Source organism: Haliotis rubra, unplaced genomic scaffold (assembly GCF_003918875.1).
Source record: "Haliotis rubra isolate DU_JTF1 unplaced genomic scaffold, ASM391887v1 Scf23, whole genome shotgun sequence".
NCBI lineage: Eukaryota > Metazoa > Mollusca > Gastropoda > Lepetellida > Haliotidae > Haliotis > Haliotis rubra.
In genome coordinates, this window is record NW_025766336.1 from 3,008,183 (window position 1) to 3,296,540 (window position 288,358).

The 288,358-nt window shown below is 39.6% G+C and overlaps 7 protein-coding genes and 1 long non-coding RNA gene across 12 annotated transcripts; 4 read left to right on the forward strand and 4 right to left on the reverse strand.

Annotated features, from left to right (window-relative positions):
- Nucleotides 1–39,186: 39,186 nt before the first annotated feature.
- On the reverse strand, nucleotides 39,187–40,098 carry LOC124277917 (5-hydroxytryptamine receptor 4-like). The gene has a single exon (XM_046713642.1). The coding sequence runs from the start codon at nucleotides 40,096–40,098 to the stop codon at nucleotides 39,187–39,189; it is 912 nt and encodes a 303-aa protein (XP_046569598.1).
- A 9,006-nt stretch (nucleotides 40,099–49,104) lies between these two features.
- LOC124278004 (cadherin-87A-like) lies at nucleotides 49,105–97,321 on the reverse strand. 3 transcript variants are annotated; one of them, XM_046713733.1, is made up of 42 exons: nucleotides 96,994–97,321; nucleotides 96,564–96,629; nucleotides 93,751–93,831; nucleotides 92,572–92,702; nucleotides 88,320–88,370; nucleotides 87,933–88,022; nucleotides 87,300–87,437; nucleotides 86,391–86,525; nucleotides 85,954–86,070; nucleotides 85,388–85,493; nucleotides 84,883–84,992; nucleotides 84,127–84,339; nucleotides 81,645–81,800; nucleotides 80,448–80,627; nucleotides 78,793–78,866; nucleotides 77,922–78,201; nucleotides 77,238–77,383; nucleotides 76,622–76,691; nucleotides 75,894–75,966; nucleotides 75,353–75,531; nucleotides 74,400–74,526; nucleotides 73,568–73,710; nucleotides 72,011–72,149; nucleotides 71,605–71,808; nucleotides 70,988–71,145; nucleotides 70,508–70,657; nucleotides 69,776–69,898; nucleotides 68,037–68,226; nucleotides 67,220–67,443; nucleotides 63,863–64,057; nucleotides 61,818–61,925; nucleotides 60,962–61,088; nucleotides 60,013–60,276; nucleotides 59,104–59,345; nucleotides 58,080–58,168; nucleotides 56,733–56,819; nucleotides 55,082–55,226; nucleotides 54,289–54,413; nucleotides 54,044–54,066; nucleotides 52,906–52,928; nucleotides 51,480–52,562; nucleotides 49,105–51,341 (listed from the first exon to the last, which is right to left on the reverse strand). In XM_046713733.1, the coding sequence occupies exons 2-42, from the start codon at nucleotides 96,607–96,609 to the stop codon at nucleotides 50,493–50,495; spliced, it is 7,194 nt and encodes a 2,397-aa protein (XP_046569689.1). In that variant the 5' UTR covers nucleotides 96,610–96,629; nucleotides 96,994–97,321; the 3' UTR covers nucleotides 49,105–50,492. The 3 variants fall into 3 exon arrangements, with proteins under 3 accessions (XP_046569689.1, XP_046569688.1, XP_046569687.1); XM_046713732.1 differs by having other exon boundaries at nucleotides 49,105–51,335; nucleotides 51,474–52,562; XM_046713731.1 differs by having other exon boundaries at nucleotides 49,105–52,562; nucleotides 96,994–97,319.
- An 11,351-nt stretch (nucleotides 97,322–108,672) lies between these two features.
- LOC124278005 (target of rapamycin complex subunit lst8-like) lies at nucleotides 108,673–118,134 on the reverse strand. Its single transcript, XM_046713734.1, has 9 exons — nucleotides 117,905–118,134; nucleotides 117,115–117,166; nucleotides 115,976–116,138; nucleotides 115,614–115,689; nucleotides 115,378–115,452; nucleotides 114,849–114,926; nucleotides 113,835–113,959; nucleotides 112,415–112,557; nucleotides 108,673–111,639 (listed from the first exon to the last, which is right to left on the reverse strand). The coding sequence occupies exons 1-9, from the start codon at nucleotides 118,025–118,027 to the stop codon at nucleotides 111,521–111,523; spliced, it is 954 nt and encodes a 317-aa protein (XP_046569690.1). The 5' UTR covers nucleotides 118,028–118,134; the 3' UTR covers nucleotides 108,673–111,520.
- A 244-nt stretch (nucleotides 118,135–118,378) lies between these two features.
- On the forward strand, nucleotides 118,379–142,148 carry LOC124278006 (cytosolic Fe-S cluster assembly factor narfl-like). Its single transcript, XM_046713735.1, is given in 9 exon segments — nucleotides 118,379–118,483; nucleotides 119,181–119,273; nucleotides 131,409–131,567; nucleotides 131,810–131,848; nucleotides 131,850–131,940; nucleotides 132,425–132,559; nucleotides 132,995–133,316; nucleotides 135,642–135,782; nucleotides 141,433–142,148. Coding segments are annotated over 9 exon segments (1,443 nt in total). The 5' UTR covers nucleotides 118,379–118,417; the 3' UTR covers nucleotides 141,830–142,148.
- Nucleotides 142,149–142,568: 420 nt separating this feature from the next.
- LOC124278007 (glutamate-rich WD repeat-containing protein 1-like) lies at nucleotides 142,569–148,268 on the reverse strand. The gene is given in 7 exon segments (XM_046713736.1): nucleotides 142,569–142,930; nucleotides 143,441–143,638; nucleotides 144,785–144,927; nucleotides 145,423–145,633; nucleotides 146,071–146,194; nucleotides 146,196–146,349; nucleotides 148,039–148,268. Coding segments are annotated over 7 exon segments (1,365 nt in total). The 5' UTR covers nucleotides 148,244–148,268; the 3' UTR covers nucleotides 142,569–142,600.
- Nucleotides 148,269–169,928: 21,660 nt separating this feature from the next.
- Nucleotides 169,929–233,053, forward strand: LOC124277918 (coiled-coil domain-containing protein 154-like). Its single transcript, XM_046713643.1, has 23 exons — nucleotides 169,929–170,348; nucleotides 193,457–193,945; nucleotides 194,518–194,710; nucleotides 195,468–195,470; nucleotides 198,964–199,046; nucleotides 199,167–199,262; nucleotides 199,497–199,722; nucleotides 200,157–200,285; nucleotides 200,539–200,550; nucleotides 202,098–202,222; nucleotides 206,549–206,605; nucleotides 206,671–206,714; nucleotides 206,854–206,951; nucleotides 207,613–207,753; nucleotides 208,232–208,255; nucleotides 209,618–209,635; nucleotides 211,945–212,064; nucleotides 212,156–212,232; nucleotides 213,054–213,147; nucleotides 213,593–213,607; nucleotides 223,836–223,922; nucleotides 225,679–225,836; nucleotides 230,994–233,053. Exons 1-23 carry the CDS (start codon nucleotides 170,251–170,253, stop codon nucleotides 231,202–231,204), a joined length of 2,598 nt encoding a protein of 865 aa, XP_046569599.1. The 5' UTR covers nucleotides 169,929–170,250; the 3' UTR covers nucleotides 231,205–233,053.
- Nucleotides 233,054–234,330: 1,277 nt separating this feature from the next.
- Nucleotides 234,331–237,680, forward strand: LOC124278009. Its single transcript, XR_006898954.1, has 2 exons — nucleotides 234,331–234,652; nucleotides 234,807–237,680. It is a non-coding gene; the product is annotated as an uncharacterized LOC124278009 (long non-coding RNA).
- Nucleotides 237,681–267,572: 29,892 nt separating this feature from the next.
- Nucleotides 267,573–285,311, forward strand: LOC124278010 (protein PERCC1-like). Of its 3 annotated transcripts, XM_046713738.1 has the most exons (3): nucleotides 273,142–273,289; nucleotides 275,439–275,662; nucleotides 282,663–285,311. In XM_046713738.1, the coding sequence occupies exon 3, from the start codon at nucleotides 282,943–282,945 to the stop codon at nucleotides 283,813–283,815; it is 873 nt and encodes a 290-aa protein (XP_046569694.1). In that variant the 5' UTR covers nucleotides 273,142–273,289; nucleotides 275,439–275,662; nucleotides 282,663–282,942; the 3' UTR covers nucleotides 283,816–285,311. The 3 variants fall into 3 exon arrangements, with proteins under 3 accessions (XP_046569695.1, XP_046569694.1, XP_046569693.1); XM_046713739.1 differs by lacking the exons at nucleotides 273,142–273,289; nucleotides 275,439–275,662 and adding an exon at nucleotides 267,573–267,620; XM_046713737.1 differs by lacking the exon at nucleotides 275,439–275,662.
- Nucleotides 285,312–288,358: the final 3,047 nt, after the last annotated feature.

Below are 288,358 nucleotides of genomic sequence, written 5' to 3' on the forward strand. Positions count from 1 at the left end.
ACATAGCCCTGACCCTCTTAATACCAATCTCCAAACTGTAGCTGTTCGTCTCACTTTACACATTGCGTTGACGCTGTGCAGCTTGTATATCCCACCGTCTTCTGATATCCGACTGTCAGATCTGCAAAAACTGTATGATCAGATTCCAAAACCATGGGTGATCTGAACGGACACAACCCGCTTTGGGGAAGTGTCCATACTAATAATAAAGGTAAAATCCTTGAGGAATACATTTCTGATAATAATTTATGTATCTGCAATGACGATTCAGCCACTTATTTACATCCAGCTACGGGAACATATTCTTCCCTGGATCTATCACTTGTTGACTCCATTCTATATAATGAATTTGAATGGATGGTCCATGATGACCTATGTGGGAGTGATCACTTCCCCACCATTCTCAAAACAATAAGCCCTGGAGCTGATCCACTTTTATCCAGAAGGAACTTTGCCAGGGCTGATTGGTCATTATATAAAACACTATGTAATGATCACTTACAACATGATGTTTTTGCGAACAGCGAAGATCCTATACAGTTGTTTTCCGATATACTAAATGACATTGCTGATCAAAGTATACCCAAGTCCTCTGCAATTCCACATATTCGTAAAGCATGGTTTAATAATGACTGTAAACTAGCCAGAAAAAGTAGGAAGAAAGCAGAAAAATATTTTCGCCGACATCCTACAGTTCATAATTTAGATAAAGTTAAAATTTTAAATGCCAAGGCTCGACGCGCATTTAAGCAGAATACGCGTCAGTCTTGGAGGTAGTATGTTTCCAAGATAAATTCCTGTACACCAATTTCGAAGGTATGGAACATAATCCAAAGAATTAAGGGCAAAGGATGCAAATCTACTGTTCACCATCTGAAGGATGGTGACAATATATTAACTGGTAAGTCTGACATTGCCAATAAGCTTGGTGAAACACTCGCCAAACATTCTACTTCGTCAAATTACGACCCAGAATTTCAACAATACCAGAAACAACAGGAGAAGAGATAAATTCGAAATTTTTCCAATCTCGTGCTTGTACGTTTGAACAAAGATGGCGGCATTTCAAACAAAGACTTATGGGTGCTCAATTATTTTTAAATTCTATTGTAAACATGCCAATAATCTGCTTACCCTTCACAGTTTTAGAAAAACACTGATAGCTGCAATATGTGTTTATGTAAATTGTTTGTTTTTACAATGACCATCACATCTCGCGGGGCCTTATTAATTCATTCCTAATCAAGCGCTTCCGGTTACGTGGTCTGGCTGCCATGTGGGCAGCACCTGCTCCATCGACAGGGACGGACACAGGGACTGGGCAGCTGTCTACCTTGGCAGAATTTCTTCAACCTAATCAATGAAACAATAAGAAAGGTGGATGTAGTTCTAGTCTGATTGTAATAAAGTATAGCAGAAGTGTAAGCTTTTTCAGATTTTCTGATGCGTCGATGGTATGATGACCGACCCAATTTGATCCTATTTCTGTCAAAAGGTAGGGCTTATGTTTGTAGAGTTACTAACCTGTACTGAATACACCCACATTCTGTATGTCGTGTAAACACAACGACCTTCCTTCAAGGATTAATCGACAATACGTTGATCGCTCATTGTTTTTTTAAAAAGAATTCTGGACATTATGTAAATATTTGTCAGGTGTGTTATCTTAGGTGTCCAATGAGAACATACACCAATGTGAAAAAAAACTGAAACAAAGTCACGTGACATGGAACAGCTGCAGATGAATGGCATATCGTTCCTGAAAATGTCAAAAGGGCCAAAGAAAAGTCAAAAGGGCCATAGACTAAAGTCAAAAGGGCCAAACTTTTAGAAAATAGTAAGATTAACAGAAATCCACAACATGTTGTTGCAGTAGTTCTAATCCTAAACATTCTAAACATATCAGAGTGTCTCAGTGTTGTTTATTTAAAAAATCTCAGAGTGGTTAATTGTTTACTTTATACCATACAACTGTTTGTGTAATGATTACAAGTAGTCAGTAATAAAAACAAGATTAACAGTAGTGGTTTTAAAAGTGTTTATGTTATGAGTACAGTCAACCCTACAACTGTTTGTGTAATGATTACATAAGTATTTAATCAAATATCAACTATCGAGTGTATGATGGTCACACTATAAATTATTACTTTTGTTACTATTTACATATTGATACAAATAATAATAATAAATATTAATATAATAAAACATATACAATATATATTAGTGTGCATGTTCTCTTTTTACCTATGGCCCTTTTGACTTAAGTCTATGGCCCTTTTGACTTTCCTTTGGCCCTTTTGACTTTCCTTTGGCCCTTTTGACTTTTTACAATTTTGGCCTTTTTGTCCTTTGGCCCTTTTGACTACAGCCCACAAGGTAATAGCCTAATAGTTTGGCTATAACGTTACTTGGTTATCTGTATTTTCTTCTTATGCTTGTTGTAGCATTCAACAAAATCATTCCCCTTCAAATTTTTCGCTGTGAAGTTCTTCTAGGCGAGACAGACAAATGTGTGTGAAATATGATTCACATATAATTTAGGTACTCTATAACATATCTAGAAAATAAAGTCATTTTATAAATTCACTAAATATAGATAGTGCAATTCTTTATGAGGTTTCAAATCGCATATAAAAATAAATCAATCAAACGAATAAATTGGATAACATATGGTTCCCACAAAAGGGAAACCATGGTACACTGAAAATAGGCCAAATCATCCGCTACTTTTGTGGTCGATGCAAACTATATTTGATTTACACTGCTTAAATAGCTTTTAAACGTACCATCAATCTCTTATAAATTTAAGTTTTCCCTAAGTTTACCAAACAAAACGTAAAGAATCTTCAGGTTCCATATTCTTTCAACTAGGTTTCCGTTTTCCTGAAATTAAGTTTATTTTATGTGACAATATCTTTTATTTGAATTCTGATGTACAGAAAGACTGACATCACGAAACTAAAACCTATATAATACATAGGCAGTTTAACGTAGGTTAATGTAGGTTTCTGGATATATGCATATGGAGTCAAATTTATTTTTCTACGATCGTTTCATTCAAGTTCTCACTAATAGAAACCATGGTTTCCAGTTGCTTTATGCAATGGAAACTAACAATGATACTTTACTGTCAATTTCCATTTCTGGAAACTAACCTTGTTTGTTTCCGACAGTTTTCAGTCGCTGAAACTAACCGTGTTAGTTTTTGTAAATATATAAATATTTTAAGGTTAAAACAACATGATACGGTCCAGTGATCAGGAAGTGAAGTTAATGGGAATACACCGATCTGACCTGTTCTACCCCTGCTAAAATGAACTTGACCAGTTAGTTGGTTAATGAATTGACCTGTTCTATAGTGTCTTCCCACTCTGCCTACAGAAGTTTATGACAAGTGTTGGTTTGTAAGACATCTTTATTCATTCTGAGAATTCTTAGTCTTCAGATGGAGACTTGGATATATCATAAAAAATTGAGAAGTTTTACAGTTTTTACTAGTTTCACAATTACACACAACTGACAAGGATGTCCATTTCGTTGCCATGGACTCTGATATGTGACGGGACCCAGATAAAATGTATTATTATTATTTTTGTTTTGGTGGTATAGTATTCTTCTGTATATGTTATTATTAGATCTGGTCTTTTTGTTGTGGAGTAATTTTTGAGAACCTGTATGGAGCTTAAGGAATCCGTAAAAATGCATATGGTAGTGTTTATTTGGTCAGATGATATTTGCAAGGCCTGAACTATGGCTGCGAGTTCTGCTGTGAAAATACTGGAGTTTGCCGGGAGATTATAGGATTGTTTAAGGCTTTTTTGGGGTGTACAGATACCAAAACCAGTAGTACTCTTCTGATTTCACGCACATTCTAACAAATCCCAAATTAATTTAACAACTCACTAAATATCTCATTCATACAAAATTATACCAAACAATCTAGCAACAAAAACAAATACCATTTTTTACCATTTACTACACCACATCTATATTAAATTCAAAATCTCTAATACTCTTTACCTATTTCATATTTTCTTTACCTTTTTAACTCGGCATCCCATTCATATTTCCCTTAATACTTAGTTGTTGGGGTGTTTGTTTGGGTAGTAACGCCACTCTTTCAAAATTTCTTATTTTTGTTCCCTTCATTTCTTCATAACTGAAGTACCCCGTCTCCGAAATACCTTAGTTGTCCGTGCCACACAAATAACTACTACTACCTTACTCCAAACGACACACCCCTTCTTCATTGATAATTGGGCTGTTCCATTATTGTACAGCGCAAAGAATCATTTCCCACGCTGCCTACAATATTTTTGTTGACAGTTTGGGATGTAGGCAGTATGGGACCTAACAATTAAATGTGCAGTTTTAACAACTTCCGCGCACTTGAGCTACCAACACGGCGCTGTGAATTATATCTAAGTTTCTCCAGATGCTAAATTTTGATTTATTTACCAGTAAATGCAGATGTTGTCAACATAATTTCCTGGGAGGTTGGCCTAGTTGCTGGTGACCAACAGTCCGTGTTTATAATTGTTGTAAATACTTTCGTAAGTGAAAGTAGCTATATGGCTGAAAATGTGGATTCTACATTAAAATTTATCACTCACTCACTTACTAACTCACCTAAAATGTTTTTTGGTGGAAATCTATCTTTTAAGAAAAATAGGCAATCAGTTCTTCTTGTTGCAAAATACTCATAGTTAAACATAATAATATCCAATATCAAAGTCATGCTGTTTACATAGAGTATACATCCTATCACTAAACTGTCTTGTGCCATCTGCATGTTTTAGTTGGTAAGAATGAATTGAAGTAAAGAATCTGCGAATATTTACTAGTCTAAATTTGAAATGTTTTGGTTATTTATTTTCGACATTCAAACACACATATCTCGTGTAGTATTCCATACCAGGAATGTAAATCAAATATTACGCACTTCTCCCGATCACTGCATTAAATATTGCTATTTTGATATCACTATAGTTTCTAAAGTATTAAATCCTTTGATAAAACATATATATTTAAGCTTTGTTGGTGGTGAAAAAGCCTTTTGTTTGTTTTTGTGTGTGACGTTGTGTAAACACTAAGGCGGATAGTTGGCTATTGTCTCACTGGAGGTTGTGAAGCCAGGTTTCATCCATAGTCCCTGTTACGTGGTATGCAACTTGTGTAACCAGCTGAGAGTCATCTCCCCTACTTTTAAAGTGTGACGCCACCAATTGGTGTGTACTGTATCTCCGCCATTAAACGTCAGTGATATTTGACAGCTAACACTACATGTATTGTAGTAGGTGTCTGTAAGACACGTAGCAGTCACAACTCGTTGAAACAATATTTCTTGATGAGCGTGAAACAGAGCTAGAACATCACTAGGCATGTTGCGCCCTGTGCAAGTTAGTTAAATGGAATGTGCTACATATACAGAACTAACAAAATGACTCGTAGTCAACCACCGATGGATGGAGGCTCTGGGTAATTTTTAAAGGTGATATTCTTTCCAAGACGATTGTCATCTCCAAGACCCTCCCTGCCAAACGTTTACGATTTCACACGAATTCCTCGTATTGTACTTCAAAGATGACTTTTGGTGTCCCCTTTTTCTTTTGGTCATTGCTCCTTCCTCAAGTTTGTCCATTTTCCAGAATCGAAGAACACTACATACTTTACTGACTTTTCATAGTCTTGTCTGTGTGGATACACATATTGGCAAATGTATTCACAACAAAAGATTTTACTATTGCGAAATTCCTCCTATGTAGCTTGTCGGGGACATTGTCAGGTACGATGAGCATTCAAGGGTTACCAGTTGCATCGTGGTGATGGTGCGTTGTATACTGGGCCCCGTTTCACAAAACTCTCGTAAGCCTAAGATCTCGTAACCTTTCTCGTAGCATTCGTACTCCCTAAGTTAGTGTATAGGAGGTACGAATGCTACGAGAAAAGTTACGAGATCTTAGGCCTACGAGAGCTTTATGAACCGGGGCCCTGGGCTGTACGCTCAGTATATGGTCGAATTCATTATATTCATAACATGTCTTTACGAAGGCGTTAGGAGTCGAAAAGATCTTATTGAAAATAGAACTTAGTTCCCGCCACCTCAAAACAAGGACCTGAGGACAATCCATGAAGTGCCACCATGTTGATGTGAACAGTCTTACACTGAAATGGGGCGGTGGAGTACCCTAGTGGTTTAAGCGAAGACCCGGGTTCTGTTCCCCTCATGGGTCCAATGTTTGAAGCCCATTTCTGGCGTACCCCCTCGTGATATTGCTAGAATACTGCTAAAGGCGATGCAAAACCATAGTCACTCACTTAAACTGAAATACTGTTGAAAGCGACATGAAAATTAACTCACTCATTCTTTGTGTGTATGTGTGGATTTTGCGTGCCTTCGAGGTACTCTTGAAATGTATATATCAAAAGAACTTTGCTTTCACTAACTCGAAACTAACTTACAATGCTTGGGAAAAAACATAAAAGCCTTCTCATAAATATTAGTTTCCGCGGTGTGTGGTGAAACCAGACCCAATACAAATATAAAAAGCATGCAGCAACTATGTGTGTTGATGCCTGACACGGTATCTGAAACATGCAGGTGAAGGTGACACGTCATTTGTTTACATTGCTCTTTAAATAACTCCATGTTTATAGCTGCACAACCCTGTGGGGCCCAAGGTAAACTACGTCGCCAGCACGCCATTGCTGGCCATAAAGGGATACCAAATATGAATAGTCCGTCCATGAAGACCTCTGTGGAAGTGACCATTTCCCAACCATATTTATTGTCACCCCACTGATCAGCTACTTTCAAACGGGTTGCACTTTACAAAAGCCAGTTGATACTAAAACCTGGCAAATATTCAGGAACGGCCTTCATGCTGTACAAGTATTTTCACATCATTTAAGTTCTATTGGAGACGAAAGCATTCAGGAGTTATTTACAAAACCCTTATATACACAAATAATGGTTGGATAATAATTGTTAACTTATTAGAACAAAATGGAAACAAAACCGAACATATGTCTGAATGCCATTATAGAGAGCTACATTCCTTTTAAGTAAAATAAACGTCAGTCGTCGATTAAATATGTTTTTATTTTCTAATTCCTGCACACCCATGTCCAAAGTGTGGAATATGCTTCAAAAGATTAAAGCCCAAGGATCCAAACATGCCGTTCACCATCTCAAAGATGGTAACACACGACCATAAAATAGATCTCTTCCTTCATTCCTCGTCAATTTACATCCGTGAGTTTCAGAGACATTCTTAAAACAACAGGGAAAGAAATCAGTCTATTTTCTCCTTCGTGGCATGATGCCATCATCATTCCAATACTGATGCCTCACCGGGATCCATCAAATTACCGTCGTGTATTACCGTCCGGTGTTTGTAAAACCGTGTAAATATATTTGAGTTCGCAACCAGCAGAGGTTTACATTATTGATAGGTACTAACGCACAATGTTGTACCATTCAGTTGACCGATTTCTTATAGCTTATTTGTGCGCAAGTAACACAGAGTCATTTAAGTACTGCTTGTTTTCACATGTAGTTTGCCCAAATGTTTCGGATATAATTTATTTAAAATTATATAATTCTATATCTGCATACTAGAGAAATACATACAACATTGATTTTGTGAAATATAACGGGTTTCAAAAACATATGGCATTATCACTGCCAAGATGAAAGAGAAATGATGCTGCATGTGCTTATCTTGTATAACGTTTTTTCAATGCTGTATAGTACTTTCTTTATACACGACATTCGTGGTGCTAACGTAAATGGAAAGACATATGCGTCTCGGTATAAGTCGGCAGTTGAGTATTAAAGGGAAACAAAACTCCAACTTTGCAAGCGTCGAAACACTGATCGGTTGTTCCTTCTCGGAATACAAACTAAAATGTCTACAGAATACAGCGCTGATTTCGTTGTTCTCGCTGCGCGAAACGACACATACTCAACAATCCCTTCAGAACAATGAAGTAAACAAAAAGGTGACAACAAACTTTGCCACAGAAACAAATATCCAAAATGATATTTGAGAAAGACTTCAATTATCACCTAACACCCAGCGGACACAACCCGCAGCTGGCATGTTATAAGCACGTTTATGTAACACAGAAATTGCTTGGCCTCAGTCAAATGCACCATCTGTTAATTTCGGAGGTAGACATATGTGCCTACACCACATGTAGCCATTAATTAAGTCAAGACACAAAGGTAATTGCAGTTAAATATTCTATTATTATTAATTTTATTGTTTTGTTTGCTTGGTGTTTAACGCTGCACTCCGCAATGTTTCAGCTGCATGACCGAAGATCCGGGTTAGAATTGATCTTCAGCAACCCATGCTTGTCGTAAGAGGCGACTATGCTTGTCATAAGAGGCGACTAACAGGATCGGGTGGTCAGGCTCGCTGACTTGGTTGACACATGTCATCGGTTCCCAATTGCGCAGATCGATGCTCCTGCTGTTGATCACTGGATTGTCTGGTCCAGACTCGATCATTTACAGACCGCCGTCATATAGCTGGAATATTGCTGATTGCGGCGTAAAAATAAATTCACTGACTTTTCATATATATTGTTTATAACTTCGAAACAGAAACAGCATCGAACACATGCAAATCCTCTGTGAACTCTTACCACACTTACTGTCGTTCAGATTGTCAAGAACCGGCAACATGTGATCGAACGTTCATCGTTTCATGTTACGCTAGTCGATGGTGCGATATATTGCTCAGCCATAATGTGCCTGCTTGTAGAGACATGGTGGCTTCAGCACCATGACGTAAACTGGAATTATATCTCTTCCTCGGGTATGTATTAAACAAAAATACAAAAGAGAAATATCCCAGTAAACCATAGCAACGAAGAATGCATACGTACAAAACAAAGTATGAAGAAATACATATATATTTATAAAATGAAGATGATGCTGAAATACGTTTCGCAAACGTTTACAGCTGATACACTCTGTACCTGATTCTTCAGGCCGTGTAATGCAGTAACTGACACCCTGTAGCACTGTGACGTCTAAAACTTCACTAGTGATTTTTTAAATAAATGAAATGGTAATATATATATTACATAGATAAATAAAAACAGAATGCCTTTTTCTCCAACATGTTTCGTTCTTTACTTCTTGTTGTGACGCGACGTTGCCATGACGTCACATTGGCGGCTTTAAATTGACAGTACTAGTAGCACAATGAAAACAAGTATATAATTTTAATTTTCTTGACGATTGTTTCATGTTATGGCCCTTTGGAGATGAAGATTCGGGTTAGAATTGGTCTCCAGCAGCCCATGCTTGTCGTAAGAACTAAGTAACGGGATCAGGTGGTCAGGCTCGCTGACTTGCAATTGGTTGACACATGTCATCGCATCCCAATTGCATAGATCGTTGCTCATGGTGTTGACCACTGGATTGTCTAGTCCAGACTCCAGACAGATTATATTCCATGTACCTGGGATATTGCTGTGTGTGGCAACAACAAAAACGAAATCATATTAAACATGATATAACGATTTCACATAATCTGAATGTGTAAAGCCTACGTTATGTCTTTCTTTATAACGTGGTGACTCAATGGTGATCATCTTTTAGTAATTATAATTGGAGAACAGATGTCGTCATGTTTTCTCGCTCATTTTCACAGCTTTAGGTTTCCAATGGTAGCAAAATTGTTCCTCCATATGTCTTGATCTAAAATACATGAATAAGGGTACTATCTTAAGGTCAGCTCACTAGATATGTCACCTCGTCGAGCATTTGGGGGATCCTCTTTGGAATGACATTCACTAATTTCACTGGTGGGCGTGCCTGTCGCATTATACAACACAATAATTTGTTATGTAGGCAGTGGTTAGCCTTGAAAATGTTGCTAAATATTATATTGTGAGCTCTATTTTTTACCACAATAATTCATCTGGACAACGAATTGAGCATGTGGCCAACACTCACATTCACACCTCATTCGAAAGTAAAATGGGAAAAAAAGGAAAGTACAATCATATGTTTCCCTGCCAGTGTAGAAACTCCTAATGCCCTGGAAGCACTTTCCTTATACCTATCGATGGCATACAAAGGCCTCCCCCTTTCCGTCATACAGTTTAATTATCAACTTTTTTGCCTGTTCTGTGAACTTCATTTCGTCATCCGCACACCGCAGTTATCACGAAATGCCCGTGCATCAGATGCACCTGTCTATTCCTGTTGCTGCCGTGCGCCCCGCCGCGTCAACTGTCAACAATCATGTTTATAAAGATGAAAGTTTGTTAAACAATTTTTTCTGTGATACATGACAATTTCTAATAGATGAAAAGGTGTTTGGGTATAGGTTGTTCATAAACATCTTGCCTCGTAATATTTATTTACTACCTTTCTAAACTGATATATTTAACAATTCATGGGGACACTTTCTAGTCCAACAGACTGAAGGTATTCTATCTGTGTCAGATTAACACGATTAACTGTCTTGAGTTAAAGAGTCTTGAGAGAAGTAATGTGATTTATCAGTAAGACATATTAATGATGTAGTCTAGCCCAAACTGACGGAAACGATGGCATCTTAAAGATGCTCATGGGGGTCAGAATAAAATGTATTAATCCTCTGGGACCTGCTATGAAACTATTTGTGATGACTTGGATTTCCTCAAATGACAACTTGAGGGACTTGATTCTTTGTGATTTGTGCTATCCACACAATATCAGTAATGAGATGTGTTATTAGCAGATAACGCTTGTACCATTAAGACATTAACCTTTGCATAACCCATGTATTTGTGTGCTGCGAGTGTGTAATATCCCTCCAAGTTCGTGCTTGATGACTGTGTTTCAACTTATCTGTCCTATTTCCTTTGGTGTGTGGTCTTGTGTATATAGCGGGGCGGTGAGGTAGCCTAGTGGTTAAAGCGTTGGCTCGTCACGGGTTTTATGGGTACTATGTGTGAAGCTCATTTCTGGTGTCCCCCGCCGTGATGTTGCTGGAATATTGCTAAAAGCGGCGTAAAACCAAACCCCCTACAGTCAGTCAGTTGTGCATATAGTCCATAATGACAAATAACTTGAAGTTAAACATCGTTGGTCATGGAGAGTCCTTGGATGGACATCGTGTTTGGTAGCTTGAGAGCTTCTAGAACGTCAGTCCTGCCCGACAACAAAGAAACCAGTGGCCTTACCTCATCCAGCAGTGATTGGGTTCTAGTGGGGATAAGATGGTCATGTGACTTAACTTCCTAGAGCCTCACAAGCAGCTTGGGTTAACCAGGATAACGGTATGTCCTTGGCGCCACGGAGCATCCTTGAGGCGGATATCAGACACCGTACATATGCATTATATATTATCAGCATTGTGTTATATTTAAGAAATAAAGTTCGCTCTACCCCAATGTGTTTTGTAATAAAGTATAGTTTTGCCCTGAACTATTATAATTAAAGCACGAGGACGGTAGTCCGAGTGCTTTGATGTTATAATAGTTCAGGGCAAAACTATACTTTATTACAAAACACATTGGGGTAGAGCGAACTTTACATCTTTTCTAAGATGCTAAATTTAATACTTTCTAAGGATAATTACGATTAATTTAAGGCAGAAAACAAATGACGGTGTCGGTGACCTAAATTAAGAATCCTCGCACAGGGCTAACTGGTGCGCTGTTCTATTGATGTGTCTGCCCCCCTACGTTAAGACGAACGTTACCAGAAAAAACAAATGATAACAGTTTGATGACGGTTTACGTTCGGATTAAATATCTTCTCTGAATTATTTTAATTACATCTGTCATTAACGTAAACCATATGGGGCAATATCAACGTCGCATTTCTTCTACCAACGTAAGTTTAGATCAGTACATCCAGATGAAGCGGAGTAGTCAAGCGACATTCCACGATTGCATTGTGGGAATGTAAACATTGCGAACGTTACCGTGTCGCTGAAAACTTGTGAGTCGAATTGAGACATTTTAACCGTCGGAAAACATAAACGTAATGTTTCCACCAGTGATGTTAGCTACGTGAAGCAACTGCAAAGCAAGAAACGGGATGCAACGGAGTAGTTTACTGTAGGAGGCCGTACGAGGCGATGACAACTGACATGCATCGTGACGTCACTTACATTGTGACGTAATGTAAAATAATTCGATTACGAGGGGGCACACTAGAATGGCGCAGTGACGGGATAACGTCATTCAATTGTTACGTCATCAAAAAACTATACCTTTATTGTCTCATAATGTATTTTTTTTCGATTGTTCTAACAGCTAGGCATCTTAGAAGATGCAATATCTGAACATCTGTGGCTTACCTCACATGGTCTGCAATATCGTAATTCCTGAACATCCATGACTATTTCATTAATGATCTTCAAAATCTGAATATCCATGACTTTCCTCAAATGGTCTGCAATAACATCCATGATTTTCCTCAAATGATCTTCAATATCTGAACATCCATGATTTTCCGCAAATAGTCTGTAATATCTGAACATCCATGACTTTCCTCAAAAGGTCTGCAATAACATCCATGATTTTCCTCAAATGATCTTCAATATCTGAACATCCATGATTTTCCTCAAATAGTCTGTAATATCTGAACATCCATGACTTTCCTCAAATGGTCTGCAATAACATCCATGATTTTCCTCAAATGATCTTCAATATCTGAAGATTCATGATTTTCCGCAAATAGTCTGTAATATCTGAACATCCATGATTTTCCTCAATTAGTCTGTAATATCTGAACATCCATGACTTTCCTCAAATGATCTTCAATATCTGAACATCCATGATTTTCCTCAAATAGTCTGTAATATCTGAAGATTCATGATTTTCCTCAAATGGTCTTCAATATCTGAACATCCATGATTTTCCTCAAATGGTCTTCAATATCTGAACATCCATGATTTTCCTCAAATGGTCTTCAATATCTGAAGATTTATGATTTTCCTCAAATGGTCTTCAATATCTGAAGATTCATGATTTCCTCAAATAGTCTGTAATATCTGAACATCCATGACTTTCCTCAAATGGTCTGCAATAACATCCATGATTTTCCTCAAATGATCTTCAATATCTGAACATCCATGATTTTCCTCAAATAGTCTGTAAATATGATCTCAAATAGTCTTCAATATCTGAACATCCATGATTTTCCTCAAATAGTCTGTAATATCTGAACATCCATGATTTTCCTCAAATGATCTTCAATATCTGAACATCCATGATTTTCCTCAAATAGTCTGTAATATCTGAAGATTCATGATTTTCCTCAAATGGTCTTCAATATCTGAACATCCATGATTTTCCTCAAATGGTCTTCAATATCTGAACATCCATGATTTTCCTCAAATGGTCTTCAATATCTGAACATTCATGATTTTCCTCAAATGGTCTTCAATATCTGAACATCTTCATGATTTTCCTCAAATAGTCTATAATATCTGAATATCTGAACATCCATGACTTTCCTCAAATGGTCTGCAATAACATCCATGATTTTCCTCAAATGATCTTCAATATCTGAACATCCATGATTTTCCTCAAATAGTCTGTAATATCTGAACATCCATGATTTTCCTCAAATAGTCTGCAATATCTGAACATCCATGATTTTCCTCAAATGGTCTGCAATAAATGGTCTGAACATCCATGATTTTCCTCAAATGATCTTCAATATCTGAACATCCATGATTTTCCTCAAATGGCCTGTAATATCTGAACATCCATGACTTTTTCAAATGGTCTCAAAATCTTCAATATCTGAACATCCATGATTTTCCTCAAATGATCTTCAATATCTGAACATCCATGATTTTCCTCAAATAGTCTGTAATATCTGAACATCCATGACTTTCCTCAAATGGTCTGCAATAAACATCCATGATTTTCCTCAAATGATCTTCAATATCTGAACATCCATGATTTTCCTCAAATAGTCTGTAATATCTGAACATCCATGATTTTCCTCAAATGATCTATCTGAATATCCATGATTTTCCTCAAATAGTCTGTAATATCTGAACATCCATGATTTTCCTCAAATAGATCTTATCTGAACATCCATGATTTTCCTCAAATGGTCTTCAATATCTGAACATCCATGATTTTCCTCAAATGATCTTCAATATCTGAACATCCATGTCTGGTCTGTAATATCTGAACATCCATGATTTTCCTCAAATGGTCTTCAATATCTGAACATCCATGATTTTCCTCAAATGGTCTTCAATATCTGAACATTTGATTTTCCTCAAATGGTCTGTAATATCTGAACATCCATGATTTTCCTCAAATGAATATCTGAACATCCATGATTTTCCTCAAATGATCTGAACATCCATGATTTTCCTCAAATGGTCTGTAATATCTGAACATCCATGATTTTCCTCAAATGATCTTCAATATCTGAACATCCATGATTTTCCTCAAATGGTCTGCAATCTGAACATCCATGATTTTCTGCAATGATCTTCAATATCTGAACATCCATGATTTTCCTCAAATGGTCTGTAATATCTGAACATCCATGATTTTCCTCAAATGATCTTCAATATCTGAACATCCATGATTTTCCTCAAATGGTCTTCAATATCTGAACATCCATGATTTTCCTCAAATAGTCTGTAATATCTGAACATATCTGATGATTTTCCTCAAATGGTCTGTAATATCTGAACATCCATGACTTTCCTCAAATGGTCTGCAATAACATCCATGATTTTCCTCAAATGATCTTCAATATCTGAACATCCATGATTTTCCGCAAATAGTCTGTAATATCTGAAGATTCATGATTTTCCTCAAATGATCTTCAATATCTGAACATCCATGATTTTCCGCAAATAGTCTGTAATATCTGAAGATTCATGATTTTCCCTCAAATGATCTTCAATATCTGAACATCCATGATTTTCCGCAAATGGTCTTCAATATCTGAACATATTCATGATTTTCCTCAAATGATCTTCAATATCTGAACATCCATGATTTTCCTCAAATGGTCTTCAATATCTGAACATCCATGATTTTCCTCAAATAGTCTGTAATATCTGAACATTCATGATTTTCCTCAAATGGTCTTCAATATCTGAACATCCATGATTTTCCTCAAATAGTCTGTAATATCTGAACATTCATGATTTTCCGCAAATAGTCCTTAATATCTGAACATCCATGACTTTCCTCAAATGGTCTGCAATAACATCCATGATTTTCCTCAAATGATCTTCAATATCTGAACATCCATGATTTTCCGCAAATAGTCTGTAATATCTGAAGATTCATGATTTTCCTCAAATGGTCTTCAATATCTGAACATCCATGATTTTCCTCAAATAGTCTGTAATATCTGAACATTCATGATTTTCCGCAAATCTGAACATCTGAACATCCATGATTTTCTCCTCCAAATGGTCTGTAATATCTGAACATCCATGATTTTCCTCAAATAGTCTGTAATATCTGAACATCCATGATTTTCCTCAAATGGTCTTCAATATCTGAACATCCATCCATGATTTTCCATGATTTTCCTCAAATGATCTTCAAAATATCTGAACATCCATGATTTTCCGCAAATGTGTAATATCTGAAGATTCATGATTTTCCTCAAATGATCTTCAATATCTGAACATCCATGATTTTCCGCAAATGGTCTGTAATATCTGAAGATTGATTTTCATGATTTTCCTCAAATGATCTTCAATATCTGAACATCCATGATTTTCCTCAAATAGTCTGTAATATCTGAAGATCCATGATTTTCCTCAAATGGTCTTCAATATCTGAACATCCATGATTTTCCTCAAATGAGTCTGTAATATCTGAACATTCATGATTTTCCGCATATAGTCCTTAATATCTGAACATCCATGACTTTCCTCAAATGGTCTGCAATAACATCCATGATCTTCCTCAAATGATCTTCAATATCTGAACATCCATGATTTTCCGCAAATAGTCTGTAATATCTGAACATCATGATTTTCCTCAAATGGTCTGAATCTGAACATCCATGATTTTCCTCAAATGATCTTCAATATCTGAACATCCATGATTTTCCGCAAATCCATGATTTTCCGCAAATAGTCTGTAATATCTGAAGATTCATGATTTTCCTCAAATGATCTTCAATATCTGAACATCCATGATTTTCCTCAAATAGTCTGTAATATCTGAAGATTCATGATTTTCCTCAAATGGTCTTCAATATCTGAACATCCATGATTTTCCTCAAATAGTCTGTAATATCTGAACATTCATGATTTTCCGCAAATAGTCTGTAATATCTGAACATCCATGACTTTCCTCAAATGGTCTGCAATAACATCCATGATTTTCCTCAAATGATCTTCAATATCTGAACATCCATGATTTTCCGCAAATAGTCTGTAATATCTGAAGATTCATGATTTTCCTCAAATGATCTTCAATATCTGAACATCCATGATTTTCCTCAAATGGTCTGTAATATCTGAAGATTCATGATTTTCCTCAAATGATCTTCAATATCTGAACATCCATGATTTTCCGCAAATAGTCTGAATATTCATGATTTTCCTCAAATGATCTTCTGATCTTAATATCTGAACATCCATGATTTTCCTCAAATGGTCTTCAATATCTGAAGATTCATGATTTTCCTCAAATGGTCTTCAATATCTGAACATCCATGATTTTCCTCAAATAGTCTGTAATATCTGAACATCCATGATTTTCCTCAAATGGTCTGCAATAACATCCATGATTTTCCTCAAATGATCTTCAATATCTGAACATCCATGATTTTCCGCAAATGGTTTGTAATATCTGAAGATTCATGATTTTCCTCAAATGATCTTCGATATCTGAACATCCATGATTTTCCGCAAATAGTCTGTAATATCTGAAGATTCATGATTTTCCTCAAATGATCTTCAATATCTGAACATCCATGATTTTCCGCAAATGGTCTGTAATATCTGAATATTCATGATTTTCCTCAAATGATCTTCGATATCTGAACATCCATGATTTTCCTCAAATGGTCTTCAATATCTGAACATCCATGATTTTCCTCAAATGATCTTCAATATCTGAACATTCATGATTTTCCTGCAAATAGTCCTTAATATCTGAACATCCATGACTTTCCTCAAATGGTCTGCAATAACATCCATGATTTTCCTCAAATGATCTTCAATATCTGAACATCCATGATTTTCCGCAAATGGTCTGTAATATCTGAAGATTCATGATTTTCCTCAAATGGTCTTCAATATCTGAACATCCATGATTTTCCTCAAATAGTCTGTAATATCTGAAGATTCATGATTTTCCTCAAATGGTCTTCAATATCTGAACATCCATGATTTTCCTCAAATAGTCTGTAATATCTGAACATTCATGATTTTCCTCAAATAGTCTGTAATATCTGAACATCCATGATTTTCCTCAAATGGTCTGCAATATCTGAACATCCATGATTTTCCTCAAATGATCTTCAATATCTGAACATCCATGATTTTCCTCAAATAGTCTTTAATATCTGAAGATTCATGATTTTCCTCAAATGATCTTCAATATCTGAACATCCATGATTTTCCTCAAATAGTCTGTAATATCTGAAGATCCATGATTTTCCTCAAATGGTCTTCAATATCTGAACATCCATGATTTTCCTCAAATAGTCTGTAATATCTGAACATTCATGATTTTCCTCAAATAGTCTGTAATATCTGAACATCCATGACTTTCCTCAAATGGTCTGCAATAACATCCATGATTTTCCTCAAATGATCTTCAATATCTGAAGATTCATGATTTTCTCAAATGGTCTGCAATATCTGAAGATTCATGATTTTCCTCAAATGATCTTCTTCAATCTGAACATCCATGATTTTCCCGCAAATGGTTTGTAATATCTGAAGATTCATGATTTTCCTCAAATGATCTTCGATATCTGAACATCCATGATTTTCCGCAAATAGTCTGTAATATCTGAAGATTCATGATTTTCCTCAAATGATCTTCAATATCTGAACATCCATGATTTTCCTCAAATGGTCTGCAATATCTGAACATCCATGATTTTCCTCAAATAGTCTGTAATATCTGAACATTCATGATTTTCCTCAAATGGTCTTCAATATCTGAACATCCATGATTTTCCTCAAATAGTCTGTAATATCTGAACATTCATGATTTTCCGCAAATAGTCCTTAATATCTGAACATCCATGACTTTCCTCAAATGGTCTGCAATAACATCCATGATTTTCCTCAAATGATCTTCAATATCTGAACATCCATGATTTTCCGCAAATAGTCTGTAATATCTGAAGATTCATGATTTTCCTCAAATGATCTTCAATATCTGAACATCCATGATTTTCCTCAAATGATCTTCAATATCTGAACATCCATGATTTTCCTCAAATGGTCTGTAATATCTGAACATCCATGATTTTCCTCAAATGGTCTTCAATATCTGAACATCCATGATTTTCCTCAAATAGTCTGTAATATCTGAACATTCATGATTTTCCTCAAATAGTCCTTAATATCTGAACATCCATGACTTTCCTCAAATGGTCTGCAATAACATCCATGATTTTCCTCAAATGATCTTCAATATCTGAACATCCATGATTTTCCGCAAATAGTCTGTAATATCTGAAGATTCATGATTTTCCTCAAATGATCTTCAATATCTGAACATCCATGATTTTCCTCAAATGATCTTCAATATCTGAACATCCATGATTTTCCTCAAATGGTCTTCAATATCTGAACATTCATGATTTTCCTCAAATGGTCTTCAATATCTGAACATCCATGATTTTCCTCAAATGAACATCTTCAATATCTGAACATTCATGATTTTCCTCAAATAGTCTGTAATATCTGAACATCCATGACTTTCCTCAAATGGTCTGCAATAACAACATCCATGATTTTCCTCAAATGATCTTCAATATCTGAACATCCATGATTTTCCTCAAATAGTCTGTAATATCTGAACATCTGAAGATTCATGATTTTCATGATTTTCAAATGATCTTCAATATCTGAACATCCATGATTTTCCTCAAATGGTCTGTAATATCTGAACATTCATGATTTTCCTCAAATGATCTTCAATATCTGAACATCCATGATTTTCCTCAAATGGTCTGTAATATCTGAACATCCATGATTTTCCTCAAATAGTCTATAATATCTGAACATTCATGATTTTCCGCATATGGTCCTTAATATCTGAACATCCATGACTTTCCTCAAATGGTCTGCAATAACATCCATGATTTTCCTCAAATGATCTTCAATATCTGAACATCCATGATTTTCCGCAAATAGTCTGTAATATCTGAAGATTCATGATTTTCCTCAAATGATCTTCAATATCTGAACATCCATGATTTTCCTCAAATGATCTTCAATATCTGAACATTCATGATTTTCCTCAAATGGTCTTCAATATCTGAACATTCATGATTTTCCTCAAATGGTCTTCAATATCTGAACATCCATGATTTTCCTCAAATAGTCTGTAATATCTGAACATTCATGATTTTCCTCAAATAGTCCTGTAATATCTGAACATCCATGACTTTCCTCAAATGGTCTGCAATAACATCCATGATTTTCCTCAAATGATCTTCTATCTGAAATCCATGATCTTCAATATCTGAAGATCCATGATTTTCCTCAAATGATCTTCAATATCTGAACATCCATGATTTTCCGCAAATAGTCTTCAATATCTGAACATCCATGATTTTCCTCAAATGGTCTTCAATATCTGAACATCCATGATTTTCCTCAAATGGTCTTCAATATCTGAACATTCATGATTTTCCTCAAATAGTCTGTAATATCTGAACATTCATGATTTTCCTCAAATGATCTTCAATATCTGAACATCCATGATTTTCCGCAAATAGTCTTCAATATCTGAACATCCATGATTTTCCTCAAATGGTCTGCAATAACATCCATGATTTTCCTCAAATGATCTTCAATATCTGAACATCCATGATTTTCCGCAAATGGTTTGTAATATCTGAAGATTCATGATTTTCCTCAAATGATCTTCGATATCTGAACATCCATGATTTTCCGCAAATAGTCTGTAATATCTGAAGATTCATGATTTTCCGCAAATGATCTTCAATATCTGAACATCCATGATTTTCGGCAAATGGTTTGTAATATCTGAATATTCATGATTTTCCTCAAATGATCTTCGATATCTGAACATCCATGATTTTCCTCAAATGGTCTTCAATATCTGAACATCCATGATTTTCCTCAAATGATCATCCATGATTTTCCTCAAATAGTCTAGTATATCTGAACATTCATGATTTTCCGCATATGGTCCTTAATATCTGAACATCCATGACTTTCCTCAAATGGTCTGCAATAACATCCATGATCTTCCTCAAATGATCTTCAATATCTGAATATCCATGATTTTCCGCAAATGAACTTCAATATCTGAACATCCATGATTTTCCTCAAATGATCTGTAATATCTGAACATCCATGATTTTCCTCAAATGATCTTCAATATCTGAACATTCATGATTTTCCTCAAATGGTCTTCAATATCTGAAGATTCATGATTTTCCTCAAATGGTCTTCAATATCTGAACATCCATGATTTTCCTCAAATAGTCTGTAATATCTGAACATCCATGATTTTCCTCAAATGGTCTTCAATATCTGAACATCCATGATTTTCCTCAAATAGTCTGTAATATCTGAACATTCATGATTTTCAAATAGTCTGTAATATCTGAACATTTGATTTTCCTGCAAATAGTCCTGATAATATCTGAACATCCATGATTTTCCTCAAATGGTCTTCAATATCTGAACATCCATGATTTTCCTCAAATGATCTTCAATATCTGAACATCCATGATTTTCCGCAAATAGTCTGTAATATCTGAAGATTCATGATTTTCCTCAAATGATCTTCAATATCTGAACATCCATGATTTTCCGCAAATAGTCTTCAATATCTGAACATCCATGATTTTCCTCAAATGGTCTTCAATATCTGAAGATTCATGATTTTCCTCAAATGGTCTTCAATATCTGAACATCCATGATTTTCCTCAAATAGTCTGTAATATCTGAAGATCCATGATTTTCCTCAAATGGTCTTCAATATCTGAACATCCATGATTTTCCTCAAATAGTCTGTAATATCTGAACATTCATGATTTTCCGCAAATAGTCCTTAATATCTGAACATCCATGACTTTCCTCAAATGGTCTGCAATAACATCCATGATTTTCCTCAAATGATCTTCAATATCTGAACATCCATGATTTTCCGCAAATAGTCTGTAATATCTGAAGATTCATGATTTTCCTCAAATGATCTTCAATATCTGAACATCCATGATTTTCCTCAAATAGTCTTCAATATCTGAAGATTCATGATTTTCCTCAAATGATCTTCAATAACTGCATGAAATCCATGACTTACCTCACATGTTCTACAATATCTTCATTTCCGTGACTTTCCTCAAATGGTCTTCAGTATCTTCAGTCACCTTCCTTACATGTCCGGTGGTCTCTTGCACTTTTGCTGCAGGTGAACATATATGCACAACGTATGAATCCTGTTCTCAGAAATCAACGCATGAATTAATCTTCAGCAACGTCATGCATGTCGTAAGAGGCGACTAACGGATCAGGTGGTCAGACTCGATGACTTGGTTGAAACATGTTATAGTATCCCAATTGCGTAGATCGATGCTCTTGTTGTTGATCACTTGATTGTCTGATCCAGAATCGGTTATTTACAGACCGCCGACATTTACCTGGAATATTGTTGAGTGCGGCCTTAAACAGCCAAAGAACCAACCAGCCAACCAGTCTGAGAAATCATTCCTGGATGGATGGTTTATCGGAAGTTGGTATATGATATTTTATTGGTAGCTTTTGAACTCATTCCGAAGCCTTTGTAAACATAGTTACCAGGGCGTAGCAACCGTTATAGAAAAAAAACCTGGCTTACACATGATTGTTGCTAAAAAGGTTGGGCCAGACCTCAATACTATCTACATTTAAAGCTTTGCAACCTATCGGGCTTACACGAAAAAATTGGCTTGCTACGGGCTTGGTTACATGCGCCAAGGAGCCAAATGAAGCCGGGGTACATGTTTATCTGTTGGTCTTTGTTTATTGTTGTCATAAAGGCATGGACACTAGGTAGAATAATAGTGAGTGAGTTAAAAGTTTACATCGCATCGGCAATATTACAGCCATATAGCGATGAAAACAAGGTAATCAATTTTAAAATAGCTGTCGACAAAGGACGGTAAAACCAACTAGACTGTCACAGATATGTATTTAAAACTAGTAATTAAATCTAAATTACTTTTACTATTGAAGACGATACAATATAAAAACAGGCTGTAGATCGCCAACAACTGAAGGTAGATCGCCATACTATGGACCATGGGGACTTACCGTGCCATTGCTACCTGCATGGACCCTACTTGGATTTACACCATCCCTTCAGCTGCTGGCGATGGTAGGAACATTTAGCCGCATTTTAAAAGAACAAAATACTACGTTTAAAAATCTGGTAAGCTTTAATTTAACTTTGAAAGTTTTGGGACTTACGTACCCTCTCAGGAGGACAATAATGTTACAATACGGTAGAATAATACCACCCGAATGATGTAATACAGACGGAAGAATATTTTTCCGCCGAATTGTGAATGCGTTTTGAATTATGCATCACTATTACGTTTCTCCTGTAATTAACATGTTATAAGTAATGCAACAAAGTGATTCTAGACATATGTGTCATGATCACATGTAATTAACCCGTGGAAAGATATCTTCTATAAGAAAACCTGGTCGTGAGTCGTTCGCTTAGGTAACTTCACCAATACATGTTAAACTCAATGGAATTAAAACATACATATGTACGCACCGATAAGACGTAATTACATGATGACACTGACCTGACCAACCACCGATACCTTCTGAACATCTGGTACAAGAACACTTTGTCTCCATTGGGGATATTCTAAACTATCACCAAAACATCTGAACAGTTGGTTAGTACCAATTTGTCCCCATTGGAGACTAAACTACCACCGATACCGTCTGAACATCTGGTACAAGAACACTTTGTCTCCATTGGGGATATTCTAAACTATCACCAAAACATCTGAACAGTTGGTTAGTACCAATTTGTTCCCATTGGAGACTAAACTACTACCGATACCGTCTGAACATCTGGTACAAGAACACTTAGTTTCCGTTGGAAACATTCTAAACTATCGCCGATACCTTCTTCTGAACATTTGGTACAGGAACACCTAGTCTCCGTTGGAGGCATTCTAAACTATCGCCGATACCTTCTGAACATTTGGTACAGGAACACCTAGTCTCCGTTGGAAACATTCTAAACTACCACGATTGCCTTCTGAACATTTGGTACAAGAACACCTAGTCTCCGTTGGAGACATTCTAAACTATCACCGATACCTTCTGAACATTTGGTACGAGAACACCTAGTCTCCGTTGGAGACATTCTAAACTATCACCGATACCTTCTGAACATTTGGTACAAGAACACCTAGTCTCCGTTGGAGGCATTCTAAACTATCACGATTGCCTTTTGAACATTTGGTACAACACCTAGTTTGCCTTCTGAACATTTGGTACAAGAACACCTAGTCTCCGTTGGAGACATTCTAAACTACCACGATTTCCTTCTGAACATTTGGTACGAGAACACCTAGTCTCCATTGGAGGCATTCTAAACTATCACCAAAACATCTGAACAGTTGGTTAGTACCAATTTTGCCCCATTGGATACTAAACTACCACCGATACCTTCTGAACATCTGGTACAAGAACACTTAGTCTCCGTTGGAAACATTCTAAACTATCACCGATACCTTCTTCTGAACATTTGATACGAGAACACCTAGTCTCCGTTGGAGGCATTCTAAACTATCACCGATACCTTCTAAACATTTGGTAGAAGAACACCTAGTCTCCGTTGGAAACATTCTAAACTACCACGATTGCCTTCTGAACACTTGGTACAGGAACACCTAGTCTCCGTTGGAAACATTCTAAACTATCACCGATACCTTCTGAACATTTGGTACAAGAACACCTAGTCTCCGTTGGAGGCATTCTAAACTACCACGATTGCCTTTTGAACATTTGGTACAAGAACACCTAGTCTCCGTTGGAGACATTCTAAACTACCACGATTTCCTTCTGAACATTTGGTACGAGAACACCTAGTCTCCATTGGAGGCATTCTAAACTAGCACGATTGCCTTCTGAACATTTGGTACAAGAACACTTAATCTCCGTTTGAGACATTCTAAACTATCACCGATACCTTCTGAACATTTGGTACGAGAACACCTTGTCTCCGTTAGAGACATTCTAAACTATCACCGATACCTTCTGAACATTTGGTACGAGAACACCTAGTCTCCGTTGGAGACATTCTAAACTATCGCCGATACCTTCTGAACATTTGGTACAAGAACACCTAGTCTCCGTTGGAGACATTCTAAACTATCACCGATACCTTCTTCTGAACATTTGGTACAAGAACACCTAGTCTCCGTTGGAGACATTCTAAACTATCACCGATATCACCATTCTAAACTATCACGATTTGGTACAAGAACACCTAGTCTCCGTTGGAGACATTCAAACTATCACCGATACCTTCTGAACATTTGGTACGAGAACACCTAGTCTCCGTTGGAGACATTCTAAACTATCACCGATACCTTCTTCTGAACATTTGGTTGGAGAAGAACACCTAGTTCCGTTGGTAGAGAACATTCTAAACTTCTAAACTATCACCGATACCTGAACATTTGGTACAAGAACACCTGAACATTTAAACTAAACACGAGAACACCTAGTCTCCGTTGGAGACATTCTAAACTATCACCGATACCTTCTTCTGAACATTTGGTACAAGAACACCTAGTCTCCGTTGGAGACATTCTAAACTATCACCGATACCTTCTGAACATTTGGTACGAGAACACCTAGTCTCCGTTGGAGAGAACATTCTCCGTTGGAGAAACTATCACCGATACCTTCTGAACATTTGGTACAAGAACACCTAGTCTCCGTTGGAGACATTCTAAACTATCACCGATACCTTCTGAACATTTGGTACGAGAGAACACCGTTGGAGTCTCCGTTGGAGACATTCTAAACTATCGCCGATACCTTCTGAACATTTGGTACGAGAACACCTAGTCTCCGTTGGAGACATTCTAAACTATCGCCGATACCTTCTGAACATTTGGTACGAGAACACCTAGTCTCCGTTGGAGACATTCTAAACTATCGCCGATACCTTCTGAACATTTGGTACGAGAACACCTAGTCTCCGTTGGAGACATTCTAAACTATCGCCGATACCTTCTGAACATTTGATTACGAGAACACCTAGTCTCCGTTGGAGACATTCTAAACTATCGCCGATACCTTCTGAACATTTGGTACAAGAACACCTAGTCTCCGTTGGAGACATTCTAAACTATCGCCGATACCTTCTTCTGAACATTTGGTACAAGAACACCTAGTCTCCGTTGGAGGCATTCTAAACCTTCGCATTTGGTACAAGAACACCTAGTCTCCGCTATCGCCGTTTGGTACAAGAACACCTAGTCTCCGTTGGAGATATTCTAAACTATCGCCGATACCTTCTCGAACATTTGGTACGAGAACACCTAGTCTCCGTTGGAGACATTCTAAACTATCACCGATACCTTCTTCTGAACATTTGGTACGAGAACACCTAGTCTCCGTTGGACACATACTAAACTATCACCGATACCTTCTGAACATTTTTTCGAGAACACTTGGTCTCGATCATGTTATGAATCAGAGAATCAGAGAAAGGAACTCAAAGGGAATCACCTGTGCATATAGTTGTTACCCGGTGGTGATATCTTACTATACGGACAACACACAGAAAGATATTATCCAAAAAAGTAGTTGTCTAAAAGCTGTTTGATGTTCATAGTGCACGCATCTCTGTACGTATACTTAGGCAGAATGTATTGACAGTCAACATTATAAATTGAAACCGCGCGTGTCTATTCATACCCTTCGTCCAAAAATGCAGTGAATGTATTTAATAATGCCTCAACACATAATGTGTGCAATTATCAAATATTGTGCTCCGTGAAAACTGGCTAATTGTTCAAATTAAAACGTATTTGATTGGCATAGAACATGAGACAAACGTTTGATCTGAACATAAACGTTTAATCTGTGCATGCTGTGATAGTTGGCACACAGCATAGGTATGCGATACATTGCAAAGCCTTAATTTTGATATATGAATACGAAAATGTAATATTCCCCATTATAGTAATATTGGTAAAGTTCACAATACTTACGCATGTCATGAATATGACAATTACTTAGTTGAGAAAGGTTATGGAATGCTTTATTGTGAGAATTCTCTGTTCCATTGGAACTGACCAGAGGGAGTTCAGCTGAATGTGCGAATGAAATTGTGGATTATGAAGGACCAGGTGCTATGGTTGGGGTATGACCAATATTTTTATAAAATACTGGATATTATTTTGCCTTGAGGTAATACTCGCGAAAATGACGACCTCCTGGATTTGTTGAATGTCGCGAACAAAATGTGTGAATCCAGGCACATCGCAATAGTATCGTCAGTTATCCCGTCAATCCACATGGCTATATTTAAGGCTTTGATGTAAAAAATGGGGTTTTCACTACACGATAATTATTTATTCAGGTGCAACTTAATTAATACCGTGCTTGAAAACAGGACATCAACGGTGTAATCTGGGCCACTGATTACAGCAGGACAAATACGCATTATAACAGTTAAGTTATCACACACATAAAGTGTTTTTTTATCGACTTCAGTAACATGCAAGACTGTTAATTGACTATATTTCTTCTTGAAGAGGAAACGCTCTTATATTCCGGTAAGATTATCAAATATGAAGACAATATGATTATCGGTTATGAAATGTCTCAAATAGTGAAAACTTGGAGGTGAGTGAACCTTTGACATGTGTAACAGGGGGGTTAATTTGAAGTAGGTGACAAATAGATTTTTTAGAAAACCATCTTTGAAACAAGCATTACACGATTTGTCGCTCACCTCGGTCAGGTATTTTGGTTTCGAGAATATGCAAACTTTTAGAAGCATAACACTATTTTTCTTTCGGAAGTTTATGACTTGTGTTTTCATATGTTTCAATGTGCTGTTTTGAGTTTTCTTCAAATGACCTGTGCAAGGATGCAGTGGAGGGGGATTCCGTACCCAAAGTGTGCGCCAGCAGCTCAGTCAGCTTGAACAATCATTTTAGACTCGCGCCAATCTCGTATTCGTCTTATGACAGCATATGCTACACATACACACCGTGTTAACGGTTGACGTTTGTGGGTGACAATCTGAATTTGTTTCAGTGTAATTCTACCATGACGCTGAATGCTAGTATTACATATATATCTCGCACAACAGGTACACTTGCGTATATAATGCGATTTGCCAGATTTTGTTTTGATTCGAACATTAAACAGGCCGTTATGCACCAAACATGTAAATGCTCGAGAAGAGCACAATCTGGTATTTCTCTGCTGCATGTCTTCTTTTTTAAACGTTAAGCATATTCTCTGAGTTTGCTTGTCTTTAAACCGCCATGTAATGGATGGATGGATGGATGGATGGATGGATGGATGGATCATGTGGATGGTTATAGTTTGCGTCATGATTGTGTTTTGATGATATAATTGCTTTTGAGATACAGAACATCTTTTCAAGGATAAATATCTGGATTGACAGGATCCTCTGACATTTTTCATAACCCCAAGAGTTTTTACAAACCTAAAACTAAGCTCATACTCACCTCATACTCACCTCGTACTCACCTCGTACTCAATCTCACATGGAAAGGTTTCTTATGCAGTCTAGACAGGTATTAATTCGTTTCTTTACTTGTGGGTATTTGGCTCCATAGTTGCATGTTTCCTCAATGACATGAATTACTTATTAGTATAAGTAATTATATTAAGTAATATTAAATAAAGTATATTATGTATAATTAATCACAAACACTTGTGAAGATATGGTCAGTTTGATCAACATACATGTAGTGTTGGTACTTTTGGCACAAGTTTTGGCACACGTTAACTTACCAAGAAGGTGTTTTTAAGCTTACGAAATTAACTTACAAGTATTTATTACTTCAAGGAACAATAAATAAAAAAGATAATCCCTGGCTCTCGCACTTTAAAAATATATTTGACAATACTGGAATCCCCCTTTGTTTTTGAAAACCCCTCAATTTGTACAACGCAGTGGCTGGTCTCAAAAGTTGAATATATTCTTAAAGATCAATTTATCCAACACTGGCACAATGACATCATTTCTAGTCCCAAGGGAATACACTATCAGCACCTAAAGCTATTTCCCAATTTTGATGTATATCTCCTCCTTCCAAAACGCATTTCTTTACCATTATTGAGATTTAGAACATGTAACTATAGTTTGCCTATTGAGACGGGCCGCTCGTATAATATTCCAAGAGAACGTGTCAACTATGCACTTCTAACAGCATCTCAGATGAATATCATTATATTTTTCATTGCAAAGCATTAGATACTTTGAGGAAACAATATTCACCCTACATCTAACCTCTTTTCCCAATGAAACGAAAATATTATCTGCAAAAACATCTCGAGATTAAAATATATCAAAATAGAGAGAGAGAAAGCGTTTATTCTGAGAGCGAGTAGGCAGAGAGGGGTAGAGTGTGTGAGAGGGCAGCGAGAGAGTATCTGTCTACGTGTGCGTGTGTACTGTTCATGGGGGCGTCTGCATTTGCCTGTTTGGATTTATTGCGGTTTCATACACGCCACATATGACAGTTCATGATACTTATCCTCACCTGTCAGCTTCTGGGTGGTCCTCAAATATAACCAGGTATTGTCAACCTCGATGTTCAATGCACATGCCTTCAACTTACCACGAATACTCATAATATACATGTTATCATGGCCACAATATCTCAAGCCTGTTACCCGTGACGGTCCGGGTTAGAATTGATCTTCAGCAACCCATGCTTGTCGTAAAAGGCGACTAACGGGTTCGGGTGGTCAGGCTCGCTAACTTGGTTGACACATGTCATCGGTTCCCATTTACGCAGATCAATGCTCATGCTGTTGATCACAGGATTGTCTGGTCCAGACTCCATTATTTCCAGACCGCCGTCATATAGCTGGGATATTGCTGAGTGCGGTGTCCGTTAGTCGCCTCTTACGACAAGCATTGGTTACTGAAGATCTGTAGACTTGGAATCTAATAGTGCACAGTAATTTCACATTCAATCACATAAAGGCAAAGGGTACAACACTGTTATGAATATTATATCAGCACGTAAATACCACTTGTTCCTGTCAATATTTTCAGATCAGATGAAGCCTGCGCTGATCAAACGAGCATTTTTGGGATGTGTCATCTTCGCGGTTTTATGGTCAGGTTTGCTGCTTTCACAGACACTGTACAAGTCAAGGACCTACACAAACACAACGATCACTTCTACCTCTACTTTAGTAAGATCAGTTTTCCCCGAAAAGAACATAAAATGTCCCAATGTTTCCCTCTCCCAGAAACCTTTGCCCCTAACTGTCCTGATCAGTTTCCCCGGGTCAGGTAACACGTGGACAAGACACCTGCTGGAACAGATGACAGGTATGTGTAATACTTCCTCATTTCCTCTATGGTCGTGTTTTATTTAAACGATCTTGTCTCTCGCAGATTCTGAGTTATATTCAACTTTGACATTTCCATCTATCTATGAACATAAACGATCTTGACTCTCACAGATTCTGAATTATATTCATCATTTGACATTTCCATCCATCCATCAATCTGAAATGGCAATATCTGACTTATTGGAAATGTTTTTCTCACTTCTGTGTGTACAGGTATAGCAACAGGTTCAGATTACTTCGATAAGAAACTAGAAGCAGGTGGGTTCATCGGTGAGAGAAAAATGGATACCTCAACGATAGCAGTGAAGACCCATGATTTGTACAAGCCTCTATCAAGAAAGCCCCTACCTGATATCAAGCGAGCGATTCTCATCATCAGGAATCCCTACAAGGCAATGGTGGCTGACTTCCATCGACAGCAATCTAAAAATCACGTTGGATCCGTGTCTCTTCAATATTTTATTAAGGGTAAGCAAACAACTCTTTTTGCCACATTTGTAGAAATAACGAACGAGTTGATTTGTTGAAGATTTCAGACCAGCGAAATATGGAATATTGTATATCAATGGTTTAATGTGATCCTACCAACCAATGAATAGAAAACGCATATATTTTGGGCAGACAGTTATGCTGTTTCTTCTCTTTCATAGGGTGGAAGAAGTATCTATCCAACTGGGCTAAGAGATGGCTGTCGTTGAACCATAACTGGATCACACTGATGGACAATCTTCTTGTAATATTTTACGAAAATCTTGTCAGTCATCTAGAAGGGGAACTTACCAGACTCTATTCATTCCTTGATGATGGCAGTATCCATGGCAACATCCAATGTGCATTGCACAATACGGAAGGCAACTTTCATCGGAATACAAGTAAAGAATTGCCGATGTCGTTCTTCTATGATGAAGAGGATGTGCGCCTCTTGAACTCACATATTGATAATATTAGCATTTTGCTGAAGAAATATAATCACAGTTTCTTTGACGTTTCTTCCTATAAACTGTGAGGTATTTGAGATATGAAGTTTGCTATTCCTTCGTGTGAAGGATAATATGGCATATCTTAGCCCTGAACCATTATAGTTAAATCACGAGGACACTTAATTGCTCATTGTTTCTACCAATTCAGAAAAACCCGCAAGCATTTGCCTTGAAATTCAACATTAGGAAAGGTATGCCATCTTTCAAATTGTCAATTGCTTGTTAACTCTAAGTATTGGCTTCCATTCAACCTAATTAACTGTTTAGTGTTGGCTTCCATTCAACGCTAATTAACTGTTAAGTGTTGGTTTCCATTTGTCCTTTGCCAATCACCTATAAACGTCAGTTAACTGTTCGCTACCTTTTTGGTTAGGTCTACTATTGCCTACACTTTTGAAAGGGGCTCAGTCACGGTTACCTGCACATAAGTAGACTGGCCCATTCACTGTACACAATCAGAACAGAACAGAACTTGATTACACTCAGGCCGACATCCTCGGCATATGAGGAAACAATGACAACAAATAATAATATTATGACGGAATAGTAGTTAGACGGAAGATTTGCATGATATATTTACAGAAGTTACTGAGATTTTTCATAACAGATGTCTTTTTACATGTAAAGAGTGATTAAAATTTGAACATATTTGGTCTTTTTTATAAAGGAAGCTAGTGTATACATTGATCTTACTTTTCTAAAATATGTACATATAAAAATATAATGAAACTCATCACCCACATCATTCAAACAACATAATTTACATTTTCTTGGATCGTTAGATAATATTCAAATTCAAATTGAGATTTCAAAAGAAATATGTTTGGCCTTTTTTGGAATGTTCCACCTCTGAGCTCCAGATTTGAAAAGCATTGGCATTTAAATTTGAATAAGGACGTACACTTAGATTGACCAGAGACTGGCCAGATTGAAGGGCCAACTAGCCGCATTTATAAGGGCTCCCCTAGAATATTGGACTGCAGCTGGTCACCTAGTCAAACTTTCGTAATGGACTTTTGAAGTGTATCCTTTGAATAATACAAACACCTGTAAATAACCATAATGAAGTTTCACTCATGTAGTTGTTGTTGTTTATTTTCTTCTAATTATTCATTTTAAAGTTTATGCATAACTGTTATAATTCAATGAGTTATATTTCAATATTTAAACTAGTAAAATTCCAAGAAAGAAGATAGTTACACAAACAACACTCATTTCTTTCTTAAATTATACATCTGAATGGGCTGTGTCCATTTATTTCTCAGGGAGAGGATTGTTACACATAAAACCACTGGTGCGTAAAATCGTTTATTTTAGTCTGCAAGCAAAAGTCACTGCATGCAATAGTAGACTCCACCACCTTTTTAAGCCTCAACGTTTTAAGCTTCAACCTTTGTTGTCTTTATGTTCTCTGTCTCATAGCATTCATTCACCTGTTGAAGGAGTAAGGATATACGTTGTGTTCCTCATAATAAAGAAGTTGACATCCATAAAACTCTCTTCCTTAAGTGCATCACATCTATAGTTTGGCATGAATAGCATGTGGACCCGGGTTTTTGTAAATCTCTTCATCCAATGACCCAATCGATCCCAAACTGTGCAAGTGGATGTTTTGTCAGACAACCTAATCACATTGTAAATCACCGATTTTATGCATTTGTATTAAAGAATCTGTCTATGTAACTGTCAACAAAATAAACAGCAGAACGCAGACTGCTGGCAGAGGGAGGGAGCCAATGACCTCTAACAGCGGCAGTGTTGGGTCATAAAGGTCAACGTTCGTCAATGTAGGTCAGCTATGCACGTGACAGGTATGAAGAGGTGTCACAGGTCGTGAATAGGGTAAGGTGGGTGCCAACTGTTAACCATCATACGGAGTTTGTTTCACTGAGTTGTTCAACATTAACCACAAAACCCATTAGTGAGAATTATTCTGTAGGTAAAAATCTTTAAATTTGTAATGTTAATGTCATATTTTGTTTATGCAGTACCTAAGTGGAAATGCATTTAAAGAACACAGAAAGTATATTTACACTAAATCATTAATCGGACCACTACACCTATGGTTAGAACTCAACAACTGTTGAAGCCCCGTTCCCTCAGACACAAGCACACACAATCATGCACACTCATTGAAGAAAAGATAGAATGACGACAAAAGTGTTACGTTTTGATGTCGTTCACATTCCAAATTAAGCAATGCATTTCTAATAGCTTTAAGCATATAGATAGTTAATATTTATATTTTCATGATAAGTTTATGTGAAATGAGTGTTTCATGTTACACTATAAGTCGTTGGAATTAGTCAGTGCTGTCATTGTTAAAAGAGGTTATATTTCCTTGAGCATATCTGGCTGGATACTATTATTATCTGTAAATATAATAACAGAAGTAAACTTCATCAAGTTCACTCCATTCTTCCACAGAGGAGTCATCAGTGTCCAGACGAAAGACAACTGGATTAACTGTTTGCTCCTTCAAGCCATCTTTAATTCAGTACTCTTTCTCCACCTTCTTGACATGTTCAACACATGCATGCCAGCGTGCAATGTCAATGTCACATATAGCAGTGTTGACAATGTGCTTGACATCATTCAACTTGAATGATTGATTTTTCCGGGCCACTGTACTCTTAAGGTCTCCCCAGATAAGTTCGATTGGGTTGAGATCACAGTGGCACGGTGGTAATCTCAAGACCTTATGGCCGTGTTGGCGTAGCATGTTGTCAATGTTATATGTGGGTGGAGGTTTGTTAGGTTTAATCAAAGAGTACAACTGTGGTTTAGTGGCCTTAATTGAAAATTGTATATTGTTATTTGTTAGCCATTGCTGCATATCTGACTTCTTTGTATTGGAAGTTGGGCACCTATTGTTTGGATCTCGAACACTGTGATGGGGAGCATTGTCCATGACAACAAGACTTTTGTAAGGCAGAGCTGGCAACAACTGTTCCTCAACATATTGTGTGAAAACCGTTGAGTTCATTTCTGTATGAAAGTCCCTACCATCTGTGCTCTTTGACCGAAATACCAGATCACACCGAGGTAGGAATCCACGGTTGGAACCAGCATGAAGAACGATTAAACGTTCACCTTTGCCTGTTGGTATTTTCCTGCCATCACTGGGATCAGTGGGTAGCCACTGTCTGGCAGCAGTATGGTTTGCATTGACCCAAGTCTCATCTAGATATATGGGTTCGAACCCATCCTCTCTTGCCTGCTTAATTTCTCTCAGATAGTTACACCTTATTTTCACAATATCAGATCTCTCACACATTACAAGTTTCTGGTTTGCTACCTTCTTGTACTTGTATCCAAATATGAGCAGTAGTTTGCTTAGCATAAACCTAGAAACATTAATGTCGTGAACCTCTGCAAGGATGTGTTTTAACTTTCTTGTGGACAGGTGTTCATTTCTAGCAAATAGCCGGCGAATGACATCTCTGATGACCCTGATGTCAAAAGAATCTAACTTTGGATGCCTACCTTTTTGTACAGGGTTTTGTTTATTGGTTGTTGGTTTATTTTTCACAATTTAGCACGATGTTCTTTTTCATGCCAAAAGCAAAAGTTGTACGTTTCATGTAATCCGACACCTTATAAATCGGTTTGCTACGATTGCTCTCTTTTATTAAAAAAATTCAACACATTTCTAATTAAACGTTTAGCATCATCTGAATAAACTTTCATGATGACAGCTAGAAGTAGTCAATGTGAATGATCCAAACGGTCTATCACTGTGCAGTGCACATGTAACTATCATGAACTGCACTTGCATTTACCTTTATGACCCAACACTGCCGCTGTAACAGGTCATTGGCTCCCTCCCTCTGCCAGCAGTCTGCGTTCTGCTGTTTATTTTGTTGACAGTTACATAAACAGATTCTTTAATACAAATGCATAAAATCGGTGATTTACAATGTGATTAGGTTGTCTGACAAAACATCCACTTGCACAGTTTGGGATCGATTGGGTCATTGGATGAGGAGATATTTACAAAAAAAAACAGGTCCACATGCATTTCATGCCAAACTATAATTGCCATTCAAAGACATGAGTAGGTGAGTAAGTTTGAATGTACGTTACTTTCAGCAATACTCCATCCATATCACGGCGGGGGACACCAGAAATAGGCTTCATACATTGTACCCATGTAGGGAATCGTACCCGGATCTTCGGCATGACGAGTGAACGCTTTAACCACACGGCCACCCCACCACCCTGACCTGAGCAGGTGAAGGGTCTATAATAGCGAGTATATGAGCTGTGCTTTGCGCGGCTTTCGGTTAGGTTAAAGGTAGCATGACGGTGGCAGACACCAGAAATGGGTTTCATTCACTGTACCTATGTGGGGAATCTCGTCCGTACCATCGGCATAACGAGCCTCGTCTCCCCCGACATCCATACGGCATGAGCACGACATAATAATAATAGTCCATTTGTAACGCGCTGAATCCATGCACAGTACATGCTCTACGCGCAGATGTCCGAAAGGGGATGACGGAAGTTACACAGAGAAGGCAAGTCTGAACAAGAAGGTTTTGAGTTGGGTCTTAAACGATGACATTGATTCACTGTCTTTGAGGTACTTGGGCAGGGAGTTCCAGGCTTTCGTGGCTGAATATGCAAATGTTATCTCCCCATAGAGAGGTGTTGCTGGTGTGCTGGTGTGTAGGCTTTAATCAGATCAGATATGTAGGGAGGAGCCTGACCGGACAGAAACTGGAAGACAAGACAAAGGAGCGTGTAGGTGATACGGTGTTCCACAGGGAGTCAGTGAAGGCTGTGGAGAACAGGAGTGATGTGCTCTGATTTCTTAGTCAGTGTAACTATCCTTGTTGCGTTATTTTGAACTCGTTGCAATTTGTTACGCTACTGTTTAGTTGCTCCAAACAGTAGGGCATTACAGTGGTCAAGCCGTGACAATGTAGCGACAGGACCAATATGGCAGTAGAGTTTACCAGTATTCCTTAAGACAAGAAAGCAGGTTTTGGTAAGATTTGTTGACATGAGAGCCATTCAGCATCACCCTGTTATGAAACTTCCAAACTTTTATACCATCACAGCAGCCAGCTACCTGTGAAACTGCATCGTGAGCATCTGTAGCATTGGGAGAGAAAACCTTATTCAGCTGTGTGTCATCTACATACTGCTGTCTGCCGACAGAGGACTTGTCTATTACTGATCCCAGTTCCTTAATGTACATGATGAAAAGGATAGGTCCTAACACGGAACCCTGAGGGACTCCATACCTGAGATGAGCTATTGCAGATGAGGCTTCATCAACTAGAACATACTGATGCTTTTTTGCGAGATAGGAGCAGGCACTTCCATAGAAGAATATTTTTATCTCTAAGCCTTTGCAGTAGCAATTGGTGGTGTATTGTGTCTAATGCGGCACTTACGTCGAGTAGAACCAGCATACCGACATTGCCTCTATCTAAGCCAGATATCAGGTCGTCAAGCCCTCGCTTGTCAGAGCGGATGTTTAGAAAATACAACACTTTGAACAGTGAAACTGTAACATTCTGCTCAATTTACCCAGATTTCAAAATAAATAATTGCACTTTTCTGTATACGCTATGAAATTCATTTATCTATACCTCTGTTCATTCACCTGATGAATTTGAAGAAGTAAGGATATACCCCGAAACGTTAACATCCGTAAAAGAACTCTCTTCCTTATATACATGCATTTCACTTCTAAATGCCATTCAAAGACTTGCTTCGGAATCTATGTAATCAGATTCAGTGACGTGGGAATGGTCTATGACTTATCCAGGCATTAACTGTTGAATTATTTTGAAAGGCTATACGTGAAAATGTATCATGGCAAGAGAAGTGTGTTTTGCAGTTCAAGAGAATTCCGTTGTTGATTATTATCTATCCATCTTGTTATCGGTGTGACAAGAAGTAATATTTCTAGATCATCACAAACTATTTTTAAAACATCACCGAACATTGCGTAATGATAATATAAATAGTACAAATAAAGTAATACCTTCTTTTTTAACTGCTCTTGCTTGACAATGTTCTCTCGTTTCTAAACTACCGGGCAAAAGAAAGTTATCACTTTTAAAGTAATTTAATAAAAAAAAAAAAAAGGGCTGGTACAGGTTTGAACCCAAGCAGAAAACATCCGCCCAACATGGTCCCGATAACAACTCAGCTGTATGAAACTTCGCACGAATCGTGTATTTTTCCAAACGTGAAAAATTTACGCAAGCGCAACGAGACAGGGCGATCGGTGTGGCCATTATGGGAGCTTCACAACGTCAGCTGGCAAAAACCTTCAATTGCAGCCAGACTTCCGTCAACAAATTGATAAACCGCTACCAGCAGACAGGCCAAACCAAAGATCGCCCAAATCGGAAAAGCCAAGAATCACGACACCGGCCGAAGACTGCTACATACGGCAGATCAACCTCCGGAACAGATTCATGACGGCGACGCCAACGGCGGGGACAGCACTAGGACACATCGTCAGCAGACGAACAATCCTTCGACGACCTGGTACGGCTGGTATACTAACCTACGTATACGGCCCCTTCCGTGGAATGGTCTTAGCCCACCTACACCGTCAACGCAGACTGCAATTGGAACGAACTGTACGTCGGTGGCGGTGACGTGACTGGGATCCGGAGAGTGCTCTTTACAGATGAAAGTCGGTTCAGTCGGTTCAGAAACGTTGACAGATCTGAGTCTCTCGACGTAGAAGACAGCGAATGGCGACAAACTGCGTTCAAGAAGTTCATCCCTTCGATGGAGGAGATGTCATGGTATGGGGCGGCATTTGTCCAGAAAACAACTAGACTGGTTATCATCCGAGGAAATCCTAATGTGATACAGGGATGAAGTCTTCAGGCCTTTTGTAGTTACCTTTAATTCCACAACAGCCAAGAAGAGTCATTTTGCAGCACCACAACGCAAGGCCTCACACCGCCAGAATTGTTCAAGATTACCTAAACAACGTTAACGTCAACGTATTGCCTTGGACAACGCGTTCTCCAGACATGAACCCCATTAAACATCTCTGTGATCATCTTGACCGTCAGCAGAGACATCCTCCTCCAGCAAACCGACAGGAAGTTGAAAGACTCTCTTGGACTTATTGAACAGGATTCCTGCTGACGTCATCCGCCGACTGACGACGTCAATGAGGCGACGTTTGTTGGCGTGTATGAATGCCCAGGGTGGTCACCCTCGCTATTGATGACGTGTCCCTTGACTCCTGTCTCATTAAGTGACTCTTTATGCAGTTTATGTGTAATTTCTCATTTTACCCCTTGACGCTTTCTTAATGAAATGCAAGACCAGCATTACAATGAATTTTCAATGAAACTATTGGAACATGAGTTTTGCTTGTAAAATAATTTATTGATCTCACATATGTCTTTGTTTTTATTTTTGGTCAAGTGAAGTCGGTGATAACGTTCTTTTGTCCGGTAGTTTATTATATGGCTGTGAAATATGGGGTTTTGATGAGAGTGGTAGGAGTGATTGTATTTGTTAGCCTTTTACTCAAATTTGACATACGATATTATTCATGTCACATGGAGACCTTAGAAGAGTAAGAAAAATTAACTCTGTCAAATGGTATATGACATGCCTTTGGGCGTAACTCTTTTCTGGCAAAGAACAGAAGCTGTTACATTAAAAATTGGATAAAATATAAAGGAGGAATTTTAATCAAACTGGCTGATGTTTTTCCTGGTGAAGTCAACAAGTTGTCTCTCCCAATGTACCTAAACCTATTCTTTCCTAAAGATTACATGATATAACAACCCACACATGGCGTGCAGAGATTTCCAGTTCTTCTAAAGATCTCTTATTCAAAACTGAACTTGTCCTTTTAACATATATTCTGTTCTCTTTGGCTGTTAAATCCATAGAATTTGATAGTGGCACAAAATTCCCAAAAACGAAAGAATATGTAAACTCTGTGACATGTGAGATGTTGGTGATGAATTTCATCACGTTCTTTGTCGCATTTTAGATATCATCGGAAAACACATATCCCAAATCCCTTCGTTAAAGACCCCATAGTGTTAAATTTATAAGAACTGCTAAATTGAAAACAAATAAGTGTTTCTAAAAAAAACTTTTCGTACATTCTTTAATGTCATTATGCAAGCTGTAATATGTTACACCATCGAACCATCTTATGTATACTGTATAACAGTTCATGTGTACCTCATATGCCGAGTATCCAGGACTGAGCGTATCAAAAGTTCTGTTTCCAATATAGTCTAACCTTTTGCTAAATTTCACTAATATGCCAAACTAATTTAATCATAGTGCAGTTACTATCATATCATCGGTGTCAAACTAAAAGGAAATTGTCTTTTTCTTTCGAAGAAACTTCATATTGTGATTGCATAATGTTCATGATGAGGACACGTGACTGACTAACATTTACATCATCTACACATTCGACAACAGAACACGTGCAATGCCAGGAATAGTTTTAAGAAAGCCTTCTTGAAAGCCTTGTTCATGAAGGCGTAGATTATAAAGTTCACACCAGAGTTCAATAATCCAAGAGATAGTGTTATGCCTGTAGTTGTAGTGCCCACTCCGTACGTGTGACCAAGAATGTTGACCACTGCGGCCGGCAACCAGCACACGACAAACGTCCCATATACCATGATGAAATGTCTGATCGAGCGTAATGTTGCTTTGCAGCGTATTGTTGTGTTGATGGGTGAATTCCGTACTTGAATTCGTTGACGATGTTGAATAGCTTCCTTTGTGATGAGGCTGTACATTACTGCGTTCAACACAAAGATGGCGGCTGTATAGGGCATGATGAAGTACAGCTGAAATGATTTGGACACCACGTGGAAGAAACTGCAATAGCCAGGCCAGGTCGACGTCAGCAGAGTACAAGCGCCCACCATTAGGGACACACACCACGTAGACGCGATGACGAGGCCAGTTTTCTTAGGACTGAGGTAGATGTGGTAATGGAGAGGGTGTTTGATGTAGACGTACCTGTCCACGGATATAGCACAGATGCAGAGGAAAGACTCCGACAGAATTAGATACAGAACGCCATATCGAAATGCACAGTGGAACAACGACCTGTCTAACAGATCCTCCATGTTTGGGACATTGGAGGATACAAAGAAAGGCACTGTGAGCCCAAGAAGGAAGTCACTACATGCTAAAGACACGATGTACATGTTAGGCGTGGTCCGGAGCTCCTCAGTCCGAAACACAGCTACCACGGTGAGGAGATTGCCAATGCAGACTAAGCACCCTAACAGTGTAAAGAGAGTCAGCATGAACATGGCAGTGCAACTCATGCCCTTATATGGTGCTATGGTCATTGTCATCATATAGCTGGAGTTCACTATGGACAGGTTGTCACCCCACGGGATATATTCCATCGAGTCAGAACACTTGTAGTCTGATGTCAGATTTCAGAACGTTGCAGCACGTTCGTACGAATACACACATCCAAGGCAAACTAACAGCTGATATGCACAAATTTCTCTCCGATCCTTCGTGTTCACAAGTTCTTCTACAAATTGGATCCTGTCAGACCATTTTCTCTTGAACAATACTTCGATCGACTGGAATAGCAGGACCCTTCTAGAGTGGTAGTTAGTACTATAACCTTTATATTCTCACTGGTCATCGAACCATGTTATCAGATAATTGTCTCTAATTCACCTGCTTCTCCTCTTGCCGTCCTGGTTCATGATCAAACACACTGACCAATCACTTCAATAATCTTATCATTTATTGATTAGAAACACATTAGTTGTCATCTGGAAGCCTTTATCACTGTTATCTACGTACGTCAGTCCTGTTATTGTTGAACACAGTAGCCTTTCGGAGACATAACTGGATTCATCGCATTTACACGATGACCGGTGAAAGCTAGCACCACAACACTATAGTGTAAGATGAAAGGAATTAAAGTGACATTCAAGACGATTTCACATATGCATACAGTCGAGCCTTCCTCACGAGTTTTAAATGAAACGAAACTTTTCTTCTTTTAATGTACTCACGTACATATGTGTGTGTGTGCGTGCGTGCTTGGTTGCTTCTGTGTGTGTTTTTATATGGCTGGATCTAAGTGTGCGTGTAGCTTTTTTCTTTGTTTTTTCTTATTGATTTTTGGGGATGCTTGTCTACGCACTCGCATTTACATTGATATTTTATTTTTGGTTAATCATAAAAACTACAAAATCCGAACACATAATTCCTATCCTGGGATGTGTTGTGCATAGCTTTACTCAGGACTTGTCTGAACCCGGAGTTGTGTACCATTAAAAGAAGACTGACTAAAACCATATATATATACATATATGATGTGTCGACATATTGTTGAAGGACGCTCTGTAACTTTCACGAGACACGGAGAATTCTATGTAAAACAGAATTTTGACTGCTCTTGCAAAAACATAATATATGTCATAACATGCACAGGCTGTAATGAACAGTATATTGGTCAATCAGAAAATTTAAGAGCCCGGGTTCGTGTCCACAAACAACAAATAAAGTGTCCTGAAACCCGATGTATCCCACTGAGTGAACATCTAGATGTCTGTGCGAAAGGAAACGATGTTAAATTTACAATATTTCCTTTTTATCAAGTTCAAAATTCGGACAAAGTAAAACGAATTTTAAAAGAACACTACTTCATAGACAAGTACAAACCAATGTTAAACCATTGCAAGCTGTGACCTTGTCGCTCTAGAATGTTGTCCCTATTATGACGTCACAATATATATGTAATGACGTCATACTGTAACCGCTACAATCTCCCCTGAAGAGTAAAGAACGAAACATGTTGGAGAAAACGGCATTCTGTTTTAATTTATCTATGCAATATTTATGACTGAACACCTGTACTACTTTGGACATTTTGTGCGTGTATATATATACATATATGGTTTTAGTCAGTCTTCTCCCCTGACCCTGGATGCATCTACGGCTCGGCCCGATGATTTTATTATCTCCCTTGGTTGGCTTTTTATCCAATCAGGTGTCTACGCTGGGAAGTTGAGCGTACCAATCACAACTCACTTTCGCTTTTTTAAATTATCTAATCGATTAAACTTGGCAACACAATAATATATTGGCAGAGGTACTCTGAAAGAGGTAGAAGGAGTTCCCGATATATTTTTTAAGGTTTCGGACCTGTCAATTTGTCTGTATGTTTTCCCCCCAAACCTGAGTCGCACTGGGAACAAACTTTCGCGGCTGCGACTGCTGTCTTTGTTGATACTGTCAAGCTCGGTTGTAAAGGCTGCTTATCTGATTGGCTACTGTGAGAATGCAAAGGGAGGTAATAAAATTATTGGGCCGAACCGTAGATGTATCCAGGGTATAGTGGAGACTTATCGGAACGTATACCCTGAAGATTATCGAGGATGGATAAATCAGAAACAACTAAAACCATGATATATGCATTCAATATATTACACAGTGTAAGTATGCACATGTAGGTAAACACACTATTCTCACTTACAATGTTTTTTTACACATACACAAACGAACAAAATCAATTGCGTAAAGCCAACGATAATAGCTTGAACAAAAATTTCTAAATATTTATAATCTTTTTTTTAAATAATTTAAAAGAAATGTGTGTACATTTTCTTTACGCCAGTTGATATTACATTCCCTGATCAAGTTGTTGAATTGATACCAGCTGTGTAAATGTTCACACATCATCTACCATAGCATAAAGTGGACGTTTTTGTTGAACTACATGTCATTACAAATGGAATTTTCTGTTGTCTCAGCTGTTCACCTAAGAGATAAAAAGGAATACCACAAACAGAACAGGCATAATTGTCAGGGAGATATTTCTGTGACACAGATTTCGGCTGTGAATGTTTATTGCGATATGTCATTGTGAAAGAAGGGTTCGGTAAGATAATATAGCTGTAGCGATATATCATGTGGAAAGAAGGCTTAGGGAAATGTAGGTGTGAAGTGAATTCACGAATATATGTTTAACACAACAGTTCATGTTGATGGGTGATCTAAACAACGGATGGTGCGTTTGGCTCTCTTCGATTTCGGAGCCTTTCTATGATAAGGCGAAACTTCGAATCTTAGTATTGAACGATAACGTTAGTGAGTCTCATTCTGTAAACATACGTCATGTATCTTTGATGTTTCCACGAATATCCATGAAGACTATCATGAATTTCGTGTCAGTCTATAAACATACTTCCGATCATTTTGTTGTTTTTTTCCATAAAGAGCCTTGATGGATATAGTGAATATTCGTGTCAATTTATAAACATATGACAGACTATTGTGTGGTTTCCATAAAGAGCCTTATGAATATTTGTGTCAATCTATAAACATATGCCTGACATTGTGTGGTTTCCATAAGAAGCCTTGATGGATATAAAGAATATTTGTGTCAATCTATAAACATATGCCATATCATTGTGTGGTTTCCATAAAGAGCCTTGATGGATATAAAGAATATTCGTGTCAATCCATAAACATATGACAGACTATTGTGTGGTTTCCATAAAGAGCCATGAAGGATGTAATGAATATCCATGTCAATCTATAAACATATGCCAGATGATTGTGTGGTTTCCATAAAGAGCCATGAAGGATGTAATGAATATTCGTGTCAATTTATAAACATATGACAGACTATTGTTTGGTTTCCATAAAGAGCCATGAAGGATGTAATGAATATCCATGTCAATCTATAAACATATGCCAGATGATTGTTTGGTTTCCATAAAGAGCCTTGATGGATATAGTGAATATTCGTGTCAATTTATAAACATATGACAGACTATTGTTTGGTTTCCATAAAGAGCCTTATGAATATTCGTGTCAATCTATAAACATATGACAGATCATTGTGTGGTTTCCATAAAGAGCCATGAAAGATATAATGAATATTTGTGTCATCCGTAAACATACGTCAGATCACTTTCTGTTTCCATAAAGAGCCATGAAAGATGTGTCACAGATAGTAGCCAATTAGTCGTTATTGTGGTGTCAATCTGTGAAAGTTGATATACATGTCTGGCTGTAAACATACATGAGATCACTTTGTTGTTTCAACAATAACTCATGAAGAATACCGGCAATAAGAGTGGGTTACTTTAAACACACGTGACACCTCTTTAACGTTTCTATGAAGGATCAAATTAACATACACGTCAACGTGTTAATATATACATCAGATCACTTTGTTGATTTCACCATAAGTCGCAAAGAGTTAAATTAATGCACAAGTCAATCTGTTATCATAAGTAAGATCATCGTGTAGATTTCACAATTAGTCATGAATGATCAAATTAATATAAGTAAACCTACACTCGCTTAGGACGTAAACACTTATGACTGACTGATAAAGGGCATTTCTTATTTATTTACACGTATTATCATTATTATTCCCCGCCACGAAGTGGGAGGGTGATACTGGTTTGAGCTCCTTCCGTCCGTCCGTCCGTCCGAGATGATGGAGACAGATTTTCTAAAAACCGTCATAGAAAACGGAAACTGTGTTACAATTTGTTACAGGGTTATGACCCTTGTCGTGCGTTTCTTGAGTAAGTGCACGGTATCCCCAAAGGGGACAGATTTTCTCAGAAACCGTTATAGATAGGGAAACCAAATGTGGTATGTGTTTTCTGGACATGAATGTCGTGATGGAGTTAAACAGGAACCAAATAGGAACAAAACACTGTAGCGGGGGATATTGATGGCCATGTCTTCTTGGTTTTTTTCTTTCTTTCTTTCTTTTTTTGGGGGTGGGTGGGGGTGGGGTGGGGGTGGGGTGGGGTGGGGTGTTCCATGATAATTCATTTTCTTGTTTCCATAATAAGACACTATAATAGTTTCGGATGTTACTAAAATGCAGCAACGTTATTCTCTCAAAACTGCTCCGGAGACCGAGCCAAAGAGTCGTAGCAGAATTCCTGGTGTTATGCATTTAGTGTTGCTGTTTTTGTACAACATGTATTATGGTATCTGAATCAATAAAAACAAATGACACAGCAGATATGTCAGTCGGTGTGCAAGGAACACTTGCTGATCACATCATATCAATCGCTGAGGATGTGATGAAAATAATACGCCTGTGACAATAAAACAATATCAGAACAAATAACAGCTCACGTCTCGATAGTTTGCTCTCCAGACGAGTGTCAAGGAAAGGTATGATAAGATGTATTGTATTTCAATGTCTAAAAACAAGCTGGAAAATGTCAGAGCGTAGACAAAGATCCAGAGAAATCAATAAGATAGTGAAAGTTACCAATCGCATTGCAATACCTTCACCTCATAAATACTTTGCAGAGATGGACACCGCTTCACTTTAATACCAAGAAACAACTGAAGTGTCATTATTACTCATTATTTGTTTTACGTCGGAGTAAATTGATCTGTACATATAAAATGTTAAGTGTTTGTGTTTGCGTTTGTATAACTTGATTGTACCCTTTTGTTATTCAATTATATGAAAAACAGTAGTTGTGGGCACAATAAGAAGCCAAAACATATTGATCATCACGCTACGTGAGTGCCAGTGAGTTGTATGTGTTATGAAACCTGTCACAGTGAGTGAGTGAGTTGAGTTTTATGCCGTTTTAAGCAATATTCCAGCAATATCATGCAAGCGTAACAAGTGAACGCTTTAACCATTAGACTACCCCACCGCCCCACCTGTCACAGATATTGATGAAGTATACATTGAAAGTGACACAGGTACATGCAGTTCATAACAATGCACAATTCATTGTGGAGGTTTAGGCGAAGGTAACCAACCTGTTCATGACTGCCAACAATATTTTTGTTGTTGTTTAACGCCGCACTCAACTAAACTCTGTCAAAAAAAGAAACGCAACCCCTGTCCTCAGATATGAAAAATTCGTTTGAATGAAGTTATTGCTTCCAAACTAAATTTTATTCGAATGTATTGAAATGATACACGTAATTAATGAAGATTACCATCCAAACAACTGCATTTGTACGCATAAGTGTATTTTATTGCTTATTCCGTCACAACGCATGAAATGACCCTCATGGTGACTTCGCACAAAAAAACACATGCAAATCATGAAAATGGCAGTTAATGTAGGGGTGTATAAAAGCCCATGTGCTTCCGTATTATATTCATTCATTTGTCGCCGAAAAGCTGTGTTAAAAATGCCACGATTGAGTGCTGCCGACCGAAATATCGCCATTGGTCGTGTTCAAGCCGGAGAAAGTTTTGGAACTGTTGCACGGCACCTAAATGTTCACAAAACAACGATATCCCGACTTTGGAGCCGCTACAACAACTTCAATTTGACCAACGATCGCCCGAGAAGTGGAAGGCCAAGAATCACGACCCCTTCAAGATCGGTACATCCGGGTCCATCACCTGCGTAATCGGCATGCCCTACCAACCGTGACTGCCACACAAATACCAGGTTTGAGGAGAGTGTCAGCTCAAACGATTAGGAACCGTCTGAAAGAAGCGGGTTTACGTGCCTGTAGACCAGTTGTTGGACCTGTGCTACGCCCCTACATCGACGCCGACGACTCAGGTGGTGCAACAACGTAAGGATACGGACTTTACAAAACTGGAGGCGAATCTGGTTTTCTGATGAATCACGTTTTCTTTGCAACGTCACGACGGAAGACAGCGTCTGTATAGGAGACGTCATAAACGTTTAGCGCCCATCTGCGTCCGACAGGTGGACAGATTTGGCGGAGAAAGCGTCATGGTTTGGGGAACCATCTCATACAACCAGAAATCTGACTTGGTGATCGTTCCAGGGAACCTGACAGCCCAACGTTACATCAACCACGTGTTAGAGCTTCACCTTCTCCCGATTATTGACCAACAGACACAGATTTTTCAACGGGACAACGCCCGGCCTCATACTGCACGTGCAACAATGCACTTTCTGCAGAATTCCAACGTCAATGTCTTGCCATGACCCTCTAAATCACCAGACCTCAACCCTATTGAACACCTGTGGGATACTCTGGATCGACGCGTACGTCAACGTCAGCCGCCGCCACAGACGCTGCAACAGCTCGCCGTTGCACTGCAGGAGGAGTGGAGAGCCATTCCCCAGGAAAGAATCCGGCGTCTTATCCGTTCTTGTCCAAGGAGATGCCGTGCAGTGATTGCAGCGCGTGGTGCTCATACGAGATACTGAGACAGACGCCCCCCTGGTGACAAACTGGTGTCTGTGAGATGACTTTTGAAATGACAATTTTAAACATGCCCATCTGGGTTATTATTCTGCCAAATTTCAGACTTCTGTCTTAAATAATAAAAATGCCGTGTCGTCCTAAAACTTCAGATCAAAATCTCTAAAATACAGGGGTTGCGTTTCTTTTTTGACAGAGTTTATATTCCAGCTATATTTTTCATAGAGAAAGTACCTGGGGGAATTTCACATTTTGCTTTTTCTGTGAACTTCAGATGACATTTGCTTTCATGTTTGACAAATTCCCGAACCTCTGAAAGTAGAGGGGTAACCGTAACTATGTAACCCGTGTCTGTTAAATTGTTGTGTGGGGCGGTGGGGTAGCCTAATGGTTAAAGCGTTGGCTCGTCACGCCGAAGACCCGGGTTCGATTCCCCACATGGGTACAATGTGTGAAGCCCATTTCTGGTGTCCCCCGCCGTGATGTTGCTGGAATATTGCTAAAAGCGGCGTAAAACCAAACTCAGTCAGTAAATTGTTGTGAAACAAGATTATGTGATCAGGCGTTTCTGGGGCGGTGGGACAGCCTAGTGGTTAAAGCGTTGGCTCGTCACGCCGAAGACCCGGGTTCGATTCCCCATTTGGGTGCAATATGTGAAGCCCATTTCTGGTGTCCCCCGCCGTAATATTGAAGGAAAATTGCTAAAAGCGGCGTAAAACCATACTCACTAATACACTCTTGTTTGTTTCATTTTTAACCACCTTCTTAGGCGCTTCTTCTGACACCCGATGGAAAGCAATTATACGTCCGCTTCATACCATAGGGTGTCAACGCAACTTGGGCAACTGAATAGGAACATCTCAACTTGCCATTCTTGGAGAAGTATTCACGAAACTAGTAACTGAGAGACTGCAGTCATTAATTGGTTGCTTACTATGCCATTATCTTTGAAATCAGTTCTGATGGTTAAACAACTGATAACATTTTTTTTTCTATTTTGAAATTGTGAGGAAATATTTGTCATAGTTATCTGGTGGAAAATACTGAGTTTGGTTTTACGCCGCTTTTAGCAATATTCCAGCAACATCACGGCGGGGGACACCAGAAATGGGCTTCACACATTGTACCCATGTGGGGATTCGAACCCGGGTCTTCGGCGTGACGAGCCAACGCTTTAACCATTAGGCTACCCCACCGCCCCTGGTGGAAAATAAATGTTTCTTTCACAAGCTATAGCCAAGTCCATACATGTGTAGACGATTGTTTAATTTGGCAGAGCCTCGTCAACTATGGAATGTATGGAAATATGATAGTATTACGCGACAACACAGAGAATGGCCTGACACGACTAAGGTGGTTCTGTTCGGGATGGTTTCGTTCCTTATAAATGAAATAATGCTTATGGGTAGATTAAATGAAGGGATTTATACATGTATGATATTACATTTATATAGAAAATGACGAAACAAATATTTAAAGCGTTTCCCTTTTCTATATGTGCAAGTATCGCCGTTCTCGGGGAAAGAAGAAGGCATGCAATAAATGTGTGATGCATAACTAAATGCATAACATACTAGACGACACTTATTTATATGGGCACAGAACGCTTGCCTGTGTAGGTGCATCAAGACGCATGGATTGAGTGAAGATGGCTATGTTTCTTGGGACACGTTTCACGGGTGTCGGGGCTTCACTTTAAATTCAGAATAATTCATAAAAATAACTTATCAATTTTTTTCTCGTTACATAGATTGAAATGCTTGACATTGCATTAAATGGCATCGCTGAATATGAAATGAGATGTTTGTTGGTATTATTGTCCGGGGAATATAGAAGTGTTCCTTCCGCATCAGTTTTCAATAAAAATAGATAATCCTCCCCATCCTTACTTTTGAAGAAAATGTGTTCAACAAACATTTTTGCTTTGTAGTTTTAGTGAGACAGATTAAGACTTGGTCATGTCGAAGCGCACTGTAACCACCAATAGCAGATTTTTTGTGATAAGTATGGCTGCTTGGAACACTTTCCAAGGCTTGTTTCCCCGAGTATTTAGTCTCGCTGTCAATCTTCAATCTTAACTAAAATATATGTATGTGTCTCTCAGTATTGGTTATTTTTTATATCTCCAGTCATGGTTTTTCCATATACCACTCCGTGATGTAATTGTCAGCAAAAAAACAGAACCAAACTTTCAAATATCTTTTTAATAATACATGACCATCATGTGACATTACCGATGTTCTGTCTTGTGATCATTCAGCTGACCTGATACTGGGAGTAAAGATGGTTATGTCGGAATGGGGTCTATGGGTAGCTTTCATTTCATAGAGCAATCAAGGCTAGAGTTTTAGTTATTAACAATCCTACCTTATTGAGTAGTCACTTTTACACTTAATATACCATTCATCAACGGAAGTAAATCGATACGTTGAAGTGATCAAAAGATACCAATCAATACGACTGCAAATAGATGTTTTAATCACGAAGCAATGACGGTTACATATTATTTTCTTCTATATCGGGCAGTAATGATATTACTACATAAACGATGCAGAAAACATGTGATCATTAAATACACAATCAAAGCGAAATAGAAGCCATCCTATGACCATGTCAAGAGTAACAACGCTAGTTCAAGTCAAAAACAACAAAAGGCTCCCACAGTGGCACATCTGCTTTGTTGTATGTACAATAGCCTTAGTCAATGGCTTTCGTTTTGTTTATTTTTAAGATCACAGGACGAGCGATCGAAATACAACGAAATGTACAAAAAATACTTCTGCAACTTATTTCTTGAAAGTAACATCGATGGATAAATTTCTTTTTCCACAGTTTGGAGACGCGTCTGTAAACCAATAAATATAAAGCGCATTGGCACTGAAAACTTCAGGAATCAAATTTATTTGTTTACCTTTAAAGGTTAATCATTGTAAAACATTAACGCAATGTGATACTAAAACAATTATTAACCGATGCCATGAATATGCTGCCGGGATCTATTTTCAACAGTAGTATTTTCACAGACATATGACCACGATATTATGATATTTTAAGCCAAACCTGAACCGACATCATTAATGTCGTAGTCTAGTAAACATAGTCAACATACACGTTATAAATATCTAGATAGATATGTAACTGGACATATATGAACTATGCATATGGATGCATACATAGAAATGTAAGTTGTTTATCTAAGGCTAAAGTAATAGAAATACATGCTATAGATGTGCATGATATATCGGCCACAACTGCCATAAAACTGTAAGAAATGGCAATAAACTGGTTTCGTATCAGAATTTGCCTGACGATCTGATCATACAGGCCTGTGGTGAAACCTAAATAATACTTGTCTCTGTCCATTCGACATCAAAATCTCTACATTTTCAGAAATAACTGTCACCACGTGTAGTGTTTTCACATGTTTCACGTTAATGGCTGTCGCATTCACATTTCGTTTCCGTGATCCAAGTTTCAGGAAAACCTGAAATCCGATTTCGAGTTTTGAAATAAACCCTGCCAGGTGCAGATGCAGAATTGGGAACCGTTGAGCATCTTCAATGTCAATACATAATTATACATCATCCCCAAACAGGTAGACATAGTCGTGTGGGGAGCTAGGAGAGGGTACGTTCTGCGTTTCAGTAAATTCCAGTGCCATATTCCCGTCATCAACATCACGAAGTCTTGCATAGTTTCCGTCATCATCTCCAGAGCTGAGCACCCGAGTACGTGATTCAGCTGATGCTGTGTGGAAGCCGCTGTGGGTTTCGGCAACAGTTACATTCCCACCGTGTTGGGGTGAAGAGGAACTTATCACACGGGAACTATGAGCTGCTGAGGTGCTGTGCATGCTCTTTTCAGTTTCACTGATGACGTGTCCGGTTGGCGCGACTGCCCCTCCGCCAGGAACATCTACTCCATAGCTCCTGTCACCGGTACTAGGAACCAAGGCACTGCGATCAGACTCTGTGGAGATGATTGGGAAATCACCTTGGATATCGACATCATATATTGGTGCACTGGTAGCAGGAAGAATATCTTCAGAAGTGCCGGGATGTCCATCCTGAATTTCAACGTAATAGCTTCCATCTCCAACCGTATTCGAGGAATAACTTTCACCAAAAGCTGCAGCAGAATTAGGTTGGAACTCAACTTCGTAATCGTGTCCAGTGGCTGCTTGATCAATATGAACATCACCGTTTCCGCCATGAATTTCAATCTCGTAGTTGACACCACCGTTGGTTCCTCTTTGATCGACTGTGGATTGATCATCTTCAACCTCCACCTCGTACGGGCCACTGGTTGAAGGAGCGACATCTACAGGACCCTTTGGTCGTCCGCCATGAATTTCAATCTCGTAGTTGACACCACCTCCTGAACCCCTTTGATCAACTGAGGGTTGGTCATCTTCAACCTCTACCTCGTAAGTCGGGCCACTGGTTGAAGGAGCGACATCTACAGGACTCTTTGGTCGTCCGCCATGAATTTCAATCTCGTAGTTGACGCCCCCACTAGGTCCCCGTTGGTCAACTGTGGATTGATCATCTTCAACCTCTACCTCATACGTCGGGCCACTGGTCGCAGGAGCGACATCTACAGGACTCTTTGGGCGTCCACCATGAATTTCAATCTCGTAGTTGACTCCACCTCTTGAACCCCTGTGATCAGCTGTGGGTTGGTCATCTTCAACCTCTACCTCGTACGTCGGGCCACTGGTTGAAGGAGCGACATCTACAGGACTCTTTGGTCGACCGCCATGAATTTCAATCTCGTAGTTGACTCCACCTCTCGAACCCCGTTTATCAACTGTGGATTGGTCATCTTCAACCTCTACCTCGTAAGTCGGGGCACCAGTTGAAGGAAAGGCGCCAACGACACTGTCTGAATCTTCACCATGAATGTCAATCTCATAGGCGCCACCAGCCCAGAAACCTGGTGTGCCAACGCTTCCAGAGCTTGCCAAGGAACCTCTTTGTCCAGATCCTTCCGGGTACCCACCCTCAACTTCTACCTCGTGGATCTCTTCACGTTCATAGGTAACAGCTCCTTCAACATGGGTATAGGCGTCAGTATGTATCCTGACATTTTGGCCACGATCCTGTGCACCATTCATCTCGACATTAATGAAGTCAGTCTCCTCGTCTTGGGATTCCTCTTGTTCTGAGTGTTCTGCTAAAGGTTCAAGGGTTGGCTGAACAGATGGATATGGGTATTTAGACCCAGACTCTGTATCTGCCTCCGGCTGAGAGGTAAAAAAGTATGTATCAATTTCTCCTCCGTGTACAACCTGAGATGAAGAGGTGTGAGATTCAGATGCCAGTGCTGCTGAAAATTCAACACTGTCTGATTTTTCGTTGATTAGAGCCTCAATGACGGGTAAAGGCCCATCGTTGACGTCAGGGCCCACCTGGATGGTCACCTCAGACGATCCAATAGCACGTCCGCGAACAACCTCTGTTTCGATGACGGGACTGTCGTCATCAACAAATGGATACGGGTCTTGACTGACAGTTATTTTATGGGCAGACCTTGTCTTGTCAACAACTGCATAAATATCCTCTGTTTGAATAACCGTTTTAGCATCAGTCGTTTCAACTATGGAGATGCTGTTATCGTACACAGGATTAATTTTCTTTTCATCCTGAAACAAACAAATACGAATAATCCTTTAAAGTGTATAATATTATTGATAATATTACATATTCATATACACAACAATACTACAGAATCAGTCTCACTCTATTGTATTGATGGCTTTACGAGCACGAGCAATAAAATATGTATCGCCAATGGTGATCAGGTTCGAGAATCAAGACAGTCAGTACCAACTGAGATAAAGCGGTGACAATCTTAATGTGTATGGATGGATTATAACATGTTTGTTTCTATGAAAAACAATGTATATGATATGCTTAGTATTCTGAATACAAGACATAAAATTGATAAAATGTCAAGTAGATGTACGATAATATTTCTCGTTTTACCTTCTCGGGGATCAGATATGTCGCTGAAAAAAAGATGACAGTATTAATGATAGGGTTTACTTCAGAAAATAGAATCAACGCACTTTTGCTTGAAAGGAACATGTTTGAAATGTTGGTGTGTTTGTCTGGCAGTCAGCAACATTAAAGCACAACGCGGCTCCCAGTCAATACTCAAGTCTGAACCAGACTGAAAGCGACGACCCATGTTAGCGGGTTACACTGAGACATAATCTACCAGTTGATACATAGTACATGTGCTCTCCAACAATAGGGGGCGATGGGGTAGCCCTGTGGTTAAAACCGTTCGGGTTCGAAGCCCCACATGGATACAATGTGAGAAGCCCATTTCTGCTGTTACCCGCAGTGATATATCTGGAATATTGCTAAAAGCGGCGTAAAACTATACTCACTCACTCGCTCCAATTATTGGAGCAGGCATTAAAAAATAACATATCATTACAGAAATACAAAGAGGTATTGTATCCATGATGTGTGGTTACTGGGGGATGGCAGTGTTTCGAAGACCAAATGTGAATGAACCGTATGGACATCAGCTATCTCGAGCAGTCATTGCTCATACCTAAACAATTTCCCACGGCCAACCATGACATTTATAGTTGCAAGATCCCCTACAATATCTGGAGAATATATGTCTTTAGACAAGTGGGGGACACAATGGCCTACTTTGCAGGGGTGGCACCATGGTATGAGCGAGGTGAAGTTATGGTAAAAGCCTTTTTTAACCACCAAGACAGTAAAGTGCAATGGTAAGCTTGATTTTGATATTATATTATTTACATAAAACAATTGCGCGATATGTTTTTCGATTTGGAGACCCATGTCATTCAGTTTAGCACGTTCTTACAAGAATAATGCTGCACATTCTTCTGCACTTGGCTCTGAAGAGCGGGTCATTACCAAACTTCGGCATCTTAACAAGAGTAGAAACCATTTACACTGATTATTATCTCCTCAGTGAATTCAACTCCTTTGGAATATATATTTCATTTTGAGCTTAAAGAGACAGTTTAAAAAAAACAATCCGAGTCAGTTTTTCGAGAGATATTACAAACATTAACTCTGCTTGGGTTATATACTAGTATATAAAAAAAAGAAATAAAAGAATTAGAATATCTACCTGGTGCCAGCGGCTTCTTTTCACTGCAAAATAAAATTCAATCAATTGTATATCTTGCATATATTTACTGGAATATGTCCACCATATGGCTTTTTTATCTGTCTTTTAATAATGGTGTGATTTTACATTTCTGTGTACATTCATTGTACTGACGCTTTATTCTTGTTTTTGAAACATTCCCGTGGACATTTTATGTTTTTAGATATGCTATGGCTGTTGTAAGGAGAAGAGAAGTTGTCCCTCACTAGGATTTGATGCAACAGCAGCAGAACAACAGCAACAGGAGGGCCATGAGAAGCAGCAGGATGACAATGATGGCAACTGCCAACACTGGGGTCCTGTCCAGCCAGGTCGGTGCGGCACCAGCAGGCTACAACAGAACCAGTTTAACCATTGTTAGCATAGATCGGGTTGGCACTATCTGACTGAACTATTTGCATTCGTGACCAAGCGGGACAAGCTAAATAGCGGTCACGGAAAGAGACGAGTAGTTACGAATGAACTATTTGTTAACCCTCACGGCAATGGCCCAACGTGTTCAACTGTCTGTTTGTCATGGAAACGAAGTTGGAATTATGGTTCTATTATGGATCCCAGCACCAAGCTTATATCAGGCAACAAGTTTTCAGATTTGTTTCTTTTCTTTTCTTTTTCACTCAGCAACATTACAGTTATATGGCCAGACAATCGCGCTGGAGCTGACAAGTTTGGTCAAATTTGTCTTTGTCTTGTTCGTTGTTTAACGCCATATTCAGCAATATTCCAGTGTTTGGTGGCGGTCTGTAAATAGTCGAGTCTGGACCCGACAGTCCATTGATCAACTGGCATGAGCATCGATCTACGCAATTGGGATACGATTACATATGACAACCAGGTCAGCGAGTCTGACCAGTGGATCTCAGTAGTTGCCTCTTTAGGACAAGGATGCGTCACATGCTGTCAGAATATATCATATATATTGCATACACTTTCGTATATAAAAAATATGACACTACGAAACTAACTGGGATAATTGAGGAAGACAGAAATGTGAATTACCCCAATAGACTCAACATAGATGGAGTCAAAAACCGCCACTGACGCTCTCCTCTTTTCTTGGAGTATAAGTAATAGTTGTGATGTTGATAACAGAGTATATCCGCCAGTCGGGACGGCAGCCGCCGCCACCACGGTAACGTCAGATCTACAACAATGACCATGTCGCTGTAGACACCATTACAGCCATCGTGGAACTGGGAATATCATTAATTGCGATTCGTAATCAAATATATGCATTGGGATATATAGAGGATATTTTGTTAATGTTGTCAAATAACATGTATATTGCATCGAGTGGTCTGACAAAGTTGATATGTTCACGAGTGGCGCAATTTTGTCAGACCACGAGATGAAATATACATGTTATTTGACAACATTAACAAAATATTCTATATATTATATTTTGATCATTGTTTATAATTGATCGAGACATCGAGTAAGTCTGCATACCCCTTTAATCAGAAAGTAGTTCCAGGCAAAAGTGATATTCTACTCAGTGAAATAACATGTTATTCTACTCAGTGAAAATACCATCAATATTTTTATTTTCACCAATATTTACAGTATTTCACCCTTAAGAATATAATAAATTGGGGTATTTGATAGGAGTGTCCATTGGTCATCTAACTTATTGGACCCGTCAAGCACAAGAGACAGATATATACCTGTAACATGTGTTATATTTGGGATTAGACTTTCTCAGTAAAGCACAGTACGTTTGTTGGGTTGAGTCCCATCCGGGGTTCGAACCCACACCCTCAGAGTCAGGCACCTTATCGCCAGCACACAAAGTCAGCCGCCTAACTCGCTCAGCAACCGCGGCTTCCACAAACATGGAAGTCGGACAAGTGGTAGTGAAGACCACGGACTTTGTGTACACCTCTTATAAGTGAAAATTGGCACGGTTCTCACGGCCGAAAGCTTTGAATACACAATTCCATTTAGAAAGTGGTCAGATGTAACATGTTATCTTTGGGATTACACTTTCAGTAAGTACAGATTCTAGTGCTTTTGTTGTTGACACACACACACACACACATACACACACGCACACGCACAAACAAAACATAACATCACATCACATACATACATCACATACACATACATACATACATACACATACACATACATACATACATACATACATACACATACATACATACATACATACATACATACATACATACATACATACATACATACATCATACATACATACATACATACATACATACATACATACATACATACATACATACATACATACATACATACATACATACATACATACATACATACATACATACATGGATTGAGATTGTCTATTTGAGAATAGAGTACCTGACCCAGCATGGGACTCCGAAACGTTCTATACACGTGAAAACCTCTAACTGCACTACAAACGTTATATATGCTGACGTTCGCCATGTGCTTTTGCAAAGGGACGTCACTCTAAACAATACAATTTGAAATCTTAATATAGGCCCATGGGCTTAATCACGGGAAACAATCCCGTGTTTAAGCCCATGGGCGTAATTTCGAGTGGGCTTAAATACGGGAAATTCCGGTACATATATACATACATACATATATGCACGCGTGTGTGAGTGCGTGCATGCGTGTGCTCTGGTGGACGTGAGTGTGTCACTTACCTCCTGGCATCCACTACTTGTCCGCCCATGTGATTTGTGATACTGACAATACCAGCATGACTTATACCAGGCAGAGACATGAGAAGACTGCAACAGACAAAAAGGACCCATGTTTAATGTCAAGTTACAACGGTGGAAACGTTATCATCAGTTAGATGGGTCGCGAGGGGACTAGCAGTCTTGAGTGGTGCAACACGACCCACGTAACCTCAGGGATTTCAGTTCATAGTGAGACTTCCTCGACTAATTTATAGAAATGACATATATACTACCCGTCAGAAGGTTAGACTCACTTAAAGCACTGTCTCGCTATATGTTATGTATATATATGTGGTTACATTGGAGATGAATTTTTCCACTTTCTCCGGGGGAACCACCTGCAAACTTTATGCAGATGAATTGTACGAGGATCATGGATCAAATTGCTGAAAAGCATGTGCAAATATCGTGCATGTGAACAGCTGCGTTTTGGTGTAAAGTTTTGTTAAGATTTCGCCAATTTCCTTGATTTTTATCGTTTATTGAACTCATGACAATAATCGTTTCAACATTACAATTTATTTTACAATACATCAGTTCATGTGTAAACAGTACCTATAAACAGTATGGAATATTTTCAAAATCTAGATTAGAACAGTTGACTGAAGTAAATGGCTACATTTAAACTAGTGAGTCTAAACTTTTGATGGGTAGTATATAATGTGCCTTGGTTAAGAGCCGCCGGGAATTTCGAAACTGGTATTACGCAGAACTCATAAACATATTGTTGGCCACCTGTGAAGATGCGGGTTAGAGTTGGTCGTAAGAGGCGACTAACGCAATCGGGTGGTCCGATCTTTGCTTATGACGTTGATCACTGGATGGTCTGGTCCAGAATTGATTATTTACAAATCGCCGTCATATTGCTAGAGTATAGGGCCCGTAAATAGGTCACGGCACTTTGCCAGACCTTCCGGTTACAAACAACGTTTCATACCTTTTCTAATGGTCTCATGGCTGTCGGCAGTAAAGAACCTATAATCCTTGTAGGAATAACAAATTTCCGATCTAACCATCCCCAAATAAGCCAACTATTACGACTGATAACAACTGTGGCAGACAAGCATGGTTGTACCCTTGGTCCGGTCGCGCAATTTGGAACCAGAACTGGGTCTTGAATATATACGCTTGTCACCTGAAATCTGGTACCGGAAGTAAGCTGGGCCCCGTCTCGCATATCGCAAGTTGGCGTGCGCAAAGGGAGCCGGGAACCAGCTTAGTACCGGAAGTAGCGCCTCGCGAGACTGACAGGCCCTATTGCTGAGTGTGGCGTTAAACAAGAAACAAACATGTTGTTAGCAGTCATACCTTATGATTTGTGACCTGAAGATTTCCACCTCTGACGTTTGCAGGTTGATGACCATTTTTACGTGGTTCCCAGCATTTGTGACGAACACCTTAAAAACATACATTACTGATGTCAGGTACCTGACAACACCTCTACGACATATTCTACAACTGACATGACAGGCATCTGTCATAGTTTTCTTTAAGTGAGTGAGTGAGTTTGGTTTTACGCCGCTTTCAGCTATATTCCAGCAATATCACGGCGGGGGACACCAGAAATGGGTTTCACAGATTACTAAGTAATCATGTGGGGAATCGAACCCGGGTCTTCGGAGTGAGAAGCGAACGCTTTAATCACTAGGCCATCCCTCTGCCCCGTTTTCCTCAAGTATGTATGATATGTAAACGCATGAATGATTACACGTGCTGCGAATCATTGGGAATTTCTGTTTATCGGTTCTGAGTAAATGAATTTCAAGTTTTGATAAATAGGAAAACTATTTTGCTTGTCACAGCAGTCAGAGGGTGTAGTTTTACGCCGCTTTTAGCAACATTCCAGCAATATGACGGCGAGGGACACCAGAAATCGCCAGACTCGAATATTTACAGACCGCCCCCATATAGCTGGAATATTGCTGAGTGGCGTTAAACTAAACTCACTCACTCACTCACCCAGAAATGGGCTTCACATAATGTAACAATGTGAGGAATCGAACCCTGGTCGTCGCCGTGATGAGCGAAAGCTTAAACGACTAGGTTACGCCCAAGGGAGATATCAGCTTGGTCAATCAACACTCGGAATCCAAAACCTTATGTGACGTCATGAACGATGGATAACGTCATCAAAAAAACACAGCCTTATTATGGGCCGCTTTGAAAAAAAATGAAAGCTGTGGAACACTTGTTATGAACTATCTGATCCGCTCAGATAAAAACCTAACACTGAGTGAGAGTTATGGAAATATTTATCCCGATATTCTGGCTTCTGTACCAAGACAACCTGTATTAACTTTAGCAGAATCACACCGACGTATGGTATACTAACAAATGCAGGGGCTGTGGAAGCAATCTGGCCGTCAAACGCTTGTATTGTGAGTGAGTAAATCCTGATGATCACATTGGTTAAGAGACGCCTATTCGCCACTCTCCCGATGACGTCAACAGCGAAGAAACCGTCTTCGTTGCCACTGATGATGCTGTAAGTGATGGCAGCCGATCCCGCAGCGTCCGCGTCGGTCGCCGTCACTTGGAAAATACGCTGGTCAAATGGGGCGTACATAGAGATAACTGGAAGGTAGATGTTGAGGGACGTCTTTGTACACATCTCAATAATAATAAATGTGAATTTATAAGGCGCCTTTTCTATGTACAAGGCACATATGCTCAAAGCGCTAACACACAATCTGATTATTAGTACTCTGGATAACCCAAGCTGCCTGTGAACCGCTAGAAGGTTATTAGCCACATAACGTATCCCACCAGGTACCCATTTTCTGCTGGGTGAACAGCAGAACAGAATCATATTATTTTTTTTTAAATCACTTGCCTTGGGTGAGACCACATGTATCACATGTGCTAATGGAGTTTCATGGAGACAACTGCATCATCCATCATGGTCTACTGTTTCTTATATCAATAAACAATTATAAATTCTACAAGAAATCAAAATACCGAAACTAACTTGTTAAATCACATTGACAAAGCATCTAAATACCAAGGGTGAAATTCTTGCGATATGTTTCTGTAGCCATAAAGTGGATTCTTAGCTGTTCGATGTTTCTTCCAATTTATACTTCAGTGAAACAGACTAAAATATGCCCCTGTAAACAAGAGATTCATCTTAACCGTTTCTGTGAAAACCGTAAACAAAGTAGAACGGTCGAAAATAAATAATGTGCATTGATAAATGTGACAAGCTAAACACAATGTTGCTGTAGATTATTGTGGTGCTTACATCCGAAGTAGTGTTTGTTGGTTTCATCAAGGCTGTTAAATCCTACAAATACTGGCGCGTTGTCATTGACATCACGCAACGTCACCCTGACCGTGATGATGCTGGTGTCGATGGCGACACGGTTCGTCAAGAGAAGGTAGTCGATGTTATCGTTGGTGGCCCTGATGTCGAAGGAGTAAATGCTTTTTATCTCCCGATCCACTGCCTGGCTGAGCCGTATAAACCCTGTATTTTGATCCACGACGAACTTCCCATCACCTCCGGCTGAGGAGAAAAATGATCAAACACTGACCGTCACGACACTGACAAACACAGAACATAAAGTATTTTTAGTGTTAGTATTCGTTTCTCATTCTCTCTCTCTCTCTGCCCTCTCTCACTCGTTCTCTTTCTGCCCCCTCTTTCTCTCTCTGCCTTCTCTCGCTGCCCTTTCCCTCTCTCACACTCTTTCTCTCTCTGCCTACTCTCTCTCTCTGCCCACCCTTTCTCTCTGCCTTCTCTCTCTACCCCATCCCCCTCTCTCTCTGCCCCTCCTTCTCTGTCTCTCTACTCTCTTTTCTCTCATTCTCTCTTTCCTCTGCCTACTCGCTCTCGGAACACCCTTACTTTCTCTCTCTCTGCCCTCTGCCCTCTCGGATCCCTCTCTCTCTCTCTTCTCTCTCTCTCTCTCTCTCTCTCTCCTGTCTGTCTCTCCCTTCTCTCTCTCTGCCTCTCTCTCTTTCTACTGCTGCATTCTCTCTCTCTCTGCCCTCTCTCTCCTGCCCTTCTCTTCTCTCAGACACTCTCACTCCCTCTCTCCCTCTCTCTCTCTCTCTCTCTCTCTCTCTCTCTCTCTCTCTCTCTCTCTCTCTCTCTCTCTCTCTCTCTCTCTCTCTCTCTCTCTCTCTCTCTCTCTCTCTCTCTCTCTCTCTCTCTCTCTCTCTCTCTCCTATAGGAGTCAATGCCTCACCAACAACGTAATAGTAGATGGTCGTGTGCAACTCCATGTCGCGATCGGTTGCCCTCACTTGCCCAATGGCAGCACCGACGGTGGTGTTCTCCCACAGCAAGATATTCATAGGGATTGTTTTCCCATTCTGTAAACATGGACGGAGATTTCACTCTAATACAATGAAACATTGCTGTATCGTCTAGTGTTCACAGTCTAAGTACCTGCACACATTGCTGTATCGTCTTGTGTTCACAGTGTAAGTACCTGCACACATTGCTGTATCGTCTAGTGTTCACAGTGTAAGTACCTGCACACATTGCTGTATCGTCTAGTGTTCACAGTGTAAGTACCTGCAGACATAACTGAATTACTGTATATACTCTTTACTATTTAAATTACTGACACCGGCCTTCATTTGCCATGATATCACTATGTTTATAGATCTTTAAGGACACGTGTGTCATTGCCAAGGAAATGACTGTATCATCCAAAACTGTGTTCCACAGGAGGTATCGCTTGTGTGAGATCAAACGATATCTCCTAGGAGACATCGTTTTGACAGTAGATTTTGTACAATGCCCTGACAATGCTATGACGTCATGTACTTGATGACGTCACAATGCTATGACATCGCTGCACTGCAAGTCTAATGGCAGTACCATGTTCAGAGATGTACATTTTTCATTGAAAATTAATGAAGAGTGATTTTGGACAATAAATAGAATCTCACCCTCGTGTCTTCTGATATCAAATATATCAACACTCGGCAAGCCTCGGATATTTGTAACTTTATCAACTAGTGTTGATATAATTGATATCAGAAGACACTTGGGTGAGATTCTCTATGTATCTACCGTTCATTAAAGTTGCCTACCCTGCTCGGAAATTCGGGCACGTTGTCATTGACATCAGCGATTTTAACATACAGATGACGCTCCGACCTAAGTGACACGACTCCCATGTCCTTGGCGATCAGATGAAGCTATGGAAAGATACAGAAAGAGCTCTGTAGTCATATATTCCACGCTGTCATCAAAGATATCAACTGAAAATATATATTTTAAAAAATAATAACATATCTCTTCTTTTCTTCTCCCCCACAAACATGTGTTACAGGTGCACTTGAGGACAGACATACAACATTCCCAATTTCAAAATTATACGCGATGGCTGGAGAAAAGAGACAAAATTGAGAATAATATACAAAATTTGTCCAGAAAAATCATAAATTAACATTTGCTCTGTCGAAAGACTGGAGTAAAGACAAAATATACTGAGTCAAAAAAGAAACTTCACAAAATGTAATTTTTAAAAATAATGAAACTATTTTCTCTGATGATACATCTATGTATCCGAAATGGGATCCCTATCTTTCGACTCTAGAAAAACGTTAGCAAAACCCACTCAAACCAATCCATTCGTCGTGCAAATGACGTTAGTGCCAAATCAGGTTTTGCATGTGCAGTCGATCACGTGATCTTCGCATCGAAGTTTTCATCATATGCACGTGTTTGCATTGGCCTCAAGAATTGAAAAAACACTTTTAAACCACAGTTCTAACGGTACTTTAAATGCCACGATTGTCAAATGTGCAACGTGAACGTGCCGGTGGCATGTTGCAAGCGGGAAGATCAGTTATTGACGTCGCAAGAGCAATGGGATGCAGCCGTCGTACTGTGTATGACTTGCGAGGTCGTCTACAACAAACTGGCACCACTTCTGATGGCCCAAGGTCGGGTCGTCCACGTGTGACGTCACGAGCAGAAGACCGTCAAATCGTCCTACGTCACCTACGTGACAGATTTCTGCCGGCTACACGAACCAGGGCTGAGATGTTTAGAGGACGACTGTCCTCACAGACCATTCGAAATCGGTTGCGGGCTGCCAATCTCCATTCTCGACGTCCATATCGTGGGCCAATATTGACGCCGTTTCATCAACGTCAACGTCTGCTGTGGGCCCAACGTCACCTCCGATGGACCCAGAGAGACTGGAATCGAGTCGTCTTTAGCGATGAATCTAGGTTTATCCTCAGATTCGCGGACGGCAGGCATAGAGTCTGGAGACGACGTCGTGAACGGTATGCCCAATGTTGTGTACAGGAAGTCGACAGATTCGGGGGCGGAAGTTGCATGGTGTGTGGTGCTTTCTGTGGGAACAACCCTTTCCCGACTTCTGGTCATCCGTGGAAACCTCACAGCTGCTGCTTACCGCGACCAGGTGCTCACCCCTGAACTCGTTCCTTTCATGGCGGTTCTTGGCCCAGGTCTACAGTTCCAGCATAATGCTCGGCCGCATACCGCGATGTTGACACGAAATTTCCTTCAAAACGATGGAATCAACGTCATGGACTGGCCATCGAGGTCCCCTGACCTTAATCCAATAGAGCACGTTTGGGAGGCACTTGGGAGAAGGCTTCGTGGTCTTAGGAACCAACCTCAGAATTTGCAGGAACTTGGCGCTGCCTTGCAAGAGCAATGGCGCAGAATCCCCAACCACGTGTTCACAAGCATCAGGCAGTCGATGAGGAGACGGTGTTTGGCAGTGGTGAATGCGCGGGGCGGCCACACACAATATTGAACTGAGAAACTTCGCATTTTTATTCTTGTGACTTGACATTCTGTATACCCATGTTTTGGAACGGCGGTGTAGCCTAATGGAACTGATTATGGCACTGTCAGTTTATCGAGTACATCACACAAATCTCAGCAATGAAATAATAACAATTTAACCATCTTACCATCTCGTGTTCTTTTATAGTGCCCTGAAGAAAGAATGTGAAGTTTCTTTTTTGACTCAGTATATATATTTCATCAACTTCCCACTGATGTATGAGGGAGGCAACTGTTGATCCTTCGTGGTAGTACGTCCCGTGATTAGATGTCTGAATACGCACCCTTCAGTTAACAAGGATCATACCGTGTATCGGTCCACTGTTTCGCGGTCATAAACAATTTCTGCTCTGATGACCCCAGTCACTCGATTGATGCTGAACTCCCCTGTGTTGGAGACAATGGCGCTGCCGTCTTGAAAGTAGTATTCCACGATGCCGTTGCGGCCGCTGTTGTTGTCATCTGCGTGCGCGTCAAATACCAGCAAACCCAGGTATTGGCTCTGCGACGACAAAATGAACAGGAATTCATTGTAAGGAACCTTTCAGCGTTAAAGATTAGAAACCCCTTAATCCGTATAACACTACGGCGGGTTTTTTCAACATTTGTACAGGGGTTGCTAATAGAGGTTTAAATGTGTAATGACGCAGTAATTTCGGTCAAGACGTAGTAATCAGTATTATTGTATGATATAGGAGCTAATGTACTTCCATTGTCGTATTGTTATAGAGGGTCCACATTGGCACCAATAATATATATTGTCCTTTTAATATAGTTAACCCTTACCTCAAGTACTTCGATCTATTGTCATGTTATAGAGGGTCTACGCTGAACCCAATAACATATTGTCATGTAAGATAGATAACTCTCACCTCCAGTACTTATACTGACATGTTATAGAGGCTCTACATTGTCATGTAAGATAGATAACTCTCACCTCCAGTACTTATACTGACATGTTATAGAGGCTCTACATTGTCATGTAAGATAGATAACTCTCACCTCCAGTACCTATACTGACATGTTATAGAGGCTCTACACTGTCATGTAAGATAGATAACTCTCACCTCCAGTACCTATACTGACATGTTATAGAGGCTCTACACTGTCATGTAAGATAGATAACTCTCACCTCCAGTACTTATACTGACATGTTATAGAGGCTCTACACTGTCATCTAAGATAGATAACTCTCACCTCCAGTACTTATACTGACATGTTATAGAGGCTCTACATTGTCATGTAAGATAGACAGCCCACACCTCCAGTACTTATACTGACATGTTATAGAGGCTCTACATTGTCATGTAAGATAGACAGCCCACACCTCCAGTACTTATACTGATATGTTATAGAGGCTCTACATTGTCACAAGTAAATATATTGTCATGTAAGATAGATAACCCTCACCTCCAGTACTTCTATTGTCATGTTACAGAGGGTCTATATTGGCACCAATAATATATTCTCATGTAAGATAGATAACCCTCACCTCCAGTACTTCTATTGTCATGTTAAAGAGGGTCTATATTGGCACCAATAATTTATTCTCATGTAAGATAGATAACCCTCACCTCCAGTACTTCTATTGTCATGTTATAGAGTGTCTATATTGGCACCAATAACATATTCTCATGTAAGATAGATAACTCTCACCTCCAGTACTTCTATTGTCATGTTATAGAGGGTCTACATTGTCATGTAAGATAGATAACTCTCACCTCCAGTACTTATACTGACATGTTATAAAGGCTCTACATTGTCATGTAAGATAGATAACTCTCACCTCCAGTACTTATACTGACATGTTATAAAGGCTCTACATTGTCACAAGTAAATATATTGTCATGTAAGATAGATAACCCTCACCTCCAGTACTTCTATTGTCATGTTACAGAGGGTCTACATTGTCACAAGTAAATATATTCTCATGTAAGATAGATAACTCTCACCTCCAGTACTTCTATTGTCATGTTATAGAGGGTCTATATTGGCACCAATAATATATTATCATGTAAGATAGATAACCCTCACCTCCAGTACTTCTATTGTTATGTTACAGAGGGTCTATATTGGCACCAATAATATATTCTCATGTAAGATAGATAACCCTCACCTCCAGTACTTCTATTGTCATGTTATAGAGGGTCTATATTGGCACCAATAATTTATTCTCATGTAAGATTCTCATAAGATATTCTCATGTAATGTTATAGAGTGTCTATATTGGCTAACACTCTCTCTCACCTCCAGTACTTCTATTGTCATGTTATAGAGGGTCTATATTGGCACCAATAATATATTATCATGTAAGATAGATAACCCTCACCTCCAGTACTTCTATTGTCATGTTATAGAGGGTCTATATTGGCACCAATAATATATTCTCATGTAAGATAGATAACCCTCACCTCCAGTACTTCTATTGTCATGTTATAGAGGGTCTACATTGTCATGTAAGATAGATAACTCTCACCTCCAGTACTTATACTGACATGTTATAAAGGCTCTACATTGTCATGTAAGATAGATAACTCTCACCTCCAGTACTTATACTGACATGTTATAAAGGCTCTACATTGTCATGTAAGATAGACAGCCCACACCTCCAGTACTTATACTGACATGTTATAGAGGCTCTACATTGTCATGTAAGATAGACAGCCCACACCTCCAGTACTTATACTGACATGTTATAGAGGCTCTCCAGTACTTATACTGACATACTGACATGTTATAGAGGCTCTACATTGTCATGTAAGATAGACAGCCCACACCTCCAGTACTTATACTGACATGTTATAGAGGCTCTACATTGTCATGTAAGATAGACAGCCCACACCTCCAGTACTTATACTGATATGTTATAGAGGCTCTACATTGTCACAAGTAAATATATTGTCATGTAAGATAGATAACCCTCACCTCCAGTACTTATACTGACATGTTATAGAAGCTCTACATTGTCACAAGTAAATATATTCTCATGTAAGATAGATAACCCTCACCTCCAGTACTTCTATTGTCATGTTATAGAGGGTCTATATTGGCACCAATAATATATTATCATGTAAGATAGATAACCCTCACCTCCAGTACTTCTATTGTCATGTTACAGAGGGTCTATATTGGCACCAATAATATATTCTCATGTAAGATAGATAACCCTCACCTCCAGTACTTCTATTGTCATGTTATAGAGGGTCTATATTGGCACCAATAATTTATTCTCATGTAAGATAGATAACCCTCACCTCCAGTACTTCTATTGCCATGTTATAGAGTGTCTATATTGGCACCAATAACATATTCTCATGTAAGATAGATAACTCTCACCTCCAGTACTTCTATTGTCATGTTATAGAGGGTCTATATTGGCACCAATAATATATTATCATGTAAGATAGATAACCCTCACCTCCAGTACTTCTATTGTCATGTTATAGAGGGTCTATATTGGCACCAATAATATATTCTCATGTAAGATAGATAACCCTCACCTCCAGTACTTCTATTGTCATGTTATAGAGGGTCTATATTGGCACCAATAATTTATTCTCATGTAAGATAGATAACCCTCACCTCCAGTACTTCTATTGTCATGTTATAGAGTGTCTATATTGGCACCAATAATATATTCTCATGTAAGATAGATAACTCTCACCTCCAGTACTTCTATTGTCATGTTGTCATTGGCTGGGATAATCCACACGGGTGCAGAGTTAAGGGACTCCACTACAGTGATGACGATGCGGGAATAACCCTTCAAGCCATCTGGGCCGCCGTTTCGGTCAGTAGCCGACACATTGAAAGTGTGTACTCCAATGCGCCCTCGAAGGCTCCTTTCAACAAGGATTTGTCCAGACTGCGGTCTCACACCGAAGAGACCTGCAATGACGATAAGTCTACCTATGTTTTATCACGGAAGGGAACAGATCTTGCTCACGAAAATTCTGATTAATAAACATAAAGGCAAGCGAGATGTTACAGACACACGCAGTATACCCCTGTTTCCTAAAGAAGGCACCTTAATGTCAGTACAGTAGTAAGTACGGTTTTACAAAACTTTAATCCAGCCATATCACATCGGAGAACTCCGGGAATGGGGCTCATACATTATCATTGTATAATGGAAATCCAATCTGGTGTTCCTCCAGGCTGCCAACCTCTTGGACATGGTAGATCGGTATGTTCTTTGGACGTTGTTCATCGTCTTCATCTAAATCTTTGACACCAACAATACTGCCGTCATAGAAAGAGTTGGTTGCTGTTTAACGCCACACTCAACTATATAACAGCAATATGGTGGCGCTCTGTAAATAATCGAGTCTGGACCTGACAGTGATCAACAGCATGAGCATCGATCTTCGCGATTTGGAATAATACGAATAATACGAGCGAGGTTACTCGGAACTGTAGAGTTGCTGATGCTGCGAGCCAACTGTATGCAAGTATGACTATCCTGTTGTTCCAGAACCTACCATCAGGGTCCCCAGAGCCGGCAACCTTCCGAAAAACTATCTGTGCGTTGAGGCCGAAGTCCCTGTCTGTAGCGAACACTTGGAAGATCGGGGCACCGATGTCTATAGACTCGATGATCTCTGCAGACAGGTATTCGTTACTGCTGAACACCGGGTAGTTGTCGTTGATGTCCAACACGGACACGTAGACCTTCAACATGAGACAGACTGTGAGATAGCAGGTAACAGTCACAGTGTAAGCAATGGGTGAGTGAGATATTGAGTTGGGTTTTACGCCGCTTTTAGCAATATTCCAGCAATATCACGGCAGGGGACACCAGAAATGGGCTTCACGCATTGTACCCATATTGGGAATCGAACCCGGGTCTTCTGCGTGACGATCGAACGCTTTAACCATGAGGCTACCCCACCTCACCTATGTAAGCAATGAGAGACACTATGGCTTACTCAAACAACGCTGGTAAGGTGAGATCGAGTGCAGGGGAAAGCTACAAAAAACTGGTGCTGGTGCCAAAGATCAGAGGAGAGGATCCAGGAGTTTCTGAGACCTTAGAGCGATCATTTCCTTATGATATTCGAAAATACATATTTAACCTAAACTGATTTCATTCATTGTGATTGTAGACCCCGTAGCAGCATTCAATATCACTTGACGTCGCCCGCCCATAATAGTATTGATATAAGAACAGACAAAAACTGACCTGCTAAAATATATAGAGCAATGATTTCTTTATCATTTGAGAGTGAGAGTCATGGGTCTTCATTCTAGACACACGAATAGCTACTTTCGTGAACATGGCAAACAAGGATTTCAAAATAACGAGTGTTGTGTTCACGTACAAGCGTGTGCATTGTTCAGTTTCATATATGTATAGCCATCAACGTCTATGCGTGTACAGTATTCAGCTTGACAATATAGTATTGGCGTTCATTTATGCATATACTGTCCACATAAAGAAACTGTGCACACAGAAAATATAAATAAAGGCACACAGCGTCATTGACGGTGGCCTAAGGCCTTGCAATATGTTACTGCACGTGCAGCCCGTACAGATGCACACAACATGTGAAACTCTGAAATTGCTGTCACTGTCGAAAGCTTGATCTTTGGTCATTCAAACGTTCACCAATTTACATGAGAAGTCACATGCACAGCATGCCAAGATTAACATCTGCTCAACGTCATGAAGCCATTGGAATGGTTCGAGCAGGAATGAGCCAACAACAGGTGGCAGCACATTTCCAATGCCATCGTAACACGATATCTGCATGGGTCAGGCGTTACCGAAACAGTAATGACCTCGCCGACCACCCACGTTCTGGGCGTTCCCAACGTAACGACGCCAAGACAGGACAGATGGATTCGGGTGACTCATCTCAGATACAGGTTCCAGACAGCAGTGACCACGTCCCAGACCATTCCCCAGTCCTTCAATGCTCATTTACTAGCCTCTATGCGTCTTCGATGCACTGCTGTGCTTCACGCACACGGTGGTCATACCCGTTATTGACCTTGTGACTTCGTCGTGTAACCCCCTACTCGATGTTGAACTTCTGACGTCATCGTTACGGATATTGTTTATGTTCTTTTGACATTTTCAGATACTTCAGCTTATAACGTGTCTACATCATTTCGTCTTTGCTGTGTTGTATTCCAATTATGAAGGCATTTTCTGTGAACACAGTTTCTTTATGTGGCTAGTATAGTAATATGCTTAAAGTGTGCAGGATTGACGTACCGGTACGCTGTACCGCCTGCGAACAGTTTCATCATTGGGGCTGTCATACACATTAACGCGGGTAGCTATGATAGGTTCCACCTCACGATCCAGGCGAACCCCTGGAGCCATGGACATCACACCCTGTAACATAACAATACAGTAACAACAGTAGCTGGTATCACAGGTTCCACCTCACGATCCAGCCGAACCCTTGGAGCCATGGACATCACACCCTGTAACATAACAATACAGTAACAACAGTAGCTGGTATCACAGGTTCCACCTCACGATCCAGCCGAACCCCTTGAGCCATGGACATCACACCCAATAGCGCCAGTCTGAGCAGTAATATAATTTTAACAAAATTGGGGCAAATTCGAATCAAATACAAAATATTGTCAGGTAAGGGACGTAATTCTGAAAAGGGAGTTGTGTCCCCTTTGTTTACTTATCCTGTCAAGATTAAGGGAGTTATCACATAAAGCATGTTCACATATACGAGCTCTCTAATTTCTGCGTTTTTACCCACCAATCAAACATAAACATAAGGGAATGATTGTAGATATTGCCAGCTCCGCTTTGATTCTGGTTTGTAACTCGTATTTTCATTGGTACGTTAGACCTCTTGATTGCCATTTGCCAACTTTATTGGCTGCAATACTAGGTCTAACATAGCAATCAGAACACGAGTTACAAACGACGGGAGTGAGATACAAAGGATGATTTACTTGTTGATATGACGGCACTCACCGAGAAGGGGTCAATCGTGAACCTAGTGATGTCTTTCGGCAGCTCGAACCTGACATTACCGTAGTCTCCCTTGTCTATGTCCCTGGCGAACACCTGAAGGAGGCTCGTTCCCCCGGTGGCGTTTTCCGCGACGTTCACTTGATAGGTGTTCTGTATACATACATATGTCAAACTACATCATGACCGAATTGACGTGATATGGAAACGTTTCACAGAGACACTCATCTTCATCCATTCACTTCGATTATTGCACATCTTTCTTTAAGTATCTTAGTTACCTCGAATCACCACAGGGCGGTGGGGTAGCCTAGTGGGTTAAAGCGTTCGCTCGTCACGATTCCCCACATGGGTACTTAAACGATACGATATCCACAAAGCAGCAACACAGTGCTGAATCAATTACAATTGTTTTACTCCGCCATGAGTGAACGAGTGAGTGAGTGAGTGAGTGAGTGAGCAAGTGAGCAAGGAGGGACTGACCTGACTTGGTATGGGGCTGTTGTCGTTTGTGTTGACGATTGTGACAAACACCTGCGCTGTGCCAGAGCGTTGAGGTACACCACTGTCAAAGGCCCGGACCGTGAACTGAGTCTGTTCGATTCGTTCGTAGTCAATTCTATTCCGTACAGTCAGTACACCTGATGGATATCAATATATTTAAACAGAATTTGCTTAAATTTCAAGAACAATGATATTTTTTCACGACATGCAATATATCCCATAAATAGTTTGGGGAAACTGTAAACATTATTTGTCATGACATCCACTAACATGTCTCTTTGTACTACCAAGGCTACGAGAGAAACCCGACTCAGCAAACCATATCTTCTGTAAGTATTTGGTCCAGCAACTACATACAAACTCTACTTCCAAACTAAAGTACAAGGGTGACTGCACTATTTGGGGTTTTGTGGCGGCCATCTTGGCTTTAGCCTCGTTCTGAGTTTGAGCTACCAAACCGACATGGCCATCATACATTTTTATTATATTTAGAGACCATAACCACTTCAAAAAATCATAAAAGTGTTTGGTGAGTGGTACGGAAAAATTGTCTGGCTCATGGAATACAGGTAGAGGAAGCAAATCGCATGAATTACCTGTTTCCGAAATGATGCTGAACAGGTTCTGCTCCCTCTCGACGATGTCGTAACGTGCAATGGCGTCGTCAGCGTCCTGTGCTACAAGAGCAGTGATGAAGGTTCCGATAGACTGCTCCTCTTCAACAACAAGATCATATCTGGACTGTAGAAACGCGGGGGACTGGTCGTTATATTCCCTGATTCGGATAATCAGTATACCCGCTGTAACAGACAATAATAATAATAATAATAATAATCACAATGATATAATAGTGGTGTACTTTCGCACTCAAGACTGGAACCATTTCGGGATTCGAGTGTGATCATGATAATACTTTAGTCACAATAGGTTACCAACCCCCACGATAACACACGACATTTCGGAGGCTTTGATGTGTTGGACTTTTCTGGAAACAAATCTTACGTGTTCCAGTCTGTGGCCTTCCAGTCTGAGATACGTCCGTGACTGTCATGGTGTACGTGATCACGGAGGTGAGGTCACGATCGAGACGCGTTGCATTAACGCGCACTACACCAGAAGTGGAGTCCAGTTGAAACAAGTCCTGTAAGTTAAACAGTTTGGTCAAATGGTCATTGAATATCATCAGGTCGTGTAATGTACACCTAAATCAATTACTTCTAAGCATACACACAGGCCCATACACTCTGCAAAATTTTGGGTGGTAATGTTGGTGTCACAGAAAACATTTTGAGTTTTGAACCACTCACAAATATAATAATAATAATAAAAATAATAATAATAATAATAATAAAGTGCATTTGTAATGCGCACAATCCAGACATAAAGCCTGCTCAAGGCGCTACAAAATAACGTTAACAGTATGGAATAGAGATTTGAATTTGATAGGAAGGTAAGCAGAAAAGAGAGAACAGGTGTGTTTTCAGTCTTGATTTGAACAGTTCAAAAGTGGGACAAAGTTTGACGTCAGATGGAAGAGTATTCCAGAGCACTGGGGCGATGTGAGAGAACGTCCTGTAGCCAAAGGATTTTAGTCTGTAGGAAGCAACTTTCGAGTATACAACTCACCTTGAAAGGATAGTAGTGGACTATACAACTCACCTTGAAAGGATCGTAGTTGACTATACAACTCACCTTGAAAGGATAGTAGTGGAGTATACAACTCACCTTGAAAGGATATACAACTCACCTTGAAAGGATAGTAGTTGAATACAACTCACCTTGTAGTAGTTGACTATACAACTACAACTCACCTTGAAAGGATAGTAGTTGACTATACAACTCACCTTGAAAGGATAGTAGTTGACTATACAACTCACCTTGAAAGGATAGTAGTTGACTATACAACTCACCTTGAAAGGATAGTAGTTGACTATACAACTCACCTTGAAAGGATAGTAGTTGACTATACAACTCACCTTGAAAGGATAGTAGTTGACTATACAACTCACCTTGAAAGGATAGTAGTTGACTATACAACTCACCTTGAAAGGATAGTAGTGGAGTATACAACTCACCTTGAAAGGATATATACAACTCACCTTGAAAGGATAGTAGTTGACTATACAACTCACCTTGAAAGGATAGTAGTGGACTATACAACTCACCCTTGAAAGGATAGTAGTTGACTATACAACTCACCTTGAAAGGATAGTACAACTCACCTTGAAAGGATAGTAGTGGAGTATACAACTCACCTTGAAAGGATAGTAGTGGACTATACAACTCACCTTGAAAGGATAGTAGTTGACTATACAACTCACCTTGAAAGGATAGTAGTTGACTATACAACTCACCTTGAAAGGATAGTAGTGGAGAAAGGACTATACAACTCACCTTGAAAGGATAGTAGTTGACTATACAACTCACCTTGAAAGGATAGTAGTTGACTATACAACTCACCTTGAAAGGATAGTAGTTGACTATACAACTCACCTTGAAAGGATAGTAGTGGACTATACAACTCACCTTGAAAGGATAGTAGTGGAGTATACAACTCACCTTGAAATAATAAACGTTTGGATCAACGTTTAGTCCATCTGGTGATATTGCTTTTATTTCTTCAACCAGCGAAAAATTTAGCTTTGCATCTTTGTCTGGATCTTTTGCAAGGATTGTTGTGACATACTCCCCCTTCTGAGCATCTGCATATAAGGGAGAGTGAAGTGGAACTTATACCCCTATCGTTGAAAAATGTTTGCGAATTTATTTTTCCAAACCAATCAGAATGTGCGTGTGACTGCAGGTTATTCGGTAAAAGAAACCTTCAGGAAAACGTTTTGATTTTACATATCTAAGATACAGTTAATGTTGTTTCATCATACTCTTAGTGAGTCTAGTTATACGCCGCACTCACCAATATTCCTGCTATATGGCGGTGGTCTGTAAATAATAGAGTCCGGACCAGACAATCCAGTGATCAACAGCATGCGCATCGATCTGCGCAATTGGGATACGATGATATGTGTCACCCAAGTCAGCGACCCTGACCAGGTACCCGATCCCGTTAGTCGCCTCTCACGACAAGCATGGGTTACTGAAGATCAATTCTAACCCGGATTTTCATGGGTTCATCATACAGTGCATCAATTAAGTGAGTTGTGTAATACATAGTATGTCTAAAACAAACATTATTAGTTGAACATTATTTTAGCTATGCCCATTTCGCTTAGACGGAACCCAGTCAGGTTACCTCCCATGCAGGAAGTAGACACCATGAGTTGGATTGCATCGAACATATTGCCGATGTTAAAGTACATCGACTTCAAACAAACTTCTGTCCTTCATCTTAACCTTTAGAGATGTGCTGTAAAGGAAAGCTACAAATACTCACTCTCGCTTATTTCTGCAAATTGCACCAATGACGTAAAGTAAGGTAGTTTATTGTTCTCATCGATGATGCTGATCGTCACCGATATCGTTCCAGTCTTCTGAGGATTTCCACCGTCGCGTGCCAGTACCTTCACAGAAGAAACGTTCCCTTGTTAAGCAAAATCTTATTGTGTTTTGAACATATTGTATCTCCATCAATGGTCAGAGGGTTATACAACGAATGTGGCCCTGATCCATCCGTTGCATGAGTTGATGTCAATACCAAATGTAGTTCCTTCCGTAGACTAACGTTTAGTCTCTGAATATATATAATTTTGATATTAACAAATAAACTCATTTAAATTGAAATGGAGCCCCAGTGAGTTGGGAGATTCAGAGACCTGAACCTGGGGAAATCTAGACTTGCTTCAGGGCTTCAGCATTGCAGTGAGGGCTAGGCAGTAGGGAAAATAATGTGGTCCAGGGACTGTGAGACAGACCATTGCTAATACTTGTCATGGGAGTTTGTGACCGAGGAGAGGAAGACACAGTACTTCCTTAAAGACAAATACGAGTTTTAAATTGACTTTTTAAATATATTTTCTTCCAATAAACAGAAATGAAACGTCATTACAAACCTTGTCCATATTGGTCTGACCACGATGGAACAGATTAGACAATACATTGTGCCGTTTAGGTTAGGTGTCTACTAATTTTGTATAAGAAATAACCCGTGAAGATCCGGGATAGAATTGATCTTCAGCAACATAATATGCTTGTCGTAAGAGGCGACTAACGGGATCGGGTGGACTTGGTTGACGTCATCGCATCCCAATTGCGTAGATCGATGTTCATGATATCAGTCACTGGATTGTCTGGTCCAGACTCGATTACTTACAGACTGCCACCATATAGCTGGAATAGTGCTGAGTGTGGCATTTAACAACAAGGTATGAGAATTGTGGCCTGTCTTACTCTGAGCATGTATTGGTTCTGTATGTCGTAGTCAAAGGCGGCGTTTGTGGATGTGTGAATACTTCCATTGTCCATGACGAACTTGTCCTGTGCACCTTCCTCGATGCTGTACTCAACCCGGCCGTTTACGGACCGACTCGAGTCCTGATCCGTAGCTTCCACTCTGACAACGAAGAACCCTGTCAATGGAAAGTAGCAGAGTAAATGTGTGAGATGACACTAACCCATGTCAACAGTATTTCCAGGGGTGCCACCTTTGTGTTGAATGAAGGTGATGAGTCGTATCTGGCGACTACTACTGTTACAAACGCACCAGCATTGCCATGGGCGCTGATAAACCATAGTCGGGTTAGAACTCTCTCGACAGGCGGATCCTGGGGCGGTCAGGAAACAAAACATTGCAAATGCTAATTGTGTCGCTGTAGAATAACTGTAGTAAGAGCTACACCGTGACGCATTCTCTACAGATTTTGTCACTGCACATTTCAACTTGGGAATCAACATGTAACTATAGCATGCAGATATCAGCACTGTTCCTTACCTCCCCTTGTTTCTTCTGGAATAGCTGTGTAGTACATAGGCAGGATGAATCTCGGGGCGAAATTATTCTGATCCTGAAATAAACGGAAAGGACAATCTGCATGAAACTTGGGCGCTAAGGTAGCGGCCATAAAATTTGGATTCGAACCACGGACCTCCTGATCCGAAGTCGGACAACGCGACATTTTGGCCATTTGTTGCATTGTGACGCTTTGGTTAATTTGGTCACTTTTACCTGGTTTTTGTACGGGCGACAAGGTCCCTTCTAGGATTACATACAAATATTTGTATATTTCTAGGTCATTCGTAACTGCTCAGTCGGGTGTATTTCGTGCATAGGGATACGAGCTTAATATATGATTATTCTTTCTCCCCGGGTACAGACCCAGGGGTATACTTAAATCGGAGAGCTAGCCTAGTGGTTAAAGCGTTCGCTCGTCACGCCGAAGACCCGGGTTCGATCCCCACATTTGTACAATGTGTGAAGCCCATTTCTGGTGTCACCCGCCGTGATATTGCTGTAATACTGTTAAAAGCGGCGTAAAACTAAACTCACCCACTCGCTTAAATCGGATCACGTTGCTCACGTGCTTTGTGACCAATAGTTTGATACATTTAAAAAATTGCAACCAAAGTGTATCTGATTTTGAGAATTATTGTGCTGTATTCTGCCATACAAAACACAATATTGATATGTTGCAGCAAGTCCATCTACTATGTGTTACTCACAATGACGTTGATTCTGACGTCCGTCTGTACTCTGTTGACGGTGTCGTTTGCAAGCACAATCAGCTGGAACCTACAAGACAATCATGGTTCTCAGAAACAAAACAACAAATCAAATCTAAAACAGTATTGACAAAAAAAAAGTATTTTACCCTTAGCAGTAAACTTTTTCTAAATCAAATTTTAAAAACAATACAAAACGCCGAGGTATATATTTGTTCTTGTCTGTGGTGTGTTCCGAATGATTTAAGATATATTAAGGAATCCGACATTTCTCAAAATTACGCCTCAATTACGGATTTGTTTCTGGTACTTTCTTTGTATGATTGTATACGATGACTGTATCATAAAGAATACGACGGCGAGCCTAACATGCTCTAGGTAGCACCCATCATAAGCAAAAAGTAAAGGCTATTCAATTGTTTGCCTAAACAACCATGGCAACGTGTGATACAAGTCAAAATAGGGAAATACATTCACTAACTTATAGAATGCCGATCAAACAAATAGTGATTGTGTCCATGTTTTAATATAGTGGAAGGTTTAAGGATCGAGTCTGGTGTTTAAATAATCAGCCAGTTTCCACAATTTAAGAATTCATCAAAGAATCAAAATTCACCATCCTTGATCCCCTGGTGTGAAGCGTCTGAAAATGGCCTCTGTGGCAGTAACTAATCCTGTAACAGGGTGGATGTTCCAGTACTGTGATCCCGGGGATGTTGCTAGGGTGTAGGTTATTGTCCCCACAGAATCTGTATCTTCAGCCTGAAAGGTAAACCAGTTTTACAAGGAGTGAGTGAGTGAATATTGCTTAACGCAGCATCGGCAATGTTGCAGCTGATCGCGGCGACGTTTTACAAGCAATAATCAAGATGCACAAAGTGTAAAGAGGTCCCACAATGTAGGAAAGTCTGATGGTAGCATGGTGTCTTTTAAACAGACATTTCTCGTTATTTAAATTAGTTGTTCATTTTTTCGAAATGTCGGTTTTTTTATTCTTACTTAACTCCGGTGAGATTTTCGTAATTTGTATTATTTTCACATTAGTTTAAGTTTGTTTAAAAACTCGAAATTTTTGATATTTTGATTACAATTAAAACCGGAAATTTTGAGGGAAAACAAATGAAAGATTATAAAAAATATTTTAAATCAAAAGTAATATTCGAAGCAGGGACTAAATTCTGTTTTAACCAAATGTATTTATGGTAGTAGTTTCTCGTTTTTGAAATAACGAAAAAGTGCGATGCGAAATCAGTTACATGAATTTAGTAGGTGCAGGTAAAAGATATAATGAGGTACATACCTTTACACGCACTTCGTTCACCAGTAGGCGTTCTCCTTCTTTTATATCGCCCACATAGGAATTTAGTGTAAACACTGGTGCGACGTCGTTCACGTCGATGACATGGATGACAAGTTGTGCCGTTCCTCGCCGACCCAGGGGTGACTCGTTCTCATCAGTGGCAACAATGGTGAAGTCGTAACGACGTCGACGCTCGTAGTTGATGCAGTCCCCTTGACCTGGCGTGTCGCAAGGACTAACTCTGACCTGGACAGACCCTCCTAGCGGCTCTATCTTGAACCTTTGACACCAAACAAAAACTAGACAGATGAAAATAGGAATGATTAAGAGACTTTTCTATTTTAAAAAGTAAAGATAAAATCAAACTATTATAAAATTTTGCCAAAAAAATATGAGATTTGTATGGTTTATATCCATATTTGGCTTCGTTTTTTTATGACATGCAAAGTTATGACATATATGTATATGCAAAATACTTAAGGTTAATTATTACAGTCGCAATACATTATGAAGCCTAGTTGCGATTAATCACACATATCTAATGAACATCCAGGTTAGAATTGATCTTCAGTAACCATGCTTGTCGTAAGAGGCGACTAACGGGATCGGGTGGTCATGCTTGCTGACTTGGTGGACCAATGTCATCGTATCCCAGTTACGTAGATCGATGCGCATGCTGTTGATCACTTGATTGTCTGGTCCATACTCGATTATTTACAGACAGACGTTATTTTGCTGGAATATTGCTGAGTGCGGCGTTAAACAACCAACCAAAAAGTAACCATCTTAACCTTAGAGTTGAGTGGAACATTAGAAATGGCGAATACTGACAGTCAAAGCTGAATTCATCCCGCTATCGTTCATAGAATACCTTTCAGACTCACTACCCAGCAGCCTGTAGATAATTCCCGTTGTGCCCATGGATCCCGAGTCTGGGTCGGACGCCTACAATGAAATTAGTTAAAAATACAGCATCATGTATTTCAGTAAGAAGCGAAAGGGGCTCACAATTACTATACTTTTCTGTGCGTGTGTGTTTACATGTGCGTACGTGCGGGTGTTTGTGTGTTTCTCCTTGTCTGGACTTTTCTATATGCAAACCCACTGAAATACCATACTGCTGTTTAACATTATGAGTAGGTCACTGGTTGATGACCCTCTATGTTTGTGTATGTTCCCTGAGCACCTGAATGTTAATTTTGAACTGTTTGAAGCACGGGTATCGGATCATAATCAGGAGTACCAGAGTAAGGCAAATACTAGTAGTCAATACTAGATTTCCAGATGACATAGAATCTAGCAGACGACAAGAGAAACAAATTTAGAGGTATCTCCCTTCCATCGATTTGCATTTGCAAAACATCGGTAATTTCCGTACATCATATACGTGACTCAATTATTCGAGATAAAGAATTACTAACACGAAGTATCAAATGAATTCCCACAGTTTGGCATTCCCAGCGGGTACCATAGAAAGTGTTACGCGCTTGTAAGCAGGGTACATTAAAAATAACAGAAGAGCCCTCAGCCAATCAGAAAAAGACATTTATGTGTGAGGTAAGATAAGGGTATATTGGTTGCCAGCCGACCACCGTTTCTCAATCCTCCTAACCGACCCCAAGGTCATTAACAAGATCATAGTGTGTTTACATGCTTATATATGTGCGTTCTAGATGTTTAATGTCTGTGTTATGTGTTAAACGTTGAATTGTATGGTCCCCAGGGAGTTGAGATTGACAATACGATGTGCCGTTGATATTGACATCCAGTGAACGAAGGAAAAACAAAGCGCCTTTGAGCAGCTGAGCTGAGCTGGATATCGGCGCTGTACAAATGTCAGTATGTATGTATGTATTCTGCGTTAAAACTGGAATGTATATTTTATTGCTGTTTTTTTTAAAGCAATATTTCTGTACCATAACAAAGTAAATTTGAGCCTGGATAGTATTACGGAATACAGGATCCTCATAGCCTACTCAGTAGAGTCCCCTACAATACTCCATACGTATCTACCGCCTCCGTGGTGTAGTGGTTAGAGCGGAAGGTCGCGGGTTCGATCCCCGACCACGTCATACAAAAAGACGTTAAAATATGGTACTTGTTGGTCCCTGCCTGTGCTTGGCATTAATGGGTACAAAAAGGACTGGCCGGCTCTGAGTCAGTATAATGTGTCTGAGTGGAGTATTCATGCTTAACTGCGGCATGGTATTTCAGTGAGCTAGCATTATAAAAAAACAGCTTAAATCTGGGCTAGTAGAAGCACCCACACATACACACGCATGCACTTCGTCATATGAGCGAAATATTCTTAACTGCGACGTTAAACCCCATTTCACCTCACCTCACCTGACCTCACCATACGTATGTGTTTCATTGACGAGGTCTCTGTTGTTTACTCAACTGAGGGGGCGGTGGGGTAACCTAACGCTGAAGACCCGGTTTTAATTCCCCACATGGGTACAATGTGTGAAGTCAATTTGCTGGAATATTGCTATAAGCGGCATAAAACTAGACCCACTCACGCACCTGGATGTAACTGATGATCGGAAAGTAGCCAACGTCGTTCTCCATCACAGAAGTATTGTAAACAATCTGGGAGAACCTCGGGGTGTTGTCGTTGACATCCAGGACATGGATAGACACTTTGGTCGATCCGGTGTTAGGCTGGAAGCCACCTTCTGCAAACTTGTTCTCGTAGGCAATTATCTGTGCAGGGAAAAGGTAAAAAGGTCGTGACATCATCAATCGGGACAAATGAAATACATGTTGGTCGCCTAGTAGGACCACCTGGTGTCCTTGGGTTAAGAGTGAATTAAGATTTACAGTCACATCGGCAATATTTCAGCAATATCTCTGTTTTCTTGAGTAAAGACTGAATTAAGATTTACAGTCACATCGGCAATATTTCAGCAATATCTCTGTTTCCTTGAGTAAAGACTGAATTAAGATTTACAGTCACATCGGCAATATTTCAGCAATATCTCTGTTTCCTTGAGTGAAGACTGAATTAAGATTTACAGTCACATCGGCAATATTTCAGCAATATCGCTGTTTTCTTGAGTAAAGACTGAATTAAGATTTACAGTCACATCGGCAATATTTCAGCAATATCTCTGTTTCCTTGAGTAAAGACTGAATTAAGATTTACAGTCACATCGGCAATATTTCAGCAATATCGCTGTTTTCTTGAGTAAAGACTGAATTAAGATTTACAGTCACATCGGCAATATTTCAGCAATATCGCTGTTTCCTTGAGTAAAGACTGAATTAAGATTTACAGTCACATCGGCAATATTTCAGCAATATCTCTGTTTCCTTGAGTAAAGACTGAATTAAGATTTACAGTCACATCGGCAATATTTCAGCAATATCGCTGTTTCCTTGAGTAAAGACTGAATTAAGATTTACAGTCACATCGGCAATATTTCAGCAATATCGCTGTTTTCTTGAGTAAAGACTGAATTAAGATTTAAAGTCACATCGGCAATATTTCAGAAATGTCTCTGTTTCCTTGAGTAAAGACTGAATTAAGATTTACAGTCACATCGGCAATATTTGTTTCCTTTGTATTACAAATCCGAGGACACTACGTGTAGATACCATTTTCATGGACTAGCAATCCTCGGATAAATTTTAGGACGTAACATCTATGACACCGGGTGTTTGTCATGATGAGTTGACACTTTAACTACTTGCTCACAAACAAAGCCATGATATACATACCCTGAGCTCGAATAGTCGGTTGCCACTCTCGTAGTCAATCTTTGACGTGTCTATGACTTTAATACCCCCGATATTTCGACCGGAGCCATTAACTGGGAAGACCGCGAAGACATCTTGAAAGTTGACCAATCGAACATCATAGCTGTTGGCTGGATACTGGTAATATAGAACAAACACAAGCACTCGTGAAATACCTGGATTCTCAGTGGCAACTAGTCTAGGTGCTGGTTGTACTAACAGTACTTCAATGGCATATTTTTAGTACAACCACAAATGAGCTGAAATATTCTTTCATGGGACAATATTTCAGCAATACCATAAAGAAAACTATGGTACACAATTTTAGCACATTAGCAGATATTTAGGATATAAAGCGAGATTATCTGGATTTAAGGGGAGGGTTACTTCTTAAAGGGGGGTTGCAGTGGAGATGAGGGAAGGGTCACCGAAAATATGAAGGTCCTTTGGTCAAAACAACTAATATACATATTTCATGGTGGCCATGTGAAAATTGACATGTTATAATGGAATTTGAAGTGTTTTGTTTTCTTATTGTCATATACATATATGGCAGTCATAAAACAGCATCTGAAACTGAAGAAGATCCGGGGTAGAATAGGTCTTCAACAAGCCATGCTTGCAACAAACGGTCAGGCTCGCTGACTTGGTTGACACATGTCATCGGTTCCCAACTGCGCAGATCGATGTTCATGATGTTGATCACTGGATTGTCTGGTCCAGACTAAATTATTTACAGACCGCCGCCATATAGTTGAAATATTAGTGCGGCGTAAAACTAAACTCACTCACTCACTCTGATACTGCAATACATGAACGATCCCGAAACACGGCTATCACCGACAACTAGCTTCATAGCGGTAACACATCTTGAGTAAGTAGACTATCGAAATAGTGTCAACGAAATTTGTAACAAGTTGGCTGCTACTGTCTATTGGTCTTTACTTATTAGTTAAAGGTCACATGCAACCAAAAAATCAAACATAATTAAAACACAATTATAACTTCTTCATGACATATAATATGCATTGCTGATTATGAAAAACAAATAAACAAAATTATAAGCGTATAATCGCAAATCAAAAGTGCAATATTTTGTACTTGGGTTTACCTCCCTCGAAACGAAGCAGCCGGGATACCGAACCCAGTAAGAGCGGGTGGGTGTGCACTCAAGTGTAACGGCTGGTTCATTAGCAGATGCCGCCTCCACGGCTCATTGTGTGTGTATATATAGAGATGTTGGGTTTTGTAAATACATGCTCATTTTTTGTTTATAACATTTTGCAATCAACAGACATCATAACATGTCATGTGTTCAAGTATCACACCTGCCTGTCTGTGAAATTCCATAATGTGACAGAGACCGAACTCGGGCCATAAATCAATGCGATTTGTTTATGGTGTATAGCCTGATTGGTGTTAAGTTCAAATTGCATGTGGTCAGTGATCGCAGTTGTGTATTGAATATTGTCATTAGCAGACAGGCAGGCAGACACACAGGTGTCAATAAAACAAGACATTGAGTTTTGTCTGTGACAGCGACATATCTATATCACAGTTAGAAATTGTGTCAACGCTAAATAATGACATTGCCTTTAGTATCGAACTGAGAAAGTGACTCGGTAAGAAGAACGTGTGGTGAAATAGACAAATGAAATTATATAAACAGTTTATTTACTGTCATAACATATAAAAAGCTCGCGCCTGTGAGATATCAACAAAACATTATGAAAATAGCTCACACCAAAGCCTTCACCGAGTATTCACCAGAAAGCCCGCTTCCAAGTTTCGCGAACCTATTTCACTGCGCACGTGCTATGAGCGCAGCCCAGCTGTTGAAACCCGTATTCCCCAGAAAAGTCTGGGGAAAATTAGTGAAACGTTTGAACTCCGATTTCGCGCGTTTTATACCGAAAGGTATCAGAATCTGCAAAGTTGTGTTTTACGTTGCATGTGACCTTTAAGCGGTTGAATTTACACAATCTAGAACACATACCCCATAAAATATACAATTCACAAATCATTATGATGCATTTGCCATTTTGGTTGGTGCTGAAAGGACCCGTATTGTGTCATGACAATCCACACAAATTAAACAACATTAAGTAAAGACTTATGCTACGCTGTGTCGTTATTGGTAATAATATTAGATCCGTTAAGATCCGGCTTAGAACTGGTCTTCAGCAACCCATGCTTGGCGTAAGAGGCTCGTTGACTAGGGTGACAACAAGTCATCGTATCCCAATTGCGTTGATCACTGGATTGTCTGGTCCAAACTCGATTATATACAGACCGCCGCCATATAGATGAAATATTACTGGCCCCGGCGTTAAACAACAAACAAACAAAAATTCGTTAACACTTGTTAACACGAAAAGGTACTTGTCTTGCTCTGCTTTTAGTTCAGACAATATTTTCAGTTGGTCCAATTGCTAACATGATATCACAGCTATATCTAACTTACGCCATCCAGATCCGTTATTGTGAGGGCGATGCCTGGTACGGCTGTGCCGTTGGGGATGTCTTCGTAGATGGAGGTGTTGTAGTTAGCGTTGCTGAAGGAGGGGGTCTGGTCGTTTAGGTCTTGCACATCGATCCGTATCAGTGCCACAGCGGTGGTCTCGTTGTTGTCCCCGATCTCAATTGGCGTGGTGGTGATGTCGATAACTTCTTGAGCCTTAGAATACAAACATAATTTTTGGATGTTTTGTGTTCCTTTTCCTTCTATATTCAGGCGCGTAGCAAACCAATGTTTTCGTGTAAGCCCGATAGGTTGCAAAGCTTTATATTTAGATAGTACTGAGGGCTTGCCCAACCGTTTTACCAACAATCATGTGTAAGCCCGGGCTTTTGTTCATAATGGTAGCTACGCCCCTGATATTTTAGGATCGGATATAATCTTATAAGTTGTAAATAGTGTTTGATAAATATCTTTTCGGAACACTGTCTGTGCATCATATTAATCTAAACATGAAAAACTTGCAAATATGATGCTTCATCATCGGCCATACACTAGATCATCAATCAAAAACCTGAACATGGTAAATAACATAATTCAAAAGGTTTATCTACCACTATTACAGTTGTGTGGAGAACTTTTATCAGTCCATTAACTGTTTTAGGGGATTTCACTTTGTTAGTTCCGGTTATCTTGTATTATCTGCATATTAGTTCTCTGGATACCATTTCCACACCCTAGTTATGCCAAGTGCAGCCATACCTTGATGCAAAGTTTAAGACCTCTTATGACGCTAGCACTCTCCCGGTCAATATTTGTCTTTGTGGATATAGATCCGTTAATGAAGTTCACGGTAAACATGTCCTCAGCGTCTGCATTAAAAAGAAACCTTAAATTGTCAAAATAAATAAATACATAAATAAATAAAACATGCCCTCACCATCTGCATTAAGAAGAAACCTTAAATTGTCTAAATAAATAAATAAATAAATAAATAAATAAATAAATAAATAAATAAATGAATGAATGAATGAATGAATGAATGAATGAATGAATGAATGAATTGATGGATGGATGATAAATGAATGAATGGATGAATGAATGAATAAAGATATCCTCAGAATCTGAATTCAGAAGAAACCTTAAATAAAAAATTAAAAAAAGAAAGAACCTTTTGACCAAAATGTGATTGATACACCTAAAGCTGTATCTTTTTGGAGGGCAGACCTACATACATGTTAACGTATGTGTTTATAAATGGCATCACCGTTTCTGCTCGAGCTGTCTGTAGGGCAGCGAGTGACGTTATAGCGAATAGGGCGAGGGTTTGTAGTGTCTCCATCATTCGCTGTGACGCTTCCGATTACAGTGCCCTGCAACACAAACATCAGTAAAAAGCGTTCTTAAAGAAGCACTTGAGATGAGTCCATGAACTTTTACAATCATGTTAGTCCTGCACTGTTGCACTAGTGTAGAACTTCTATTCAACTGATACACACGACAAGAGCACACAGTCGATCGCCTACTTTGTGGGTTGCTTCCCTTCCACGTAACGATATTAGAATATTGTACTCGTTGGATGGTAAAGGTGGATATCTAAACAATCCTCTCGGACTTACCTATGCAACGTGAAACTGACAGAAATGATATAACTGAGTGATAACAATGCCGGGCCTTTCGTTAATCTGAACTTTGTCAATAAAAATAAAACTATGAATCACTCCACCATCACCCCTCATCCCCCACCCTCCATCGTCCGGAATCTGGGTTGTCCGGTTTCACAAGGTTTTACTCTCTATAGTGTGTTACAGTGTAATAAAGGCGGAGACTCACTATGGGGATGTTTTCTTGAATAGGGACATTCTCCGGGACGTAGCTGAACCTCGGCGGTGTGTCGTTCACATCAGAGAGGATAATCTCAAAACTCTGCATGCGTGACATTCGGCCATCCTGCAAACATGGTTAAATCATATACTGATGTTTCCACATTTGGTAATATGAGGTCCACCCAGCGCCTGCTATATGTACAGTGGAATCTTTGCATTGAGAATGATTGATTGACTTTACGGGCTGTACAGTAGTTAATGTGATAAGGGGTCTGAACCGCCTTTAATGCATTTCAAGCACGGGGACCGAAGCGTGTAAATACGTGTATATTCGAAGGTATTCTTATTTATTTTTATGTTTTCACATTTAAGTAAAATTCATTCTTCTAAAAGTACAAGCTCAAGGTCATCCATGAGTGAACGGAGGGCTACTACTATACTGACCGTCGTGATAAGTGGCAACTGGTAGGTAGATCGTGTTTCATAGTCCAGGCCTTTAAGAAGTTTGATTCTGCCCAGCCAGTTCTTGTTGTTAGTCTCCATCACAAATGGCTGGAACGTGTTGCACGCTTCCACGTACTGCGAAATAAGTACATTAAATCAGATTCGCATGTTCCAACTGTAACTTTAAAACAATAAGCTGACATTTTGCTCTTTTTTATTGTTGCAAACATCTGTACAAACGTATCTCAGTATTGTGTAAGTGGATGGCGAATGGTGACGCCTGCAGTCGTCTTGCGCCATAGTATACTGAAAAATTACTAATGCGCTTGCTCATGACTTAGCCCAGGCATACTGTCTTGTATAATTTAACTAAAGAATCTACCCGTGGTATAATCTCATGACCTAAAACCACATGTATGCCATACCCAAATGACATAAGTATGCACATTAGATAACCGCAAGTGTGACTTTGTTCAGTGAGACTGTGGTTTGATGAAGCTAAATGTCAATTAAATTATACCAGAGATATAATCAAATGACACAGAATCGTTTCAGTTATTCTGCAAAGGTCTGTTCAACTGTTATTTTCAAATAATCCAAGGAACATTTTTGTCAGCGAATCCATATGCCATTATGAGCAAATCAGTTTGGTATAACAATTCCATAAAAACTGATGGTAAGCTCATATATATCGCACAGTGGCATTATGCCAAAAATGAGGTTACTGGTTATATTTTGGGGTTCAACACGGCAATGGAAACTACACATCACTACGCAGGACACTATACGTAAGATTCGGACAGGTTTCCACAGTTCATTTTTATACATTTATTTCTCAAAGGGGGAAGAGAAGTGTAAAACTCTTCATTCGTATTTTCAACATGGAAACTATCAACTTCGTCCGGTTACCTCTGCGTATGTTATTTCAGTGCTGTTTGGATTGGCCAAGGTGGCGTTTGGCTCACACGTAACCACTATAAGGCCGCCTTTGAAGTCTTTGTCCTCGGCTCTAAGATTGCTGATGACGTCGGTGCCGATGGAAAAGTCCTGTAGATAACGACAAGAGGTAAACGTCATGTACCACCGGTAGTTACAGATGTCGCGTAGCCTGGTGTTATGCTTGTTGCATGTTTACACTCAGCAACAATCAAAATATATGAATGCAACTCTTCAAACAATGGAGTATGGACCACACAAACCAGTGATTGCGATTATGTTTGCTTGTTTGTCTATCTGTCACTTTGTTTTACCAGCTGTTTGTTTGTTTGTTTGTTGTTTAACGCCGCAGTCAGCAATATTCGATCTATATGGCGGTCGGCTGTAAATAATTGAGTTTGGACCGTACAATCCCGTGATCAACATCATGAGCATCGATCTACGCAGTCGGGATAAGATGACATGCATCCACCAGGTCAGCGAGCCTGACCACTAGATCCCGTTAGTCGCCTTTTCCGACAAGCATGGGTTGCTGAAGACCAATTCTAATGGGTGTTCTTTAACTATATGCACGGGGTTTATGAAAGAGACGAAATGAAGTACTACCTCTGGGATAGTCTGCCGATATGTGTCTCGGAGAAAATAAGGTGCGTTGTCGTTGGCGTCCACTACCTCTATGGTAGGCCAGACTGTTTCCTGCAAGAAGACTTCATCCAGAAAACACCTCCAGGAAACAGCTTTCAGTGAAAAGTAACGTTACATAACATTGTTTGTTACATAATGCGAAGGTGTAAAATGATAGGAAACAATGGCCACGTATAAATAATGTAAAAGTGTATGAAAATCATTATCACAATTTATTGCAATTATATACGTGTGTTGATCCATGTACAAGGAAATCATCTACAAAGTATAAGATGGTCCAATCTGGGGTAAGAAATATATTGGAAATATACTCAGATGGAATAATAATTATAGACTTATGAATATTACCACAAGACCATCGCCGTCAATGGCACTAACTCGAACTGTGAACTTCTTTTCCTGAAAAAAAATAGAAAAAGAAAATGTAAGAATGAAATCATTCGCTTGTTCAAACACAGCGAATACATATCGAATATTTTGAGTGATTGAGTGAGTTTGGTTTTACGCCGCTTTTAGCAATATTCCAGCAATATTACGGTGGGGGGCACCAAAATGGGCTTCAGACATTGTGGGGAGTCGAACCCGGGTCTTCAGCGTGACGAGCTGACGCTTTAACCAATAGTCTACCTGATCGCCCCATATCGATGTGCTAGAAAGGTAATGCAACCATTGTTAATGACATATCATCGCTGTGATTGTCATATTATTTTACACTTTGAATGTTCTTTTTACCTGCTGACAAAGCAGTTTATTCTTATCTTCTACTGATGAGCTTGATATGTTACAGTACAACCAGAAATTATTGAGAATTTAAAGATTGTAAACATTTTTTTATAAAAAAAACTCATTACTCACGTATTTAATGTGAATATTAGCAGAACATAACTCCAGATTCAAAGACAGGTGAACAATAAGTATTTTGTCAAGTCACCATGGGTAGCAATGCAGGCTTCAATGCAGGGGCATACTACTGATCAAAGAAGTTAGAAAGTCGTGGTCCATGCTGTCCCAATATCGGACCACCTCTTCTTTCATTTCAGCAATATTTGTCAGATTTTTCTTATTGACACTTTCCTTCATAAGTCCCCAAACATTTTCTATTGGATTTAGGTCAGGGCTATAGCTTAGCCAATCTAATAATGTCATATTTTGGGTCCGAAACCAGGCCTGTAAATGCTTTGAACGATGTTTTGGGTCGTTGTCCTGCTGGAAAATCCAAACATTTCCATAGAACACGTGAGCAGATGGAAGTAAATGTCCCTCGAGAATATCTGTGTACCGCTCACTGTTCATATTCCCTTCAAATACACAGAGGGGCGTTGCCCCTAACACAGATATGCCACCCCACACGTTAAATTTCGGGCTGTACTTTGGGCGCTGATATAAAGGTTTTTCAGTTTGTTTGGTCCGGAATTTCAGTGTATTATAGGAAACAGCCACACAGAACTTTCATCTGAGAAAATCACATTGTCACAGTTAAAATTTCTATGCTGTAAGCACCAGGTCAACCTTTGCTCCTTTTGTTCAGGTTTCATGATCGGTGATGGAATTCCTCGACTTTTCTGCCAACCCATTGCATGCAGCTCAGTTCTAATTGGCCCCTTACAGACAGCCACAGTTCCTCTATCAATCATATCCAGCCTTAAGTTTTCTAAACTCCTTCGTTTGTTTTTAGAAACAAGAATACCAAGCCGCCTCCTGTCACCGACAGTCAATTTTCTGGGCCTACCTGCGCCTCCCTGGTGCTCATTGACATATCCATTTGCAATATTTTTCAAAACACGATAAACAGTGGACAAAGGGATGCCTGTTCTACTTGAAATGACTTTAGCTGATCTGATGTCCTTGTTATAATACTCTAAAATCAACTTCCTCTTCTCTAAATCATCCATACTGAGGATCACTGAAAATGTCGTCTGCTAGCAAGTACACAAAGGGGGATAACTCTTCACAAACTAATGAAAAAGGATTAACGGAGGTGTCTCTCTTGAATGAAACCAAGCACTTGATAGCTGGCCAAGGTTGTTATTACTCGAAATCCAATTAAACATATTCCTAAAATTCTCCATAATTTCTGGTCAAATACTAGGCACATAAAGAAACTGTGCATACAAAAATTTAAAATCTAAATGTATCAAACCTGTGTAGACACGTAAGGATTTAAACTCAGAGATTAGTGACATGTATCCAACATGCATGCACGTATCACGTTCCGTGACGTCAGTGGTTTCGTCCTTGAGACTTGCAATACGTTGTTGCAAGTGCATTCCGGGAAAGAGAAACAGAGCAAATGAATGCCACACAATACTGTCACTTTGGAAAGCTCAACCCCTGCCCTTGCGATCGTTCAAAAAATTAAACGGCTATTGAAACGCATAGCATGCCAAGGCTCACGTCTGCACAACGTCATGAGGCCACTGGGATGGTCCGTGGGGGGAATGTCTCAACGACAAGTGGCTGCACATTTCCACTGCCACCGGAACACCATTTCTGCACTGATGAGACGCTACAAGAACACAAATGACGTCATCGATCGGCCACGTTCTGGACGTCCACGTGTAACAACGCCAAGACAGGACAGATGGATAAGGGTGACCCATCTTCGCCACAGGTTTCAGACTGCAGTGATGACTACCAGAACCATCCAAGGACTTCGCCGTATCCACCCCAACACAGTTCGACAACGTTTACGTCATCATGGGATCAGACCACGACGTCCTGCCATACGGCCTATCCTGACACAACGTCATCGACAAGCTCGCCGAATGTGGTGCCGAAATCATGTCCGCAGACCCTTGTTTTGGTGGAGAAATGTTGTTTTCACAGATGAGTCCAGGTTTAACATTTCCCATAGTGATGGACGTCAACGTGCCTATAGACGCGTGGGAGAACGTAATGCACAGGCCGGTGTCTTGGAGAGGAATCGCTTTGGTGGTGGTTCCGTGATGATTTGGGGTGGAATAACAGCACGCCAAAGAACTCCTTTGGTGATTGTTCAGGGCAACTTAACTGGTGTGGGCTACAGGGATCAGATTCTTCGACCTGTGGCAATTCCTTTTTCTGCAACGTCATGGCCCTGGGTTAACATTCCAACAGGACAATGCCCGCCCTCATACGGCAAGGGTTGCTATGGATTTCTTGCAACACCACAACGTTGACTTACTGCCTTGGCCTGCAAATTCACCGGATCTCTCCCCGATAGAGCATGTTTGGGACGAGATGGATCGACGTCTACGCCGTCTTCCTCATCCGCCAGATAACGTCCTTGACTTTGCAACAGAACTTGAGAGAATCTGGCGTGACATCCCACAAGCCTTCCTTGCACGTTTGATAGGCTCTATGCGTCGTCGATGCACTGCTGTTCTCAATGCCGATGGTGGACATACCCGTTATTGAGCTTGTGACATGGTCGTTTGACCCCTGTCCCGGTTGTGGACTCGTGACGTCATTGTGATTGACTTTTCAATTGAAATTCTCCCGACTTGTTATGGTCTCATGATCCCTCCATTAAAGTTTATATGTACCTTTGACATTGTTATCGTACTTATCAACTGGGATAATATTTTGACAATGCACAGTTTCTTTATGTGGCTAGTATACTATACAGTATATGTGCACATACGAAGAGGAATGTTTAATGAGAGATACTATGCTTTCTCTCGCTCTTGTTACATGTGTTACTTACTAACAAAATTCATTCATTTACGAATGAAGCAAGAAGCCACTATATGTTATATAAGTGAGAATCCCGATTTACCACACTTCCCCTAGGCCCTGGGCCTTTTATAGTAGATCGGGTAAGAATCACGATTAACCACACTTACCCTAGGCCCTGGGCTTTTCATAGTTGATTGGGTGAGAATCACGATTTACCATACTTACCCTAGGCCCTGGGCCTTTCGCAGTTGAGAGTGAGAATCAAAATTTACCGCACTTACCCTAGGCCTCTGGCCTTTGGCAGTTGATCGGGTGAGAATCAAAATTTACCACACCTACCTGAGACTTTGGTCCTTTCGCAGCTGATCGGGTGAGAATCACGATTTACCACACTCACCCTAGACTTTGAGCCTTTCACTGTTGATCCGGTGAGAATCAAAATTTACCCCACATACCCTAGACCTTGGGCCTTTCGCAGTTGATAGAGTGAGAATTAAAATATACCACATTTATCCTAGACTTTGGGCCTTTCGCAGTTGATCGAGCGAGAATTAAAATTTACCCCACATACCCTAGGCCTTGGGCCTTTCACAGTTGATCGGGTGAGAATCAAAATTTACCACACTTACCCTAGGCCTAAGTCCTTTCACAGTTGATCGAGTGAGAATCAAAATTTACCCCACAAACCCTAGGCCTTGGGCCTTTGGCAGTTGATCGGGTGAGAATCACGATTTACCACGCTTACCCTAGATTGGGTGAGAATCACCATTTACAACGCTTACCTTAGGCCTTTGATCAAACGCAAGAATTTGAATAGATGACACTCTCTATCCTCTGGTTATTAGACTCACCACCGCATATACACCTGTGAACACAGGTCGAACGTTTCCTTGCGTGCATATAACACATAGTGACGAGACTGTGTCACACACTCAACACGTACCCCTAACTCGTAGTCGACAGTCCGAGTTAGCGTCACTACTCCTGTCGTTGAGTTGACTATTAACATGTCTGCCTTCATGTCATATTCGATAGGCTCCACACCAGTTGCGGACAACCTATAAACCTCTGTACCTGTAAATATAGCAGCAAAAAAAGTCTACGCATGTTCAGTATATCTTGGCTATTACCATTAACAGCACGGATGCTAATACTACTGAAATAATTTTGCATGTAATTTAAAATTATACCACCTAGATTAAGGATACATCTTAAACGCTTTCGTGGTATTGTGGACGGACCCTTTACCTGGACAAGGTCACACCAAGACACGTTAACAAATGAGACTTGTTATCATGTTCGGAATTACAGTACTAAGTATGTATACTTAGTATGTATCTCCAGGCATATCAGGAATAGAGTGTGTACAGTACTGAGTATGTATCTCCAGGCATATCAGGAATACAGTGTGTACAGTACTGAGTATGTATCTCCAGGCATATCAGGAATAGAGTGTGTACAGTACAGAGTTAACAAATGGTATTTGTTGTTACCCTGCCCGGCGCTCGGCATCATAGGGGATAAAATAGAACTGTGTGGTTTACAGTAAGTGTAATTGGCCTGAGTGGGGTATCTATGTCAAACTCCATCATGGTAGCTCAGTAGAGAAGCACTATAATAACAAAACTACACACACGCGCGCGCACACACACACACGCGCACACGCACAAATGTCTATGTGTAAGTGATATCACCTTGAATGCGAACTTGAACCCCTGGTGGCCACACCAGTTGTAGTTAGGTCTCACATGAGTTCGAAAAATTCGAATTACATAATCAATTTAACATTTCCGATCACTCTGTATATTTACAGATCAGAAATGTCGATGCCACGTTCTCCTATACGAGAGACATCCTTGTGGCCATCAAACAAGTTTTGCAAGTCTCGGGGGTATACCATGTACAATATCAAATGAAGTCTTTGGTCTATGATTTGATCTTCTATTGTAAACGGAGCTAGTTCCTTTTAAAGTGTGTAATAAGATTAATTTAATTTTTAATGTAAATGTAAGTTTAAATATAGCTGTACAACGTGTAATGATGACAGCTTGGAGCATAGGTCATGTTGTTTTTCGTACAGGCATAACGGTACATAATGTAGCAATCAACTATCTTCACTTACCGACTTCCGTGGATTCTGATATCTGCAGGCCGTTCATGTTGCTCGTAAAGACAGGGGGCCTTTTCTGACCCAAACAGGTGCCTGTAATAAAAGAAATGCTATAGTACTGAGTATGTAGATCCAGTACTAATGGGAATAGAATGTTATCAATTCAATTCTTCCCGGAAAGGGAATGATGTACAATACTATGCCTTCTTATTAATGAATATTAGGAATTGTGAGAATGCCACAGTGAGTTAAATATCAAGAACCAGAAGGAAGTGTACAGTAATAGTTTTCTGTATCAAGAAATATTATAGTATGATATATATGTCACCAGTAATATGAGTACGCTTATAAGCATCTATGTAAAGAAGACCAGAGAGTGAACAATACTTAGTCTTTATCTCCAGGAATAGAGAGTGTACAGTACTGAGTATGTATCTCCAGGAATAGAGAGTGTACAGTACTGAGTCTATATCTCCAGGAATAGAGAGTGTACATCTATGTAAAGAAGACCTGTATCTCCAGGAATAGAGTGAACAATACTTAGAGTCTTTATCTCCAGGAATAGAGAGTGTACAGTACTGAGTCTGTATCTCCAGGAATAGAGAGTGTACAGTACTGAGTCTATATCTCCAGGAATAGAGAGTGTACACTACTGAGTCTGTATCTCCAGGAATAGAGAGTGTACAGTACTGAGTCTATATCTCCAGGAATAGAGAGTGTACAGTACTGAGTCTCCAGGAATAGAGAGTGTACAGTATATCTCCAGGAATAGAGAGTGTACAGTACTGAGTCTGTATCTCCAGGAATATCTGTACAGGTCTAGAGAGTGTACAGTACTGAGTCTGTATCTCCAGGAATAGAGAGTGTACAGTACTGAGTCTATATCTCCAGGAATGAGTCAGTACTGAGTCTATATCTCCAGGAATAGAGAGTGTACAGTACTGAGTCTGTATCTCCAGGAATAGAGAGTGTACAGTGTACAGTACTGTACTGGCAGTCTGTATCTCCAGGAATAGAGAGTGTACAGTACTGAGTCTGTATCTCCAGGAATAGAGAGTGTACAGTACTGAGTCTGTATCTCCAGGAATAGAGAGTGTACAGTACTGAGTCTGTATCTCCAGGAATAGAGAGTGTACAGTACTGAGTCTGTATCTCCAGGAATAGAGAGTGTACAGTACTGAGTCTGTATCTCCAGGAATAGAGAGTGTACAGTACTGAGTCTGTATCTCCAGGAATAGAGAGTGTACAGTACTGAGTCTGTATCTCCAGGAATAGAGAGTGTACAGTACTGAGTCTGTATCTCCAGGAATAGAGAGTGTACAGTACTGAGTCTGTATCTCCAGGAATAGAGAGTGTACAGTACTGAGTCTGTATCTCCAGGAATAGAGAGTGTACAGTACTGAGTCTGTATCTCCAGGAATAGAGAGTGTACAGTACTGAGTAGAGAGTGTACAGTACTCCAGGAATAGAGAGTGTACAGTACTGTATCTGTATCTCCAGGAATAGAGAGTGTACAGTACTGAGTCTGTATCTCCAGGAATAGAGAGTGTACTGTATCTCCAGGAATGAGTGTACACTACTGAGTCTGTATCTCCAGGAATAGAGAGTGTACAGGAATAATAGAGTGTACAGTACTGAGTCTGTATCTCCAGGAATAGAGAGTGTACAGTACTGTAGTCTGTATCTCCAGGAATGAGAGTGTGACAGTATCTGTAGAGAGTGTATCTACTGGAATATCTCAGGAATAGAGTGTACAGTACTGAGTCTGTATCTCCAGGAATAGAGAGTGTACAGTACTGAGTCTGTATCTCCAGGAATAGAGAGTGTACAGTACTGAGTCTGTATCTCCAGGAATAGAGAGTGTACAGTACTGAGTCTGTATCTCCAGGAATAGAGTGAGTGTACAGTATCTGGAGTGTACAGTACTGAGTCTGTATCTCCAGGAATAGAGAGTATCTCCTCAGGAATAGAGAGTGTACAGTACTGAGTCTGTATCTCCAGGAATAGAGAGTGTACAGTACTGAGTCTGTATCTCCAGGAATAGAGAGTGTACAGTACTGTATCTGTATCTCCAGGAATAGAGAGTGTACAGTACTGTATCTGTATCTCCAGGAATAGAGAGTGTACAGTACTGAGTCTGTATCTCCAGGAATAGAGAGTGTACAGTACTGAGTCTGTATCTCCAGGAATAGAGAGTGTACAGTACTGAGTCTGTATCTCCAGGAATAGAGAGTGTACAGTACTGTATCTGTATCTCCAGGAATAGAGAGTGTACAGTACTGTATCTGTATCTCCAGGAATAGAAAGTGTACAGTACTGAGTCTGTATCTCCAGGCATATCAGGAATAAGGAGTTACAGTACTGATATATATCGCGATAAATATATTTGTAATATAGTGAATATCTGTAAATGGAGTAGAGAGCGTATGTCTCGAAGCATGTATATCTTAGTTTAACATTATAAGTAACTCATAGTAAACTATTGTGCATCAGTAGAAGGATTAATGCAAATAGAGAGTGTAATGCTTTGAGTATCTATCTTTAGGAATGCTACATTTAGATGACATTAGTCAGTATATTTATCAAGGACTACTATGTATAGATATTGAACACAACTAAATACCCGCGTCAAGGAATAATACAAATAGACAGCGGTCAGTATCGTGTACCTCACAGCATTTCAAATGTTTCAAATACTCTGCCTTGATTGCGTATGGTACATGGTGAATGATTATTATCGTTAATACAGATTGCATTAAGATACATGACAGTTACAGATTTCAACAGTGTCTCTTAAGATTCACATGGTACAACGGTGTACTTACCAATCACACCCAAGAGAAGCGCCAGTACAAGACTCTCAGGCGCCATAGCGAAATTCAAGGTATGCTCTGTAAATGAAAAGTATTTATTAAGTTTCTTACGTTTGAAACTCTCTATTTTAACAAATACATCTTGTAAGCAGTCGTTTCAGTTTTGACCGTTTACTTTCAATATCTAGATTTATACAAAGATATGTTAAATGGTTGAACCGTGACTTAATTGGAAAATGATATTTAAAATATCGTATGAACAATGACACGGTGTGATATATCGTAACGTACACCGATGGTGGCAAAACGAATTCCCTAGAAGTATCAGACAACTCCATATCAAACAACACATATGAGTAATATAGCAGTCTCAGAGTACAATCCGTGTTTTCATTCTTCCTCCGCATGACAAACATTCAATAAAACGTTAACTATATCTTACCGTAAAAGACTGCAAATTAGCGGTAAGTCTCTGATATGTTACTTCGGGTGTCATCCATGTTGGATCTCGTCAACGCCCAAGGAGAAACACGTTCTGAATCGAGACTCGGGCTTGTGTTTATGACATGACACTAGATTCCTGTCATTTGTATAGCCGGCACAAACAGTTTCAACTGGGGTTCCAACTCAGTGCCCGCACAATAACTCCCTTTCGATTTATAGCAGAGTCCGTCAATAGAGCGCTACCCCTTATACACGGCGTGCGCAGGACACACAATATTGATACCTTTTCGCTGGGAGTGTTTTGTGCATGGTGTATGGTTCTGTACGAATTCCTTACAGCTGCAATGTCATATCGTCTATGTTTACAAACCGTTTGTAAAGCGCATAAACATATTGGGTGAAACTGAATGGAATCAACGAATGCCTGTTCAGTTATTTCAACAGCCTAATGATTCATAGAAAGAAAATGGACTAACAGAAATAGCTACATGTTGCTGTGAATCACCGTGTGTGGCAGTGGAGTTCTTTTACAATCAAAAATTACAAACGAAGAGGGTGTTTAATAACCGACACCAAATGTTCACTGAGGTCCAGTCTTCTACTTTTTTGTGGAAAGTAATAATGGGAAGGAACACAGCCCTGTCTTACCCCATCTTTGAAGACTTTTCAAGGAGGAACAAAATCGGCTCGCTGTCCCAGGTGTAAAACGAGAAAAAATAGCATCTATCTTTATTTGGAAGTAACACACATCGCTTTTGACTTTGTTTGGCTACAAACAAATAGTTACACATCCATGACGCGAGACGTAATGACAGCTTGAAATGAGCGGTCGATTGCTGTCTTTTATCTAGTCTGTCATACAGACCCTGAAGCAAATACATCCAAGAAAGCCCACGAAAGTCTTGAAAATGTGACAAGTCTAGATTTCCCCAATGAAGAAAGTCTCAGGGCTCCTTTTCATTATATTCTATTTTTTTTTCACTATGATTTTTGGGGGGTAAAATATGTTCATTTTAGAGACTAGTTGTTTGTCAATATATTAGCGTGAATGTACCAATGATCCCGTCTTGGTACGTTATAGTTCTTGACGAGAAATCAGTGGTTACCAGAAGGGATCACACAATTTTAATAAATTAGCAGCGGGAACATGCTATTGGCAATAAAACAAACACATACTCGTTATTGTTTTTCACACTTTGGGATCATTATTATCTATTCATATTATTCAAATGTTAAAACCACGTTTGTTCCCTTGTGAGTTTTCTTTTCATGATTTATATACTTGAAAGCAGCAATCTAATTAATAAGAAACTGAACGAAGCCCTTATTCTCGAAACGTTCGTAGCCCTAAGAATTCTTAACTTCGATCGTAGCCAATGTTTTAAGAATGGGCTTAAGAAGTTCGTAGGGCTACGAATGTTTCGAGAATAGCTAGCCAGATGCTAAAATGGAAGTTGTTTCCTGAGTTCACCAATACAAAACTTACACAGATCAGCACTATCTTTACACAGCCTTGATGCTACTGATGGAGAGGTATCATCGTTATGTAACATGATGACGGCCGACTCTGATCTGATGTCCACCTGCCCAGTCTGTTTCAAGTGTAGTCAGCACCATGTGAGTGACGGGGATACTTTCTTTGTGTGAATGGGATAACCATAAACTGCTCATCCACGTAATAACCTTTGAGTTAGTTGAGGATGGAAGAGCATTTTGAATAACGTAAATCAAAGGTACTCAGACTTCCCATTGACCCAAACCTTATGATTCCTCGAAAATAATATTTGACAAAACCACGCTTTGGTATGTATATTAAAACATACACTTTTCATATGTGTTATATTTCCATTTTCTCTAAGATTAACATCTAATCTCTGAAATGAGCATAATTTACAGAAAAACAAAAGTTCCTCAGTTAACTTTACTTAAAGGAAGCCGAGAGACTTTCGCTAATTTCAAAACTGCAGCAATTTTCTCTGTCGGATATTAACTAACAAAACACTGATCATGTCCGTCTTCATTTGCCACCTTTCACAACTTATAAACGTTAAATTGAGGCGTGTTGGATATGCTTGGTCCTCACGTGTCGACACAACGGGACTCATATCATACACAATGGGTCTACAGATTCATAAATATTTAATGCAGCATAAAGAACGACTTGACAAAGCCGAGCTGACGCAGGGGGGACACAGTACAACCATGAAACCCGTTCTGCAGGACTGGGCGACATAAACGGCCGACCAGGAGTGGGTGTCTACAGGGTAGTGCTTGCTCTATTATATAATGTTGACTGGGCTTCCAATATACAATCCCCCGCCGTGATATTGCTGGAATATTGCTAAAAGCGGCGTAAAACCAAACTCAGTCAGTCAGTCCAATATACAAACCCCCTCCAGTGGCTTTAAATAGGAATATCTTAGTTTGGTCCATACATGTTTTCACAATACCGTGTCACAATGCGCTGTGTGTTGGGTGCTAAAAGCTTGTCAAGGTTTTTGGAGCATGTCATTTCAAACATAATCCTTTTCAAGACCGAAGGATATCTGTTCTCCTCTGGTGATAAATGTGTTCATCTCGTCTCACTTGCTGAACACAAGCGGGGAAAAAATAACTGTCCTTCATATAAAGTGGTGTAAATGTTCTTATTAAACACAACAGCATTATATCAAACATTTGTCTGGTCAATTTCTTCTTCCTTAAGTGGCATTTAGAAGCTGGTGTGATAAAGAGAAACACTTTTTATGGATAGACAACTTCTTCATTGTAGTGGATGCGACGTTTCGGTGCAGATCCTAGCACCGTTATCAAGCAAATGATACACAACTTATGCACAAGGTGAAATATATATATGGCGGGTATTTGAGTTTACACAATAGAAGAGGTTGATGTACTGTGTGTTGACATGAGGCTTGTTGTGATACAGAAAAGATTGAAGCCAGATAGACTAAGGGTGGGTCATTCTTGATTAGGATTCCTCTTTGTCTGGTCAATGTTTTATCTTAATGATTTTTTTACAAAATCTCTGGTAACAGGAAGGAGACAGAGAGGCCCCAAAAGGGGTGGTATAATAAAGGCAATATCGGTTAATAGCACCATTTTGGTGACAGGAGCCAGATGGCGACAGAAGCTGTGCGACATTAGTTGTCTGTAAACAGACTCGGAGTGTTGTTCTAACTGTCAACCAAAGATTGGCTCAATTGAGCTAGCGTCACCGACTGGTTTTGGTCCTGTCATAGGCGTTGTTTCATCCTATCCATTTCGAAAAGGCGTGAAGAAGGTAGTGAGTGAGTTAAGTTTTACGCCGCTTTTAGCAATATTCAACAATATCACGGCGGGGGACACCAGAAATGGGCTTCACACATCGTTCCCATGTGGGGAATTTAAACCGGGATTAAGTCACTAGGCTATCCCACTTCCCCTATTGGAAACGAATGTATCCCATGTAACATTCATTAAAATGTCTGTGAGCATATATACAGCATATATGATTTCTATATGGGTACATTAAGTCATGTAAGTAAAGAGTGAACAAAACGGAAGCCACATCGCAGTGACATGACCAGCGAATGTTTGTCTATCCCACCACCCCAGGTCTAAAGAAACAGCCGGCAGTATAACAAGATTTATGCTGCCTCAAATGGTCTGCTTAAAGACATGGTGGCGGCCATTTTCCTGTGGCATCGTTAGATTAAGTTCCTGCATTTAATAGTGTACAACAGTATTAATACAGCGATATCGTCCCATGATTGTAAGCCATTCAAACTGCCATTAAAAGTGTTTTCCTGGTTGTGAAGCTTACAATTACACATCCGACCTCAAACTGACGACGTTGACTAACGCAGGTGTTGCTGTTACGTTATCCTGGATGTGCAGCTTACTATTACACATCCGACCTCAAACTGACGACGTTGACTAACGCAGGTGTTAACGCAGGTGTTGCTAATACGTTATCCTGGATGTGAAGCTTACTATTACACATCCGACCTCAAACTGACGACATTGACTAACGCAGGTGTTGCTGTTACGTTATCCTGGTTGTGAAGCTTACTATTACACATCCGACCTCAAACTGACGACGTTGACTAACGCAGGTGTTGCTGTTACGTTATCCTGGATGTGAAGCTTACTATTACACATCCGACCTCAAACTGACGACGTTGACTAACGCAGGTGTTGCTGTTACGTTATCCTGGATGTGAAGCTTACTATTAAACATCCGACCTCAAACTGACAACGTTGACTAACGCAGGTGTTGCTGTTACGTTATCCTGGATGCTTGGGCACCATTGCAAGACCATGCCAGTTGTCCAGATGAAACCTGGACTTGGCTGTGAACAATATACTACCCCAGTCTTGCTTCCTGAACCTCACATGCCTGACAGTGAAGTGGAAGCAAAAGCGGCTAACATATTCCTCTATTTATTATGCTTCCTCAACCGGATGGGTACGGTTCTGCCACTGACTGGTTTTCGATTTGTTCCGATTTTGTAGATGCACCAACCGAATGTGGTTGTTTTGTTGAAATTACGTCATCGGTGGATCACCGGCCCATGGGAAATTATGATGACGTCACCAAAGAGATGATGTTTGGTTTGATGATCATTAAAACCGTTTTCTTGCTTGACACTTACGTACGCGGGACGTTGAGTTTCAACGATATTGTGTAAACCTTATTTACGGGTAAACAAAATATTTTTATCAGCAATAATTGTGTTGTGTTGACATAAAAAAAACCACGTGTATGAGTATCATGTTCCCAACACCCACGTAAACATTCACATTTTATTGTGTACCGTGCATGTGCAAACTGAGAATCACGATCTGAAAGTGTTCATGAGAATATATGTGTGGGTGCGTGCGCGTGTGCACCACGTTTTGTTAGTTTGCTATTAAACTATCTGATATCTACATTATGCTTCATAAAAAAAAACATTCACTGACTCGATGTACGATTTAAAATAAGATAAAATAAGACAGCAAATACTTTATTAACTAACCCGTGAAGATCCGGATTAGAATTTGTCTTTAGCAACCCATGCTTGTCGTAAGAGGCGACTAACGGGATCGGTTGGTCAAGCTCGCTGACATGTTGACACATGTCATCGTTTCCCATTAATGTAGGCCGGTGCTCATGCTGTTGATCACTGGATTGTCTGGTCCAGACTCGATTATTTACAGACAGCTGCCACATAGCTGGAATATTGCTGAGTGCGGCGTGAAATTCACTCTCACTTTATTAACCGAAGAGTACTTCGAACATCACAGGAATAAATAATATAAGTATTAGCTTTGAAATATAACAGAAGAAAAGACGACACAGAGAGCATTCATTTTTAACTATACTGAACAACATTAGAAACGCACCACCCATATAATACGAAATATCCCCGTCAGACTGAAATGTACCCATGATATCTGAGCATCGTCTGTGCATTTCAGTGTGGTGCGTTTCTAATGTTATTCAGTACAGTGTGTTGAGAATGTATAAAACTGAATCTTAATGCAAATCCCTCATCTATTCTGGAATTACAGTGAAGTGAAGGAAATATGTTTGACAAAGTAATCATAGAGAGCATGACTTTGCATTACAATATACACTGTTAACTTGTAGTCGCTAGAGATTAGACAACAGCGGCCAGCTTCAACAGAGTGGTGCTTTTAACAAAGGAGGTACTGTTGCTGCTGTACAATTGCTAAACAAATCACGAGGCACATAAAGGATTTTAGACAAACCTGGATGAATACATATTCATTCCATTGTGACAAAGCTCCTCTCTTAAAAATACCCAACTGGGTTTGATACTGCAATATGATCCGGGAAGCTGAGATGAAGGAAAATTTTATTTAAAGTCGAGGTCAAGGTTATTGCATGCATAACGTCGACGTAGAAAATGTCTGGCTGCTTATACCAGTCCGGACTAAAGGTTGTCTTCTAGTGCTAGCCCGCTGAGGTTTTGCTTGTTGTTTAACGCCGCACAAAGCAATATTTCAGCTATATGGCAGCGGTCTGTAAATAATCGAGTCTGGACCAGACAATCCAGTGATCAACATCATGAGCATTGATCCATGCAGTTGGGATACAATGACATGTGTCAGCGCACCTGACCCCCGATCCAGTTAGTAGCGTCTTCCGACAAGCGTGAGTTTGCTGTAGGCCAAATCTCACGGGTAGCCCCCCGGGGTACCATGTCCCATGTTAAATCTGCTAAAACCGAGGTACCATGTCCTATGTTGCATCTCCTCAAACCGTGGTACCATGTCCCATAGTGAAATTTCCTCAAACCGAGGTACCGTGTCCCATGTTAGAGCCAATGAGTCAAGTAGGCTCTGTGTGTAGCACCTGGACCCGAACAAGCCAATGTTAGAGTCAAGTTGACCTTGAATGTAGAATCTAGAAAATAGCAAATGAAGTATTGAGTATCTCGGACGTTCCTTGTGGCATCTACATTTCAACATGGCATTCATAGTTTATCATAGACCTTCCTTGTATTATCTACATCTTTGACCTTCCTTGTAGCATCTACATCTCAACAATGGCATTCATAGCTTATCCTAGACCTTCCTTGTAGCATCTACACCTCAACAATGGCATGCATAGCTTATCCTAGACCTTCCTTGTAGCATATACACCTCAACAATGGCATTCATAGCTTATCCTAGATCTTCCTTGTAGCATATACATCTCAACAATGGCATTCATAACTTATCCTAGACCTTCCTTGTAGCATATACACCTCAACAAAGGCATTCATAGCTTATCCTAGACCTTCCTTGTAGCATATACACCTCAACAATGGCATTCATAGCTTATCCTAGACCTTCCTTGTAGCATCTACACCTCAACAATGGCATTCACAGCTTATCCTAGACCTTCCTTGTAGCATCTACACCTCAACAATGGCATTCACAGCTTATCCTAGACCTTCCTTGTAGCATATACACCTCAACAATGGCATTCATAGTTTATCCTAGACCTTCCTTGTAGCATATACACCTCAACAATGGCATGCATAGCTTATCCTAGACCTTCCTTGTAGCATATACACCTCAACAATGGCATTCACAGCTTATCCTAGACCTTCCTTGTAGCATCTACACCTCAACAATGGCATTCACAGCTTATCCTAGACCTTCCTTGTAGCATATACACCTCAACAATGGCATGCATAGCTTATCCTAGACCTTCCTTGTAGCATATACACCTCAACAATGGCATTCATAGCTTATCCTAGACCTTCCTTGTAGCATCTACACCTCAACAATGGCATTCACAGCTTATCCTAGACCTTCCTTGTAGCATCTACACCTCAACAATGGCATTCACAGCTTATCCTAGACCTTCCTTGTAGCATATACACCTCAACAATGGCATTCATAGTTTATCCTAGACCTTCCTTGTATTATCTACACCTTAGACCTTCCTTGTAGCATATACACCTCAACAATGGCATGCATAGCTTATCCTAGACCTTCCTTGTAGCATATACACCTCAACAATGGCATGCATAGCTTATCCTAGACCTTCCTTGTAGCATATACACCTCAACAATGGCATGCATAGCTTATCCTAGACCTTCCTTGTAGCATATACACATCAACAATGGCATTCATAGTTTATCCTAGACCTTCCTTGTAGTTCTACATCTTAGACCTTCCTTGTAGCATATACACCTCAACAATGGCATGCATAGCTTATCCTAGACCTTCCTTGTAGCATATACACCTCAACAATGGCATGCATAGCTTATCCTAGACCTTCCTTGTAGCATATACACCTCAACAATGGCATTCATAGCTTATCCTAGACCTTCCTTGTAGCATATACACCTCAACAATGGCATTCATAGCTTATCCTAGACCTTCCTTGTAGCATCTACATCTCAACAATGGCATTCGTAGCTTATCCTAGACCTTCCTTGTAGCATCTACATCTCAACAATGGCATTCATAGCTTATCCGAGACCTTCCTTGTAGCATCTACACAGCAACATTGGCATTCATAGCTTATCCTAGACGTTCCTTGTCGCTATGAATACACAATGCCATTTAGAAAGTGGTCAAATGTAACATATAGTATAACCAGAAAGTATTGAGAATTTTAGGAATATGTTTAATTGGATTGACCAGCTTTCAAGTGCTTGGTTTCATTCAAGAGAGACAACTCCGTTAATCCTTTTTCATTAGTTTGTGAAGAGTTATCCCTCTTTGTTTACTTGCTAGCAGACGACATTTTCAGTGATCCTCAGTATGGATGATTTAGAGAAGAGGAAGTTGATTTTAGAGTATTATAACAAGGACATCAGATCAGCTGAAGTGATTTCAAATAGAAACAGGCATCCCTTTGTCCACTGTTTATCGTGTTTTGACAAATATTGCAAATGTATATGACATTGAGCACCAAGGAGGCGCAGGTAGGCCCAGAAATTGACTGTCGGTGACAGGAGGCGACATGGTATTCTTGTTTCTAAAAAACAAACGAAGGAGTTTAGAAAACTTAAGGCTAGATATGATTGATAGAGGAACTGTGGCTGTCTCTAAGGAGACAATTAGAACTGAGCTGCATGCAATGGGTTGGCAGGAAAGTCGAGGAATTCCATCACCGATCATGAAACCTGAACAAAAGGAGCGAAGGTTGAACTGGTGCTTACAGCATAGAAATTTTAACTGGGACAATGTGATTTTCTCAGATGAAAGTTCTGTTTGGCTGTTTCCTAATACACTGAAATGCTGGACTAAACAAACTGAAAAACCTTTATATCAGCGCCCAAAGTACAGTCTGAAAGTTAACGTGTGGGGTGGCATATCTGTGTTAGGGGCAACGCCCCCTCTGTGTATTTGAAGGGAATATGAACAGTGAGCAGTACACAGATATTCTCGAGGGACATTTACTTCCATTTGCTGACGTGTTCTATTGAAATTTTTGATTTTCCAGCAGGACAACGACCCAAAACATCGTTCAAAGCATTCACAGGCCTGGTTTCGGACCCAAAATATGACATTATTAGATTGGCTAAGCTATAGCCCTGACCTAAATCCAATAGAAAATGTTTGGGGACTTATGAAGGAAAGTGTCAATAAGAAAAATCTGACAAATATTGCTGAAATGAAAGAAGAGGTGGTCCGATATTGGGACAGCATGGACCACGACTTTCTAACTTCATTGATCAGTAGTATGCCACGCCGCATTGAAGCCTGCATTGCTGCCCATGGTGACTTGACAACTGTTAACCTGTCTTTGAATCTTGAGTTATGTTCTGCTAATATTCACATTAATTTAATACGTGAGTCATGAGTGAAAAAAATAAAAAAATTACAATCTTTAAATTCTCAATAATTTCTGGTTGTACTGTATGTGACTGAGCGGGTTAGGCGGCTGACTTTGTGTGCTAGCGATTACGTGCCTGACTCTGTGGGTGTGGGTTCGAATCCCGGATGGGACTCAGCCCAACAAAAGTACCAGAATCTGTACTCTACTATGAAAGTGTAATCCCAAATATAACATATGTTACTTCCTTGTTGCATAGCAACACACTTTCTCAATAACCTAACTCTTCTTAGTCTTAGGTAGCTTAACCTAGACCTGAACAAGCCAATTATAGAATCGCCCAGACCTCCCTTGTAACACGTGGACCTGGAAAATCAGTTACCCTACATCTGATCAACAAACTGTACAAATGTTGCATCAAATATATGTCTCACAAACATTTACTATGATCTTTAATGGAACAAGTAATGACTTTTTATATTTACATTAAGTTTTGAGAGAAGTGTTATTAATATCACATTGATTCTGAAAAAAGACACACAGTATTTTATCAAGCCGGTTCAATCTCAGAAAAGAACCAATTTTGATTATGTCGAAATATTTGATTTTTCCGCTTAATACACTACTATCCCGTACGACGCACTTGAAGGAAACCTTGATACTAGGAGAGCTATAGCTAGACCAGCCCAAGAAGAAGAAGGCCTCCCATATAGACCAAATGTGCTCCGCTTCCAGGCTGCTTGGTTTCTTCACGCATTGCTGTGAGATTGTTCTGCTCGAACTGGCAAATCAAAACAAGGGAATTTCATTTACGCTTTAGGTATGAGAAACTGCTGAACATTTTAATAGGCTTACAATGGTGGACTGCGTAGATGGAGTTTGTCACTAAATACATTTCAAAGTAAGCTCTCTCTTCCACGATCCAGAGACTTCTACCAACGACGATACAGTGCCACATCATCATGTCGACACAATCTGCACGTTTGTCACATAGGGTTTTCGTTCAATTTGGAACGATTGGAACAATAGCGGTGCCAAGTCTGAATGTGTGTCATAATCTGAGTTCAAGCCACAGCTATGACTTCAGCCACCATGGCAACAGACTTTAGCACAAATGCAGGTCTGCTAGAACAACATACTATTAGTGCGTTAACCTTGATATTCTCACGCTATTGCATAAGCAGGTGAGCATAAGATTGGCCATTAACGGACTTACTGAATCCCCGTAAAACAAAGTCATCCTCGTGCAAGCTGATGGAACACATTTTGCGTCTTTGAAGATGAAAGATGTTTCCACTTATTTGACTGCTGATTACGTTGACAGCTGAAACCTGTGAATTCAAGACTCCTCTATACTTACAAATAGCTCGATATGATGATTCCGGGACATTCTTGAAGTCAGAAGCCTTGGAACCCCGTCGTTCTGAAACCTTTGTCCTTTCTCTGAAGGATCCCAACACAATCATAAAAGATGCAGACAGTGGCATTGCCCATGTGAAGTGAGCCGTCCTCCATAATCATATGGTGTATGCAAATCATCAATGGTTGGTTAAAGGTCTTCCTGATCTTGGATCATCGAAGCCCTCTCTTCCTGTCATTAACTCCGCTGCCTACCTCTTGACACTGGCAAAGGAAGCTGCAGCATAAGTTAAGTTGACGCTTTGTCTGCATTGATGGCTAAAAGTTACAGTTTTATGATGTTTGGTGATTTTTAACAATTATTCATCAATACCTGGTCATTTTATCTGCTGAAATATGCCGTGTGTTTTAAGTTCAAAAGGAGTGAGTGAGGAAGTTTAGTTTTACACACTTTTAGCAATGTTCCAGCAATATCAGGGCTTGGGACACCAGAAATGGGCTTCATACATTGGGGAATCAAACCCGGGTCTTCCGCATGATGAGCAAATGCTTTAACCACTAGGCTACCCCACCGCCCAGTTCAAATGGAGCTTGTTAGCATTGTTCTTAATACATGCAAACTGTCAAGGCTGTACTGTGCATCCTTCAAAGTAAGTTTCAGAACTGTTATGTCAACCCTCATATATCAATTTCCAGATATCATACAATTATAGTAAATACCCTACGAGTGATATATTTCAAAACAAAGCAGATCATCAAAACCTCCTCATATGTTTCATATTTAGATCTGTGCATTGAGATTGGCCAAAAAATATCTGCAAGAATGTATGATAGCAGTATGGACTTTAACTACATCCATGTGCATATTACCTTTATCTGATGTGGAGTGGTTGAGTGAGTTTAGTTTTATGCCACACTCAACAATATTCCAGGTATATGGAAGCATGATCGAGTCTGGATCAGACAATCCAGTGATCAACAGCATGGGCTTCGATTGATTGTGGCCTTACAGATCACAAACCACAAAGTCATGACAGTAAACAGAAATAATAATATTTGTACCAATTTATTTCAAACTTGGCACCATTTATCAACAGGGATAGCAGTCACATAAACAGAACACATGAGCAACAATGGTCAACATTAACAATGAGGGAATCAGCAGAGTGTTGCCACACACATCTGGACTCTGGCTTACATATCTTGTGATGATACATGCAAGGCAGCCAGTGGACCACAACATGTAACAGAGATATATCTTTTGCTAATACCCAGCTCACAGTCTACAATGATTGTCAACAAAACTACTCAAATAGCAATTAAGTGTTCCCAATTTGTATTCTTATATCTAATGTCAAGGCTTTACAGGAGGGACCAACATTTCACTAATAACACCAGGTGAATCGTCTCAGTTTTCTATTCATATATTGAATGAGTATTGGACAAATACAAAAAAAGCAATTTTGATTTAAATGGCATTTTTTTCCCAAAGTTGCCTGGGTAATCTGGAATTCTAGAGAAATCATTGTCCAAGCTACAAGGAAGTACCGAATATTTTCAGTGAATGAATGCATTCTTAAAATACCATCTATTCTGACATAAGTCTATTGTGCATGTTATGTTTTACCTACCAAATACCAATGCTGAATCTAGTCTGTACTAAAAGCAATTATTTGTGGCTGATATCTGCTGCTGTCAACACTTACATTATAAAAGCTAAACATTACATTTAACATTATGCTGTGCAGAGTTATATCCCTTACCTGTGTCAGGATAAGATAATAGGCATTCTAAACCAGATATTCATTTATTTTACTGTTAAATGCTTGTGAGTTTTACAAAGAGATAGGCATGATAAATTTCTGTGACATGCATGAATGGGAGGTCTTAAAAACAATTTGTCCTCATGTAAAACAGGTACCTCATAAAGACAAGAAGTTCGATGGACATACCCAATTTCCTGGATAAATGTGGTGAGGAAAACTTATCCTTTCACAGAAAAATGAAGTAACAAAATTCATCCCAGCCAAGTCCAGAACAATGAACTTATTGCTGCAATTAGTTGCTAGGCAACTTTCTGGGGCATATTTCTATGAAGACATACTTGTAACATCCATTCCCCCAACCTGCATCTCCATAGCTACCGGTGCCAATAATACAGAATCAACAAAACAAACGACAGCTGCAGGTGCTTGACCCCATAAAACATCCACATGGAATGTTTAATACGAGAATCCAAACAGTCAGTCATGCCCATGAGATCATTTATGCATAGTTCAAGTACTACCACAGTGAGTTGGATGGACAATTCAACATAAAGCTCACATTGTGGTATAATAACACAACAAGCATTCAAAATCTCAACAATAGAATGATAAAAGAGTATTCATTTGATTCATTAGCATCGTCAAAAACCCTGATTTTAAAATCAAAAAGTAACTTCTCTTTAAAACTAAAACAATTAAGGTTAATAACCATAGTTAATTCAGCTGAAATGTCTGTCCTTATCTTCATTCAGATGTGGGGCTTGCTGGGTCCACAAGAAGACCAGCATGAGTGAGTGAGTGAGTTTAGTTTTATGCCGCTTAAGCAATATTCCAGCAATATCACGGCAAGGGACACCAGAAATGGGCTTCACACATTGTGCCCATGTTGGGAGTCTAACCCAGGTCTTTGGCATGACGAGCAAACTCTTTAACCACTAGGCTACCCACCCGGCATGAAACAAAACGTCCATTGTTTACCGCTGCAACCTGTAGCTATCAGCTGATTAAAGGATTAAAACTATTAAAATCTGTCACATCATCTGTTAAGAACAGTAAATATATAATGTTAACTTTAGATATTTTCAGAAACATATCTATACTTTTTTTCAATTTATTTTAAACAATATACAGTGAAACCTGCCAACACCGGCACCTGTCTAATCCAGCACACTGTCAAAACCAGCATAAAATTTTGGTCCCGCCACTTTACAACGATATTATCATCATTGAAACATTGTCTAATCCGGCACCTGTCTATTCCGTATTCCGGCACAAGTTTCCGGTCCCAACAAACAATTTTAATTGTAATTAACACTGTCTAAACCGGTATGGGTATGAGTAGTCCAATCAAGGACCCATAATCCAATACACTAATTAATCCTCTTGGCACGCTAAATAATCAGGAAGTAGTGACTGCACTGGGAATCAAACGCTCATAGGACTACCGCAGTTATGCTTTATAAACACTGGGGGATTGCATTAACGGTTTTCAAGTGAGTGACGTGTCAGAGAGTAAATAAATAGGCATTGGTTTTATTGACTCGTCCGTCACTTTGAGTGTCATGATGGCTGCCATGTTGGAGTTAACACTTGTTAAAAAATTCAGCTTATCAATGACTTTGATACTCTTCCTTTAAATTTGTTGCACAATTACAAAGATCAAAGGCATTATGGAGATAAAGAAACTGACGAGTGTAAATAGCAGCCATGACGGAAAATGATCGTCACTGTCTAATCCAGCACCCTGTCTAAACCGGCACTTTATCTCGGTCCCGTGGGGTGCCAGTTTAGACAGGTTTCACTGTACTTAATTACTGATTTTATTTTTACGAAATGATTCTCCAAAAAGATTAACCTAAAGTGTAAGTAAACAGAATGCTTCCTGAGGCATTGTTTAGCTCCCCCATGATCACAACACACAGTTCAGTATCTTCCCCCGACTGGAATAGTCATCAACAACTGTCTCTACAACAACAGTATTCATTCACGCTCCCTGACTGCTATGCCTGTCTCACACTCGGTCAGGTAATTCATTTGATGTTTGTCTCTTTGCACCAACTGCCATCACGCATACAACATTTCACACAGTCCTTTCACACTGGTATCACAGTTCTGTAACATCTGTGAGGCGGTCATGTGACCACCTCGTCCCGGAATGCTAGACACACGACACTCTTTTGATGTCCGCTGTACTCTTTCTTCACCTCCCCTGAATCAACACTCCATAGTCGGGCCATCTGGTCAGAAGATGCTGAAGCACAATGTTTAACAATATAAAACATAGCTTGAAAAAAAAAATTTGACAAAAAAAGATTTGTGCAGGCGTACATCTTACAATTTATGTGCATGTGTCGCTCACTTTAAGGTGCATTCTCATGGTGCGACTTGTACTAACAACACCGTACCAATGTGAAAACACTCAATTGTAACGATTTGAAGTCGCATACAAGTAGTCGCAGCTGAGTTGTAAGAGATAGTCCTATTGTGCACTTAACATAAATGGGACCGAGCGAGTGAAGAAGCGAATTGGATTTTACACCGCTGATAGCAATATTCCAACAATATCACAGTGGGGGACACCAGAAATGGGCATCACCCGTTATTCCCATGTGGGGAATTGAACCTGGGCCTTAGCCACTAGTTAAAATTGATATTATAGTATATTTGTGGCACTATGAGCATACACATAGTGTATGGAGTTGGCACCATATAAATGGACTCATTGATACCCCACCACCCCTCGTGGGAACGAATATATCCCATGTAAAATTCTTTAAAATGTCCCAGATTTCTGTATGGGTACATAAAGCCAAGCAAAAAATTAACAAAACGGAAGCCACATCACTGTGACATTTGATGATCAAGTCTCAAAATGACAAGCCAGTAGTTTATGGCACAAGCAACAGTGAATTTTGCAATGGAACAAAGACATACAGTCCAACTGATCTGCCTTCTATCGGTCTTGCAACAAAGATACAATGTCCCAGAATCCCTATAAGACTAACGACCCTGAAAGTCCCTGGTACCTGTGATGATGTACTGGGAGTCTCCACTGAAGGCACAGTCCCACACCCATCTCTGCTGACTGTCCTTCAACTCCGTCAGCTGGGTCAGGTCTGCTGTCCGCCATATCCTACACTTTTGATCTGCCGAAGTTGTAGCCAACAATCTGTGTTCAGAAACAGCAAGATCATTTACATTATGAACACACAGCCTTTCCTTCATATTTGGTCAGATGACCCTTTATTTTCATTACTGCTCGCATACATTCTGCTACAGACATATATAGTGTGTGAATATAGTCAGGTTGACCCATACGTCCATGATCGTGTCAAACAACTCCTCTTTCTTCCGGTGAGGTGAAATGGGGTTTAACGTTGCACTTACGAATATTTCACTCATATGATGACGTGCATGAGTGTGTAAGTGTGGCTACTTGTACTAGCCCAGACTTAACCTGGTTTTATAGTGTTAGCCCACTGAGATACCATGCCGCAGTGAAGCATGAATACCCAACTCAGTCACATTATACTGACTCTGAACCGACCAGTCCTTGTTGTACCCATTAATGCGGAGCGCCAGGCTGGGCCAAACAAGGACCATATTCTAACGTCTTTTGGTATGACGTGGCCAGGGACCTTCCGCTCTCCGGGCAGACGTTCTAACCACTACACCACGGAGGTGGTTCTCTTTGTTCCGGAGGTCAACTAGACTGCTTTTTTCATTTTCGCCCAAATATTTTCTAGGATGTTCAAATACAGTGACTATGAAGTCAGACGCCTAAGATTGTTCTGTTCTTTGTATTCAATGTCATCCTGGTAATTTTCGTCTGGAAGGTGCCTTGCTAATACTGGCCACAAATTATCATCCATTATATTAATATACGGTACTTCTGAGAGTTTATATTTACTTCAGGGGCACAAAACCAACCCCCCCACCCTCCACCATAACAGAAAATATCACTCTCGTAATTGACATACACACAAGTGGTTGGCTTCATTGGCCTCTCTCTAATATACACATGGCTATTTTTGCCACACTTCCAGTCACATGAAAAGTTTCAACAACACTGAACAGTACTTGTAGACATCCCTAACAGCCTGGCAATTCCAGTAAATGTTTATACTTCTTGATTTGAAAATAACAATTAATTGTTTGGTGTCATGATTAGTTCTGAATTTTGGCAAATTCATCTCTGTAGACAGCAAAAACTCTTCCAATGCAAGAGCAGACAACAATTTTAGCTTTTTTCGTGATAGTCACCTGCCCAAACTACAAATTCAATAAGGCAGATGTTTATGTAACATGGAATATAGTGTGTGTTGACAACGCTAAACCAAAGACGTATATATACGTCTTTGGCTAAACAGACAATATTTACAAAGACCATGATGCACCAGTCTTCACATTCTGTTGATGGAGCATGATGGAGAAGTTGGTACTTACGTTGAATCAGGACTAAACAGGCACTTGAGAACATATCTGTTGTGAGCCAGGAACTTAGTTTTGGGGTGAAGTTGTGTTGGTTCCTCCCTCTTTCCTCCAGTTAATGTCCAGATGTAACAATTGCCCTGAGCAGGAAGCAGTATTATGTGCAGTGCAGGAACAAGGTGTAGCAACTATTCACATTGTTTGGAGTGAGTGAGTATGGTTTTATGCCGCTTTTAGCAATATTCCAGCAATATCACAGCGGGGGACACAAGAAATGGACTTCACACATTGCACCAATGTGGGCACATTGTTTGGAGCAAAATCAATATTGTTGCAAATATTGACTAATGTATAATTTACATATTTCTAAATTGCAAAGGCCAGAGCTATTCACATTTTGTCTGGTGAGGAAAACCTCATGTTGCAAACTCAGTTGTGTTGGATTGAAAACACTCCCAGTCCCTGCTAATTTGGTAACTATATTAACCTTGATGAACTTGAAAAGGTAATTTGACCTTTTCATCTTCTGCATTTTGGCAAAACAAAGATCTGTAATAAAATGGAGTGTTTCATTTTTCAGTGTACCGGTATTTCTAACTTCATGACTTGCATTTGAAGGCTGCTTGTCAAACCAGATAAAGGGACGTAACTCTTCCAAGACTTAACCAAAGAAAATGTCTGTTGTTGACATCCACCCTTGGCAATATTCCGACTGAATAACATGCAACTGTAAACAATCACATCTGGACCAGACAATCCAGTGACGGACATCATAAGCATTGATCTATGCAACTGGTATAAGATGACCCGTATCAATTCAGTCAGTGAGTCAGCCCACCTGATTGCATCACTGCCTGTTACAACAAGCACGAGCTGCTGGAGACCAATTCTAACCTTGATCTTCATTACAGTCAAATGAAAGCAACATCAGAGAGGACAAATACAATGTTAATTCAGAGTATGATAAAATGTTGTGAAAAAAGGAAAGAAAATGTGTTCAACTATTTTGAGTGCGGAGCATAATTTTACCTTGTTATTCACAGCTGCCATCATTGTTCCCATTGGGTCAATACTTATTGACTGTATAGCTGCATCCGGTTCAGGTATCTAAACAATACAACAATGGTTAGAAAGGCATGATTCTCAATGGTTAATAGTAGCTATGTACAGATACTTCTATCATTTTGCAGAGATGTTACAAGTTCTACTAAATTTTGTTTGCTTTGTTTGTTTAACGCCACACTCAGCAATATTCCAGCTATATGGTGGAGTTCTACTTGAAGTCAAATGTCTTCACTATATTCTCACATTTTTCAACTGCAAACCAAAAAGCATATTGTTCTCAAATATCTACATTGCAAGTATTGCTACTGGTGGTTAAATCATATTGTCTACCTTGAAAAAGCATATTTTCTTTCACTAACATAAACCTATTTTTATATTATTTCCACCAACAGAACACAAACAAGAACAGATTTTCATTCATATCTCAAAAGACTGAGGATATAGTCAAATTATTCATTTTGCAACTAAATTTCAAGCCTCACATATTACATACAAAGTGTTCATTATTGTCTGTCTTGAGGTCCCAGATATGAATAGAGCCTGCTTGATCACCGACAAACAGCTCTCCCTGAAACACAAATTAGACAATGTTAAGAGTCAAAACATGCAACAAAATCAGTTGTTTTATGTTAAGAAATCTCATAGTGAAATATTTGAAAATAAATGTAAGCAAATAATATGTTGTGAAGAAAAAGAATGAAGAAATATTGTGAAAATGACACCACATACCTGATTCGGATGGAGACAAACACAGTTAACTGGAGCATTTACTTGGAATATTCTCTGACACTGAAGATTCCTTGATCTGAAGGAAATACATATCAACATGATTTATCAAATAACTTGGTTCATCAATGACACTGCTACCATGGCCACAGTGCATGATTTTTTTTAACATAATCATGATGTTTTGATCTTTTTCACTTTAAATAAATTGTGTGTGAAAAACAGTAGAAGAATAAATATATTAAGCCTCAGGTAAGGAAATTGCAAACACAAAGCTTAGCCTTGATATACTGAAAGTGATCTTTATTTATTCTGTATGTGTCAGATAACACTGCACGTCAACACTGTCATTGTAAATCCCTCACCTAAGATCCCAAATTCTGGCAGTGCAGTCCTCGCCCCCTGTGTACATCCATTTCCCTTCTTCATGAAATCCAACTGCCGATACATTCTTGGATATTCCATCATAGTTTATAACAGCACTGGGGTTGGTAGAGTTGAGGTCATACATACGAATATGCTGGTACCCTAACAAAGACAAACACAAGAATGTAGTACATTTTGCCTACATACGGCATATATCTGAGTACATTACCCTACAGTCCTGTCATCATATTTCATATACATATTCAAAAAGGACATTCAAGTACTTGTCAGTAAACATACCCGATACATAGTGCTAGTTTTGAAAAATGAATGAGTAAGTAAATGGTTTTGTCCTCTGCAGTCAACAATATAACAGCAATATATATTTATAGCTTACAGCCATGGGAGCCGTGCCAATTTACACTCATCAGAGTGGTATACAAAGTATGTGTTCCTGAATGCCACTTGTCAAGCATCCATTGTTTATAAGTAAACATATGATAATTGAAACATATACAAAGGAAAATGGCATTAACATCATACTGATGTACAGTGATAAATAATTTGTCACATACACTTCTATTTCTGACCAGTACTAATGTGCCAGAGGCCCAGATAAGCTGCGTATCCGGGTAAAATGCGCTTATAAAATTTCCAATTACGCATTGAAAAATAATTGTTGCGTACAAATTACACATTTAAAATGTTAGATACGCAAAAAGTTTAAACAAATGCGTACGGAATATATTTATAAAAATCCCTTGTGTAATGAAAAAGACATCGATTCCTATCAAGTTGTACTGTTAGTATAGGACAAGTGTTGTACTGTCAGTATAGGATGAGTGATTTTTTATGAAATCATTTCCATTATATTTAAGTTGGTTTTGATTAGGTGTGACATAAGGCATACCTGCTTAGTAAACTTACTCAGTCACATAATACTTAGGTGAGTAAAATGACTGAAATACGCACATATTTGAAAGCAGTGGGTAACGGAAAATGAAATACCCACTCAACATTCATAATACCCACTCCAAAAAAATACAGTGGGTACAGTACCCACATGAGCTACATCTTATCTGGAGCTCTGTGTGCCATGATGTATCAGCAGGGTTATATACTTAAGATGAAAACCTACCTGCAGCTGCAATCAGTTGCTTGTCTGGTGTAATTTCCAATGCATTTACTTGCTGAGAATGATTTAAGGTAAAACTCATACAATTCAACACAGTTAACAGGACCACCATAAAAAGATATCAAGAGATAGAGAGATGTATCATGTAGTAAAGAATGTGAGACACAGTTAAAGCCTTTAAACTGCTTTATATCTTGCCTAGATATGCATATGTTTTGGGGCTGAAACCTGTACTGGAGATGCTCCTTGGGGAATATATTTGAACTAGGAATATGTGGTAACCCATTGTCTCAACATTTTGTTCTGCAAATAATTAAGGCTCAAGGGAATGTTGTTGGCATGGTTACTACAGATCTGTACGGCAGGTATATTTCAGTATGCAGGAACATGTCCTTGCAAAATTGAGAATACAGAACATAACCCATTACCCTATAAGGGTGAAAAGTCCATATTCCTAAACCCAAAACAGACAGCAGTTCATGTTGTAGTCTGGGCTCATCTAAATCTGACTGCATGGTGCATATCCATGCATCACAGCACATGAGTATCCTACATACATTACTGAATATGTTTTCTTGTAACATAGCACACTGGAATGCTGCTCATACTACATCCATACGTTAATGATCCATTTACAAATGTGTCAACATTACAGTTAACATGTTTGACTGTAAACTCAGAAATACTTGACCATTGATATTTACATTTTGCTACAAATAAATGATGCACAATTTCGTGTTAACTGTATTCTAATCGTGGACTTAAATTAAATTCCCATAGTTTGACAGGATACTGAATCTGGGTGTTGTACAGTACGGTTACAAATGCCACTGTATGCCTGCCAGAATCGGATAGTATGGTCATAACCCGCCGTGGCTAGAATGACAGGGTCTCCTCCGGTGCTTGAAATACTCATGGTGCCAAGTCAATGGCTAAAAGAGTGCAAGAACAGTCAAATGTTAATGTCACCCTAACTGTCGAACTCGTTACCGGAAGTAATCACCGGAAACAGGTACCCTTATCCCCGCAGTAATAGATATGAACCCCTTTCATTTGTTGAGCTATTTTCATACATTCACTAAGGTAGAACTAATTACATTTATGAACACGATTATAAGTTATTTTTATTATTAAGAGCATATATTTTCAAAATGGTCCTTTATATAGTTTTATACATTATAGTAAGATATATTAACATTAATACGAATATGTTATTTCGATATATTCAACAAAATGTAATGCAGATAGTTTTGCACAGAAATACGTTGTCGTCTAAATAGCATCTACACATTTCCAGAAAATCAACATGGCCTCTCAGTTCAGTGGAGCACTTCAGTTAACTGACTTAGATGATTTCATTACACCATCACAGGTTGTTGACAATCACAGTTAGTTGTAAAATCAATATGTTTAGGAGTGTTTAACCCATCGTGCCATTTGATCCACATTTCTAAGAATAGAAAGTTTATGTAACCAAAATTTGTAACGTAAGTCATGCCAGCTGATGACCCACACTTTGACTGACAGTCGGACACACATGGTCATGGGATAAGCCTGTTTGATGTGAAAATCGACAGATCTTTTCCAACGTTTGGATTAATCTTTCCTTGTAAAAACAATATCACTGATACTATAAATGCTGGCAAAAGAAAAGGAGAACTGTGTTTGTCTCGCAATATGATAAATAGAAAGTTTATCCCACGTTGAACAATGAATCCTTTAGAGACGACAAGATTTCGCTGTGTCATGTTGTTTTGATATCAAAATAGATTGTTATAACAATAAACGCATATGTAAGTTGGCGTAAAGTTGTAAGTTTTGATGTTTTTTTGTGCGGGATATTCATGCCAGTTCTGTGAATTTAAAACTCTGTTTTATATGTTGTTAACTGTGCCCAGGTTACATATCTAAATATTTCGACTTCTTTTAGAGACACTGTTCTCGAAAGGTTTCTGAGATGCATCTAGCAGCTGGCAGGGAGCTTTGCTAACCTCTGGTGTCCCTTACCGTGATTGTATTTGTTTTCTCTCTTGATATGCAGAATGACTCAAATTGATTGTCTGTTTCAGGAATGCATAAAACCGGTCAAAGTAGAAAGAAAAGTAGGGAAAGTTGGGAAAATACAGATAGGTGATGACGGAAGTTACTCATCAATCACTGATGTAAGCATAACCGACACCATTATACACCATTTTCAGTACATTTCAGTGTTAGAACATGGTCAGTTACAAGCTGTCAAGAACGAAGACTGGACTGCCTGAACTGCATGTTTGTCTTTTTAAAAGCATGCTAACTGCAACAAGTTTCAATTTTTCCTTATCCTGACTCATGCTTATTTGCTTGTCTTTTTCCTCTTGCGAACATAGTGGAACACTTGTATCTCCTTATTGAAGCTCCCTTCAATAAAACGTACGTAAAATCACTACTCACCAGAGTTATCTCTGTTTCCGGTTTTGGCGGGAAAACTGGCGCCACTGTTTTCCCAAGCTTCACTCTCTCCTTCTTCGCCCTGTGAGCAGGTTGTGAGAGCGCCTGTGTCTCCTATACGGCACTATATCCTTTTATTACTTACTTAGTCACCTCTATTATACTTTATAGAGGTTTAGCTAGTATCTTTCAACAATATGGTTTCATATTTAATCGTATTTAGCACTGTTTATTCACGGGTTAGTCCGTGTTTGTTCAGTTGTTTACGTTCATGAAAAACTGTTCCAATTGTAGATTATGTTTCTCTGCTACTGACCCTCATCAATTGTGCCCTAGCTGCACGGTACCAAGTTCTTTCAGCTCCCGCTGCATTAATTGCAAGCATTTAACTACTTGTGCATTTAATAAATACCTTCTTTCCGTCCTTAGACGTGCTGCAGATAGGTCTAGACGGGTTGGTCCAGTCATGGATAAATCAGCAGAGTCCCTCACCAGTCAACTGCTGTCTGACGCCCCCCTTCGGTCTGGTGTTCCGCTGGAGTTTCCCTCGGAGGAGAGGCGTGGGACGAAGTCCGCCACATCCAAGAAGAGAGACCTGCTACTCCGGACATCCCGTCGTCTCAGCCTAAGACTCGGAAATGGTCAACCACCCAGCGCAGACTCCGCACCCCCAGGGCGTCATCGACCACCACGGGGAAGTCAGCGCAGACAACACGGACTTTCTCAGCCGAGATTGTCCCGTTGACAGAACAGGGACTCTACGATGATCAACCGATCATCATCCCAGAGGTTCGTCCCAAGAAAAGACCAGTCTCAGCTACGGTCTCCACGCAACCCGAGATATCTACGCTGACAACAGATGAGCGTCCTGTGGGCCACGTCGCTATCACCGCAGAAAGGGCAGCGCTACTACCACCGCAGACCTTCAACCCCGGGGATTTTATGCAGCAGTTCTCCCAACAAATCATGGAGATGATGGAGCAGCGTTACGGCCTGGAGAAGAAGTCACAGCCAGCCCACAAAGAGGTCCTGAGCCTTCGTGAAGGCTCCAACGCAGACGTCGTCTCTGAGGGGCCCTCCATCAACGTGACGTCTGGCAGCAGATCTACACTGCAGGACCAGCCTGCGCGGAGGTCGACTCAACCATCCCCTGCGACGGACTCGGACGATCAGCATCCGCGAAGGCATTCACGAAGAACGACTCGGTCATCGCCTGCTACGGATTCGGACGATCAGCATTCACGAAGGTGTTCGCAAAGGAGGAATCGCCCATCCCCGGATACAGAATCGGACGACCAGCGTTCGCGAAGGACCAGTCGCCATTCCCCAGATGCGAAATCAGATGATCAGCGTTCGGACTTCAGATACAGTATCCAAGACATCTTCTGCATCACGCAGATCGTCGAGGGATTCGCCAAGACATTCGCGAACCTACAGTTGCTCATCTCCGCAGAGGTCACCCTACAGACGCAGTTCGCCGGGCCACTCGCCACGCCGATCTCCACGCAGGTCTCCGCGCAGGTCTCCACATAGGTCACCGCAGTCGCAAAGGACTCCACCTCGATCACCATCGGAGGAGGATCAACGTCCCTTACTCAACACTCCTGTCATTGAGGATGACGGCGGAATCATCTTTTCGGACGCTGAAATACGCTACTGGATGGCCAACGGTCTAGATTTGGCATCACTATCTAAGGATGATAATCCGGCTCACACCTATCTCATGCAGGATGATGATGTCGACACGGTCACTCTCCCTCCGATTGATCCGATCACAGCGTTCCCCGAGAACCTGGATGCAACCTTCAAGTCAGCCACAAAAGCCCAGGCGCCGCATCTACCACAGTTCAACGCCAAAAAGTTCTCCTTCCACAACATGGATCCATTCCTGAAGGCACAGGACATCGATGAGAACTTCAAAGTCATCAGTGATGCCAAGGCCAAGTCTTACAACATTGAAGACAAAAAGTTGGCACAAGTTGAAACTATGTCCAGGCTCATGTTCTTCGGCCTCAACAGATCAAGGGCAGTCAACGAAACGCTCATAGCTAAATTCCGAGACTCTACTGCGGAAGAAGATAGGATGATATATTCTGCCCTCCTTATGCAGAAGAAGGACCAACAGTTTATGACAGACCATCTCTCATCCATCTCCACAGCGCTGACACTGGCACGTCGACAAGGTCTCCTCGCCTCCTGCAGTTGGAGTGACCACTTTACCAAGTCACTCTACACAACTCCTTCCATCTTCGCTGGAATCGACGAGGCTGCCAAGGAAGTTACCAAAGACTCAAGGGAGGTCCTTATGATCAAGTCCATAGATACTCTGGCCAGCGTCATCAGGCAAACATCCCAGCTCTACTCGGGCAAGTCCAAGTTTCCTGGGATACAGAGAGCACGGGACAAGACAGTGGGTAGCTCCAGAGGCGGAAAAAGTTCCTTTCGTCGCCCAGCCGGCAACTACAGAGCAAGGTCCGGACGAGGCAGGGCACCCAGAGGCGCCAAGAGTTATCGACGATGAAAGAAGGGTTCGGAACGACTGGAGCCTTCCACCCCCAGCCGTTCCTGTACAACCTTCACAAGTGGGTGGACGCCTTCAACTACACTGGCAAAACTGGGGAATACTTCAAGATCCGTTTATATCCAACATCCTAAGAAACGGATATCGCATACAACTACAGGCCGCTCCACGGCTTACAGTCGACCATCACAAGTTCGACTTCAAGACTCATCAGATAGAGATGTTACGAGAGGCGGTCTTATCTCTACTAGTAAAGCGAGCCATAGAGGTCGTGGATCAAACCAACATCACGCCAGGGTTCTACTCTCCAGTTTTCCTAGTGCCCAAGAAAAACTCCAAAGAAAAGTTCCGACTCATCTACAATATGAGCACGTTCAACAGAGAATATCTGAGCAGACCTCCCAAGTTCCGCATGATACATCTACCTCAACTAATCCACCTCGTCCGTCCGATGGACTACATGGCCAGCATAGATCTACAGGACGCCTACCTGCATATTCCTGTACATCCAGACTCGAGGAAGTACCTCAGGTTTACACTGGACGGGCTACATTACCAATGGAAGGTCCTGCCATTTGGAATATCATCGGCCCCTTGGTTGTTTACAAGGGTGACGAAACCCATAGTCATATATCTACATCATCGAGGTCTACGCAGTGCCTTTTACCTCGACGACGGGATTCAAGTACATCAAGATCCCAAGCATCTCAGACTACAGTTGAATTTTACCATCAAACTGCTTACACAGCTGGGGTGGTTAGTGAATCTACTCAAGTCGGACCTAGAACCTACGCAGGACCTGCAGTTCCTAGGCATGAGATTTCTCACGACGCAGAACCGCATCGTCGTACCAGAGGACCGATGGCTCAAGATTCAACAGACAATCCCACAAGCCCTACTCTCTCCGTGGCCACTACGACAGTGGCACAGTCTGTTGGGTCTCCTCACGTCTACACAAGACATGACAGCCAGAGGGAGATTACAGCTACGCCCGTTACAGGTCCTCATCAATGCTCATCTCGACGACCCAGAACCCTTCGGTCTCACGGACTACCTCAGACCTCATCTACTATGGTGGACCCAGAGAGCGAATGTCTGCGAAGGCATCTATCTAGCAGAGCCGGAGTGCAAGACTCATCTGTATGTGGACGCGTCACTCCAAGGTTGGGGAGCACATCTCGACAACGATGTGGCAACCGGGGAAATGGACCAAGGAAGAGAAAAGTCTGCACATCAACATGCTGGAAATGAAAGCAGTCGTCAACGCCATACTCCATTGGAGCAACATTCTACAGAATGCGCATCTCATGGTACACACGGACAACTCCACAGTGGCGTTCTACATAAACAAGCAAGGATCAACACGATCATTGAACCTGCTGGACCTCTGCTTTCAACTGTTCGACCTAATGGACGATCTGAACATCCACATAAGAGCATGCCACATTCCAGGAGCCAGGAATGTCATAGCAGACGCACTCTCCCGTCCAACTCAACCATCTCCGCCGGATAGGATGCTACATCCCGAGATCTTCAAACAGATCATCAAGGAGATAGGAGCCCCGCTGATAGACCTCTTAAGCCACACGTTTCAACAATCAGCTGACAACATTCGTCTCTCCAGTACCAGATCCACGAAGCGTGGGCAGCGGACGCTCTCAGCATATCCTGGGAAGGTCTCAACGCGTACGCGTTTCCACCGCCAGCGCTATAACCGAGGGTGTTGCAGAAAATCAGCTGGACCAGGAACCTCCAACAGATTTTGGTCGCGCCCTACTGGCCAGCGAGAATGTGGTTCCCCATTCTCATACAAAAACTAGGACCACCACAGCTGTAACTCCCAGAGTGGTCGAATCTACTCGCATACATCCTCACACAAAGCAGAGCGCCGGCGACAGCCAGGGACATTCCAACTACACGTGTGGACTGTATCAAGTCATGCTTGAACAAGAGAGGGTACTCCGCCAGAGCAGCGAAAGCATTGACACTAGCTTTACACAAGTCTACACGCAACTTGTACGACGACAAGTGGTGAAGCTTCGAGACATATGCTGCCAGAAACGGGTTTTCAGCTAGAAAAGCATCACACCCTCAAGTGGCGGACTACCTTTGTCACCTACGGCAAACAAAGCGGCTAAAAGGGTCTACGCTTTCAACATACCTAGCGGCATTGAGCTCAGTCATCACTATGAGGACAGGTGGCAAGCTAACGAAAGTACCAGAGTTACTGGCCTTGTTACGCTCTTACAAATTGGAGGACCAACAACAGAGATTCAAAGCTCCGGCGTGGGACCTCAACGTTGTTCTACGACATCTCACCAGTGACGTCTACGAACCATTAGAGACGACATCCTTCGAATTCTTGACACAAAAGACGCTGTTCCTGCTATCCCTAGCAACAGCAGCCAGGATGTCGGAAATACATGCTCTAGACTACGAGAGAACACGGTTTGATGAAAATCAAAACACAGTGCATATGGGACTACGATGGGATTTCATCGCAAAGAATCAACTGCCAGGTCAACCGGACAGACAATTCCACGTCCCAGCATTATCCTCCATCCTCGGACCACAAGATACGCATGACTTATCTTTGTGCCCAGTGACAGCATTGAAAATATATTTACAATGATCCAGAACTAGGAGACGCAAGTTCAAGCGACTTTTCGTCCCGATATCGACAGTGACACAGACGGAGGTCTCCCGCACTACGATATCAATCTGGATCAGAACTGTCTACTTGAGAGATATCGCCACCGAGGACGTCTCAGGCATTCATCATTTCGGCCCACTGGTTGTCGCACAACAGTTGACAGTTCCTCAAAGACGCTGAGACGAAGTCTCGCTTTTTTATCACATGACTTACCAAGCCTACACTCAGCAGAGTTCTGCTTAAGTCTAAATGCACGTCTAAAGACTAGCATAAGTGATATGACCCAGTACTTCAGGGTTTGACACTCACTGATTTCTCCCACTTGCCCAGAGGGCAAGTAGAAAAGTTAAACTACTTGCCCATCACAGATACTACTTGCCCCATGTTACGCGTTAGCGAGACAAGGAGTTTGCATTGAAACTAAACACCCAATCACGTCACTCGTGATGGTAAAAGGAAAACAGTCCCAGCCAATGAAGTCTGCCGTTGCTTTTGGCAATTTGTAAACACGACCACACAGTGAATTGAGGTTAGAAGTTGAAAAAATATGTACTTGCCACTCGGGCAAGCCTTTTAGCAATTTTACTTGCCCTGATTAATTAGTACTTGCCACGGGCAAGCGGACAAGCATGAGTGTCGAACCCTGGTACTTGTAAGAATACTCGTACAGGAAAGGGTCGCTTCTCCACTTGATGCTTGCATCAAGAAATTGAGTCGCAAAATCCACATATAAATGTTAACAGAAAGGACCAAAAGTTAACAATTGTGGTCCCCCCATCAAAAAGGCAGCTGAAAGGACAGGGTCACAAACAGCACCAGAAATTAGCACAGTGCCAATACGGAGTTCCCATAGGGGGGTATATATTGACGTAAATCACTACATGAAATCCTAAAGTATTTTTCCTACCTCCAAATCCGTCGGATTCTACAAGCAAATAAGCATGAGTCAGGATAAGGAAAATATGTAATTTTCTGAATAAAATTTATATTTTATACTTATCCTGACTCATGAGGTAAGCCCTCCCAACCTCCCCACTAGACACTTTGGATTTCCCTGCAAATTCAAGTGTCGGGCTCATTATCAGGAGAGAGTGAAGCGTGGGAAAACAGTGGCGCCACATTTCCCGCCAAAACCGGAAACAGAGATAACTCTGGTGAGTAGTGATTTTACGTACGTTTTATTGAAGGGAGCTTCAATAAGGAGATACAAGTGTTCCACTATGTTCGCAAGAGGAAGAAGACAAGCAAATAAGCATGAGTCAGGATAAGTATAAAATATCAAATTTTTCCTTATCCTGACTCATGCTCTTTTGCTTGTCTTCTTCTTCTTGTGAACATAGTGGAACACTTGTATCTCCCTAATTGAAGCTCCCTTCAATGTAAAATCACTAATTAGTACTCACCACGAGTTGCCTCCCTCTTCCATTGCGCGGGAAAGGAGACGCCACCCTCTGGCCTCATGCTTCACTCTCTCCTTCTTCGCCCAGTGAGCAGGATGTGAGAGCGCCTGTGTCTCTCTACACACTATATCCTTTGATTATTCTTAGTTAGTTACCTCTTATAGTTTACTATAGAGGTGTAGCTAGTATCCTTCAACAATTATGTATTGATAATTAATCGTATTTCTGCTGTTTATTCACGGGACGCCGTGATTGTTCAGCAAGTTTACGTTGATGAAAATCTGTACTATTTGTAGATTACGTTTTTCTGCTGCTGATCCGCATTTAATATGCCCTAGCTGTACTACGCCATGTGCATATTCTTCACGTTGCAGTTACTGTATTAACAGCCGATCATCATACCCGATCTACGCCACAAGAAACGACCGGTGTCGGCAACAGTGACGTCAGCGCAGATCTCCATGCAGCCTGATGTACCAACGCTGATGTCTGACGATCTTCCTGAGGGCCCCGTCACTACCAACGCAGAGAGGGCACCGACTACATCTTCACAGACCGTCCCAGACGACCTGATGCGGCAGATCATGAAGATGATGGAGGACCGACACAGACTGGAGAGACAACCAGCCCAGAACCTGAGCCTTCGAAGGCTCCAACGTAGACGAAACCCCAGAGGGACCCCCCTGTCAACGTAGCGGCCACTTCAAAGCCACCTCCGCGAAGGAAGTCACAGACCACCTCGGCGAAGGACCCTGATGTACAGCCTTCGTAAAGGCCTTCGCGAAGGGCTTCTAGATCGTCACCTACCTCGGACTCTGATGATCAACACTCGCGAAAAGGCGCGAGAAGGAAGATCATCTCATCCCCGGACTCTGACTCGGACCCCCAACCTTCACGAAAGCCTTCGTGAAGGTCAAGTCGTCTCTCCCCAGCACCGGACTCAGATGAAGCTTCGCGAAGGGCACAAGTTACAGGCTCCAAGTCATCTTCATCTAGAAGGTCATCGAGGGATTTCACAAGAGCTTCGCGAAGCTATCAACATTCACCACATAGATCTCCACGAAGGTCACCATATAGACGCAGCTCGTCAGGCCGTTCACCAAGACGATCTCCTTGCCGTTCTCCATGCCGATCACCTCGCCGATCTCCTCGCAGGTCACCACATCGATCTCCTTGCAGGTCACCACACCGTTCGCCGCACAAGTCTTCACGGAAGTCCCAAGTCAGGTCTCCATTAACGTCACCCTGCACAGCAGTAGAAGCATACAGGTCACCATCGGAAGAGCATCAACCTCTTATCAGCGATCCCGTTATAGAAGATGATGGAGGCATCATTTTCTCCGACGCTGAAATACGATATTGGATGGTTAACAACCTGGACCTATCTTCACCTTCCAAGAACGGTAATGAGGCCCACACTTACCTTATGAGGGAGGACGATGCAGACACCATCACCCTTCCTCCGATCGACCCGATTGCTACGGTCCCACAGAATCTGGACAGAGCCTTCCATAAGGCCACTAAAGTCCAAGCGCCACACTTACCACAGTTCAACGCAAAGAAGTTCTCAACCCATAATATGGACCCCTTTTTCAAGGCACAAGAGATCGATGATAACTAAAAAGTAATCAACGATGTCAAGAATAAGAACTATAAGATTGACGACCGCAAGCTGGTTCAGATAGAAATCATGACAAGGCGAATGTTCTTCGGCCTTAATAGATCTAGAACGATCAATGAGACTCTTATCACCAGATTTCGAGATTCGACATCTGAGGATGACAGAATGATCTACTCGGCCCTACTTATGCAGAAGGACCAGCAGTTTCTAACGGATCATCTCACATCCGTCTCTGCAGCGCTAACTCTGGCTCGTCGTCAAGGCCTCCTCGCTTCCTGCAGCTGGGGTGAGCCGTTTTCAGCTCCACTCTACACAGCCCCGTGGTCTACGCCATCCATATTCGACGGAGGAAAGTTTGTAAAGAAGTAACCAAGGATTCTAGAGAAGTCCTTATGATAAAGTCGATGGACACGCTAGCCAGCGTCATCAGGCAGACTTCACAGAGATATTCAGGGAAATCTAAATTCACTGGATTACAGAAAGCACGGGATAGGAAGATGGCCAGCTCCAGAGGAAAAGATTCTTTTCGTCGCCCATATGGCAACTACAGAGGAGGATCAGGAAGAGGCAGGGCACCCAGAGGTTCCCGCAACTATAAACGATGAAAGACAGGTTCGGAACGACTGGAGTCTTCCACCCCCAGCCGTTCCAGTACAACCGTCACAAGTGGGTGGACGCCTTCAACTGCACTGGGAGAACTGGGGAATGTTACAAGACCCATATGTCTCCAACATTCTTCAACACGGATATCGAATCCAACTACAGGCCACGCCTCCGCTGACAGTCAGCCCTCACAAGTTCGACTTCCAGGCGCAACAACTACCAAAGTTAAGAGAGGCTGTTACATCTCTCCTAACCAAGCAGGCCATAGAAGTACTAGATCAAGTAAACATCGAACCAGGCTTCTACTCCCCAGTTTTCCTAGTGCCCAAGAAAAACTCCAAGGAGAAATACAGACTCATTTACAACATGAGCACATTCAACAGAGATTATCTACGCAAACCACCAACGTTTAGCATGATACATCTACCGGCACCTAGTTCGTCCCATTGACTACATGGCCAGTATAGATCTGCAGGATGCTTATCTACACATCCCGAATCCAGGAAATACCTACGGTTTACACTAGACGGGCTGCATTATCAATGGAAAGTACTCCCATTTGGAATATCATCGGCCCCCTGGTTATTCACAAGAGTAACGAAACTCCTTCAACAGTTATGTATTGATATTTATTCGTGTTTCTACTGTTTATTCATGGGATGCCGTGATTGTTCAGTGGATTACGTTGATGAAAATCTGTACTGTTTGCAGGTTACGTTTTTTCTGCTGCTGATCCGCATTTAATATGCCCTAGCTGTACTGCGCCATGTTCATTTTCTTCACGTTGCAGTTGCTGTACTAATTTATCCAATTCTGCCTTTAATAAATATTTACTTTGCGTTTGAGACGCGCAGCAGATAGGTCACGTAGCAGAGTCTAGCCATGACAGATACACCTGAACCCCTCGCCAGTCTACTGCTGTTGGTCGACCCCCCTCACGTCTGGTGTTCCGCTAGAGTGGTGGAGAGGCGGGGCGTAGTCCGTCGTCTCCAAGAAGCGTCCTGCTTCCCCAGACATCCCGGTCGCTTAAGCAGCCGAAGACTAGAGGGCTTCTACTTCATCTCAACGCAGACTCCGCACCCCCAGGGCAGCGTCGACCTCTGAGGGGAAATCAACGAAGTCTACTAGGACTTTCTCAGCCAAGATTGTTCCCGTCGCAGTTTTGGGCCTGTATGATGATCAGCCGATCATCATACCTGATGTACATCAAAAGAATAACCGACGTCGGCAACAGTGATGTCTGCGCAGATCAACATGCAGCCTGATGTACCAACGCTGATGTCCGATGATCTTCCTGAGGGTCCCGTCGCTACCAACAGATAGGGCAGCAACTACTTCATCACAGATCGTCCAAGACGACCTGATGCGTCAGATTATGAAGATGATGTAAGACCGCTACGGTCTGGAGAGGCAACCAGCCACGAGCCTTCGCGAAGGCTCCAACGTAGACGTCACATCAGAGGGACCCCCTGTCAGCCGCGACTGCTACGAAACCATCGTTGAGGGAAGCCACCTTCGGCGAAAGGTCGTCACAGCCCACCTCCACCCAGATGTTCAGACCCAGATGTTCAGCATTAGCGAAGGCCTTCCCTGGACCCAGCCTCAGCGAAGGACAACTCACTTCACCACTAGAAGCCGCCGCCAAGTGATGTCATTCAGGACGGGACTCTCGCGAAGGCCTTCACGAAGGACAACTAGGTCAGAGGTTCGCAAAAGGAAGATCCTTTATCCCTGGACCCAGCCTTCGCGAAGGTCAAATCGTCACTTCCCAGGACCGGACTCAGATGAAGCTTCGCGAAGGTCAAGTCGTCACTTCCCAGGACCGGACTCAGATGAAGCTTCGCGAAGGGCACCAGTTACAGACTCCAATGTATCTTCGTCTAGAAGGTCATCGAGGGATTCACCGAGAGCATCGCGAAGCTATCAGCCCGTCACGCCCTTTTCCGAGTCGATCTCCTCGCCGGTCTCCACGTTGATCTCTTCGTCATTCACATCGTAGATCTACTCACAGATACGGATTCAGCGTTCGCGAAGACATTCGCGAAGGAGAATTCTTCCATCCCCGGATACAGAATCAGACGACAAGCGTTCGCGTAAGCGTTCACAGAGAACCAGTCATCACTCCCCAAGTACGGACTCAGATGAGCCTTTGCGAAGCCCTTCGCGAAGGATGTCAGTTACAGTTTACAAGACATCTTCGTCCTATAGTTCGTCGAGGGATTCATTAGGACCTTCGCGGAGCTACAGGTCACCCTACAAGCACAGTTCGTCGGGCTATTCACCACGTCGATCACCTCGCCGATTTATCGAGCGAAGCAGAGACATCGCAGTACTTGTCTATCAACTGTACGCCACATGCTGTCTACAAGCCTACGCGAAGGCATTCGTACAGGCCATACACAACGCAGAAACGTTGCAGTATTTATATTATCAACAGAACGCTATATGTCATTACCGAGCCTGAGCGAAGGCATTCGCACAGACATCCACAAGACAGAGATGTCGCAGTACTTAACTTTTTAACAGAACGTTATAATTAGTGATTTTACATTGAAGGGAGCTTCAATTAAGGAGATACAAGTGTTCCACTATGTTCGCAAGAAGAAGAAGACACGCAAAAGAACATGAGTCAGGATAAGTATAAAATATCAATTTTATTCAGAAAATTACATTTTTATTCAGAAAATTACATTTTTATTCAGAAAATTATATTTTCATCAAATAATTTATCCCTGACTATGGTAAATTGTATCCATATTGTTGTCATTTTAGCTTTGAAAGTGAAACTTTCAAGCAGGTTTATGTATTAGTATAATTGGTGTTACATATAATTACAATATGCAGGTCACATTAAGTCATTACAGTGTATTTCTCACATGTGAAAAGGTGCTTGAATATACTTGGGATTATTTATTTCATAATATTAATGTTTAGGAGTTAAATATTTCTATTGTAACTTTTATGTACTTTGAAAATTGTATTTTTGGCATTACCATGTTTGAAAAGGATTGGAAGTATTCCATTATCAGAAATAAATAAGAGGCTTGATTCATTCCACATTTTCATTTCAAGGATGGTGTAGAAACGAAACTAGAGAAAGCAAAGATAACTCTCAATGACTGTCTGGCCTGCAGTGGCTGTATCACTTCTGCAGAGAGTGTTCTCATTACACAACAGAGCCAAGAAGAGCTGTTCCGTATACTTCAGCAGAACAACGCACTACAGCAACAGGTGAATTTCAGCAGAAGTATTTGACTTCAATAAGCATTCGGTTGTATTGGCTCAGTTGGTTTGAGGAGCCCTTTCTATATAGCGGCCATACTTTTCAGGAATTTAGCGTTAATTCTTGTACACTTTGATTATGTATAGAGTGTAAAGTTTCTGTCTAAATCTGTTTAAGAAGTAAGTTAGTATTTATTGGCTGTTTAATTGGCAATAAGTGTATGTACATGGTGTATGCATTTCTTTCTCAGGGCAATGTGGAAGATGTGAAGACCATTGTTGTATCAGTGTGCCCCCCAGGCCAGAGCGTCTCTGGCAGCTAGATACAAACTTAATATGCAAGAAACTGCCCTAAAACTCACAGGTTTCTTCAAAGGCATAGGTACGTGTTTAATGATGTATTAACATATATATAAATCATGATTATGTAACTGAACTGCAGATTACTGTTCAGTGTCGAAATATTCTGTGTACATCACAAAAGGGATCTTGCCAAAGACCTTGTTTTGAGTATGATTTCCTGCAGAGATGTTCATGTATATAAATTCCTCTTAAGATATGAATAGCTTCTTTGAGAGGCAGTTAGATGTTAGAGCATCGCTATCAAGCAAGTATTAGAACCTACACCGAAGCGTCACTCCCACAGTAATAAGGAGGTTGTCGATCCATATTTTTATATACTTCCTTGAGCTCGATTTATGAGAAGGTGCAAATGACATGGACTGAGCTTATTGAGTACTCACATTACATAACAAGGAGCTCAAATACTATGTGAAGTTACACATTTCAGTTCAACCATTGAGGTAATTAAGTTAATAATGCTTGGCTTGCAATTATTTTTTACATATGTCCCGATTATTTTTCAGGTGTTCACCACGTGTTTGATACATCCTTCTCCCGGAACTTCAGCCTGATTGAAACTTGCCATGAGTTTATAAGAAGGTACAAGGAATCTGAACTGAACAAGAAGGCTATCCCCATGTTGGCATCAGCATGTCCTGGTGAGAACGTTTTAGAGGAACCCCTGTAAAGGTGGATTCATTTGCTGTGGATTTATCATTACACAGACATGACACTACGTTCCTTGGTCACACCAGAATCTTATGATTGCGGGTTTGAATGCCTGTATTAGTAAGTAATACTGTCAAACAGGTGACAACTTACAGATAACCAGAGGTGAATTGTGAAGAAATGTTCTTAATCCATTTCTTAAAGTGATTGTGGTTTGAAATTCCAGATTCACCCTGAATGTTTCTAGGTTTTGTAAGCGCTGTATCCATGCCTTTGGGTTTCACCAAAGTGGTAGATGTCTATGGGAAGAAAGCCTACAGTTAATCAGTTCAGGCTTTCTTCCCTGTATTGAAGCTGTTAAGATGTGTTATATCCAGATATATTGTTCAAAGCAGCATTAGAGTTCTCTCAATATTTGACTCAAGGCTGGATCTGTTATGCTGAGAAGACACATGGCTCATACATCCTCCCCTACATCAGCTCCACAAAGTCACCACAACAGATCATGGGGTCGCTGGTCAAAGACCACTTTGCCTCTATGCACAACTTGCACCCAGACAAGATCTATCATGTGACAGTGATGCCATGTTTTGATAAGAAGCTGGAGGCATCCCGTGCTGACTTCTACAACGACATGTACAAGACCCGCGACGTAGACTGCGTTATCACGTCAGGAGAGGTGGAGAAGATGCTGGAGAAGGAGGGAGTAGCACTGTCAGATGTAGAAGGCCAGTCGATCGATACACTGTAAGCCTCATTTGACAATGACATTAAAGTACTGTCGGAAATAGAAAAAAACTGATTTTAAGCTGTTACTCTGTATCCCTAAAATTTACACAACTGCAAATAGCAAATGTCGAAATAACCCACTTCAGCCTAACTTGGCATTCAGTGGGATGGGTAATAGAATATCCAGAAAAGCATGTTTACTCGTAAAATCGGGCAAAACTTAGAAAAAATACGAATAGCTGCTGAAAACAATAGATCAGACTATCAGACTGGCAATTTGGTCGCTCAGCCAGGTATGACGACGGACCGTCGACTCACCTGGCATAAAATGCAATGCTGCCTACAGGCACAAGGGGTCATCTCAAAGATGTTTTGTGCTTTTTCATGTGTGTTGACTATGCCTCATCTCTTGATTAACATCTTACGTGTCTTTCTTTCATGAAGTTTATGTTGAGATATGTAAAAGAGTATGATACCTGATAACCATAGAAACGCATCGTATTGAATGTATTAGGTGGCATGACTACCCGATCGCGAAGATCGACAGGACTGGATATTATTTGTAAATTATTATGACATGCCGTGTACTTCCCCAGTATAATTGCCCTAATAGAGGATGATCTTATCTTAGCTGATATCTCTATGCCCAAGCCCGACCCCAACGATCGTCTGCGACACCCGTCCAGGGTTTGCTTTGAGACAAACCCTCCTATCTGTTTCTTTTTATAGTGACAGTGAGACTCCATGGTAGCTACATCCTTAATAGTTTTAGCATGAAAGTTATTATTTTTTAAGCCTATAATGAAGCTACGTCTAATTTCAAATTGGGCATTTAAAAAGTGTCCTTTGTAATACAATATTGTCACACACCAATTTGCATAAAGCCATGGTCTGTTCGAAATAAATCGCTTTGGACTTAGAAAAAACCGCATTGCTCATTTCTGCACTAATCTCTCCTCAGTAAAGTCCTTTTTCTACATTTCTTATGTCCCTACCACTGAGACTTGTAGTTAGGCCGAACTTCATTTCAAGGTCACAAGGGGACTTTCACATTTTACCTGCATGTTAAGCTATCTCAAGAACCGTTAACTGGATTTTCTTCATATTCAATACAAAGCTTTATCTAGGGAAGGCGCAGGGCCCAGTCGATTTTGGTGACCTTCACATCATTTTCAAGGTCATGGCGACACTTTGAAGATTTCAGCATGTAAACCTGCATGTTAAGCTATCTCAAGAACCGTTCTCTGGATTGTCTTCATATTTGAAACCAAGCTTTATCTAGGGAAGGTGCAGGGCCGAGTCGATTTTGGTGACCTTCACTTAATTTTCAAGGTCACAGAGACACTTTGAAGATTTCAGCATATTAAGCTGCAGGTTATGCTTGTCGGCAAGATACCTCAAGAACCATTCACTGGAGTTTCTTCATATTTGACACCAAGCTTCATCCAGGGTAGGCGCAGGGCGCAGTCGATTTTGGTGACCTTCACTTAATTTTCAAGGTCACAGCGACACTTTGAAGATTTCAGCATCTGAACCTGAATTGTCAGCAAGATATTTCAAGAACGGTTCACTGGATTTTCTTCAGACCTTCAAGACTTCCCTTAAATGTTTTTCAATAAGCAATTTCTTTAGTACTATTTTTGCATATTTCATACACTATGACATTCATGTCAAGGTCAAAGTCAGTCTTGAAAATATGTGTGTGTTTGAACACCTAAAGAGCAAGATATCAAGAGAGGTTGACTGGTCATGTTTTTGTTGACATTTAACTTAAACTTTCATTACTTTATAAGTTTGATTTGATAATTTGCAGCGGGGGATTATGTCACCTTAGTGACAATGCTTGTTTCTATTTCCGACAGTACTTTAGTGACAAATTTATGGTACATATTTTTTACGAGGTTGATACATTCTCTTTTGATACATTATATAGATTTTGAAATTTCAAATCATTTAGACAATACAGGTAAAAGTAGCAACTGGTAACAATCAGTAATTAAGCAAACTGATTGTGCAAAGTTGAATGGTTAGAACCGACTAATTTTGAGGAACACGTTCCCGTGATTTATAAACATGCAATCACCTTTATATCTTTTTCAGCAGTTTGTTCAAGTGTTTAATGCTTTATCATAAACTTGTTATGACAAAACATTTAAGTTGATATTTTATTCGTGGTATTCACATCAAATTCTTTATTTTGTCGCCCTTTTCCCCCAAAGCATGTTGTGAATACTTTATACATAAAAAAAAGTATGTATAAACATAATTTTTTTTGGTTTCATTTGAGTACCACAAGTTTGCTGCCTTTGAAATAGATGACCATTTCAGTGTTTCACTTCTCAGGCTCAGCAACAGCCTGGGAGAGGATGAACTGGCAAGTCATCCTGGAGGAGGTTCCGGGGGATATCTGGAGATGGTTGTGAGGCATGCGGCCCGGGAACTAGGCAACCAGGAGCTCCAGCAAGTCGAGTACAAGGTGCTCAGGTAGGTGGAGCAGTAGGTGGTATACATCCTGCTACAAGAGGTGTGTAGTACAGGGTGCTCAAGTACATAGAATACAAAGTGCTACAGCAACTGGAGTACAAGGTGCTCAGGTAATTTGGAGTACAAGGTGCTCAGGTAGGTGGGACTACGAGGTGCATAGGTAAGGTGGGAGTACGAGGTGCTCAGGTAGGTGGGAGTACAAGGTGCTCAGGTAGGTGGGACTACAAGGTGCTCAGGTAGGTGGGAGTACAAGGTGCTCAGGTAGGTGGGAGTACAAGGTGCATAGGTAGGTGGGAGTACAAGGTGCTTAGGTAGGTGGGAGTGGGAGGTGCTCAGGTAGGTGGGATAGGGTGCATAGGTAGGTGGGAGTGCAAGGTGCTCAGGTAGGTGGGAGTCAAAGGTGCATAGGTAGGTGCTCAGGTAGGTTGGTGGGAGTGCAAGGTGCTCAGGTAGGTGGGAGTACAGGTGGGAGGTGCATAGGTAGGTGGGAGTGCAAAGGTGCATAGGTTGGTGGGAGTGCAAGGGTGCATCAGGTTGGTGGGAGTACAAGGTGCTCAGGTAGGTGGGAGTGCAAGGTGCATAGGTAGGTGGGAGTGCAAGGTGCTCAGGTAGGTGGGAGTACAAGGTGCATAGGTAGGTGGGAGTACAAGGTGCATAGGTAGGTGGGAGTACAAGGTGCTCAGGTAGGTGGGAGTACAAGGTGCATCAGGTAGGTGGGAGTGCAAAGGTGCTCAGGTAGGTGGGAGTACAATGTGCTCAGGTAGGTGGGAGTACAAAGGTGCATAGGTAGGTGGGGGTGCAAGGTGCTCAGGTAGGTGGGAGATCTGAGGTGAGGTGCATAGGTAGGTGGGAGTGCAAGGTGCATAGGTAGGTGGGAGTGCAAGGTGCTCAGGTAGGTGGGAGTCTGCAAAGGTGCATAGGTAGGTGGGAGTACAAGGTGCTCAGGTAGGTGGGAGTCTGAAGGTGCTCAGGTAGGTGGGAGTACAAGGTGCTCAGGTAGGTGGGAGGTGCACAAGGTGCTCATAGGTAGGTGGGGTGTACAAAGGTGCATAGGTAGGTGGGAGTACAAGGTGCTCAGGTAGGGGTGGGAGCATAGGTAAGTGGGGTGCATAGGTAGGTGGGAGTACAAGGTGCTCAGGTAGGTGGGAATCTGAGGTGCATAGGTAGGTGGGAGTGCAAAGGTGCATGGTAGGTGGGAGTACAAAGGTGCTCAGGTAGGTGGGAGGTGCAAGGTGCATAGGTAGGTGGGAGTACAAAGGTGCTCAGGTAGGTGGGAGTACAAGGTGCTCAGGTAGGTGGGAAGTACAAAGGGCATAGGTAGGTGGGAGTGCAAAGGTGCATCAGGTAGGTGGGAGTACAAAGGTGCATAGGTAGGTGGGAGAGGTGCTGCATAGGTAGGTGGGAGTACAAGGTGCATAGGTAGGTGGGAGTACAAGGTGCTCAGGTAGGTGGGAGTACAAGGTGCATAGGTAGGTGGGAGTGCAAGGTGCATAGGTAGGTGGGAGTACAAGGTGCTCAGGTAGGTGGGAGTACAAGGTGCATAGGTAGGTGGGAGTGCAAGGAGTGCAAAGGTGCATAGGTAGGTAGGAGTAGGTGCATAGGTAGGTGGGAAGTACAAGGTGCTGAGGTGCATAGGTAGGTGGGAGTACAAGGTGCATAGGTAGGTGGGAGTACAAAGGTGCTCAGGTAGGTGGGAATCAAAGGTGCATAGGTAGGTGGGAGTACAAAGAGGTGCATAGGTAGGTGGGAGTACAAGGTGCATAGGTAGGTGGGAGTGCAAGGTGCTCAGGTAGGTGGGAGTACAAGGTGCATAGGTAGGTGGGAGTGCAAGGTGCTCAGGTAGGTGGGAGTACAAGGTGCATAGGTAGGTGGGAGTACAAGGTGCTCAGGTAGGTGGGAGTACAGGTGCATAGGTAGGTGGGAGTACAAGGTGCATAGGTAGGTGGGAGTATGCAGGGTGCATAGGTAGGTGGGAGGTACAAAGGTGCTCAGGTAGGTGGGAGTACAAAGGTGCTCATAGGTTGGTGAAGGTAGGAGTACAAAAGGTGCATAAGGTAGGTGGGAGTACAAAGGTGCATAGGTAGTAGGTAGAAGTGCTCAGGTAGGTGGGAGTACAAAGGTGCTCAGGTAGGTGGGAAGTACAAAGGTGCATAGGTAGGTGGGAGTACTGAGGTGCTCATGAAGGTAGGGTAGAAGTACAAGGTGCATGCTCAGGTAGGTGGGAGTACAAAGGTGCATAGGTACAAAAGGTGCATAGGTAGGTGGGAGTACAAAGGTGCATAGGTAGGTGGGAATCTGAGGGTGCTCAGGTAGGTGGGAATGCATGAGTGGGGTGGGAGTACAAGGTGCTCAGGTAGGTGGGAGGTACAAGGGTGCTCAGGTAGGTGGGAGATGCAAGGTGCTCAGGTAGGTGGGAGTACAAGGTGCATAGGTAGGTGGGAGTACAAGGTGCATAGGTAGGTGGGAGTACAAGGTGCATAGGTAGGTGGGAATGCAGGGGTGCATAGGTAGGTGGGAGTACAAAGTGTGCTCAGGTAGGTGGGAGTACAAAGGTGCTCAGGTAGGTGGGAGTACAAAGGTGCTCATCAGGTTAGGTTGGTGAGTACAAAGGTGCTCCAGGTAGGTGGGAGTACAAAGGTGCTCAGGTAGGTGGGAGTGCATTAAAGGTGCTCTCAGGTAGGTGGGAATCAAAGGTGCATAGGTAGGTGGGAGTCACAGTACAAAGGTGCATAGGTAGGTGGGAGTACAAAGGTGGTAGGTGGGAGTTACAAGGTGCATAGGTAGGTGGGAGTACTGAAGGTGCATAGGTAGGTGGGAGGTACAAAGGTGCATAGGTAGGTTGGAGTACAAAGGTGCTCCAGGTAGGTGGGAGTACAAAGGTGCTCAGGTAGGTGGGAAGTGCACAAGGTGCTCAGGTAGGTGGGGTGGTGCATGGGTAGGTGGGAAGAATGCAAAGGTGCTCATAGGTAGGTGGGGAGTACAAAGGTGCATAGGTAGGTGGGAGTACAAGGTGCATAGGTAGGTGGGAGTACAAGGTGCATAGGTAGGTGGGAGTACAAGGTGCATAGGTAGGTGGGAGTACAAGGTGCTAGGTAGGTGGGAGTACAAGGTGCTCAGGTAGGTGGGAGTACAAGGTGCATAGGTAGGTGGGAGTACAAGGTGCTCAGGTAGGTGGGAGTACAAGGTGCATAGGTAGGTGGGAGTACAAGGTGCATAGGTAGGTGGGAGTACAAGGTGCATAGGTAGGTGGGAGTACAAGGTGCATAGGTAGGTGGGAGTACAAGGTGCATAGGTAGGTGGGAGTACAAGGGTGCAAAGGTGCATAGGTAGGTGGGAGTACAAGGTGCATCAGGTAGGTGGGAGTGCAAGGTGCTCAGGTAGGTGGGAGTACAAGGCATGGTAGGTGGGAGTGCAAGGTGCTCAGGTAGGTAGGAGTACATGCAAGGTGCAAGGTAGGTAGGTGGGAGTACAAGGTGCATGCTCCAGGTAGGTGGGAGTACAAAGGTGCATAGGTAGGTGGGAGTACAAGGGTGCTCTCAGGTAGGTGGGAAAGGTGCTGAGAGGAGGTACAAAGGTGCATAGGTAGGTGGGAGTAAAAGGTGCAGGTGCATAGGTAGGGGAGTACAAAGGTGCTCAGGTAGGTGCAAGGTACAGGAGGGTACAAGGTGCATAGGTAGGTGGGAGGAGTGCATAGGTAGGTGCATGCATAGGTAGGTGGGAGGGGCAAGGTGCATAGGTAGGTGGGAGTACAAGGTGCTCAGGTAGGTGGGAGTACAAAGGTGCATAGGTAGGTGGGAGTACAAAGGTGCTCAGGTAGGTGGGGGTGCAGGTAGGAGGTGCAAAAGGTGCAGGTAGGTGGGAGTACAAGGTGCATAGGTAGGTGTACAAGGTGCATAGGTGGGAATTACAAGGTGCATAGGTACAAAGGTGCATAGGTAGGTGGGAGTACAAAGTGCATAGGTAGGTGGGAGTACAAAGGTGCTCAGGTAGGTGGGAGTACAAGGTGCATAGGTAGGTGGGAATTACAAAGGTGCATAGGTAGGTGGGAGGTACAAAGGTGCATAGGTAGGTGGGAGTACAAGGTGCTCAGGTAGGTGGGAGTACAAGGTGCATAGGTGGGTGGGAGTACAAGGTGCTCAGGTAGGTGGGAGTACAAGGTGCTCAGGTAGGTGGGAAGTACAAGGTGCATAGGTAGGTGGGAGTACAAGGTGCATAGGTAGGTGGAAGTACAAGGTGCATAGGTAGGTGGGAGTGCAAGGTGCTCAGGTAGGTGGGAGTACAAGGTGCATAGGTAGGTGGGAAGTACAAGGTGCATAGGTAGGTGGGAGTACAAGGTGCATAGGTAGGTGGGAGTACAAGGTGCATAGGTAGGTGGGAGTACAAGGTGCTCAGGTAGGTGGGAGTACAAGGTGCTCAGGTAGGTGGGAGTACAAGGTGCATAGGTAGGTGGGAGTACAAGGTGCTCAGGTAGGTGGGAGTACAAGGTGCATAGGTAGGTGGAAGTACAAGGTGCATCAGGTAGGTGGGAGTACAAGGTGCTGAAGTAGGTGGAGGTACAAGGTGCTCAGGTAGGTGGGAGTACAAGGTGCTGAAGTAGGTGGGAGGTACAAGGTGCTCAGGTTGGTGGGAGTACAAGGTGCTCAGGTAGGTGGGAGTACAAGGTGCATAGGTAGGTGGGAGTACAAGGTGCTCAGGTAGGTGGGAGTACAAGGTGCATAGGTAGGTGGGAGTACAAGGTGCTCAGGTAGGTGGGAGTACAAGGTGCTCAGGTAGGTGGGAGTACAAGGTGCTCAGGTAGGTGGGAGTGCAAGGTGCTCAGGTAGGTGGGAGTACAAGGTGCTCAGGTAGGTGGGAGTACAAGGTGCTCAGGTAGGTGGAGTACAAGGTGCTCAGGTAGGTGGGAGTACAAGGTGCTGAAGTAGGTGGGAGTACAAGGTGCTGAAGTAGGTGGGAGTACAAGTCGCTACAGCTGGTGGAGAACACGGTGCTGTCATAGATGGTTTACATTCTGCAACATCAGGTTGAGTTCAAGGTGCAGTACAAGGTACAGAAGATGGAGTGAGGGAGTTTAGTGTTACGCACACTCAGCGATATTCCAGCTATATGGCGGCGGTCTGTAAATAATCGAGTCTGGACCAGAGAATCCAGTGATCAACAGCATGAACATTGATTTGCGCAACTGGGAACCGATGACATGTGTCAACCAAGTCAACAAGCCTGACCACCCAATCCCATTAGTTGTCTCTTACGACAAACATGGGTTACTGAAGATCAATTCTAACCCGGATCTTCACAGGTTTACAGAAGGTGGTACAAGGTACACATGTAGATAGGGTACATGATGCCACAGCAGTACAAGGTTTTTGTGTAGGTACAGAGTGTGCTCAGGTAGGTGGAATACATGCTGGTGCTTAAGGTGAAGTACAGTGACCTAGGAATGTGTAGTACAAGATGCTCAGAAAGGCTAGTAATGCCAGGAGATACCATTTGGAAGATGTTGTCAGCAAAGGTTAGGCATTTAGTGACAGCATAAACTTAGATCATGTTTATCATCTTCTGTTAATTGTCACAATTTGAAGTGAATATTCCCACTCCCAGTAGTATTATTCTGAACAAATACATAATAACACTTTACTTGTTCTCCTTTCAGGAATCAGGACTTTCAGGAAGTATTGTTACAGGTGCCCGACAAGCCCCCACTGAAGATGGCCTTGGCGTATGGCTTCAGGAACATTCAGAATATTGTTCAGAAAGTAAAGAGAGGGAAATGTCCCTATGACTTTGTGGAGATCATGGCGTGTCCCTCAGGGTGCACTAATGGTGGTGGACAGATCAAACAGGAGGGTGACAGTGCCAAAGAAAGACTGAACAAAGTCAATGAACTCTACAACTCGGAAAAGACTGTTGATCCTTTCTGTGAGGAGAGTATAAATAAGCTGTACACAGAATGGCTGGGTGGTAGTGACACTGAGAAAGCCAAACAGATGCTGCATACCAAATATCATGAGGTGGAGAAAATGACAAATGCTTTAACAATCAAATGGTGATGCAAAGCACGTTTTCCTTTAAGTCCTACCATCAAATTATTGTGCGCATAGTCTTTCATTTAGATATGAGCAGTCAATTGGGTACCCAAATAGCTTTTCTAAATGGTTGTTGCAATGATGCCCAAACTTATGGGTAGAGGTTGTGAAGTTGATCCTTGTTGTCTGAACATTAGGCTTCGGTTGCATGAGATGACTTGCAGCAATCACTCACTCACTCACTCTACCATGTCTACACACACTTGTTATTTATCAAAGTTATTGATATTTATTGAAGATTATGAAGTATTCCATTGAGAAAATATAATTTTTACTCCGATAATATGCATTGTATTTTTTATACCACCTGAAAAAGGTATATAGTTATACCAAGGAATTCTCGTTTTCCATATGTCCCTGACATTTTTGTTCAACCAATAACTTGAAAATTATTTAGTAGAAATGTTTTCAAATTTTGGGGACCACCTTCTTTGTCTACAGGAGAGGCTGTGCAAAATGATCATGATATTCGTGACATTACAAATAAGTTAATTTACAGTCCATGGCAAAGATAACATAAACCTATATATAGGACTGACATAGAACATATTTCTGTGCTTATCATGTGCTGACCAGCTGAGTTTGTGCCTAACGTTTTTGAGGATGAGTGCCTTTATGAAGGCAGATGATTAGATGGATGTGGAATTGTATAAATAATACAGCATTTTACACTGTCATGGTACAAGAAGAAAAGAACAAAATATCACGTTTCAGTTTTATTGTCTCCCTCTCATTTCACACACTTATAGTCCTGAATATATTGAATCCACTGTGAGCTGTACTGATGATCACTCCCGGTAATTGAGGGTGCCAGTGAACCTCCTTAATGTCTGTCTGACCTTGGTGAATGAACAACAACTGAGGGGGCACATCCGGTTCCCCTGCCTCTCCTGCCACAGCTCCTGTGGCCCCTGCTACTTCCTTGTCACGTTCCACACTCAAGTCCCACAACGACACCTGGTCATCTGACCCTGACGCAGCAAACACAGAACTGTCTTTTGGATGCCACTCTACCGACGTCACAGGTGCCGAATGGTGCTTGAATGTTGCAGCTGCTTTACCTTCCTGCAATCAGGACACAGTTATGTTCTCATACAGATCTTTTTCAAAAGCAGGAACCATACTGTGGAACAATCTTCCAAACAACATCCAGAACATATGCAAACTCGACCAGTTCAAGCAAATGCTAAACACAGCTTTTTGACACTGCCTTTGTCTGAGCAATATATATAAACATTAACCTTATTATTATTATTACCAGGCTGGAAACCAACATAGACACAGACACATAAGACTATAAATTTTTCTCCATTGAATATGAGATACTATAACCTGTATGCTAAGACATACTGAACATGCAACACGTACAATGAAACTGTTAACCAACAAACAACAGTGGTACGATATAATGAGTGAATTTAGTTTTACACTTTTGTTAGCAATATTCCAGCAATATCATGGTGGGGGACACCAGAAATGGGCTTCACACATTGTACCCATGTGGGGAATGGAACCCAGGTCTTCGGCAATCGCTTTAACCTCTAAGCTACCCCAGTTCGATACAAGGATACAAACCTGAAACTGTCGAAGATCCCAGACCTTGACCATCCCATCATCTCCGCCAGACAAAATGAAGGGCTCATGTCGGTTCCAGTGGATCACATTGACGTCCCGATCATGGGCATCTGTAACTGTCAGCATGCAGGCCTTCCCTGGAGCAGCCCGGGCATCCCACACTCGGATTGTTCGATCAACAGAGCATGAGGTGAACACCTTCAAAACAAAGTATACAATGTCTATCATATACAATCAAACCCTTTTTGTTGTTTAATGTCATGTTTGTCAATATTCCAGCTATATGACACCTAGATGTAATGGATCTGGAGTTGACCATCTACTGGTGGTTTATGGTAAATTCTAATGATACTGGGTATAAAATCACCAAATAAACCAGATCACCAGGACTGACCACACCATGGTTTAGTCAATTCTTGGACAAGGTTGACCTGGGAAACTACTCTAACCCAGAATGCCATGGGGTAGTGAAGCTCTGTTAATCTGTAGACATTTCCAGTGAAACCCAGAAAAACACAATTCGTATGGAGTTGTGTCCCTTTATATGGTGTTGACAAGCTGAACTGTAAATAAACAGTATGTTGTGTTTCTGGACTAACAAGGTTTCACTGTACAGAAACATTAGCTGCAAGAAACCAAACTTCCTAAGCAGTCATCATTAACTTCTGATCAGGACTTTGATGAATCCAAATCTTACGAGCAGTTACTGGACCCAACAAAATTTGATTACACAAAAATATTTTAAAGGTTCTCATTTAGCAAATATTTGGGCAGAAAATTCTATTCCGCAGCACAAGTTCATCAATAGCTTACTTAGGGTCTGTGTAACAAAAACAGGTCAGTACAATGCTTATTGCAATAAACTGTTACTTTGACAGGTAGCTTAATCAAAGTGTTTTACTGCTGATCTGTGGACAGAGACAATTATCAATACTGTGAAGAATGAAATGGGATTTACACACCATATCTTACAAACTGACACCAACATCACTCTGAGCTGACTCATTAACATACTGTACTTTTGTTCATCATGTATATTTTCACAGGACGACAGACCCGTGAAGATCCGGTTAGAATTTATCTTCAGCAACTCATGCTTGTCATAAGAAGTGACTAACAGGATCGGGCAGTCAGGCTCGCTGACTTGGTTGACACATGTCATTGTATCCCAATTGAGCAGATCACTGTTAATCACTGGATTATCTGGTCCAGACTCGATTATCTACAGACCACCGCCACATAGCTGGAATATTGCCGAGTGTGGCGTCAAACAACCAACCAACTACAGGAAGACAATTCCACGTTTACACGGAAACATTAATTATCAAGAAGGTACATCCTCACATTATCTTCATTAGGCGACCACTGCACATCCTCAACAGATGCTGTATGGCCAATGAATGGCCGCTGGTCCACCTTCCATGTCCCATCCTCAAGCGGGGTCCATAAGTGGATGTGTTTGTGACAGTCGCCACTCAGCAAGCGACCTGCAAAGAATTAACTAGGTTAAAACAATAAGATGGAGGTGGTGTATAATTGTGAAAAAATAGTAATAGCTTCATCTCAGCATATCAACTGAAAGCATGGAGGGAAAGCTCAGTAATGAAGGCCATGCTTGCTTGTTGATAAAAGCTGAAGATGGTCACCTGTCAATAATCTAGAACCAATCAGTAACTGGTATTATTGTTTGTGAGATGAAGTAAAACGGTGTATCATTATGAGCAATGTTCAACACCACTTGGTATGCAGTCGGCCACCTCAGAGTCTCACCAGCCAACACAATCAGTTCCCAGGACCATTTAAGTGGCGTTTATTCACTTTTGCATTTCTTTAAAAACAATCCTTACTTGCAGTATGTCAGCAAAAGCCCACTTTAAAATGAAAATAATGAAGGTTATAAACATTAACAATAATAAAGATTTCAGGGGTTGAAGATCAGGGTTAGTCAGGAAACCGGAAGGACAACTTGTGCAAGGCTTTACCTGTCACTGTTGGAGACCAGTCAAGAGCAAAGCCTTCAGTTTGGTGACCAGTGAATGTGAAGATGGGAGGTGGAGACTCTTGATTCCTTGTGTATGTTGCCATAACACCAACATCTTTCACTGCATCTAATGGCCGAGTCAAGTCCCATATGTGAACTTTCCCAGTCTCTGACCAAGACGCTGCTATAGACTTCTGTCCAGTATTGGTTGCCTGAAAAAGATAAATGAGTGAGTGAGTATATGGTTTTATGCTGCTTTTAGCAATATCACAGCCGGGGACACCAGAAATGGGCTTCTCACATTGTACCCATGTGGGGAATCGAACCCAGGCCTCCAGCATGACGAACAAACGTTTTAACCACTAGGGTTACCCCATCGACCCCCAAAAAGATAAATGAAGCTACAGTAAAATTTGAATGACACTATTGTGCACTGTATAACACATTAGTAGACACTACAACAAATCCAACAAATTTTTCTGTTATTATTCATGAAAATGAGCAACTGTTTTCATAATGATATGCAGAAGGATTACTGGCAATAAAACAAATACTGATCTTGCACCTAAAGTACATTCGAGCATAAAAATCCTGAGAACTCAATCCTGAGAACCTGGCGCCATAAATAATCCTGTCCTCAAAAACTTACTCGTATTCTGTTAACGTTGCCACTGTGTTTCATCAGTACTGTCTCCAGCTCGGGTGTTTCTCCATCTTCCTCCTCATCCTTCTCATCATCGCTTTCTTCATCCTCAGACTCTTCCTTTTCTTTGCGTTTTGTGCAAGTTAGCCATCTTCATCACAATCACATGGTTTGTGTGGCCTCTCTCTGACTGGGTTCCAGCAACACAGTAGCAAGTCAGAGGAAATGTGTCTCTGTCATCACCCAAGTCATCTCGCAAAATGTCAAAACTTAAGCATGGTGCACCTGTAGATATACATTAATCAAAACATTAATAAAGGCATTAACATTACTGGATCCTATAAACATAATAAGCATGTTTTCAACATGTTAACTACATCATGTACATGCAGTAACATAATGGGAGTCAGTATCACTTTGTGTTACAACACAAATTAGATATTGAAATAACATTTTTTTAGTTGTGAGTGGGTGAGTTTAGTTTTACGCCGCTTTTAGCAATATCTCAGCAATATCACACTAGGGGGACACCAGAAATGGGCATCACACATTGTACCCATGTGGGGACTCGGAACCCGGGCCTTCGGCTTTAACCATTAGGCTACCAAACCGTCCCTTTTAGTTGTGAAAGTTTATGGTAAATGAACAAGAACTCTATTTTTGCTGCTATTTTTTATCTGAAACTAGAATCATGACTGAATCAATATTTAAATCATATTAACATGTATTTAATATGGTTTATAATGTAAAATGGGTACTGCATTTAACAAGTTTCTGTAACCTATATCAGATCAGATATATATATAATGACATTATATGGATATATAATTACCCCTTTTCATGATCAAATACTGGAAAATGAATCCTTGTATGAAGAATGTGAAGAAATAATATCATTTTTATGTCACAGCATCACCACCATCACAAGAACATGTCTACACGTTTCAAAGCATTATATACAACTGTACATCCTGATGTAATTAAAAGTCATGTGTGGTGTACAGACTTGGGTCAGTTAGTTTAGATTTAAGTTGGTCAAGCACCCCTACAATTAACAAAGTTTTATAATGCTCCAATCTGTGACCATAGCCTTTACCGTGGACGTTAAATGTAGTCATATTATGTGTCTATGATTATGTTTTTTTTAATTACATATTTTACGGTTTTGATTGAATAAGTTTACTCAGTTCATATTGGTCTCAACAGTATCTAAAATACAGAACATTACTGAAGATTTAGCATGATAATCACGGAATCCCAGAAGATCCATATCCAGAGATTCATGACCAGCAACAACTGCTGACCCGAATCTACTCTTTTCATCAGATTATTACCTGCTTTGGAGCATTCGTCAATTTTGGATGACACGTACCCATTAAAATTGTTTATGGCAAGACCTCCCAAATTAGATTGCTTTAATCAATACAGATCATAAAACAAGACAAAAATATGTTTCTAACCATTTATACAGCAATAAATTCACATAAATTCAAACCTGCAGCTTTCATAACAACTTTTTCACAGCACTTTTACATTCACTATATGCTTCCAACATTTGTTCAACACATTAATTTATTTCACATTTTAAACATTTACTCGACCACTTCCAACGTTAATTCATTTTACGCTGTTTCATGTAAAACAAACATTTGTTTCACTTTTCCAACATTCATTATTCATCTGAAACATTCATTCGTTTACAATCCAAACTTTCAGTCATTTGTTGTGTTTGATTTCAGTTTTACGACAGGCATGCAAAGCTTTAGTAATGTGTATGCTGTATGTTTCACTCGTACAGTTGATTATGAACCAGTTTCCGGTCCAAAACGAGTATCGGTCTCCGTGGTCACGGATTGTCCAGTTCACTGATAACGTAATCCCAGTAAATGTAGTGAAGTGTAACAACTAACGGTTCCATTGTGTCCACGATATTTTGTTATTATATTTTTGTGATTTTCGCTGACTGTGACATACCAGTCTGAGCTTGGTGGTACATTATGTAGGCCGATTCATCGCAGACTAATTCTTCGTCATCGTCCATTTCCCCGCCCGGAAGGTAAACTCTTGGTTCACTGTTCCCTCCTTCGTCTTCTTGCATCTCATCGTCATTTTCGTCTCTTTCCTCTTCATCCCCTTCCATGTTTACATCATCCTCGCTATCCGACGCCATTGCGAACATGTGCTTGGAAATCGACCTTCACCTTTTGAGCTAATCTCAACTTTGACCCCATTTTGTACCCAATCAAAACAATAGAATCTTGCATCCATTCGATACACATAAACAATATGGCCGGCGTTGGCTAATTGACACAGAAAGGTAAACTGATTTTGTCGAAATAAGTGTATAGGATACTTTAAATGTAACAGTAGTAAGTGAAACAATGGTGAATTATGTGATGTATCAATTTCTATGAAAACAGATTACTTTTACCGTGTGTACACTTAGGAAACGCTCAAAATTACAGTATCTCCTAATTTCGTTATGGCATGTTTGTTCATGACGAGGCGTTTGGCGTTATTTTTACCCATAAACAAATACTGTTTTAGCCTAAAAGAATTACCTTCTTGTTTCTCTGTTTGGTTGATGTAAGTGACACTGTTCATGATTGACTGAGTCTTGATATTTGCCTATATTCCCATGAGAGATTCTGTGAAATGAACATCTGCATCAGTTCAAAGAAAGGGCTTCAATATCAAAGAATTACACCAGACTGTGTTTGTTTAATCATATTACCTGCACACTCATCTAATTATTTAGTGATACTAGCCTGGAATTCGTTATAATATTATGAAGGGATAATGACTTTGGGAATAAAAAGTTACAGAATTCACTTAGTCCCCTTTAGTTTTTTACCTCAAGTATAAATGCAATTCACTGGTGAAACCAAAGGCGATTTTCAGAAACACATGACATTTGTGATCGTTTTGGAGAAAATGGCCACCTCTTTAGCATGTTTCAATCGAAAATATCCAGCAGGAATTCTTGATAACTGAACATGTTATACATCTTGTCGTACTCCGTGACTTGACTGATTGCATGACATCATACTCCAAAGGCAAGGACACTGCTCATGATATCCATAACACGATTTGTCAAGTCCGGCCAGTTGTTGATGTCCTACAGGTGAATGAAGCATTTGGCACAAAATATTTGTTCTAAAAGTTGTTTTTCACTGATGAAAACAAACACAAAAGTATTACCTCTCAAAAAGAATTTGCAGGTTGAAGATGATTAAAACATGCTAAAAGGACAATATTGTTTCTTTGATAAATCAAGATGCTATTTCATGACTTGATCTTTGACATGTTAAATCAATTTACATATTTCCCAATGCCACCAGACAAACTGATTGTGGTAATTCATAGACCTTCAGAAACTCAATTCACCACATATCACATCAGCTGGTCAGCATGATAAGTCTGATGTATGAAGTCAGGCTCAAAATCTTTCCTTGGATGGAGATGGAGTATCCTGGTGGTTTAGACATTTGCTTGCTACGCTGAGGCCCGGGTTCGATTCCCCATATATGTACAATGTGTGAAGCCCATTTATGGTCTCCTGCCATGATATTGCTGGAATTTTGCCATACTGACATAAAACCCAACTCAATATTCACTCCTTTAAATCTCTTAAATTACATGTTTTGACCCAAAGAATCCAGGTGAACTTAATACCATGATGTATTGTCAGACACCATTTCACAAACAGAGCTCAATTTATGGAAATGAAACATACTTGCAAATGGTGCAGCCTTAAATAATAAAATTATCCAGATAGTGCTTGAGTTTTGGTACTGATGATTTAAAACATTATTATAACATATTTATTCTGGGTCTGATCAGATCATATTAGCTTACTTCTTGAAATGTCTTGACATGAACAGCGTCTGTAAAGTCTGTGTTTGTTGAACAGCAAGATATTAACATGCAATGGGAACATGTCATTGATATGAGGTTGCATTTGCATTTTGCAGTTTTAGGTTGCACCAGTGCAAGTTCTAAATGCTTAAACTTTGTATATTAGGGATGTCACGATACATAAGTTTCATGAATCAATACGTATCACGATACCCATGTCACGATTTGATACGTATCACGATACCTATTTTCTCATCATTATTGTGTAAATTTAGTTACATTTTGAACATTGATATTTCATAATTTATAACTGTCCATGAAAAGATCAACATTTTTTATTCTCAGAGACTAAAAAGTTCTAATTTCCCATCTTTGTGCATGAAACATAATCATTTATAACTCTCATAACATCAAAAAACATAATACAATTGCAAAATGTAAACGATACGTAAACATATTTAAACCGATACTTTCAAAACTAAATATCGATACAGTTTTGAATGTATCGATAAATGTATCTTCTTAGAAAAAGTATCGATGTATCGTGGCATCCTTATTGTAAATACATGTATTCAGCTTCTTCACCTAGACCTTATGACTGATTAAGCTTAAAGGTCACATGCAACCAAAAAATCAAACATAATTAAAACACAATTATCACTTATTCATGACATATAATATACATTGCTGGTTATGAAAAAACATATAAACAAAATTATTAGCGTACAATCGCAAATCAAAAGTGTAATATTGTGTACTTTGGTTTACTTCCCAAGAAACGAAGCAGCCGGGATACCGAACCCAGTCAGAGCGGGTGGGTGTGCACTCAAGTGTAACGGTTGGTTCATTTGCAGATGCCCTCACGGCTCATTGTGTGTGTATATATAGAGATGTTCGGTTTTGTAAATACATGCTCATTTTTTGTGTATAACATTTTGCAATCAACAGACATCATAACATGTCATGTGTTCAAGTATCACACCTGCCTGTCTGTGTAATTACATAATGTGACAGAGACCAAACTCGGGCCATAAATCAGTGCGTTTTGTTTATGGTGTATAGCCTGATTGGTGTTCAGTTCAAATTGCATGTGGTCAGTGGTCGCAGTTGTGTATTGAATATTGTCATTATCAGACAGGCAGACAGGCAGGCAGACACACAGGTGTCAATAAGACAAGACATTGAGTTTTGTCTGTGACAACGACATATCTACAGTAGAACATGGATATAGCGAACACGGATATAGCGTACAAACGGATATAGCGAACAAATTTAAAAGTCCCGTCAACAGTCCTTATATCATTAAAATTATACGCGAATAACGAACTCGTGAGTAGCGAATTAACGGCTATAGCGAACTGATTTACTACCCCCAAGACCCAATTAAGGACGTGATTAGCGAACTCACTCAGTGTCAGCACAGCCACTTAGCGGTACAGTATAGATCAATCTTGTTGGCGGTGAATCAACATTGATTGATGGTCATTAATTAATTAACAAAACAAACATATCGTGTTTAACCCATTCAACAACCTTGCATTTTCATTAAAAAATAAAATAAATTTATTAAAGTTGTAGTTGTATTATTTCAATTTTATTATAAAATAAACTTCATATTTATCAACATGATATAGGTAATGTCTGTGAATGTCCTCATCTCTACAATCCAAGATGGCGGTCAAATGTGAATATCTACGCGCTATTTTTCAACTTTATAAGTTGAATTTGCATTTTTGATGATTTGTTTCGGTAAGTCCATACCGAAAGGTATCAGAATCTGCAAAGTTGTGTTTTACGTTGCATGTGACCTTTAAGCTTAATCTTGAAATATATTATCTAGAATTTTCGTCAAAGTAAAACACAATATGACCTGACTTCAAGACTACATTTTTAATTTTTTAAAGAACTTCATTTAATGAATATTCTTTCTTAGTGCTGAGGTGGCATAGGCCCGAGTGGTCCAGTTGTCAATGCAATTTGCTTATTTGATTATTTTTCAAGGTTTGTCAGTGCCATGGCAATGGTATATATGTAGGAATGACTAGGACTCAGATCTGTGGTGGGTCTCTAATCTATTGCGGGTTTCCTAATCCGTGGCAGGTCTGATTGTTCGAATGTTACATGACGTCATCGCAGGAAAAATCGTCAGGAAAATCTTCAAAGCTAAGAAAATGGAAACCTGATGATAGAAAATGATGGTTTTGTGATTGTGGAGCCACCTACAAAGAAGATGAAACCCGTATCAAAAGATCCCAATGCAGAAACATTTTGGAACGACATGGAAAAAATATGTGAGATTACAAAACTGAAAATGCTGAATTCGAAATGGGGACGTGTAAAGATTTGTAAGATCAGCATGGCCTAAAATTTCGAAGCTCTCTTAGTTCTATGATAGTCGTAAAAACATTAGCAATATCGACAGATGATCTTAGCACTGACAGAGCTTCGAAAATCTAGGCCCAGGGTTATCAGGGGTAAGTTAGAAACACATAAATGAAATGCCATTAACTCCTATTCTACAGAGCTGAAATGTTCTTATGACGATGAGTAGGGAATCCGCCACAGATTAGGGGAGGTACGGCAACTAGCCATGAATTTGAAAATGTGCCTTGGATTTGGAAATCTGCCACGGATTTGAGGCTGCCATGGATCCGAGTCCTACATATTACCAATCACATATTACCAATCACCAGAGTGGTATTCATTTAGGAACTGCATCACTTCAGGCTTTCACCTCACATGAGCTGATGAGACATTGTTATATGACGAAATACTGTTCAAAGTGACATTGAAACTCACTCAATCACTCTCACACTCACTCAAACCCACCCACTGACTCACTTTCACACTAACTCACTCTCACACTCACTCAAACCCACCCACTCACTCACTCACTGAGCTGAAACTTGGTTAAATGGTAAAGAGAGTTCATTTCACTGTGTATATTTTTATTTTACTGTATATATTACAGACTGAATCAGTATTTTCTGTCAGTGCAAATATGGCTTGATATATGAACTCAGTGTAGAACCTTGGTGTATAACCTATGTCTCTGTTTGACCATGTTCACATGAAGGAGAGTCTCCTGGACAGTGTGTATGTGTACACATGTTGCATTATATTTGGGGTAAACTGTCAACTGAGCTTCAGATGACATTTCAGATCCTGGATGTTGATAAATTGTACAGTGTATATTCCTATATGTCATTGCACAGCCACATGAACTTGGAAAATAATAGGATAGTGTCAGCTTTAGTAAATGTACCAGGAACGTATTACAAATGTGCTTAAACATTTTTCTTTGAAATGAAACAAAGATACTTCAATCTGAGATTAAGTCAAACGGAATATTGAACAATTTACAAACCTTCTCAAGAAGTGTATTTTGCTTTTGAGTTTATTTCAAATTCATTAGTTTATGGACAGTCATTAAGAAGGTATAAGGATGTGGGCCATGCTCCGTCATTATACTAAATGATTGGTGCTTAATGATACTTTTAGTCGCAAATATCTGATCATTTTATAATTTTCTATCAATTGAGTTGGGGGTACATTATCTTCATGTTTGGACATTATATTGTTTTAAATTTTAGCTGGTTATCATCATGAATAAATGCTAGTTTGATTATAAGGTATATATAAATATACTGTTTTGTTTTGGTAAAATGGATGAGACTTTTTTCACTGGTGTCAATTTAAAAGTCACAGATTTATTTATTTTTTTTTTTTTTAAATTCTTTAATGAGTTAATAATTCCACAGAGGTAGATTTCCATATACCCCTCAGCAGTAATTGCAAACAATATTTGCATACCTTCACCCATACTAGAAGGGTTGCATACTTCTTTCCACATAACACTGTATACTATCTGGTACAAACGTGACCTTTATCTGTATATTGTCAGGATATGAAAGGACACTGTGATGAACTCAGAAGTAAAGAGCCCAAATCCATATATGGATTTTGTGGCAATACTGAAGCAGACATATTTGTTTGACACATCGTGTGGTTGGTAACTATTCTATCAGGATAAGTGAAATTTGAGCACTTATTGTTAGTGTTTACCTCAACATTCAGTATACATTTACATACATTTCCAAGTCAGGTTTTCATTGCCTTCCTTAATAACCAGCTTCCATTGTTTAAAACACGCTGTTTTTGGTGCCACTGAAAAGCAGTTTGCTGTGTTTGGTTTTAAGCATGCTGTTGCTTGGCACCATGTTTAAGAATTGTTTCTCAATTTACTACTCAACATGTTCCAGCTTGTATTTACACATGCCAATCCACAATTTCAAGAGTTAATTTTATGAGTCTAACTTATCTAGCATAGTAGGAATAAAATAATATTATTACATACACTTTGTGTGATCATCATCTGGGCACAAGTCTCAGATTACCCTGTATACAGTTGGGTTATCCCAGTAGCCTAGTGGTTAAGGCATTCACTTGTCTCATCGAAGGCCCGGGTTCAGTTCCCCACATGGGTACAATGTGTGAAGCCCATTTCTGGTGTCCCCCACGGTGATATTGCTGGAATATTGCTAAGAGCAGTGTAAAGCTAAACTCACTCACATACTCACACTCACTCACTCACTCACTCACTCACTCACTCACTCACTCACTCACTCACTCACTCACTCACTCACTCACTCACTCACTCACTCACTCACTCACTCACTCACTCACTCACTCACTCACTCACTCACTCACTCACTCACTCACTATCATGTTGTTTGCCTTATCAAAGTGGTAAATGTCTCAGACCTGCACCAGAGTGCCGAAATTCCTCCCTCGTTAAGGTCATTCACAGTTATATAATTGAAATACCTTTCAAAGTGAAGTGCCATTCAACCAAACTACTTATGATATACTGTTACAAACCTTTTTACTTGACAAGCCAGTGCATGGCTCATAGAATCCTTTCTGTAGATTTTAATGTTATTATAGATTATTCTTAGCTGCACATACTACACCAAACAGAATTCTACTACTAGTGAGGAACAGCCATATAACCTTTACAAGCAGAGTTTTGTTGCGGAAGACAATTTCAATAGGTGGACTAGCTCTTCAGTCTTGCATGAAAAAATGAATCATACTGCATGACAGAATAGCACTATAACTTTTTTACTGATGTCATAACATTTGCTTCAGCAGGTACGGATAAGTGTTATTGATGTACATTTTCAAATGCATTAAATGTCTGTGTGATTAATACTCTGGTTCAGTTTTTTAACTTAAGTTATTGTATAATGCTTTCATTGTTCTTGGTATTTAAGTGTAAAGAAAATTTCACTTATCCTGATAGAATAGTTACCAAACACACGATGCAGCACACAGATATTGTTGATAATGTTTTGCATAATGTCTTAAGAAGAAATAGTTGTGGAAAATGTCAGCATTTAGTTTGTCACATTTTCCAGTCCAATATCTTAGGAAGGACATTTTGGATAAAATCTTACAAAAAGCAACTGAATTGAAAATTTGGATTGTTACGCAACAAACTGGAACAGAATGTGTAATGGGCATGTGTTGGCGGAGGTGACAATAGCTGACAGAATACAGTATTGATGTTCAGGGTGATATATTCTGACGTCAATGCCTTCCTGCCTCATCCAATGATGAGACTCATTCACACAAAACACTGAGTGAAAACAGTCTTGGTTTATTATGGCAACCGGTGCTACCAGTGCTAAGTGTATAACCACAAACATACCCCAATTTTCCATATTGACATTTTTCAGTCAGGATATTTAGAGACATCCATGTTGTTTCCTATGCTTGCGACAGTTGTATAGATTATTGATTCCAACATAGTCCTGTTCAGTGTATAAGCTTGCTGCTTATTTTAATCAAGCATTCGATGTATTTACACAAAGCTGGGCAGACCACCCTGTTTCTAGGCAGGAACTGCTGTTTATCAATAAACTTTATCAAATAGCACAATCTCTTTTCATCATAAGAACAGACAGAGTATTACCAAGGGGCAGTTTTCAGACGGTTGACACTCAATATATCATTGTAAAGTCTGTTAGCTATCCTCTTGACTGTACTTTGAATTTTGTGGTGTACTACCTACATCATTAAGTTCTGTTTGTCGTCTCTGAGTTTAAGATTTGGGTGTTTATATCTTCTTTTCGTTTCTTTGACCAGCTCTTGTTATTGATGAGGATTACAGCAGTTTTGAGGACAGAGCTGTGATCCATGGTCAAACTGAAAATGATGCAGACAAAGCAACAGTAAGTATCATAATATCAGTAGGTAGGAAGATATGACATGTCGGCAGCCATATTGGGATGGTTGTCAGATGGTGATGTTCACAGCAGCCATATTGTTTGTCAATATGGAACAAGAGATGAACCGATTGATCTCACTTAAGTCGTTGTTGAGGATTTTGATTGGGAGATAGATGTTGAGATTTTGAAAAATATGTTTTTGATTTGTCTTAGGTCAAGAAGTACAGATTCAATGTGATTACTGTTTGATAGCATGTGTAAGTCTTCACTGATGATCATGATACAAATTATGCAGTGACATTTGAAATTACACAATGTGGCACATTGTTCATATTAAATAAAATTTTCAACTTGTTTTAATTATTCTGCTAATGCAAGACAACTAGGTTTTTCAATATTTTGTGTATCATTTAATTATTTTTAATAACCAGCCAAACCTGAAGATGTTTCATGAATTTTGTAAATTCTAAAACATGTGAGTTTATGGATTCATGCAATTTTATATGACTTGAAAGTATGATATTCACTGCAGTGCATTGTTTGTAATCTTAAGGATGTCTGTTGGAAGCTGTTGATCACTGAAAAACTTGAATGGTTGTGTTTCGGGAGTGCTTTAAAGAGATATATTATGCTTGTTTGTTTGTTTGTTTCCACACACAGCAATATTCCAGTTATATGATGGCGGTCTGTAAGTAATCAAGTCTGGACAAGACAATCCAGTGATTGACATCATGAGCATCAATCGATCTTGGTGATACAATGACATGTAACAACCCAATTAGTCTGTCTTTTTTATGAAGCAGTCATGGACTAAAAGTCAAATCTCAAAATATACAGCATAATATGCCATAGAATGTCAGGCTAAATTATTGCTTCATATTTAGGGTGGGTTTTGGGTTTTTGGTTTTTGTCATTTTTGTTTTGGTATTAATCTTTGAATGTTCCTAATGACGTCATAATGGATGTCATGCCTAAACCTACACCAACTTGATGTATATCACTGTGTTTATGTAAAGACATTTTGGATAAGACAAGTGGGACAGAAAACAAAACTATGGAATGAGTGGGCTTTATAGCAGTATGAGAAGATACATGTTCTAAAGATAAATACTGCAAGATAAAGTAGCTGATGTGTCTCTGATAATAGAACATATTGAAAATACTTGACATAAGACAATAGGGACTGTTTATAATTTATGGCTAGTGGGGGTGATTATATTTTTTTTTGGGGCGCATTTTGTTGGGGGTCACATGTGCTACTGGGATTTGGTCACTAATTTCATTCACATTGTACATGCTACTCCATATATTTCATCACCATCATCTCTCTCTCTCTCTCTCACACACACACACACACACCACACAATATGGTCCCTTACCAAATGATTGTTTTACAGCCCCAGAAAGGGATCGCAGTTGGCCTAGTTTTCTATACAGAGGCATGTTCTTTTAGCATGCCAAAAACCTATGACTATGACTCACAGGTTGCTTTGAATGAAAACAATATTTGATTTAAATGAGCACCAAGGTTTTGCTTGTGGTGTTCACCTGCAAGGTAAACATCTAAGATCTGCATCACCACAGACTTTGATCCTTCATCAAGCTGACATGCCAAATGAAGAATTGAACCAAACTCACTCACTGGAGGCACCGTCCGTACACCAAGATAGAATGTGCCATTAAGGAGTGACTTTAAATTGTTCTTGTGGGACATTAAACCGGTAACTGCTATATCGTGAGGTTCCTAAAAACCCATCATTTACATCTAATGATCACAGACAATAGAGATGCAATTAGTCATGAATAAATAATCCATTTGCTGATGACTATATTCACTCATTTCAACATTTTTTAAATCTTTCATTATCTATTTGTTCCTGGTAGGGTTTGTTTCTGTACAAGCTACTTATGTTCTAATCCCTTGATAGTACAAACAACATGTGTGTGTTAGACATGGTATTGTTCCACGAAATGAAGATATCAGAAAATGTGATGAGCCATTCAAACCGTATCTCCTAGACATTCTGCCATGAATTTGGAAAAAAGTCCTTTCTGATTGCTCAGTCAAATGTTTAAAATGACAATAATCACCATGATTTTCAACTGATGAATGGAAATGAAGACATGGAGACACCATCCAACCTCTCCGCTGTTAAAATTAAAACACCATTGGTACTTAAAAATGAAAAGAAAGAAAAACTAATGATGTGTGTAATTCTAGAACACAATTCCAATAATGGCATAACCGTATAAATTACTTCTGCCACCAAGGCAAACTTTGTAGCTCCAACTTTGAAAACATAAATTATATGAAAATCCTTACCCTCATTTTTTTAATTAGGGTAGGTAGAACAACACCATAAAAGCTTGATCAGATATATACATATGTACACTGGACTGAACCATGTCTCTTCTCTCCGTATATACACTACCATCAGAAAATTTGGTTTAATTTCATCAGGGTAGAATACAGATAGCATACTGTTCAATACCAAATGCAGATTAGTATAGTTAAATCTACAGGTAAGCTAGATTTACTTTGAAAACTCATAATGTTTATTTATAACTCTTAGCTTCCTGTCCAGAGCAAAGGATAATTAAATTGTGAATCGTGAAATATTAATGCGCTTCTGCTGGACAATATTGTCCTTCAACAGTATATCAGTATCAGAGTATCAGTGTTGTTTAAAAAGGAAATCTTCCAGAGTTTTGTTTATGAGTGTATTGCTTTTTCAAATGACAAATCTGAACAAGACATGCATTTCAGCTTGGTGAAATGACTACCACATTAAACATGTATTAAATTTATTCAATATATATTGGAACAACTTGGATGTAGTTGCTGTTGCTCCAAATTCTGCCAAACAGCTGGTCTTGTGTAAGTACTAATCATCTGATCACTCATTGTATTGTGGCCTCATAGTTTGTAAGATTCACAAAGAGAGCCAGTGCTACAGAAAACTGCATCTGATATATGTTGGTATTATACAATGGTGATAAACATTTATGGGTTTTATTGAGTGAGTTTAGTTTTACGCCGCACTCAGCAATATTCCAGCTATATGGCAGCGGTCTGTAAATAATCGACTCAGGACCAGATAATCCAGTGATCAACAGCATGAGCATCGGTCTCAGCAGTTGGGAACCGATGACTTATGTCAACCAAGTCAGCGAGCCTGACCACCCGATCCCGTTAGTCTCTATTGAGTATTTGGTACCAGAAATAGTAGCGTTTGAAAGGAAATCTTCAGGCATAAATAGTCAATAAAAGATGATATAATAAAACAGATATGAGAACACATAATGTTTAACATTGTAAAATTCACATTCCTACTAATCATGTGTTAATTCATATGCCTTATATGCCCAGCAGCTCTATCATTTATCAATGCACTGATTAATTTTATGGTTGCCATCAACCAATATATTCCTACTGATATTGTCAATCAATATCACTAAAATAAAGCAACGGGGGTATGCACATCAAATGAAACACCAAGTACGACAAGGGTTGGTCTAAGTTAATGCTCATTCCAACTACTGCGCTTACCCCATTGTAATACAAACCATTAATAGCGATTTGAATCTATGATCGTTTGTTAAACAACTTTTATCCTAAGTTGAATAAAATTCTGAGATTTAAATGTTCAATTGGCAAGGTAAAATTATGAGGATTGCAATCTTATTTTCACTTTATTTTATTTACTTTTTGTTTAAAGTGAAATTGATCGGTACGTTTTCACTGCAAACTGACTATAGTTATGTTTACCATTTCCATTGAAAAATTCTTTTATGCAGTTAATGACTACAATAATACAAGAGACAGCTTAATGTCTCCTTAACGTCAAAAGATAATTGAAATCTGAAAGCATTTGTCTGAAATGATGTAATACAAAGAGAGATAGTTTTATCAACTAAAGTTGTTTTCAGAGAATATGATAAAAATACAACATCACAGGATGGAAGGGGGAATTTAAACATGGTAAAGAATGTACAGGTTGTTAAAAGCAACGACCAAAATGAAAACCTGATAAAACGTATCAAGTTGCTACACATACAATCCAGTGCACCTATCACATTTCCTAACTGTACATACAGACAACGGCTGAGTAGTAGGACAGAATGAATTATAATGGCCACATTTAAACTTGGACAAGAGTAGGTTAACAATGGATTTCATCATGCACTAACCAATGGAACACACAGTTTTATGAAAAACATGTGAAAATACTTTAGGAAAACATCACTTTTAATTTATTATTTATAATAAGTCCATAAAAGATGAAAACAAATTAGTGTGACATGTTATATTTGGGATTACACTTTCTTAGTAAAGTACAAATTCTAGTTCTTTTTGAGTTAAGTCCCATCCGGGATTTGAACCCACACCCTCAGAGTGAGGCACCTAATCGCCAGCACACAAAGTCAATCGCCTAACCCGCTCAGCCACCACGACTTCCACAAAAATGGAAGTCCGACAAATTAGTGTGACCTTGAAATGACAAAATGCTCTTCATTTATTCTGGGAGAAAGATGGGAAATTTGGCTTGGGTCCCCTTTAAGAACCCAGACATCCAAAGGACTAATGCAACAATAGTTCTTCATTCATATGGTACTATGAAGACCAGGGTTAGAATTGGTCTCCAGCAACCCGTGCTTGTCATAATTTCATGTGCTTATGCCATGTTGATGTTATTGTGCTAACGTCTAGTCTCTGAAATGAACATATTTTACAGGAAAAAAATGATTCCTAAATTATGATCATAAAATATACTGAAAAGGAGCCCAGTGACTTTCTTCATTTTCAGAAACTGAAACTGTGGTAATCTAGACTTGCCACATATTCTAGACTTGCATGGACTTTCTTGGATATATTTGTTTCAGGGTCTGCATCACAGAATATTATTGTACTTGACTAATGAATTTCTGCCTGATCATCTTTTCAGTTGACGGCAGTATCACAGTAAATAGCATGTCGAGGTAATATTGTTCAAAGTTGAATTATTTCTGATGGAGTTATAAGGGGCTGGTCATTTATTACAGAGGGGTTGGGTATGTGTTTTGTTAATTAATATCCAAAAGTACATGAGCCTCACTAACTGTTTGTGAACAGATATAGGATTTGCAAAGAGTTGACAAGAGTGTGGGAAGGGTCTTGACAGTTGTAAAATTGTCTCTTGAAGTAAATTTGTCAAAGTGAATAAAAACTTTCATGAAATCTGTGCTCTCTGAGTGTTATTCAGCAAGAAATGTTCAATAAAGAAGAAACTGCAATGAACCAATCATGACCCTCCCCAAAGTTCATTTTTCCTTCTCACGCCCCTCCTCTAAACAGTGTCATATCTTTTTTATGTCTTTCCAAGATTTCCCAAGGCACACCCTCTCTGATACATATAACTGGTCCCAAGGGTTGTTTGCATGTATTGTTAAGTAATTATTCTGTGACTGTCCGTGCTCCCATCATCAATACTTGACAGGATTGTATACACTACCCTCTTTCCCCTGAATACATAGGACTACTTAAAGGTGTAGTGCTAATGTGTGTGTATTTTTAGTCAGCTGTGAAATACACCTGTAACAGCTCAATAAAGTTGAGGCGTACTCTGTGACAACATGCCTGATATTGAAGCAAGCCGTAAGGTATATGACCCCAAGCTATGGCACATACTGCAAGGGAACTATTGGTGTTTGTGTGATGTCTCAGCATGCCTTGGTTTATCTCCAACCAGAACCTGGTCTTGAATACCTTATTATAAAGTATTGATGATGGGATGTTACAGGCATGATGTGTTCCTTTTCCATTTATAACTCACCTGAATTGAAGGTTCTTGTCAGCTTTTGTTATATTTATACCAGCAGCCATGCTCTTAATCAATGCTGTACTTAAATTATGTTTTAAAATTCTTCTTGATATTAACACACATATATATATTTTCTCACCACTTACTTGTGCTTGTAAACAATAACAATAACCATTTACTACACTACATCTATATTAAATTCCAAATCTCTATTACTCTTTACCTATTTCATATTTGATACCTTTTTAATTCGGCCCCCCATTCAAATTTCCCTTAGTACTCAGTTGTTTTTTGTTGTTGTTGTTTTTTCTTTTCTTTTTTGAAAAGTAACACCACTCTTTCAAAATTTCTATTTTTTGTTCCTCATCATTTCTTAATAAATGTACTACCCTGTTGCCGAAATACCTTAGTTGTGCATGCGACGTTAAATAAAGCAAATAACTACTACTTGTGAATGTAGACTGCTATGTCATGATGCCACATAACTGTGATTTGTTCTGTTGTCTGTTTATATATGTCTTTAAGTTATGTCTGTATTCCATGTTACCTTTACTTGTGAACTTGTTTTGATGGCAGTCAAAGTTTTGGGGAAAATATAATCTTATCTCCTTTTAATGTCTCTTCTGAAACCTAAGAGGCTGAAACTTCAGGTTCCTGTTACACTGGAGAACAGATGTCTCTTCAGAGTTTACATGGGATCACAATGGCAGCCACCACTGTTGAGTGTTTGATTGTTATCAGTATTGACTATTAAGGTAGAATTGTGCTGTGTTCCTGTATTTCATTGTCTTACCATAGATAGCCTTATTTCCAAATAAATAGGTCTGAAATTGGAAAATATTGCCAAACATTTAAAGTAAGCTACAAAGCCTCTTGTCTCTGTCTCTGAGTGTCTCCTGTCATGTTGACATGCATTGTTTTGTCTTTTAAACTCCTTCAAATTTGCATAAGCTGATAATGACTCCCATGCTTTTGTCATCCCTTAAATGTCTATCATGAAATCTCAACAGATTGTATATGAAGTCATTTTAAAATATGGGTAACTGAACTAAGGAGCCGTTCATAATTTATGATTTTTATGGAGCAAGTACAAAGTGAATGACCCCCCTAAAATTTATGTACAAATAAGTGACACCCCCCCCCTGCATGTCATGTACAAAATCAATGACTCCCCCTCCCCTTCCCATAATTTCTAAGCATAATATTAATCATATTTTTATGTACAAAATTGCTGGCCCCTAGCTCCCCAGAACAAAATGGGTGACACCCCCACCCCACCCCCACCCCTTAAAATCATCATCATCCCCGCTAGCCATAAATTATGAACGCCCCTAATGTTTCCAGTTGAGACAGGGACATTTTATACATTTACTTATGAAAAAGACTTCTGGGTAATATTAATTTTGGCAGCTTAAAATTAGGGATCACCTGTCCAAGTAGATAGAAATGGCATAAACAGTAATGGACTACTTCCACTTTCCTCGGGAAACCCCAGGTAATTCATTAGCATGATCATATCAGAAATACAGATCAGTTTGTGATCATTTAGACCCTTGAATCTTGGACTTAATGTTTTAGCACACTTTCAGATAAGTCAGTGTGACTGAATGTACATTCTAGATCTTCCTAACTATAACCCTTCCTACTGAAGAGATTCAAGAAATGCACATTTAGAGTATGGACTTATCCATGTCTAGGCTGACAAATCACACAGCAATGTACAAATTTACATTAATGCCATATGTATTTCACACATATTTACTATAACCTTTTAATGACTGGCCAGCCAATCAGGATTTATTCATTCTTGTAATTACTACAGGTTCATGCCCAATTTTGGAAATTTGTCCCTTTACGTTTATCATATCGGCAAACATCTCATGTCCAGTATAATACTGTATTGAGGCAGTTTGGCTCTCGCTCATACTCCAAGGAGCTCCAAGTGAAAGTCAATTACCTCTCTGCTGTTCGAGAGATGTTTGAGTAGAGAAAACCGAAGAGTTGATAAAGGTAACTGATCTTTAGCAAGCTCTTCTCTATGGTTCTTCATGACAGTAATATACACAAGGTAGGACTTGACAAGTTGTTTGGTAAAATAGGTAAAAGCTAAGTGCCTGGAGCCAAGAAATCACATTTGCATGCTGTGTCTAATTTTGAAATGAAACTTAATGTTCAAACATTTGTGAAAGAATCAAAACTAAAATGCAATGGATTCATGTAGCCATAGTTACATTATTCATCCCTTGGTTTATGCTTTAGATGAAGCAAAGGCTTCATGAAAGGTATTTTAGTTCATGGTCATTTGGGAGAATATATGTATGCTGTTCCTGCTTTTGAAATGTTACTAATAAATAACAGAAACCTGAAGTAACCATGGAAATGTGGGGTTGGTGAAGCCAGAGGAAAACTGCTGCAATCCAACGAAGTTGGTTTTGACACAGACAGACACACAGACAATACATACAAAAGCATGATTATGAATGCACAGATTAATTCATATTTACAATAGACTGACATTTGTGATAACATCAGTGTTCTTACTCTGCCTGATAGTAATTAGGGATGTCACGATACATAAGTTTCATGAACGATACGTATCACGATACCCATGTCACGATTCGATACGTATCACGATACCTATTTTCGTGGCATTATTGCGTAAATTTAGTTACATTTTTAACATTAATATTACATATTATATAATTGTCCATGAACAGATCAACATTTTGGATTTTCAGAGACTAAAAAGTTGTAATTTCCCATCTTTGTGCATGAAAAATAATAATTTATAACACTCATAACATAAAAAAAACATGATAAAATTGCAAAATGTAAATAATACATTAACATATTTAAACCGATACTTTCAAAACTAAATATCGATACAGTTTTGAATGTATCGATAATTGTATCGTCTTAGGAAAAGTCTCGGTGTATCGATGTATTGTGGCATCTCTAATAGTAATTGTTAATTGTAACAGTATTGGAATTGGTTTTAAGTGAGTAAGTCTCAGTGAGTAGATGTTGTATTTGAGCCATAAATGTTAATCATATATTTATAATAGTTTGGGGTCATGGTGGTGTGAAACCTGTAATCATGGGTTGTAATTTACTTTCGTACTGATTTCATTTCCCAGTTTGTCAGGACTACACTCATGCTCACAGGTGTCACCAAACTGGTAAACATTTAGGACACTGTGGAACACAGTGGTGTAGTGGTTAGCATGCTGGCCTCTCACGCCAAAGGCCTGGGTTCGAGTCCCGGTGGAGACACCAAAATTTGTGACCTGAGTCTCATACTGTGTTGTGTCCCTGGGCAAGGCACTTCGTCCACATTGCACTCAGTCCACCCAGCTGTATCAAATGGGTACCTGAGAAGCGGATGTACAGACCTATACGGTTGCACAAAGCTCTTAATGGCAGCTTTGAAAGTACAATTCGGTCAGGGTAATAATGTAACACCAGAGAGCACCATCATGTTGGATTTTAAGCGCAAAAATTAGCGTTATTATTATTATTAGGACTTGCAACACACTCGGCTTTACATAGAAGATGAACTCTGTTCACATCATTTATATAATATAAGTCCGGTATAATGTTCCTGCCTGATCAGGGGCAGTGCTAGGGTAGCCTAGTGGTTAAAGCATTTGCTCGGCATGCTGAAGACCCAGGTTTGATTCCCCACATGGGTACAATGTGTGAAGCCCATTTCTGGTGTCCCCAACTGTGATATTGCTGGAATTCAAAGCGGCGTAAAACCCAACTCGCGCTTTCCTGCCTGTTCACAACATACAGAAATGTACTGTCTGTATGTCAGTACAAGGTGGATTACTGACCTGGAACTGTTGGATCTTGATATTGACTAATGTGGTATGAATTTTTTATCTGCTTAGCCGAACAGAACAGAAACAAAGGTTTTCAACTGACATAAACAAGGATGAAACCTGAGTGCAAAGTTCATACTTTATTAACAATGTAGACTTAATGAAATGGGAATCCTTTTCTTCGGACTTTGTTTTTAGGCCTATTCAGATATAAAAAAAATATTGTATCTACCTGTTTAAAGGGTTAAGGTCTAATACAGTGAGGTTGGTAAGGAATAAAAGTTAAGGTTTAATACAGAGGATTGGGTAGGGATAAGGATAAGGGTTAAGGTCTAATGCTATGAGGTTTGGGAAGGGATAAGAGTTAAGGCTTAACATAAGAAGGTTTGGGTGGGGATGAGAGTTTATGTCTAGTACAATGAGGTTTGGGTAGGGATAAGGGTTAAGGTCTAATGCATTGAGGTTTGTGTAGGGATAAGAGTTAAGACTTAATATCATGAGGTTAGGGTAGGGAGAAGGGTTTATGTGAAGAAGAAAACATGCCTCTATGGTCTTTTGTGTATAAGATTAACCTCAAGGGAGGGAAACAACCTTGAGGTTTTTCTTATACACCGAAGACCGAGGTTCTTATAAGTCTAGTACAATGAGGTTTGGGTAGGGATAAGGGTTAAGGTCTAATACATTGAGGTTTGGGAAGGGATAAAAGGTAAGGCCTAATACAATGAGATTTGGATAAGGTTTAGGTCTAATGCATTGAGGTTTGTGTAGGGATAAGGGTTCAGGTCTAATGCAGTGAGGTTTTGGAAGTGAGAGTTAAGGTCTAGTACAAGTAGGTTTTGGTAGGCATATGGGTTCAGGGTGTAATACAATGAGTGGTGGGTAACATAGGATAAGGGTTAAGGTCTAATACAAAGAGCAGTGGGTAATGACAAGGGTTATGGTCTTAATGATATATTAAGTTTAGGGCAGGGATAGATATGAATTTCTTACGCAGTGAGTGGTGGATGGGGATAAGGTTAATGAAGTCATTAATATTGAGTGGTTGGTAGGAAAATACAAATTACAGTCTTTTACATTTAGTGTTCTTTAAGCAGATGTATGGAAGACATTTACAAATTTGATGCAACAGGGACAAATATGATGTCTGATACAATTTCCTATTTTGACTTGCACCATTAGTTCCTGCTTATGTTCAGATGAACAATTGACTTGCCTTTGCATGTGTTTGTGACTGGTGCCACCATTGGAGCAGGATACGCTCACCTTTTACTGAATACTAGGTATGATGACTCTGACAGTGATTCAGGACGACATGGTTGATTGGTTGGTTGGTTAGTTGTTGCTTAACGTTGCACTCAGCAATATTCCAGCAATATGGACCAGACAATCCAGTGATCAACTGTATAAGCATCGATCTACGCAGTTGGGATACAATGACATGTGTCAGCCAAGTGAGCTAGCCTGACCACCCAATCCCGTTAGTCACTTCTTACGACAAGCATGGGTTACTGAAGACCACTTCTAACCCGACCTTCACAGGTCCAGAAAGACATGGTCATGATACAGTTGGAATCATAACATCAACTCTGCTTTTCATGATTATTGAATGACTGTTGACATATATTTCCATGGAATGATAGTTTATCACTATGAAATGACTTCTGACACTTATATTTGTTTGAACAGTGTAATAATCTTTTTAGCCTACCAATCCTCATGGATCACAGGGAATAACTGCACAGGTATCCGCTAATGAAATAGATGAACCACAAATCATGCTATAGCACATGTACAACAGCTCACACATAAGATGTCTAATAAAGTGCGATGGGTTGTCTCTATGTTGGTGATATGGTAACATAGTTTCTTAGTGGATAGTACTGGTTTATCTAGGAAGATAGTTGCAATACAAGTTGCCAAGATACACAGATATTCTTCACGTCATGTTGCAAATATGCGACCACCTACATTCTATAGTTGAGGTGCAAGTTGTCATTTTCTGAGTAAAAATCTCTGAGGATAATACCTTGCAGTTAAGCTTAGCAAAGTAAAAGTAACTAGATTGGCTCTGTTCTGAAATATAATGATCAATATTTTCTTTGTAAATGCTCAGAAAAAGTATATAACATATTTTTGGCAAATGCTAAAATGAAAGCTAACAAACACTTCTAAAGTACTCAAGAACTTATGATCTGTTGTACATAAACTCTTGGTACGATGTTGATATGACATTTACTGCTTGACCTCTATCTCTTGCTAGTATTTCTACCTGGAACAAATACTGAGTGGGTGAGTGAGTTTGGTTTGGTGCTTTGCATGAAAAATTCCAGTGCAAGACATCATTTTGTTTGAAAATGTGCACCCTAGGTTGATAAACACATATAAAACATAAGTAGTTGAATAAACATGTGGTTGGTCAAATGTTGGACCGACCATCTTAGCTACATTGCTCTGCTGGGAAAGTTTTGCTTTTCAATGGAGATTAATTAACACCAATTGTCAATGCAGGGTATTTTTAAAAACTTTAAAAACTTTACTTGACAAGTTTGTGTCCACCTGAGACATCAAGTTTGTGTCCACCTGAGACATCAAGTTTGTGTCCACCTGAGACATCAAGTTTGTGTCCACCTAGACATCAAGTTTGTGTCCCCCAAGACATCAAGTTTGTGTCCCCCAAGACATCAAGTTTGTGTCCACCTGAGACATCAAGTTTGTATCCACCTGAGACATCAAGTTTGTGTCCACCTGAGACATCAAGTTTGTGTCCACCTGAGACATCAAGTTTGTGTCCACCTGAGACATCAAGTTTGTGTCCACCTGAGACATCAAGTTTGTGTCCACCTGGGACATCAAGTTTGTGTCCACCTGAGACATCAAGTTTGTATCCATCTGAGATATTAAGTTTGTGTCCCCCTGAGACATCAAGTTTGTGTCCCCCATGACATCAAGTTTGTATCCACCTGAGACATCAAGTTTGTGTCCACCAAGACATCAAGTTTGTATCCACCTGAGACATCAAGTTTGTGTCCCCCTGAGACATCAAGTTTGTGTCCCCCATGACATCAAGTTTGTGTCCCCATGAGACATCAAGTTTGTATCCACCTGAGATATTAAGTTTGTGTCCCCCAAGACATCAAGTTTGTTTCCACTTAAGACATCAAGTTTGTGTCCCCCAAGACATCAAGTTTGTATCCACCTGAGATATCAAGTTTGTGTCCACCTGAGACATCAAGTTTGTTTCCACCTGAGACATCAAATCTGTGTCCACAGAGAGAGACATCAAGTTTGTGTCCACCTGAGACATCAAGTTTATGTCCACCAGAGACATCAAGTTTGTGTCCACCTGAGACATCAAATTTGTGTCCACCTGACACATCAAGTTTGTGTCCCCAAGACATCAAGTTTGTGTCCACCTGAGACATCAAGTTTGTGTCCACCTGAGACATCAAGTTTGTGTCCACCTGAGACATCAAGTTTGTGTCCACCTGAGACATCAAGTTTGTGTCCACCTGAGACATCAAGTTTGTGTCCACCTGAGACATCAAGTTTGTGTCCACCTGAGACATCAAGTTTGTGTCCACCTGAGACATCAAGTTTGTGTCCCGCAAGACATCAAGTTTGTGTCCACCTCAGACATCAAGTTTGTGTCCACCTGAGACATCAAGTTTGTGTCCACCTGAGACATCAAGTTTGTGTCCACCTGAGACATCAAGTTTGTGTCCCCCTGAGACATTAAGTTTGTTTCCACCTGAGACATCAAGTTTATGTCCCGCAAGACATCAAGCTTGTTTCCACCTGAGACTTGATTGAGACCTAAAACAGCTAGTTTGTTTCCAACAGAGATAGGTGGATAGTTTCCACCTGAGAAATCTGGTGGCGTCCACTTGTAAAAGCAATGTAATGTCTTTTTGAGCTAGGTTGATATCGTTCACCGAGCCAGCCTGTACCTGTGTGAAGCCACAGACTGGATTCCAGGTAGACACACTAGGGTACATGTATGCTTTGTGTTGAGAGGCCATACCTTATCGTCAAGTGTCGCTAGATGCTGAGGACGGATCAATACATTTGTTTTCAACCTCAACATTGAGTGTCTCTGAGAGCCATTCTACACTGCATTGATCGCAAAGGCCTGTGGGAATAATTATGCTGCTCCCATTGTCAAATCTTATTTATCATACTGTATGTTTTGTTTGCCAACCATCACTGCGTTTGGCTGCTGCTGTTGCTGCTGCCAAGTTATCATACTAATTAGGAATTGAAGTAATTTCATTGGCTTGATGAATATTCAGAGACATGTCTACATGAGGTGAGAGTGCAGACCAGTTTGTCGCAGAGGTCTGCCAGTGTAGCAAGTCGGGTTGAATGAGTGACAGACAACATACGCCTGACAATGTGACACAACCGTTACTAAGTCATGGAGAGCCAATCGGGAAATTCTTGGAGCTATGAGGGATATGGTTGTACATTCTTATGGCTGCTTCCACCTTGGGCATGGCACGAAGACAAGGACCTTTAAATTACCCCTTTGCAACTGACTTAAATACATCCAAACCTGCATGGTCTCAAGAGTAAGTTAGAGTGCCATCTTCATTCATAGTTTGTGTTGTATGTGTTGAGAACGAATGCCACACAGTGAGGTAGGTTCAGTCACAGTGATGGTGTGTGGGTTACAAACGGGGTGTTATGTACAAGGAATTTATATACTCCTTCCCACATTTGTCTCTAAACTATTCCTTTTCAGAGCCAGATTGGTGAATAGTAAAGATTTTTTTATGTCAACCAATTCATGTTCATGATGAAAACATTTTAACCTTTTAGATACAATATTTACTGGAGGGTGTATTTGATGTATTCAAGCTTATTGAAGTAGTTTTATTCTCAAATTGTCAGTTGAAGTCATCAAATTTCAAAATACTTTGAAAGTTTTTCTAGATTTTTTGAAGCAACATCAGGACACGACTTCAGACATTATGAACAATATGTGCAATACACTTATTTTCACAAACTAACTAAAGGTGTTGCAGATCACCTTTTTCTAAGAATGTTTGTTGCATTCTTTGGCTATGGCAGCAATGTTTCAGCTGGTCCAGGCTTGATGTCATAATGTTGCTGTTGAATGTAAGTTTATATGACCAGATGAAATACAGCTCTTTGTCACATTTGTTGTTATCTGAGAGCAGCCGTGTGGGATGTTAACCCCGAGTTGGTTTATTTTGATCAAAATTCTATGATATTGATTTTAATTAAATAATTGCATTTGGAGCAACTACTTACACTAATGGGCTGTAACAAGCGAAGGATAAATGTCGAACATATATATATTTTTGTTTTATCCATTAATGAAGTGAGATAGTTCTCATCACAATGCAGAGATTACAGAGATGTAGTAATTGGCTACTGTAGCAGGGCGTGGAGTCATCCCACAGATGACATCCTAATACCTTGTCAGCCTGCTGATGGGGTTAACCTCTTTGGTCATGTGGACAAGGCGTCCGACTTTGGATTAGAAGGTCCGTGGTTCGAATCCCTGCACGGAACTCGGAAATTTTATGGCCGCTACACTACTGTGTGTCAGTTTTGTGATATAGCTGGCAATCACTGCCCTCAATCTCAAGTACCATATTCACCATATAATACGTCCTTAGCTCCAGACCAACTTACTTTGAAAATTGACTAGAGAATATGTCAGATTTATTTGACAGACAGATTAACTGAATGATCCTTCACTTCCTGTTTCCATGGAATCTTAATACTAAATTAATGATCATGCATTGGCAATATTGAATGTCATGAGAATAATGGCATGAACAATTGTTCTTGAATATTGCTGTCATGTATGGATATATACAACTCCACTTTTGATAGAAATATTTTTCATTTTCTGTGACTCACAATACCGATTTTCATAATATGTCAAATGTGTTTCTATATTGGAGTGACATATCGGTTTATCCCTATCGTAATTTGAACAGAATATGTGCTTATAGTTAACATCTGACAATCTGGATGATAGATGTATTTTTGACAAGCACTGGTCATTTCTCAGGAATATTTTCATCAATCATTAAGTTCAGATAGCATGCACTTGACTCGAGTTATTGAAGCTGATAACATCAAAGTGTGTGTGATGAAACTCTACCTGAGTTCCATGGTGGCGATAGCGGCATGAGTACCATAGCCCTGTCAGACCTGCCTTGTAAGGTGTACACTTGGATAATACAGCTCCACCAGTATGAAATACTGCACTATTTCGGGTAGGTAACTCAAGCCATCATGTGAGTGAGGGGTCATATCAACAAGAAAATTGACATTTTCAAATATATAGTTGATCAGGTGTGTACATTGTAGCATACATGGTTTAGTGAGATATTATGGTGACTTTATTGGCTGATTTACCGAATTGTGTGGGGTAGCCTAGTGGTTAAAGCGTTCACTTGTCATGCCGGGTTTGATTCCCCACATGGGTACAATATGTGAAGCCCATTTCTGGTGTCCCTCACTGTGAGATTGCTGGAATATTGCCAAAAGCAGCATAAAACAAGACTCACTCACTCATTTAGGGCTTTAGCATTTTCAGAAAGGGCTGGGCGGAATGGGAAATAATGTGGTTCAGAGACTGTGAGAAAGACTATCTGATTAGGTGCCTTACTCTGAAAGTTTGGGTTCAAATCCAGAATCGGACTCAACCCCCAAAAGTACTAGAATATAATAATAATGTGGGTATTTATATAGCGCTACATCCAGGTACTAATACCCGCTCATGGCGCTATGTAATATGTACTTTACTTAGAAAATATAATCCCAACTATAGCATGTGTTACATGTGTATCAATCTGATTGGTTGTTGGCAAAATAAAAACTGGTTTTGAAGCCAGGACATTGCTGGACAGTAAATTGCTCATGAACACCTTTCTTGATAAGTATTACTTTTTCTCAGTCTCAAATAAGAAGAATATGTCATTAAACATTGCTTGGCAAAATGGATGGCACCTGATTAAATATTAAGTTAGATCAATATATATATATATATATATATGAACATTTTTTAATTGGCTGTGGATAGTATTTTGTATGATTAACCGACAAGTTCTTTTATCACGGAAGCAGTTTCGGAAAGTGTGTCAGAAAGACTGATAAGAGTTGTAGTTTATGATGCTAAGAAACATGTATTTTCAGCATTGTGTTTTTGAGTTTTAATACCTAGAAAAACCATTTGTAACAAATCATCTAAACCGAGTGTTTCAATTGTAAAGATTTCAGGCTTTGAATGCTTAATAACATCCACAAATCGGATACACACATACAGGTAATGGACATCTGTAAAACATAAAATGGTATAGCTTACTTTTTATTGCCAATACTTTTCATTTACTGTGCCTAGTTCTTCCCATTAAATAGGAAAAGATTATAAATTTTGAAATCTATAGGAATGTTTAAACTGTATGTACAGATGATGCATATAAGTAAATAATTTCACATTCTAAAGATAAAAGACAAAGTAATATTTCCCTTTATGTCTCTTTCTTCTTAGCATTTGTGACAAATGTCCTAATATCACATGTTATATCAAACTTTAAACATTTAAATTTTGAAATCAGTTTGATACAGTCCCCTGGAATGCTGAAAATGACAATAATCAGTGTAAGTCAGCACCCTGTGTGTAATAAATGAGAATATTCTGGAACTCAAGCTTGAACAGGGCTGGTAGGAATCGTTTGATGGCCCTTAATGAGAATATGCCAGAGCAAAGAAATATTGCTGCCTTTTTAAGTTCCTTACATATAGTTGTACCAAAATCGTGGTGTTGAGGCTGAAGGAGAGTCAATCTATCAGGCACTGTTGAAGGCTCTGTTAAGGACTGGTGACAGAGATGTGAATGTTCCCAGTATGGAGGGGTTTGACCTCTACAAGACGAGTTTACAGATGTTACTGTGACTGAAAGTGTTGGTAATATGGTTTCTGATCTAATTCTCAAGGATTATAACCTGTCATGAGCATGGTTTCTGAGTTTACATCTCAGTAATGGCTGCAAGCCGTCCTCAGAGAAAACCACCTCCATCTAATCAAAGGTGAGAACATGCCTAAGTACTTGATATACCTATATGTATTCTTGAACATTATGTATTAAGGATAACCTTTATCAAATCAACACAATATTCAATTACTGATGAGTACATCCATAAATGATTAAATTAATGTATGAACAAATGAAATAGGCCATCAGCCTCAAGCCTAAAATGATTCATGAAATTAATATGAGTAGCTCTGTCTTAATACTATAAAAGCTAATCAACAAACAGTAACACTAAATACTTTAGATAGAGAATCTCACCCGAGTGTCTTCTGATATCAATTATATCAACACGAGTTGATAAAGTTACAAATATCCGAGGCCGAGGATATTTTTACTTTATCAACGAGTGTTGATATATTTGATATCAGAAGACACTCGGGTTAGATTCTATTTATCATCCAAAATCACTCTTCATTAATTTTCAATGAAAAATGTACATCTCCGTACATGGTACTGCCATTAGACTTGCAGTGAAGTGATGTCATAGCATTGTGACGGCATCAAGTACATGACGTCATAGCATTGTCAGGGCATTGTACAAAATCTACTGTCAAAATGATATCTCCTAGGAGATATCGTTTGATCTCACACAAGCGATATCTCCTGTGGAACACAGTTTTGGATGATAAATAGAGAATCTCACCCAAGTGTCTTCTGATATCAATTATATCAACACGAGTTGATAAAGTTACAAATATCCGAGGCTTGCCGAGGATATTTTTACTTTTATCAACGAGTGTTGATATATTTGATATCAGAAGACACGAGGGTGAGATTCTATTTATCATCCAAAATCACTCTTCATTCATTTTCAATGAAAAATGTACATCTCTGAACATGGTACTGCCATTAGACTTGCAGTGCAGCGATGTCATAGCATTGTGACGTCATCAAGTACATGACATCATAGCATTGTCAGGGCATTGTACAAAATCTACTGTCAAAATGATATCTCCTAGGAGATATCGTTTGATCTCACCCAAGCGATATTTCCTGTGGAACACAGTTTTGGATGATAAAATATAATTCATTAATTGCTCTGATAAATACATTGGGTGCTAGCAGTTCAGTTGAATGAGATCAATTACACATATTCACAAACTGAAATTCACCTGCTTGACATGTGATCCAACTGCCGTGAAATCAAATGCAGGACATTCTCCAAACATATTTTGAAATGAGATTTTGGTGTTATTTATTCAAAATGGAATATATCCAAGCCAGGCAGGATAAAAGTCAGCATTTATTTATTTAATTTGTAAGTAGTTTAGTCACTGGTTAGTGTTGTGATATATCAACATTGTCAACATGGTCAAACATGACAAAGAATATTTGTTATTGTTTCACTGAATATAATGAATAATACATCAACTGGTGGCAGCTTTTATTCATTGTGATGTGTATCATATTCACCTCATTGTGTATTCTAGTATTTTCCATTGCCATAACTTAATTGCCTTCAAGGTAAATTGGCATCCTGTCGTGCAAAAACTTTGCAAAGAAGTTCAATTTCCTTTAAACATTTATGTTATGTTGAAAAGCTGGGGTTTTTTGAGAGGACAATTGCCTTTACACTGAATCAATACATCTAGAATTGTGTTTCTCTACGTTTACCATAGGTATCAGACTGCAGATTTATGTTTTAGTATTAGCACGATTCATTGTTCCAAAATACAACAGTTCTAATACGAATATATCATGCATTTGCAACAGATCTTAGATCATTTTCTCAAATCATCATGCAAGTTATATATGATTTGATTTACTTGAAACAAGGTGTTTTTCTACACAGGGTTTGTCTATGCATTTCAGTTACATTGATGCATCTGTTCTGAAGACCTTATATATACCTGTTTTCTGTATTTCTGTGTTTTGTGCACCTGACTCAGAGTACCTCATTCTGTGGGAGGAATCAGTTTCTGCAGTGGCTCATACCTTGCTTTCAGTTCAAAACCAGAGTTACTAAATATTTCACTGAACTGGAAATATAGAAGTGAATTAAGTCCCTACCTTGGCAAGCAGTGCCCCAAACATGTATTTCTGTATTGCACTGAGTATGAATGGTAGTTATATAGGAGATCAAGTGTTCTTAATATGTACATTATAACAGTGGCTGGACAGGTGGAAAATTGTGGCCTAAGTACACAAAGTACTAGTACCTGACCCAACCAGAGTACTAGTGAACACTCGTCACTATTTCTAAAATAATGTGGATGTGACATTTAATTTTAACTTTTTCTCCAGTGAACAATATAAGTTTCAGTTACTTGACCCTTTGCAAAAGTCAGTCTGGACAGTTGAAATAATTGTGTTTGGGCATATTTTGACAAAAACAATGTGACGCATACATCCAAATTCTTATCTCCAAGTCACGGCTTTATCAAGACCTGACAATTCTCTTCACCTATGAGATAAATCATTACGAGTAAGATAACAAATTCTGTAGCTTGATGTCTGTATGTATTTTAAGTAATTTATTCTCAGGTTAGAAGTTGTATTCTTTTTGTTTTGACAGTTGCATTATGTTGTACTAATGAGGCCATGAGGCCACAGGTCCAGGTGGTAGTCTCAGTCTCTCAGTCCTGAACCACATTTTCCCTACAGCCTAGCCCTCCCTGCAATGCTAAAGCCATAAATGAAGCAAGTCTAGGTTTCCCCAGGTTCAATCTCCCAGTTCACTGGGGCTCCTTTTCAATTTTAATAGATGTATTTGTTGCTATCAATATTATGTACATATGTATATATATTCAGGGACTAAGCGTTAGTCTAGTCCAGGTCACCGGTAGAATCTCAGTCCAAGTACATTCATGCCTGAAGAATATATCGGATCCCTTTTCAGTTCTCGCTGTAGTAAATCTTAATCTTAGCATCCTCTCTCTATTTTGTCTCTAGTTTGATGTTTAATGCTGAATTCAAATTTATCGCACTTACATTGTGACATGCACGTGTGTGTCTGTCTCTATTTGTGTGTTGAAGAATACCAGATTATTATAAGTGCTAGTTTACTGTGATAAAATGCAGCAATGTAACATGGAATCAAAGCTACACTTAAAACACACAGTATGCTGACTCTGAGATGACTACTAAAACGCTTCTTGTAGTGTCAGGCAGGGTAACAACGAGTATCATCTATTAACTGACTGACTGACTGACTGACTGAGTTTTGGTTTTACGCCGCTTTTAGCAATATTCCAGCAACATCACGGCGGGGGACACCAGAAATGGACTTCACACATTGTGCCCATGTGGGGATTCGAACCCGGGTCTTCGGCGTGACGAGCCAACGCTTTAACCATTAGGCTACCCCACCGCCCCCTCTTCTATTAACATGTACATGTATAGTGTTGACTGAAGCACTCTAAGCTGTAGTGGTTAAGGCATTCACTTGTCTCATCGAAGGCCCAGGTTGACGGTTCCCCACATGGGTACAATGTGTGAAGCCCATTTCTGGTGTCCCCATGATATTGCTAAAAATAATGCTAAAAGTGGCGTAAAACCAAACTCACTCACTCACTCCGCTTTTTGGACAGACACTATCTACTATACCATGGAAGAATAGTATCACTTTCTATAAATACAACTGTCAAAGGAAAGGCATGAATTATAATATGTAAAGTATCTTATCGTCTCACTTATTGATGCTTTCATCATGTACATTTGAGCTGAAAGCAAAATTTAAGCCAGTTGTCAACAAAAGAGGCTTTGTGTCATTCATCTTGAACATCAGTACAGTCAAGGTCATGACTGATGGTCCTGTTAAGTCCATGCCAGAGACTCTGCAGGAATGATGCTTATCCCCAATCGTGATGTTAGCAGTGGCCTGATACAGGCTTCTGGACTACAGATTCCAGGGTATTGATTTACAACAAGCGTGAGTTATAACAGTTCCACAGAAGGCAACAGTATGAGGAAATAAAACACCTTGTGGATTGAGCTGCTTGACTGACATGTTGCATGACAGAACTCGTACCATTAGTCCATCAATATCGGTCTCAGTAGCACATTATAGTTTAGTGTTAATATTTCATACATCATTTCCCTTTACACATCTGTAGTATCGAGGCTGAGCATTATATATTTAGTTCAGGTAAATGCAGTTCTGTGTTTTTATCTTTGGCTTTCTATTTACTATAAAGGGCAAGATATCTTATGGATGACAAATTTTGTACTATATTTTTATGTAACATTAGAAACAGATAAAGAAGTTGCCATTCTTAAAGCTTCTTTATTGTTACTCACCAACTTCTAAAGCACAATCAAACAGATTTAATTTAATATGTCTTCGTTTATGGATCTGCAAATTAAAAAAAGCAAGAAGTTTGCAACATTCTAAAGTCTAAAGCTTTTCTTTATTACAAATTATTTCAAAGTTCCCTTTTGTCAGACTTGTAAATGTGAGCTTTCAACACAAGATGTAAAGTCTTTGAACAGCCTTTAGAAATGATACACAGAAAGACAAGAATTTATTGATGCAGTTTACAAATTCTCCCCTTTGACAGAAGATGTAGCCATGGCAAATATCTGTAAAGGCTGTAAACTGTTCAGCTAGATGTCAGAAGGTATATGGAGAGTTTGAAATAGTAATGTTTGTTTCATTCCACCAAACCTATTGTTATGGTAGTATTAACTGAGTTCATTTGTTTTGCTGGCGTGTCTATTAATCATAACACCAGCAGCCTATTTATCCTGATGACAGGAAATGATTGGGGAGATTTCAAGCACAGGTTCATACAGAGAAAGTAAATAGTTCTTGCTGTGATTCATACACATATCGCAATATTAGACACTGTGATAACTGGGAAATCAATACTGGATGCTTTCACAGGTGTTGATTTTGTGGGTTGAAATTATTGTAGTCATAGATTTCAGTCCAAGTCAAATAAACTGCATAAAAAAACGGGCTACCACCCTTCTATTCACTCATCTCTGATAATGCAGTTTATTTGATCCACCCTTCTGACTGGGACTCTCTGTCTGTTAATATAATCCTTCAACTGAGCTGACAAATTGCTATCTGATGTTGGCTTTAATAAGGTCTCATTTCATTAAGTCAAGTTTGAGAGGTTTGCGGTAGTCAGACTGAGGGGCAGATCAATTTCCTCTTGTGAAGACGTGGGAACAATTCTTGAAAGTAGAAAGTGTGGAGTTTCTAGGCCATGGTGTAGACACAGAGGTGGTCGGAGCTCACTGTCCCAGCACCCCAGTACCCTTTATATACCCTGTTTATGGAGCTGCATACCCTGTTGTGGTGTGCACCTAGCTACATGGCTGTTTACTTGTTTACTTCTTCAATAGACACCCTTTGTTCAGGCTGGAGGGGGTCTAGAGCCAATCATGCATGTCTGTGCCGTGACCGGCAAAATGGCGATCGTGTTTCTACTCATTGATACAGAATTACATTGAGCAGTGTCAGTGGTTTATTCATGACACTGATCCGGATTGTTTATAATTCACAAGCACCAAGCACCTCAGGAAACATCTTCTTCACTCAGAAATGAATCGTTGAAACCCTGAACATGATATTGAAAGAATGTACCATCATATTCCATCAGTTATGTGTTTGTTACACTGGAGGAGTGCAATGTTGACCTGATTGCTGGTCAGTGGTCTGTGATAATTAATGAAATTTGGATTATTTGTGTAGTCACGTTGATGGATACATGGCTTGTTCCTGAAGATCGATTTATACCACAGATCAATAGACTGGTCGTCAGGCTTCAATGGAGAAGTATCGCTTCACCGCTGATAATGCTCTTGGTTCCATACTTTTGAAGTAAGTTTAATATTTAGTAAATAGTTTTAACTTTTTGTAATGTTGGGGTATTTTTTGTCTTGAATGCAAACTATGCTTATCAAACAAACAAAAATAATAATATTCCATTATCTGTAATGGTGAGTCTTGAATATTAAGTATTTTTTGACAGTTTTTGTTTAACATGAAAGTAACAAGGTGTCTTATTAGTATGAGACTAGCGACATTTCATATACATAATCAATATCAATATCACATTAGTTTTGGTGTAAACCATAAAACATGTGAATCTTTAAAGACAGGTTAGGGCACTTCCCAAAACAGACAGTTATTAAGCTACTACATGCAAAGGACAGGTTCTTTGGTACCAGCCCATACATATTAAATGTGAACATGTCTTCAGATGCCAGCAGGTTTTTTCACTACACAGAATTGTGCGTCCACTCCACACAAGTGTTTACAATGGATGCTGAAAGAAATGTAGAATGTGTCTCGAGGATGCACAATAATATTCACCGTACCCAATTTCTTGATAAGAACTATATAGTTCTAGTAATTATTTCAATGAGGAAATCTTACCCTATATTATGTTAAAGTCATATTTTCTGTAAGGACCGTTGAAATTGGTAATTCGTGTTCCTGTGGAATAGTATAGTTTTGTAGGGCAAGAAAAAAGCTTTTAATGTTCAGAAATGTTTTCTTATGTTAATTTGGTTTGTCCATATTGAATCTTCATGAAATATAATCAGATGAACTATCGTATGTTAGCCTCACATGTAGATATACAGACTTGAAGCATAAATACCATATTTCCTAACTTACGGTAAACATCCTGGTTGAATAAACATTGGAGCTTCGATTTATAACTTGCCAGGCCTCAATTGATCATGCATCAAAAGTTCACCATTATTATCATATGTAAGTTAAAATGTACATTGTTTCAAGAATTAACCACAAAAAATAAATGATCTGTCTAACATGTTTAGCTTCACAGTTACTTGCAAAGATATATATTTTTTCAAATACAATTTTATACAGATGCATATCAGAGCTCCAGATAAGATTTAGCTCATGTGGGTACCGTACCCTCTGTATTGTTTTGGATTGGGTATTATGAATGTTGAGTGGGTATTTCATTTTCCGTTACCCACTGCTTTCAAATATGTGCGTATTTCAGTCATTTTACTCACCTAAGTATTATGTCATTGAGTAAGTTTACTAAGCAGGTATTTTCTGCCTAATGTCATACCTAATCAAAACCAACTTAAATATCATGGAAACAGTACAACACTAGTCCTATACTAACAGTACAACTTGATAGGAATCGATGTCTTTTTCATTACGCAAGGGATTTTTATAAATATATTCCGTACGCATTTGTTTTAAACATTTTGCATATCTAACATTTTAAATGCGTAATTTGTACGCAACAATTATTTTTCAATGCGTAATTGGAAATTTTCTATGCGTATTTTACCCAGATACGCAGCTTATCTGGGCCTCTGCATATATTCAGATATTTGTTAGAAATGTGTAGTAGAAATTGTCTAATGTTAAATGAAGTTTTTCATGATGCTCTTCCTGAAATTTGAAAAAAAGGGATTCTCAATGTTATCTTTACAAACATGTTTTTTTATTGATGAAATGACAAAAAACTCAGATTTCTGAAAGTTGTGATGTATTCTTGCCAAAACTTTATAAGCTCATCGGGATGTAGTATACACTTTGCAGTCTGTAGTTAGAACTTCGGATGAAATGTCAGATATGCCATTAACCAGTAGAATTGGATGATCATACAGCACATGAATTCTTATCTCACTATGACTCATAAATAAGTATTCACAATAATTATCATTGAAGTTTTTCTTCCAATTTTTTCAGGCGATTTGAGTTTAAGATCCATTCAGGCACACAGCATTGTTTAAAGCATCATTATCCATGTTTGTGGTTGGTTCGTCTTCTTTAAATCACAAAGCTGATAAACATCTCCTGGCAGGAAACTGTGTAGTCAATTAAACTTGAATGTAGATAGTCTAATTGCTCTGGTAAATTCAGCTGCTCTGGTCTGTAACACATTATTGATTCCTTATTACGACCTAGGTACACTGCATGTCAACCCAATCAGACAATGATAAGAAGCTCCTCGATGTTCCTTGTCATCAATAAAGCGTGTACACAGGGCTTCGATTAAACCTATTGATTACTAGTTTGAAATTGATGGCATCTTGCAAAACTTTTTACCAATCTTGTCAATTTATTATTCATCAGTAAAGACCGGTAATTTGTTTAGAAATAAAAGAGAGTACTTCAGTAATTACATATCCTCATGCTTGCATGATTGTCAGTTTCTTGCATGATCATCATGGATGGAAATTCCTTGGTTCACAGGACTTGAAACGCAAAACACTAGCATCAAGATATATACCGGTAATGTCATTGCGTGCTTAGACCTTAGTAGTGACAATATAGGGATATGACTACCATGTAGGGATATGACTACCATGTAGGGATATGACTACCATGTAGGGATATGACTACCATGTAGGAATATGACTACCATGTAGGGATATGACTACCATGTAGGGATATGACTACCATGTAGGGATATGACTACCATGTAGGGATATGACCACCATGTAGGGATATGACCACCATGTAGGGATATGACTACCATGTAGGGATATGACTACCATGTAGGGATATGCAGCCATTGTTACAAGCCCTGTAGTGCCTTGGTTGATATAGTGAAGAATAAGGCCTAGAAACTTAATGGATGCAATGGCTTTTCTCATAACTTCAGGACTTTTTGTTGCTATTCACCAAGTTAATCAAGCATTGTACAGAAATAATGATGAGTTTCATGTAGTTTAGATTTACAGGCTTCTAACTGTAGAACAGGGATTTCTTAAAGAATTTTTTTTTGTGCTGTAAACTATTTTGAATCAATATTTTGAAATTATGTATCTTCAAATTATATATTTGATAAGAAACACATTGTTCAATAAGTTTAAGCTAGACCAGTTTATGAAATACCACGCTGGAGAGATATGAGTTAGCATAAGTCTTCACATAGGCTGTTTGCAGTGAAAATGTACCGATGAATTTCACTTTATTACAAAAAAGTAAATAAAATAAAGTGAAATTAAGATTGCAAACCTCATAATTTTACCTTGCCAATTGAACATTTAAATCTCAGAATTTTATTCAACTTAGGATAAAAGTTGTTTAACAAACTATAAAAGATTCAAATTGCTAGTATTGTTTTGTATTACAAGGGGGTAAGCACAGTAGTTGGAACAGTGAAACAAATGCACGGGTGGTACGTGATGAGTGTTAACTCAGAACAACCCTACTTGTCCTCGGTGTTTCATTTAATGTGCATACCCCTTTGGACTACAAACCAATAATCGTGATTTGAAACTTTGGTCGTTTGTTAAAAACCTTTTATCCTAAGTTGAATAAAATGATACTATAATTTTACATTTTCTGTGATTTGAAAAAATAAAAAATATTATGAAAGTTTTAGGGATATAATTTTCACACCTTATCAGTTTCTGTTAAATGTCATTTTGAACCTTTCGGCAGATATTGTCTTCGGCAATGTAATATGCATGAAATAATTATTAAGATACATGTATATTTAACTGTGTATATTGTTTCTATGACAACACATTACAAAGTGTTTATGAAGAAGTACAGTATTGCCTAACCATAGCTACACATTGTACAGTGTTGATGTGACAGCAGCGCCGGTACACACGTAGTGTTTGCCTGGATTTCCCCAGCCATTAGACACAGTTGTGGCTTGTGTTGACTCCACTTACTTCATGTTTACTTGGCACACTGTCGATCTCGTGCTAAGCAGGTAGATCTGTATGCTAATATATGCCCAAGCTGAGTGGGAGCATAGAGTGAATACTTACAGCAAACAGACTGTGAGATGACAAAAAGAAAGAGAGTTATATATCGATCGGCTGTATATTTTTGTGGTTTGTTCGAGTGCATTTTTTTCTATGCTGTATTCTGTCAAGGGAAGAAATGGGTAGATCTTGTTATATGGCCTAAGGTGCTGCAATTTGCTGTTAATAAGAGTTGCCTCCCTTGGCAATGCCTGCATCACTTGTAATGGGTTTGAATCCAAAATGCACCATCATTTTTCCTTTAATGTTTACTCCAATGTGATATCCCTCTGCATGTAGATCTGATGGCATCTTCATAAAAATGGAAGTCCAGCGATTCATGTGTGGAAGCAAAGGTTGTTTAGGAAATCAGATATAAGCTTCCTGAAACAGTGAGGCTTCATTTCTTTTCTGCCACAAACATAATCATCATATCCCAATTGCGTAGATCGATGTTCATGCTATTGATCATTGGATTGTCTGGTCCAGATTTGATTATTTACAGACCATCGTTATATAGCTTGAATATTGCTGAATGTGGCGTAAAACTACACTCACTCACTCACTCTTTTCTGCCACAATTCAGGAACATGCCAATTAACTTAATTATGCCCTTTTTGGGTGTAGATACCAGGATGCTCAGACACAACAGGATGTATCCACAACAGTGTATCCACATGGTTGTAGTATTGGAGTAAACAATGTGCTGATTCTTAGTAGTCTGCTACCTGCATTGAAGTCACCCTGTCCCACTGTGGAGGTTCCTGTGGAGGTTCCTGGTATTATTATAATTAAACAAATGTCAATGCATCAGAAATCACCTGATGAAACACCAACCCATGCATTTTAATTCTGTATCACATTTCGCAGAGCTTTCAATACCTTCAGATGCTGGGGTCCAATGGCTTAGTTAGTATTCAGAGAATACTTTTATTATTCTAACAGCCATAGTTCTAGGATCCCACAATACTCACAACATAATATATCTGCATCCAAGATCATGCATATGTGTATATCAGCGTTCGAAATACCTGCCTGCCCGACCGCCCGGGACAGGTTATTTTCATCATATTTTAGGATAATAAATCATTATTAATTCACTCGTAAAAATATATGATGAATTCCAATTGGATGATAAACTACGTCGCTTGTCAAACCTAAATTATTTGCTGGCAGGTAGTTTTTGGTCAAGGCTGGCAAGTTTAGATCTAACCATCCCTGTGGTCTGGCTGAATATTTTGGGAGTTTCATACCCTGGTGTATATGTTACAGTCAGATTGTGAAATCAGTCATTTCGTGAAATGACTAAAACTTTCAGTCGTTTCATGAAATGACTAAGAGGATCAGCCATTTCGCTTTTGGCTATATAAATAGGTTTGGATGTTTCCATCAAATTTGATGTACATGTGCTTGATAACGATTGCAAATGTTGATGAAGCACGAAACAAATCGCCAAAACACATTTTGTGGCCCCGACTCTCAGAAACACGAAACACATGTCTTAGTCGATTCATGGGAAAGATCTTGCAAAAAATCAGTATAAATGGCCTGTCACTGCACATAAAGTCACATAGAGAGAATGCCAAGGTTAACCCAGGAAGAAAAAGAACGAGCAGTTACTGAGGGATAGTTGAATGGCAGACCCTCTTAGTTATTTCAGGAAATGACTGAAATCTGAAATCTGACTGTAACATATACTCAATATTCTGCATCCGATAAAACCACAGGGCCCCGTTCCTCAAAGCGATCGTAGCGCAAAGTTGATCGTAACTCCCATACTTTAACATAGACTTACGACTGTTGTAGCGCTACGATCGCTTTGAGGAACGGGCCCTGGTTGATAACCAGTCCCAGTCATCAGTTCACCTTTAAAACTTAACAGTTATAGAGTATATTACATGAAATCGAACTAAATTGAAAAAAATCACATTTCATATTATCTGGTACTAAAACTCTGCAGGTTAGGCCATATGTACATCAATCAGTTTAGATAAATTTTGTTTTAATGTACATTGCTCTTTGTATGGTTCCTGCTCTAAAGGTCATCGTACATTTGATACTACATTCACCAGCTTTTACAGTTTTACATAACATCAGAACATGGATCTAGGACATTGCCGACAGAAAGCGTTTTATAATCCATACAAGGAAATGAAAGATCTGTTGGGGACTTAACCGCATTCAGAATTTAGCATGAAAGTTGAAGGGGTCTTTGTTCTGTCCTGATGTTATCTTAAGGGCCACGAGATTCAAACACCATAAACCCAACAATTGCAGGACCCCCCTTAACACTGAACATTGGTAAGGCATGATAGGAAGGGAGTGGGGACAACACCAGTAATTAAAGGTTCAGGTGTATAATCGGTGTCATTATAACTACATATACCAACCATATTTTCGAGGTGTTACTCAGATAATTGCTGCTACTTGCTTTGATCTGCAAGTATCTCATCTCATAATTACTAAATGAGGCTTTGCGTGCCCCAGTTAACAGACTGCACTGAATATCACTCCCACGACAGAGTTGTAGCCTGTCAACCATCAGTTAGTACTTCAGTTCTATGTCATAATTGGACAGTAATGTCACCCATTATTCTCTGGAAATTTATATTGAATATGTGTGTCAGTGATAAGAATCTTTGTGGTCATTGACAAGACAACTTCCTTCACTGTCCTGGTGGAAAGCAGATCAAAGCAGTTATGTTTGGTGAATCAGTCGTAGCAATTATTGGTCCAGACTACTTCTGACCCATTTTTGCAAGTATCATGAAATTTCACACGTAGTAAATATGTGTGTAAGTTTTCGTTTCTTGCCATGAGTGAGTGAGTGAGTTTAGTTTTACGCTGCACTTAGCAATATTCCAGCTATATGGCGGTCTGTAAATAATCGTGTCTGGACCAGACAATCCAGTGATCAACAGCATGAGCATTGATCTGCGCAATTGGGAACCGATGACATGTATCTATCAAGCCAGCAGCCTGACCACCTGATCCCGTTAGTCGCCTCTTACGACAAGCATGGGTTACTGAAGATCAATATTCTTACCCAGATCTTCACTGGTATCTTGCCATGAAGTTGAAGATACAACAAATGGCATCTCGAAACATCCCAAAGTGATTCACGTCTGTTTGTCTTTCCTTGTTTACCATATTATTTCGACAGGTCAATTCTAAACTGCACTCAGTCTGTACGAGTTGTGGAAATGTTGTTTACGGTCCGGCATAGAGCCAAACCCTGGCCCCGATACCAGAAATACTTCCAATACCAAGCAAGTAAAGTCGTCAGAATTGGTAGAAACAGATAAATCGGACTTTGAAAGATTACTTGCTGAAATTAAACTGGTTTCCACTAAAGTTGATAATGTTCAGACGGATTTAGTATCACAGTTGACGACAATGAATACAACATTGACGACTCTTACCTCAACAGTTACAGGTTTGAATAGCAAGTGTGAACATTTGGAAAAACAAAACGAAACTTTGAAAAAAGACATGGTAACACTTGCCTCAAGAATTGACTACCTTGAAAACCAGAGTCGACGAAATAACATTTTCTTTCATGGAGTTCCTAAAGCCAAACCAAATGAAACGTGGACAGACTGTGAAAACTATGTGCGTGATGTTATGGAAAACACCATGAATATGGATATTACTGGCGTAATTATTGAACGCGCTCATCAAATAAACAGAGGAAAGTCTATCATTGTAAAATTTCTGGATTACAATGTGAAATCATCTGTTCTTGGTAATGCAAAATTGCTAATAGACACTGGCTTAACAATATCAGAAGACTTTTCTTTCATGGTTAGACAGAATCGAAAGAAACTTAAAGTGTTGATGGAAGAGGCTAGAGATCGAGGTGAGAAATGTTGTCTGCGTTTCGACAAACTTGTTTTTGATAACGGTACTGTCCTCACTTATGATCTAGAAACATCGTGAAGATCGAACTATGAGTCGTCCAACCGTGATGATTTTATCTGTGTGAAAACGTCTCCTTCATGTGTTGGAACATCAAGAGAGAAATAAACACTTATGTAAATTATGATTTCTCATTTTTGGGGAAGCAGCTCATAACATCTTTCACGAACATTCTGTTTACATAATCACCGCGACTTCAACAGAGTGGTAAATGGGCGGAAAGTGTTTGCCCTAGTGATCCACATATATCATTTATATTTCTGTTTTGGATTCGTAATAATTTCAAACCAATGTACTTCTGGATTAATTTATTGGATCCACTGCAACTGTCACCCGTTCACTCATTATCGGATTTTACTGTTAATACACGTCTAGAGTCTGACCATTTTCCAATTACCTGTAGTTTAAAATGTAATTCAACGTTGACAGAACCTGTCGTTCAGTATGCATGTGGTACTACCATAGGTAAATATTTTTGGCGCCCTCAGAAATCTAATGATTTCAGCGAGTGCTTGAAACAGAAACTAGATCAATTGTCTCTTGCTGAACATGTATAGACGTAGGTTCTACACGCACAGTTGACACTGACTACAGTCATACAGGATTCAGCTGGAGACAGTGGTATGGTCTCATGCTGTAGTAGTACCCCAAACAACTTTGTTTCCTCACCATGGTTTGATGAGGATTGTGAGCGTTTTAAGCGCAGGAAGTATGAATTGTTGGATAGTTTTAGAATTAAGGGCGATTTTGCCAGTTTAACAAGTTTTCATAAGGCTTGTAACAGTTTTAGGGAGTTATGTCGCCGCAAACAGGAAGCATTTCAAGAAGCGGCGGTAGTTAACATTTTATATTCATGTAATGATAATAAAAATGCAAAAGCTTTCTGGGCAGAAGTGAAGTCTCATATCAGAAAGCCTCCAGTAACTTTTCAACTATTAGTGTTGCACAATGGATTGAATATTTTAAGGCTGTGCTGAACATTACTGAAAATGTAATAGATAAGGATTTTGTTGCATTTTGTAGCAGTGTCGTCACAGAACATGAAGCTGTGAATTGTAATGTTTGTAATGATCAGGATATCAACAGTTTGTTGAACAGTGATTTTACGGTAGATGAGGTCTTAAGTGCAACTGATGCCTTGAAATGTGGCAAAGCAGCTGGTCCCGATGGTATTCTGCCCGAAATGTTAAAGTGTGGTAAAAATATCTTACTTCCTTATCTCCTTACTGTTTTCAATAATATAGGTAGAAGTGGTTATTTTCCAGATCATTGGTCCAGAAGTATTATCTTTCCACTCCACAAGAAAGGAAGCGTTCATAATGTCAACAACGTTCGTGGTATTTCACTTATGGATATTTGTTGCAAGGTTTTTACACAAGTTTTGAATAACAGATTAAAATCATTTGTAGATTCGTATGATAAATACCCAGAGTGTAGAGCTGGCTTTCGGAAGGGGTATTCTACGGTTGATAACATGTTTACTCTCCAGTCTCTAGTACAGAAGTACTTATCTAAATCGAAAGGAAGGTTTTATTGTCTATTTGTCGATTTTCAAAAGGCTTTTGATTCCGTCAACAGGGAACTTTTTTGGTATGTCCTTTATTCAAATGATATTCATGGTAAAGTTTTTACTATCATTAAGGACATGAACCAAAAAACTTTGGCCTCTGTTAAAATATCAAGGAGCAATATCACGATCATTTCAATTGTTTCAGTGGTGTTAGACAAGGATGCATTGTGAGTCCTCTCTTTTATTTTCATTGTTCATAAACCAGCTGGAAAATGACATTCAGCATTTCGGTGGCAGGGGGATCTTTGTTCATGAAGATTTATTAGAGTTCTTTATACTTCTCTATGCTGATGATCTATGTACTTTTGCAGACTCTCTGTATTGGGCTTAATGTGGTCGTTATGGTATTTACATAGATACATATGTCAGATGTGTAAGATACTGGTTCAAACTACTTAATATGTCTCAAAACAGGCACCCCAAACAGTGTTATAGTATGTTAGTAGGTTTAGATGCAGCTGGTAGGGAAACTCATATTAAGCATCTATTGTATTCTCTAGGTTTTGGAATAGTTTGGCAATGCCAAGGTGTTGACTGGTTGCTTTATAAATGAATTTAAGCTTAGGGTTAAAGATTGTTATACACAAACATGGTATTCTGAGGTGTCAAACTGTTCCAAACTAAATTTTTATGCAGAGTTCAAAGTGTCCCTCTTCCCCGAGCTATACCTAAACAGTTTACGTAAAGAATACGCGCACGCATGCTTACCTTGTTCAGAATCGGCGAACTCGATATAATGCAAAATACAGGAAGGAGGCAGGGTATGGACAAAAACATCCGTTTTTGCCCACTATGTAGTTTAAATGCTATTGAAAATGAAATTCATTTTATTTTTGTTTGTCCTGTTTATCATGATATACGTCTTAAATATTTTCCTTACTTACACGTGGACACTATCAGTTACAGAGAGAATCTTGTAAGAATGCTACAGTCCTCTGATGTTTTATTGTAAAAAAACCTGGCAAATTTTGTGAAAGATGCTCATATCTTTAAAATTTAGGAAATGCAGCACCAATTGTGAATATTTGCATATAATATATGTGGACCTGAGGCCTTATTACTGAAATGGGGCGCTGGGGTAGCCTGATGGTTAAAGCGTTTGCTCGTCACGCCGAAGACCCGGGTTCGAATCCCCACATGGGCACAATGTGTGAAGCCCATTTCTGGTGTCCCCCGCAGTGATGTTGCTGGAATATTGCTAAAAGCGGCGTAAAACCAAACTCAGTCAGTCAGTATTACTGAAATAAATGAATGAATGAAAACATATTTCAGTTTGCTTTTTCTTCATTAGCCTTGTAACACCTTTCTGTTCCTAAAAAGAACATTCAAGAAGACAATCAAGGGAGCTACAGAGACTTGTGGCTCTATTTCATATCTATACCCTATATGGTACCACATACCATCTATTCCTATCTACTATAGCCCGTGAAGGTCCGGGTTAGAATGAACCTTCAGTAACCCATGTTTGTCGTTAGAGGCGATTAACGGGATCGGGTGGTCAGGCTCGCTGGCTTGGTTGACACATGCCATCGGTTCCCAGTTGCTCAGATTGATGCTCATGCTGTTGATCACTGGATTGTCTGGTCCAGACTCGATTATTTACAGACTGCTACCATTTAGCTGGAATATTGCTGAGTGTGGCGTAAAACTAAACTCACTCACTCACTCACACGCACTCACTAGTTTTGGACTAGCTTCATTCAGACCATGTCCTTTATTTTGTCTTTGGATGCATGGCTAAGTGCAAAGGAGATTACGTTCACGTTATAGGGCTCAGCATGCAAAACAGGTGATTCAGATAACTTAAACCCAAATATACCTGTCTGTATGCACACAGTTTACAATTCACATCGATCTAGAACTTGATCATCACTCAAATTACACAGCAACAATGTTTCACATTCTTTACCAACACCATAGTGAAACTGGGCGTCTAAAGTTTGATTGATATAAAATTCAGTAATTGTTCTTCGGAATCGCTAAAGACATGATTGTCGTTGTAGCTGCCAGAGCTTGTGATCTGAGCAGATTATGTAATGAATCATTCAAGGTGTCAATGTTCCCAATGAGATGGAACGAATATATAATGTAACACATGATACTCTTTGTCAGAAACAAAGTAGCTGTGTTACATTTGAGTGCTGTTTATCAGTAGGATGCCTGGAAAGTACAGATGTTGAGAGTTAGTGTCCTAGTATGAAGAGAGCATGTTTTTTGAGAAGTTAAATCAATAGTTTCCTAGCAACTCTCTATTGGAAACAAAACCCACATAAACAGGACACAAAGAAAACTAAAGTATCCAAAACACTGCAGTCTGCTAGCTAGCAACAGCATGTTGATATTTATATTACTGAAAGCACTGTTCTGTGTACATCTATACACATTATTACAAATGGTATTGTCTTTAGAAATACTTCGGGGCATGTAACATGCAGGGTTGACAAGTGCAAGAGAAAATCGTCTCGTTAATGTGTTATCAGCACATTTCAGCAGATCAATATTAATAAATATCTTATACCATATCAACAAGACTTCAGTGAACAGATACTGTCCTGCTACAGTACATAGAAAGTAGATAGCTCAAGGCCCTTTAGTTGGTTTGCTCAGAATCGTTTTATAATGCTGCTTCAAACTTACCCTGTTAGTAATGACTGAAAATATTTGTCTGGTCTTCAGTGTTAAGTGTTGATAGTTTGACAACAGATTCCATCATATTTTATCCGTTATACCACAAAGATTTGGAGCAGAAGTAAAAAAATCTTCCTGTGTGTTCAGTTTGGTTTTGATATCCAACTCCAGCTAATGTGTGGGTATTTTTAAGTAACAGTCAATCATTTGGCTCTCATGTTCCTTGTGCAACACATAATTGCACTGTTAAAAATTTATACAGTTTTGCTAGACACAAACAAAGACAGGTAAACATATGTTATATTTGGGATTACACTTTCTTAGTAAATGGCATTGTCAGTTCAAAGACATGTAAAGTTTGCTTATTCACTTTTACCATTAGGTAGATGGTTTTAATCAACCTATGCAGTTCTAAGAGTGGACTGATGGTACTAGGTGGTCAGTCTTGCTGACTCGATTAGTGCATATAATCATATCAGGTTTGGGTACATTGATGCTCATTATGTCAATCACTGGATTGTCTTGTCCTGATTCAGTTATTTACAGACCACTGTCCTATAACTGGCATGATACTGTGTGTGGCATGTTGCTCATGATGTCAATCACTGAAATGTCTTGTTCTGATTCAGTTATTTACAGACCACTGTCCTATAACTGGCATGATACTGTGTGTGGCATGTTGCTCATGATGTCAATCACTGAAATGTCTTGTTCTGATTCAGTTATTTACAGACCACTGTCCTATAACTGGCATGATACTGTGTGTGGCATGTTGCTCGTGATATCAATCACTGAAATGTCTTGTTCTGATTCAGTTATTTACAGACCACTGTCCTATAACTGACATGATACTGTGTGTGGCATGTTACTCGTGATGTCAATCACTGAAATGTCTTGTCCTGATTCAGTTATTTACAGACCACTGTCCTATAACTGACATGATACTGTGTGTGGCATGTTGCTCGTGATATCAATCACTGAAATGTCTTGTTCTGATTCAGTTATTTACAGACCACTGTCCTATAACTGGCATGATACTGTGTGTGGCATTAAACAGCAAACAAACATCTGTGTGTCACTTTCTGTGCAGGAAATATTTTTGCAGACTAGTGAAAATAAAGTATTTTCTGACCCCAAATTATGAAACAGTCAATCCCAAAATATTTTGTTAAATGCATGTTTTTTCTTTTGATTGCCGGTATTCTTTCAGACATATGTTAACCAACTTATGTAGGGCCTTACCCTGAATGTGAAGTGATTCACAGCATTTTATGGATGATAACTTGTAATCTATATTCATATTATGTGAACAACATTTATGTTGCATGTCAGGCAGTATACAAATTCTCATTGATTTGATGTGATCAGGTCTCTGCCTGAGAGCAAGATTTTTAATATCAAGCAAGGTTATGATGTGATGTGAAGGTTTTCATGTTTTCTAAGACCCGAGACAAATAAGAATTGGTCTTCAGCAACCCATGCTTGTTGTAAAAAGAAACTAATGGAATCAGGTGTCCATGCTCGCTGAATTGGTTGACACATGTAATGGTATCCCAATTGTGTTGAACAATGCTCATGTTGTTGGTCACTGGATTGTCTGGTCCAGACTCAGTTACTGACAGGCTGCCATTATATAGCTGGAATATTAAACAACAAACAAACAAGTAGTCTAGTGACCAGGTTTAAGAATTTCCTCATTATACTGATGATCTCAGGGTACAATATGAAAAACCCATTTCTGGAATCTTCCACCCTGATATTGCTTGAATATTGTCAACAGTGTAGAACCCATTTCACTCAGTTGCTCATATTTATGGTGTTTTTGTCTTTGCCAGACCGTCAACCCAATTTCCTGCAAAGTATAGTCAGTTGCCTTCAATTCCGTCCCCCACTCCCGCTGCGGACAACCAAGTAGTACCATTTCATGGTACCGGGGGACGGAATGGGATGAGGTCGAGCGCCGACCTCATCGAGGCACAGGAGAAAGTCAATTTCCTGGAGTCTCGACTAGGTGTCACAGAGAAGTCAAACCGTGCTCTTCTAGAGGAGGTGTTACGGCTACAGAATGAACTCCGGACTTCTGTCAATAAGAATGAGAACACGTTACGAGAAGAGCGCAATGCTCGCCAGCAGGTGGAGTCATCGCTCAAGATGTGCAATGACCTCATCATGCAGCTGTCCACTCGAATCAAGGTCACGGAAGAGAAGCTACTGGAGGAGAGGTCAGCTCTGTCAACGCTGGTCACTCACACCAAGGGCGTGGAGCAAGCTGTTCTCTCCAGTCAGCATGAACTACGTGCAAAGAAGGACTCCCAGATGACAAGGTAGGAAGGAGACAATTATATGTACCATTCAACACTGGATAGGGATGCTGACTCTATCTACATTTACATGAAAGTTACTTAGTTGGTTGCTTCAGAAAAAAAAGGAATGTCCCCTTCAAAGTGTTTTTAGTTTTGTGTATGAAAGACACATCCTGGCACAGTTGCCTGACACCAGCATGTAATGTGTATTGCCATCCATCATAGATTTTTCAGATCTGTGTCATATTTCCTATTTTTGCTTAACATTTTTGTGGCATGTCCACAAAAAAGGACCTCTGCACTTTGCTTGTAATGAAAAAGTTAAAAATAACCAAGCAAATATAGTGTTCATTTATATAATGTTACCTAATCCTACACAGTTTAATATAATGATCTTTTTTATCCAAATGTAACTGGTAATGTTTATTTTCAGGTTTGTTTCACCCCAGATTTCCTACACTACTTCATACGTGTATATGACCTTGTGTGTATCTATTGTCACTGATCTATTGTCTATTCTGATTGAGATATGTATTGTTACTTGAACAGGAAGTTCTAGGCAAGAGATACAGATTGCTATGTTGTTTTTGTAGAATATCTGAACTGCAGGGCACTCTCCAAGAGACTCAGCGAGCCAAGGATCAGGTTGAGAAGCAGGTGTTTTCTCTGATGGACGAACTGAGAGGATTGCGTAGCAAGGTTGACACACAGAACCAGGAGTTCCAGTCCATAGCCAGTGACCTCAGGATGAGGTCCAAGAGGCTGGAGGAGGAGAACAGGGTCCAGGTGAGGAGGATGTAGATGAGGTCGTGCAGTCACTGTCCTTATAGGGAGGGGTAGCAGGGTCAGAATAGTTTCAAGTTTGGCCTGTCTTGCATTGGGTTTGCAAGTATCTACTAATGCTGTTATGTATGTACAGAAGAGTCTCCTTGACTCTAGGCTAGAGGTTGATGTACAAGAAGTCCTAATAGAAGTGTTATGAATAGTTCCAGAAGTCTCCTGTCTTTTGGCTGGAGGAGGATGTACAAGAGGTTTTGTCGACTTGCCCAAAGACAAAAATTATATCTACTGAAATTATACCAGGAACCACATTCTTGTAGACTCAAATGTTCCAATATGTCAGGGTAGTGTGAAGTTTGTCTCAAAGCATATGGCTTTCTATGTTTTATAGGAAATTGTAGCATAAAGAAGTAGGACTCACATTGCAAACTGTTTGCTAAGTTTGGTTGCAAATTCAGTTCAGTAATGTTCATAATATGACATGAAAAATATTTTCAAGTTTTGATTATGGTACAATGGAGTATAAAGTCAATCAAGGAAACTTACATTTTTTGTCAAAAGTTTAAGTGAGATTGCTGCTCCTTTTAACAAGTGGCAGATATTATTCCCCCAATCAGAGGATAGTGCTAAAACTACTGCTGTTCACAGTGTTGTATCCACTATTCCATCATTAATACTGAAATATGGCTCTTATTTCCACCTGGATGTCTGTTTGAATATCATATTAAAGTTTCATCTTTTTTATTATTGCTGTCATTGTTAGAGGGTAAGTTAAATCTGAACTGTTACCACTTTTGTTTCATTGAGATCATCAGTGTTCCCTCTTACTGTACACACAACTATTTCAAAATATGAATATATTTTTTTTTAAATTTAGCTGTTGAAATAAATTTATTTTATGTGAATTTTGATACATTTATGTGTGTGAATTATATTCTATGACTGTGGCATGATTTCATGTGTCTAGACCTCCTGACATGTATCTCGTCCTTCATCGTGTTGATCGTGCTAATCCTGTCCATGTACAATGTCCTGTCTAAACATGTATTTTATTCTAAACACAGAATGTATTGTCCATTTATCAATCTTGTTAAAATCAAATCTCTTGGCTCCTTATGATACCTCTCTGTGGAGATCTGATGACCCCTTCTAGGAGGTCAAGTAAAGTGCACACTGAGCTTAGCTTGACCACCAGATTGAAATGTAAAATGATTCAGATTATTTTTAATCCCTGTGATTTGAAATTTTTTGTTCCTTGCAGAAGAAAACCCAGACAGAACTCAAATATTTGCTTGATGGTACACCCTATGTAAAATACCCAATACAAGATAATGATGGGGCTTTATTATTTTGCATTTGGATCTCCCTAGTTATATTCATTTTTAAGGTACAGAAATCTCATATTCTTGTACAAATGTTTTGCCCACTTATACTAAAGCATCATTAAAGATGCCTCAATGCTGATTGTCCGATTAGCTTTTTTTGTAACCTCCTGTTAAGGTGCCATGCAGAGTGTGTTTGTATAGGAGCATTAGATCTGACTTAACATTAGTCCTTGTATGTATGTCCTTTATAAAGCTTTCAACTGATTATGATAAGGCCAGAATAAATTAGTCATTAGAGAACCATAGCTGCTCATCCAACCACCAAACACCTGCATGATTACTTAAGAAGTGAAATTTTCAATGTGTTCCCTTCACATATATATATTCCTACCAAATATTCATGCTTCAGCTGCTGAAAGCTAATATGCACAGATGCCTTTGGAACTTCACCCAAAAATTCCCTCCTGCTTTTAATGTGGATGGAAATCTGATAATTAATCAATTGCATCCTAACAAATGGTGTCATATTTAAAGGTTTCTTTTACAAACCAGAACTACAAGAGTACTTTAAATGTCTGTTGACCTCTAATCATGAGTCCAAGTATGTTAAAATATGATAGTGCTAGTATTGGTAGTATTGGCCTTTGTAGCAAGTTCTCCATTGTAAGTTCAGACAGTGTTATATCTTGTGTGTCATTGAGCTCGATGTGATGGCATGGCAATACTATAATTTTGCATTTTAGTTCCCTACACTTACCTCACAGTTCCCATATACATGTAAATATATATCCCAGATGAATGTATATCCACCTTATATTTTCCTGTATTGCATGCTTTGCATTCTTTTGGAAACATTTTCCATCGTTCAGTATAGTATAAAGTTCATCATCCTGTAATTCTATAAGGATATTGCCAAATCTGTTCTCTGCTGCTTAAAGAATATTTTATGTGTAAATAATTGCATTATTAAAATGTTGTAGGATATGACAGAGTATGGACATGTTGCAAATGGCATCTGATATCTTGTATATATTCTAACAGTACTGACTATGATGGTAATGCACACTGTCATGTTCATGCAGACGGTGATGGACATACAGACTGTGATGGTCATACAGACTGTGATGGTCATGCAGACTGTGATGGTCATGCAGACTGTGATGGGCATACAGACTGTGATGGTCATACAGACTGTGATGTTCATGCAGACGGTGATGGACATGCAGACTGTGATGGTCATACAGACTGTGATGGTCATGCAGACTGTGATGGTCATGCAGACTGTGATGGGCATACAGACTGTGATGGTCATACAGACGGTGATGGACATACAGACTGTGATGGTCATACAGACTGTGATGGTCATGCAGACTGTGATGGTCATGCAGACTGTGATGGGCATACAGACTGTGATGGTCATACAGACTGTGATGTTCATGCAGACGGTGATGGACATACAGACTGTGATGGTCATACAGACTGTGATGGTCATGCAGACTGTGATGGTCATACAGACTGTGATGTTCATGCAGACTGTGATGGACATACAGACTGTGATGGACATACAGATGGTGATGGACATACAGACTGTGATGGTCATACAGACTGTGATGTTCATGCAGACGGTGATGGACATACAGACTGTGATGGTCATACAGACTGTGATGTGATGGATGGATACAGACTGTGATGGACATACAGACGGTGATGGACATACAGACTGTGATGTTCATGCAGACGGTGATGGACATACAGACTGTGATGTTCATGCAGACGGTGATGGTCATACAGACGGTGATGGACATACAGACTGTGATGGACATACAGACTGTGATGGTCATGCAGACTGTGATGGTCATACAGACGGTGATGGACATACAGACTGTAATGGACATACAGACTGTGATGTTCATGCAGACGGTGATGGACATACAGACTGTGATGGTCATACAGACTGTGATGGTCATGCAGACTGTGATGGACATACAGACTGTGATGGACATACAGACGGTGATGGACATACAGACTGTGATGGTCATACAGACTGTGATGGTCATGCAGACTGTGATGGTCATACAGACTGTGATGGTCATGCAGACTGTGATGGTCATGCAGACTGTGATGGTCATACAGACTGTGATGGTCATGCAGACTGTGATGGTCATCCAGACTGTGATGGTCATGCAGACTGTGATGGTCATGCAGACTGTGATGGTCATGCAGACTGTGATGGTCATGCAGACTGTGATGGTCATGCAGACTGTGATGGTCATGCAGACTGTGATGTTCATCCAGACTGTGATGGTCATGCAGACTGTAATGGTCATGCAGACTGTGATGGGCATACAGACTGTGATGGGCATACAGACTGTGATGGTCATACAGACTGTGATGGTCATACAGACTGTGATGGTCATGCAGGCTGTGATGGTCATGCAGACTGTGATGGTCATGCAGACTGTGATGGACATGCAGACTGTGATGGTCATCCAGACTGTGATGGTCATGCAGACTGTGATGGACATGCAGACTGTGATGGTCATACAGACAGTGATGGTCATACAGACTGTGATGGTCATACAGACAGTGATGGTCATACAGACTGTGATGGTCATACAGACAGTGATGGTCATGCAGATTGTGATGGTCATGCAGACTGTGATGGTCATGCAGACTGTGATGGTCATGCAGACTGTGATGGACATACAGACTGTGATGGACATGATGACAGTGACGGTCATGCAATCTGTCCAGTCACAATGACTGTCAACATCATTCAGACTGATGGTTAAGCATCATGCTGACTCTGATGGTCATGCTGACTGATATGTATGGTGACTGTAATAGTCATGCTGACTGATAGTTATTCTGACTTGTGATGGTCATGCTGGCTGTGACTTTTATCATTATGTTGACTGTGATGTGTGTTTACAGTTAGAGTCTATGAGGAAGCAGGGTGACATCCAGACCCAGACCAACAGCAGCACCACCCACCTCCGTGGACAAGTTGAGACCAGGTCAGAGCTCAACCACCTTCTGCCATCTTGAACATAGGAATAATCATTGGTGTGATAACTTTCCAAAATCTTAAGTTGGCTGCTGGAAAATATTGTGATTTCCTGATTTGTTTTCTGTAGAATGGGAGAGATTCGCGATGTTATCCTGGATCTGCGGACACGGCAAGATCAGGAGTCGACAGATCGAAGAAGTCTAGAACAGACACTTCAGCTCAGGTGGGAATCTGGATCTCATTATACTATAATACTTGTATCTGGTAACATTGTCTTGTGAAAGGGTGTCACATCGGCGTTTCCTGTATTATGAGTATTGAACATTTTATTTTGAGTACTAAGACATTCAAGGGGCAATTGCCTGTGTTAAATGGTATAGGGAACATTCATGAAGAGGTGCCCATTTAATGCCCTTGATTTGAGGTGGATGATATCATGTGTCCATGTTTCCTTCAGAACCAATGAACTGAAGCAGTTGATCGCAGAGCAGAACCGGAAGCGAGAGGAGTCGATGCATGCACTGGACATGATTGCAAGGGAGAAAGAGCATCAGGCAGAGTCTGAACGGATGAAGCAGCAGGCTAAGATTGGAGAGAGTTTTGAGGATATAAACAAGAGGGTTCTTAACAAGGAGATCAAACTCCGTGAAGAGGTCCAAGACAAGCACGTGCAGCTGGAGAAGGTAGATGTTGTCCTATTTAGCAGTCTGTATTGTAGGGTCTTTAAACCATCATCAGTACTTCATGACTTTGTATACACATTGTTTTTTCATCACTGATGAAAACTTACAATCGCTTTAGGAAAAAAACCAAGTCTTCCAAGGTGTTAAAACTGACAAAACTACTTGGTATCTATGCATCAATAACTTATTATGCTGTTCACCCATTTGTTCCATATCCACAGTACAAAACAACTAAAAACCTATGTTATGGTTGTGGCCATTTTGACCCAACCTGCAGAGCCTAATGCTCTGGCAAAGAAAGGATGGAAATGAGTGTGGCCTTACGTAGACTGCACCCACGATAGTGGTACATCGATGAGTATGGTATCGAGGACTCACTGTGTATACATGTATGCTGTGGGTTTACCTGTGTATCGTTTTGCTTGTTTGTCTAGCTCCTACAGAAGGAACAGGCAGCAAGGAATGAGTACGAACGAAGATCCCGTGAAGAAGTTGAGGCTCAGTACCAGAACATGAAAAAAATGACGGACTCTGAAATACAGGCACTCAGAGATCTCATCAAGGTCAGTGATGATCAATGGCCAGGTTATATCAATAGTCAAATAGTTCTGTTTAAACATGCAAAATGTTGACATGATTAAAAATTTCAGTGATTCAGACAATAATGATTGTAGCCTGTAAGAACTGCATGGTAATGGCTTTGGTAGGAATATCTGTGGAAGAACTGTTTACTTTGTTATGTATTTGTAAATGCTTAGTCCATATTTTCAAGCATGTTAAATGAAGCATGTATTTACTTGCACACTGGCATGTTAGGAGGGAATAGAGGTATGTTGTGTTGACAATATTAGGCCCATTCACACACTGATGCAAGCACTGCCTCATTCTCAGAATCTGCACACACCTCTTCTTTTCCCAATTCAGAAGATTTCATCTTTGATACGATCAGTGTTTTGATCATGATTCCTCTGTGCAAGTGTAGAACCTACTTTCTCTTCCTTGTCATGCAGCACCCTCTGTATCTCAGGGTTCGCATCTCAGTAACCTACACCAACCCCTCGATCCATTCCTGTGGTTCAGTTACCTCCCCTTGATTTTCAATCACGTTTTACCGACCAAACGGTGACATTGGGGAAAGGGCGAGGAAGGTAATTGGTAAGAATCAAAGCATACCAGCAGTTTTACTGGAAATGAAGGCATATCAGTCATCAATTTTGTATTTTCTTAAACTCACTCAGTAATCAATGGGACCGTCTGTCATGTTGTACATATTGCCAAATCAACACTAATTCCAGTTGAAACTCACACCCTGATTGATATGGCAAGTGGACATCAAGTGTGCATTATTTGAGATTGTGAGAACCACCCGAGAGATTTAGATAGGTGTACACAGGGTCTAATATTGAAATATTATGGCCAGAGTAGAGATTGAAGATGGATATGTTTTGAATGCCTGACAGCTTGGATGAATAACTTCATCTTTGATAGTGTATTTGTTATGGCCTGGAGAGATGCTCATGCTATCATCCACTCCTGTCTTCAGTACACATTCCATGCTGCTGCCATACTGCATAAACCCAATCCACTCACTCACGGAAGGTCTAAAGCACAAAGCATTCATGGTATCAGTTAGGGGACCTTTTAGTGATATTTTGTCTTTATTTGTTCTAGTCATGAGGAAACTTAGCTATTTTCCGGATCTTCATTTATGCACACACTGTCTTTCTATAAATTAAATTTCATTGTTTTGGTTTCAGGTGCATATAAATTCATATATGTAATATGTGCATATGTAATTATTTTTAACTTAAAATTAAACAGGGGTGGGGTAAGGGTTGAGGTCTTTGTGGTATTTCACATGGTCTGAAGTATATCTTTAATGATTAACACAAGGATTATAACAAGAACCTGTTGACTTTCACCCTGTAATTAAAGACTCAGTGTTGTGTATGTGTGTCCCCCATGTATGTCCCACTCTTGACACTGAACAGAGATCTCCTGGTAGTCTTCAGTGTTTTCTTCCTGCTAAACCCACTTGCACTTCACTGTACTGCACCCGGTTTTTACAGTTCGCAATTTACCAATGCACAGATTTTCCATTTCACAATAAATGATAAATCCTGACATATGTTTACAAACTTGTAACAATATATATATTAAAACAAAGTAAAGCTTCAAATGTGTAACTACAGTAAAGTTGGATTGAATGAATTCTATTCTATTTTCATAGAAACTAAATAATCAAGATAAAGAAAAAGTTGTACAAAGTATCTGTGCATACTGACATTTACAGATGATGATTATTATTGGAAGGTGTTTGATAGTAAAGGTGGATAGATAGATGAGCTTGTTATTACTGGGTGTACTGTTTCCAGAATGACCGCAGCAAGGGCAAGGAGACTCTGTTGAAGCTGAACGATGCCATCACTCTGCTGGAGAAACAGATGCAGGAGAACAAGAAGCAGGTGGACAAGATACTGTCGGCAGAAATCAAGTCAAGGCATGTTTTCTACTAGTTTGTCACACAGCCCATGAAACACATTATTTCCTCTTCCGCCCAGCCCTTTCTGCAGTGCAAAAAGCTCTAATCAAGCCAGTCTTTTCTTCAGCCTCTGAATCTGCTACCTCAAAGGGGCTCCTTTTCACCTGATTTGAAGTTACATGTTTTTATCAAAATTATATATTTTCAGCAACTAATTAATTTTGGAAAGAGTCAAATTTTGAAAGCAAATTGCAAAATTGTTTATCAATACTCTTGATAATGTTCATAGGCAGTGTTAAGGAGGAGCCTTGAAGTAATGTGTGTTGTAGTCTAGTCTTACAACCCTATAATGCTTTATTTTTCCTTATCCTGACTCATGCTTATTTGCTTTCTCATCCTCTCTTCCGAATGGTCAAGTGGAAACTTGAATCCCTTCAAATCCCCTGAAGCGAACGCACAACCACTCACCCTGAATTACCTCCCTTTTCCCGCCCAAACTGGCACATGACCCACCATGCCTTGCTCATCACTCTCTCCTCTAACATCGCTTGGGCGGTCACTTCAGGGTCCCTTCGCGCTTATAACTTCAAATATTTTGGATATATAGCACCTGCTTTGGTGGACAGTAAGACAGTAAGATCGAATGTTTGCGGTGGAACCTATTTGAGAGAGCCAGAGTACGATCTTCATCTCTACGTGGATGCGTCCCTCCAAGGCTGGGGGGCACATCTCAATGACGAGGTTGCAGCAGGGCAGTGGTCACAAACAGAGAAGAGTCTGCACATAAACCAGCTAGAACTGAAAGCAGTAATAGAAGCAAGTCTATATTGGATGGCGCAGTTAGAAGATCAGGTCCTGATGATACACACGGACAACTCCACGGTGGCCTTTTACATAAAACTGCAAGAGTCCACGAGATCAGCGCCGTTGCTTCAACTGACGTTCCAGCTGTTTGACATCGCAGACGAAATCAACCTGAAGATGAGGGCTTGCCACATCCCAGGGGCAAAGAACGTCCTAGCCGACGCCCTATCCAGACCAGTACGGCCGTCTCCCACAGAGTGGAAGTTACATCCAGAAGTGTTCCAGTGGGTAACAACTCAACTAGGCCGTCCCCTCATCGACCTGTTTGCAACCCGTTTCAACAAGCAGGTGACAACGTTCGTCTCGCCAGTGCCAGACCCGCTGATTGGGCTGTCGACGCCTTAGCCATATCCTGGGAGGGAATGAAGGCCTACGCCTTCCCTCCACCGATCCTACTACCTCAAGTATTACGCAAGATCAACCAGACGAGGGTGCTACAACTGATTTTAGTAGCGCCTTATTGGCCAGTGAGACTATGGTTCCCAGACCTCATAGATCTTCACGGCGAACCAGTTCTACGATTACCAGATTGGCCGAACCTACTCGTCCATCCTCACACCAAGCAGTGTCACGGCAACCCAGAAGCGTTCCAGTTACAATGTGTTATGGAGCATATTGCGGAATATTGCTAAAAGCTGCGTAAAACTAAAATCAGCCAGTCAGTTGAAGAATCGAGGTTACTCCACTAGAGCAGCCAAGGCTGTGACCTTGGCCCTATGAAGATCTACACGTAACCTGTATGATGACAAGTGGAGAAGTTTTGACCAGTATGCTGTTCAACAGGGGTTCACAGCCAGAAAGGCGACACATCCACAAGTAGCAGACTACTTGTGTCATCTGAGGTCCACTAGACATCTGAAGAGCTCTACGCTGTCTACATACCTTGCGGCAATCAGCTCGGTCATCACCATGAAGACAGGGGTGAAGTTGAGGAAGGTGCCTGAACTAGTGGCCCTGCTGGGATCTTTTAAGTTGGAAGATCAACAACAGAAGTTCAGAGCACCAGCATGGGACCTCAACATAGTGTTGCAGCACCTCATCAGTGATGTATACGAACCGCTGACATTTGAGTTATTAACTCAAAAGACGATATTCCTCCTCGCCTTGGCTACTGCTGCTCGGATGTCAGAAATACACGCCCTTGACTTCAGCCGTACGAGATTCGACACGGGAAGAAGGGAAGCAGTCCATCTAGGCCTTAGATGGGACTTTATAGCCAAGAACCAGCTACCGGGCCAACCGGATCGTCAGTTCTACGTTCCGACATTATAAACAATCCTGGGTCCAGAAGACACTCAAGATTTATCTTTATGCCCGGTCAGAGTGCTGAGAATCTACTTGCAGAAATCTGCTACGAGAAGAAGGAAGTTCAAGCGTCTATTCATCCCGCTATCGAGCGCTACGACTAGAAGTATCCCGTACAACGATCTCCTTCTGGATCAGAGCAGTGATCCTAAGAGCCTATAAAGCAGCAGGGTTAGAGCCTCCAAGAGCATCAAACCCACATGAAGTTAGAGCTTTGGCCTTGACACTCGCCCTACATGGAAACTGCTCTATATCATCTATAATGGAAGGCTGCATTTGGATGTCAGGCACTGTCTTCGCTAATCACTACCTGAGAGACATCTCCACAGAAGACGTATCAGGGATACACCAGTTCGGCCCTCTAGTCGTAGTGCAACAACTCACCGCACCATACCATACCGTACGTTGAAGAAACTCACCCTTGTCACGTAGATTTGTTGACGCCAGGCAACTATCCATTGCCATCGGCTGAGAGTCCATGTTTCCCTGACTTACGAGATAAGTCAGCGCATGAGTGATACATAGACTCAGTTATGGTAAAGTTCTTACCGTAACATATTGGGTCGTTGCAGATATCTAGACAACCAGGCGTCTAGTATACTAAATCCACAAAACTTACGAATGTATAAGAAGGTGGTCCCCCGACAAGCATCAAGAAATATTGAAGTTAGCCACAGAATAAGAAAATTCCAAGGGGGTATATATATCAAGTGAACGCTGACTTGAATACAATCATACAGGGAATCCCGTTAGGTGGGTTGACCCACCACCCATTCCGTCGGATTCAGTAAGCAAATAAGCATGAGTCAGGATAAGGAAAAATATGTAATTTTTATGATAAAATTAATATTTTATACTTATCCTGACTCATGAGATGAAGCCCTCCCAACCGTCCCCTCTCACTACACAGGTTTCCCTGTCAACCTGCGTTCGTCTTATAGCGGAGAGAGTGAGGGGCAAGGCATGGCGGGTCACGTGCCAGTTTTGGTGGGAAAAGGAGGTAATTCAGGGTGAGTGGTTGTGCGTTCGGCTTCAGGGAATTGAAGGGATTCAAGTTTCCACTTGACCGTTCGGAAGAGAGGATGAGAAAGCAAATAAGCATGAGTCAGGATAAGTATAAAATATTAATTTTATCATAAAAATTACATGTTTTATACATCAGGATTTGGATATGGATCCTTTGACATTTCTCTTTCATTTCAAACACTGGAATGGTATAAGATATAGTGTATGTGAATGGTGATATCATGCTTTTTCGGTCCATTATGGATATTCGAAATCAAAGAATGGCAAATGAAGTTCATCAAATCTAGTTACTGACTCGTTTAGCAAAATGTGAAATAGACAATGGAAATGGTATTTAACAGGGACTTGTGTAATAATTTAATTATAACTCACTTAAACTTTGCAAATTATGTAAATTCAATGTTGAAAATTGCATTGTTGCTATATATGTGGCATATGCTTACAACACTAGCTGATGATAGGACCATGTTCTATCCAAGTAAAATGAGGCAATAACGCATGCAGCTTTTTTCCTAGATGAATTATAAAAACTGATTGCAATGAGATGATCTCTTCATCAAGTTATGTCAAGCTGTGTATGTGATTTCATAACAATCACAGATAGTTTATCCGTTATGGAGTTTTTAAACATTACCTGATGACAAAGAGGCATTATGTCTAAACTGTCCACTAAGTCAAAGGGGTACTACTCTCAATTACAACACTAAGTTCAAGGCTGTAAGTCTGTGGTGTTATGTGAAAACTACTAGTGTCAATCAGAGTAGATTATCCCTCTGGGAGTAATGTAACTGTTTGCAGAGTGCACTTGTACAGTGATACAGATACCACCTTCAAATGATCAGTTAATGACAAAACTAGCCCTGCTCACACAGGTTATAATAACGCAATGTTCAATAAAGATGTATTGTTTATGATACAGATGATCTCTTCATGATATGTTTGGTCTATCAGCACGATACCCATGCTCTTGGGCATCACTAGAGAGACAAACACCTTCATGTCACTTTGCATTTTCTCCCTCATTCAGCTGACATACAATATGGCTGAAACACTGTTCAGGGGTATAACAAACCCACTGTCTGATAGATGAAGTTGATGTAGAAGTCTGTTTTCCCAGTTCCCTGTGTTGATGGTGTGTTGCTGTTGTAGGAAGGAGAGGGAGAAGTCTGTTTTCCCAGTTCTCTGTGTTGATGGTGTGTTGCTGTTGTAGGAAGGAGAGGGAGAAGTCTGGTTTCCCAGTTCTCTGTGTTGATGGTGTGTTGCTGTTGTAGGAAGGAGAGGAAGAAGTCTGTTGTCCCAGTTCCCTGTGTTGATGGTGTGTTGCTGTTGTAGGAAGGAGAGGGAGAAGTCTGTTTTCCCAGTTCCCTGTGTTGATGGTGTGTTGCTGTTGTAGGAAGGAGAGGGAGAAGTCTGTTTTCCCAGTTCCCTGTGTTGATGGTGTGTTGCTGTTGTAGGAAGGAGAGGAAGAAGTCTGTTTTCCCAGTTCTCTGTGTTGATGGTGTGTTGCTGTTGTAGGGGAGTGACCACCCAACTCAATGACCACACAGACAAGGTAAACATTTACCGCGACGCTATAGGCACCGGGTAGCTTTTAGTGGTTGTAGAGTTTGGTTATCACACTGCAGACCAAGGTTCAATTTTCAAATGAGTACAAAGTGAGAACTTATCTTTTACAATCATTTGCAATATGTGAGCAGCATATTATCTCAGTGAGCACCATTAAACCTGAAGGTACAGACACATGACTGTTCATTTCTTGTGAAGTATGTAATATTGACTCTAATAATTCCAAAGAATATGAAGGGTGAGTGGTAAAAACTGAAAATGACATGGAAACAAAGTGGTTTGAGAACACACAGTCCAGCTAGAAATCAATGTTTTAAGCCATGTTTTTCAAGGAAAAATCTTTGAAGCGCAGCCTCTTGTCCATTAAAAGCCTACTTTGAGATGGAGATGATAATTTATTTATCAGTAGTAAAGGGCAACGTATTTATGTAACATTTTATAGTGGTGTGTTTCTAGTGTAGTGCTTGAAAAAATATTTCTGGTCAATATCTCCAGATTGGTTCAATTTGGATACCAAAAAAAGTCATGTTGGAAACCCCAAAAAGGTGTGTTTTGTTTGTTTACACCTGAGGAAGAGAGAGCTGGACACACTAAACAGCAGTTTGTGAATGTATTTCTGAAACAAGTATGTGTTAAACTATTTCTAGGTACGGAAAGAGGTGAAAGATTTGTTGAGAGAACAAGATCAATCATCAGCCCGTGCCATGACAGATATGGATGCTCGCTTGCAGAATATGAATAGGAAAGTGTCTGGCATTGAAGGTGATGTCAATACCAAGGTCAACAAGGTAGGTAACTCTTCCTGATAAGTGTTTGTTACATAGATGGGGTGTTATGGATATGTTGGTGTATTAATGATGTAGTGGATGTTTTGTGTATATGCAAAAATGAATATATGAAACCATGGTGCATGTGAATACTGTGTAAAGCTATTTCATTGACTTTTAGTTAATACGCTCAGTTAACTTGTTAAGGAGACAGTGGGGTAGGCCAATGGTATATGTGTTCATTCTTCATACCTAAAGCCCATGTTCGATTCCCCACTTGGATTCTATGTGTGAAGCCAAATTTTGATGTCCTGTGACATGATTTTGCTGAAGTACTTCGGAAAACAGTGTAAAAACCTTTTTAACTGTGGTCAGAATGTTTTAACCATATATCATTATAAGTAAGATAGATATTAGATCAGGTTTCATTGTGTCCTGTATGTACATATTCCTGTCATGCATGCATTGAATATCAAATGTTGTGTATTAATATCTTCAGCTTGCATTGCTAAGTAACCCAGAGGTATATCAACAATCATTAATATGTGTTGTTTCAAAGTCCTAGCTATTTATATTACTTTTTAAAACAGCTATTGCTGTATCTGTATCCTTCTATTCATTTCATATGTGCTGATACGTGTACAGATGATTTGTTAGCATGCTGCATGCTGATGCCATGTCCATAAATGTCCATATGTCCTTATGTTTATGTCCATGACATGTTCAATGGATGTCCTTGTCTGTATAGCGTCCTGCATGACATGTTGTGATTAAAATAAGTTATTATTTCATGCTTACCATACCCACATTATTCCTGCATGTACAATTATTAAAATATTTTTTTCTTTTTAAATATATTCATATACATCCATGTCATAACTTTTCAAAGTAGCTGGCATTTTTCACTGAAGTGAAACCAGCTGATATTTGCTTTATGTTCAGGGCTCCAGATAATTTTTCAACATCAGGAGTATGTACTGCTTATTTTTTCAATACAGTAGAACTGGAAATCTTAAGAGTACATTTAGAGTACTGAATGGAATTTCATGGCGTATCTGTAACCTTGTCTTTCGTTTCATATATGCACCACAACATTGCTACTCTTGTGTAAACAGGTCAATAAACAATAAAACAATACGTTTTCAGATAAATACCTCTGTAAATGATCTTAAGACCGTACACCATTGCTGTGGTGCGTATCTGCTACGTTTCCTTAATTATTTCCTACCATATCGTGCATATTTTGTATCTGTACATACGCAGATACGGCCCTTATCTGGAGCCCTGATGTTAATAATTTGCAATAATCTGTAATTCTTTCGTTTTTACCTTTGATAACTACAGTATCAAATAAATTTTAACTAATGCATAAATGGATTATCCATTTTGATTTTACAATCTTCATGCTAAGGCATTATAATATTGTTTCTTCAAGGTATGCTAATATCTACTTTTTTATAATTTGTGGAAGATGAAAAGCTTTTTTCACACCTTTCCACATGAAAACTGCTTGTTTTGTGAGTAGTATGCGCCGCTATCCAATATTTGGAGATACGTCAACTGGCGGCAAACACAGTTACTGAGACCATAGGATTTATACTTGAGACAGGTTCTTATTTGTGTTCAATATGTCAATGATGACATAGACAAGTTATTCACTGGTATTCACTGGTAAACTCTTAAAATGTTGGGGTTTTTTCCGATCATTTGAGATCAATTTGCATTTATCACTTAAATCACAGATTAACTAGATTTTTCGTCTTAATAGTGTAATTTTATGATTCCTCTTGATGTAAATTCCCGAGCAATGTAAATTTTTGTTTGAGAGAATGACCTTACATTTATATAATACATCTTATATATTTCTTTACTTGCTGCTTGGCAGAGACAGGAACTTGATCAGGTATACCTTCAAACCTTCAGTTATCTCCCTTCCTGACTAGAAACCCTCATATCATTGCGAATATGTCTGCATGTATTCTCTGTAATCTAATTAGTCGTAATGAGTAGCTGTGTCAAGACTGAGTAGTATTCTTAGATAATGAGGAAAATCTTTTTTGCTTGTTAATAATATATAACAACAATTCATTTCCTGTCCGACTCGGATTCAGTGGTGATTCTTGATGAAACAAGGTTTCCCCAGCACCTCTATGCTTGTCTTTATCAGTGACTGAATGGATCAGATCTGGCTGACTGACTGACAGGTTGATTGCATATAATTGTTTCCAGTGGCATGGATTGATGCTCATAATGTTAGTCACTTGTTTATCTGGTCCGGACTCAGTCATTTATAAAAACCAAAGTCATATACAGTGGAAGCTGTCTAAACCAGCACTCATTGGGACTAAAGAAATAAGCCGGATTGTACAGATGACATGGTTACCTCCGACTAGAGTTGAACAAGTTTTGTCACTCTCATATACATTGTTCTATCACAATAAAACATGTCAACTCACCAGTTACATGTACAAGTATACCCATGCTGAGTTAAGATTAAAATGTTTTTGTTGGCAACCATTTCAACGCAAGATTAATTGGTGACAATACACATCCAGTCGACTCCTCGCCATGCGCCGGATTATATAGCGCTGATTACAGTATAAACCCATATTAGGGCGGTTCATTTCATGCCGAAATCCGGAATTGACAGCTGCCGGATTGCAGACCTATTAAATGATGATACATGCACTAGCCACAGACGGGACTCAGTGCACTAGATGTATTGGCAGATCATTACAAAACATAACCCGTGAAGATCCGGGGTTAGAATCGGTCTTCAGCAACCCATGTTTGTCATAATAGGTGACTCATGGGATCGGGTGTCCAAGCTCGCTGACTTAATTGACGCATGTCATTGTTTCCCAGTTGAGTAAATCAATGCTCAAGCTGTTGATCACTGCATTGCCTGGTCCATACTAATTATTTTAAAGACCACTGCCATGTATATGACCAATATTTTTTTTATGGATTTCAGCTTTTCTATTCTTTACAAACAACGTTTCGGGACCATGACAGATCCCTGAGTTCACCTGATGAAGGGATCTGTTATGGTCCCGAAACGTTGAGTGTAAAGAATAAAGAAGCTGAAATCCATAAAAAATATCTTGGACATCTATATGCAACTTCTAAATGCTGCTAGAAGACATCACTGCCAAATAGCTGGATTATTGTTAAGTGTGCCATTAAAAAAAAAAACAATCAACAATCAATTATTAGAAAACACATTTACCATTTTGACACTGATTTTAAGGGTCAAGTTTGGGGGTCGGCTTATAGACGGTAATATACAGGTAATGCCTGTGTCAAACATTGCATGAAACAGATGGTTTGAAATCTGTAAATTAGATTGAAGAAAATGGTTTTGAAATATGATGCGAGTTTACTAAAATCTGTTTCTATTTTCTACATTGCATGTCTTTATAACAAACCCTGCTACTAGGCATAGAGTAGGAAGAGTCATGGGTGCTGCTGCCCCATGTTGAGCTGACTGTAGTATTCTGTTTGAAGAGGATTTATTCTCATTCTGGTAACATTCCAAGTGAGGACTAGTACATTTAATTGTCCCTGTAGTTTTCACATGAAATAAGGTTTAGGTCACTTCCGATGTCTTTGATATAAGGGTTCAAATACATGATCCATTTCCAATTAGATAGTAATAGTCCAGAAATAATGTCATTTCAAATATGGATATGAATGATGAAGGTCCTATATCAGGTTCTTCAAGGTTTCTTCATTATTCCATGGTAAAGTGTGGTAAACATTTTCACCAGCTTCATGTCTTGTACATCAGTAGGTCATTATCTTTAAAGACACATAATCAGATTTGTTTTGGTTAAAAATGTGAAAACACAGTGCAGATTTCAAAGTTACTTGGAAATCTTTGTGCATTTTCCTTTAATGTCATGGCCTGTATGCATTTTGATGTGACTCTGTGCAGGTTAAGATACAGATCACCACTGATATCGGGCATCTCAGTCACAGTAACAAATTCACCACATTTTTAAAAAATACTTGCCTACTGAAATTATAAACATTGCAAACAATGTTTATAACTGTATATCATTTGAAGCAGTTGATGAATATTAAATGAAGATGTAGAGAACTATATTGTTTCTGCAGTGTGACAGTATTTGCAGTATGTTGCGAAGAGCCCTGAATGCATGTCATGAGGTTGATGTTGTGGTTGTTATGGAGACGTGTGTTGTGTTCCAGGCTACCACAACTATGGGTGAGAACCTACGAGAGAAGGTTGCCTCCATCACACTATGGCAGGACGTCACCAGTCAGACCATCCGGGAACTGAATGCCAGCCTCCAGGCTCTACCCAATGATGTGAGTCACAGAAAGACACATGACCAGGACATGTTTTCAAGTTGTGAAAGAATCCTGCTTGTGAATATATGACATGCACTGCCTGTTTCAGATTGATGCTGTTGAGGAGAAGCAGCGCCTAATGAAGTCCGACCTGACAACACGTCTCCAAATGGAAACTGACCATAGGTAGGGACAGATCCAATATCTGGAGTGTCACAATCCATCTTTAGAGTGGTACCATTAACATAGCAGCAAACAGTAAGACCACCACAAAGAGAAACACTACCACTACTGCTAACAAATACACAAATATAGACACAACCATTACTTCAACTACAATCACAAACTCCAACCATAAAATCCCAAATATTACTTCATCGACACAGCAATTACCAAAACAACAAACACAATCATGCTACAAGCACAAACACAGCTATTACAATCCAAACAGAAACATTTATTCCACAAATGCAGTCATCTGTTTCTCTGCTATTCCATTAGTTAACATCCAACTGTTCCATTTGTAACCATCCATAGGTAATGATACATCTGTTACTGCATGTTAATCCATGTCATCATGCATCTGTTACCATCTGTTATCTTCCTGTTATAGCATGTCTATAATTTACATGTTATATATACGTTACTATGTTGTCATGTTTCTGTTACTGTCCATCTGTTATCACACATATGTTACTTCCATATGTTAAAATGAAGTTACATGTATTATATCTGTTACCACATGCTGCAATCTACATGTTATCGCACATGTTACCTCCATGTTTTCATACATTACCATCTGCTACCATTCAAATGTTATCGCACATCTATGACATTCACCTTATATCTGTTATGTACAGAAATCATCTATAAGTCACCATCCATCTCTTGTTATACACATGTAACATGCATGTTATCATGCACCTGTTTCCATTGGTTACCAAGCATATGTTATCATCCATCTGTAATGTCCTGGTGATGTCTCCCTATGTCCCTATGTGTTCCAGACTGCGTGACGTCGATAATCTCAAAGATGAGATCCAGCTTCTGAAGAACAGGAAGCCCACAACGAAGGGTGTCACATCTGCTGAGCTGGAAACTGTAAGTTTCTTTACTCTCTGGAACATGGGTTTATTTGCCTGTTTGTTTCGTCAGATATGAAAGTGAAGTTTACATTCATTGGTATCAGTGTCAGAAAATCCATCTTTCTACTATGAATTCTGGTTGTTCTGTAATATTTTTGTGTTATATGTCTTGTAAACTATATCAGTCTTTATATATACAGTTATTTATGAATTAATTTTGTGTGACAAGTTGATTAGGTTTTACTAAATATCATCTGTCATGTGCAGGAATCATCCATAAGTTACCATCCATGTAATACCCACATTATCAATACCTATTACCATCTGTTATCTTGCATATGAATTAATTTTGTGTGACAAGTTGAGGTATTTGTTGAATAGGCATATACATTCTGATCATGGCAGTTGTTTCAGCTCTGGACAGTTTTACATTACATATTCTGTTATTGTGTTTTATGCAGGATCAAGAGCGAAAGGTTATTTGGATTCTTTTAGATACAAGATCAAAAGAATTAGTATTTCACCAATCAATCTTTCTTACATCGTAGCAAATGTAGCAGAATCACTCTATAGAAGTGGACCACACTTGAGAGATCACACCAAGCAAATCACTGAAGAACAATTAGGGTCTAGCTAGTCCTCCAACAACACCATCACTCACTTCACATCCCCCAAGAGCTGTAGTGTTCATCATTCCTCTTCTTCTGAATCAATGTCCGTCAGGCTTCGTACACATCTCAAATCGTCATTGGTTTAGTTTCATTCATTCTTCCTCCATTTGACACAAAGTGTTTGTGTTTTGTGAGTGTCTAAATTTGTTCAGTATACTACACATACTGTGGGCATGTTTGTCAAAGATACAGCAATTAACTGTGCAGAGTTACCTCCCTTAGTTGTGCAGATTTGCAGCCAGTAGGTGTGCAGAGTTACTTCCCTTACTTATGCAGAGTTGCATCACATAAGTGTGCAGAGTTGCATCCAATAGTTGTGCAGAGTTACCTCCCATAGTTGTGCAAGTATCTGATCAATGTTCCATTATTCAAACTGATAAACATCTACAACATACATCACTTTGGCAGTTCCCACATTAGGGGGCATATTGCGATAAACCTGAGATGTTGTTCAAAGTGGCATTAATCACAGATTACTTTTTGCGTATCTAACATTTTAAATGCGTAATTGGTACGCAACAATGATTTTGAAATTTTCTATGCGTATCTGACCCAGATATGCAGCTTATCTGGGCCTCTGACTCAACATCATTCTGCTTTGTCCTTCTCTCAACACCCTGAAGCAAACTAGTCATGTGTTCACACAGACGTTGTTGTATAAATGCAAGAAATGGACATTCCAATTTTGTACATATATTTCATGATATAGGTTATGTATTCCGTCAGCAGGTATTTCAGTATTTGTGATGTTTTATTAGCATATGATTATTTTGAAATAGGACCATAAGATACTAGCCCGGGTAAGCAGCATGCATCACAGTGTGACAGGCATGGGTGTCATGTTGGAGTGGGCATGGTACAATATTACTCGCCATCAGTCTCATCAAAGTCTTCCCAGTATGATTCCTCTCTGTGTGATGATGTGAAGACTCCTCCATTGTAGGTCACGCCAGGTGATCTTTCTATTCAGCCAGGCAGAATCAAGTCTTATGTATTCTTAGCACAAGTGAGCAATGCATGACACTTATCTGGTTTTGGCATCTTAAAAACAAATGTTCCAAATGCATAAACATACAGCCATGCTGTTATTTATATATTTTACATCCTGTCATTTCTGAGTGCTCTGGCATATAACTGCCCAAAAGGTTGTACTATAAAGGGGTATTTGTGTTCTGTGGCAGTTTTGTTTTTGCAGATCGACCAAATTTCGAAATATGGACCTAAAAGACTAAAGTCATTTTATAAAGCTTGCTTCTGATTAGCTTAAGAACTTGCTCATCCTTTAGTTGATGAAGTTCACCAAGGATTCACCTGCTGCAACCTTCAATGGGGATGATGTCAGATTTTGATGCAGAGACATCTGGTATCAGAGCTGAGATCTGATTTTGATGAGATTGATCATACCTGTGTGTGTCCATATTGATGTACTGGACATAGTTGATTCCTTGCATGCCAGATTTCTGTATGATAATCCCAGGATGTCAATATACAGGAAATATGCATATGTATTGATTACAATTCATACACATGTTCTAGACTTGGGACAAATATCACTGAAGATAATTCTACAGTGTATTGGTTCATTATAGATGTATGTATGAATTGACCACATCTTAGGAAGCATCTCTTCTCTTGCTGCATCACCACATTTAGCTTGTGCTCTATTCATGTACAGGCATTGGCCAGAAGTTCACATAAAACACGTCTTCCTAGGTATCCTGTATCAAGTCAGTGTAGGACATAATTCCAGAAAAGTAATTCTGAACCAAATTTGTGCTTACCTGTTTCATTTATCTTTCACACTTAAGATCTGCAGAAGATAAAGTTTCACAAATACTTTCATACACTGACAAGGTGAAATTGTGAACTGTGAAGATTTGAAGCCTTGTCATATAATGTGTGAAGTTAAAAAAGGAAATTACAATGTTTTAGTTATTTGTTTTAACCCGACATTCTAATATTTCAATGATGTGATAGTGGCAAGACACTCCAGTGCCTGATATTTGAGACTAATCCACACATCAGTGAATGATGACACACGATCAGCCAAGTCAGTGTTTCTGACCACCCAATCCACTCAATTGCCTCTCATGACCAGATTACGACCTGTGATGATCCGGGTTAGAATTGGTCTTCAGCAACCCATGCTTGTTGTAAGAGGCGACTAACAGGATCGGGTGGTCAGGGTCGCTGACTTGGTTGACAAGTGTCACGTATCCCAATTGCGTAGATCAATGCTCATGATGTTGATCACTGTATTGTCTGGTCCAGACTCAATTATTTACAGACCGCTGCCATATAGCTGGAATTTGTTGAGTGCGACAATAATCAACAACCCAATCCAACAGCATAGATTACTGGAGACCCATTCTAACTTGAAATCCTCTGCACGTACAAAGTTGAATGATATGCTATGAAGTAAAGAGTCAACCTGCAATGGATGATTACTGTTTGTGAACTCCCTACGGCCAATGCCTGTACATTGTCCTGGTGAAGCTCTCCTGACACACCACTCTCTGCTTGTCACCTCATGAGAGGAAGCTGTATGTCTATACATTAGACTGTTCCTGCTACACTGTGAGGACCGAATGCTATATGTAACCGTTTGTGTTGTCCAGTGGTGTCACCTGTGTGTTCTATTTGTGTTCAGTGTACCTTTGTCTGGTCAAAACATTATAATCATAATAATACTGCATGACAAAATAATGCAGATGTATGTATGAAGAAATGTGAAATGGTACAAAAGTCAGACCACATTTATGTTTTTATGAAGTATTGAATGATGAGGATAATATGGATGGGGCAAAGGTTTAGCATGGTCAAAACTGTGTATTTTCCTTATCCTGACTCATGCTCTTTGCTTGTCTTCTTCTTCTTGCGAACATAGTGGAACACTTGTATCTCCTTATTTGAAGCCCCTTCAAAATAAAATCACTAATTGGTACTCACCACGAGTTGCTCCCCTTTGTCTCCCTGGCGGAAAGGTGTCGCCACCCTCTGGCCATGTGCTCCACTCTCCTTCTTCAGCCCAGTGAGCAGGATGTGAGAGCCTTGTGTCTCCTTACACACCATATCCTTTGATAATCTCTTAGTTTTACCTCCTCATAGGTTACTATAGAGGTATAGCTAGTATCCTTTACTATTTGTATTGATTAATTATCGTATTTCTACCGTTTATTCACGTGTATTCGTGATTGTTCAGCTAGCTTTACGCTGATGAAAATCTGTACGATTTGTAGATTACGCTTTTCTGCCTCCGATCCACATGTAATATGCCCTAGTTGTTCTACTGTGCGCTTAATTCACGCTGCAGTTACTGCATTAATTTATCTCATTCTGCATTTAATAAATATCATCTTTAAGGCCTTTAAGACGCGCTGCAGATAGATCACGCAAACAAGGGCAAAACATGGCAGAGAGTCCAGATATTCCATCCAGTCAGCTGCTAGCGATCGAATTCTCTCCGCCTGGTGTTCTGCTAGAGACCCCTGCGGCAGAGGAACGTGGGACGCAGTCCGCTTCCTCGAAGAAACGACCGCCTCCCCAGACATCCCGGCCATTGCAGACTAAGTCTAAGAGGGCCTCATCGCCGCCGCCTCAACGCAGATTGAGGGACACCCAGGGCAGCGCAGACTTCCAAAGGGAAATCTACGAAGACAGCAAGAACTTTCTCAGCCGAGATCGCTCCAGCAGCAGAGTTGGGCCTCTACGATGATCAGCCGATAATCATCCCCGACTTACGGCAGAAGAAGCGACCGGTGTCAGCGACTGTGACTTCTGCAGAGATCACCATGCAGCCTGATGCCTCTCTACACCGACGCCAGACGCCATTGATGTGAACCCCATCGCAGAAAAGACGCCCGGCGACTTCGTCCACAGATCATCCCAGAAGACATGATGCGCAGATTATGAACATCATGGAGGACCACTACAAACCGCGCAAGCAGGGTCCGAGCCTTCGCGAAGGCTCCAACGTAGACAGCACCCCAGAGGCACCCCTCACAACGTGAGCAGCCAAGACGATGTCACCTTCGCTGAAGGAAGTCCCAGCACCACCTTGACGGCGGACCTAGATGTACAGCCTTCGCAAGGCCTTCGCTGGCGAGAGATCATCACCATCTTCGATTTCATCTCTAGATATGGACTCAGACCATCAGACATCACGGAAGCCTTCGCTGGCGTCATATCATCGATCCCCGGACCGGACGCAAATGAAGCTTCAAGGCATTCGCTGGCGACATATGATTCCAGATCTTCATCGCCTAGAAGAACATCGAGGGATCGCCGAAGAGCTTCGCTAAGCTATCAACATTCACCTCACAAGTCTCCGAGAAGATCATCCCATAGACGATCTCCACTTCGCTCATCACCAGGTTGATCACCCGTCCAGATCTCCACATAGAGCGCGCGCACAAGTCAACTAGATCGCCACAAACCTCATCAGATATACAGACAGCTACACGCAGTCCCCGGCGAGCATCTACAATTTGTTAATGATGATGGTTTTGAGGATGATGGAGGAATCATATTTTCTGATGCAGAGATACGGTATTGGATGGTCAATAACCTAGATCTCACATCACCATCTAAAAGTGGCAATACAGCTCAGACGATTTGATGAAGGAAGATGATCCAGATGCAATCACTCTACCCCGATCGACCTGATTATGGCAGTGCCACAGAATCTAGATGCAGCTTTCCAGAAAGCTACGAAAGTTCAGATACCACATCTGCCCAACTTTCGCCAAGAAGTTCTCCACGATAACATGGACTCCTTCTACAAGGCCCAGGACATCGATGAGAACTATAAGATCATCAGCGATGTAAAGAACAAGATTTACAAGATGGATGATCGCAAGTTGGCTCATATAGAAACCATGACGAGACGATGTTCTTTGGGTTAAATAGATCTAGGACGATCAATGAGACTCTTATTACTAGATTCGGATTCCACGACGGAAGATGATAGAATGATTTATTCTGCCTTACTTATGCAAAAAGAAAGATCAGCAGTTTTAACGGATCATCTTACATCTGTTTCAGCAGCATTGACCTTAGCTCGTCAGTCAAGGCCTCCTCGCCTCCTGTAATTGGGGAGAACTTTACAGCCCCACTTTATACAGCCCTGGTCGCACAACATCCATCTTTGATTTGAGAAATCGACAAAGTCGCCAAGGAAGTCTCTAAGGATTCCAGGGAAGTCCTTATGATTAGATCGATGGACACACTAGCCAGCGCCATTCGTCAGACTTCACAAAGATACTCAGGCAGATCTAAGTTCACGGGCCTACAAAGAGCAAGAGACAGGAAGATAGCCAGCTCTAGAGGTAAAGATTCTTTCGCATTTCCCATATGGCAACTATAGAGGAGGATCAGGAAGAGGCAGGACACCCAGAGGTTCCCGCAATTATAGACGCTTGAAACACAGGTTCGAACGACTGGAGTCTTCCACCCCAGCCGCTCCAGTACAGCCAGCTCAAGTGGGTGGACGCCTCCAACTACACTGGGAAAACTGGGGAATATTGCAAGACCCTTACGCCTCCAACATTCTTCAACACGGATTTCGTGATCCCTCTACAGGCCAAGCCTCCGCTGGACAATCAAACCCCCCAAGTTCGATTTACAGTTTAAATAACAACTACCAAAGATAAGAGAGGCTGTTTCATCACTCCTATCCAAACAGGCCATAGAAGTAATAGATCAAGCAAACGTCGAACCAGGTTTCTACTCCCCAGTTTTCCTAGTTCCCAAGAAAACTCCACGAGAAATACAGACTCATCTACAACATGAGCTTTTTCAACAAGAACTATCTACGAAACCAATCGAAGTTTCTCAAGATGATACATTTACCTCGAGAGTTACGCCAGATGATTCGTCCTATGGACTACATGGGCAGCATAGATCTACAGGATGCCTACCTGCACATCCCCATTCATCCCGATTCCAGGAAATACCTACGATTTACTCTAGAAGGGCTACTTTACCAGTGGAAAGTACTCCCATTCGAATATCATCAGCCCCTGGCTATTCACGAGGATAACGAAAACCGATTATCAAATTTCTACATCGTCAAAGGGCTACATGTCGCGTTTTACCTCGACGACGGGGATACAAGTAGATCAAGATCCACTGCGTCTCAAACTACAGTTAAATTATATCATAAAGCTACTAACACAACTAGGTTGGTTAGTAAACTTACATAAGTCGGACCTAGTACCATCGCAAGACCTGCAGTTCCTAGGTATTCGATTCATCACAAATCGCAACCGTATTATGGTACCAGAAGACCGTTGGCTCAAGATACAACAGACCATTCCACCAGCTCTACTCTCTCCGTTACCACTCACGACAATGGCAGAGCCTACTAGGTCTTCTCACATCAGCCCAAGACATGACTGTCACAGGCAGATTACAGTTCACGTCCCCTACAGGTCCTTATCAACGCACATCTCAACGATGTACAACCATTCAGTCTACCAAACATCTCAGACACATCTACTATGGTGGACCAAGAAATCGAATGTCTGCGAAGGGATTTGTTTAGCAGAGCAGGAATACAAAACCCATCTGTATGTAGACGCGTCACTCCAAGGTTGGGGAGCTCATCTCACCAACCACACGATATCAGGGTTATGGAATCAGCAAGAATGCAAACTCCATATAAACAGTCTAGAAATGAAAGCTGTAATCAACGCCATTCTACATTGGAGCACATTTCTACAAAATGCGCGTCTAATGATCCATACAGACAATTCGACAGTGGCATTCTACATAAAACAAGCAAGGCTCAACGAGATCGATGAACCTTTTGAACCTAAGCTTTCAACTGTTCGATTTAATACAAGATCTAAATCTACATGTCAGAGCAGTGCACATTCCGGAGCCAGAAATATACTAGCAGACGCTCTCTCTCGGCCTCATCTACCATCACCGACAGAGTGGATGATCAACAGGAAATTTTTGCACAGATAATCAAGCAATTAGGAGCGCCCGGCTAATAGACCTATTCGCCACGCGATTCAACAATCAGCTACCGACATTAAGTGTCACCAGTCCCAGACCCCCAAGCTTGGGCAACGGACGCTCTAAGTCTATCATGGGAAGGCCTCAATGCGTGCAGCGTTTCGCCACCAGCAATAATACCTCAAGTATTACAGAAAATCAGACAAACACAGAGCCTACAACTCACTTTGGTCGCTACCCTACTGGCCGGCCAGAACGTGGTTTCCCATACTAATTCAAGAAATCGGTCAACCAACACTGGAGTTACCCAAGCCGCATAAAACCTGTTAATTCATCCTCACACCAAACAAGTGCACGGAAACCCAGCAATGTTCCAACTACTGCGTATGGACTGTATACAAATGTGTTTAAACAAGAGAGGATATTCTGCCAGGGCGGCAAAAGCAGTCACGCTTTGCCTTACGCTACTCAACTTCGTAACAATGTAATACGACGACAAGTGGCACAGTTTCGAAAATTATGCAACAAAGAAAGGGTTTACAGCAAGAGAGGCTTCACAACCTCAAGTGGCAGACTATTTGTGTTACCTACGCCAAAACAAACATTTAAAAGGTTCAACGATATCAACATATCTTGCAGCTTAGTTCTGTAATCACCATGAGAACGGGTGTCAAATTGACAAGATCTCCAGAGTTACTGGCCTTACTACGAGCTTTCGATTGGAGGACCAAAGCGGAAGTTCCACGCCAGCTTGGGATCTGAATGTAGTGTTACAACACCTCACGAGTGAGGTCTATGAACCTTTGGAATCGACAAACTTTGAATTTCTCTCACAGAAAACACTGTTTCTGCTATCGCTAGCCACAGCAGCAAGAATGTCTGAAATTCACGCCTCTGGATTACGAGAGGATACAGTTTGATGACAATCATAACACAGGCGCACCCTCGGATTAAGATGGGATTTCATCGCGAAAAATCAACTGCCAGGTCAACCAGACAGATTATTCCACATCCCGGCTATCCTCTATTCTTGGATCACAAGATACACAAGACCTATCACTGTGTCCGGTAAGAGCTCAAAGTTTATTCTGACGATCCAAAACAAGGAGAAGATTTCTCAAACGTTTATTCATCCCCTTATCGCCTACTGAATCAAACAGAAGTGTCACGGACCACAATATCTATTTGGATAAGGACTGTCATTCTCCGCCACCTACAAGGCAGCAGGCTTGGACCCACCAACAGCATCAAATCCACATGAGATCAGGGCACTGGCCTCTACCCTCGCCCTACACGGTAACTGTTCCTTGAACACGATTATGGAAGGATGCTATTGGAAATCTAACATGGTATTTGCTAATCACTACCTAAGAGACATCACTACAGAAGATGTCTCTGGCATTCACCATTTCGGACCACTGGTCCTCGCTCAGCAACTGACAGTCCCTCGTGAGGCGTTAAAATATTATCCTCACAAGATTAATATGTATTTTATACATACTCATCTAGCTTATAACTCTCACGGGAGTTTTAGGGCTATGTATATATGTTCAGCTTAAGTATTCAACCTTAAGCATATACTTGGATATAGTCAATTTCAGTGCCTCTATCAGAGTCACCTATATATATATATATAATTTATATGTATTGTTCAATATATTCATAATGTAATTCCCCTTAATGGCTTTATATAACCTATGGTTTTCTTTATACAGGAAACATCCTAAATCTAAGACTTCATGAAGTTCCCGTAGGGGATATTACAGTATATCTATACAAAATCACTAATTATAAATCCAAAGTATTCTGTTACCCACCTCCGTTCCGTAGGATGCTACAAGCAAAAGAGCATGAGTCAGGATAAGGAAAAATATGTAATTTTTAGAGTAAAATTGATATTTTATACTTATCCTGACTCATGAGGTTAGCCCTCCCATCCTCCCCACATAACACTTTGGATTTCCCTGTAAATTCAAGTGTTGGGCTCAAGCAAATCAGGAGAGAGAGTGGAGCACATGGCCAGAGGGTGGCGACACCTTTCCCGCCAGGGGAGACAAAGGGGAGCAACTCGTGGTGAGTACCAATTAGTGATTTTATTTTGAAGGGAGCTTCAAATAAGGAGATACAAGTGTTCCACTATGTTCGCAAGAAGAAGAAGACAAGCAAAAGAGCATGAGTCAGGATAAGTATAAAATATCAATTTTACTCTAAAAATTACATTTTTACATTGACTAAATGCCAGTATTTTTAAAATAACTTGATAAGGTGCCAAACAACTGTGTAGCTTGTTTTCATACACCTTGTGGTCCTGGTTACTCATTTTCGATTGCTGCGAATAGCTGCAGAATTGCTGATGCGGCATACAGCAGTTTCCACTCACTCACTCATTATTCATTTTCGAGACCCGTGAAGATCCTGGGTAGAATACGTCTTCAGCAACCCTTGCTTGCCACAAAAGGCGACTATGCTTGTCGTAAGAGGCGACTAATGGGATCAGCTGGTGTCAGGCTTGCTGACTTGGTTAGCACATGTCATCGGTTCCCAATTGCGCAGATCGATGCTCATGCTGTTGATCACTGGATTGTCTGGTCCAGACTCGATTATTTACACACCGCCGCCATATAGCTGGAATATTGCTGAGTGCAGCGTAAAACTTAACTCACTCACTTACTCACTCATTTTCAATAAAGCTAGGACATAATCATGTGAAACAAGTACAAAGTTGGTCTGGCATGATTAAAGAATCTATTTCAGATGCTCTTGAGAAGGTACCAGACAACATTATGTCATAATTAACATGACACTGATGGACTAAAGGGAATACTGTCAATAGCAGTGATTGCAGCATACTGTGTTGTCTTACATCATCATTTTACATGATTTGCCTTCAAACGCTCACTCATCCTGTAATTGTGCATTTTACCTGATAATTATAGCAAAACTGATATTATTTTGAAGTTAGAAGAATAATTCTGTCACTGTACTAGCTCTTTAATAGGCAAATGTTCCATGAAAATAAAGGTTATATGTATTGATGAGTTGTGACACACTGTCATTCTTGTGTTGACAGATTCAGCAGAGTGTCCGCAAGTTGGCCGAGTCCATCCAGACAGTGAAGACAGTGCTGGGCATGAAGATCCAGTCAGAACAGAAGTTGGTAAGTGGCTGGAGAGCAATATACAGGAGATACATGATTAGATTCAGCTCCGTGTTGGTGGACAGTGGGAGACCAGGTCATCTGATCCATAGCCATTTACCAAATGAAAATGTTGAATTTTTTTTTTAGCAAATGCTTTTTCGAGATATCCTTGAAACCATTTTAAAGACTACTTTAAGAAAAATCATCAAAATTTCTCAGATCTTTGTGCTCATAAAGGTCCCATGATATCAAGATAAGGAAAGGTCTTCAAACTGTTTTCACGTTACTGTGATATAGAAATGTAAGCAATACATTTTAATATGGAGATTTTATTATGTCCCTAAAAGTAATTGGTGACATTTATTGAGATGACTTTCTATACAGGGTTTGGTTTGTATTTTGGATTTTATGTTTGGGCTGGCATAATCCCAATCACATCACTGGTTCTTTTTTGCTAGCATTAAAACAGGAGATTGTAAGGTGAATTCCACATTTGAGTCATCCTAATACCTCTGCATTTCAGAGAATGTCAGGTTTAGAAGAACTGCAATCACAAATATCTGAGATAAAAACAGTATTAGCTAATAACCCAAGCATCCGGTGGCATCCACAAACGGAGCAGCGTTCACGGTCGACACAACAGAGTGTTCAGGTTTTGATGATTTAATGAAGACAGATTTGGAGGAGGAGATTACAGGAAAGAGCTGGGCACTAACACAGCAACATGTGGATGAAGAAGACAAAGATGTTACAAATGTGAACAGAGACACTGGGACTAATCTAGCCAATAGCAGAGCACATTCAGATGCCGCTGAGAGGAGAAATTCCCTCACAAGCAGAAACAGTGCATTACAAGCATACCTCAATAAATCTGATGTAGAGGATGGAGACAAAGATGACACAGATGATAAAAAGGAAGCTCCTGGTAATCCTCAGGGGGTAGATGGGGATGCAGATTGGACAGATGATTGGGGTGGGACAGACAACAGGGCTGGATCACAGATGGGGCAAGATGGACCAGGAGAGAAGACTAGAGCTCCATCTGTTGCTAGCCAAACTGGTTCTCAGATGGCCCAAGATGGGACAGGAGAGAAGACTAGAGCTCCATCTGTTGCTAGCCAAACTGGTCCTTCCACAAAGAACAGACATCCAAGTAGAGGTCCATCAGCAAGTGGAGCGAGGACTCCCAAGAGCAGGAGAAACTCTCTGCACGGAGATGGGAAAACTGGGGGAAGTTCAGAACAACGGAGAGATTCCCTCCTGGATATCTGAGTAAGGACACATCTGAAGCAACTTCAGGTACAGAGGCACGGGACTAACACATGGCAGGGCATCATTTGACTTGTCCTTAACAAGTGATTGCAGTTCTCAACTAATGGACAATAATATGTTTGGTTTCTACTAATGTTCCTGCTGTTTTGTTTCAGGTTTGAACCTTTCCATCTAATCCACGTTGATTGTTTGATTAATTTAATTTTGCTAACCGGATGTATGTGTGGTTAGAATATGGCTGTTTGCATGTGCTTGGGTATGGAGATCAATCAGAAGCCACATGCTCAAAGTAATCAAAGTTATAAGATTTTGGTACTTTGAGTACTAAGATCAATTCGTGCCAAGATCCATTAGTGAAAATGGTCCCAGGTTCAAATTGTATCTAAAGCCATATTCTAACCATTTATAACTCCAGTGTTGAACCCTGTCATCCCATCCACTCCCTGAATGAGGTTAATGTCATTTTAACCCCCATTAACCCCTATTTCCTGTAATGCTACAGCGAGTGGAGGAGGTGAAGGAACTTCAAGATGAAGTCTCTCAGCTCCGAGCCGATGTCCAGCCCCTCCTGCGCAACCGGCCCCCAAAACAGTTTATCAAGGGGGACGGTAAAGGAAACGACAGCGATGTCAACAAATGGGGGGTGCGCAATGCCTATAGGTGAGGTCTTGTAGCTGATGACTCCATTATAATAGATGTACACCCATATAGCCTAAGAAGTAGATATGATATAAGTGTAACGAAACTAATAATGTATTGCTTGTAGTTTACTTTTACAACATTTAGTTGTTATTCATACAATCTCAAGTAGACCCCTATTATTCATGATTATGAATATACTAATGACTTTTTTATACAAGGTATATTCTTCCTGATATATTACCCTACATTATTTAAAGTGGCCTGATGGTTCTGCATGGTTCATTTTCTCACTTCACGTCTGGATGCCAAGACTTCCGTTCATTTCCGTGCCAGCATGAAAAAGAATTGTTGTTGAATGCTTATAATTGTTTGGAAGTGTTATTTGGTAATCATTGTCATTTTTTTTTTTTTCCTAACAATTGTAGACATGTCAAAAGTTTTTGCCTGATCTCCATGTTGGTTCCCGTGTTTTATGTCCTCCTCCAGTGTTGACGTAACAAGCTCACCAGTACTAATTATAATAACACAGTTCATGTTTGTATTCGTCATACCTCCCCATCTGTGAAACATTCCAGTATGTTCATGTTAAATCATGTTGTGCCAAACTTTACATTTATTAGATTCCCAGAACTGTCAAAATGCTGAAAGGAATCAATGGATGAACAATTGAAGAAAAAACACAGATTATGTCATGTTTCATTTACATATTTTAATCAACTGACCACTCGGGATTTCAGAAAGATTTAACAAACATCTCTTAAAACCATTCTTTGAAATATGTAAAATAAGCCACAAAGGAAATTCAGAAAAGAATTTAAAAAATAACATTCTTCATGATGAATAAAGGTTATTTTAGCCTCATGGTCAAATGGTGTTGAAGAATTCAAGACCTAATATTTTCCTGTTTTATTCACAAACAGTGATGGCGCCGAGAAATAGCAGGTAACACTCCATCACTAGCTTCCCATTTCTCCAACTAATCCATGGCAACAGGAGAAAGTCCTACAAATGCTTGTACTATGAGATTTTAGTGCAGCCATTGTTCTACTAGTGCACATGTCAATGTGATGTTCTTGTATTGTTATTGTAGGTGATGTAAGTAGATTATTGTGCCTCACGGCAGGTATGTGTTTGTATTGTACTGTGCTATGTCCAGCTGTCCACATCATCTCATGTCTCCAGGATCTATGTCTCTTGCACAAACATGTTCCTTCAGGAAAATAGTCCAAGTCAATGTTTAAGATTTAACCAGTATGAGGTAAAATGATTTTGTTAATTTTGAAACAATTTGAGTATTTCTTTTGCACATTTTGTTTCCAAAGATATGGTTAGAGCTGGCTCATGTGGATTATATGGTTTCATGGCTGATTGTATGTAATTGTACACCTAATCCCTATTACCAATGCCCGTGATGTCAGCCGCTGGCTGAGACACAATTAATTATTGCCCATTGATTTAGCTTGAATGTGGCTGACTGTGGCATAAAACAAAATTCACTCTCTCGTTTGTCGAACAACCCTGACCATTCCCAGAAATTCTTAATAGGAGCCTCAACTGTCAAACTGTATCCAGTTATTTGAAAGTTGCATATTTTATACAAAACCATCATTTAAGTTGGGGATTCTGATAAGAAGACTGCAAAGGAAACTTCTTGTCTCAGTTCAGTTGAATTGCCATAGTTGGCAATAAGAATTAATATGTCCATTATAACCTTCAATGTTTGTGAGGAATCCCTGTTAGCCATATCTTCTGAGTGTAGGCTGTAGACTGTCTGTACTTTGTAATATGGATAGTTGTGTTGTGGACACTGTTAACCATTTATATGTCTCAAGTAATAGTAGAGCAAGAAATAATTTCTCACACACATTAGGTGGTCAAATAGAGGCACAAACTTAACTTGGGTTATCTTTTATATATACTCATGGAAACGAATAAGGGAACACACGAAAGTACAAGTGTTCCTTTATTCTTTTCCAGGTTTCTTCACAAGGTATGTATTGCACTGTGGGTGAAATTCTGGAATTAAATAAAGGAACACTTGTACTTTCATGTGTTCCCTTATTCGACTTTCTATGAGTATATATATGAGCGATAACACCAGAACCATTCCTACCTGACTGATGCTATTTTCTTTATCACTAACTAAGTCACACACTTTTGTTTTTGAAGTGAAATTATCAATGTATTTCAGAATTCTATTCTTTCACAGCATCACATTATTCTTAAGAGTGGAACTGTTTATTTTTCTTACAAACTGTCACTCACTGCACCACACACACACATGAAGCAGATGTTGTCTCATGACATCAATGGTTTGTTTTCTGGATAGTAGTACTGGAGAACCAACCAACATTTACAGCTGACAGTACATGTGCTTCCTTTCCTTCTTGAGTTACATGATGAAACATTATTATGGCATGGATGAGCAAGCAGTATGATATTCGATGGTCCTGTATCATGGATAATATATTTTGGCAATTATTCAGTGTTTTCTGTATTGATTGGTCTGATCAACAACTGTCATGTACATGTTGCAAGTCGAATGGCTCCCAAGTTGCCAGCTAATAATACAATACCTGCTTGTTGTATATTTATAGTAAACAAAGGATAATTTTAGTTAATTCAGTTCATTTATCATTTTAATTGATCTCACTGATTCACCTTAAAAATCCCTTTAGTTTTAATTATTATTACATATTAATAATGCTGAATGGGTCGTTGTCAGCATGGGTACTACAGATGTGTACCCCAGGTACGTTTCTGTACATACAGACATGTACCCTGGCCATAATGAGAATACAGAAACGTACCCTAGGACGATTCCATTCCCATTGTGTCGTATTCTTGATCGGAACTGTCATACATTTGATTGCGTTATGTAAGTAATGAGAATACACAGTAACAGATATTTCGCAATGCATATGAATACCACTTGCAATCCGTTGAACGGGAACAACTACATGCGGTTTCGGTTTTGGATTGCGGAATATGGACTCGTCCGCCTTTTAGGGTATTTTAACTGTGTTTAGGGTACATATCTGTATGCAGAAACGTACCTGGGGTACGTATCTGTAGTACCTGGGCCGACAACGACCCCTTCAGCATTAATAATGTTTGATTATTATCATTTAAATGTACACAATATTTTTGACAACATTCTTCTTGTGAGCACTGAGTGTTCTGTGTTCTGTTGTTGTATTGTCAGTCCCTTGATATCCATCTGTACCTAGAGTAGTTCAACGGATTATCACAATATCTAAATATTGCACTTCCTCTACCATTACACACCTATATATATATCCTATGTCAACATGATGTTGTTATTGGTGCTCACCATGGACACTTCATTTCCATGCTCAGATTTCTGTCAAACACAATACGGTAGTTAACTGGTTTCATATAGATCTGAAGTTTACAAGGCACATGTCAACAGGTGAGGGAGGCCCATTGGCTGCTCTAAATTGCTCTAGTTTATGCCTAGGGCCTAGATCTGCAGAACCTCAGTTCAATGTAAAGATTCTGTCCAGTTCAATGTAAAGATTCTGTCCAGTTCAATGTAAAGATTCTGTCCAGTTCAATGTTAAGATTCTGTCCCGGTTATGATCTTTGTCAGCGTCATGCCAATACATGTGTTTTTGCAAACTGGTATACATCTTCAACTGTGTCAATTTAGGCTTTACTCCAACATTAGGTTAAGAAGGTTTCAGTTTAAGAGGGTCCTGCTGGCTGTAGTCTCAAACGCTTAAGTGGAACATCTAAAGGTTTCATATTAAGTTTGACTTGGAACAACAACAAAATACTCCTTACCATAGAAGAAGAATGTATTGCTTTTCATGATAGCAGAACTGTTGTTGATTATTGAACTATTGAATACAGTGGTAGAACTAAGAATAGATGCTGCTATGTTCAACCATTTACTGGTCACATCAAATTTAGTAGGTGAATATCAAGTTTAAATAGCTCATTAGCACCATGTGCTGGTCATTAGAGAAGACCAGATGGATTGGTGGTCAAGCTTGGTGACTTGCTCACAATACTGATCAGTAGTGATTTACCCCATCAGGACCTTCTTGTGCCTTAAATACCATTCAGATCATTAATCACTAGAGAGTAGAAAATGTATGAAGAAGGGAGGTAACTGAATATTACAGATGCAATGAAACCTGTCTGTCTCTGAAAATAAAGCCAGGAAATCCAAGCAATCCTGGAATAAATAGCAACCTTGTTATATAACCACAGAACTTTGCAGGACTTTGTGTTGTCTTTGTGTTACATGGCTACTGTTTTATCTCCGGAACTGCTGTGTAGGATCGTCTTTTTCAGATACCCATTTGAATGACTAACTTGATTATTATTTGAATCATTCAGACAAAATACTTTATAATACTACTATGGTTTGGACATGCATGTTACAGTCAAGTAGGTTTTGCTGCATTTAGTGTTTTTGTCTACATGGTTTTCTCAGGGTGAGTAGAAAAAACTGGGATAGGTCATAAATTATTGTTGTCAGTACCTCGTGGTCTTGTATAAGCTGTTTCTCCATCACACATGATTAAAGGCTACTTTGCAGTGAGTGGTCGCTATTTTTAATCAACAAACTCAAGCAAATGTCTGGTATCAGTGAAACAGAATCAGCAAGTTCAGACAATGATCAAAGTCTCAGTTTACATTGTACAAGTTGTAATGTTTCTTGCTTAACAATATAGTCTATCTCACAGTCCCTGGACATTATTTTCCCTACTGCCTGGCCCTCCCTGCAATGCTAAAGCCCTCAGGTTCTCACTAGGGCTCCAACATATACCATAGGCTTCCTTATCTTGGCTCTACCCATTGCCTCAGTGACTGGCAGTGGGAGGGTTTTCACATGTCCATACAAAGAGAATAGTGATCATATCTTATCCATGAATCCTAAACAGCCTCAGGAGCCTCCAGAACATATAGACATCACTACTGCAACACTGATTCCACAAGTGATGGAGAAACAACGTAATGTATAGCAATCTGTGAGGTATTGACAATGTTAAACTACTTTTATAATGTTGTAGAAACATGTTACAAATACATACACATGTGAAGTTTTTAAGTGACAAGATACACATTGACAATAAGCACTCTTAATGACTCAGTTGTATGTGTAGTTAAAATGGAGGTAAAGGTGATATTCTTTCACTTCAGATGGCTCACATGGAAGTCACGCATCATGTACCTGAAATGGAGGAAGTCATCGCGGCGCAAGCAGCCTAGTAGTGAATCGCCCCCACCTAGAAGCAAGCCACCCACACCTAGAAGCAAGCCACCCACACCTAAAAGCAAGCCACAAACACCCAAGAGTCGTAAATCTCCTGGTCCCAGCAAAAGCGACCAGGGAAACGAACCCACCTGGTAGATAGGAAAACCATGAAACAAGTTAAACTGTCTCTTATTCTGATCTCGGGGGTAGTCTGCCTTAATTTCCTACCCGAATCCAGAGAGAAGAAGAAAAAACTGAAGTCTAAACGTGTCAAAATTGAAGAGTAGTGATGCATCCAAGCCATGTCATATGTCTGCTGCACAAGCAGTATATAGATGATAACATTCATTTAATTTAAACATCTAATTACTGAGTATCAACTGACATCTAAATGAAATTGTTCACTTTATATCAAGCTTTGTTGCTGCAGTGCTGCTGATGCTGTTGCTGATGATGTGATTTTAGCTCACCCAGTACAAGATTCACAGAATTAAGACCATACCAGCTTTTTGGAGTCTCAAATCTGTTTTACAGAAAAGGTTTAGTTGAAGTATGTGGCCTTATCTTGTTCTTGTAACATGTTGTTGCCATTGGCAATTCCTGTAAGTCAGTATGATACTTGTGAGCTGCTGGTTGTATCACTGGTAAGGATGTTCTTGCCACTGGTTAATTATTTGAGTCAGTATGATACTTGTGAGCTGCTGGATGCATCACTGGTAAGGATGTTCTTGCCATTGGTTGGCCCTTTAAATTAATATGATTCTCGTGAGCTGCTGGATGCATAGCTGTGATGAGGATACAAGTACTCCGTCCACTTTTATGATTTATTATCATGTTTACACAATATATTTATCATGCAGAACTCCGTCCATTGTTATTTCCAAATATTATTCAGGTGATGTGTGCATGAGTCGATGCACTGTTTTACAAGGGATACTACTGGTATGAGACATGGTGATATATTGTCTCCCCTATCATTCACAGTGTATATTTATGGTTCTTGTGTTAGGACTGATGTTGGCATATCATCTAAAACGTTCAAGAAATTAATATTACCAAACTACTATAATAGTTTCACTGGAATAATAAAATTCATAGAAAGGTACAATCATCTAAACTCAACCACTGAAACATCATTTGTCAGAATGTTTTTCACAAGAAATATGAATTAAGTTTTTATACATGTTCTCCCCAAGTAGTATCCCTTTTAACTTGATGCCTTATGACTGAGGAAGTTGCCTTTGTGCACATCAACTTTACTGTGATTCTAAATCCTATAAATGTATCACTAGTTTGAGTTTCCTTTATGGATAGGAACACAGATTTCACCTTTTTACCCCAAACCTAAACATTCAATTCACTTCCATCCTTGTTAAGGTAATCACTGCAATGTAGCAGTTATATTCAATTATTTGATCAAAGTGTTTCAAGCTTCATGTACTTCTTGTAACTTTCTATTTCTCTTAAAATATTATATTTCCAAAAGTATGTGAAACATGACAAAATTCCAACTCATTGATAAGTTTTCAGGTTTCTGCTATGAGTATTTATTTCAACCGATTCCGTAAGTGCAGGGTTTTTCAAGATCTTCTATCTACCAGGGTGTCAAAATTGGCCAATAGGAAATTGCAATATATTTATAGAAGTTTATATCAAGAAAAGCATTTGTTTATTCTGGAATATAAATGCCTAAAGTGAACCCTGATATGTATATTACTAACAAGTTGAAATGTATAGTGTAGCTTGTATTAACAAGTCTCTTGAAATGGTAATGGAAAATGTCATGTTTTACTAATCTGAAGTTCTAACAGATGTTCACATATTGCATTTTCAGTTTCTTGTTTACAGTTTGTCAAAGGAAACTGGATTACATGACAATCAGAAATATGACTCAACATGTATCTGTCATTAGTTTGTTGAAAATCTCAAAATGAACAGTATATTTTGTTAAGATATGATTTGAGAATTCTTATTTAATTGATTGATTTAACCTTTCCAGTCACTGTCCTAATTGATTGAAATTTTAACCTTGTGTTCCAGACACAATGTCCTAAGTTGATTATTTTCAAATGTTTAATACTGTGTGTTCCATGACAATTAAGCAATGTCTTCATCCTCACCAAGTGCATCAAATATCAATGATAGCAAGAATAAACTGCTTTGGTCATGATCATGTAAATATTCACTATCCAGCCAAGTTCCCCCACCATGCTTCAGGTTCACCAAACCCCATCCTCCACACTTGACTCACATTGACACAGTGATGCACATACAGGCACCTGGCTACCACAAGGATGTTGTGAGAAGAATTAGTTCTTGCAGCTATGTACAGTCTGTGATATTACGTTGAATCTCCTGCCATATGTACCAGTCCACTGTGCCTTGATATATCCTTCTGTGTAGCAGACACAGAACACACATTTGACTGTGTATTGCAGGCACATTAGAACCCTGACACATATGTACCCCTAGTAACAGACACCTGTCAGGTAACCATAGGGACGGAAGTAGACATGACACATTGGATTCTCTGTAACACACATTTACACATTAGGACCTCTGTAACAGACATTTTATACCTTAGGACCTTTGAACATATTTTACACATTAGGACCTCTGTAACAGACATTTTACATCTTAGGACCTCTGTAACACATTTTACACATAAGGACCTCTGTAACAGACATTTTACAACTTAGGACCTCTGTAACAGACATTTTATACCTTAGGACCTCTGTAACATATTTTACACATTAGGACCTCTGTAACAGACATTTTACACATAAGGACCTCTGTAACAGACATTTTAAAACTTAGGACCTCTGTAACAGACATTTTATACCTTAGGACCTCTGTAACATATTTTACACATTAGGACCTCTGTAACAGACATTTTACACATAAGGACCTCTGTAACAGACATTTTATACCTTAGGACCTCCGTAACATATTTTACACATTAGGACCTCTGTAACAGACATTTTACTTCTTAGGACCTCTGTAACACATTTTACACATAAGGACCTCTGTAACAGACATTTTACAACTTAGGACCTCTGTAACAGACATTTTACACCTTAGGACCTCTGTAACAGACATTTTACACATTAGGACCTCTGTAACAGACATTTTACACCTTAGGACCTCTGTAACAGACATTTTACACCTTAGGACCTCTGTAACATATTTTACACATTAGGACCTCTGTAACAGACATTTTACACCTTAGGACCTCTGTAACATATATTTACACATTAGGACCTCTGTAACAGACATTTTACACATTAGGACCTCTAGCTGTAACAGACATTTACACATTAGGACCTCTGTAACAGACATTTTACATCTTAAGACCTCTGTTGCAGACACTACACACATATCAGCACGCTAGTAACAGACACTTAATGTACTAGGGCACTAGTGACACTTAATACCAGGATCCTAATTATATGAGCTTGTTGATGTATTGGGATCCTCAAAAAGAGACACTTTTAGCACTTTGATGTTTAGTAACAGACACTAGATGCATTATTATCCCAAATATAATAGACAGTTGACACAGTGTGATCCTTAGTAACACACACTGAAAACATTCGAATCCGTAGTAACAGACACTCATTCCAACCATATAACAGACACTTGACACACTAGGGACCATAGTAACAGACACTTGACACACTAGGGACCCTTAGTAACAGACACTTGACACACTAGGGACCATAGTAACCATTAGACACTTGACACAGTAGGACCCTTAGTAACAGACACTTGACACAGTAGGACCCTTAGTAACAGACACTTGACACAGTAGGGACCATAGTAACAGACACTTGACACAGTAGGTCCCTTAGTAACAGACACTTGACACACTAGGGACCATAGTAACAGACACTTGACACAGTAGGACCCTTAGTAACAGACACTTGACACAGTAGGACCCATAGTAACAGACACTTGACACAGTAGGACCCTTAGTAACAGACACTTGACACAGTAGGACCCTTAGTAACAGACACTTGACACAGTAGGGGCCATAGTAACAGACACTTGACACAGTAGGGACCATAGTAACAGACACTTGACACAGTAGGGACCATAGTAACAGACACTTGACACAGTAGGGACCCTTAGTAACAGACACTTGACACAGTAGGAACCATAGTAACAGACACTTGACACAGTAGGACCCTTAGTAACAGACACTTGACACATTAGGGACCATAGTAAAAGACAGTTGACTCACTAGGGACCATAGTAGCAGACACTTGACACAGTAGGACCCTTAGTAACAGACACTTGACACACTAGGGACCATAGTAAAAGACAGTTGACACAGTAGGGACCATAGTAACAGACACTTGACACAGTAGGACCCTTAGTAACAGACACTTGACACACTAGGGACCATAGTAACAGACACTTGACACAGTAGGACCCTTAGTAACACGTTGGACACATCGAAACATTAGTGAGAAACCCATAAGGATTCCCATTAACAAACAATAAAACACTGATCAATTTCAACGCATCAATGATGATTCTGAAACAGATATGTGATGCACTTTTTACTTTTCTGTAAAGACAAACTCACGTACTGTAGCACGTAAATTACTGTATATATTTGCTGATAGTACAGGGTCCTGGGAATATGACAGCATAATGTAATTGTGCTATGTTTATCTCAAACAGACACTAATGTATAACATATGAATGTTTAGTCTGGACAGTTAAGTAATTGTTGAGATGACAGGTAACTCCTACAGAATAATGTATGGTTGTGAGTTTGGGCTGTAAGGGTGAAGTGGAGCACAGCCTTTACATACTTAATCAATTCTGATCAAATATCATACCGGTAACTGTTCAGGCCATCTAAACACCTTTTCTGATGCTCTTTTCAGGATACTGATCAACTATAAATAACAACTACTGTATAGAATATGTGTTTGTGATTTGAAACAAGGAATTATGTACAAAGTTACATTGTGTACATTGACCTTTATTAAGTGAACGAATATTTATTGATGCTGTTCATAAGTATACTCTTTCCATTTTAAATTTCATTTTGAAGAAATATTTCAATAGTTTCTGTGTTATTTTAATGTTATGACTGATTCAGACTCAAATGCGGTTAATGACATTGTGATATTTAGTAATATTCGATGTAATGCAGATTATATTTTTTCATGCATGTACTCTCTAGATAGACCAGAATTTTGGATGCTTTGTTCTCATTTTAATTAATCTGTATTACATATTTGTGCCATTTCTTTCCACTGATCTGTTAGCTATCACAGACTTGTCAGGTTTAAGCAGGAGCCTACTGTGAAATGATTACCTGGTATTAAATGTCATATTTGTTTTAAATGGGTGGTGGGAGTCATTTTCTGTTGCATTCTTGTTGAAGAGTGTTCAACATCTGTGTGCACCAACAGTCCATGGATGTTACTCACATGATGAATATCTGTTATGTTTAGATAGTGTATTACAGGAAACATGGAACAAACATTGGGAGTGTCTTCATCTGAAGCACTTTGGGACACTGACTTGTCAGTTAAGATGTATGGACTGGCTAGAATGAAAGTCAAACAATTGACTTCTCACAGCCAAATTGTAAACTTAAACAATGAATTTATTCATCCCTTTTATGTCAACTTTCCCTTAAAAAATCAACAAGGTCTGTTGAGTGGCATTACAACTGGAAAGCTGAAGCATGAAGGTTGTACCATATTATCAACAGCCAACAGCAAAACCATCACTGGTACCAGTGAGTTGACCATTTCTGATCAGCTGACAATTCCTGTGAGGTTGTAAATCAAATCTGTAAGTCTGTTTTGGCTCCTGACTTAATCAGTTCATCCCAGGTTCTGTGAACAAAACTTTCCTCCATCAAGTGTATATTACCTGTAAAGGTATTCTTGGTACATAGTGGCATTAGTATCATGGAAGCACTCCTATAATCACCTTACAGACATTGTCATTGAGACAAGTTTGAAAACATCCTATTATCTATCAGTCAGTTTGTAACAGTAGGAAATAATAAATTCAAATGTTTGTCAAATTTGAATTAATCACAACAGTGGGACACGTGTTTCTAGTTGTATTGTTAACTAGTCAGATATGCTAAATAATTTGAAATATGATATACAGGTGTGAGCATAATTTGATCTATCCACATATTTTGTTGAATATGAAATATTTTACATAGATTAATGGAAGATGTAGCTAAATATTCAAGGTGTAAGTTTATGTTAATCTATTACCACGGACGCTGACAACAACGGAGCAAGTAGATGACACCTCTAACTTGCTTGTAGCTTTCTGACACCCTCCTTTTCATTTGTGTCGCAATGGTTTTCAAACCGTAATCAACACTGGCACACTTCTTAGTTGATGTGATGCATTAAGTTGCAGAACGGAGGGCAAGGTGGCTATTCTGTGCTTTTGTCCTGTCGTACATATATATAGTTATAGCTTATACTGGCATGATGTTAACACAGTAATTACTCAAAATTGATATTTGTGATTTATGTCAAATTTAAGAATGTTACACTACTTATTTGTTGATTTTATTTATTTTGTTGTGTTAATTGTCCTGTGATGCTCTAACCAAATAAACTATTCTTATATCTCAAGTTGTTTTCGCTTTTCTGACAGGAGACTATGAGGATTGCAAGCATGAATGTTATAGAAAGTGTTTAGGGTCAAGGCAGATTGTCAAAATGGGATTGCTCTTAGAGTTCAAAACATCATCACCAAAGAATAATTATCTATTATCTGAATAAACAACATTTTTTGGGTGTAAAATTTAAAAAAGTGAAAATAGTTGATTTTTATGAATTGGTCACTGAAGGTCGATGATGCCCCCCAGGTATATACAAACAGTGTAAGGGGAGGTGGGGTAGCCTAGTGGTTAAAGTGTGCGCACGTCATGAAGATTCTCCACATGGGTACAATGTGTGAAGCCCATTTCTGGTGTCCCCCCACCATGATATTGCTGGAATATTGCTAAAAGCAGCGTAAAACCAACCTCACTCACTGCAAACAATGTAAGAATTTCCTGCTCTACAAGTAGGACCGGCCACCCACACAATGAGACATGCTTTGAATTTGAGAGTTGAAACCTTGTTAAGGATATTATATTTGAAGAATAGCATGGCCGTGATGTCATGTTCGGAATATGTTCCAGTAAATCGTCCTTTTTAGAAAAAATGTTTTCTGTACAAGAGGATATCTTGCTATTTACAACAGACAGTTCATGTCTCTCATATAAATAACTGTAGTTTTAATTGTGTAAAAAAATAATGTCATTAGTTGTGTTAAGACTATTATGAATAAAAGTTAGTTTTTTTCCACTTGTTTGATAAAAGTACAAGCACCTCTACTGGAACATTGCACAAAGAAATATAGAAGTAGAAGCCCATAAGTCAACATTATAAAGAAATATTTGTAACAACAAAAACAACAATGTTTCGCTATAGATGTTTACGTTTCCTCATCAAAACTCTCATAACTGCTAAATTATTATATTCAATTTTGTATTTAATGATAATATTTTTAGCAAAGAAATATTTTGTATAAATTGCTTTTGAACAATCACAAAAATACTGGATTCTCCTACAAGATAATTACCCTAATTACTTCTAAAATAATTTCAGTGGCTAAAAGTATACACAAAGACAGCATCAGATTTTGGAGAACTAGTGTTTGGGTAGAGATTTGTGTCTGTATAATTCTTAACCAACTTGAACCTTTCATAATACCCCTGATGATAGTCTGCAGCTTTTTAGCACCAATAGGATGTATCACATGAGGAAAAACTTAGTAATGTAATTTCATAACCATTGTGTAATAACTATTATATAGTAGAGATAAATGTTTCCTGTGCAAGAGAAAAACTTTTTTATATACAACTCACATGTTTTAGTTCATGTGAACAATGCATTTGTTAATTCATGATGTTTAAACATGAAGTCATCTGTCATGTTGAAACCATTAGATAGATAGATAGATAGATAAGTACGACTTGGTATATTTTGCTAAACCACTTGTTTGGTAAAGCTACAATAATCCCTACTGGAACATTGCAAGTTGAAGTTGATGAGTCAACACAATAAAGACATAACAAAAACAAACAACGTTTTGCTACGGCTCCTTATTTCCCCCAAGACCCCGATTAACGCTATATCAACGGAAGACTAAGCTAATTGAAATGTAATGGCATAGACACTACTAGTGGTTTAAGAATTTAAAAGTAGTATATGAATTTGGCGTTTTGAAGCCGTAGTACTTATGTGTGACGTTAGATTTAATAATTCTTAAGTCGATTTGGAATACACAAATTATTTACAAGTCTCACCAAAGGACAATTCAGAACCAAATTGAACTAAGTGGCATGTATGTCCTATCTACTAAGTAAGGACTACGAACATATTAAACTCTGCACAATACACTATTTGACAAGAATTTCACGACGGAAAAGTCTATATATGATACCTAGTCGTCACAAAGTTAAATAAATTTCTCAATTAAAAGCAAAATATGTTTCTACATTGATACATATTCTACTTATAAGGGTGAGACGGTGTGTATTGAATTAGATAAAGTATTAGTTTATATTAGTTGAACATTGTATGAACATGCACGTGGTTCTGCATGTTACTATTTACACACGTATATACTGAGATGTACTTGAACTACTTGAACATTGTCAGTCTCCCAAACGCAAGTCTGGTAGTATTATTTACACAGGTGCATCTTGGAAATAGGAAACATTCTTTGAAGGATTAAGTAATTATCTTCTTATCCACGCTAAATTGCCAAGCAAAAGAAATTTAAGCATTTGGGGATGTTTTGCCAAAAGAAAGCAGTTACATGTATATTCATCCTTGAATTGTTCAAAATGTTTGTAACCGGTTTTTAAATTCAAGAAACATTGTGATACGATTGGAATGCTCCTGATAGATTGGTATGCTCCTCATACGATTGGTATGCTCCGTCTGCAAATATTTCAAGTTAATCTGAAATAAAGATATAGGAATTAAGTCGGGGCCGCTAGCAATATGTTCGAGTCGAGTGTTGAATTTGCAAAGGCGATGGGGCAGGGGGTGATGGGGTTTGGAGTTGTCAGTTTGAGGAGCAAACCCCTGAAATTGCTTTGAAATAATGAGGTAATTTGATAGGAAAGAGAAATACACTTGGGGAATTTAATCTCTTGCAGGTTTTAGACTTATAGCACTAAATGATTAGGTAATGTTGAAAAGAGGGTATGTTTCTCATAATTCTGAGGCTGATAGTCTTTCGAAAAAACTTCAAAACTATATGTTTGCATTTTTTTAATACAAATGTCAAAACATATATTTTCATTCGAGCCTCATGCATCTGTTCATGTTTAAAAAAGAAAACTGACAATCTGCGACATGTCTGATAAGTTACCAATATTCTAATTTTGTATGTACACCTTTTGACTTGTCCAATGGGCCCTATCTTGGAGGTCTATCGATGGTCTAGTATCGTTCAATAATCACCAAACAGATCCAGTGTGAAACAAGAACACAGAACAGAACAGAAATATATTTCGCTGAGGCCGATATACTCGACATGCGGGGCACAAATGCCCATTACAGAAAACAGTTATCATATAATGGCGGGACGATTTGCTGGATGATTTAACATATTTTAAAATCATACTACAATATTTATTAATATTTTCATGAGACCAAGTTTTGTACACTGCAAGAGAGCTTGGCATTTGACCATATTGGGTTGAGTAGAGTGAGACTTTGACAGGTACGTTCAGCATTAAGGAATGGACAGATACAAATATGATATTCATCACCTATATCATGCATGTTACAATGGTGTATGTCGAAAGGGGTGATTCAACTTTCCACAAGTCGACTTTCCTTTCATGTCGAGCAATATTCCAACAGCTCCAATATTTGGTGTTTACTTTTCATGTTTGAGGTATCAACTTTTTTACACGTCCTTTTGCCAAACACTCAGAGAGCCTGAAACGACTCTTGCTCTGGAGTTGTTAGATCAAAATTAAAACATTCAAGGCCTCACTAAAGAATTCAAAAGGTTTTAAGGAAGACATGTGGAGGACATTTCAAACTTTGATCAGTATCCCAAATGATGTCCGTTGCAATTCCTTAATATGACTTGTACCATACGTTTCCGATTATTTTTCAGTCGAACCACTGACTAGCCTTTGCGTGTGTTTATGACTGGTGTGTCAGGATACGATCACGTTTTATCGAACACTTGTTATCATCTCTATTTTATATTTATTCTGCTCTGCCTTCGTGTGTCCTTATGTCAATCACCGGATTGTATGGTCCAGACTCGATTGGTACAGTGAACGGTATATTCACCTGGTGTTTCAGGTGAACGATTGGCTTGCCTTTGCATGTGTTTGTGAATGGTGCTTGAGTCGGGGGAAGATGTGCTCACCTTTTCGCGAACACTTGGTGTCACAACTTGTTCATACTGGCCCATGCTCATAATATTGTCGGAATCGTACAATCGATTCTTCAATAAGTCGGTGTTTTTATAATAGCGGAAACGATTTTATCACTTTTATCTATCTCTTCCTTTGACTTCTTCAAAAACTTGCAGCAGCAACATAGTTGGGGCGGTTTTCATTTTGCTATACGTGTGTTTCGACACATGTAGTACACCACTAAACAAAACTGATTCTGGTATCTCAAGGGTATATTTAAAAGGACATATCTGATTATCCCTAGCAAAAGTTGAGTGGTATTTACTTTAATCCGGTAAATGAATTAGGTAGAGGTTGTGGTTTCCTTCTGATATACTACATTCAGATTTTATATATAAGCATTTTCCAACTATTCATGTTTTCGTCAAAGAGTTGGAAATATAAACGTCAAGATCAACCAAGGCTCGTCTATCCGACGAAAACGATTGGCTAAAAAGTCGTGAAACTGTATGAAAGGGTCACTAAAAGCCTACTATGATATATTAAAATGACAAGTAATTATGGCAATGTGTACAAATGGATGTGTCAGTTTGAGGATAGTTTCAATTACAATTGTTAATGTACAACGGTATGGATTTAGAAACATTTAGAAAAATTTGATTATCGAGGAAAACAATTAATTTGGGACTTTTGGGTTTTTTTGTGTATATACAGTTTATATTAACCAGTTTTATCATCAATATCGTGAAATTACGATTTGCAGTTGTTAGTATATATACATGCAGGGTTTTGTCTGTTGGATTACATATGCACTGGTGGATACTGAAAATGGTTATAGAACAGACAAGCGAACGTTATCCCCCCTCAGACGTGCATTAGCCTTCCGCACAACGCCACAATTCCCCTGTATACGGAATGACAGATTAAAGATCAAACAATGACAAATGGTAATGTATAAGAGAAGTATAAACAAGGGTTTTAATTTGGATGTACACTTGGTGGAAACTGCCAATAGCCGCTGTCAAAGTCCAGCGTTTGATGCCCCGTCTGTGTCAACGTTATGCCGTCGTGGTGAACGTCAAAGGAATGCCAGTACAACATCGTTCCGGCTCGGTTCGAGCGATAGCCTCTGTCATGCTGTTCGTGTATTCGGACAGATTAATATGAACATTTTCGGTCACTTTTTCGCCTTGTCACTATGTGTTTTAAGATATGAGTGATGAGATCTACTCAGTATGACATTGTGCAACTGCTTGTCTGCTTTAGAGACTTTTCATTTTTTACTTGAAGTGTTTCGCCGCCTTTCTGAATCTATCACTTTTGTATTTATTTCGCTGACTGAATAGTTCAAAATATAAAGTGAGAGAAAAAACAGCCATTCAGCCGGATTTACCTGTTTTGAGTACATGCAAGTCATCGTTGAAAAGCCATCGTTTTTTCCCATGTGTTGAGGTTAAACCTCACCCCGTTACATTTATACCATTGTGCCTTTGGTGGGTGGCGCTCTTCTGGTCAAACCTCATCCCGTTACATATATACCACTGTGCCATTGGTGGATGGTGCTCTTCTGGTCAAACATCATCTCATTACATATATACCACTGTGCCATTGGTGGATGGTGCTCTTCTGGTCAAACCTCATCCCATTACATATATACCACTGTGCCATTAGTGGGTGGCGCTCTTCTGGTCAAAGACCGCCTCCGTGGTGTAGTGGTTAGAGTGTCCGCCCGGAGAGCGGAAGGTCGTGGGTTCGATCCCCGACCGCGTCATACCAAAAGACGTTAAAATATGGTACTTGTTGGTCCCTGCCTGGCGCTCGGCATTAATGGGTACAACAAGGACTGGTATAATGTGTCTGAGTGGGGTATTCATGCTTCACTGCGGCATGGTATCTCAGTGGGCTAGCACTATAAAACCAGCTTAAGTCTGGGCTAGTACAAGCAGCCGCACATACACATACACACGCATGCACGTCGTCATATGAGCAAAATATTCTCAAGCACGACGTAAAACCCAATGTCACCTCACCTCACCTCTTCTGGTCAAACCTCTTCTCATTACATATATACCACTGTGCCATTGGTGGGTGGCGCTCTTCTGGTCAAACATCATCTCATTACATATATACCACTGTGCCATTGGTGGATGGTGCTCTTCTGGTCAAACCTCATCTCATTACATATATACCACTGTGCCATTGGTGGGTGGCGCTCTTCTGGTCAAACCTCATCCCGTTATATTTATATCACTGTGCCATTGGTGGATTGTGCTCTTCTGGTCAAACCTCATCTCATTACATATATACCACTGTGCCATTGGTGGGTGGCGCTCTTCTGGTCAAACCTCATCTCATTACATATATACCACTGTGCCATTGGTGGATGGTGCTCTTCTGGTCAAACCTCATCTCATTACATATATACCACTGTGCCATTGGGGGTGGCGCTCTTCTGGTCAAACCTCATCCCGTTATATTTATATCACTGTGCCATTGGTGGATGGTGCTCTTCTGGTCAAACCTCATCTCATTACATATATACCACTGTGCCATTGGTGGGTGGTGCTCTTCTGGTCAAACATCATCTCATTACATATATACCACTGTGCCTTTGGTGCATGGTGCTCTTCTGGAAAAACCTCATCTCATTACATATATACCACTGTGCCATTGGTGGGTGGCGCTCTTCTGGTCAAACCTCATCCCGTTATATTTATACCACTGTGCCATTGTGGATGGTGCTCTTCTGGTCAAACCTCATCCCGTTATATTTATATCACTGTGCCATTGGTGGATGGTGCTCTTCTGGTCAAACCTCATTCCGTTACATTTAAATCACTATAGCATGTCTATAACACAAAGTACTCACAATGTTGATCGATTATATATTAATTGTACATTATACAAATACATGGTCATGTTTCATACGTAGGCACATCTGACCGTTTCAACTTAGCTGAAGTTTTTTTTGACTGTTTGTTGCTTAACGACGCACCCAGCAATATTCCAGGTATATGGTGGCGGTCTAGCAATGTTGCACGTTTATGTTCTTTTTTTTTAAACATCAAATGCGTATAAACCCCATGCGTTTAAAACATCGTATATAAAATATTGGATTTTATTTTCAGATGAAATACGTTGAAGAATTCTTTGTACCCCAGTTATCAAAGGACGCTTGAACTTTTGAAGATATACCTTTTGATTCATTGAATGATGGATGGGTGCTTGTGAAATATATACACAAATATTAATAACAAATGTACGCTTGTAATGCTTTTTTAATTTCTAGATAATTTACAACCATTTACAAAAACATATATCACTACTTCGTTCTACTACGATTAAAAATTAGTTTGAACTAATTAAAGTAAGCCTCAAGTTGGCCTATGGCCTCTGATGTACCAAGTTGATAGTAACACGAATTCTTTGGATGCACAAAACGTGAATTTCATTGTATGCCATTTTCACAACTTCATAAATTTGTAAAGCAATTTCATTTTTGAAGAATGAAAGACGTTAACAAAATGCGACCTTGTCCAACACCAAGTTCAATGTAAAATGTATCGGATAAGTATCCCTTATTTGTTTTTTCAAACGGTGTTTCGTTATTCACAGTTTTGTGTTTCACGTGATGTAATATGTCACTGAATCATGTTTATCTTGACGGTTCAAGAGATTTTTTGTAATAGACAGAAAATGTGTGTTTTTCTGACATTGCTTCAAGACACAATTTTCTTTTACACAACGACCGCCTCCGTGGTGTAGTGGTTAGAGCGTTCGCCCGGCAAGCGGAAGGTCGCGGGTTCGATCCCCGACCGCGTTAAATTATGGTACTGGTTGGTCCCTGCCTGGCGCTCGGCATTAATGGGTACAAAAAGGACGGTCGGCTCGGAGTCAGTATAATGTGTCTGAGTGGGGTATTCATGCTTCACTGCGGCATGGTATCTCAGTGAGCTAGCACTATAAAACCAGCTAAGTCTGGGCAAGCACAAGCAGCCACACACGCATGCGAGACGTCATATTAGCGAAATATTCTTACGTACAACGTTAAACCCTATTTCGCCTCACCTTTTCTTTTTGACATCAAACATGTCGAACTCACAATTTATGTTGATGTTTAAAGCCTTTTCATTCCAGCAACTTCCGGAACAGTTATATTTTGCAAAAACGAATCCAACCATGATAAATGAGCACTACAACATAACCTTCGTCACTGTATGCCTTTATACGTCGTATTGAATCTGTTGGATATTCGAGGTTGATTATTCCTTGGCGCTAACGTTTTGAATTACAGGTAAATACAGTACAACATTGAAGACAATGACAAATTACATACACGGAATAACATATATGATGGAATGAGTATCAATGAAGTCGAAGGGGGTCCAAGAGTAGACCATTATTATGTTCTCACGAACACCCTTATTTAACGCCGTCTACCAAATGAAAAATAAAGATAGCTCTAAGGCTGAGATAAGCTTCTTGAATTTGTCGTTCGTATTTGTTTGGACCCTTTCCTGTGTGTGACAGAGATACAAGTAAACATACCCTAGAAGTATTGGTGTATTAGCTTGTTTGGAATGATTGACATCTGACTGAAAATATAGATAAGATATTAAATACCCCGGTATATATCACAAATGTACTATCAAGCTTTCAAGCTGTGTATTTGTGAAATTGTATTTGTAGGAATGGTTGAGCCCAGAGCAATTCATGTACCAAGAAATCACTATCCACATATAATTCCTGTCAGTTACTTTCGCACCGATTACGACCCTTGGAATTTCATCATAACCCCAGTCAAACTAAACAATTGTTCAGAGACACAAGCCTAAATAGTTTAGATGTAGTTCTAATAGTGTTTACTCTTAAAATATGTTTAGGTTTGTGTTTAAAATCTATATAAAAACGCCATATAGCTGGAATATTGCTGGGTTAAACAACAACAGCAACAACAACAATCGTTAAAAAAAATCAAAATTTATACAGTTTTTATCTAATCACGTTCATCAAACAAAATACAGCATTTCAGTTCAATTAAGAAACTCTCTATATTCCTTCACTTGTTATGGTGCTGTATTATCAAAGATAATCCAGTGAAGACTCCCTAACCCCTTTTTAAAAATGTATTTCACGAAATTATTAAACGTCTATGTACTACGACCTTAAATCATGTTCACAACAACGTCGAGCGATCACTATATGAAATTTCTTCTTTGACTGACATTCTAGAAGTTGGGTAGATGAAGAATGAGGACTATTTTTATGGATACACAACTTCTTTGTTCTTCTTCTATTGTATAAACATCTCATTTTCGCCCCATCCCTCATCTATTGTCCAAACATCTCATGTATATATATATCACCCAAACTTACTTCTCATGTACCACTTGCTTTGACAACGACATTAGAATCTATGTCGAAACGTCACCTATACAGAATAAAGAAGTTGTATATCCATAAAAATAGTCCTCATTCTTCACTATAGCTGTGAATGCATGACTGTGTATTTGTAAATCGTATATTGAGAGGCACATCCAATGTTCAGCTTACGCTGATTGTGGGCGTGACAACATCCCCAACCCCTGCTGACTAATTGCCTGATAGGGGTGGGAGATGCAGGAATGGGATGCCCCGGGGTTATCGGAAGCACGGGTGAGGGGTGGGGAAGACAATAGTTCTGATGACGTCAAATCTACTGTTGAGGTGTTGCACGTGACGGACGTCACACGAAAGGTCACGTGGCACGTGTATTTCCGCAATTGAAAAGCTTTTTGTTCATTCGTCTTTCAAATAAATGTTGACCATAGGTGTCTGGCGCATTATCTTATAACCATCCGGGTTATCACTGACGTCACCTTCCTGAATAAGGTTTCCAGTTCGAAAACGAAAACCGGTTGTGGGGCCGCCATCTTAAACCGTACCTGGCGTTAGTTTTTAATCAGAAATTCTTAATCCACGGTCACTATGTCAGACGAGAGACGTCTAAATGCTGTCCAAAGAAGACTATAAACATCATCAAAACCACGGGCTGTTTATAGATAATGTTGGAAGGAACTAGGCTATTGCAAATCGGGTATTACTGATGTGTGGTTGTCACTATAGAAAACAAAAACACAACAGTGTCTTTTCGTGTAATACAAGCTAAGGTCAAGGACGCGCCGGAGTTTCAGGGACAGAAGGTATTCACGCCCAAGCCAACACAAATATAGGACGGATGGTCAGTGTTCATGAGTTGGCGGCTTGTAGGTCTAGCTATTCCTTGGATGGTGATTAGTGGTTTCACCTGTCCCAGACTTCGTCATGTAAATGCTGCTGTGATGTTGCTGGAATATTGCTGCCCGCAACGTTAGACTACAATCGCCTACGCTATTACTGATGCAACCAACCCCCCTTTCTGATACTCAGAATATTGATATTGTTTGTTTTTCAAAAACGAATCCTAGCATGATGGTTTCTTGGAACTCGGCATTGTGGTCCATGCGACCCAAATATAAAAATAATTCGTGTGCAAATTAATAACTTAACTAAAAATGGATGTGTGCGTAAACATTCTTTTATATATTCGACCCGTGAAGGTCCGGGTTAGAATGAATCTTCAGTAACCCATGCTTGTCGTAAGAGGCGACTAACGGGATCGGGTGGTCAGGCTCGCTGGTTTGGTTGACACATGGCATTGGTTCCCAATTGCGCACATCGATGCTCATGCTGTTGATCACTGGATTGTCTGGTCCAGACTCGATTATTTACAGACCGCCACCATATAGCTGGTATATTGCTGAGTGCGGCGTAAAACTGGACTCACTCACTTTTATGTATTCAGTTTTTTTTCTATTTTTTAAATATGATTTAAAATCACAGCAATGTATGACCTATAAGTTCTCGTCGGTGACCGACGTTCTGCTTTGTAAAACTTTTTATAGTATTTGCGAATTTTGGTTACAGAAATCCAGTAATGTCCCATTGACCTCTGTAGCAACGTTATAATTGTTTTTAAATTCATTAAACCCCCAACAGCTGTTACATGTACACGAGTGCATAGTCTGGCCTAAAAGCAGCACTAAAAACGAAACACTGACTACCTCAACCAGTTTCTTTTCCGAGTACAGGAAGCTAAACAGACCAACTCCAGCCCCACACAAAACGTCAAAGGATCCAATCACAGCTGTCAATGAATCTGCACTGAAGGTAGAAAAACAACAACGGAACTGCTCATTAAACTATTGATTCTGATTCGTGTTGTATAGCCTCTATGATGAGCAAATGATGTTCAAAAGAATAACAAGATAGATTGTATTTGTGATTGAGGATGTGTGTGACACCACGGTTTGTATAATAACAGGTGTAATATTTCACATGTCGATGTTTTCACCCATATATTCATTATGTTGAGCTAGTTATTACGTCAAAATGAAAACGAGGTGGTACTTTAAGTGAAACTGTTAAAGCATGATGGAAAAATGGTATAAAACATATTGTCCGCCTGAACAATCACTCTCTTAGCACCATGTAATCCAGGCTGTTCGTACATACATACGTACCTGACGATGTGCGTAGAATCAGCAATACGTGTGCATTACACAAGACGTAATGTGCAACTGATTCAGCCTTCTTGGCAAGACTGAATTCATTAACTTCAGGTTAGGCTGAACATATCAATTACAGTCGGTGAAGCCACATAGAAATAAGTCTTGTGGCCTAAATACAATGTATATATCTTCTCATAGATATTAAAAATAATACGGAATATTACAGATCATTCAACAAACAAATATATATTGACCATAAATATTGACTATCAAATCAACCACGTGCACTTTTAGTTATTCATATCCGCTAATGCCTCTGACTGAATGATAATCAATTATGTTATCCTAAGAGATTAAAATCGAATTCTCAACATTAAAAGGGTAGGTTAATCCTAGTCCCTCCCGTCTCCATGGACACAGGTATTCCGGGTGTGGAGGCTACCCTTGGGGGTTCGCAGCACACTGTGGGGTAGCACGTAGGCACTAGAGGATAGGCTGTGTATGACAATAATTCGAACGTTCGTCCCAACTCATCGTGGGAAGCTCTTTATCGCAGTCTTCCACAACCCACGTAATCTTTACAAATACAGAGGACAACGGTTTAATCGAACAGCTGATAACTTTTGAAATTCCGAAATCTCTACAACTTTAGGGATTTTTGTTCCCATTTGTAAATTTCCGTGGATGTGTTGATATTTGTTCATATCGGGGTGGCAAGGAGGGGCAAAGTGATGGTGGTATTGTCTACAGTAGATCTGCCTAAGAAAATGTTAGCTTGACAGGATAAGATAATTATGTGCGTAGTAATTATCCTGAAGGCTTACAAACATCGTCTGTTTAACTGCAATCTCTCACCCTGTCAGTGTTCATCCTATCTGAGCTGAACAGACATGCTTCAGGTCTGAACACTGTATCTCGTTTGTATCAAATATTTCAATCTCAACGTAGCGTTGCAAAGTTTGCATCAATAGGTCTTACCTTTTGATGATATTGAATAATTACGAAACAATTTGTTTATATGAATCTCAGACTGATATATTAACAAAAAAATAATAAAACAGATACAAAGTAAAGATATCACGGAAGACCTTGTATTAGTTTTTTCCAAACTAAAAACTATAGAAATACCACATATACATTTACAAAACTGAACATGTATGAAATTTATCAAAGATATAAAAAGATAAACTAGAATACAATGCATAAAACCATTTGTACAAATATCCCGATTGATCCATATCGTCACGATTCCACACACAGTCACACATTACACATATACACACATAGTAATACCAACACATACGTTTCACACTTACCACACTAGCACTTAACATACACTCACACTTACCACACACTCACACTTAACATACACTCACACTCTACAGACAATTTATTCATCACAAAAATAACACTAACACACCAATACTTATGCATTACAAATAAACTCACTGACATATACACACAAACACATATAGGCGCGCACACATGCACAACCCCTATATAGCTACACACAAGCACGCACGCACGTAGCCCGAACAAGCATTCATACAGTACACACACTTGTCCATCATACGTCATACGCAGTTACGCCCAGGTAACGTCTTTACTTCCAATACAACCCTTAACAAACTGTATTTTAAAAAACATGTATATGGAAACATTCAGCTCACCAAAGTATACTGTTGTAAAACCTATAATGACTTATCACAACAATTTTAATATCTTGGTGAATATTTGAAAAAAATGTATCCATTTTCTCTTTTCGTCCCTTATGCTTGATAAAAGTGAACATCAATGTTCCAAAACATTTGTAAGAGCTTTCTTTATTTCTTGCATACATTTCCTACATTCCCCGCCCAATTAAAGAGACGAGAATATTTGCTAGCGGCGGCTCCATCTAAACACTGACATTAGATTGATAACACACTCTAATGAAATGAATCCTAAAACGTCTCAAGTGGAGAGTTTATAAACCTGCACTTCGACCCAATGGTTCTGTTAACACGCTTGTTCGATAACGCCCTGTCTTAAACAGCTTTAAACAGTCTGCACCACGCACAGACAATTAAAGCCTCACTGTTCTACGTTCGCGTTCACTTGTTCAAACGTACTTGAAATCTTAGTAATTATACTAATTTCAGCTGTTGTAGAGGCTGTTTCCACTATTACAAAATACTGAAAATACTCAAATTTAACTCACAAACTGTTTTAGGACATGATTGGTGCCATGAAAAGATGTTTGAACGAATGTGGCTCACCCCTCTAGAAAGCAAGATCGTGCCTTGAAGCAGACTGGGCAGCTGTAGAAGATAGTAGTGTGCAGTATTGAACATTGTAGGTGTTAACGTCTTTGAATGGCATTTCGAAGAGATACACATAATGGCTGAACGTGTATGGAGGTCAACGTCTGCAATGTAGGAACACAGTTATTGGGAGTACATTCTGATTCCTTCACCAGTTGAATGAACGCTAAGAAGCAGATAGCTATATGTGTACATGTGAACCACCAAAAATTATAAGATAACAAAGGTGGTCACTTAACAAGGGAACCCAGTAATTAACTGGCGCTGATAATGGCAATGGACAATTGGAAGCCAATAGTAAATCCACTTATGTGTAATTAATCACTGATAGGTAACAGATAAAGGGGGGACAAGGAGGTTGATATTGGTGGTGATGATGATGATGATGATGATGATGATGATGATGATGATGATGATGATGATGATGATGATGGTGATGATGATGATACAGAGGTCAGCAAAATGGAAGGCACAGGAAATTATGCCAATGAGTCTCAAGTGCTAAGCAGGCTTGTCCCCTGGTCTCGGTTGATGTAATTCAAGTGATTCCAAAGAAACCATCAACTGCAGGTTTTGTAGTTGCATTGGTAAGGTCATAGTGGTTGTTGACAGTGGTTGTGATAACAAAAGTAGATCTGTAGTGAGAGAATATATATAACCGGTGTTATAATAACACTCTGCCACGAAGTGATTGTAGAACTGCGACTCTTGGACGTCGATGTTAAAGTGTCTTACAGTAAACGACGTCCCGATTCGTATATGTCAAGAATTATCAGTCCCATCCAGCCTAGTAGCGATATAGTGTTAGTGAGCATTGATCTGGCAAGATCGTACTACCATCTGACCGTCTGGAGGGGATACCCGGCTATCAGCGGGCGTGTAACCAGAGACATATATTGGAATGTTACTATGTACATAAACACTTGATAAGAAACAACCGTCTTATCCTCTTTTTGAGCTTAATTCGCCATCTTTGATGTGTGTGTATGATTCAGGAATGTGGTCATTTCGACATTCCAAAAGTTACGGAAGGGTAAAGAAGAGCTGAGAAAATAAGTGGTGTGTCATCGGTACCTCGTTTTGGTTAGTAGAATGGGTGTGTGAGTAAGTGTGGGTTTATGCCGTTTATAGCAATATTACGACGGGAAAAGGGGTTCATATATTTTGTTTTCCCAGACAATTTCTGATTGCGGAAATGTTTTCGTTGCTTTTAATTATTTCAGAATCGAACCAGGTTACTCAGCGTCAGAAGCGAACGATTTAACCAAACACTAGGCTACCCAGCAAACTACAGTGGAATCTGTCAAATCCGGACTCTGTGTAATCCGGTTTTCTCCATAATGCGGACTGTACTCTGAGTCCTGGCAAATAATTCTTAATTTATTATTAAAGCTTGCTTTATAATCCGGACTCTCTCAATTACAGATTGCGGACTAAAATAACAGTCCAAACAATCAACTTGCTATGAGAATGTATTTGCTATGTATTTGGCTCAGAAAGGAGTCAATATTAATTAATCAATTTTTTGAGACAATGGAAAAGTACCATCCCTACCACAAGTACAATGCTCACACCCCAGCAGGCATTGGTCTTCATTTGAACAGTACCACCCCTTACCCTGCTGCATGAACATGTCTATTATACATGTCTATTATCATTTTACTTGAAATTGCTTTCTTTCACTTATTTTTCTTTATAAAAGCGGAGACAATATTTATGAGGCTGCTATTTACAGTAAAGTGGATTTATTGAACGGTCACAACTTCATTTGTTTGTGTATGCACTCGTTTCTTCCTTGCATACTTTGTGTGGAAAGCAGCAGGATGTCACGACGTGATTCAAGGATTTAAACAGGTTTGCATTGCTAAACTAGAGTACAAAGATATTACCAGTTATATGAACTGAGGGGCTAAAATAAATATACAATTTTTGTTGTTTTTTGTACATGCAATAGAAATTTGAAAGGAATGTTAAATTTGATTACGTCCATGTAACCCATCACTCGTAACTTGTGGATGAGTAATTTTTAGTGGAACTGGTACAGTGAAGATTTGGATAAGAAAGAAACTTTGAACTGCATGACCACGTTTGAAATTTAGATTTGTGCCAAACATTCTAAAGTATTGATGTTCCCCGATCACTATTCTTGGAAACCCATCAGCAGTTGCGTATTCTGATTATGCGATTTTGTCCATTTTCAAAAGTGTTAAATTAAATTATATTAAAAGTGAGAACCAATAGAATATGTTTGTGTGCTGACTAATCACTAGTACAGTTCATTTTCTTTATATGGCATCGTTAACTTAAGAAATTTTCCACTGAAAGCCTAACTTTTAATAAAATCTCCGGAGAGATGTAGTTTCTTATGCTCCTAACCATACACATTTGGGACAAAGTTAGTTTGAATTCAAATGTTTATTTTATGAAAGTGTATGTCCCCCAAAACATGCAGTGTTACATCATTTTACAAATTAACATTTGTTCTTGTTAATACATGTAAAATATATGCTAACATATTTTAAAGTATGACAATTTGTTATTGTCATAAAACGAGCTAAACGTTTTACCGAGGTCAATTGCTATTGTAGAAGGATTGTATTGCTATTGTAGTAGGATTGTATTGCTATTGTAGTAGGATTGTATTGCTATTGTAGTAGGATTGTATTGCTATTGTAGTAGGATTGTATTGCTATTGTAGAAGGATTGTATTGCTTTCGAATGTGTCCTGATGATGAACACTAATAGTGCAATGGTACAGATTTCGACATTGTTTAATTTAATGTGTACATAAAGGGTGTGTTTGTAACATGTTTTGGTATATTCATATGTCAATTTTAAGTTTGCAATCTAACTTGAGCTTGGGCAATATAAGCAGCAAATGCACTCAAGATCTGTTAAACTGTTCTCTGCTTCTAGGTTTACCTGAACACGTGCATGTCATTCATACCGAGTACAAGTGAGTGATGTATTTGTCCAATCTTGACTTTGTACATTTTCTTGTCTGGAAAAGTCACCCAAACTACCTTTCAGCCAACATCTCAATGAACATTGACATAGCTAAGACCTGAAATGTCTAACATTACTTGTTGCCTTGTCTGTGCCTGCTTAATCAACAAAATATAATCGTTATGTCTTTCGAGAAGGTATATTTGTTGCATATGAAGTAGGTTTAGCCAAGATATAATGTATGTCATCGCCTTGTTAACTATAAGTAACGATTACTTAAGTTTTCTATAAATTAACAATAAACGACAGTACTTTGTCATTACATAACAAAAACACCAGCAAACTTCAACAGAAACAGTTCTAGCAAATCAGGGAGTAACTGCACTGTTTCTCCTTTCCTACATGTAATTTCAGCAGTCATCTCATAAATATAAGGTGATACTATAATTCGACTAAATGCATAGCTCATTTACGAACTACGCTACGAACGTTTTGTGGATCGGGCCCCTGGTCAGTTGCTTATAACGTACTAAATACAGAATGTATGTAAGGTATAATTGTTAGACAAGATTATTTGAACATTTAAGATAATACTATATCTAATCCAGATAATTTCCCGTTCTTTACTGTTTGTAGGATTCTATATTATACTACTTTCCTGTGAAGCATCTTTTAATAGGTTTATCATTTCACTTAAATGTATAACGATCTTGAAACACAACACTTGCAAATACTGATACAGAAGTACAGTGCTGTATTTATCACATCGCAGATCTGGTCTTGTTTCCAGCTGTCAAAATACAGTGTAGTACAGACCTCAACGAATCAATATTTGTCCCACATATAAAGATGATGACAATTGTGTTTAATCAGATGCCATCCATTTGGAGGCAATCAGAGACAGAGGAAGTGTGTCTGTTCTGTGATTTTGAAATGATATCTTACCTTCACCAGTATCAATATCACCAGCACAACGACCATTTTCATTATGGATATTCAAGTCAACCAGACGTTCACACAATCTGTTTAAAAATGTCATGTAAAAATCTGTTTGTATTCTCAAAACAGTGTCGGCCCATAAGTTTTCACATGCAAAACAGCAATTAATACTCCCTCGTTGTAACCCGTGTTAGGTGGTATAAACCTACACATGTTATTTGTCATCATTCACTTGATGGTCAGTTAATGAATTTATAACAGGTATAATTAGTTGTAACACACTTAGATTACCCGACAAAGGTTCCCATTTGGCATTTCTTGTGTCTGGAGTAAATATTCAACATTATAAACATCGATCAAAGGATTAACCGATAACACGCTGATTGATTAATTACTTTTATCTTACACAGCGGATTTGTCAAAAGGTAGTGTTTATGTATGTAGATTTACTAATCTATACTGAATACACTCTGCCGTGTCGGTGTCTGCGTAAAAACAACGTCCTTCTTTCAAAGGATTAACCGGCAATACATTGATTGATTGCCCATTATTGGTTAACTAAATTACTGTTTTTAATGAAAGGCGGACATTATGCAATTAGTTGCCAGGTGTGCTATCTTGGGTGACCAATGAGACTATACACCAATACCTGAAAAGATTTATCACTTTTTCGTATATTAAACTGTTAAAAGACACATCATTTGGAACAGTTTTGTGGATATTGATGGATACATTCCTCAAACAAGGTAATGGCCTGATATTGTTCCTATAACTTTAATCTGTTTTAATTTTAATATTTGCATTTTGTTTTTTATTCATTTGTCGTAGCATTCAACAGAATCATTGTTTTCGCCGTGAGGTGTAATGAGACAGACAACATACACTAGGGTGTGTGCGAATTATGATTCACATTGGCAAACTATAAAATGTCTAGATATTACAGTTCTGTTATAAATTCACTATAAGTATCAGCAGATCGTCAGCTTTTTATTTAGTTTCAAAATGCAAAAAAGTATGATAATAAACTAATTAGGATTATAAGACCAAATATAAAGACGCACATTGACTAGTATCTACATACTGGTGAGTGGACATTAACCATGTGAATGTAGCAAGAAATGTATCGCGCAGTATTGTGACTTTGACCCCCACCTCGCTTCCGTGGAAGAAATCGTTATGTTATAAGTTGTGTCATGCAAAATCCTTTTGGTTATGATTCCAATACATATTTAACTACGAGTAGAAAGCAGTTTTGATTTTCTAACTTGATGAAAACAAACTATAATCTCATTAATTCTAACAGACTTTACGATTTTCAAAAATGGCGGCACCCTGTCGGGAACATCCACCAGTCTGTGGATAAATGCTATTTAGGTTTGTTTTCACCGAGTTACAAAATCAAAACTACTTTCTACTGGTAGTAAAATATGTATTTTATTGATGGCCAATAGGATTTTGCATGACATAGCGTATAAAATTAACAATTTCTCTCATGGCAGCGAGGTGGGTGTCAATATAATACTACTTACAATATTATTGTTACTTCGACCACAACCTCACTTCCGAGGAAGAAATCGTTATGTTACAAGTTGTGTTAAAACAGTATTTTATATGTACAAGGCACTTCAAACGGATTGTTACATTCATCAGCAATATCGCAATTTGTGTCATCAGACACGGTACCAGTTCCACCATTTAAGTGCAACTCATTCTTTATTGTAATACACCCTGACAGGAAAAGTATCTTCAGGTAAACCCCATATATGGCATTGACATTGAGGATATTCTGAAATACCACACAAACCTGCTAAAACGGCAGCACAAAAATATATCATGATGTATACTCTTCAAAAAAAGAGGGAAACTTCATTTTTAATTTACGATTGAAAACATTGGGAGATATATCGGAGTCAATCAATGTTGATATGATACTACGAGGGGCGTCCCAAACGTAGTCGGCCTCACCTAGAAAATTATACAAGTGGAGCTGTTTTTATGTTTTATATTGACTCTTTATGTGGGTACCCCACCCCCTACCCCCCCCAAAAAGGGGAAAAAGAAGAAAATAACAAACAAACAAAAACAAAAATAAACGAACAACAACAACCAAAAAAATAAAATAAGATAAAAATTTAAAAAATTAAAAAACGCAAAATCTGCAATAAATGCAACACATATTTCAGGAAACAAAATTTTCAAGAAACATTTTGTGTGTTTGAGATATATATTTAAGTGCATAAAAGGGTTCAAACTCAATACTGAATGGTCACACAAGTGTCAGCACTCAATGTATTGTAAACAGTGCCAGCTGGAATATCTGGATACAATGTTTTTGAAATATCAAAATGGGGGCGTCCTTTAAAAACAGCCCCGTCTAAATATAAGTAAGCAATCCAAATATTTGAATGTTGATTATGACGGGAAGTTATCCAATACTATACTGAACATATTTTATATGGTATTATCTGAGGGCATACCATTATCCAAGAGGTACAAAATGACAGATCGTTTTTCACTTTCTGCAATCTTTAAAGAAATATTATACTCCAAAGCGTTGTGATGACTAATATCTCGTTAACCACATTATATCATGGCTAACGATTCCTTCAAAGTAAAATGGAAGCTTTTCTAACATTGGACATCGAGAATATAGTTAGGCCGACTACTTTTGGGACGCCCCTCGTAATGAATGTTTTGAGTGTGCATCACCACTTGCACTTCCTTATGACCATAGTTGCTGGTATAGAAAGATGATTGGTGTATGACGTGAACTTTGCATATGTACGATTTTTATTTTCAAACAAAACGGCTGTGTGATGCAAGATGATTGTCAAAATTGATGGTCTACAGTGATTTATCGACCTTCTTGAAAACCGTCAAAATCAAGAATGACACCCCATGCAGGTGTATGGGGCTACTGTGCACGTGCGTCCCATGCGTTGTGTTTAGGGTGATGATAAATAGAAATGGTGGTGTGTTCATAAGATGTCTGTCTTTAAAAAGTTTGTTAACGCCTATACTTCCTATCGCAATTTAAAGTTCAAGTTCCCCTACTTTTTGAAGAGTATATGTTTATCCAGATAGTCACGATGACTCATATACTCAAACAGTCATATACATGATGTTAACAAGCAGAGGAAGCAATTGAAAAGTCAAAAATACCTAGTGACACAGAACAGAAACAATGAAGGCGACTAAAACCTTTCCATATTAGAAATATTTTCCCAAAGCGGAGTCCATTGAACGATTCCCGCTAGATCATGACTAGGTGTTCGTAAATCATCATCAAATGAGATGCCCACGACAAAACATGTCATAATAGATGTCATAAGAAGGTGTATTTATATGTAGGTCTCTCGCTCAAAATACAGGCACAATTCATAATTATTCAGACATTTGTTTTCACATATCAGTTTTTTGGCTGAAACATATTTATCGAATTGGTCTCAATCCTTCTGATTTATAATTGTAAATATTATTTTGTAAATCAGTGTATGATTTGCGTATGGGGAGAACATGGAATTCACCCTCAATTCAAAGTTTGCTTAACGTACATTTCATCATTATACTACTCAGACGACAACAGAGCAGTCTCATGCATCATCCCTTCCAATTCCCAGCCTGAACTAATCACCAGAATATCTTCCTGTTCCAACCCTCCACGACGAGTGAAGCTGACAACGGCGAAGGGAGTCGTGACTCAGTAGCTCGTTACTTCAACACTAGGCGCGTGCCGGGCTGAAAAAGTGTAATGCAATGGACAGCTTTCTTTTGAAAATGTCTACCTTGTCAGTTCTGTCGTATTTAATTTTCTCGCTGAAATTGTGACACCCAAACTAATCATTTCTTGTTACTTCATCCGAGATAGGCGTGTAGCTGAGAGTAGTCGCTATCTCCCAGACGCTGGCTGCTGTCGGCAACTGCCCTTCTCAGTCATTTGTCATCATTTAATATCGCTACGTACATTGTACCTACCCATGGGTCCTTTGGATCACGGTATTCAACTGATACTGGTCTATCTTTGTCAATAGTTTATTTAATTTACCCCAATCATCTTTCTGTCCACATATATTGGTTCCTGCAACTATGCAACCGAAAATGAGTTCGATGTAATGAGGTTCGCTTTTCGGGAGTCTTCACATATTACAGTAAGGGGAAATCTCATAAATCTGGGTATGACAATGAACCGGTATGCCTCTGTTCGTGATTTTCTATGACCATGTAAGTAGTTAACTTTAATGTGCGTGCATGTATTTTACTGTTTTCGAATATGAATGAACAGTAACCTGGGTTGTTTTTCATACAATTTATAGCATATGCCTCTTGTAGTCTTTTATATTCCTCTGTAAGTGCATACATTAAGCTGTACAAGGTTTGTATTGCATTTGGGGTATATCTTACTGCAAACAAGTATGACAAACGTGACCAAGACTGACGATGAATGAGTCGTGCAGGGGATGAGAATGTAATGAGACTGAACGGTTTGTTGAAAACACCTGCCTTAATCACTGTTTTTAGTGATAAATTTACATAATTGTTAACCCCTATGTTACATTGTACGCCCATCGGAATCTGTTTTGAAACATCAAAATGATTTTCATGCCGTTGTTGATTCATATTTTACATATATGGTCTGTGTGAGAGAGAGGCTAAGGAGAGAGCCCTGTGCACCAGGCAGACACACCTGTGTGAGAGGCTAGGGAGAGCGCCTGGTACACCAGGCAGACACACCCGTGAGAGAGGCTAAGGAGTTCTCCCTGTGCACCGGGCAGACACACCCGTGAGAGAGGCTAAAGAGAGCGCCCTGTGCACCAGGAAGACACACCTGTGTGGGAGAGGCTAATGAGAGCGCCCTGTGCACCAGGCAGACACACCCGTGAGAGAGGCTAAGGAGTGCGCCCCGTGTACCAGGCAGACACACACCCGTGAGAGAGGCTAAGGAGTGCGCCCCGTGTACCAGGCAGACACACATCTGTGTGAGAGGCTAAGGAGTGCGCCCTGTGCACCAGGAAGACACACCCGTGTGAGAGGCTAAGGAGTGCGCCCTGTGCACCAGGAAGACACACCTGTGTGAGAGGCTAAGGAGAGCGCCCTGTGCACCAGGCAGACACACCTATGTGAGAGAGGCTAAGGAGAGCGCCCTGTGCACCAGGCAGACACACCCGTGAGAGAGGCTAAGGAGAGCGCCCTGTGCACCAGGCAGACACACACCCGTGAGAGAGGCTAAGGAGTTCGCCCTGTGCACCAGGACAGACACACCCGTGAGAGAGGCTAAGGAGAGCGCCCTGAGGCAGAGGCTAAGGAGAGCGCCCTGTGCACCAGGCAGACACACCTATGTGAGAGAGGCTAAGGAGTGCGCCCTGTGCACCAGGCAGACACACCTGTGTGAGAGGCTAAGGAGAGCGCCCTGTGCACCAGGCAGACACACCCGTGAGAGAGGCTAAGGAGAGCGCCCTGTGCACCAGGCAGACACACCTATGTGAGAGAGGCTAAGGAGAGCGCCCTGTGCACCAGGCAGACACACCCGTGAGAGAGGCTAAGGAGTGCGCCCTGTGCACCAGGCAGACACACTATGTGAGAGAGGCTAAGGAGAGCGCCCTGTGCACCAGGCAGACACACCCGTGAGAGAGGCTAAGGAGAGCGCCCTGTGCACCAGGCAGACACACCCCGTGAGAGAGGCTAAGGAGAGCGCCCTGTGCACCAGGCAGACACACCTATGAGAGAGGCTAAGGAGAGCGCCCTGTGCACCAGGCAGACACACCCGTGAGAGAGGCTAAGGAGAGCGCCCTGTGCACCAGGCAGACACACCCGTGAGAGAGGCTAAGGAGAGCGCCCTGTGCACCAGGCAGACACACCTGTGTGAGGAGGCTAATGAGAGCGCCCTGTGCACCAGGCAGACACACACACCTATGTGAGAGAGGCTAAGGAGAGCGCCCCTGTGCACCAGGCAGACACACCTATGTGAGAGAGGCTAAGGAGAGCGCCCTGTGCACCAGGCAGACACACCCTGTGTGAGAGAGGCTAGAGAGGCTAAGACACACCCCTATGAGAGCGCCCTGTGCACCAGGCAGACACACCTGTGAGAGAGGCTAAGGAGAGCGCCCTGTGCACCAGGAAGACACACCTATGTGAGAGGGCTAAGGAGAGCGCCCTGTGCACCAGGCAGACACACCTATGTGAGAGAGGCTAAGGAGAGCGCCCTGTGCACCAGGCAGACACACCCGTGAGAGAGGCTAAGGAGAGCGCCCTGTGCACCAGGCAGACACACCTGTGAGAGAGGCTAAGGAGAGCGCCCTGTGCACCAGGCAGACACACCTATGTGAGAGAGGCTAAGGAGAGCGCCCTGTGCACCAGGCAGACACACCTATGTGAGAGAGGCTAAGGAGAGCGCCCTGTGCACCAGGCAGACACACCCGTGAGAGAGGCTAAGGAGAGCGCCCTGTGCACCAGGCAGACACACCCGTGAGAGAGGCTAAGGAGAGCGCCCTGTGCACCAGGCAGACACACCCGTGTGAGAGAGGCTAAGGAGAGCGCCCTGTGCACCAGGCAGACACACCTGTGTGAGAGGCTAAGGAGAGCGCCCTGTACACCAGGCAGACACACCCGTGAGAGAGGCTAAGGAGAGCGCCCTGTGCACCAGGCAGACACACCTGTGAGAGAGGCTAAGGAGAGCGCCCTGTGCACCAGGCAGACACACCTGTGTGAGAGGCTAAGGAGAGCGCCCTGTACACCAGACAAACACACCTGGGAGAGAGCACCTTTAAGGCCGTGGCAGGTGTTAAGCCAGGCACCGGTATCGTGCCATGTCCGTCTCTAGCTGCCAGCCTGTCGTACACAGGTATTCAACTACCCTTGCTTTCGACGGTTGGAGATAAAGAAATGGTCAACGGTTAGAATGCTATATCAAAATAAGAATATAAATGAGTAATTTCTATCTCGTTTTGTGGTCATTGAATGTCCTATTAATCCCTGAGTTGCTAGTTTGATTTACACAGTCACCGACTACACCGAATGGTAACTAGTATTGAGAGTGCAGCGTATTATTAAATGTTTTCAAAATCTGCGTAATATATATAGTATTAAATATTGTTTGCAATATGGATACAACAAAGGCAATACTGATACATAACATGTCCCACTGGAGTGACATTGACGTGAATCGTCATTAGGTATGTTCAACAGTAAATTGCATAATTACGTACAACGAAACCCCGACCATCCAAACCGTACCGTTTCCAGGGAAATTTTCGGATTACCCAATAGTTGATGCATTCTGATGTCCTAATTCTAAATAGTCGCTTCCTATCAGAGTTTCCAGAGTCCAGACAAACGAGGTTTTGCTATAGGAAATTGTGCTTCATATATACTGTTCAAGTAGGGGAACCTGAACTTTAAATTTGGATAGGAAGTGTAAGCGTTAACAAACCTTCAAAGACATCTTATGAAAGCACCACCAGTTCTCTTTATTACCATTCCTTAACACAACGCATGGGATGCACGTGCACAGTAGCCCCATACACGTGCATGGGGTGTCATTCTTGATTTTGACGGTTTTCAAGAAGGTCGATAGATCACTGTTGACAGTGTATGAAATAACGCCCGTCCGACCGCCCGAGACGGTCTAGATTTCTGACGGACGGTCTAAATTTACAGCTAGCCAGCCCGATGGTCTGGTAATTTTTTTAGATGTTCCATACATCTGAGTAAATTCACCATATTTGGTCTGGTGAAATCCATTTTGGGCTGGTAACATTTTAAAGTTACCAGCCCTGATGTCTGGCTGGGGTTTTGGCTTATTTCATACACTGCTGTAGACCATTCATTTTGACAATCATCTTGCATCACACAGTTGTTAGTGTTTGTTTCTAGCCGGGTTTGTTTTTGCTTGAAAATGAAAATCGTAAAGATGCAAATTTCACGACATACACCAATCATCTTTCAAGAGCGATTACTGTACTATGGTCATAAGGAAGTGCAGTTGATGATGCACTCTCAAAACATTAATTATACCTCCAATATATACCCCATTTTTTAATCGTAAATTAAAAATGCAGTTCCCCTACTTATTTTTAATGGTATATAAAGGTTCAAGCAGGACATCATTCAGTTGCAACACCCACTGTCAGTTCTGTGAGATTCCATCCTATCCTGTAATGATGGCATCTTCACTTTGGTACATTTTTCCCCCAAAGTAAACTGCTCCCTGGCCACCAGCGGGTCACATGCGTGTCAGTCATATTAATTTCAATGAATCATTTTTTTCTAATTCCTCGCGCCATATAACGAATGCACTGTTCCCCGTGAAAGAAATATGCTTGACAGCTGCTATTAAAGGCAAGAATTTAATGTGTGCAGACTCGTGTTTGTTGTTGTTCGTGGATGGAAACACTATAAAGTCCTATCTCCCACCTCATTTCAAAAACACATGTGTCAAAGACACATTGATGTAATATACATTCCACATATAAGAAAATTTTCATAGTTATAATTTACTTTTAATTTGATTATCCGAATTGTAAACTGTACTTTGTAAAGGTGATGTAATTATTATATACGCGAATGTCATACATAATTATATATTCAGTGTGACAAATACCTTCTGATTATCCGAATTGTAAATTTTACAAGGTAAACATTACCGATAGTGTGTTTCACAGTACGTATTAGTTAGATGAGAATCTGGTTACATTTAACTACATGGTGACTGCGATAATGGCTATGTTGTTGTATCATATCTACATCCTATAACGAAACAGCAGCCAGAGATTGTCCTCCAATCACATCACCATGTACACATGTAATTAGAGAGAAGTTAGAAACTTAACCCCCAGTTTCCCCCTATCTCAACAGCACCACGGTGCCAACAATCCATCTGATAATATCCACCCTACACCTATTTACATTGCAGCTTTGATTTTTACATTTATTAGTTCTCGTGATAAATTGCATTCAGGAATTCGCCGGACTTCCCCGTTTGATTATATTATAAACAATGACGGTTTACTTCAACGAGTGTGCCTTTCTCTTATATGCCATTTATCGACTAAAATTTCTAGCAACGGTTTCACGGCGGCCACCCAAGCCAACGGAGATCCGAGCCCAGGCCGATGAGGTGACAAGGCACGGGAATAATTGACCCCCGGTGATGTTGCCCTCACGGTGTCACGTGGCAACGTCAGAGCATCAATCAACCAATCATGTCACAGGTGTTGGCCATGTTTTAATACGTGTGATACATGTTGGCATAATGTCTTTAATACCTGCAAGTCTGGTGGTATTACTGTTTTTTCCCCAAGTATAGCTAGGATCTTTTTGATTAAGTGGACTATTTTGGAACGTTGATGTAATGAAAGATAATTTATTTTTGGAAATAAATAAAAAAGTGCTGACCCGTTTAAGTAATTGCCATGACAGCATGCAATTTTTTTATTATTCGCGAGGATGTAGGCACCATCGAGAAGACCTCTCCCAGACGATTATACCAACCCTTATCCAAGTCTCGGCCTTACGAATACGCCTTCGTGATATAGATTATACACAACTATAAACGATTTTAAATGAGTACTTATGTAATATTTGTCAACTATTTTTCTATCTGTTTTTAATTGATGTCATTATAAGGTATAATGTGATTGATTCTGAAACTTTCTGTTATAGGCGTTATTCAACCACTGTTTTAGTGTATTGTAGTGGTTTTCGAAATGTTAGGCTGTCTAGAAGGTTAAACAAAGAAACAATATTCGTTACATGCTGTAAAAGTACGAACAAAGTAACTCATCTAATTTGTACATGCATATAGCCACTTTAAGGCCAGGTAATACGCATTTCGTGCAAATCGAGACTCGCGTTATACAGTTTGTTCTGTTGTATATATTACAGTTTGCATCTTAATGCATTCAGTCAACATGTACACAGTTATGTGTTTAGTCAGTTACCGATGATCTCAGATAATGAGACCATAGTCTTTGGCATGGTAATAAAACAGTTTTATCAGCTGAAACAAAATCTTTTTTGTTATGTTTTATCTATATGTTCAAACGAAGACAAACAATAACCAATAAAACAAATATATATTTCTTTCTTTTTTTGTGTGTGTGTATTAATCAATCTATTCATTTATTATAAAAAAATCGACACTTATTTAGTAAGTCAATACTGGTTGCATATGTGCTCTATATTGAACATAATGACCAGTATGTCTTTATGTATTTGTGTCTGTGACACATGACGAAAACCGTTCTTATATACAACTGATAATTTTCAGAAGCTGCGGGTGTCACCGGATGTTATGCAATTCCAGGGTAAGCACGATCCCTTCTGGCAGCATCAGGTGATAATCTCCTCCCAAGTGTAGCATCCACGCTCCATCAGTGGTTATCTCTCTTCAGGTGACACTAAGACACCTTAAATACCAACAACATATATACCTTTGCCTGTTTATACAGTTTATCTATGCATGGTAGATTTGGAGATTCTAGTAATCTGGTTAAGGCAAGTACTATAATGGCATGTATTATTATGACGAGGGTTGTGAATGAAAGCGACGTCATTGTTTGGGCGTTATCTGACGATTACCTGTCAGGTGTTATACACAGGTAATGCAATCAGATGAGAGGAGGAGCGCTGAGGTGTGGCTAAACAGTGCAGCAGAACCATGGAAGATATTAGTTAACAAATTAAAAACCATATATGACACTCAGTTTTTTATTCATCTATCGCAAACACAAACATTAAATGCCAAATGATTCTTTTGTTCCATTATATATGCGTCTTATTAAGATTGTGCTCGTATTAACAAATACGCCTACATATATAATACATGCGTGCTTGGATGGGTGACACATAGCGAACATGAGACAAGTTTAGCTTGTCATTTTGACAGCACTAATGCACTTATTCATCAAATAATTCACCATTTTTAATTGTAGTGGTTGGGGACAAGGATATTATAGAAAAGAGTCATTTGGTAAAACCTCTTGAAAAATAAGAACGTTTCTGTTGACAAAAAGAAGTGGTCTGGCACAAAATACATTGTTGCAGGATGTGTTTTAACAAATATTTTAGAACAAGTCTGGTATTGCAGCTGAAGCTGAAAATATCCATGCCTCTTTCAAAATCTCAGGTGCAAAATGGTGGGTTCCGTATATGTGTTTTGCCAAAAAATATGTTCAACGCATACGATCATTTTTTCTCAGCAACATGTTCATTTCAGTATATCCTCGAGTAGAACATAATAAGAAATATGCCGTGTATCAACTGAAGCACCTTTCAAAATACACTAGAGCCGAAACATTTTGAGATAGTTATACCGTATTTGGCGACAGTGCCCACCTATACTGTTTTTGACATATACATAAATAGTGTATTTGACAGTGATATGGTATATTTAGGCATCTTGAATATTTAAAGACAAAGGTTCCTTTTCACAAACACTTCAAATATACTTGAAACTTATTGACTAAATTATCTCCACGTTTATATATATTTGTCATCTGGTAACATGAACTATTTTGCATAAGGTACTGTTACTTAATTTGGATATCATATGTGGATTGCCCTTTTTCTGTGATAGGATTAGTTTTATAATATCGAATCTATTCAGTATTATTACATCTTCAGGTAGCAAAGTTAAAAACATTACCTTGATATATCGGAAGATCAGCGTAATTTGCCATGAACAAATAGAGATGAAACGTTAAGCTGAATAATGTCAGTGATATTTTTTCAACTTACCGACATATTTTTGTATTATTCTGTCAATACATGGACGTGATGAACATATTGGGTGTCTGTGGTGGTATGGTTGACTTAGATTTTTGTGCTTCTCTTCTGACGCTTCACATTTCTCGTTTTTTAAACGTACATGTGTGTTCGATATCCATATAGGGAGAGTCTGTCTGTCTGTCTGTCCTTATGTATTTTCCTGTTTAGATAGTTATCACATTGGAACGAGGAAAATGAGGAAATTCTGTAAGATGTAAGATTACATAGTATATTTGGTGTGGGATGGCCTACAAATTATTAAATTCAAATTCACTGAAATATTCTTAGCAATCGACAGCGCTCAACATTTCTGTTTCCTATCACTTCAATTCTGTTTATGAAATATTTATCTTTTTCATTCTACTTTTTAAACTCTTGAGATATAAAACCGAAAAGTCATGCAAACACTGCGTCAATGACCCCCTGTTTCCCGGCATCTGCTACATCTTCAACGCGTGGATGACACTCAGCCTATCTGGGAGGAGGTGCCCCGTGCTGGTCCTCTACTCAATCAGCCAATCACTGCAGCGGGAGGGAGACTTCGTCACACGTTCTTCCGTGTGATATTGACAAGCCATGTGGGTGGTACCTGTACTTCTTACTTGAGTCACAGGTGTAAGGTGTGGAGAGGAAATCTGCAGGTGTAAACAGGTAATTTAAACATTTTGTTTGTTTTTACAAACGTTATGTGTAAATTAATGTAAATAGGTCACGGCTTGATTTCCGCAATATGATTTGCAATGCGTCTAACCTGAACAAATGCTCTTTAAGTGGCTGATAATGTTGTTCTCTATCGAAACATTTCCTCGACAAAAGTGTTCCACATTCAGTTAACGCGTCGTTGTATCAAGACCTGCGTTCGTCTGAGATCCAGTTGGTCATAATTCACAATTAGTTGTGCATGAAGCATGTTTTGTCTTTAGGAAGATAATTACAATAATGGCCCTCGGGGCGTAGGGCCCAGCATTCCGTGGATATGTGTTCCAACATATTTATACAGTAGATGAACGGTAGATGTGTGTTATTTTCTGTATAATTCTTTGACAGAACAGTCAGTTCTGGAAGAAACCAATTCCAAAGCTGTGTCAGTGTGAAAACAAAATGACTAGGCGCATTAAAGTGATTTCCAACAATATAACAAGACATGTTTAACGCCAATCCAGTAGTAAAACGGATTTTGAATAAGGAACTGTTTTCCCCAATTTATAGTTTTATGTTAATAACAATAATTCTGAATTCATATATTTCATTGATACTTACATGTTATGCTTGAACTTAGCATGGTTAATATTATGTGGTATATCTTTTTATGTTTAAAAATCCAAACAAGACAAGAGGTAATATTTTGCTACCACTCCAATATACAATACAATATATGCTCATGCCAATAATGGTTGTCACCCCCTTCAATTTTTTTATTGGAGAGGGAGTGTAGGGTGTGGGTGTGGGGTGGGGTTGGTGTGGGGAGGGGGGTGACAACCATTATTGGCATGAGTATATTAAAAAACTTCGAAATCGCATATCGACTTTCAGTCAGTTTGAAAATGACCTCAGCTGAAGTCCCTCTGTCAGTCAAGCATCCAGTTCGTATGGCTAGAGATCCATTAATAAAGAACGAAGGAATGACGGTGCAAAGTATACCATCACACTCAACCCAGTGATGTGACTGTTCCGTAACATTTCCGTGTTAGAGATAAACACGACTAAATTTAGCATTTTCACAAAAAATATTTGAACACATTATTATGCTAGTATACATGCATAGTAAACTGTCTATGATTCGTTATAGGGTTGTCGCTGTTTAAACATACTCACTCAGTGAAATATCTAAGCACACGTGCTGCTTGTATATATCATAACCGTTTAAGGGGTAAAGTAGAGGATATGAGTTGTCTGAATGCAAAACCAATATTTAATACATCTCAATATTTAATTTTTTAAAATATGACTGAGACTGCGAAATAAAATTCAGATACGTGAGTGATAAATATAGTTTAATCTCGATATTGTATTGTAAATAAGGTCATAACTTCGTGAAATATATTTTAACAGCAATTTTTTTCTTTTTAATGAAATTACGCTGGTGTGATAGATTTGTTTCCCAGTTCAAGATTTATATATTTTCTACATGGCTGTTTGGAGCTACCTTGTTGATTTTAACTTCACACAATTTCGAGGGGAAGTCAAAATTCATCGAGAATGGTGTATAAAGCCGTTGCAAATCTGCAGAATTTCTGTTGTGATTTTTATCTCGAACCGATCACAGACGAACAGCGAGTGCTCTATTTGATCATAAAATAGACTAAGGATAGCGACAAATTATACTGACGAAATATATTCATATCAACACTAAGTATATGGTATGTAAAGATTAAATCTGAGTTCGGGTGAGATATTTCTATGTATTTTCATGAGCCCGTGACCAACTTGCATGAAATGCATCTTCAGTATATACCAAATCCCCTCAGTCCGGTTTCCATCGCCGTATACCATGCAGAGCACGGGACCAAACCTTTTCGTACAAAGCATCCCCTATTTCCATTTGAGGAGTGTGTATCGCTTCCAGTCAGGTTTAGTATAGCAATCACAACCGAACAAAACATTACAACACATTTAAAGGTATATATTAAAGCTGTAAGGAAGAATGGTATGATATTTTTATTTTAAAATTTTATTTCTTGGTCCTTGTGCTGTTTGAAATGATGAAAAAGATGTTTAAGCCGTGATGGTTGAAAACATCTGTGTGATGTCATTCTGCTGCTTGAACGCTGCATTCTTTGTCAGGAATGGACAGTGGCATGCCAATGTTTTTTGCCTGCATTATCTCGAACACAGTCCGATTAATGTACTCTGCTATTTGTCTCGAAAGTGATGTGACTGATTAATATTTTTTGTTGCTACTCGAGCACTAATGATTTGAGGATGTGTGAAACCTCAGAGACGGCGACGCACGGTAGAATGGTGTTCGTATATTCTCCTTAGCACCCGCCACGGGCCCATTATTCACAACAGATCACGAACAGTATGAAATATTCAATTGTTTCTGAAATATGTCGTACAGTCTGGGTCCATCATACATTATATGAAAGCACTCCAACAAACACAGATTACCTTTCCATTTCATTCGACAGCCAACTAGGTGCATAAATAAGGTTTAACAAACTGTGATATTTATATATGACGTTTTTAACGATGTCATTCTGTCATCGTATCGTATGAAGTTCCGTACGATTGTCATTATTATTTTACGGGGAAGAAGACGGCTTTCTGCGTGACACTTATTTGACATAATGGGGAAAATGCGTTTGTTCAATTCTATAAATTAACTTAATTCAATAATCTTACGATTTGACTTAATTTTACTTCAGTTTTATCCGAAGCGATTCTAAAACATCCTGAGCTACGTACAACATTTGAAATCTCTGATTTCATTACTAGGAGAGGGGTTGGAAATCGGCATTGAACTTTCAGGATGTCATAATTATATTGAAATATTTGTGCTTATTATGCTGTCGAAAGAATCTCTCATATTTGAGTAAGTGAGGAATCCCCGTTGACATTACAGTGCTCCATTTATTTACGGAATTCCTATGCAAACATTTGACTGTATAATAAGATACGCTTAGCTTAATCGACTATTTTAGACAACCGCCGGAATGATAATATTAATATGGTATTTCTTTTAGTCAGTCGTGCCTCGCCTAAAGGTTTACGCCCTGTATTCGGTGTTGATACTGCATACAATATATCCCCGAAATAACCACATTATCGTCGACATTTGTTCTGTTTGTGTCTATTATCGAGGTGTACATTCCTGTCTGATAACCAAAAGATGAACACAGAGAGTCGTTCCATTTCTCACATCATGTCCTCCTTCGCATTGTGGTGTTATCTCCCCTGTCTATCACTCGTCTGACACGCATTGTCACCAGGTGGCGCTATCCGTAACCGGGGTATCGTCTGTGCAGGCAGGGTGGGGCACACACAGAGAATGTCTGTGTATCGATGAGACGTCTAGATGAGATGTCTGTTTGTGATTGTCGATTTATATTGAATGTAAAATTATGTATTGATTTAGGAATATTCCCGGGACCTATATTCTCACCTGAAATGATTCTTGGCCAGAAAAGGTCCCCTGTATTTTATGGTAATGGCAATAGCCAACTAATATGGGGATCGCTGACCCTCCTCTGTAACTCTTCCAAATGCCTGTCATCCTACGATGCCACAGATCGTTGTTCAACCATCGATCACTCGTTTGTCTGGTCGCCGTGATATAGCTGGAATAGTGTTGACTGTGGCATTAAACAAAAAGGACTCACTACCAAGGAATGAAATAGCTTGAACAGTGTATTTCTGACTATTTCAATTCACAAGAATGTAAAATGTTTAAGTGTAGTATTCAGTGATGAAACATTGGTATGTCACCTATACCCTCACTTGTTAAATTGTTTTAACATATTTTAGGAATGAGAATGTGCAAAACGGAACATTCCTGGACGAAAGAATCCTGCAACTACTCTCACTCCCTTCCCCTTCCCAGCTGAAAACAAAACCTCATCGAAATCATGCCAAAACATAACCGCTCTCCTATTGTCATTGATAATAATAGGTAGAAAAGTAACCAGGAATTGGAGGAAATGTGAAAAGAAATCACAAAAGAATTATTAGAATTCAAATTCATCTTAAACATGGCTACTTTTTTTTGGATTTGTAGACATTTACTGCAGTTCAGTGACAACAGCACGAATAAGTAGGAGGAGTGTGTTATCCCATGTTATTGCATTGAATGCAAAGCCAAATGTAAAAGTTAACACGTCTTCCTCTGAATTTTGGGGAGGCAGGATAGCCTATTGGTTAAAGCGTTAGCTCGTCACGCCGGGTTCGATTCCCAACAATGGGTGCAATGTGTGAAGCCCATTTCTGGTGTCCCCCGCCTCGATATTGCTGGATTATTGCTAAAAGCGGCGTAAAACCATACTCACTCATTCACTCTACGTCTGAATTTAACAAATGAAAACATTTCACAAAATAACGACTTTCCCCCTGCCTGGACACTTTAGAATCCTGGACAAAACCATGAGCCCTGGCAAGGATCATCAGGATTTCCTATCTGGCACTTGGTATGGATCAGTTGTGATGAGGTCCAGTCATTGCCGACCCAAATTCATCATCAGTATACCTTAAGTATCACCTGTTACAGCCACTGCAGTTTTCACATCAGTTTTTGAAGAGAATGGTTTTGCCAACATTGCCAACGTTGGGCCAACGTCCGAATGCTATCTGGGGATGTGATTTTGGAATTACCAAGGTCACTTTGATATGATTTATGAGTGGTGTTTGAATCCAGTTGTAGCGTCAAGCTGTTCCTGGTGACAGCCGAGACTCATCCATTTTTAGAAAATCATTAATTCCAGAGATAACAGAGGTTTGACCGTCCACGCTTTATTAACAGGCGATGTCATGCCGGGTATATCGGCCATCTTGGGCTTCTGTACCGTGTTTAAGCGCCACCTTATTTATAAATATGATATTTTTTTCGTTTTACAACACAAATGGGTTATGGTGTTATTTTGGGAATGTTTAGTTTTTACCCATAGAAACGTTGTGACACTGGCCGACTTCATTTTTTAAATTGTCAGTCTGTGACAAAATGTGTCTTTAAGACTCTAGGAAAAATGAACTCAAGATGTAAAGGGATGTTGTTTTTAAATGTTGTCCTTCGTTACCTAGGCTTTATAGGGTATCCGGTGAAAGCGTTATTGACAAGTTTGATAATCTATCAAATTAGGTTTCAAAAGCTTTTCAAAGAGCTTGTGTATAGAACCCATATCGAATCCCGATAAGGCAGTGAATTGAGAAAATATTACGGCATGTGTTAATCAAAAAGTGTCAGTACAAACCAATGGAAATTCACCTTAATGATAATACAACGTCAGATTGCAGCTTAGATAAACATCGTAATGATATACCTGTCTGTAGGGCTAAAGAGGGGAGGTAACTGTTGTTGGGCATGAAAATGTCCGACAGGTAAATAGTCCAATTAGTCGCATGTTATTACAGCAGACGATAAATCCCTGTCTTCTGATTGGTTGAAAGGCAGACAGCTCCGCCTCTCTTGTTGACAGGTCGATCTCATGTTAATGACAGCTCTTCTCTGTCATATAACGGTCACTCAGATGCTCTACAGTCAAGTAGGACGCCATTTCGGAACATTTCGGAAACGTATTTAGGAAATACACCGCCATGAAAGATAGACACAGTGCATGGTGAATCACTGCAGGAGTTAGCTGAATGTACCTGTAATTTACGATCCTCAGGTGAGTGTTTGCAATATATCCCACATGAACATAAGGTGCCCTGTTTACATACATCAAGCGTGTTATCTAACGCTTGTTTACAATGCAGGTTATTTCAGTGAAATACCCTATCTGTTTTACACGACAGACCGCTATATTCTGTCCACATCAAACACGATCGAATACCCCTGAGAAGCATACCGTCAAGTTCAAAAACAGTATTGTAGCCTACTACATATAAATGTATCCCCATTCCACCCCGTGTCTCTAAACGACATGAGTTATGTGGAAAGGGTTTTGTCGCTTCTATTATAATTATTTGTATGTTATTCAACGAAACATTATATTATTCATATAAAACATCATTAAAACAAACGTTTTTGCACACAGTGGGGTAACTGGGTTTCTTGTGGCATGAATGCATAGGTATCTTTACCCTCCCGATATTTATATACCGTTCCTTAACATTAGTTTTGTGTGTGATATAACTGATTTGTCAGAGTGATGGACGTCCGATGTAGTGTTGACTTGTCATCATGCGTTTGCTTACACCACCCTGCCCTCCTGCCTCCTCCTCGCTCCCTGCAGGTGTTAGTCCGCTACGCAATACCCCTCTTATACCTGACACATATGTTTTGGAAGAATATCTACGATTAAATTGAGACCCTTCATAGATCAATCAAATATCTCATCAGTATGCAGAGTCTACTCAAACGGCATGAACGAGAATGTTGAGTTGAGTGCGCGTTGAGCCTTTCCTCCGACTCTATTGAGCAATAGGGCAGATCTGCAAGGTGCTTGTCCTTCTATCAAACTCTGTATAAATAATGTCTACCATGAGTCGGTCGTGGTTTACAGTGTGTCATTATACTGTACTCGATCTATCAGGTGGAGTAAAGAGTCATGTACTCACGTCCACGTACTCACTCACTCACTCCATCATCGTCGACACCGCCTTGATGTAGTAGCTGAGGACGCCATTACAACTACAAGTACCCACGTGTACCTCAATATATATCATATGTCACGTAATTTAAATATATCACCTAATTTTAATAATAACATCATCGACAACTACAAAACCAATATCACCTGATTGAACACATATTGTAGCGTCCCAACAATATTCCCTCCTCTACAGAATATTACATTTTCATACTTTAGAAGTTTTGTATACGTACTACATGTACATTGTCTCGCTATACTGCTGGTCTACTATTACCGGGGGTCGGTGGGGTAGCCTAATGGTTAAAGCGTTGGCTCGTCACGCCGAATACCCGGGTTCGAATCCCCACATGGGTACAATGTGTGAAGCATATTTCTGGTGTCCCCCCGCCGTGATGTTGCTGGAATATTGCTAAAAGCGGCGTAAAACCAAACTCAGTCAGTCAGTCTACTATTACAAGAGCGTCTCGTTTTCAATCGCCTACTCCTAGGCCTGCATCTATCTGATGCTATGAGCTACAGACCCTACTGGTGAAATATTAGTATTTTAGTCTTAAACAACCACAACCCTACAACACATTACTGTTATGTATAGTCACAGCTGTAAGTACTACAGCTTAGTCTAGTGCCTAGTTAAATGTTACTACTAGCCTTGTACTACAAGATGTCTAACAATTGCTGCTTATCTGGTACCAACGACAACGCGTCTTAATTTACGACAGCTACTATGTCTATGATAATGTAAAATGAACTTTGTTACTATGGCTACTTCCACCACAGCCTATTTCTACCACGAGCTACTTCTATCACAACCTACTTCTACCATTATTTCTAATGAGGCTAGCATCACCGTTGCTTTCTTAAATCATGTTCTCTATATCTAAACAAGACAACAGCATAACAATGTAAACTAAACTGATCTCATAAACACGCAACCAAATGAAGGTTAAAAGAAAGAAATGTTAGAAGTCACAAGACTAGGAAATATTTTACAGGGAAATGTCTCTTCCCGATTCAGAGAAAGTAAATATATTTTTTTGCAGAAGCGCAACAAGATAAACAGCGGGATACAATAAATTTAGATTTAATGACTATAAATTTAAATGAAAGCTTGACGCGTCAAGCCGAGGACACTCGTTCTTAAAATCAGACCAAGCATCAACACTGTACCTCATAAGCACTGTGCTTTAAAACTAATCCTCCTTCTATTCGGGTTCGCTTGTAGATTGCAATCAGCGTGTGAGACGCTGGTACGATACGTCACTCATAACACTGACGCGGACACCTCGAGCATCGTCTCTGTGTGGTCCTCTTGTGGAAAGGGCATCCCTGCCACTTGTACACCCTTGGCGTTCGTTGTCCCCCCTGCACTTATTGACCATCTCAGATCAAACGGCGTAATAAGTGTCCAATCACCAACTTCAAACATACACCTGGACAAGACCAGAAGTAGGTATCGACACCCTTGTAATACCCATACATTAAAGTCAAGTACGTATTTCCATTTCATACACGGATTAAGGTAGGGCTCTGTACTAACGGGTATTATTATCCGTTCCACTTATTCCACGTAATATAGCTTATACTTTCACGTAAACAGATTATTTTTGAAAAATACAAAACACCTTTGCAATAATCAGTGCATTATTATAAGCAATATAGAAGAAACAGACAGAAATTCGGCTTTAAAATTTAATTTCGACGAATTGATTTGATGACATACTCTTCGTTGCTATCAAACACTTTTCATCTTGTATCTGCTGTATATTGTTGCAAAAATATATAAATATATTTCTGTGTACGAAGTAGGCCCTGTTTTGTCATGTATAAGAATGGTAGATTATTTCACACAAATGTAACTTGAGACTTCGTCCGAAAATATGTATTATAATTATTTATGTTACTGGGTGTATTCAAAACAAAAGATAATGCTTATTTTTCTCAAACAAATTTGGACTGTAAATCAAAATAACTTTTAACATCAAGGCGAACTCTTAAAACGTTGAAACACGCTTGGTTTAACTCAAAAATGTTTTCTAAATTTCTTTTGTTTGCTTATTATTTATTGTGAAGGAAAAATTTCAAAACTAATCACAGTTACAAAAATGTGTAGGAGTAGGCTGACGTCAGGAGCCTGAAACTGCAGATTTCCTGGTCAAATATATTGTTGTGTGATTTTCGCAGAAAATAAACAAAGACCGTTGCATACAGCGCTTGAGTTTATCAAAACGGAGTCGGCGAGTCTGCCGTTTTTGTCTGTTGGCCTTGATGTAGTGCTGTAGGAGCTAGACAGTACTCGTGAAACACCCGGCTGCTTTCACCTTAAACAGGATTGATCACAGAGTGTCAAATAAATTCTAAGAATGCGATTAAAGATGTTATATCGGTCAACTTGGTCTCTAACACACACTGTGCAGAATGGATATCTCCAAACCAAATCGACAGTACAGATGACATAACCGGAAAAAAAATATGAACTCAATATGACTAAATTGACCAATAAATTCAAGCTCTCCTGGCCGGCTGAGTAAAAAAATATTTGCAAATGCACCAAAACCCCTAAGAAAAAAGGTATCCTAAAATTCCAAACTGAGTTCTGAAATCGGTCTGCGTGTGGTATTAAATTTTCCTGTGGTTCATTAACTGCCATGTTTTTGACATAAATATACGCGTCAATAACAAAAGCAGATCTGTTGAGGGGAGTTGCCCATAGATTATCTGGTGACACAGTGACTTAAGCTTCAGTTTGTAGCGTGATAGGGACTGTTCATTGGCCCACTAAACTATGTTAAAACATGATGTATATGGTTGCTATAGCCTAAAGTATTGGATGTTATTCAAATAATACTTCAACAGTCTGGAGATGTATTTGCTGAAGATTCACTCAAGTGTCTCATCACAATACATAGTAAATCGTAAGCTAGTTTAACCAATGTAATATCACGCATTGTCTTTAAGTGGTGTCTAGAATCTGCATATCAACAGACATGGATTATATAGAAACGACTGTAGATGTTATTTTCATACACCCGAGTAGGAAGTATTTTGTCGCAAAATAACTTTAAGCCAATACTGATGCGCAATATTGTGACAAATCCATTCTACATATTTGTTTTAGAATGAATTTATTACATATTTTTCTCATTTGCTACTGACGACAATATGTACGAGAGATATCTACAACCTGTGATTGCGTGAAGATATATTGTACAGTCGACGAAACGAATTTATGTGTCATTTAAACGTTATCATGGAACTTTAAACCGTTCTCCGAAATCATAGAGACTTCACTTTTTATGACTGATTTTCTACAAACACAATAGGTTTTACATCGTATCTATGGTTATTCGAAATATAACTCATAGCTCAGGTGAACAATAAGTCTTTTCGATGTGAGAATGAGATCATGTTTAATCATGGATTCTCACGCTGGACATTGCTAGATTTTCGATATGAATATTGTGATAATTATGAAATAGAGGTCAAAATATCTTTATCAGTATTGATTACTTGAAATTTTGCACTATTATGAATACTCGCGAAAGGATGTGTAATTAGGTTCATTAATAAAGTCATTGTAATTTCTCTAGAATGTTCTTCTTAGTGTATGGGGATGATATATTCACTCTGTCATGTTTACATGTTCACATTCACAGAGTGGTATTGGAATTGAGAAGTGGATGGGGGTGAGTGATGAGAATGGGTGAGATGTTTTCTCAATGCTTCACACGTAAATCTGGGAATATATGTCTTTAAGTATATATTCGACAGTTTTAGTTTTGAATGTAAGTACGAAGACGCAAAATGAATTAAAACAGGTTGACGAAAACATAGCAAATCTTTACCTTTACCTTCTATCCCTAACCAAATGAACAATGTCACTGATAGCACGATGAGATCAATGTCATCTATAAAATCTGTTCAAGACCGTCCTGGTGCAGGTGACCAATACCAGTATAAGTCAAATGAAATTATGTTCGGTCCAGTTCGTAGACAATAACACTCATATAACACTAAAATGAAAATGGTGCTAAGTTTTTTGCTTGAAGCTATAATCTAAACGTTGTTTGGCACAGGCTGGAATGCGATCTCAAGATTCATATCTTTAAAAGAATTGACACTGTCCCTGTAATTGATGAATACTACTTTATGGCAAGGTGTAAACGAGGAAAGCAAGAGCGTACGCCTACAGAAGGAATGATTCACTAAACATTGCATTTGACCAAAACATTACCAAAGTTATCTAAAATACTAGGCTGAAAACCATCGCCTCAACACTGCCAACTTAATGTCCTAAACATTGACAAAATACTTCACGATCGAATAAGCCTTTCTTCTTTGTTTCACTTAGCCACTACAAACCAGAGTGGTATACCTTCTTTTGTCGGGCAGCTGAGGAAGTAGGAAATCAGCCTGGAGACTGAGGACAAATGAAATCAGAAATAAAGTTGTTTTTGAGCCACCAATACAAGTGTCAGCGTCACGGCACCTCCTGACAAGGGAAGGGATTCTTTTTGAAGCATTTCAATGGGGTGTTATGGCAGTAGATTGCAGCTATACCTAACCCAAGGCCTACTCCCTCAATTAGTTTTCCGTCCCCTCCCGGGTGTCAAAATCCCTCACCCTAGTTGTGGGGGATAACGCTCATTCAGAAGGGGTTTGATAAATGGGAAGGTGGCTTGGGTGACGCGAGGGGGGACCACGCTGATTTGGGGAAAATCAATCATCAGCTACCCCAGCCAGTAGACACGAACGCCGATCGCTGGATTTGTCAATAGTGGATTATTATAGTTGGTATTTATAGATGGCATTAAGTTTAACCATTATATGATTCGCTGGGATCTCCTATCACACGGCGGTGTGTGGGGGCGATGGTTGACACAATGCTACGGTAAAGCGTCTTACAGGCGCCTGGTATTACAGCGAGTATAACCCCCTAGATGCAACCATCGCAACTAAGGCCGTAAGTCTAACCGAGAACATAATGAAGAAATGTTAGTTTGTGATTTCATCTCGATGCATATATCAAAGTCATTCTTATGTTCCCAACGTCCTGATTAATGTTTCTTGGATTGTCAGCTCCATACAGTAATCGTCGATTACACCGGTAGTAATAAGAGCAGTATGTAAAACGTGGAAGACTTGCATTAAGTCGGACTTCCTTCTCAAACCCATCTGACACAAAGTGATAATACTGAAATACTGCTGAAAGCGACCTTAAACCGAACTCCCATATTCACTCGCGTTGTCTAAATTTGACAGTTAGACAATTCAATTCAGTAATAACATTAATATAACATATTATGACTTTCATGGACTATATTGAGGAGTTAAACAATTATAGAGTTTCTCAAGTGGTGAGACAAATTCCATCACTGAGCTTCTCCTTATTGGTGGTAGTCCACAGTCTGTCAATCAGCAGTGGGGACCAGTTGCCATGATGGAGGAAGGGCAGAGCTGGAATCCCGACATTTGTGTGAACCCAGGAAGTAGAAAATCAGCCTGGAGACTGAGGACAAATGAAATCAGAAATGAAGTTGTTTTTGAGCCACCAATACAAGTGTCAACGCCACGGCACCAGACAACGGAAGGGGTACTGTTTGAAGCATTGCAATGGCGTGTTATGGCAATGGATTGTTGCTGTACCTAACCCGAGGTTTTCTCCCTTAATTAGTTTTCAGTCCCTTCCCCATCATTCTCTATCTGTGAACAGCTGGAATATTGTCAGAAGATCCTCACGAACGTGTCGGTCACTGTATGTAGCAATGGGTCCGATGCAGTGTACCTTTGATGGTCTCCTGGTCAATCATTGTCTGAAATCCCAGTTCATCTTTGGTGATGTCCTAAGCCATCTGGCGGTGTCTTAATCCATCTTTGGTTGTGTCCGAAAGCAATTTTCGTGAGGTTCCAGTTAATGTCCGAATTCATTACATGTGATGTCTAATTTATCATGGGTGACTCAATCAGTCCTTGATGGTGTCTGACTCAATCTTTCGTAATGTCCATCTTTGTAGGTAACCTCAGTCTATCTTTGTACATGTACTTGGTCCCAATTCAGCTGTAATGGTGACCAATTTGACCATTGCTGGAAATCTGATATGGCATTTAAGTGGTCCCAGAAGATCTGCATCCGAATTCATCGCTGAAGATAATCCTGTTCATCTTCATAGCTGATTTGGGGCGGTGGGGTAGCCTAGTGGTTAAAGCGTTGGCTCGTCACGCCGAATACCCGGGTTCGAATCCCCACATGGGTACAATGTGTGAAGCCCATTTCTGGTGTCCCCCGCCGTGCTGTTGCTGGAATATTGCTAAAAGCGGCGTAAAACCAAACTCAGTCAGTCAGTCATAGCTGATTTCAATTCACCTGTAGCGGTGACCCTAATTGATCTTCGTTGGTGGCAACAATATATATTTATAGGTGTCCCTAAATGGTTTAGGTGATCAAAATCCATCATTGAAGGTGTCCCTGTCAGTCCTTGTTAATATACTCAGACAGTCTTTGAATCTTTGAAACTCAACATGACTGCAGTGGTGGCCATAAAGAAAAGAATATTCGTTTCGCAATAATCTTGAAGGTAGTCAGAGTTGTATTTGCCCATAAAACATATCCACTGAAAAGTAAAATTAAATCGCAAGTACCGATTCGTAAAGAGCTATACCCATGAATCATTGTGCATTTACAACTCAGCTTAACAAAAATCTAATAATAGTGGAGAAATCTCTTACTCCATCTATTTTAGGGGTTGTGGATAACATAGTCGTCTAAGGCGCCTAGATTCACACAAGGATCTGTAGCTCGAATCCGAAATTCGCCTTTTAACGACATGTGAAACGTCTCTAGATATTTTCGACTTTCCTCCCACATAATCTGACACGCTATGACTGAAGTAATGTTCAGAGCGGCACATAACACAACCCGCTCATTCACTCAGTCTTTTGAATGGATGCGGATGATCTAATTAAAGCCGCGTTCTGAATTTGTTCCCATCACATGTCTCCATTGTCCCCCTAGACAACAAACGTTACTTTCATGTGTTGTGTATGTATTAATGGTCGAAACTTCCATCTGTTTGCTCGTATATTGACATCTAACCACACTCTACGCAAATCACTTTATCAACTAATACATTACCGTTACTATAACCTTATCACCTGTCAAAATGCCGAGCTTTCCATTCCGTCCGCCATGAGAAGTAGTTCGTGCGTAAAGATAGCACCTTAAGTGCCCTCAGTGAAGCTTACGTGCATATTGAAAGTTTAACAACATGCGACTGCGATGTGGGACTCGGCAACATATGAGTCTAGAAGTACCTCCCTTCACGCCCGTGTGGCAGCAGGAGGATGCACCGGAAAGGGAAATGGTTGTGTTGGTGGCTTACGCGAACTGGCCACAGATAACTCCTCACACTGTTAGGAATTAGACGGTCATGTCACGAGCTTCAGCTTCAAACGTGACCCTTCGACCATTGTAGTTTTGTTTGATCGAAACACGTTCTGCCGTTATAGCTGTGTATATTAATGGCTGTAAATTATCTCATGTTCGCTTACTCCATGTTGATGAACAACTGTGAAATAAACCCTCGCTCTACAGGTTCTACTTTTCCAAACATACTTGGTCGCTCGGAAGTAAATATATTTTGATATTGCACATCCAGATCGGTCTTGAGTAATTGTTGGCCGTTGGTCTGTCGACCTGATGATTCAGTTGGTGTTAATCTTATGACGCACAAGGATATTTGTCCCTGTTCCTAGCAAAATATCCCCACAGACTCAATCTAAAAATGTACTTCCCTAAGCTTAAAAACCCAAGAGTTTTCCCTCTCCTTTCCTCTACTTCCCTCTACTGCAGTTGATACATCAGGAAAATGTTTGACGTGTCGTCTTCTCAGTTGCTGTCTTTCCTCAGATTCCATGCTGGACGTAGTTAGGAAGAGGGGCGATTGTTCAGCAGCAGTAAACTGTTCATTACAGCTTATCTCCCGCTATAAATGTCTATGTAATTCACAGAACACAATAGCCAAGTGTCAGCAGGCAGCAGACGACACAAGCTGATAAAATAGGACACACACACGTACAGCGGTAGCAGACGATATAGCTGTGGAATTTATATAACCAGGTCTTACTGTTGGAATAGAAATATAGCAGTAGAAATTCGTGTGTTAGCCTCAAAGTGGAAACGTCGGTTGCAGATGCAGGTATGTTTTACTAGCAGACGACATCCCGGTCAAAGTCCAGATCTATACTATCTGTGAGTATGACCGCAGTGGTTTAGTCCTTGTCGGGGTCTCTCGGCTGATTAATGAAACCTTGGCAGGCAACACAACAAGCCGTCTTTTCCCTGCTGATCAGCCCTCTCCATGTTACCACGTTGAATCACAAGGAGATTGGACTAATGTACGACCTAAGTGTTTAGTTTGTGCTTACTGATTAGTTGTGTTTCTCGTTCCAGGCAGACCAATCTGATAGTGACCGCTACACCGACCACAGTGGGATATACAGCGGAAGGCAGCACATGGCGAACTGAAGGAAATGACTCCAGCATCAGCTCCAAGTAAATTTGTCTCTCTGTGGGTGGTGATTTCCGGAGCTGTCGACATTTAGTGCAGGACTTGATAACACCAGGAGGTGGAATTGTGATACAACAGGGGATTCCAGGAAAATATTCTCTGACGTTTTCAGCAGCATGTTGAAGTTTGAATTAGACTAGCCTGGAGGGAGTGGTCCTGAGGATGCATGGTACGGAAGTAATGGCGGCTGTCCATAGTGCTCCACATCTTCCTCCACCAATCCAGGTACATAACTTCCCATCAACCATACTTAAAAAGAACTACGAACCGTATGTACGGGGTGTCGACAATCATTACGTCAACGATTTTGAAGACGATGACGACTTCAGTGACCATGACTCGCACTATTCCGAAGACCTCCAAGACGACCTTGATCGAGTTGAAGTGGTACAAAAGGTACCCAATATTACCCAACAATTACTGGACTTTACAGAAATGGTGAATGCAGATATCAAAAGGTTTTTTGGTCGGAATAAGAACGAAGAAGATTCGTGTGACATATACGAGGACAAATGGATGCCGACCAAGTCAGGGCGTGAACTGTATTACGCAGATCTTCTGAGAGTGGCTCAAGGAGATGTAGATGTGTCCAAAACGAAGGAGGTTGTATCCCCGATCTCACTGAAGACTGACTCTGATAACAGGCATAGGTTTAGTGGAAAGCTTGATGCCAAGGTAGGACTAGGTCCACTTAATGAACTGTTTGACTTCGGTCTTCGACCTTCTATTATAGAAAAAGACAATAAATTTAAGAGATTAAAACGAGTGAAGTTAGATGACCAGAAACAGACTGATGTGGTTCCCATGCATGACCGTACGTTTCCAGAATCCTTCTGGAAGGAACCTGGTAGTGACCGGCCAACGGATAACCATAAATCTGAATCAACAACCCCGGGTATTCTGAACTCTTCCAAGCCTCCAGACTTTAGTGATCTGCTTCAAAGTTGGACAGGGGGACACAGTAATTTCCCAGAAGAGATGTCTAGTGAGGGGAGTATGGACTCTTCTACCCCAGCTGATATACAACACTTGTAGCAGGCGATATATTTGTGTGTCAAGCTGAACACAGAAAATACCAAGAAGACGACATTCGTGTTGCATCAAGTGTCCATGCAATCAGAGCTTAAGATCCTGATAGTCCTGGAAATGACGGAAAATGTTGTGTTTCGGAAACTTGTGTCTTTGGAGTTTCATTCATACAAATGACACAATCACTGCCACCGTGCTATGGTTACTAGCGCTATTCGTAGAATCTCTGAGGTGATTGATTGAATGTTATTCGTAAATGTAGATCAGAACAGGCTAGAACCACCCACATGGCTCTCTGATCAGACCGAAAAAGCCTCTCACTTCAAGATGTCCAAGAACTAAAGGATCCTTACAGAATATGTTGTACTGGACACACTATCTTCATGTGAAGGAACCTTGCTGTGTCATAACGGAAACAGCAGGCCCTTCAGTACGGACTGACTTCAGGATCTCACAATATTCATGAACTTACCCACGCCTCACTTAACCACTTATTTTGCATGTATCCATGCTGGACATAGATCTGAGACTATGTAAGCCATATGTTCATATTATTATCTGGAATCACTTTCTTTCTCACTGCCAGTGACAATATAATGTAGTTTCATGTCAGTTGTCAGTTTTTATGTTAGTGGCTTGTATGTATATTAGCTTTCATACAAAGAGGTCATGTGCACAGATTAGATCACGATAATCACTTAAACCATTTATAAGTATTTTGTATACTGTTTGGAAGAACTACATTTGAAATATCTACATATTAATGGAAAACTGACGTAAGTGCAATGCAAGATATTATCTTAATGTAGTTCCATTATACATGACATGACTAACAATTGCTAATACTTAATATCCTTCAAAAATCGAGTCTGGTACGTTCAGTTGACATTCTTTCGAATTGAGGAGATGTTAAGGGTATATTCAAGCACTGAGAAAGCTATGTTTCATTTATTGCTCACTTACACAGGGTACACTTTCAGTGCAATTGTTTGTAACGACATTTATCAACATATCTCATTAATTGCCACTCCCCATGAAGAGACAATGAACAATTCTGTAGTTATAAGCAAATGGATGCCCATGGTCTTCCGAATGCCAGTTGTTCTCGATTGGATAAGATTACTGAGATGACACGGAGAGGTTGTAATTTCATTTGAGAACTATACAATTTCAAATATTTCAACATTTTACGAAATGACTTTCAAAGATTCCATCAAAGGCATTATCGTATTAAATGACGACAAAATGTTCTCTTTATATGTTTGATTATTGATATTTTAACATTTCTGGATATTAATAAGGCTTACGTACACGTTTCTCTTATTTTACATTTTGTTTTGTCTATTTTATCTTGGCACAATGTAAAACCAGTAGCGTCTGTAAAACTGATACCTTAGGAAAAACTGATACTTGTGTCAGCTTTGAAATCATGACTGTTTATTAATTGATCGATGTATGAGATAGGAATGTATAAGCAAAATAAATCACGTCTTACAAACCACTTTCCGTGTGCTTCTTTAGTAGGAGTGTATAATCAAAAACGGAACACATATTCTTCTTCTTCCTCTTCCCGGAGAAGTGATTCTAACATTGTTGGGGCGGTGGGGTAGCCTAGCGGTTAAAGCGTTCGCTCGCCACGCCGAAGACCCGGGTTCGAATCCCCACATGGGTACATCGTGTGAAGCTCATTTCTGGTGTCCCCCGCCGTGATATTGCTGGAATATTGCTAAAAGCGGCGTAAAACCAAACTCACTCACTCACTCTAACATTGTTAGTTTCCATTTTCCCTACCTACATGACAAATAAAAAACCCGAAATGTTTTCGTTATGAACGTGTCGTGTTGGTGTATTGTTTTTTCATGTGACGTCCCCTGTAACTGAACTGACTGAAAATGTTACTAAGATGTGTTATGCAAGTGAAATTGAAAGAATAACGTTACAAAGCGTTTATCTTCTCAGAATCCACAATCAAAGAAGGCTGTTATTGAGAATACATTAATAAAAAAAATTATCATTAAAGTAAAGAGTTTATCCGTGACATAAGGTAATAACATAACACCATATATGTCACACCCGTATGACATAAGTATGCAAATTTGATAGCCGGAAGTGGGTCTTTTCTTCGCCTATTGCCCGGTTTGATTCGAGATATCAAAAATATAGTTTTGATTATTCTGCAAAACTCTGTACAAGTATAAATTTTAAAATAAGCCGGGGAACTTATTTTTCTCAGAGAATAAATATGCCAAAAAGGAATTAACAGGTTGTGTATTTCGGTTCACAATAGAAAACGTATCCATACGCACGATGTATACGTACACGATTTCGACAAGTTTCTGATGCATATAATTCTTACAGTATTGTGAAAATGTTGTTGTTTTTAAGTGAGAAATATCGCCGAAGCCTAGGCAAATACCTATCAACTAACACTCAGTTGATATATTATATTTTCTAAATTAAATAACATTTGTCATGAATCCCGTATATATGGCATTGTTACATTTTTTTGGAGTTTTTCGGAAGTATGTGCAGTAAAAATGACACAAATGAACATATAGATCATATTCTATGTTTAAAACTGATCTTTTTATTTTAACCATGTCAAATACAATGCAGTAAGTTACCGAGACAACGGGACACATGGAACTGGCACCCATGTATGGGCGCCAGGTCTACTCATACACTACGATAAGTAATAATTATGAAGTGAAAGTTTATTGAAGTTCAAAAACCCGTAGACTACATATGGAATAAAAATGTATGTGACAACATCTTATTTCAGGTTTGCATATTAGATTTCTAACAGACTCGTAAATACATGTGTAAATATGATGTTTATAATGTAACGTGCGCTTGACCTTAATGAGCTGATATTCTGAACGTGGCAACTTCATCTTTCGCATAGATCACATTATCTGCAGGTTCAATCAGGAGATAAACATATTGTATTTGAAAATCAGAGGTATATAATTATAATAGCTCTTAATAAAAAAATAAAACTATCATAATTTCGATATATACCTCTGATTTTCCAACACAGTACGTTTATCTCCATTGTACCATAACCGCGTTATTAAGATTTAAAAACAATACATACTGAGCTGGAAAATAATATAATAATAATAAATGTGAACTTATAATGCGCCTTTTCCATGCACAAGGCCCATGCTCAAAGCGCTAACAAAGTGAGTGGATAATAATACATATATACAATAAGGGACTAGTTGCTAGTCATAATGCAGTGAAAACAGGTGAGTCTTGAGAAGTCGTTTGAAGGAATAAAAGTCAACTGCTGATTTAATGGTGATAGGGAGAGAGTTCCAGAAAATCAAAGAGAGATATATAACGTGATTATATACCTCTGAATGACTTTGATAAGCCAATCACAATCCAGTGTTTATCTGAAGTCATGGTAGAATGAATAATATATCATAGGGACGTTACAAATAACGCTTGATAAATATCACCTGTAGGTTTCAATTATCCATTTCAAGGACTGGATGCACGAACGCATTATGTCTATTTCCATGTAAACAGGTTAGAAGGCAAGTAACATGAATGCTTTAAAGAGAAAATATTTTATACATTTAAATTGTTATAGTATAGAAGCCTAATTGAACGTCAAAAAGATGTGCCATCTGTGCCGGTAGACATTGTCTCCTCGCAGACACACACAACTCCACAGCAATTGTAGAATGTTCATGATACAGTATCTAGCGAAAGATTTGTTACCGAGTTAATCTGAGGTTCATCGTGCGGGTTTAGGGATGGATCTTCTTACAAACTCGGGGGTAACAATATTGAAAATTAACAGCAATTGCTTTGTCTAAAAGGAAGTTATCTATATTTCGCGTAAATACGCTATTAGTTTGGCGAGAGGAGGATTACAGCGAACGACGGTGTGTTGGTGTTAATCCCTCATTCCACCCTGACGTGGCGAGGGAGGAATCTCATCACAGCTGCCCCTCAACGTCTGTGACGTTGCAGTTTTTGGTATGACAATCCCTCATATTCATATCAATATGTTGCTGTGACTTTTTAACTTATTGTCAGGAATGTGGATGCGCTGAAGCGTCTATTTTTTCCACAGCAGTTCTATCTGTAATCTGAAGAAGTATATTGTCTATTAATATTTATAGAAAAAAGTTTGAATATTTATTGACTAAAGTGTCTTCAATACAAATTGTATCATTATACAACTTGCAATTTACGAAGGTTTAATTTCTCATGCATTATCTTCGCGCATGCACGCACGCAGGCACGAGCCCTCACACACGTTGACATATCCTTGGTATCCTTGTTTAAAGGGAGACAATTCTTCATGGCGAGGACTATGTTGTGGAGGATTTTAACAACACTTTCAGGGAATGGACTCGATCCCAGGCTATACAGTCTGTTAATATAATTATTCAAAAGCAAATTAAAGAATAAGATGTCAGACGTGTGTAAAGTTTTCAAAAGTTTTATGATAGACATTTTGAGTAAATTTCCAAATTAGACGAAACAGTCACATAAATGATGTGCGATGGAAGTGTTTGTCATTTGTACT

Coding starts and splice junctions, on each gene's coding strand:
- LOC124278010 (XM_046713739.1), top strand. CDS start 282,943: ATGCATGGTACGGAAGTAATGGCGGCTGTCCATAGTGCTCCACATCTT.
- LOC124277918 (XM_046713643.1), top strand. CDS start 170,251: ATGGCTGCTTCCACCTTGGGCATGGCACGAAGACAAGGACCTTTAAAT. Junction 206,952..207,612: donor TCAATGACCACACAGACAAG/GTAAACATTTAC, acceptor AACTATTTCTAG/GTACGGAAAGAGGTGAAAGA. Junction 207,754..208,231: donor TCAATACCAAGGTCAACAAG/GTAGGTAACTCT, acceptor TAATATCTTCAG/CTTGCATTGCTAAGTAACCC.
- LOC124278004 (XM_046713731.1), bottom strand. CDS start 96,609: ATGGCGCCTGAGAGTCTTGTACTGGCGCTTCTCTTGGGTGTGATTG. Junction 72,150..73,567: donor CAAACGTTTATTATTTCAAG/GTGAGTTGTATA, acceptor TTTAACTTACAG/GACTTGTTTCAACTGGACTC. Junction 71,809..72,010: donor AAGGCCACAGACTGGAACAC/GTAAGATTTGTT, acceptor TGTCTGTTACAG/CGGGTATACTGATTATCCGA.
- LOC124277917 (XM_046713642.1), bottom strand. CDS start 40,098: ATGACCATAGCACCATATAAGGGCATGAGTTGCACTGCCATGTTCATG.
- LOC124278005 (XM_046713734.1), bottom strand. CDS start 118,027: ATGAGTATTTCAAGCACCGGAGGAGACCCTGTCATTCTAGCCACGGCG. Junction 116,139..117,114: donor GCAACTGATTGCAGCTGCAG/GTAGGTTTTCAT, acceptor TGTCTTTGTTAG/GGTACCAGCATATTCGTATG. Junction 112,558..113,834: donor CTGTTTAGTCCTGATTCAAC/GTAAGTACCAAC, acceptor TTCTGAACACAG/ATTGTTGGCTACAACTTCGG.